This window comes from Musa acuminata, chromosome BXJ3-7 (assembly GCF_036884655.1).
Source record: "Musa acuminata AAA Group cultivar baxijiao chromosome BXJ3-7, Cavendish_Baxijiao_AAA, whole genome shotgun sequence".
Lineage (NCBI taxonomy): Eukaryota > Viridiplantae > Streptophyta > Magnoliopsida > Zingiberales > Musaceae > Musa > Musa acuminata.
The window spans coordinates 40,502,276-40,720,000 of NC_088355.1; the positions used below are offsets into that span (position 1 = coordinate 40,502,276).

General features: G+C 40.3%; 25 protein-coding genes and 1 long non-coding RNA gene across 49 annotated transcripts in view; 8 read left to right on the forward strand and 18 right to left on the reverse strand.

Moving 5' to 3' along the window:
• The first annotated feature begins 4,759 nt into the window (after positions 1–4,759).
• Positions 4,760–21,223, forward strand: LOC135585386 (glutamate synthase 1 [NADH], chloroplastic-like). Of its 2 annotated transcripts, XM_065159896.1 has the most exons (23): positions 4,760–4,958; positions 5,306–5,885; positions 6,003–6,122; positions 6,355–6,468; positions 7,260–7,412; positions 7,521–7,621; positions 7,805–7,901; positions 8,387–8,496; positions 8,594–8,697; positions 8,879–9,058; positions 9,139–9,482; positions 9,573–9,643; positions 9,725–10,194; positions 10,506–11,375; positions 11,996–12,150; positions 12,433–12,594; positions 12,846–14,414; positions 14,868–15,086; positions 16,607–16,875; positions 18,502–18,807; positions 19,574–19,841; positions 20,107–20,364; positions 20,645–21,223. In XM_065159896.1, exons 2-23 carry the CDS (start codon positions 5,520–5,522, stop codon positions 20,900–20,902), a joined length of 6,564 nt encoding a protein of 2,187 aa, XP_065015968.1. In that variant the 5' UTR covers positions 4,760–4,958; positions 5,306–5,519; the 3' UTR covers positions 20,903–21,223. The 2 variants fall into 2 exon arrangements, with proteins under 2 accessions (XP_065015968.1, XP_065015969.1); XM_065159897.1 differs by lacking the exons at positions 4,760–4,958; positions 5,306–5,885; positions 6,003–6,122; ... (2 more) ...; positions 7,521–7,621; positions 7,805–7,901 and adding an exon at positions 7,923–8,215.
• Positions 21,224–31,118: 9,895 nt separating this feature from the next.
• LOC103992736 (uncharacterized) lies at positions 31,119–34,131 on the reverse strand. The gene is made up of 3 exons (XM_009412559.3): positions 33,407–34,131; positions 32,768–33,311; positions 31,119–31,498 (listed from the first exon to the last, which is right to left on the reverse strand). The coding sequence occupies exons 1-3, from the start codon at positions 34,027–34,029 to the stop codon at positions 31,355–31,357; spliced, it is 1,311 nt and encodes a 436-aa protein (XP_009410834.2). The 5' UTR covers positions 34,030–34,131; the 3' UTR covers positions 31,119–31,354.
• A 143-nt stretch (positions 34,132–34,274) lies between these two features.
• LOC103992737 (beclin-1-like protein) lies at positions 34,275–43,360 on the forward strand. The gene is made up of 10 exons (XM_009412560.3): positions 34,275–34,556; positions 34,830–35,182; positions 35,286–35,456; positions 36,889–37,013; positions 37,609–37,657; positions 39,004–39,162; positions 39,448–39,533; positions 40,436–40,507; positions 41,603–41,752; positions 42,891–43,360. Exons 1-10 carry the CDS (start codon positions 34,403–34,405, stop codon positions 43,114–43,116), a joined length of 1,545 nt encoding a protein of 514 aa, XP_009410835.2. The 5' UTR covers positions 34,275–34,402; the 3' UTR covers positions 43,117–43,360.
• Positions 43,361–44,360: 1,000 nt separating this feature from the next.
• Positions 44,361–61,647, forward strand: LOC103992738 (beclin-1-like protein). 2 transcript variants are annotated; one of them, XM_009412563.3, is made up of 11 exons: positions 44,361–44,556; positions 52,553–52,683; positions 53,325–53,638; positions 53,742–53,912; positions 55,324–55,448; positions 56,056–56,104; positions 57,388–57,546; positions 57,860–57,945; positions 58,861–58,932; positions 59,986–60,135; positions 61,228–61,647. In XM_009412563.3, exons 2-11 carry the CDS (start codon positions 52,575–52,577, stop codon positions 61,439–61,441), a joined length of 1,449 nt encoding a protein of 482 aa, XP_009410838.2. In that variant the 5' UTR covers positions 44,361–44,556; positions 52,553–52,574; the 3' UTR covers positions 61,442–61,647. The 2 variants fall into 2 exon arrangements, with proteins under 2 accessions (XP_009410838.2, XP_018684706.2); XM_018829161.2 differs by lacking the exon at positions 52,553–52,683 and having other exon boundaries at positions 44,373–44,556.
• Positions 61,648–63,687: 2,040 nt separating this feature from the next.
• LOC103992739 (probable protein phosphatase 2C 52) lies at positions 63,688–79,439 on the forward strand. 4 transcript variants are annotated; one of them, XR_010498184.1, is made up of 20 exons: positions 63,688–64,544; positions 66,827–66,954; positions 67,036–67,134; positions 67,243–67,401; positions 68,182–68,268; positions 68,736–68,827; positions 69,170–69,244; positions 71,272–71,555; positions 71,692–71,909; positions 71,983–72,072; positions 72,220–72,298; positions 72,410–73,999; positions 74,519–74,589; positions 74,801–74,939; positions 75,027–75,878; positions 76,008–76,043; positions 76,135–76,409; positions 76,484–77,742; positions 77,831–78,551; positions 78,690–79,439. XR_010498184.1 is itself a non-coding variant. In XM_009412565.3 (9 exons), the coding sequence occupies exons 1-8, from the start codon at positions 64,438–64,440 to the stop codon at positions 70,712–70,714; spliced, it is 825 nt and encodes a 274-aa protein (XP_009410840.2). In that variant the 5' UTR covers positions 63,688–64,437; the 3' UTR covers positions 70,715–70,759; positions 71,272–71,729. The 4 variants fall into 4 exon arrangements, 2 of the variants coding, with proteins under 2 accessions (XP_009410840.2, XP_009410839.2); XR_010498185.1 differs by having other exon boundaries at positions 71,707–71,909; XM_009412565.3 differs by lacking the exons at positions 71,983–72,072; positions 72,220–72,298; positions 72,410–73,999; ... (6 more) ...; positions 77,831–78,551; positions 78,690–79,439 and adding an exon at positions 70,637–70,759 and having other exon boundaries at positions 71,272–71,729.
• On the reverse strand, positions 75,845–79,133 carry LOC135643250 (pentatricopeptide repeat-containing protein At4g01030, mitochondrial-like). The gene has a single exon (XM_065159982.1). The coding sequence runs from the start codon at positions 79,131–79,133 to the stop codon at positions 76,314–76,316; it is 2,820 nt and encodes a 939-aa protein (XP_065016054.1). The 3' UTR covers positions 75,845–76,313.
• A 3,756-nt stretch (positions 79,440–83,195) lies between the features above and the next one.
• On the reverse strand, positions 83,196–90,472 carry LOC103992741 (polypyrimidine tract-binding protein homolog 2). 7 transcript variants are annotated; one of them, XM_009412567.3, is made up of 12 exons: positions 90,279–90,472; positions 89,641–89,888; positions 89,344–89,553; positions 87,801–87,863; positions 87,643–87,716; positions 87,463–87,558; positions 87,071–87,128; positions 86,822–86,911; positions 86,661–86,742; positions 85,392–85,504; positions 83,620–84,059; positions 83,196–83,519 (listed from the first exon to the last, which is right to left on the reverse strand). In XM_009412567.3, the coding sequence occupies exons 2-11, from the start codon at positions 89,824–89,826 to the stop codon at positions 83,634–83,636; spliced, it is 1,398 nt and encodes a 465-aa protein (XP_009410842.2). In that variant the 5' UTR covers positions 89,827–89,888; positions 90,279–90,472; the 3' UTR covers positions 83,196–83,519; positions 83,620–83,633. The 7 variants fall into 7 exon arrangements, with proteins under 7 accessions (XP_009410842.2, XP_018684576.2, XP_065016055.1 ...); XM_018829031.2 differs by lacking the exons at positions 89,641–89,888; positions 90,279–90,472 and adding exons at positions 88,472–88,563; positions 89,143–89,197 and having other exon boundaries at positions 89,344–89,426; XM_065159983.1 differs by lacking the exons at positions 89,641–89,888; positions 90,279–90,472 and adding exons at positions 88,472–88,563; positions 89,143–89,200 and having other exon boundaries at positions 89,344–89,416.
• Positions 90,473–91,222: 750 nt separating this feature from the next.
• Positions 91,223–95,185, reverse strand: LOC135642015 (RNA polymerase sigma factor sigE, chloroplastic/mitochondrial-like). The gene is made up of 5 exons (XM_065157772.1): positions 94,235–95,185; positions 93,606–93,752; positions 92,569–92,805; positions 91,856–92,116; positions 91,223–91,575 (listed from the first exon to the last, which is right to left on the reverse strand). Exons 1-5 carry the CDS (start codon positions 94,910–94,912, stop codon positions 91,381–91,383), a joined length of 1,518 nt encoding a protein of 505 aa, XP_065013844.1. The 5' UTR covers positions 94,913–95,185; the 3' UTR covers positions 91,223–91,380.
• Positions 95,186–101,628: 6,443 nt separating this feature from the next.
• LOC135643654 (jasmonoyl--L-amino acid synthetase GH3.5-like) lies at positions 101,629–105,778 on the reverse strand. 4 transcript variants are annotated; one of them, XM_065160894.1, is made up of 5 exons: positions 105,620–105,778; positions 104,445–104,786; positions 104,250–104,351; positions 103,265–104,085; positions 101,629–102,256 (listed from the first exon to the last, which is right to left on the reverse strand). In XM_065160894.1, exons 2-5 carry the CDS (start codon positions 104,723–104,725, stop codon positions 101,712–101,714), a joined length of 1,749 nt encoding a protein of 582 aa, XP_065016966.1. In that variant the 5' UTR covers positions 104,726–104,786; positions 105,620–105,778; the 3' UTR covers positions 101,629–101,711. The 4 variants fall into 4 exon arrangements, with proteins under 4 accessions (XP_065016966.1, XP_065016967.1, XP_065016968.1 ...); XM_065160895.1 differs by having other exon boundaries at positions 104,445–104,783; positions 105,620–105,776; XM_065160896.1 differs by lacking the exon at positions 105,620–105,778 and adding an exon at positions 105,394–105,497.
• Positions 105,779–110,730: 4,952 nt separating this feature from the next.
• Positions 110,731–119,931, forward strand: LOC135642431 (mitochondrial adenine nucleotide transporter ADNT1-like). 2 transcript variants are annotated; one of them, XM_065158575.1, is made up of 9 exons: positions 110,731–111,076; positions 112,864–112,912; positions 115,075–115,238; positions 116,077–116,114; positions 118,073–118,166; positions 118,281–118,393; positions 118,491–118,604; positions 119,167–119,511; positions 119,623–119,931. In XM_065158575.1, the coding sequence occupies exons 3-9, from the start codon at positions 115,103–115,105 to the stop codon at positions 119,704–119,706; spliced, it is 924 nt and encodes a 307-aa protein (XP_065014647.1). In that variant the 5' UTR covers positions 110,731–111,076; positions 112,864–112,912; positions 115,075–115,102; the 3' UTR covers positions 119,707–119,931. The 2 variants fall into 2 exon arrangements, with proteins under 2 accessions (XP_065014647.1, XP_065014646.1); XM_065158574.1 differs by lacking the exon at positions 118,073–118,166 and having other exon boundaries at positions 110,733–111,076.
• Positions 119,932–120,069: 138 nt separating this feature from the next.
• On the reverse strand, positions 120,070–128,610 carry LOC135642430 (COP1-interactive protein 1-like). 6 transcript variants are annotated; one of them, XM_065158572.1, is made up of 5 exons: positions 128,478–128,610; positions 128,299–128,391; positions 127,082–127,476; positions 123,752–123,881; positions 120,070–123,369 (listed from the first exon to the last, which is right to left on the reverse strand). In XM_065158572.1, exons 4-5 carry the CDS (start codon positions 123,840–123,842, stop codon positions 120,320–120,322), a joined length of 3,141 nt encoding a protein of 1,046 aa, XP_065014644.1. In that variant the 5' UTR covers positions 123,843–123,881; positions 127,082–127,476; positions 128,299–128,391; positions 128,478–128,610; the 3' UTR covers positions 120,070–120,319. The 6 variants fall into 6 exon arrangements, with proteins under 6 accessions (XP_065014644.1, XP_065014642.1, XP_065014643.1 ...); XM_065158570.1 differs by having other exon boundaries at positions 128,299–128,381; positions 128,478–128,607; XM_065158571.1 differs by having other exon boundaries at positions 127,072–127,476; positions 128,299–128,381; positions 128,478–128,607.
• Positions 128,611–130,161: 1,551 nt separating this feature from the next.
• LOC103992747 (uncharacterized) lies at positions 130,162–133,287 on the reverse strand. Its single transcript, XM_009412582.3, has 3 exons — positions 133,067–133,287; positions 130,716–132,665; positions 130,162–130,603 (listed from the first exon to the last, which is right to left on the reverse strand). The coding sequence occupies exons 2-3, from the start codon at positions 132,613–132,615 to the stop codon at positions 130,452–130,454; spliced, it is 2,052 nt and encodes a 683-aa protein (XP_009410857.2). The 5' UTR covers positions 132,616–132,665; positions 133,067–133,287; the 3' UTR covers positions 130,162–130,451.
• Positions 133,288–138,164: 4,877 nt separating this feature from the next.
• LOC103993015 (cucumber peeling cupredoxin-like) lies at positions 138,165–139,019 on the forward strand. The gene is made up of 2 exons (XM_009412941.3): positions 138,165–138,408; positions 138,606–139,019. Exons 1-2 carry the CDS (start codon positions 138,225–138,227, stop codon positions 138,824–138,826), a joined length of 405 nt encoding a protein of 134 aa, XP_009411216.2. The 5' UTR covers positions 138,165–138,224; the 3' UTR covers positions 138,827–139,019.
• Positions 139,020–141,974: 2,955 nt separating this feature from the next.
• On the reverse strand, positions 141,975–145,170 carry LOC103992749 (ubiquitin-conjugating enzyme E2 28). Its single transcript, XM_065158889.1, has 5 exons — positions 145,053–145,170; positions 144,822–144,926; positions 143,201–143,328; positions 142,777–142,881; positions 141,975–142,299 (listed from the first exon to the last, which is right to left on the reverse strand). Exons 2-5 carry the CDS (start codon positions 144,889–144,891, stop codon positions 142,156–142,158), a joined length of 447 nt encoding a protein of 148 aa, XP_065014961.1. The 5' UTR covers positions 144,892–144,926; positions 145,053–145,170; the 3' UTR covers positions 141,975–142,155.
• Positions 145,171–147,942: 2,772 nt separating this feature from the next.
• Positions 147,943–150,363, forward strand: LOC103992750 (sphinganine C4-monooxygenase 2). The gene is made up of 2 exons (XM_009412587.3): positions 147,943–148,253; positions 149,682–150,363. The coding sequence occupies exons 1-2, from the start codon at positions 148,032–148,034 to the stop codon at positions 150,255–150,257; spliced, it is 798 nt and encodes a 265-aa protein (XP_009410862.2). The 5' UTR covers positions 147,943–148,031; the 3' UTR covers positions 150,258–150,363.
• Positions 150,364–154,775: 4,412 nt separating this feature from the next.
• LOC135642052 (BTB/POZ domain-containing protein POB1-like) lies at positions 154,776–159,512 on the reverse strand. Of its 2 annotated transcripts, XM_065157834.1 has the most exons (7): positions 159,351–159,510; positions 159,146–159,276; positions 157,624–157,740; positions 157,211–157,332; positions 157,075–157,138; positions 155,795–156,074; positions 154,776–155,703 (listed from the first exon to the last, which is right to left on the reverse strand). In XM_065157834.1, exons 3-7 carry the CDS (start codon positions 157,643–157,645, stop codon positions 154,872–154,874), a joined length of 1,320 nt encoding a protein of 439 aa, XP_065013906.1. In that variant the 5' UTR covers positions 157,646–157,740; positions 159,146–159,276; positions 159,351–159,510; the 3' UTR covers positions 154,776–154,871. The 2 variants fall into 2 exon arrangements, with proteins under 2 accessions (XP_065013906.1, XP_065013905.1); XM_065157833.1 differs by having other exon boundaries at positions 159,146–159,512.
• A 2,025-nt stretch (positions 159,513–161,537) lies between these two features.
• Positions 161,538–168,676, reverse strand: LOC135643350 (plastidial pyruvate kinase 2-like). The gene is made up of 12 exons (XM_065160184.1): positions 168,198–168,676; positions 167,541–167,828; positions 167,010–167,175; positions 166,092–166,226; positions 165,869–165,979; positions 165,686–165,774; positions 164,207–164,269; positions 163,176–163,351; positions 162,667–162,769; positions 162,289–162,437; positions 162,038–162,146; positions 161,538–161,905 (listed from the first exon to the last, which is right to left on the reverse strand). The coding sequence occupies exons 1-12, from the start codon at positions 168,447–168,449 to the stop codon at positions 161,798–161,800; spliced, it is 1,749 nt and encodes a 582-aa protein (XP_065016256.1). The 5' UTR covers positions 168,450–168,676; the 3' UTR covers positions 161,538–161,797.
• Positions 168,677–170,505: 1,829 nt separating this feature from the next.
• Positions 170,506–173,685, reverse strand: LOC135643825 (probable protein ABIL1). The gene is made up of 9 exons (XM_065161190.1): positions 173,383–173,685; positions 172,826–172,908; positions 171,997–172,147; positions 171,824–171,923; positions 171,638–171,730; positions 171,462–171,540; positions 171,319–171,371; positions 171,142–171,236; positions 170,506–170,838 (listed from the first exon to the last, which is right to left on the reverse strand). The coding sequence occupies exons 1-9, from the start codon at positions 173,467–173,469 to the stop codon at positions 170,683–170,685; spliced, it is 897 nt and encodes a 298-aa protein (XP_065017262.1). The 5' UTR covers positions 173,470–173,685; the 3' UTR covers positions 170,506–170,682.
• Positions 173,686–173,936: 251 nt separating this feature from the next.
• Positions 173,937–176,292, reverse strand: LOC103993016 (protein TOO MANY MOUTHS). Its single transcript, XM_018828912.2, has one exon. It carries the CDS (start codon positions 175,869–175,871, stop codon positions 174,396–174,398), a length of 1,476 nt encoding a protein of 491 aa, XP_018684457.2. The 5' UTR covers positions 175,872–176,292; the 3' UTR covers positions 173,937–174,395.
• Positions 176,293–182,462: 6,170 nt separating this feature from the next.
• On the reverse strand, positions 182,463–184,002 carry LOC135643216 (anthocyanidin 5,3-O-glucosyltransferase-like). Its single transcript, XM_065159917.1, has one exon. It carries the CDS (start codon positions 184,000–184,002, stop codon positions 182,569–182,571), a length of 1,434 nt encoding a protein of 477 aa, XP_065015989.1. The 3' UTR covers positions 182,463–182,568.
• Positions 184,003–184,388: 386 nt separating this feature from the next.
• LOC135643214 (neutral ceramidase-like) lies at positions 184,389–192,796 on the reverse strand. Its single transcript, XM_065159916.1, has 10 exons — positions 192,413–192,796; positions 191,036–191,433; positions 188,133–188,341; positions 187,556–187,924; positions 187,187–187,445; positions 186,835–187,099; positions 186,625–186,750; positions 185,920–185,983; positions 185,469–185,638; positions 184,389–184,934 (listed from the first exon to the last, which is right to left on the reverse strand). Exons 2-10 carry the CDS (start codon positions 191,335–191,337, stop codon positions 184,389–184,391), a joined length of 2,310 nt encoding a protein of 769 aa, XP_065015988.1. The 5' UTR covers positions 191,338–191,433; positions 192,413–192,796.
• Positions 192,797–197,638: 4,842 nt separating this feature from the next.
• Positions 197,639–198,386, reverse strand: LOC135643219 (uncharacterized). The gene is made up of 2 exons (XR_010498175.1): positions 198,130–198,386; positions 197,639–198,041 (listed from the first exon to the last, which is right to left on the reverse strand). It is a non-coding gene; the product is annotated as an uncharacterized LOC135643219 (long non-coding RNA).
• On the forward strand, positions 198,385–199,697 carry LOC135643218 (heat stress transcription factor C-1b-like). The gene is made up of 2 exons (XM_065159919.1): positions 198,385–198,696; positions 198,786–199,697. The coding sequence occupies exons 1-2, from the start codon at positions 198,469–198,471 to the stop codon at positions 199,539–199,541; spliced, it is 984 nt and encodes a 327-aa protein (XP_065015991.1). The 5' UTR covers positions 198,385–198,468; the 3' UTR covers positions 199,542–199,697.
• Positions 199,698–200,935: 1,238 nt separating this feature from the next.
• Positions 200,936–205,450, reverse strand: LOC135643217 (GTP-binding protein At2g22870-like). The gene is made up of 4 exons (XM_065159918.1): positions 204,688–205,450; positions 204,401–204,470; positions 203,418–203,580; positions 200,936–201,339 (listed from the first exon to the last, which is right to left on the reverse strand). Exons 1-4 carry the CDS (start codon positions 205,436–205,438, stop codon positions 201,121–201,123), a joined length of 1,203 nt encoding a protein of 400 aa, XP_065015990.1. The 5' UTR covers positions 205,439–205,450; the 3' UTR covers positions 200,936–201,120.
• Positions 205,451–206,390: 940 nt separating this feature from the next.
• LOC135642562 (uncharacterized) lies at positions 206,391–210,628 on the reverse strand. The gene is made up of 5 exons (XM_065158817.1): positions 210,041–210,628; positions 209,921–209,958; positions 208,625–208,895; positions 208,011–208,297; positions 206,391–206,920 (listed from the first exon to the last, which is right to left on the reverse strand). The coding sequence occupies exons 1-5, from the start codon at positions 210,440–210,442 to the stop codon at positions 206,488–206,490; spliced, it is 1,431 nt and encodes a 476-aa protein (XP_065014889.1). The 5' UTR covers positions 210,443–210,628; the 3' UTR covers positions 206,391–206,487.
• Positions 210,629–210,976: 348 nt separating this feature from the next.
• LOC135642560 (uncharacterized) overlaps positions 210,977–217,725 on the reverse strand; it is a 12,397-nt gene continuing 5,648 nt past the window's right edge. For 2 of the 3 annotated variants that reach the window (XM_065158812.1, XM_065158814.1), the window contains 11 exons: positions 217,630–217,725; positions 217,441–217,541; positions 217,167–217,311; positions 215,596–215,664; positions 215,459–215,504; positions 214,959–215,347; positions 213,658–213,743; positions 213,396–213,531; positions 212,947–213,112; positions 211,948–212,030; positions 210,977–211,630 (listed from right to left, as the gene is read on the reverse strand). The exon at positions 217,630–217,725 is cut by the window's right edge and continues 1,132 nt beyond it. In XM_065158812.1, coding sequence (XP_065014884.1) covers positions 211,496–211,630; positions 211,948–212,030; positions 212,947–213,112; positions 213,396–213,531; positions 213,658–213,743; positions 214,959–215,347; positions 215,459–215,504; positions 215,596–215,664; positions 217,167–217,311; positions 217,441–217,541; positions 217,630–217,725 — 1,452 coding nt within the window. In that variant the 3' untranslated portion in view covers positions 210,977–211,495. Of the gene's footprint in view, positions 211,653–211,947; positions 212,031–212,946; positions 213,113–213,395; positions 213,532–213,657; positions 213,744–214,958; positions 215,348–215,458; positions 215,505–215,595; positions 215,665–217,166; positions 217,312–217,440; positions 217,542–217,629 lie in introns of all 3 variants that reach the window. The other variant, XM_065158813.1, reaches the window with a different exon arrangement.

The window sequence follows — 217,725 nt, forward strand, 5'->3', positions numbered from 1 at the left end:
AGTTCCATCGAACTACCATCCTCCATCAAACACTTCTTGATTTCATAAGACCAGCATGATGGGCTGTGATCTGACACCATCTTAAAGCAAAAACACCTTTTGTACTGAATTCTCTCCGGTGGTAGAAAGGCTTGTGAGTCGGTGATCACATGAAACAAGGCGGCGAGCCAACCACCCGCAAACGTGACTGGCAATGATACCACCGATCTCCTCGCAGAATCTACTCGTGGCATGTCTGCCCATAGATTGCAATTGCAATGAATCTGTGTGACGTCCTCAGCCGACGCCTAAATCCCTCGTGCCTCCTCGAGAAGGTGGGCTGCATCCGCCCCCAGGAAGTGGTAGGTCGAAGGGAGTAGGTGTGTGTGGTTCTTCCAACCCCAAACTCATTTGTCCTTCGACGAAGAAGACCTGTTCGTTTACTCTATGGACCTGCCAATGATCAGAGACAACAGTAAATACGTATGCGCAGTAGGTGTGTTCTTCTCGTCGAGTCATGGCTATCAAATCACAAGTCGGAAGCAATCTTCCACCGTCCACCGCTCCCAGATTCAAGGAATCGCCGGTTCTAAGTCGGTATGGCCCGGCGGACGAGGCTGCCTTTGTCTTGTCCGGCAAGGCAGCGTCGTCACGGATGAGGCAGGCACGGCTTCTCGCTTGCAGGCGCGGTAGCGTGCGATTTCATGACGATGACTCGAAGGTTGGTGTGATCCAATTCAAGTCTTCTCCTCGGAGTAGAAGTCTTGGCATTCACATGTGGGTGTGATATCATTAGGAAGAAAGAAACTTGTAACGTATAAATGGCTTTTACCAGCAAAAATCTAACAGATGTCAAATCTGTATTTCAATTTCGAAGTAGTTTAAGTTGAAAACTGACAGACATAATGTCATCAATCATTTATTATTTTACTAGTGGACAAAGATTGAATACAAACGATATTCTTTTAGTTGAAAAATAACCAATAAAAGATTATTACCAGAAGAAATTGATGATTATCTCCTCATAAAATATTTATATAAATTATTTTATTCTTTTACGATCGTATACAAAAACTTATTTTTGGTATAATAAAAAGTAAAATCATTTTTTATCACTGGCGATCACATGCATTCATTTCGCGTTATTAATTTGTGTTGCTTTTTCAACTTTAGTGTTTATACATATGATAATCTCGGAGGCTCAATATTTTTATCTTAGAGACATCTTAAATAATCCGCTCAAAATCACATCGAATTAATCAAAACATAAATGACATCTATTCGTATGCTATGGTATCATATGTGACTCAAAAAAATATTGATCTTTTGTTAATGGATATAATTTTAGATTTTTAATACTTAATCAAAATCAATAATTTCACAATAGTAATAAGAGAGCATTAAAAGATTGAAAAGAAGAGCACAGATGTTCCAAATTTATAAGATTTAATAGAATCTATACATATATTAGGTATTGATAAATTTGAGATATATATATATATATATTATTTTGATTTGAACTCATAAATAATATTATATTATTTTCAAAGAAAAAGGGGGCAGGCATCAAGTTTGATGTCCATCTCTACTATTTCAAGGGAAAAATAGAATCTTTAGAAATAAAGCAAGTTGTAATGATGTCTAAGTGAAGAGACCAAACCGGGCTCATGTGTTTCTTATTGAACACGTGCTTGCCTTCTCAGTTCAACACCCTTTGCCACTGCACCTTTCTGCCACTTGCTGTATCTTTCAACCTTCGAGATTAATACTTTATTTTCTTTTGATTTTTTTGGAAAATTGTGTCAAAGACTTGGAAGTGACTCTGCCATCATCTTATTGGAAAACTAATGCTATCATATGAGCAATTAAATTTACTCTCTTATCAGTATCAGAAAATAGATTTTTTTTCTCTGTTTATCAATTTTGAAATCCTGATCCTTATTTGACCTGATTAGCAATCCAGATAATATCTCAAAATTTAGAGCAAACATGAAATGCTTTTTCTTCAAATTGCACCATAAAAATTTTAGAATTCTTTTTATAATATTTTATTTGGTGTGAAAAACTTGTCAAAACATCCTTCAAATCAAGTATTCAACAAATTTCACTATTATCTGATTCTCACTTCAATTCTTGAAACTTAGTTGGGATCAGAGGGGATTCTTTAACTATCTATTTAATATGCCAAATCTGATTTAGGTTTAAGAATATAAATGATTATATATATATATATATATATATATATATATATATATTTGATTACATGAATCTACCATCATTGGTTTAAGATTATTATTATTATTACTATTAAATAGTCTATTAATTTAATGGATTTTTTGAGTGTGAAAAAAAGCATAAATGATGGTAATATTTAAATTAATCCGATTTGATTCAAAATCTAAATCGATACGTTGTGATTTAAGTGAGATTCTTGGTATAATTTCTCTGATGATCGAATTAGTTTCGAAATAAAATATAAAAATTTTAAGTAAAATATTTTTTTGATATTAATTAATTTATTTTTCACTTATCAATTGTGTTGATATGTGTCGAATCATAATTTAAATAAATATTTAAAAAGGAGGTGGAGATGATCATCCAAACAAAGACTTTAAAATACTAAGCAAATTTCCACTTCTCACCTTTTGTTGATGTCTTCAAAGAAGAATGGATGGATGGATGGCCCCACCATTTTGTTTGAACCTTTTATTTATTTATTTGTGTACTTTTTTAAATCCCAGTTTATTTATTGATCCAATATTTGCTTGCATACATACCGAGACATATTTTACTGTCATCATCATTAAAAACACAGCACTCCGTCCTATTTACTGTCAATATCGAGGGAAGCAATATATTAAACATTCTTTGGTATCTGAGCATACAACACACATACATACTAAATAAGTAGAATCTTCAGTTCTCATCATACATCACAATAATTCATACGAAAAAAAGAGTCAAAATATTTGGTCAAACATCTTTCTATTGGCTTGTTACAGTTGTCTTCCAGCAACATTCAATAATTACATCGAATGCAGATCGATATTATCGTTATTATTATTTATTTATTTGTGCTTAACTGTTAGGTGTTTAGTTAAACCTCACACCATCATATCTAATTTCTGGTCAACCTACCACCACCCCACCTACCCCCATTTCTTCCTCCAAATCTCGCTCTGCATCAAAAGAAATGAACTTTTTGGTACATCATATATATATATATATATATATATATATATATATATATATATATATATATATATATATATATATTAGTTATATGATGTAAGAATGAAAGTAGAATTTGATGTGGCGGGGCATCTGTTTAAGCCGTGGCCTCGGGCCGTCGCGGTTCGGTTCGGGGGTCCGGATGTTGGGGGTCTCGGGCGACGTCCCTCGGGGTCTTCCGGCGGCCGAGCACGGTGGTTCGAGCCGGGACGTCGGGTCGGGAGGTCGAGTCGGCAGGTCGGGTCGGGTTGGCAGGTCGGGTCGGGTCGGGTCGGTAGAAAGCTCCGTCGTAGTGCCTGGAAGAGTCGACCCCCTCTGGCACCCGCACAAAGGTCAGGCCGAGGCGCTCGGCCCGACCCCTCCGACGACCAAGTTAGCGATGTGGAGAGGGTTTTGGAGGAAGAGATGCCTCCATACAAGTGTGGGGTGTGAGTCTGTCCCCTCCTCTCCTTTAGTATGTGAGAGTATTTATAGGGAAGCTTACTGTGCCTGATGTGCCCCCTTGCAGGGGCAGGTTGGGTCTGACACTGGCGTTGGCGTGGCGTGCGAGACCGAGCCTGGACAGAATGTTTAATGTGCCTCGATCGACGTTCCGATCCGTTTGACCAGGTACTGAGGTGTGATGCGTCATCTGGGACAAGTGTGATGCCAGCCCCAGTCTTGTCGCCATTATTTCCCTCGTCAGAATTAAGTGGCCGTCAAAACAGTTAATCCACGAGAGGAACAGTCGATGGATTCGTCACCGTGAAAGATGAATCCGAAGAGCGAGCAAGTTTGTAAGTAACCGATTCGTCATGTACTCGATTGATTCTTAGAGGACAATGTAGTATGGGATGATCATATATTACGTGCATGAAATGGCAAGCAAAGCAGGCAGGTGTGACTCGTTCTCCTTCTCCTTCTACCTAAAGAACAGAGGTAACTTTGCAATGGTTGTAAATAAACCAGTGATATCGTATGTAGATACCGTACATACGTCGACATGGAGTTTGCGCTGCTACAGTGTACCTGACGGAGATTGTTGACGGTGGGTGATGCATGTGATGACAATAAGCTTTAATAGCGCCGAGAAATAAAATATTGTTGATTAGATAATGAGTCGTGGTCAATGGGAGGGGACGGGAAGGCGAGCGCGGGGGCCGGTACTGCCGGGCGTTCGGTTTGCGCTTTGCGGTTGAGTAGAAGTGACGGCGACCGGGGCCGTTGGCAGAACCGCGGAAGCACGGGACCGAGCCGGGGAGTGGCCGGGGGAGCTGTCGGTTGGGTGGGACCCGCCCACGAGCGGCCATCGAGTGCCGCGTAGGGGCACGTCCGATGACGTGTCCCGACAAGAGACAAGTAGTCCCTGTCGCGCGTGGGACCCCACCGTGGTTAAAAATAAGAACGGCGATTACAATTTTAACACACCCGCTCCCAAAAATAATTGATGGAGAATAAAAGGAGAGAGGAAAAGGAAAACCTCCGCGGGGGTAGATGGGGTGGGGCCCGGCGGGAACTGGAACCGGGGCTATAAATAACCGCCTGCTCCCGGAGAGCGAGCTCTGAGAGAGAGAGAGAGAGGGGGAGAGGGGGATCAGTTAGGGATTGGCTGACCGTCCGTGCTTTCTGTTTCTGTTTGTTCGTCCATTCGACGATCTCTCATCCCGGCCTTCGATTGGGAGAGGCAGCCTCGCGGGTGGAGTCTCCAGAAGGGGTAGATCGTTCGTGATTGCGTCGGCTGGTTGGTGGGAGAGGAGGAGCGTTCTGAGGTGGGTTGGTGGAGGGAAGATCTGTCGAATACCCTATTGTTTTACAAGTAAAGAAAGAACATGATTAAAAAAAGATGAACTATCTTAGATCTCTATGGTTCGTCGTCGAGATCCGTGTGATGTCGGTTTCTCTTTGGTTTTTCCCCCTCAAAGTATTTTGGCTTTTGTTTTTTTGGGGTTTTTTTTTATGCTAAGGAGTTAAAGATTCCTCCAAATCTCTGCTTTCGTTTATTATTTCCGTGGTAGATTCTGGCCTTATGTTCCTGTTCGTAGTTCCAGCCGGTGTTCTTGTTTGATTTCTGGGTTTCATCGAGGTTCATTTTTTTGGTCTTTCTCATGTATTGCAGGATAAATTTGCTTGATCCCCCGGCACGGCAGAGTCCTCGAATCGGCTCGTTCTTCTGTTATAGCTTGCTATATAATAGATCTGTTTCCTCTCGGCTGAATCCATCCAGTTGAAGCTTTCTAAGGCCTGGCAAACCCTCAGTCTTTTCTTTCTTGAAATCTCGAGGGAGAAGTCGTACATCCCCCCTTTCCTTTGTTAGCTAGAGTTCGTCATCTATGGCGGCGGTCCCAGGTTCGGCCATCAAACTCCAGAATCAGTCGGTGGCTCTCCCTTCCGTTGTCAACCATAAGCGGAACGTCTGCCGCGGAGGTAGGGCTGCGCGATTCGCTGCCTACAGGCGAGCTCAGGCGGTGTCTTTGGAGAGCCAGTTTCTTGGTGCAAAGCTTCGAGCTTCTGAACGTGTTCAGCGTTGGCGGATCGATGGCCCGGGACGTTCCCCCGAGCTGAGGGTTGTCTCTCCATCTATGGCCCTGTCTCAGGTGCCGGAGAAGCCCCTTGGTCTCTATGATCCATCCTTCGATAAAGATTCTTGCGGTGTTGGCTTTATCGCTGAACTCTCGGGCGAGTATAGCCGGAAAACGGTTTGTCTCTGTTCATATCTTTATGCTATTTTATGTCTATTAAAAGAAATCGTATCTGTGGATAGCATTCTTGATCAGATTTGACTTTGGGTCCGTTTATGGCCGGTAACTCTGCAGGTTGCTGATTCCTTGGAGATGCTGGTGAGAATGGCTCATCGTGGTGCGTGTGGCTGTGAGACCAACACAGGCGATGGCGCCGGCATCCTCGTAGCACTCCCTCACGGTTTCTTCAAGGAGGCACGGATCTTGTCCTTTTCAATCGTTCTTCCTTGTCAAAGGCCTGCATGATGTTGTTGAGTTCGTGTGTATTTGTTTAAGTTTTGTTTGTTTCTTTAAGGTTTATGTATACCTATACGCCTTTGATGAAAATATTGAGCATCATGCAAATCCGTAACTTGAGTTATTTTCTTTAGTTTTGGAAATTATCCTTATCGATAGATGCCTTTGTTTTCTACTATATGTGTTGCAGGTTACCGAGGATATTGGGATTCAACTGCCACCACCCGGTCAATATGCAGTTGGCATGTTTTTCTTGCCAACGGATGACAGTCGAAGGAAGGAAAGCAAAATTGTTTTCACTAAGGTAACTGTTTACTATTGCTGACGTTGAATGGTCAGAACCACCCATCTGATCCTTTATTTCCAAGACAGATTTATTTTCAAATTCTTTTTGCTCTTTATTTTCAACCCGAGCGCACTAGTTTATTGCTATTGTCGGTGTTTCTGTTGGAGCGATTGATAGCTCACGACCGAATTCCTGCAGGGATTTAGGTTGCTGTTATGATTGATTATTCTGCACGTGCATTTTCCTAAGCTTTTCTCTGTATACTCAGTCTGCCAGCTCCAACTTTATTTCATATTCAATTTGTTTCGTACGTATCTTTTTCAGACTTGCAAGGCATGCCCCACTACATGACATATAATTTTAACATCAAATAAGTGTCATTCCAGTATATTTCTATCAGAATTTCTCTTTCCACAGGGAAAATATTTTTCATGTTCCTTCTTCGATTTAGTTGATTAAGTTTAAATAGTTATTAGATCGAACTAATTTTCGTGTTCCTAAGATTCTTCTTAGATTAGACATTCTGAGACGTTGATAACCTGGCATTTTGGGTAAACTTGAGAATTTGGTACGCTTAATTAGACACATTACTTTTGTCACATCTCTCAAGTTTAAGAGAATTTGTACAACCAAAAGCTCTTGTTGGATGCTTACTTTGGTATGTAAATGTCTCACTTGTAGGTTTCAGTTTCTTTTCTTTTTCATAATTTCTAAATGAGTTTTGTTTTATTATTTGTGTCTCCTTTGGACCTTTTAAAATGATTGATCTTCATAAGAACAGTCTGTTAATACTTTTATTGGGCATGCAGGTTGCAGAATCTTTGGGACATGTGGTTCTTGGTTGGCGCCCGGTACCAACAGATAACCGAGATCTGGGTGAGTCAGCTCGACAAACAGAGCCACTCATCGAACAAGTTTTCCTTACACCAAGTCCACGGTCAAGTGCTGATTTCGAGCAACAGGTTCTTTACTATGTCTTTATGTATTTCTTATTATAGACTCATGCAGTAATGGCTGTTTCTCACAACTTATTATCATGAGGTTTGACTCTTAATTCCAAATATATCTAGATGTATATACTACGGAGGGTTTCAATGGTAGCTATCCGAGCTGCCCTGAATCTGCAGCATGGTGGAGCTAGGGACTTCTATATATGCTCACTATCTTCCAGGTTAGTCCTTTTACTTATGATTTTCGATAGCAAAGACTTTGGATAGCTCATCTAATCGAGGGGATTACTAGCATAAGCTTTATACAGGGATTGAATAATCTTATTTATCTTCCTCGTATTCTCTGTTGGATAGAGTTCTCAATCTTCTGCAATGAGCATCACTGACTAATATGATTTTGGCAGGACTGTGGTTTATAAAGGCCAGTTGAAACCTGTTCAGTTGAAGGACTACTACTATGCAGATCTCGGTGATGAAAGGTTTACAAGTTACATGGCCCTGGTAAATATAACCCTATCTGATCTTCTTCTTTATGTACAAACTCTGGTCAAAGCGGGCTGCAAGGGAAGACTCTGGTAATGGAACTCTTCTAAGGTTAAATGAGGTCTCTGAGGCATTAGACTTTGAATTATATCTCATACTCTGCTGTGTTCGGTACTACTTCAATTTGAGTGCTGAATAACTTGGGTGGGTTGGTGAGATCTTCATAGTCGATAACTTAGTAAACCATGTTGCAGAATCATGATGCAGTGCTCCCCATGGTCAGTGGGAGGAGAGTTCCAATTTGAAGGTGAAAAGAATGGTATTTGGTGAAGGTAGCCTAGGTTCCTGTGCTATTTTGTATTGGCAGTGAAGATAAAACAGAATATATGGTGCTTTTAAGTGCATTGATTCGAGTTTTATCTGATACCTAGATGAGACTCCAGAGTACAAGTTTGGAATGGTTCAATTTAGATCCCTGAGAAAAAAAATGCTCGTGTGTGCAGGTCCACTCACGATTCTCCACAAACACCTTTCCTAGCTGGGATCGTGCACAACCTATGCGTGTTTTGGGTCATAATGGAGAAATCAACACATTGCGAGGAAATGTGAATTGGTATGTTGAAGACGGAGTGGGTTTATGGTGTTGGATGTCATTTTCATGTAAACTCAACTTGTTTGCATTGCATTTTTTGTTTGTTTTGGCTTTGCAGGATGAAGGCACGAGAAGGCCTTTTAAAGTGCAAGGAACTAGGCTTATCAAAGAATGAAATGAAGAAACTTCTTCCGATTGTGGATGCTAGCTCATCGGATTCAGGTAGAATCTACCTTGATACTTGCAGTATTCTATGCCTTACTTTAAAGTGTGCTTGCGACTTGCGTATTGAATATTTGCCATGTTTCATTTCTATGTCTGAATACGTAGGTATTAAATGCGACGTATTGCTGATTTCATACATGCATGAAGGCTTGATCTGAAATAACTTGCATATTTCTAGGGGCATTTGATGGCGTTCTTGAACTTTTGGTCCGTGCTGGTAGAAGTCTCCCTGAAGCTGTTATGATGATGATTCCTGAGGCATGGCAGAATGACAAGAACATGGACCCTGATAGAAAGGCTTTGTATGAATATTTCTCAGCCCTCATGGAGCCCTGGGATGGACCTGCTCTAATATCTTGTGAGATTTTGCACAAACGCATGCTCTGAGTAATACTCCTAACATTGACTCTGCTGATGTGTGCTGATTTTCTCTTACAGTTACAGATGGTCGCTATCTTGGAGCAACTTTAGATCGTAATGGGCTGAGACCTGGACGGTTTTACATCACACATAGTGGACGTGTTATCATGGCTAGTGAAGTAGGTGTCGTAGACATTCCTCCTGCAGATGTGTTGAGGAAAGGAAGGCTTAACCCTGGGATGATGTTGTTAGTGGATTTTGAAAATCGTACTGTTGTTGATGATGAAGCATTGAAGAAGCAGTACTCACAAGCTAGGCCATACAGGGAATGGCTTAAGAGGCAGAAGATTTGTCTTGATGACATTGTCAATTCTATTCCTAAAAGTGACATGATTCCTCCAAACATATTTGGAACTGTACCAGTAAGTCTGTCTAATGCTATTTGAATGAATTATCATTCTTGATTCTCTTTGCATATTGGAAACTGAGTACTTGGTTTTTGTGGTCCTTAGTCCCAGAATCATGATGAGGACATGGAAAATATGGGGATTCGTGGTCTTCTGGCACCACTCAAGGCTTTTGGGTAACTCATCACTTAGTAATGGTACTTCTTGTTCTTGTCTACTTGCATAAAACTGCATGTTCTAAATTTGGTTACTTGCAGCTACACTGTTGAAGCTTTGGATATGCTGTTGTTGCCTATGGCAAAAGATGCCACTGAAGCTCTAGGTTCAATGGGAAATGATGCTCCCTTGGCTGTAATGTCAAACAGAGAGAAACTTTCATTTGAGTACTTCAAGCAGATGTTTGCTCAAGTTACAAATCCACCAATTGATCCAATTCGGGAGAAAATAGTTACATCTATGGAGTGCATGGTTGGTCCAGAAGGCGATCTTACTGAAACCACTGAAGAGCAGTGCCATCGTCTCTCATTGAAGGGGCCTCTTTTATCCATTGATGAAATGGAATCTATAAAAATGATGAACTACAGAGGTTGGCGCAGCAAAGTGCTTGACATCACGTATCCAAAAAAACATGGTCGAAAGGGTTTAGAGGAAACCTTGAATAGGATTTGCTTGGAAGCTCGTGCCGCAATCCGTGAGGGGTATACGACCCTTGTACTGTCTGACAGAGGTGAGGGCTTGAGAAATTTAGGGTACTCATGTCTGTTTGAAGGCATGATAGCATTGAGATCCCTAGATTCATCCCTTCGAAGTTTTTGTCCATCTCTGTTATTTAAGCAGATCATTTCACTTGCAGTTAGTCTATTATCCGGCTTTCTGGTTCATTTCAGCTTCTACACATTTTATGATTTTTATACTCTCTTTCTTGAGACCTTGTGATATTTATTGCTTTTCATGTAAATTGCATGCTGCTAAATGTTTATGATATCCATGTTATAAATTTTGGCGTTAAAAGAGATTGAATCCTTGACTTTGATGTAGGCTTTTCGTCTGAGCGTGTTGCTGTAAGTTCCCTCTTGGCAGTTGGTGCTGTTCATCAACATCTAGTGTCAACGCTTGAAAGGACACGCATAGGGTTGCTGGTGGAATCTGCTGAGCCTCGTGAAGTACATCATTTTTGTACCCTTGTTGGATTTGGTGCAGATGCCATCTGCCCGTATTTGGCCATGGAAGCAATTTGGCGGTTGCAGATTGATGGAAAGATCCCTCCTAGAGTCGATGGTGAGTTTCATTCTCGAGAAGATCTTGTCAAGAGGTACTTCAAAGCGAGCAACTATGGAATGATGAAAGTTCTCGCTAAAATGGGGATATCCACTCTTGCATCTTACAAGGGTGCACAGATTTTTGAAGCTCTAGGTCTTTCTTCCGAGGTGATCGAGAAATGCTTCAAAGGAACCCCAAGTAGAGTTGAAGGTGCAACATTTGAAATGCTTGCCGGGGATGCCCTTTGTCTTCATGAATTGGCATTTCCAACCAGAGCTTTACCACTGGGAAGTGCAGAAGCATTGGCATTGCCTAATCCTGGGGATTACCACTGGAGAAAGGGAGGTGAAGTGCACCTTAATGATCCCCTTGCAATTGCCAAGTTACAAGAGGCAGCCAGAGCTAATAGTGTTGCAGCATACAAAGAATACTCTAGGCGTATACAGGAGCTGAACAAGACATGCAACTTGCGTGGTATACTGAAGTTTAAGGATGTCGCTGAGAAGGTTCCCTTGGATGAAGTAGAGTCTGCCAGTGAGATTGTCAAGCGTTTCTGCACGGGGGCAATGAGTTATGGTTCAATCTCGTTAGAAGCACATTCTACCCTAGCAATTGCAATGAATAAAATTGGAGGCAAATCTAATACGGGTATGATCTTATTTGAAACAGCCCATAAAATCTTTTTAGTGTCTGATCTTTTCGTATGTTAATCACATCACCTGTTCATACCTACCACTGGCTAAATTGTTTTTATTTGATTAAGAAGCTTAAATGTTCTCGTGAAATTTGCTCTTTATTTTTTTTCTTCCTACCAATGAATAATTTACCCTGACTGTTAGGTGTACTTCTTTTTCTTCAAGGTATTAAAACTACTGACCTACCATTTATTCGGTATTGTTTTAAAGGTGTTTCTTTGTTGAGTGTTTTTATAGTTCTATCTACAAAATTTCAACTCAAAGCCCCTTTCTATTTTAAGCTTTGGGTCTTTCTATCTGTTCTCGTGTTTGTCAGTAAATTTTAGCTATGCTAACCTTTTCCAGGGTTTTTTAGAAGGAAAACTTGCGCCTATATTTGAGATTTGATCTAGTGGTTCATTGTTTTTGTGTTTTATGAAAAACACATCAGGTTTTTACAAGTGCATGTTTATGTTGCTAACTTTGTGTATACTGATTGTTTGTGGGTTTTCTTATGATAGCTGATAGAGATAAAGATGGGGATTATCTTTTATTTTGTCATGCTAGCTTATTTCTTCTTCAATCTTTTTGAAGGTGAGGGAGGTGAGCAACCTGCTCGTATGGAACCCCTGTCAGATGGTTCAAGGAATCCAAAGCGGAGTGCGATTAAACAAGTGGCAAGTGGTAGGTTTGGAGTGACAAGCTATTACCTCACAAACGCAGATGAGCTCCAGATAAAGATGGCTCAGGTAATCACGACAAGCATAACAATCCTGATCCAAAACTTTTCTCTTTGAAATTTGAACAATGGGGAATCTTCTACCTTTGTACCTCCTCTTTCCTCCTATTGGAACATAAGTTCCTCTTGTTTATGAATCTGTGTTCATGGGCAGATGATGCTGAGTCTACAAAGCACTAGTGTGTCTTTGTATCTATAACTGATGAATACCTTTGAAATTTGGTGAGATCGTATTTCTGGAATTCATTTTGCTTGTTGTATGCTTCTGTTTGATGATCTTGTTACTTTGCAGGGCGCTAAGCCAGGTGAAGGAGGCGAACTTCCAGGTCATAAAGTTATTGGTGATATTGCAGTCACTAGAAATTCCACTGCCGGTGTGGGTCTTATTAGTCCTCCTCCTCACCATGATATATATTCAATTGAGGACCTTGCACAACTTATTCATGACCTTAAGGTATTTGATTATGATAAAATGATTGTTCTCCTATATTGTTTTGCCCATGCAAGTGATCATTAAAAATGTTGTTTCATGAAGATTGAAAAATTAGTATTTTCCTCATTTTGCTTTCATTTTGATTGTCCCTCATCCTTGTAATTCCTTATATGAAAACCATTGGTAGTAGGACAATTTGCATTTTGGTTTGCTTGTGTGAGAGGCTTTACATCTATGTTTATATGATGCAAGTCCATAATTTTGTTTTGTAGAACTCGAACCCAGGTGCTCGAATCAGTGTTAAACTAGTCTCTGAGGCTGGCGTTGGGGTAATTGCTAGTGGAGTTGTAAAAGGACATGCAGACCATGTTTTGATATCTGGCCATGATGGAGGTACTGGTGCCTCTCGTTGGACTGGCATTAAAAATGCAGGGCTTCCCTGGGAGCTAGGTTTGGCAGAGACACATCAAACTCTAGTTGCAAATGACCTCCGTGGCCGAACAGTCCTGCAAACTGATGGCCAGTTAAAAACAGGACGAGATGTTGCAATTGCTGCTCTACTTGGTGCAGAAGAGTTCGGTTTCAGCACTGCACCTTTAATTACTCTTGGTTGCATTATGATGAGGAAGTGTCACAAAAATACTTGCCCAGTTGGCATTGCCACTCAAGATCCTGTACTTCGTGAAAAATTTGCTGGAGAGCCTGAACACGTTATAAACTTTTTCTTTATGCTGGCTGAGGAAGTTCGTGAGATTATGTCACAGCTGGGCTTTCGAACAATTAATGAGATGGTTGGTCGTGCAGACATGCTTGAAATTGACAAGGAAGTGGCCAAGAGTAATGAAAAATTGGGAAATATTGATCTGTCATTGCTGCTTAGACCTGCAGCTGATATTCGTCCAGGAGTTGCCCAATATTGCATTCAGAAACAGGATCATGGTCTGGAGATGGCATTGGATCAGGATCTCATCACTTCATCAAAAGCTGCTCTTGAAAAAGGCTTACCTGTTTATGTTGAGACACCAATCCGCAATGTAAATCGTGCAGTCGGTACCATGCTTAGTCACGAGGTCACTAAACAATATCAATTGAAAGGCTTGCCTTCAGATACCATCCATATTAAGCTAGTTGGAAGTGCTGGTCAGAGCCTAGGGGCTTTTCTCTGCCCAGGAATCACCCTTGAGCTTGAGGGTGACAGCAATGACTACGTTGGGAAAGGATTATCTGGTGGCAAAATTGTCGTTTATCCTCCAAGAGAGAGCCAATTTGACCCAAGTGAAAACATTGTTGTTGGCAATGTTGCACTATATGGAGCTACAAGTGGGGAGGCATATTTTAACGGAATGGCAGCAGAGAGATTCTGTGTCCGAAACTCAGGTGCAAGAGCAGTTGTTGAAGGTGTTGGTGATCATGGATGTGAGTACATGACTGGTGGTACAGTTGTTATTCTTGGCAAAACTGGAAGAAATTTTGCTGCTGGTATGAGTGGTGGAATTGCATATGTTTTTGATGTGGATGGGATGTTTCACACAAGATGCAATCCTGAATTGGTTGATCTTGAAAAGATTGAGGATGGAGAAGATATCACAACCTTGAGAATGATGATACAACAACATCAGCGCCATACCAGCAGTGTGTTGGCAAGAGAAGTCCTCTCCAACTTTGACTCTCTGCTGCCTAAGTTTGTTAAAGTATTTCCAAGAGATTATAAAAGAATTGTTCAGAACTTGAAGATAGAACAAGCAGCCAAAGAATCTGAGGAGCAAGAAGAAAAGGAGCTGATGGAGAAGGATGCATTTGAAGAACTCAAGAAAATGGCAGCAGCATCTTTGAACGGGAAGGTAAGATACTTCATGATTGTGATGGATGGTTTGTGTACTGTTTATATCTTGATTTTTTGCCCTTATTATCTCAGGTTATTCAATGATATTTCTGTAGTAATCTTAATTTTAACCCACTTTTTTGTTGATTGTATCTTTCATCCAGCTGTCTTGATATATCATTTTGAGAAGTTGACCTTACCAGAAGAATCTTCCTTTATGAATTTATATATTTGTAATTCTCTATCCAAGTTTCAATTTTGTTAGTATCGTGACAAAATTTCCCCTCTTGCTCTGTTAGGGAACCTGTTTCTTAGTTCTGCAAAATTACCCATTCCACAGAATTTCATTTTAATCCATGAAAATTTCTTATGCCTGTACAGAAGCTGTAGATTTTTGATGTGCAGAGCCAGAGTGTTAACTTTCTTTTACTGTCATAGACACAAGGGCTAAATGGAGTTATTTTATATACAGAAAGCGGAAGGTTTGGCTGCAGCAAAAAGGCCAACACAGGTTGATAATGCTGTCAAGCATCGAGGTTTTATTGCTTATGAGCGGCAGGGTATCTCATACAGGGACCCTAATGATAGAATCAAAGATTGGAAAGAAGTTGCCACAGAATCAAAACCTGGGCCACTAATGAAAACCCAATCTGCTCGCTGCATGGACTGTGGAACTCCCTTTTGTCATCAGGTAAAATGTTATTATCTAGACCAAGAAAGGTTCATGCTAAATCATCACCGAGATCTTTTAATGTTCATTTGTATTGATGGTAAAATTTGGTGCATTTAAATTTGCTCTCTTCTGTTACATCTTAAGCTGTGTCAAAATGTTTGGTTTCTCTTTTTTTTTTTGTACGTAAAGGGTCCAAGGTTTATATGATATTAGTAAGAATGGGCAGTGGCAGTATTTACCGGTCACACAGGGTACCGGTATGTTACCAGGTAAGTCGGTGGGGTACCCAGTAGCAGACATGTATCAGGAAGTTCCTTTTTTCTGTTTTTGCAGCCTTTCCTAGGCTTTTTTTTTTCTTTCTAAACTCAGGTATATATTAGCGTACTGACACTCGGCATGTCGATATAGACTCTATGAAACCAGTCTGAGCCCTGGTTGGTATTGTACAATACCAGTATACGAAATCATCAACCTTGAATAAGAGTTTAGTGGGTTTGTGCCAACATAAGAAAACGTCATTAAACCTAAAACAATAAACTTAAAGAAACAATAAATTGCTAGAGGTTTGCATCGTGATGTACTTAGGTACTTCATTCTATCTGTACTCCCATTTAATCACCTAGCATTTGAAAGTTATGTAATTATGCAGGATCTTAGTTCATTATTCACAGTTTTGTTCCAGATTTAGCAAATTTGAATTTGAGGTACTTGCAGGATGTGATAGAGATCTGGTTTAATAAGCTCCATGTCTTTGTAATACGAGGCCTTTATTATATGAAAATGATTTACATTTCCGGTGCTATATGGAACATATGTGATCGGTTATGTGGAACTAAACTAGTTTATATCATGACAAATGCTACCAAAATTGTGGCTTGGAAATTCTTTTTTGCATGTCTATTGAGTTTACAATGGCGTAGTAGGATATAAAATAATAATTAGATTTAGGTCATATCGCCACCATCAAAGGTTAGTTGTCAGATACCGGCTCTTAGAATTTAGAATTAGTTGTCTAATTGAACTTGGTTCGTTCTTATTTTGATTATAAAACAATCTTTTATGGAATTTTGAAGTCCTAATTGCTTAAGGTGCATGAACTGTAAATTAAATTTTCCACCAGCCATTATACCCTGGTAACCCGATATTGAGCCTGGTCAAACCATGCATAACTTTTTCTTTTCTAGAGTAGAGTCTGTATTGTTACATTTTTAGGGTCATTAAAGCAAAGCTTACGAAAAGCTGCTGTGCTGTCCTTTTCTGGGGCAGGAAATTTGATCTTGATTCTTATAGTGAATATAGTAACCCCTCGAGGATGACTATCGACACCTAAAAAAATTTGGTCTTTGATGGATGTTTTGCCTTGTAATAATCTATTCCTCTTTCTGTTGCTTTTGTAAAGCATAATTTTCTTTTGTGGCTTCTCAATGTTGAGTATGATCAGGTGCTCATAAATGCCTTTCTTTGGTCCTGAATAAATGTGTGATAATGTATTTATATCAATATCTTAAATCTTCTTTTTCGACTCTTCCATCTTGCAGGAGAACTCTGGTTGCCCTCTTGGAAATAAGATACCAGAATTTAATGAACTGGTCCATCAAAATAGGTGGCGAGAAGCCTTAGATAGGCTTTTGGAGACAAATAACTTCCCAGAATTTACTGGTCGAGTTTGCCCTGCTCCTTGTGAAGGATCATGTGTTCTTGGCATCATTGAGAATCCTGTATCTATTAAAAGCATAGAGTGTGCCATCATAGACAAGGCATTTGAAGAAGGATGGATGGTACCTCGTCCTCCACAAAAGAGAACAGGGTAAAATTTCTTCTCATTTCTGTTACCTCAAGCAATCATCAAAAGTTTTGTATTTCTATTTCTGTGGCTTAGTTCATAGGACCCAACCAAGTACCAATTAGTTAATGTTTCTTGGTTCTGTTTTGTGTATCTGTAGCTTCTGTCATGCTCTGCAAAAATTATTGGGTCATTCTGGAAATTCTTGTGGAAGAATGGAGTTACATTTATGTGCTATAGTGTTAACAAGTTATTGAAAATAATCATTGACCTGCAGAACTGATCATTTATGTAATTTTATATAAAAGGAAGCAAATCAAAGTCATAGGACCACTGAATATCCTTGTAAATAATTATTTCAATGCAAGGAAAATTCAAAATCTCAGTATCTACGACACCCTGCTTAGTCATCAGTTTTGGAAGGTTATAATGGTACATAGGGGTAGATGAGCCTACAATTAACATCTTGGGTTTGGTTTTGCACCCCGTATGTCAAAAGCTATTAAGTTAACGAGTCTATTGAGCTGGGTCTAGTGCTATGGATCTAGAATTAGTTAGGTAACGACACATCACGAGATGAAGTCATGAGTGCACCATGGGCCTTACATGTCGTCTACTAGGGAATGATTTTGGCTGTATAATACCTTAGCATCAAGGTTGCGGCACCCTAATATTGGAAGTGTGATGAGGATGACATTGGCTTAGATTAGTTTGCTACTAACAACTTGGTTTAGTTATTTTGGACATGTAGTTTTGGGGCCACTGCATCCAAGATATTGAATTGGTAGGCAGATGGGATTTGGTTGTGACAATATCAATGGAAATTCACAGTAATCTCTCTTGATTTGATGGTGAAGTTATCCATCACTGAGAGTCCGAGTCTGTTCTCATTTTATTTTCATTGACAACTTGTTCGGTCCTTCCAAGGGAGTCGCAGATGTCCTCCATTGATTGGATGAGCTCCCTTCTGCTGTTTCATTTATATGCCTCAGAGTTATATGGACTTGTTCAGAATGATTCTCTGTTTGTAAGAAAGAAAAATAATCTCATCAACTTGCTTGCAATAATATTTGTTTTGGATATAGCTTTACTGATTTCCTCTAAGAAATTAAATAATGATTAAATAAATAATCCCAATAGGCCAAGAAGTCTGTTCCTATGTATGCCCTTTAGTGGACATTTCTCCATATCATGTTAGGACACAACCTGCTGCTGATGTGAACAGCCTGAATTTCAATTAGATTTTGAGAATGGATATGCAAATTTTAATTTAATCTTTCTGTTTTCCTTACCCAAACAAGAGAGGGAGCAACATTTTGTTCTTACTTCCATCAGCAGAGCATTAAACGTACTTTTATGTGCTAATACCTGTGCCAGATTTAAGTTATAAATAGTGGCTGTTCTGAAGGTAAACTAAAGTTGATGTTTTCTTGGTAACTTATAAGAACTATTTTAAATGCTTCATTCTTGTAGTCGTATATCTTTGATTAATTTCAAACAATATTTTTTCTTTTATTTAAATGGTAGTGTTCTTACCTGTCTAGTTATCTTTTATCGGATATACAAGAAAGGAATGGACTAGCTTTTTGACTCCTGAAAGGTGTAATATAGATAGTTTATTTGTTGGTAAATCTTGTGTAATTGATGCAGGAAGAGAGTTGCCATTGTTGGTAGTGGTCCAGCCGGTCTTGCTGCAGCTGATCAGCTAAATAAAATGGGTCACCTGGTCACTGTTTACGAACGTGCTGATCGCATCGGTGGTCTAATGATGTATGGAGTTCCAAACATGAAGGCTGACAAGGTTGATGTTGTTCAACGCCGTGTAGACCTGATGACTAGGGAAGGCGTTAACTTTATGGTGAATGCTAATGTTGGAGTTGACCCCATGTACTCCCTCAACCATCTCCGTGCTGAGAATGATGCCATCGTGTTGGCTTGCGGAGCTACAAAGCCAAGGTAACAACGAGAGATGTATTAATATGAACATCTGTTTGAATTCATCTGAATTTCATTTTGCATTTGTCATGCCTGGCTACACAATCCTTCTGGACAAAAATTTTGCAAGACTTGTTTATGGATACATGCAAATCATAATAAATTTACAAAGTACATTTCTTTCCATCTTAGAATGCAATTTTGTTAGAATTGCTCAAGTAGATATTATCATGTTATGAATATAGATTTTCAGCACATAAGCAAAATAATGCTGTACGTTGATTTAAATTTGTGCATATACCTGAGATAACTTATTCATGGAAGTATTCAGTTGATTCTCTTATAAAGTCTGAGTTGACAATGTGTACTAACATAAATTGTCATCCTGCAATTATTGAACCTGGAAGTTTGACTGACTCACTGTGTAAATATGATATGCATTTTTTTTCCTTCCATTTTTGTGTCTAGATATTCCCTTGTTAAACAATGAACCCCAATTTCAATTCAGGTGTTACAATTGCTGCTGAACCTACTGTTATTATGTTTATTGGTGGGAATTATTCTTACTTAATGTTATATATATATATATATTACTTCATTTCTAGCATATGTACATCCTCTCTCTCTCTCTCTCTCTCTCTCTCTCTCACAGACAGTGAATCTTGACTATAATTATCTTCCATGGTGTTGATACTTGTATGTTGTCCTCTTGATTGTAAAAGCCATATTGACCCAGGTGTCATGTTACTTGTAGTGGGCTCGTGCACTGAAAATGCTTCTTGTGCAGGGATCTTCCTGTTCCTGGAAGAGAACTATCTGGAGTTCACTTTGCTATGGAGTTTCTCCATGCAAACACCAAAAGCTTGCTTGATAGCAATCTGCAGGATGGTAAATACTTGTCTGCTAAGGGGAAGAAGGTGGTTGTGATAGGTGGTGGAGACACAGGAACAGATTGTATTGCAACATCTATCCGACATGGCTGCACCAACATGATCAATCTAGAACTCCTTCCAGAGCCACCTCAAAAACGAGCACCAGGCAATCCATGGCCACAGGTTCAGTACCCTCCCTTGGTTACCATTGATTTGTCTGTTATGATCATCTGTTTAGATTAGTTCAAGATGCATTCAATTGTGGACCTTCTTGAATTTAGTTTTTCTAATATCTCTAGGTTCTATTTTTTTTTTTCCTTTATAATTTCTTTCTTGTAAAGGGTAAGCAAGTATTCTTCTTCTAGCTCTTAAAATTTTGAAAGCAAACTACAACCGTTGTACAGTGGCAACTACGGTTCTGATTCTAGCTCTTAAAATTTTTCTACAGTGGCCTCGCATTTTTCGAGTAGATTATGGTCATCAAGAAGCATCAGCCAAGTTCGGAAAAGACCCACGATCCTATGAGGTCCTGACTAAACGATTCGTGGGAGACAAAAGTGGAGTTGTCAAAGGCCTTGAGGTGGTCCGTGTACATTGGGCAAAGGATAGTAGTGGCAAATTCCAGTTTGAGGAAATCAAGGGTTCGGAGGAGATTATAGAGGCTGACCTGGTTCTTTTAGCCATGGGTTTCCTTGGTCCAGAGTCGGTGAGTTCTTTCTCTATTGTTCCTAAACTATTTGGGTTTTCAGTAGATAATTCATGAACTATCCTTTCTTGTTCTTTGGCAAGTTTTATTTGTTTTCCTCTGTATCTTTATAAACCCTGATCAAGTCATCTCCATTGCTTTCTCATGAAGATGAATATGGCATCAAGTTTTGCTACATGCATCTAGCAAAGTTTTTAATTCTGCATGATAAGACTTAAGGCTCTACATGGTTATCTCTGTCAATGGGGGTACCGACTCATGCTCTCAACAATCTTCACAGACGATTGCTGATCAGCTGGGCTTGGAGCGGGACAACAGGTCGAACTTCAAGGCAGAGTACGGGCGTTTCTCGACCAGCGTAGATGGGGTGTTTGCTGCAGGAGACTGTCGACGAGGCCAGTCGCTTGTCGTTTGGGCCATTAACGAGGGCCGTCAAGCTGCCTCCCAGGTGGACAAGTATCTGATGAAAGATGTGAATACTTGTAGCAAGGAGAACCCTGTCTCCAGTGAAGATTTAGTCCACAGAGTGACTGCCTAGATTTGTGGTCGGTCTGTCCGTCCGTCCAATCAACACCATGCTTGGGAGAAAAGCATCTCTGGCTACCAATGTAGTCACTCTGTCAAAACAAAGTAAAGTAGGTGGTCTTATATATGTTCAGGGTGCTAATTTTGAAGGGTTTTTTTTTTTTTCATGTGTTGCAGTCAGCATTCTAGGGTTGTGGCCTTCGCTTTTTTCTTTTTCTCTTGGTTGTTTTTGTCCAGAAGCTGTATTTGCTGCGATGATGAATAATATTGTACAGTTCCTTTTTCTTTTGGAAACAATAGACAGAGGAATTGGAATCTACGAATTTGCTTTCTACGACTTAATATAGATCAAGGAATGTAATTTTATTCGATTTGGTATGGGACAAGCAGGATATACCATGTGAGTGAGGGTGCCAAATCTCGTATGATATGATTATCGTTTATCAACATGTTTCAATCGGTATCGATTGGATATCAATCCTAACCATACATTTAAGGAATAAGAAAATGAGAAGACAATTGATAACATGGGAGTATTCGTTGAAGTGGTTGATTTGTTCTAACATGGATAGTACGCTTGAAATAGTTTGGTATTTCAGTTTGACTCCATTGTTAATATAATAGATCAATTTTTAAATGTCTCTAGCCTCGAGAACAAGAACTAAGATGACAATAAAGAAGGTTATAGCCAAGTACATATAGAGCTTGTCCCTCAAACTAGAAGATGCAAGTTCTAAAAGGCTGGCTCTACGACTTTTTAGATGGTCAAGGTTAACTTGGCACTCTTCCGTTTATTTAAAGCCGGAAGATCTTAAGGGCTAAGAAAAAAAGTGGGAGATCTATTTTTTGATTGAGACCGGTAATGGCTCCTTGTCATGATACATCATGTCAAAATCTACACCTTCACTTTTGTGGGTGATCTCATTCTTGAATGGCCTTCATAATTTTAGAATTCCCAGATGATTTTATGATGAATAATAAAGTCAAGAAACCCAATTAAATGTGAATCAACCATCTTGCGTTTCACTAGCACATTATCGAGTAATTCTTTGTATTTTCATCTAATTTGCTTATTATTCTCAAACTATATGTCATTATTGCAATACACATCGAATTGATTTAATTGTATTTTAAGAATGTGTTTATGAAAGTTAATAGCTCAAGACCGATATGACATCAACCAGTTGATCTATAAGAAACAACGGATAGTTATCCTTTGAACAAGTTTTATTCATATCTATTTAATGAAAATATGTTCATTCACTATTAGATATTTTAACCACAGACAAGAGTTGATAATGAATAGGTTACCAAATAGGGGTCCGGATTGGGAGATGTAAGTTAGGATGGACTGACCTTATAGCTTTTTGGATGGTTGATGTCAGCTCGGCACTGCTTTTGTCCATTTGAATTCCATGGGGTTCTCAAAGGACTCAAAAGAAACAAAGAGATTTATCTTTTAACCGAGATCGATATCAGCTTGATGCCATATTACATCACGTCAGCCTCTACTCCTTCGCTAATGTGAGTGATCTCATTCCTAAATGACCTTCATCTAGTTGGGGTTCATATGGATTCCTCTATGATGAATAGTGAATTCAAGAAACTTCTCTAAAATAACTTCAAATACACTTAGTCGTTTAGCCAAATCAACTAAATGCAAGTCAATCGTCTTGCTTTTCACTAGCATATATTTATGTAAACCTTTATATTTCCCCAACCTATTATCGATCCATCATAAATGATCTTAGCCTTTGATGCACCGATCAAGAGTATGGATAATGTTGAGATGTCCTATGTTACGTTAGCACGATTGTCTCTATCATTTTTATTAATTAACAAAATAACAAGGGAGCATATCTAATACCATAATTGACTCTTAGAAATTGACAAACAATTTAAAAATAAGATAGAAAAGCAAACAAAGTAGAAAAACGAACCCATAGCTCGTGTCTACAGGTGATCCCATAACATAAATTGTATAGTAAAAAAGAGCAAACTTATCATCTCCAAATGAAATAAAAAATAGTTCATAAAAAAAAATTCTAAAAATGCCTGTCAAATCCAATATCATAAAATCGAATATTCAAACAATTTAAGTGAACAGATCGGATTAGGCTTTCAAACTAAAATTATTCTAACCCGATCAAAAATAAATAAGCTCGCTCTTTAACATCCAAAAGTCATTTTTATACTATGTTTCTTAATTTATTTTTATAAAAAAAAATATTTTTTCCTTTTAATTTCGTAACTTACAAAGTAATGCCACAAGGTCAGTGTTTTTTGGTAATTAGTGATTAAAATATTATAGTCGTGCTTGACGGTGTAACTTACGAGTCGTTCGTCTCCTCACGACCATTCTTACTCTTGTCTAAATCCTTTGCCTTTTATCTCCTTTGAATCGGTCTCTTCGACTCCTGCTGCTCCTATATTCCAATCAACTAGTCAGCAAGTTCACTTCTCTATAAAGCTCTACTACCATGCAACTTCTTCCCATGTCTCACACAATCTCTCGCCACTTCCCTCACCTTCTCTCTCGTCATCACACATGGGGAACTGCTTGCCCAGCTTGTCTCAGGAGTCCAAGAGACACAAGAGCAGGAGCAGATCTCATGGTGATGTGCTGGAAGAAGAAGTTGCTCCTGCACCGAGCAGAAAGGATGAAAGGAAGCGATCCGTTCGCTTTGTGGATCAAGGCGACGGCAAGAAGGACGGCGTGAGGGTGAAGGTGGTGATGACGAAGAAGGAGGCGGCTCTGCTGCTCTCCATGCTCGCCAGCCGCAGGGAGAGCAGGGTGGAGGACATGTTGTGCGAGCTGAAACGAGGCAGAGGTTGCAGCCTCAGCTCGACCGTGCCCGTCCCCGGCAAGGACTGTTGGAGACCAACGCTAGAGACCATACCGGAGATCTAATCAGAGTACCGCCATCTTTTCTGATGACGGCAAAAGATGGTTAAAATTCGAAACTCTTCCATGGAAGCAGTGGATCGAGCTTATGAGTGCCAGTGGACATCCACAGGCCATCCTAATTGTATCCACTTGAATCCTTTGTGAACCATCATGTAATCAATAATAGATTTGTCTTGTGTTCCACAAACTACGATCTACTCGAATTTAGTGTGATTGTTTTGAGGGATCGATCATTTCATATGCATCAGCAGAGCACATTTCTTTCCCCTTCTAACTTATCGCTCCTGATTCCTACCTTATTATTACTATTCCCATTCACTACACTCTAAAGCGACTCCACTTGTATGTATCCCTTTCACTACACCTCTACCTCTCTCTATCTCTTTATCTATCTATATCTAACACATATTTACATGGGGAGCTGCTTGGCACGAGTGCGGGACAGGCAAGAATCGTGCGTCCATGCTCGCCACAGCACCATCAGAGCACAGGAGAACATGCTCCAAAGAGCTGGAAGGAGACAGGCTGCAGGCGCAGCAGGAACAGAGACGGAAACTGTTGGAGACCACGCCAGAGAACTGCATGCTAAGATGACTTAACATGGGTCAAGCTACAGCATGTAGCTGATGCCAAATAGTATTGTTGTATGCTTTGAATGTAAATAAAAATCTTCTGTCATGATCCTAGTTCTTCTTCGTCTAGTAGCTGTGTGTTCTACGCAAGAATTCAATAATAGGAAAAAAAAAACCAATACCAAATAGTATTGTTGTATGCTTTGTATTAAATAAAAATCTTCGGAGGATAATTTAATAGGTCAATTAAATACCGGATTTCCATTTACTGACAAGACTTCTTTATATCTTCTTATCGTGTGTGCGTGTAAGCGCGTGGAAACAGCTAACTCTCTGTATCTACTAATGCTGAAAACAGGAATAGTAAAGGAAGGTGGGGATGACGATCACAGTTTAAAGAACATGAAGAGGAAATTCCAGTGACCAATGACTAATTATTGGCAAAGACTTCAACAAGATGAGGGATCCCCCAACGGGTGTTAACGTGGGGTCTCTTTTGCTCATCAGTCCAGTCCACTGTCGGACTCCGCAGACCGACGACTGTTTCAATCAGTAAACGCGTTTACAGCCCCTACAACACTGCAAAGCCAAACACTTGTTTGAGATCAGCGCCACCGGACGCTAAAAGCCAAGGGTTCGACAACATTAGAAGCCACTACTAGCATGGACCTCGTCAAAAGCTCAAATCAAAAATCCACCTACGGATAACAAGATAAACAAATGATGCAGATGCTTAGGGTTTTTCCTCGTTTTGACAACAAGATGTCCTTACCGCAGGACAGAGACGCGAATTCGTTGTACCAGCATCCTGTCATCGTCAAGGAAAGAGTCCATGGATGACAAGAAAAAATGGCACTTTGTTACCCTCCCTCCCTCACGATAAACCTACGACGTTTTACCCAACAAAAAGATTATCTCAGTTCATGGTTGCTGTGGGCTCGAGGACGTGTTGGGTTTTTGTGGCGTCTAAATAAATTGGTTGGTGGGTGGCGGTCGTTTCCGAAAGAGATGCATGACTTCTCCATATTTATAACTTGGCAAGAGACTTGCAGGTGAGGGTACATGGTTTCAAATCAATTTAATGATATTAACAATAAAATTAGCTATTGAATTGATGATAACTGTAATTAAAAAAAATGTGACAAATAATATTGATGATGCGAGAACCAAAGGAAGATCCAAAAATATTTTATAAAATTTATAAAAAATAAAAACTTTTAATTTAATAAAGACTCTCTTAAAAATCTTAATAATGATAAAAGATGCATGTAATGAACCTCATATGATTTTTATTCTTTTGAATCCCAAAATACATCTCATATGATTTTATTCTTTTGAGACTCGTGAATTTCAAAAAATATCTCTGAAGGTAAGAGTAATCCGACAGAGTTATAAATCTTTCAAAAATCACCTTCGAGAATAAAAGTATATCAATAGACTTATAAATCTTTGGTTCTCTTACTCTTCAATCAATATGAGGTTAAATATCATTATCAATGCTTCTCCTGCAGGGGAGCCAATGACTCACGATTCCCGTTCTAGTATTATTCTATAGGTTCGTCAAGAATTATTCGTTTTAGATACGCTAATACAGTTTTATTCTTTCAGGACTTAGCGAACCTTAAAAAATATCTCTAAAAATGAGAATGAACCGTGCAACTTATAAACCCTTAGTTTTAATAAAGAATCAATGTAAAACTAAATATTCTGATCAATTTCTAAAAGTTACCCCCGCGTTTCGCAAGAAGAGTGAGAAGAAAAACACTTTTAGTCGTGTCTCGTGTAGATTGAATACGATTGAGGGCCCCATCTATGGAGATTCAACTTGACCTTTAGCTTTCATGTTTTGACCCGGTCATACCCATTGTGCAACCCGACACAATACATACTAAGATTGACAAAGTCTAATATGTTGGTAATTGCCATGCATGGCATGCAGATGAAATGCATGCTTGACCAAGAACGTCATCGACCATAAAGAATACAATCCTATTAGGCAAGATTTCAAAAGCTAATTGAATCAATACATACTGACTGGTATTTATTGACACAAATGATATCAGACGTTTATATGTAGGATGAAATGTATATTTATATGTAGACAATCAATACATTTATATGTAGTCACAGTTGAAATGTATGCTCGACCAAAAACGTCATCTACCGTAAAAGACTATATCTATGGAGCTTTTACCGATAAGCAGCCGACAAGCATACAATCGATTAGCTTCCATATTGCTATCATTAAGTGTGGTAATTGCACTAAACGGTTACTCATTGGCTTAAAGCATATATAGTTGATGGTTTTCTTTATTTATCTACGCTACTCTCACGGGCAACATTGCTGCTTCTTTGAAAGGGAATGATGAGTCGTTTTTGTTCCTTTTTCCCTTTCATCCCTTAAGATCAAAATCTCAGCCCACTTTCCTTAAAATGTCATGTATGAAACAATACCTTGGACTTCTAAAAGGTTCTAAGCATTCGATGAACATGTGTCATGCTATAGAAACTTGTTTAGGTAACGTCAGATAAAACCATTTCATTATTACAACAGGCCTTTAAAACAGATGGAACCTAAACGGCTGACACAAATTTCAAGCAAGTATAATGAGGTTAATTAGAAACTTGCCACGACATGGAGTTTGGTTTCACTAGCTTTCACATCATTTAGATCTCAGACGGAAAACCCCAAATTTACCATAAATGCTGATAGGTCAGTACACTAAAAAAAGAAAATGGTCAGACTGATCCATGCATATCTAGTTTTCTATGAATTGTTTGCTCAGAAGTCTTTCGACAAGAACAACTTTTTTGGTTTCTTTCATGGTAAACAACATTAATATTGAGTTGAATTATATTAGTAAGAACGAACGGTTTGATCAAGCTAATAAGTATGGAACATTGACTAAAGGTCAACAATAGTTTAACAAAGCAATCTAGAATAACCATCTCCATCCTATGGAACATTGACTAAAGGTCAACAATAGTTTAACAAAGCAGATATATTATTAAAGCTAAAATGCTGAAAAAAGATCCCAAGGCATCAAGATTGACTATTCGAAACAGGAGTTTGAATGTTGGAGGATACTCACAAGGATTTGTTTCTTCTCCTAAACATTGCTTTAAATTCCTCTTGCCCATCTACAGGTGTTCCTTTTCTTGATCTATCTTTTCTACACCTGCAAGAAAATATGAGACTGTAATCGGTAATACCCCAGTCGACTCTTCAATGCTTCTTTATGTATTTAATTGTTCAGAGCAAGTAAAGACCAGAAATCTGACAAATTCCTCGTAGTGTTCTCATCTAACATATGAGTTTGCAGGAGTAATATTACTATCCATTTTTTTTCTAATATCATAATGCTGATGTTAAACTACACCAAAATTTATTCCTCGAATGCATACAAATAAGCTAACAGTAGTATCAATAGGTCGTAGAGAGTATGACTTATTGTAATATGTCAATTAATTCTATATAATGGGTAATGGTAAGATTAAGATTGATTTATAAGAACATGATAGGTGTATTACTATTAACTTCAGCTTAAGTATTTTGATCAATGATTTAGATCTAACGAAATCGATAGACTAGTTAGCCCATCAAAATTGAATTGTGAGAAATAGTATCAAAGCTGATCTAGTATTAGGACATGATGAGAGACTCGAGTGGAAAAGGACTATCTATGGATGGAGTCAGAAGACTTATTATGGCGTGGAACCACTACCGGGCTATGACTCATATACACCATGCTAGGGTTTGATCTAATTTATGTTGGTCCTTGACTAGAATGTCAAGCCCTTCAGTGTTAGATATTATAACATTTCCGATTAGTCCCGGTAAGATTAAAATTACTTATAAGGGTCTGATAGATATATTACTATCAATTTTAACTTAAGTATTTTGACTAATAGTTTGAACTCAATTAAATTGATAGACCAGTTAACCTATCGGGACGTGACACTTATATTCCAATTTGACTCTGTCATATGCAAGTTAACATAAACATTGATACTTATTATCATAACTATTTTGTAATATATTTTCCAAGTAAAAAGCTCTACAATAAGAAAAGCACAGAGCCACAGAAAAGCCCAATAAGGCCTCTAGGAACTAAGAAAAAATATTATACTCCATATGATCTTCATATTGTTCATCCATAAATTAGGCCATGCATCTTGAACCAACATCCATGGAACAGATGTATTAATAAATTATTGAAGCAGAACAGAATATGTCCATTTGATGACAGTTAACAGCAAATGCTAGTACTCACACTCGGAAACATGTTTACCTTAGTCTATGTAACAGCAATGCACGTAACTACATGTCCGCTAGCATATTGTCAGATATCGCAAACAAACATATGATAAATGCATACAGTTTCAGACAAATAACAAACAGTTGCCAAGGACGCAATGAGAAAGAGATCAAATAGACTGGAGCCATCAGAAAACAGTACTAATTGATAAATAAATTAGGAGGCCTAAAATTGGTTCTGTATAACACTAATATCCAGACCAGTAATTGGGCCACTAATAAAGTATGTGGGCACATAGTGTAAGGCCAACTAGCAAAATCTGTAGTTGAGTTTGAGTTCCATCCCTTCTCTTCAATTGATAATGCAAGATGCTGATAAAGCTTGATATGTTCATGGAAGAGTTCACAGAACTTAGAAAGATTACTGAAAAGAATAGATGCAGAAGTGTATCTAGTATCAGTAGTATCTTGTTCAGACCATCTAAGTCGAACTATATCAAAGTAGCAAAGAGAAAACATGGAGACTGCATGTTTACAGTGCTCATTTGCAACTTAGGCGACCAACTTGTGAGTCATGCAAATAATCTCCCTATTTTAACAGACATGACTGTATGCTGTCCCTCCCCAGATCCAGAATCGGCGAGAGCCTCATACAATAGGCCGCTGTTTTAAAGGAAACACATACAACATCATGCTGAATTAAGGCAATATGTCATAATTTGTTGAAAATACATAAGCCGAGTGTTGACTCTCAGATTTCCTAATTACATCCTTTGTCTGTATTTTGCGAGGAAAAATGACTACAGACCATAGAAAATTTGGAGAATATAAGTCCCTCACGAACTGCTTGGTTTCAAAAGGATGAAGATGATGCAAGATCAATTAATTAACAACTATAATGACATCTGTCAACGAAGTATAAAGTACTTTCAAGGTCCACATGTGTCGATCAACCGGCTTTAAGTGCTGGTTCTGTATGTACAAGTACCTAACATTATCAACTCATATACCTCTAAAATCAACAATCAAAATCAGCACAGAGCATTTACTTGCAGTTTCGCTTGAGAATAAGAATTGCTCAAACATCTGCCCTTCTGGCTAAAATGATCTCCAGGAATGTATTGCATTTTTCGAAGAAGAGAGTGAAACGGATTATCTATCAAGGAGAAGACCCGATGCTATACTTTTTCCAAGGTTCCGATGATCCAACTCAACAGCGATAAATTACATACGGAAGCGAATCTAAAGCAATCGCGTAATCGATTGAAACGAGGACAAGCGCGAATCGAATCTGCGAACCATGCTTACCGGATCCTCGGAACGTTGATCGGCTGCCCTCTCTTCTTCCTCATCATCGAATGCATCCGCCGTTGTGTGCCATCGATTCCTTTCGAGTGAGATGGGAGAGAAGCGGGGCCGGGGATGAGGACGATCGCGTGGTGCGGATCGAATGTTTCCCGCCGACGCGGCGTTTGAATACCAGACGTCTATTTAGTGGTGAATTTATATTTCTGGGAAAAAACCCCAAATTTTGTATTTTTGTAAATCCAAATAATGTTCCTGCCGTTTTGAAAAGATCAAAAATACCCTTTAAAGGTGAATTTTCATCAAAATCTAGTTTGAATTAAATCGGTACTATAATGTCTTTGAATAAAGCTAAATCAATATTATAATACTTTTAATTTACAGCTTTTTCAACGGAGTTTTAATTATTTTTATTGTTGAACCAAAAACATTGTAGCTCCATTAAAAATATTATAACTAAATAATATCTTTTTCTATTTATTTCATAATAAAATATTATATGATTTTTTAAAAATATTTAGACTTAAATTTAAGATGAAGTAGAAAAGAAAAAAATTAAAACGTTTATTATATTTTATTTTGAAGTATATTAAAACCTTTATAATTCTCATCCAAAATCAATACGGTCTCTCTGGACATTTTGGAAATGAGAGCCGCGAGAACATGCAAAACTCGACTTAAACATATATCTCAAAAACTAAAAGCATTTTCGCTTGTTTCCAAATTGCTTTTGCTCGACCGACATCGGATGTATTCTACAATTCATATAAGAATAGTTATTTTATATTATTTATATAATTGATATCGCTGATATGATCACTGCATCGACGAGGCTGCAAGTGGAATCATCACAAAGTCACATAATGACCATGAAGACATTACAGACCATAAAGCAGAAACACGAAACATGGTTTCTTCACAGCCTGACGACTACAGTAAGCCGTCACAATACAGATAACAATATGGAGTAATATATTTAGAATGGCCAGCTGAACTAAACTGCTCATTGATAACTTGGAAAAATCACGATAACGAAGCAAGATCAAATCAGTTTTAAGAACATAACAAGGCACTTATGTGGCCCAGTCGTTTGGGGTAGAAGAAGTATTCAACCATAACAATGTTGGAACTGCATAAACAGAATTTCCTACGTATGTACAAAATCCAGAAGGCACAAACAAAATGATACAGCAAAAGATTACAGTCAACTTTGTTCATTCGATCACATAAATTCACGATGCTTAGAAACCATTCACAGATTACAGCATTAGTTGCAAGATGACGTCAAAACATGTCAACACTAGATGGTAATTCTCAACCATAATGCCCTATACTATGAAGAATATATGATATGCATGATAAAAGAGCATCAAAGATATGTAGTAGAGTGGTGGTCACACAGATGTCCCTCTTGACTCTTGTCTATTTAGCTAGAACCTTCTTGGGCAACTTTTCCAGTGGAGTTGTTTTCAGCAGAAAAAGCCTTGAAGCACGCTCCTGCAAGGTACCACCACATTTAAGTCCATGCTTCTGCAGCAGTGATTTCAGCCGTTCCATACCAAGCACCTGAAACCACCATTTATAAGCAAATTACATGTTTCAAAAATGGCGACTTAAAAAAAAAAGCAACCAACTATCCAAGTAAACGACCCATGGGGAAATAATTTTGGATCAAGGAACAAACTTGCATATCGTTCATATGGAGAAATGCATTTTTGTATCGAATAGCAATTATATCTAGACAGAGTAGAAGTGGTAACACTAGTTTGTATGGTAAAGGGAAAATAATTGTCACTACATGGTTGGTAAGTCTGCTGCTACCCTATAACAATCATCTATATTGGCATTTAGTTTCATCCAGAGTATTGACTCATTCCAACAGGTGCAAGAAAAATTATTCTGATTGCCATTTCTTCTCATCCATGATCAGACCAGTAGGTGCTTTCCAACTGTTGGGTACTAGTTCCTGTAAAACGAAGTACTGACCTATATATCATATCCAACTAGATAATGTGATTGGGTTAGTGTTTTTAGGACTATTCCACACAGAATCTAAGATCTTGACTATGCCAACACTCCTATTTTTTTTATTTTTCAATGAAGTGACAATCATGAATTTGTTAAACTATAACAAAAACAATATGTAATTAATTGGCTACCACATTATGTGGCCATATAATGCAGCTAACTTCTCACATATCTCTTGTAATTCATAATGAAACCAACATTAGGTCTTATGTATTTGAACCTAGATCCAAAAACAACTGTACCAGAATCACTGACACCTAGCAAAACTAATATAATCATGCCCAAGAAGCATAAAGAATAACTTCTCTTATATTTTATTCAAATTACTCAAATGAGCTTATCAGGATTTTTTATATGTTGGCTAGCTTCTTAAACAGCATTATGCTTCATGCTAATACACTTAAGTGATAAGTTCATCCCAAACGAAAGTTGCCACTAGCATTTCTTTGTTATATAAGCTTATAAAGATTCTTGTATGTCGATGGAGCTTTGTCAACACAATTATGTCTCGAGATACTCGAGAAACCAAAGTTCCAGAGATACCAATTAATACAAGTCTATTTCCACAACATTGCATTATATTACTTTGTGAAATATTAATAAGGATAGCATAGGCCTGTTTATCTCAATAAGCCATAACAGTCAGCTAGAGCTAAGGTACTTGATCTCATATACTTAAGCCTTGTTTTAAGCAGATTCTCCAACGCAAGCATTGATGTTAGTTCTACACATTTAAAAGTTAAACATTAGCAGACATATAAAAAACATGGGAAAAGGATGTATAATATTAGAACATCACAGCTATACCTCCAATTCTGCTGCTGAGTCATAATTGTCAAAGTTCAGTAGTTCCTCTGGACTGGACACATTGGTGCTCTCAATAACTGTTTCCTTATTGACCAGCTCAGGTACTTTCTGTGCTGATTCAGGTTGACTCTCCACTTCTAATTTGTACTCGCTTGCCTTTGGCGCCTCTTCCACAGCAGAAACCACAACATCCTTAACTTCTTCAGGTGCTCCAGCTTTGCCTGCATCAATTTCATCTGATCCTGAGTTACTGTCTCCACTTCCAGACACCTGTTCAACCGCTGGTGAACTCAAGATACCATCTCCATTTAGCTCATCGATGTTGCTTTTTGCAGAACCACCACCAGATGATTCGTCATCAGAATCAGCACCAGAAAAGGAACCTGATGCTGTGCCATCCTCATCTACCTTGCTTTGGTTCAAACAATTTCCATCATCAAGTACTACAGATTTCTCATCTACATTATCACTATCATCATCTTCGTCTTCGTGTTCGCTGTCATCTGTATCACTATCACTGTCTTCCATCTTTTTCTTTCCCAGCCTAGGTAATCAAGTAGATCGAACAATGAGTGACAAGAACAAATTTAAAAAATACTTCTTTTTTAATCAAAAGAATCCAAAAAACGCAAAACTCACCATATCTTCAAGCGCTTGGAAGAAGGCTCGGACAAAGGCAAGATTTTACGCTTAGACTCCTTGTACAACGAGAAGGATTGCCGCACCGACTCCTCTACCTCCTCCATACACTTCTCTGCGTCCTCTCTATACTTCTCCAGGTATTTCTCCACGGCCGCTGTCGAGTTCTTCTTCACCTCCTTGGCCTTCTTTTTCAGGAAATCCTCCGCTAGCTTCTCCAGCCTCCGCTCCTCGGCCTCGGCCTTCCACTCCTCAAGCTTCTTCTCGGCGTTCACGTGGCGAAGCCGGCGGCCGCTCATGTCCCTGCAGGCGTCGAAGTTGTTGGTCTTCTTCTGACCGGCCTTTGTAGCAGCGCCACGGAGGAGGGAGCCGAACCCTCCCTTGCCACCGGGAAGGCGGAGGAGAAGGCTAACAGAGGGGAAGAGGCCGTCAGTCGAGGCCGAGATGACGGTTTCGTCGGAGATTACTCGGGATCCAGAGACGAGACGAAGGAATCGGAGGGGAATTCGGGTTCTCGCGACGAGATCGCGCCTTAGGGTTTCGCCGGAGAGGGTGGGGGAGGGGATCTGGAGGCATTGGGTTCGACCGTCGAGAAGCTTGACGAAGATCTGGTAGATCGCCATGGATGCGCAGAAGGAATCCTACGTTTTCAATTCGGAGGATCCCCGACAGAAGCCCTAATTGCGTCAAGAGGGAGAGGGATTGGAATCGAGAGACGGAGAGAGCAATAGGCGTACCGCCTTAAGGACGCGGCTTATGTGGGCCCCACAGCCATTACCCAACCCAAGCCCTTGAGGGGCGCGGTGGGGCCCCCACATAAGCCGTGTCCATAAGGCGGTTCTCTCACTTACGGTGATTTGTTCCAACAGCGACGGCATAAAAAAATTCAGGTTTGCACGGATTTCGTGAAGGGTGATTTGCTGGGGGTTTCGGCCTTCGTGGTGCGAGGGTGAGTTCGCTCGAGGGGCAAGGAAGAGGAAAAGGAAGACGAATCCGATGGAGGACGAAATCGGAGGAGGAGACAAGGGGAAGAGCTTCCCGATGGATCCCAACCTCCCCATAGGGGTCTGCCAGAACTGCCACCACGCCCTCTGCGTCGTCGGCGTCGATTCCTACGCCGACAAGTTCTTCAACGACCCATCCCGCTCCGGTTAGGGTTTCTCTTCCTCCTCGACATTTTCGGCCTCATTTTCTCTTCTCTTCGATCTCTGGTTGAAATTGTTATCAGCCTCGTTTTCTTCGCTCCCTTCTTGTGAGCGAAGAGTGTTTGGGCGTCTAAAATGCAGCAATAAGGTTAATTTGGACCGAGGCTTGAAAGAACCGTCTTTTGGCTAAAAATTTGTGATCTTTTGCGTATTGGTATTCAGTAAATAGATTGAAATGCGTGGCATAAAATTAAGATTTGCACTATCGATGCATGTAGGCATGCAAGCCTCCACAGTTCAGGGAAGCGTGATGGGCGCTAGCCGAATGGATCATTCATTTGTGGTGCTACCAAAACAAAAATATCAGGGTCATGGAGTTCCTCCACGCCCACGAAGCACTACTCCACAGCCAGACAATAGCCACTCTGCAAAGGCAATCGAGGAGTCATATGTTGTGTTACCACCTGCTGCTGCTTCAATGTACAAGAGTGAGTTGACACCTGAAGAGGGGGGAGCCCAACAACGGTTCCAAGGTGGAAGTCCTAGCAGTGGTTTGCAGGTCAATGGCCCAGGATTCCACTCTAGCATAATCTTGAAAAGGGCATTTGATATTGCAACTACACAGACACAGGTACTGGCAGTTGACTACCAGTTCTCAAACACCTCTTTCTTCAAATACTTTGTCTACTGTTTTTAAAGCAACATTTCTTTATTTCTCATACACTTCTTTGTAGGTTGAGCAACCTCTTTGTTTGGAATGCATGAGACTGTTGTCAGATAAACTTGATAAAGAGGTAGAAGATGTGAACCGAGACATCAAATCCTATGAAGCATGCCTTAAACAATTTGAAATGGAATCCTATGATGTTCTTAGTGAGGCCGACTTTCTACAAGAGAAAGCGAAGGTAACTCTCAAATGTCTACATTTTGGCTTGGCTTTTAATGCATATCCATATTGTGACTTGAGCATGATGTTGAAAAAGAAACCTAAACAGACTCAAGAGAAACTTTCTTCTTCATGTCTTCTCCTCTTCTTAGATTATCTAAAACCTGATGGATGGTCTGTCCTGGTCTCAGGATGCTAGAAAGGGTCTTGCATCTGAAGAAATTATGGTCATAGTCAGAGCTAAAGTTGGCCAATTTCAAGAATCTGAGAAATAAAAAGAACTGAAATATGGTAACAATTACATTACATTAGTTCACTTGTCATCCTCCTCTTAGGGCCCTAAGGTCTAGCTGAATGCCTACTGAACCTTTTGCTATAGAATTATATAGTTTTTCTGATGTACTCTTTTTATTAAAAGAAGGGTGGTTTAATTGAGATTCATATTCCTAGGGAAACAGAAAAAGAATACTTGGCAGTTGTTCCCCTTATAGATAATGTATCCAAGTGAAGAAAGAAGTTGCATATTTCCTAGATCCAGCAGGAAATTTTAGGCCTCTTAAATTCTGAAGTTGCCTTGTCAGGAAGGTTTGTTAATCCTTTTTTGAGAATATTTGTGCTGAATATATAGAGACTGTGAAAAAAATGAGAAGTTTACTATATTTTCGTGTCATTCCTTTTGCTTTAGGTTTAATTCTACAACCAGTACAACTTCATCAGCAGAGACTTGCATTATGATCTTAATGCTTAAGTTTCAGGATCAAATCTTATTATGGATAAATTCATTTATATGATTGATATTTAATGTTTGAAGTTGCATTTGCTTTCTCATTATTTTCCTCCAGCATATTGATTTTCTGTACATGTATTTTAAAAAATTTCAAAAAGATTCAACAATTATATGAAGAAGATAAAAGAGGCTTAAATTAAGAAGTGACTCATTGTGACATCGAATGATATATTTAGACTAGTTTAACAATACTCTTAGGAGTGTTGAATCCTGAGACTTCGTTCACTGAATCTTAATCATCAAGATTGTTAACAATAGAATTACTTGATGGTACAATAGGGTTCTGAAAATTTCTATAGTTTGTGTCATGTTATGATAGATTATAACAGGTCATAATGTCACAATTTGATTCAGCCACATAGATGTGTTCCAGCCATCATGCTTTCTTAAGCCATAATTTTGACAGTGCATGCTTATTATTAAATCTTTTTCAATTTCAGTCTCGCCCAAAAAAGGAGGGTCTATGTAAAGCAACTGATAGGCAACATAAAATCTCACTATATCTTATTTGCGCATAATATAGTTGATTACTGTTCAATAAAGTTGTTTAGATTAATGAGAATAGAAGCCTATGAATGATAATGTGATAACAATTATATTACTTTATGCTGTGTTATTTCATTAATTCATCTTTTCTAAGCATCTTTGATACGAACACTTTTAGATTGGGGAAGAAGAGAGAAGACTTCAGGCTGAAATTGAAGAAATTGAGAAGCAGCGTTTGGAAGTTAATGCTGAACTGAAGGAGGTACAAGTGAAATCCAAGGAGTTTAAAGAGTTAGAGGAGCGGTATGTATTTTAATTTCCACACTTTGTCATTTGGTATAAGGAGAGGAGGGAGGAAGAGCTGGAGTTGAACACAAAGGAGAGTGCGGCATTTCTTTTACTGTGAATAAATATGAAGTCAGACATATTAACATTATCAAGTTATCCACACAAGCATTCATAGCCTAGTAGCTTTAAAACCATAAAATAAAACATTGTGCTCATATAAACAATTTCCCTTGGCTAAATTATGACCTGTAACCACAGTAAATGGAATTCAAAATTGTCAATCTATGAATAACTTTGGAGTCAGACATGTTAACAACATTAACTTATCCATACAGGACCCTTGTCTTTAAACTTTGAATCTATATGTGATCACAGTGGATGGGTCCAGAATTGTGAATCTATGCATAAAATTTTTGCTTTCATGTTGCATTTGCGATCTCAAGACTGGAACTGTTACATGGACAAAATTTAAACCCTCAATCCTTCTTCAACTAGTCTTATAGCCCTCTCTATCAATTCAGATTTTGGGTTCATATGTTCATTTAATTTGAATTCATACCTTCCTTTCCTACTAAATAACTTGGAGATGTTTTTGTTGTTTCTTATACAGCTATTGGCATGAGTTCAACTCCTTCCAATTCCAACTGATTTCTCATCAGGTTGTTTTCTGTAAAATCCTTAAATTTTCAGTTATGAGTTTATATTGCTTTTGGAATAAAAATAACTTCCATCATTATGATTATGTCTCCATTTAGCTCAATAATCATTTGTTATATACTGTCCAAGAGCAGTGGCTTTATTCAGGCTTGTGTCCAGGACCCAAATAGTTTCACCTTTCAATAGTTATTCTCATAGCAAAGCAAAATAGATCCAGTGTTGGCTATGCATGCTTCTGTTTTTTTCATTTTGTTAAAATGCTTCTAAATGTGGTGTCTTATTTTTGGTAAGGCTTGTGGAGTTGTTATTGGCTTCAGAAACCTTTTTGCAAGAAATTCTTGGTGAATATAATAGTAGCATGACTTTGTGTATTTCTCCATCCTTAAGTACTTAATTATATTGCCAAGGCTTTAAACGTATATCAACAAAGTGTTCATAGACCATGATCAAAGGTGAGCCTTTGGTACCATGGTCATGATGCTTTTGATCATAGTACCAGGATTGGTCATAAAAATATTCTCTCTAAATGCAAGATTAAGACATGTATCAACTCTTTTAGTCCCCACATTGGCAGGGGTCTCATGCACTGTCAAAATTTTTTTTTCCATATAACCATAAATAATGACTATTGGGGATGCTCTCTTAACAGAGGTTAAAATGATAACATAAAACAAACACCACAAGGTTCATGCTTGTAATCTGGCATCTAGACTTCAAGACCTTCATAAGCATCTAAATAAGGTGAGACTAGTTATGATTGCTTGGTCCAAATTGTCTGTGGTTGAGCTTATTTTATAGTAAATTTTCTTATGAGAATTGGTGGTAGTGAACTTAGTTAGAGCTGATTTTGATAATGGTGGCTTTAGTCGGATAGATCATTGGGTTTTGTTGGTTGTTGACAGTGTTGCATGGCCTTTGTGCAGATCACTATTTTATCTTTCAGTATGTAAATTAACTATGTAAATTACAATTGCAGAACCATCTTCTTTGATACTATGGACTCCTATAGAAAAGATAATATAGACGTTACTGATTTTTTTACTCCAGTAGTCACCTGGCTTAAGATTATTGGGAGCTTAATGCAGATTTTGAGGATACTTTATATAATTGTCTGATATGCAACTTGACTAATCTTGTTTCTTGTATTGTCTGATTCAAAAATTATAATATTTTCCTCTGATGCTGAATTTTCTTGAAAAAAATTGTGGCAGGCTGTTGCCTTTGGCCTCAGTATATGGCTGTCATAGTCTAGAAAACATATATTACATATTTCATGTATTAAGACTATATAGTTGTTGAATTTTTTTGTTTATCTTGGTTGTCACCAAGTTTTTCTCCAACATGTCAGGAAGAGAGAGATGCTCTATTAGCCAAGATAGAAGTTTCACAAGCACACTTAGATTTACTGAAGCGAACCAATGTGCTAAATGATGCTTTCTCTATTTCACATGATGGAGAATTTGGAACTATTAACAACTTTCGACTTGGCCGTCTTCCTAAGATACCGGTATGCTACACCAGGACTGGGTAAAAAGTTTCTGCATATTCTTTATTAAGCTCCTTAAGTACTTCTATTCTGTTTTACTATATTTAAGAAATTGGTAGCACATATTAATTTGTTTTACTTTCCTTAGTTAGATTTATTCTATTATTTTCTTGATCCTTTCTTATTTTGGTGCAATTTTGCGTTGCTTGTCAATCACTGACCATTTAATTTTGGCCGGAGTTATGCATTATGCACTCTGTCCGGCTTGTGTTTTCATTTTTCATTGACCATTCTGTTGATCTCCAGGTTGAATGGGATGAAATAAATGCTGCTTGGGGCCAGGCATGTCTTCTTCTTCATACTATGGCTCAACATTTTCGACCAAAGTTTCTGTATCTTTCAACTGAGTTATATCTGTTGGCTCACTACATGTTGTTTTTATGTTGTTGCAAAGCATATATGTCAATATGTGATTATTCTGAAAAATGTGTTTTAATTGAGAGTTTTGAGATAGCTTCATTTTCAACCTATTTTCAAGCTAACATCTGATGGTGGATGCCCAATTCAGCCAGTTTACTCTTCATATTTGTGGCTTTTTTGAGTTTATGTTTGTTGAGTTGGTATGAATTTTTTGTTTTTTTAGTGACTTTATGAAGAATGTACAAGCTGTTCTACTTTGCATGACTGGAACATATCCTTCCAGGAAGTGTTGGATTTTGGGACAATTATCCAAATATGATTTTCTACCAACACTAATTCATGCTATATGGCAGACTTATGGCTGCCATATTGATTGACAACAAAATATCTGGTGCATTATCCTTAAGGTTACAGATATAGACAGTCTTCATTGTTGTTTTTTTTCCATCAAATGGTTATTGACAGTTTTTGACAATCTTATGAAGTGACATTTTCCTTGGTTGCTGGTTATGGTTGGTTTTTTAGTCACAAGGAAAACCTTAATTGTTTTTTAATAGTCACTATTGTTATAAGTTTTGTTTAGACTTTTTTCTTTGCATTTTTGTGATTTATGCTATGCATTAATATGTTGAGCATGCATATGCCAATTTTCTGCTCTTGAAATGTTTGGGGACCGTTTCTCTGCTTTTATCCTTCCCTTTTTTCATATGTTTTGGATATAGTGTCAGGTCTATACTTCTGATTCTGCATGTTTTGCAATCCTGCATATTAGTATTTTCTTCGTTCCAGCTTTTGCCTCATGCAACTTGATCCAAGCTATAGACAATTTTCTTCATGGTTACATGCATCATGTTCCTTAACTTGTATCTGGTAGGTATCGAATAAAGATTCTTCCGATGGGAAGCTATCCCCGTATTATGGACAATAACAATAATACATATGACCTGTAAGTGACGTTACTCTCACCTCTTCTGCATAATTTTTGAAGGTCTACTGATTTTGCTGGTACATGCAAAGGCACTTGTTTTCTGTTAAATTATTCTATAAACAGATTTTTACACTTTCGCATGTCAATTTTATCTGTTAATTCATTCACTAGATTTCCGGTCGATGGAAAAATGGCTATATTTTGTGAAGTCTTCCAAAGAGATATCATCATTGTATATCATAAGACTTACACGACCACAATGTTCTATGCTGTCCTGTAGTACTAGTTCTTGGTTCTTTTATTGAACTCCCCACTGCTTAAGAAAGTTATTGAGTTTACTACTTTGTCTATCATCGTTGGGAGTTTGTTGTGTTTTCTATTACACTATAGTGATATGAGGAGATGAAATAATAGCTACAGATCTTAAGGTTTCTTTAGTATTTGCATAACTGGATCATGTGAAATAAGAGCAGACTACAATAAATGTTTAGTCATAAATGATAACTAATTACTTCTGTTAACTTGGTACTGCTAGTAGATTAAGACTTCTTTGGATATTGAACTTGATAGATGAATCAGAAAACTGAAAGAAATTTTAGCGGACATGATCGGACAAATATGTTGTGTTCATGATGAAGCTATGGACTGTTTGCATCTAAGATTAGCATTTCTGGATAGTGTGCTGTAATATTCAATTGATTCATTAAAAGATTAAGTAGCTGACCTAAACCATAATTTTTTTTCCTTTATTCAGTAGGTAGGTTATATGAGATCCATAAATTACTTTGATCAGAAATAATGGAATCAGATTGTGCAACCAAAGAGGCCTAGATTTTGCTGAGGGGAAGATTATAGCAACTGAAGGGTCTAGCTTATTTTCTGGCAGGCTCATAACACAGAAATATATCACTTTTCATATGCTAAGTGTGCTACTTATTTTACAAACTCTTCATAATAATCCAGATGCATGGAAGCAATCTGTGGGCATTGGTCTTTGTCTAAGTGGTGCAAAGCCTTCACTGAAATCCACCATTACCTCTTTCTCCTGAATTTGTAGTCTTGGTGTTGTTTACCTACATGGAAATGTTGAGATTTAATCTTTTTTGATGCCAGGTTTGGTCCTGTGAATTTGTTCTGGAGCACTCGCTATGACAAAGCAATGACATTGTTTTTGACATGCCTCAAAGAGTTTGCAGAATTTGCAAATCTGAAGGACCAAGAAAATAATATACCTCCTGAGAAATGCTTTAGACTGCCCTACAAGTAGGTTATCTCTTTAATTAGATTCTCTATAGCTGATTATGGAAAATGATAAATTCTCTGTTTTAAGTTATTCTCCTATAGGATGTTTTTTTTTTCAAATGAGCTGCATAAACTGCTTATTTCATCTGCCAAGTTTCACTTGTTTAGTTCATTCCTCAGGTGCATAGTCTTGTCTATTTTTTTATCAATTAACATGTTCTATTTGTAGTCATGCATGTATACTCTTGCATCATTATCTTATGCACTAAATTACAAATGATTTACATGTATTTAGCCCTGCCCCTTGTGTATCTTTGGCAATATATATTACATTTTTTCTTGGCATGTTCTTTTTATTTCTTCGAGGAGCATTTTTAGTGTAAATATTTTATTGTTCTGTAGAATATACTAATCCTGGAAGAATTTATAATTTTTACTGGAGATTTTATAAGATCTGTGTAGTGCAAAACAGAATTTGTTGCTTATAGCATGTGCTGCCAAAATTTCTTATCCTAGACTGTGTGTATACCTTCCTGGGGTTCTTCTCACAAGATCAAAATTATCAATCTGATATTCTGTCTGGCGGTGCTACAAGACAATTTATAAGTGGCAAATTCTCTGTGGCTATGGACATTTTAGTGTTGGCAATAAGAATGCTCTGATAGTATTTTTCAATGTTTGGAAATTTATAGTTTTGAAGTGGCCTTAATTTGTTTTATGAAGCTGGAACATGAGATACTATCCGTGTATGAGGTCCCCAAATCTGGTATGTCCCCAAATCTGATAATGTATGTCCACATTAACCATGCCCAAACAAAAGAGTCCACCCAAAAATTTTCTTCTTTTGTGACTCTATTTTAAATGAGTTAATGTACTTCAAAATCAGATCCTAAAATTCTGGCTACATGGGCAGTCTCGTGGTTTACAAAATTTTCTTGACAAGTGAGATTTTGGTTCACCATGATTATATGCTATTTTGTGGAATGAAACTTTTTCCTTTTGTCCATTAACATTTTGGTTGGTTTTTGGCATTGTTGTAGTGGAACTAGTTTAGTCCCACAATTGGAGACTATTTAAATTGCATGATGTGGGCTTTATTCATTGATTGACCATTGCTACTATTTTAATGAGTTGGTCATTTTGTTTTTTTGCCCAATAGAATTGAGAATGACAAGTTGGATAGCTACACAATCACCCAAAGTTTCAACAAGCAGGAGAATTGGACAAAAGCTCTGAAGTACACATTATGCAATCTTAAATGGGTCCAGTATTGGTTTGTCGGCAATTCCAACTTTCAGCCTCTTTCAGCAATGGCTTCTTCACGTGCTGATGTGCCAGTCATGGGATCTTCGCATGCGAAACAATCTGCTGACCGAAGGAGCTGAGAGTTTCATCGAGCCATCCGCTGACCTGGCTTAAAGCAACAGTCCAGAGAATCATGCATATGTACAGAAACAAACTATTAGTTTTGCAGTTTAGTTAAAGCATGCAGATTGTTTAACTGGGAATAATAAGAACCCTTTTGCCACTACTGGGAATTTACATGTAAATTCTGATGTTGCGTGCAGAGTGGACGTGTTATGGATATAGATACAGATTCAGAAAGCTAGCTGAATAGTCTTTATAGAATGCTGGTATTTGTTGTTCTTGTGCTGAAAACTAGAATGTGTCGGAACCCCATTGTTGGAGTTAGACATGGAAGAACATAATGCTGTGATACATAGGTTGTCCTGCTTTGACCAAGAGAAAGTCTGATCAATATATTTTCAGTAATCAACTTGAATCATAAGTCTTTTTTATTGAAATAATTTTGCTTGTTTTCAGCTTTTTAAGACATAATTAAGTTAATTTGTGTGTGTGTGTGTGGTTTTTTGTCTCTTTCGGTGAGTTGTACTAACATAAATTACTCAACAAGTGAAGAGAGTTCGTCAAAGCGTCCACCCATCATATAATTTATTGATCTTGTTCACTTGCTTGTTTTGGTCGAAGATTGAGATCATTCGTCATGGTTGTTTTTTAGACTGTTCCACACATCTTATGTAATAAGAGGTGTAATTAATCATAAGATCAAGCAAAGTATTATCATCGATCATTGCTGGGAATGCACTACAAATTTAATGATGAATCCGAATCGAGCATATTTTGTGTCAAGTAGTATGCTTTCATATTTGATGACGTACAATTATAGATCAAATAATTTTTTTGAATAATATTAAAAGAGATATATATATATATATATCATAAATTTATTTTATCATTATGTGATTTTAATAATCATAGTTTTTTATATTTACAAAGATTAGGAGGAAGATGTAATATAAAAGAACATTAATTCATTCTGCATGTGTGCAAAGAATGATTTTTCACTTGTGATCATCTCTCCCACCATAAACACATGCCATTAATTACATAGTGCGTCCGGTATCTCCACTTCGCTTGGTAGATTATTGTTATCAAGAAGCTGACGGAGGCGGAAAACCGGGGAGATGGCCTCGTCTGCTCGTGCCGGTGCCGGTGCCTCCGTGAGGGCTCGTTCTCCTGCATCGACTGCTCACCGGTCTGCTCGCGGCGCGGGTGTGCGGGCGACTCCTCCCCCTCCCCCTTTCCTGCGGTGGTGTCTCCTGCGGGCGAGTCATAGCCGGTCCGTCCTGCTCCAGTGAGGCCTTCGGGGAAGCATGATGGGGAGGCTTCCACGTCAAGGCCACCTCCGTCCTCAACTCCTTCCTCGCCTGCGAAACCTTCTGCCCCTCTTCCTCCGGCGAAACCCCCGGATCCATACCGTCTGGGGGTTTCCAAAAATCTGTCTTGGGCACCGGTCATTGCAGGTAAGGCCCCTCCTCTTAGCTCTGGTTTGCTCCTCTACTACCTTTGAGCGTATCCGGTCTTCTTCGGAAGACAGTGCTACCTTCGCGGAGGATGAACTCAGGGAGTGGCGCAAACCCTGGGACCTCTGTCGATAAGAAGATTCAATCCACCTTATTCCTTGGCGTGCAAACTACCAACCTCTCCTCCAGTCCTTCATCTCCGCCCCTGTGTGGATTCAATTTCCTGGGCTGCCGAACAAGGAGGGCATCACCCGTATTGCTTCCATCATAGGGCATCCCCTTAAGATTGATAGGGCTTTTACATTTTAAAGGGGCCGATTCGTTAGCGTCTGTATTGAAATTGACCTCACTTGCCCCCTTAAACAAGCTGGCAAGCCTCCGGAATAATTTTTCCAGGTTGTGGTCCATGAGAGGATTTTGTCTATGTGCTTCTCCTGTGGTTGTCTATGTCATGAAACCCCCCGAATGTCCTACAGCAAAACATGCCTCGAATCCGTTCCCCATGGGATTGCAAGTTCCTAATGGCGTGGCTGAGCAACTCTCTCTGGAGTTGGAAGGCTCAGGCAGTGCGTTTCAGGGTGGATCTAAGGGCGGAAATTTGTGGTCCATGGATCTATGTCCCCTCTTGGCGCCCGTCCGGGTGGTCGGAATCGGAGAAGATGGTGGTGGCCCTTCTCCTCAACGGGTTCTTTTAACTCATGAGGAGCACGTGCCACCCATGACTCATATGGTCTCCGATGGTGAACAGTCATGTGAGGCTCAAGGCACATCCTCTGGCATTATTTGCGATGGGCAGGGCTTGAGGTCTACGCTCGAAGTCGTTGTTCCACATGGGCCTTGCTTCACTGACCAAGGCAAACAAGTTGTGGTGGAATCAGACCTTATGGGTGAGATGGTGGACTCGGATGAGGATGTTTTTGAGATGTTTCCCGAGGATGGTGGTCCTCCTTCAGCGAACCCACAAGCATCATTGAACCCAATTCGGATGGTGTTGGTTTTACCGTGGATATTACTTAAGACCTGGTTACTTGGGACTCGTTTCTATCCCTAGTTCGTAAAGTGGAATCGGCTCTTGTTACCCTAACTTCCATGGTGGCACAACATCCTCCTTTAGAGTAGATGAACTCCTATGCGGAGGCCCCCTCAAGACCTTTCTCTCCTCTTGACTATCATGGGTAAATCTATAAACAAGGTGTTTGATGTAATGCTTATATATGTCCATGTCTTTCGGTTTTGTTCATGTCGTACACAACATATAGAGGGTTTGTAGTAGGTTTGGTGGTCCCATTATGATTGGTTTTTGTGGCTGTTTCAGTCTTGTAGACACAAATTTTGTGCAGTCGTTGTGTAAAGGCAAAATTGTCCAAAAACAGGTCATCCAAGTAGTCAATTTGGGGGTTTTCCAACTCTACAAAGAGGTGCAGAGTGTCAGCCAGCACAACACTCGGGAGCTACCCGAGTGGCACATGGCTGGATGGGTCTGTGGGGTAATGTCTAGAGCTAGTTCATTGCCTTGTTCCACAATAGTGTTTTGTGGGAACTTGTTGGAACTTTTGGTCGCAGCGGACCATATTAGACTCTTTGTCGCACAACCGTTCAGAGCTTGCGAAGTCTATGTTTGTAATTTGTATTGTCTATTAAGTATTTGCTGAAATGATTGCTCGTGGATCCTGAGTTAAACTTTTCTTCTAACCCGTCTTCTCTTTTGCAAGTCCTTAAGGGATCGTAAAAAGTTTCGGGGAGGCTAACCGTAAGGGTGCCGCACGACTTAGGCTAAACCAGCTAAGTCAGTGACAGATGGTATCAGAGCAGGACAATCACACTTGGAAACATTTGACACGCAAACGTGGTGGACCTAGTAGGGTTACGTTGAGGGCAACTAGCATGCATGACCGTTTGAGGGAAACATGCATAGAGACTTAGGGAAATGAGTCACTTGGAGGAGCGGGTATCCAAGATTGGTATTCAAAGGAATGAACAACCCTTCGTGCGAGAGACACCACCAGGACAAGCTAGTTGGGAAGAACACATAGTGCATAAAGGTTAGGATGGTTGAGTTCGAGCTATGGCTCGACGTTGACAACCAAACTTGACGGTGCTCAAGGCAAGCGGGGCGCTTGGCAACGGATGAGATCGTGCGAGGGATTGGTTGCTCGACGATCGAAAGAGTTATGCAAAGCTTATAGATGTGGGGGGAATTGCTAACTTGAAGAATTTGATAATAATGCAAGGGCTTGTATGTGGACGATGGACTATCTGTGGCCATCCCAAGCTGATCGAAACTCGGTGCTATGGAGCATTGAATCTTTGTCTTTGGCATGGGAAAGATACTTTTGTATGAGACCGAAGTATGTGGCAAGTTCAGTATGCTACTAGGCCTTGAGTGGTGCAGTAGGGCTGTATTGGTAAAGAGTCGCAATCTAGCAAGTGCGTTTGTGTGAGTGGAACAGTGTATAGTTCGTTTAGCAAGGCAGAGTAGTCCAAGGGAACGATGGTTTTCGAAACTTTCAGAGGAAAAGATGTGAAGAGAAAAGTTGCTCCAACGGGACAGATATCCAGGAGGGATAAGTCCTCATTCTCTAGAGGGAGAATCATGTATAATGGACTCCACATGTTGAGGAGGGGTACCTCAAGACAATAACTCTATAAAGCTCAACGGATTGAGCAAGCGACAAGGAGTCATCATATGATCTCGCCCGAGGTAATGCGATGGTGGACGCATTACGAGATCATATGATGACTCCTTGTCGCTTGATCATATGATCTCGCCCGAGCAAGCGACAAGGATTTCTTTGATGGTATGACCTTTTTGAATTTTGATAACATCCCTTGGGCTTTAATTGTATTCAAGAGTCTTTTAAGAAGTATGGTGGTTTTTCTTTTAGACTTAATGTCGTTATTAGAGCATTTCAGAATTTAGCTTCCACTACTGGTTTATATGACCTTGGATGTGGGGCTGTTAATTTTACCTAGTCTACTAAGAGGAAGGGCTTAGCCAGGGCTATTAATTTTTCCTCGTCTTTAAGAGAAAATTTTGGTGCTTGAAAACAAAGAGTCCAGCTTAGAACTAAGGTTGAAAGCACCAAGCTGATCTGTCTTCAAACCCATTTCCAAGCTATCACTAGATAAATTTGTTATAACCCGAACCTGATGGGCTAATTGGCTTATCAACTTTGTTGAACCTAAATCACTGGCCAAAATGCTTAAGCTAAAGTTGATAGTAGTATACCCATCAAACCCTTATAAATCAATCTTAGTTTTGTCCACTTCCAATGTGGGATTAATCGGGGTTTCACAATCCCCCCACTCAAGGGCTTGATGTCCTCGTCAATGCCCAACATAATCCAAATCAAACTAAGCTACCATTTAATTGGGCATGACAAAACTCTTTATAGAGACTGATGCTAAACGGATTATAAATGTTTTGAAGGAGGAAGATCCTTCTCCTTGGTTTTTGACTAATCCTATTAGGGATCTTTTTGTTGTCCTCCTTTTTTTAGAGTGGAGGGTAGATCATATCCTTAGAGAGGGCGATAGGTGTGACTATCAGCTAGCTAGTTATAACAAGAAATTTATGACTGATCATGTTTGAATTTCACATTGGCATCCAAAGCTTAGTCTCATTTTGTGCTTAGATGAGTAAGATATAGCTTGTAATAAGCTTTTGAAGTAATATATAACTATCTTTTGAAAAAAAATACATAGGGGCATGATAGTATTATCTTTTGGTCGAACGAGAGAGGCACAATCGCCCTGCTGAGGCAAAGCATCACATCGCCCTCGAGTCACCATAGTTGGCCACCTCGATCCATTTTGTCCTCACAGTGACGTCGATCCTTGTTCTCTTTGTCTCACCCTGTGATGTTGTCTCCACTTCTTTGTCCGCCCTCGAGAAGCTCACCGCTAATCACCTCCCTCCATCACCCCTTCGCTTGCAATCACCAGCACCACATGCATCCACTCCCAACACACTTGTGCTGCCCTTGCCCCTTGTTGTGCTCATTATAAACCTCGATAAACTCATACACCATTGTGCCTCCTCCATTAGCAAAACCCAGCACCATCGCCACGTTGTCACGGACTTAACTGGTTTTGCCTAAGACGTGCGGCACCCTTGCGTGTCCGTCCGCAAAGGGTCAGCATCCCCGAAACCTCTTAGGGTCTTTTTAAGGACCTACAAAAGAGAAGACAGTTTAGAGAAAACGTTTTACTCGGGATTCATAAGCAGCCATTTCAACAAATACTTTATAGGTAATGCAAATTATAAACATAGACTTCGTAAGCTTTGAATAATAGTACAACAAAGGGTCTAAGATGGTCCATCACAGACCGAAATCCCCACAATTGCCCATATATAACACAACCTTCTTTTACAAGCTTAAAACGGTCATTAAAGCCAACCAAAATGGGGTTGCCAAACTTATTGTTAACCCTCTATATGCTATACAAAACATGAACAAAATCGAAAGACACAGACATACATGAGCATTACATTGAACACCTTATTTATAGCTTTATCTGTGACAATGTGCTCCATCTCACTTTGTCACTCGACTAGTGACGCAACCCTATAGGATAGGTAGGGGAGAGTCCCTCATATCCTCGGATCTCTACGTCGACGACCAATATTTCGACAATCACATCATCGGTGACACAATCGGATGGTACGAGATATTCGATCAACTTTAGCTTAAGCATTTTGACTAGTGATTTAGGTCAAACGAAGTTGATGGGCTAGTTAGCTTATTAGGCTAGGGTCGTGACATTTGATATCAGATCCGACATAGTATTTGGGTATGGTGAGGGGTCCTGAGTAGGAAAGGGCTATCGTAAATGGAGTCGGAAGACTCGTCACGACATAGAGCGACCAATGAGCTATGCTTCACATGCACCATGATAGAGTTTGATCTGAGGGAGAAAAAAAAACACTCAAAAGAGACGTCTTTGTTTATCTTTAGTCAATCAAGAAATATTTTAGTTTATCCTTAAATGAACTGGATCATGTGAAGATAATTAAATGAACTGGATCGCATAAACAAATTAGTTGAGCATATAATGATGCATGCATGAAATACTCGGTCAAATAAATAGTGATCGTTTCTTGTCCCTTGTCCCTCTAGTCCTCGTATCTCCATGTTGGGGGCCAAGATTCTGATGATCACATGGTTGGTATCGCGATTGGATGGGTACGAGGAATTTGATCCCTTATCATTGGCGCGCTTGACGACGAGGCCCCCAGTCTTGACCCGATGGAGCTCGATCCGCTACCAGCGAGCGGGAGCAAGCTTCTTTAACTACAAGTCCATGCGTTCCATTTTTCTTCACAGAAACCCTTCTCTTCCTGACCTATTAAAGAATTTTAGAGGAAGACGAATCCCTAACTCAATGAAGGATGAAATCGGAAGAGGAGACAAGGAGAGGATGTTATGACGTAAGATTTTTTTCTTACCTTAAAGCAAATAACCATAATTAATGTGTTTCCTTATTTTAATGATTAATAACCTTATTTGTATTGTATGATTGAAGAAATGATTAAAATTGATTTCCTTCGAGTAAAAAATAATTAGTGATTTAGTTAATTAATTAATTAATTAATCTAAAAATTATTAGTTATATCTATTTCTTAATGAGTGATTTGACTTTTAGGAAATAATTATTTCAAATTCTAGTTTTGTATGTGAACCATAAGAAATAAATGTTACAATTATGTCTTTTTGTGTAAAAATAAAATAAATAAAAAATAAAAATTAAATCATTACTTATCTTTTCATAGGACTCATCTTCTCCTATATAAAGAGGGTTCCCTCTCTTTCATTCCTCGTCGAGCTTGACAACGAGAGGATTAAGGAAAGGATCCCTAAGGAGAGGTAGGATCCTCTATTATTTTCTTATAAGTTTTAATTTATATTTTGAAATCTTTGATATTAAAATTATTATAATTTTTATGATGCATATTTTCGATGTTAAAATAATTATGATGGAATTTCATTTTAATAATGCTTGACTTATAATTGTCTTTTAGTTTAAATGAATTTTAAGATTGATTCTATTGTTGAAATTCTTATTTTTAGATTAAAATAATAGTTCTAATTCATTTCATTTGACATATCTTTGTTTCATGGATTTATGTGTGAATTTTCATTATTTAATTAGTTTTGAATTTGGGATCATAAATTTATTAGATTATTTAATTCATAAAAATAGATTTAGAAATCTATTTTAATGAAATAATTTTGAAAGTTTAATGAACTATTTATTTTGATAATTTGTTTACCTTTAATTGTCATTATGTAACATTTTATAGTATTTCTGAAAAGAAAAAAAGAATTAAAATCTAATAAAAGGGGTCAAACTTGAGTATGATCTATGTCAAGTTAATAGGCCAGACTGGATCATCCTTGCCCATGTGACGAAGTACGACCTAGACCATGTGACTAACCAAGCCTTGTCGTGAGGCTATAGGTAGGCCCAACTCGTGAGGTCAGATAGGCCTAGCCCACGAGCTAGGCATGGTCCAACTCATGTTGTATCCCCTTGTGCTAAGCTCGTCGCACCTCAGCCCAACCTTTTACCTGGGACAAGTATGTGTGACGCATAAGACTAGTCCAAGGCTCAAGTGGGCTTGCCTAGTTTAGGCTATCACTGTGCAACCTAGCCCAATTCCCTCTTCCCTTGTTGACTTGAGCTCTTTAGTTATTTGAATCAGACTAGTTTGATTGATTCAAGTCGATTTAGAGTGATTCCAGATCAATTTGACCGATACAAGCTCATTTGACCCAACTGAAACCAATCAAATCTATATTAGACCCGTCTAAGGTGATTCTAAATCGGTTTAATAAGGATTAGAGGTTGATTCAATTAGGTCCTAGTTGAATGGAGTTTGATTCAAGTTAATTGGGCTATTCCAATTAGGGTTTAAGTCGATTGAGGGTTATTGAGTGATTGATACCTCTTGTCTTTATGATATGATGAACTTAAAGTTTTATTTAAATATGTGATTTGGAAATAATTAGTGGTTCTCCATTATTTTTGAGATTAAGTTGATGATCATGATATTACTATGATTATTATCATATGGTATATGTGGGCTATGTTGAACGGTTCTGAAAGTGCACTATGTAAAAGGAATTACAAGTCCATCATAGTGTGAAGCCACCAATGGACATAGTTTAGCAGGTCATACACTAAGCATAGTCTCTCTTGTTACTTTATCATATTAATTCTTTGAATGCATGCGTGAGAATGGATGAACGTAAATGAATGATTATAGATGATTATGTATTATTGCCGAGGATAGGTAGGGCGATTTCCTTCGGAGATGAGCGGGTCATCATATGTGATGGCTAGACGGTTCCTCCATCCTCTGGTGGAAGAAACATGTCCCCACATGTGCGGGTCAGGGATATATCTCCACCTACTGTTGGGAGTGCGATATGGGTTCTTTCTATCTACTGTTGGGAGAATATAAAACCTATCTCATGGAGTATAACTCTCAATTCGCTATTAGGAGAGTGCACCATCGAGTGTTTGATGTACGACTTTTTTGTTTAATTGTTATGTATGTTATCGTGATGTGGTGCATGTGATTGATTCATGATTTTGTTTGTTGCATAAGAATTATCTTTGTTGATTTGATACAAAAATTTCATAATAAATTAATATGTTATCATGTCATATTAAATTGTAAATATTTAAATATATTTGATGAGTATTAAAGATTATTTTGATGATTTTCTTTAGAGGTTCCTACCAGCATATATGGATGTTGATATGTTTTTATCTTGTATTTGTTGTCAGAGTAACCTATTAATTTGTAATAGAAACAAGGCTTGGGTGGAAGAGACTTTAATCATTTGTGACCCTACCAAGAAGTTGTAGTTCTTTTTCAGTTTAAAATATTTAGTGTTATGAAGATAAGGATTTTGAATTCAAAATAAAAAAATCTTCTGTAAATTATAAAATTTGAAATTGATAATTTATTATTTTATAAATCTAGGGTGTGATAGAGGAACTTCTCGATGGATCCCAATATCCCCAGATGGGTGTGCCAGAGCTGTCGCCACGCCTTGCACGTCATCAATGTCGATTCCAAGAATGACAAGTTCTTCAGCAACCCTTCCTGCTCCGGTTAGAGTTTCTTCTCCTTCTTGACATCTTCGGTCTCGTCTTCTCTTCTCTTTAATCTCTGGTTGAAATTGTTAGTAGCAACCTAGGATTAGCATAAATTGATCACGGAGGATCGGTTGTGGTCGTTTGACTATAATGGGCATGGTCGTTTGAAATTGTTAGCAATTTGAGTACAATTCTTCTACTTTTTTGGTGTTTATATCAAACTGTCACTGACCTGGACTCTGTTTATCCAAAATAAGCTTGTTTCCTTCGCTTCCTTCTTGTGAGATTTCTCTCCTTGATCGGATGAGTGTCTGGGTGTCTAAAATGCAGCAATATGATTTGTTTGGAACGAGGCTTAAAAGCAAGGTTTGTCGTACCGTGACGTATTGCCCAATACAAGCGGTATGTACCGGTCTAATAGGGGACCGGTACAAGTGGTACATATTAATTTGTCAATACACCCTACCATACTATGTGTCGATACATCAATATGGTTCGGTATGTACCATACTGACGACTAGTCAATACATTGGTGCAAACTGGTAAGGTGATCGATGCTTAAAAGGACCATCTTTTTGGCTCAAAATTTGTGATGTTTTGCATATTGATCGAAATGTGTGGCATAAAATTAAGATTTGCACTATGAATGCATGTAGGCATGGAAGCTTCTACAGTTCAGGGAAGCGTGATGGGCTCTAGCCAAGTAGATCATTCGTTTGTGGTGCTACCACGAAGCACTACTCCACAACCAGACAGTAGCCACTCTGCAAAGGTAGTCACGGAGTCATTTGTTGTGTTACCACCTGCTGCTGCTTCAATGTACAGGAGTGAGTCTACACCTGAAGGGAGGGGATCCCAAGAACAGGTCCAAGGTGAAAGTCCTAGCAGTGGTTTGCAGGTCAACGACCCAAGATTCAACTCTAGCAAAATCTTGAAAAGGGTATTTAATATTGCAACTTCCCAGACGCAGGTATTGGCAGTTGACTACCAGTTCTCAAACACCTCTTTCTTCGAATACTATGTTTACTGTTTTTGAAGAAACAGTTCTTTAGTTCTCATACACTTCCTTGTAGGTTGAGCAACCTATTTGTTTGGAATGCATAAGACTGTTGTCAGATAAACTTCTTGAAGAGGTTGAAGATGTGAACCAAGACATTGAAGCCTATGAATCATGTCTTCAACGATTTGAAATGGAATCCGATGATGTTCTTAGTGAGGCTGACTTTCTACAAGAGAAAACAAAGGTAATGCTCGAGTATATGCATTTTGGCTTGGTTTTAATGCATATCCATATTGTGACTGAAGCATGTTGCTGAAAGAGACCTAAACAGGCCTAAGAGAAACTTTCTTCTTTACGTCTTCTCCTCTTCTTAGATCATCTAAAACCTGATGGATGGGCTATCCTAGTCTCAGGATGCTAGAAAGGGTCTTGCATCTGAAGAGATTATGGCCATAGTTATAAGCCAAAGTTGGCCAATTTCAAGAATCTGAGAAATAAAAAGACCTGAAAGATGGTAAGAAATACATAATTTCAGTTCACTTGTCATCCCCCTCTTAGGGCCCTAAGGTCTAGCTGAAATGCTGAATGCTTACCAAACCTGTTGCAATAGAATTTTATAGTTTCTCTGATGTACTCTTTTTATTAAGAGAAGGGAAGGTTAATTGAGATCCATATTCCTAGGAGAACAGAAAAAGAATACTTGGTAGTTGTTCCCTTTATAGATAGTGTATCCAAACGAAGAAAGAAAGTTTCACATTTTTCTAGATCCAGTTGGAAATTTTAGGCCCCTTAAATTCTGAAGTTGCATTCTCAGGAAGGTTTGTTAACCCTTTTTCGAGAAGATAGGTGTAGAATATATATTGTGAAAAATATGAGAAATTTACTGAATTTTCGTGTTATTTCTTTTGCTTTTGGTTTAATTCTACAACCTAGAACAAGTTCATCATCAGAGACTTGCATTGCATTATGATTTTATTATGATTTTAATGCTTAAGTTTCAGAATCAAATCTTATTATGGATAAATTCATTTATATGATTGATATTCAATGTCTGAAGTTGCATTTGCCTTCTTCATTATTTTTCTCCAACATATTGATTTTCTGTACATGTATTTAGAAAAACCAAAAATATTCAACAATTATATGAAGAAGATAAAAGAGACTTAAATTAGGAAGTGACTCCTTGTGACATCAAATGATAAATTTAGACTATTTTAACAATACTCTTAGGTGTGTTAAATCCTTAGACTTCAGTCACTAAGTCTTAATCATCAGGATTGCTAACAAAAGAAATATTTGATGGTGCAAAAGGGTTCTGAAAATTTCTATCTTTCATGTCATGTTATGATAGACTATAACAAGTCATAATGTCACAATTTAATTCAGCCACAATTTTGCCAGTGCATGCTTTTTATTAAATCCTTTTCAATTTCAGTCTCATGACCAGAAAAGGAGGGTTTATGTAAAGCAACCAACAGCCAACTTAAAATCACATTATATCTTATATGGGTGTAATATAGTTGATTCAGTAAATTTGTTTAAATTAATGAGAATAGAAATCTATGAATGATAATGTGATAGCAAGTATATTGTTTTATGCAGTGTTATTTCATTAATTCACCTTTTCTAAGCACCTTTGATATAAAAACTACTAGATTGAGGAAGAAGAGAGAAGGCTTCAGGTTGAAATTGAAGAAATTGAGAAGCAGCGTTTGGAAGCTAATGCTGAACTGAATGAGATACAAATGAAATGCAAGGAGTTTGAAGAGTTAGAGGAGCGGTATGTATTTTAATTTCCACTTTGTCATTTGGTTTTAGGAGAGGAGGGAAGAGGGTCTGGAGGAGAACACAAAGGAAAATGTGCCATTTCTTTTTCTGTGAATAAATATGAAGTCAGACATAATAACATTATCAACTTTTCCATACAAGCATTCATAAGCTGGTGGATTTAAAACCATAAAATAAAACATTGTGCTTGTATAAGCAATTTCCCTTGCCCAAATTATAACCTGTAACCACAGTAAATGGAATTCAAAATTGTGAACCTATGGATAACTATGGAGTCAGACATGTTAACAATATTAACTTGTTCATACAGGACCCTTGTCTTTAAAACCTTGAATAAATGTATCCTATTTGTGATCACAGTGGATAGGTCCAAAATTGTGAATCTAAGCATAAAATTTTCACTTCCATGTTGCATTTGCGATCCTGTGACCAAAACTGTGTCATGAACAAGTTTAACACCCTCGATCCTTCTTCAACTAGAGTCTTATAGCCCTTCCTATCAACTCAGATTTTTGGGTTCATATGTTGATTTAATTCTGAGATCATGCCTTACATTACTATCAAATAATTTGGAGATATTTTTGTTGTTTCTTATACAGCTATTGGCATGAGTTCAACTCCTTCCAATTCCAACTGATTTCTCATCAGGTAGTCTTCTGTAAAATCCTAAAATTTTCAATTATGAGTTTATATTGCTTTGGAATAAAAATAACTTCCCTCATTTTGATTATGTCTCCATTTAGCTTAATAATCATTTGTCATGTGCTGTCCAAGACCAGTGGCTTTATTCAGGCTTGTGTCTAGGACCTAAATAGTTTTAAACTTTTCTCACATCAAAGCAAAGTAGATGTGGTGTTGACTATGCATGCTTCTGTTTTTTTCGTTTTGTTAAAATGCTTCTGAATGTGGTGTGTAATTTTTGGTAAGGCTTGTGGAGTTGTTATGGCTTAGAATATTTTTTGCAATATCTCCTGGTGCATATAATAGTAGCATGACTTTGTGTATTTCTCCATCCTTCAGTACTTAATTATATCACCAAGGCTCTAAAAGTATTTCAACAAAGTGTTCATAGACCATGTTTAAAGGTGAGCCTTTGGTACCATGGTCAAGATTCTTTTGATCTTAGTACCAGGATTGGTCATAAAAATGTTCTCTAATTGCGCAATTTTTTTTTCATATAACCATAAATGATCATTATTGGGATGCTCTCTTAATAGAGGTTAAAAAGATACTTAACATAAAACAAACATGGCAAGGTTCATGCTTGTAATATGGCATTTGGACTTCAAGGCCTTCATGTCAGCTAGCTTAGTTGGTAAAGTTCTTGACAATCGCAGGCTCTTGGGCTCGAATCTTGCTTTCATCACTTACCCTTTGGAAAAAAAAATTCTATCGAGAATTGATAGTAGTGAACTTATTTAGATCTGATCTTGATAATGGTGGATTTAGACGGATACATAATTGATTTTTGTTGGTTGTTGACAGTGCTGCATGGTCTTTGTGCAGATCACTATATTATCTTTCAGTATGTAAATTAACTATGTAAAATTACAATTGCAGAACCATTTTCTTTGATGCTACATACTCCTATAGAAAAGATAATATAGATGGACTGATTTATTTACTGCAGTAGTTGCCTGGCCTAAGATTATTGGGAGCTTAATGCAGATTTTTAGGGTACATTATTTAATTGTCTGATATGCAACTTGACTAATCTTGTTTCTTGTATTGTCTGATTCAAATATTATAATATTTGCCTCTGATGCTGAATTTTCTTGAAAAAATAGTGGCAGGCTGTTGCCTTTGGCCTCATTATATGGCAGTCATAGTTTAGGAAACATATATTACATATTTCATGTATTAGGACTTTATAGTTGTTAATTTTTTTTTGTTTATCTTGGTTGTTACTGAGTTTTTCTCCAACATGTCAGGAAGAGAGAGATGCTCTATTAGCCAAGATAGAAGTTTCACAAGCACACTTAGAATTACTGAAGCGAATTAATGTGCTAACTGATGCTTTCTCTATTTCACATGAGGGAGAATTTGGAACTATTAACAACTTTCGACTTGGCCGTCTTCCTAAGATACGGGTATGCTACACCAGGACTGGGCAAAAAGTTCCTCAATATTCTTTATTAAAGCTCCTTAAATACTTGTCTTCTGCTTTACTATATTTAACAAAATCGATAGGACATATTAAACTGTTTTACTTTCTTCAGTTAGATTTACTCTATTTGTTTCTTGATCCTTTCTTATTTTGGTGCAATTTTGCATTGCTGGTCAATCACCAACCATGTAATTTTGTGCCGGAGTTATGCATGATGCACTCTGTCATTTATAATGATTTTCCATCTTTTCAGCTGGTCTTTTCTTTTTTTCATTGACCATTCTGTTGATCTCCAGGTTGAATGGGATGAAATAAATGCTGCTTGGGGCCAGGCATGTCTTCTTCTACATACCATGGCTCAACATTTTCGGCCAAAGTTTCTGTATCTTTCAACTGATTTATATCTGTTTGCACAGTCCATGTTGTTTTTATGTTGTTGTAAAGCATGTCCATGAATATGTGATTATTCTGAAAATGTATTTTAATTGAGAGTTTTGAGATAGCTTCATTTTCAACCTATTTTCAAGTGAACACTTGATGGGGGTTGCCCAATTCAACCATTTTACTCTTCAGATTTGTGGCTTTTTTGAGTTTATGTTTGTTGAGTTGGTATGAAACTTTGTTTTTTGGTGACCTTTATGAAGAAATGTACAAGATTTTCTACTTTGGGACATATCCTTGCAGAGAAAGTGTTGGATTATGGGACGGTTATCCCAATATGATTTTCTGCTAACACCAATTCATGCTATAAGGCAGACTTATGGCTGCCATATTGATTGACAACAAAATATCTGGTGCATTATCCTTAAGGTTACAGATGTAGACAGTCTTTATTGTTGTTTTTCCATCAAACGGTTTTTGACAGTGTTTTACAATCTTATGAAGTTGATTGACTGCATAAGTGAGATTTTTTGAGGTTGCTGGTTATGGTTGGTTTCTTAGTCACAAGGAAACCTTAATTGTATCTTTTAGTACTCACCATTGTTGTAAGTTTGTTTTTTTAGACCTTTTTCTTTGCATCTTTGTGATTTGTGTTATGCATCAATATGACGGGCATGCACATTCCAATTCTCTGCTCTTGAAATGTTTGGGGACCCTTTCTCTGCTTTTATCCCTCTTTTTGTCATATGTTTTTGGACATAGTGTTAGGTCTATACTTCTGATTTTGCATGGTTGCAATCCTGCATATTAGTATTTCTTCATTCCAGCTTTTGTCTCATCAAGCTCGATCCAAGCAGAAGACAATCAATTTTCTTCATGGTTACTTGCATCACATTCCTTAACTTATATCTGGTAGATATCGAATAAAGATTCTTCCGATGGGAAGCTATCCCCTTATTTTGGACAATAACAATAATGCATATCAACTGTAAGTGAAGTTAGTCTCACCTCTTCTGCATAATATTTTAAAGTCTACTGATTTTACTGATTTCTGTTAAGTTATTCTATATACAGATGTTTACACTTAAGCATGCCGATTTGATCTGTTAATTCATCATTCACTAGATTTCTGGTAGATAGAAAGATTACTATATTTTGTGAAGTCCTGCAAAGAGATATCATAATTGTATTTCATAAGCTTTATGACCACAACGTCCCATGCTGTCACGTAGTACACTACTAGTTCTTGGTTCTTTTGTTGAACTCCCCACTGCTTAAGAAATCTATTGAGTTTACTTCTTTGTCTATCATCATTGGGAGTTTGTTGTGTTTTTCTATTACATCATAGTGATATGAGGAGGTGAAATAATAGCTACATATCTTAAGGTTTCTTTAGTATTTGCATAACTGGAGCATGTGAAATAAGAGCAGACTACAATAAATGTTGTCATAAATGATAACTAATTGCTGCTGTTCTTGGTACTGCTAGTTGATCAAGACTTCTTTGGATATTGAACTTGATAGACGAATCAGAAAACCGAAGGAAATTTTAGAAGATATGATCGAATAAATATGTTGTGTTCATGATGAAGCTACAAGATGGTTTGCATCTAAGATTAGCATTTCTGGATAGTCTGTTGTAATATCCAATTGATATATTAAAAGATGGAAAGTAGCTGACCCTGAACCCTTTTTTTTTTTTTTCCTTTATTTAGTGCGTAGGTTATATGAGATCCATAAATTACTTTGATCAGAAAAAATGGAATCAGATTGTGCAACCAAAGAGGCCTCGAACTGAAGGGTCTAGCTTGTTTCCTGGAAGGCTCATAACATCAAAATATATCACTTTTCATGTGTTAAGTGTTTAGGAACTCTTCATAATAATTCAGATGCATGGAAGCAATCTGTGGGCATTGTTCTTTGTCTAAGTGGTGCAAAAAGCCTTCACCGAAATCCACTGTTACCTCTTTCTCCCGAATTTGTAGTCTTGTGGTTGTTTACTAGCATGTAAATGTTGAGATTTAATCTCTTTTGTTCCCAGGTTTGGTCCTGTGAATTTGTTCTGGAGCAGTCGCTATGACAAAGCAACGACATTGTTTTTGACATGCCTCAAAGAGTTTGCAGAATTTGCAAATCTGAAGGACCAAGAAAATAATACACCTCCTGAGAAATGCTTTAGACTGCCATACAAGTAGGTCTTCTCTTTAATTAGACTACTTTGCTCATCGTGCAATCTTAATGAAATTATATTCTCTATAGCTAATTAATGAAAATGAAAGATTCTCTGTTTTTAAGTTATTCTCTTATATGATGATTATTTTTTAAATGAGCTGCACAAACTGCTTATTTCATCTGCCAAGTTTCACTTGTTTAGTTCATGACTTAGGTTCTTAGTCTTGTCTATTTTTTGTCAATTAACATGTTCTATTTGCAAGTAAGGTCATGTATGTTTACTCTTGCATCATTAACTTATGCACTAAATTGCAAATGGTTTACATGTATTTAGCCCTGCCCCATGTGCATCTTTGGCATTAGTACACTTTTTATTGTCATGATCTTGTTATTTTTTCGAGGAGCATTTTGAGTGTAAATGTTTTATTGTTCTGTGGAATATCCTGATCCTAGAAGAATTCGTAATACTGGAGATTTTATAAGATCCGTGTAGTGCAAAACGGACTTTATTGCATATGGCATGTGCAGCCAAAATTTCTTATCCTAGACTGAGTATACCTTCATGGGGTTCTCACAAGACCAAAGTTATCAATCTGATCTTCTGTCCTCAACAAAAAAAGAAAAAGGATAAATAATAATAATAATAAAGTAGGCTTAATTTGGATTATGAAGATGCAAAAACATGAGCTACTATCACAGTGTATGAGGTCCTCAAATCTGGTCCTACACAATGTATGTCCTCATTAACCAGGCCCAAACAAAATAGTTTACCCAAAAATTTCCATCTTTTGTGACTTCACTTCAAATTAGCTTATGTGCTTCAAAATTGGAACCTAAAATTCTGGCTACATGGGCATTCTTTGGTTTGAATACTTTGTTCTGACAACAAGTGAGATTTTGGTACACCATGATTATACATTATTTGTGGAATGAAACTTTTCCTATTGTCCATTAACATTTTGCTTGGTTTTAAGCATTGTTGCATTGGAACTAGTTTAGTCCCGCTATGGGAGACAATTTAAATTGCTTGATGTGGTTGATGTGGGTTTTATACATCGCCGGCAGCCCATTGCTACTGGTTTAATGATTCGGCCATTTTCTTCTCTGATAGAATTGAGAATGACAATGTGGGGAACTACACAATCACCCATAGCTTCAACAATCAGGAGAATTGGACAAAAGCTCTCAAGTACACATTATGCAATCTTAAATGGGTCCAGCTGTGGTTTGTCGCCAATTCCAGCTTTCAGCCTCTTTCGGCGCATGCTGATGTGCCAGTCAGGAGATCTTCGCATGCCAAACAATCTGCTGACCCAAGGAGCTGAGAGTTTCATCGAAGGCCCATCCCACTGACCTGGTTTAAAGAAACAGTCCAGAGAATCATGCATATGTATATAAACAAGCAAGTAGGTTTGCAATTTGGTTTATAGCAGCAGATTGTTTTACTGGGAATAATAGAAACACTTTTGCCACAACCGCACTCGTGTCCGCTGTAAGAACCGATATACGTTTAATGCTGAAAATTTACGTGTGGATGTGTGTTATGGACACAGATGCAGAAAGCTAGCTAAATAATCTTTATCAATTGCTGGTATTTGTTTTTCTTGTGCTGAAAACTAGAAAGTGTTGGAACCCCTTTGTTGGCATTAGACATGGAAGAACATAATGTTTTGATAATTAGGTTGACCAGCTTTGACCAAGGGAAGGTCGGATCAATATATTAACTTGGATCATAATTTTTTTGTTGAGATAATTTTAGTTGTTTTCAGCTTTTTAAGATATATTTAATTTAATTGGCAATTTCTTTTTTGGTCTCGTCTGTTGGCTGTGCTAACATAAATTACGAGCCACATTGGTATTGAGGAACTCCACAAGAGGAGAGTTCATCAAAGCGTCTGTCCATTGCTTGTTTGGGTCGAGAATTGAGATCAGTAGTTACGATAGGATAAACCCCCACCACCTGCATGACGATTACTGGCGTATCACCATCTTCCAATGTCACGAGGTCCAGCCGTTTAGTTGGTTTAGCTCGTTGTCGTTATCTATCGGTGCCGGTGTAACTAATTATCATCCCATAGATAATCATATGATGTTTAAGTTAAAGAAAAAGATAAAAATCATCCTTCAAGTAAAAGAAAAAGGCGAAAATCATCCTCGTTTGTTTACGTCCCTCCTTTGTCACCCACGTGGACAAAAGGTCAATGGGAGATTGGTGGAGGTAGTTAAAGGTTGCCTCGAATATTTCATGACTATCTATTATCGATCATATTTTAAGCGGATCCAAGGAATGATACCCCCTCAACGAGAGACTCGTATTTGTATTAGTATTGGTGGTCGAAAAGGTCCACCCTTGTTTTTAAGCGTATATTATGCAAGTGATCACCGGCCAACCACTTAGATAGGTCCTCTCTTGGTTTGTAGAGCTGAGTGATCCTTTGTCGACACTTAATAACCCTCGTAAAGTTAACTCCCACTCTCAAAACCCGACCTCGTTCGATCAATGTACGTCTCTCGACGATACGAGGGATAGGTCAGTAAACGGATCACCATCAATAGTGTTGGAGGGAGGTGATCTCGGACGAACATGTTGGATAAACTCGTGTCTAAAAAACTAAACATGCCATCAGGTCGACAAATGGATCAAAGAGGTATAAGCTTGACAAGTTGGATAAACCAGATGTCACATTTCAGACCCCTCTTACAAGAGTCTCCAAGCATACCTAAGGGGGTGGGATAAATGATAGGGAGCATATCGTTGGGTAATTGTCATATGATACTAACCATCATGTGGTGTCCAAGATAAAAGGAGAAGATGAAGGTCACCTTCCCCTCGTTTACTCACGTAGGCAAAGGTCCAAAGCAAGTCATTATGAGTTGTCCCTTTTTATTGCCCACGTGGACAAGAGGTTAAAGGGAAGACTCTTAAAGATGGTTAGAGGCTACATCCCCATAAAATATTCTACATTCTATCCCTTTATGATTATGTATAAAAGCTCATCTTCAACATAACGAAGAGGAGGGTTACTTTTTTTTATAACTAGTATATACACTCATATAACTCGATTTACTAGCTTGGGTGTTAGAAGAATCAGGTCTGGAAACCTCTTCTAACCTCGGTCATGAAGCAAGTGACATAACGAGAGCTCGACATTACCACCTCGGATACACCTTGACTAACCCTATGCATATGGGTTCTGACTACATCGTGTTGACTTAGGACGCCAATAACTATTTCCCTCAATAAATAAGTTATTATTTTTTAATTTTACCTTGAATTATTTAAAACAAAATACCTAAGACAATATGAAACTTTCATAAAACATTTATCTTTTGTTTAATTATAACTCTAATTCATCTAATCGAGTCACAGATGCAAGTATTAACTAAAGTGTTATCGACATCCATATTCGTCACATCAGATACTACCAGCGAGCATAAATCTACGTTACGATCTGTACACAACGGTGCATCGGTGGTTTCGGGCATGCACCGGTACGAAGGCCGATATAACGCTACTGCCACCACCGCGCCACGTTCTCCTCATCTCTCTCTCTCTCTCTCTCTCTCTCTCTCTCTCTCCCGCTCCAATTATTTCGAGCTAAAAAAACCAAAAGAGCACCCCCAGCAACCACCACTTCCCATCGCCCGATCCCCCTTTCTCTCTAGGGTTTTCTCCGATCGCCGCCGCCCTCTCCGGAACCCAAGTCGAATTCTAGATCTTGAATCTGATCGCTCTCTCTTGCGCCAGCCTGGGACGATTTGCAGGGCTCACGGCCTCCTTTCTGCGTCCGCTGATCTCAGATCGACGTGGTTTTGGATCAGAAGGTTCCGTTTGTGGATTTGAGGATCGTTTTCTTGAAATTTCTCGTATCCATGCGTTTTTTCCCTGGAGCCATTAGCCAAACCGAGCCTAAAATTGGGATGATCGGAGCCCTGGTGCGATTTTTGGAGGAAAGAAATTGCATCAGAAACCACGTAGGGAGTCTTACTATTTTCGTCTTCTGTTTCAAATAGACTACGTCTTGAGTGGAAAAAGAATTGTTGTGTGTGCCGGACTGCGACACTGCAATCTTCATTTTGTAGCCCGCTTTCAATTCTTTCCCTCTTCGTTTTGTTGCATGAGATGTTATGGTATGGTGGACACTCATCAGGCAAGTTAGATGGTATGTAATGCTGGCGTAGACATTTTTTGTCGATCGGACAAAAAAAACAAGGGTTCCACTACCAAGGAAGACGGGGTAGAAGGGTCGGGTTGTGCTCAAGGTACGAAGCTTGGTTTGAGCTGCCTAAGAAGCAGGGTTGATCTAGAGCAGTTGTAAAGATGATGGTGGATTCTGGTCTAGCTGTGGAGCCTGGAGCTGCCACTGATTTAACACCCAAAAAGGAACGTATCGGCAATGGTGATTATGCTAGTGGAAGATGGAAAAGGTAAATATTATAATGATAGTAAAGTACTGCTTGTAATCCAACTCAAGAACTGGGTGAATATTCTCTATTTATTGTGTCATTTAATTAATAGTAAACGCTGTGTTGGTTACTGTTTCATGCTATATGCTTATTTGCTAGTTATCCTCTGTCTATATCTTTTGGGAATATCACATGCCAACTTCCTGTTAAGCGGGTGAGACTAAACTGCAAAATGAGTGTTGCCTAAAACATATGCTTTACTAGTCCTTTATCTGTAGTAACGTGTGGTATGAGGAGTTAGAACATGCTGGCACATGCTTTTATTGTAGGGCTTATCTACTTGTGCAAGATGCGAGTTGGTTTTTGGTAAGATGAGGATAATTGAAGTAGGTTGGAATATTGTCAATTTTTTTCCTTATAGAAAGTGTGGAAGAGATGCGGCAAGAATATCTGGTTTCTTGTATATAAGTTTGTATGTAGCTCTTGCCGTGTTCATTTTATCATCTAAATCTATGAAATGTGGAAATGGTTTTTATGTTTAAATTATATGGTGGCAATTACAAGGAAGGTATTAGTTTGGGCATAGTTAAAACAACTGGACCAGACCAAATTGATCAAGTCCAATGTCAGAAATCATGTTCAATCAAGTCCAATCGGATGGTTTTTTATGTATGGGAAGATTCTGCTGGTCAAATCCATACTCTGCCACTTTTAAAATGCCCCAAAAATGATCAAAAACCTCCCTTTTTCTGTTGGTAATTGTCATTAGCTGGTGCCATTTTTATCTTTTAGAGTGTTAACAACAAAAAAGGAGAAGAATTAAAGAAAATGGGCTATAGACTTTGGAATCTAGCAAACCTCTTAAATTTTCAAGTTCTTTAGTATTTTTTATTTCGATATTCTATTTTATAAAATATTTTATTAAATATGTGGTCTGACTTAATTGACCCAGTGGTCCAACTAGTGATCCGAGACTTTTCAGGTCGTTGCCTAATTGTGTTCTGATAATTATGATTCTTGGGCAATTGTCTTGGATGGATGGATGCATATCTTGGGTGTTTTTCTGGTATCATGCTCTTTTAAGAAGTTCCTTACGGAATATGCTGAGACTTTTTTAGTTAAAGGAAAAATAGTTGAAAGAAGTTCTTTTTCATTTGTGTTATGTTTAGCTGACTGATTACTTAATTGATCAAGTGCTCAATGACATGATGTCGGGATTTAAGTTTGCTGCTGTGGGTTCGAAGAAGCCAAAATACATAGCTTGTGAGTTTATCGATGTTATTAAATCAATAACCTTCTCGTTTCTGTAGCATCATTGTGATTATGAAGTATTATCAGTTTTCAATAAGTGTTTCTTAGACCTTCCAGAGAACATTGTTTTTTTTTTCTTTGCTTCAGCAGCATTTTATAATTAGCATTAGCATGTCCATACCATCTTGGTTTATTTTTGGCAATTTTATCTACTTTTAGCAGTTTTATTGAAACACTTTGTGTTTGAAGACTCTGCAGATTTTAGCCACTACTCCATCTTTTATTTTTTCAGAAGCATAGGCTTTTGGTTTATAGTATAAAGATATGGGTTGTCATTCGGAAGGCTTTTTAATGTGGTATTTTGACCAATGAATGTGATTTAACTCAATTTGGTGTCAAAATGATGCCTCCTGATCAACAGATGGACAAATGGATTGAAATATTTCCTGAGGAACCATCTTTTCTAATTCTGGATCTCCAGAAGTCCAAGTGTTTTTACCGAGTTTTTTTATGTTTGTTTAAATGGATTTACCTAAGATCATTAAAGATACTAAAAAGCCTTTTTTAATTAAAATAAGTTACAATCTCATGCTAATCTTTTATGATTCCATTCTTTGGTGATGATATTACATAACTTCATTTGGTAGTGACCTTGATTTGGTAGTGATGATACTCTCAGTAGAGCTCAATGTGGGGAACAGACAGTGTGTCCAATATTAAATAGATGAGAACTTTGACTTGTGGTGGTTACTCTTTTATTCACTGGTCATGATTGGTTGCAATTTAATGTTCTACCCAACTATCATCAGTCTTTTGGACTTAGAATTGGGCTTTCAGTGAAACTAAGGAAAAAAGGATGGCCCAGTGCATAAGTCTTCTGCCAAAATGGGTCTATGAAGCATCAGTATATGCAATCTAACCCCTGTAACCATAAGTCTGTATCCAATCTAGGTGACCTGGTAATTTGTCAGAAAAACAGTCTTCATTATATGTTGTTTGTTAATTGGTTCATCTGAAGTCTTGATCTTATAGGCTGTTCAACTTGTTTGCAGTGAGGATGGTAGTTTAACTTGTGGATACTCCAGCTTCAGGGGAAAAAGAGTGAGCATGGAGGACTGCTATGATCTAAAATCAGCTAAGATTGATGGACAGACAATTTATCTTTTTGGAATATTTGATGGTTTGGTATTCTTTCTAGTATTATCCTTTTCTGGTTGTTTGAGTATCACGTCTCTACCTTAAAGACAATTTGTTGTTGCAGGGCATGGTGGTTCACGTGCTGCTGAGTATTTGAAGGAGCACTTGTTTGACAACCTTACAAGGCATCCAAAGTTCATGACACACACAAAACTTGCAATAAGTACAGACTAACTTGTGAAATTATTTGTTGATTTTATAGCCTTTTTAGGGCAGATTTTTTTTCTCTTGTAAACCTGTTTCCAATTTGACCTGTCATGTTGACTTTCAGGTGAAACATATCGTAGAACTGATTCAGACTTTCTAGCTGCTGAAAGCAATACTTCCAGAGATGATGGTTCTACAGCATCTACAGCTGTTCTGATAGGCAAGCGCTTATATGTAGCTAATGTTGGAGATTCACGTGTTGTGATATCAAAGACAGGAAAAGGTGATTTTTTCTCTTGATCTCTCGACTAAGTTTTTGACTAATGTTCATACCGATGTTTTCTGTTTTCTAATTTACTCGTCTCTTTTAAAGATATTCATGTCTTTGAAACATTTTTGTTAAGAACTGCTATGCCTCTTTGTTTGAGGAATTGACTGTCATGCTTCTTACAAGTTACTTGTGTGAGAGCAATACATCATCTAAATTGGACACAAATATATCTCATATGTAAAAGACAAGAGAGAAAAGGTATTAACTGCTGTATCAGTGCCTTGGCATACCCTACTTTTTTTATATTAGTTGCATTGGTGCCTACCTATGGTGTTCCATGTCCATATCAGGGCATTGTATATTAGAGGCATGATCTTCTGATTTTGAGCTAAAAATATATGATGTTTGTGAATTATTTTTAAAGAAAAAAAAATCCTACTTGCATAAATTAAACTAAAAAAGGATGTGGCTATTCAAATCTAAGTGAGATATATGAATTTGAAAATCCTGTGTTAGTAAATGTGAAAAATGTTTTATAGATGGTATATTTAGTTAACAAATTTTGTATACAACTGGCGGCTTTGAGGTTTTGCAGCATATTAAAATTTATGTGCTTGTAGAATGAGACCAATGAAATTGCCAGCTGTACTATTTCTGGCTCCTCTATTCTTTTGTAGTTCAATTTCCTCTTTCCTATGTGCCTCCTGACTTTTACCATGTCATATGTCTAGACCTTTTAAGCAGTTAATAAGTTATACCTGAAGTATCAAACTCCAATACTCTTGGTTGTAGCAATCCCTCTCTCTGATGATCAGAAGCCAAACAGAAGTGATGAACGCAAGAGAATTGAGGATGCTGGAGGAGTTGTCATGTGGGCTGGTAAGTCTCATGATATTTCAAAGACGTATTTCCTCTCATGTTGCTATGGAAGATCAATTATATAACAATCTTTCCATTGCAAGCTTATGTATGGATCATAATTGCTCAACATACGGTTTAGATATTAGCACAGAGGGTGCCCACCTTCTTTCTCTTTTGATGCAACATTTCTCGTGTTTCCACTTTGTTCTGAATACTAGCTGATGGATGAGAAATTTGCTCCATTTTCTGGAAGTGAGGATGGCCAACAGAAAAGTCCACTGACATTAAGTTGGAGAAGTGTAGTGCATTTGGATAGTCAGTTAACAGAGTATCAGTTTCTATGATGAAACCGTTAGGCACTTGATTCATGATTGGTGATCATATAGTTAGGTCTTTGCACTGAGTTAATTGCATTTTATGTGTTACAGGGAAAACATGTGGCTTTATTGGACTGTTTTCCATTTGTGCTCATATTTGTTCTGTAGGTACTTGGAGAGTTGGAGGCATATTGGCAATGTCACGGGCGTTTGGTAACCGCCTTCTGAAACAATTTGTTGTAGCAGAGCCTGAGATTCAGGTATTGAACTGCATTACAGAAACTCAACTCAAACTTTTTTTGTCTCATGGCCCCCTGATCTCATTTTAAACTTCAAATGACCTTTGGATGATTCTTTTATTGCCTCGTCTATTTTCTAACAAAATTGGTGCAAAATTTTTAATAGAATAGAAGCAATACACCTATGAAATCTTCTGCGTGACAGCTTCCTATATTCATATATTTATGACCAAATTTTCTCTGGTGCTTGCACTATATGATTGTAGTTGCATATCATAGTGAACTATCAAGAACTATACATTTGTAGTGACATTATATCAAACTATGTAAGAATTTTTTTTTCTGCGTTAATTATTTTGTCAGGAACAAGTGGTAGATGAAGAATTGGAATTTCTGGTTTTGGCCAGTGATGGGCTGTGGGATGTGGTAACAAACGAGGTTAGATTTTTTTTTTCTTGAACTGTCATCCTTAATTAATCCATTTTATCTCATTTTAGTACACATTATTTGATCCACTCAGATATTATTTAAAAAAAAATTGCTCAAGCATATGTTGCTAGTTCATGCATTCACTCCCTCTTAATTTTAAAGGAATTTTGTTCGAGTCCTGAAGTCAAGCTAGTTTACCTACATGGAATTTCATATTTGCAAAAAAATAAGGAACCCAAATTGTTGTTATTATATATGTTCTTTCTTAACATATACGAACAATGATACACCAAAATCTTCATATGATGCTTTTCCAATTATTGCAAAGATGTTGGCAATTGGAGATGATCAACAGTCGATTCTTATTATGTTTGATGAAGGGTGGAAATTATGTTTGATGAACCATTTTAATCACATCAGTTGGAGGACCTTTTGGAAATTTGATGAACAGGACAGCAATGTTACAGTGAAGCAGACGGTAGTTTAATTGGTTAGTCTTGAGTGTCTCTGATGCTTTAGTTGACATCAATTTAAATATGCAGGCTTAAATGGAAATAGATACAATCTGTAGGCATTTTAAAATTTGCTATATGTGAACAGAATGGAAGTTTGTATATGAATCAAAGTCAATACATAAATCATTTCGGGAAGTTGGTGCCTTAGATGATATAAGCATGAAGTTGCTATTGAATGTAGAAACCTAGAATATGAATTTAGTGATTTATTGTGGTCTTGTTGATCTGATGGTTTCACTCAACTAGATTTTAAGAAAATCTGAATATGCTCTCATAAAACTGGGGTGTTGGTTTGAACTTCAAATTATCACAGGCAGCAACACTTGAGTAAGGCAGGGAACAGGAAAATAACAAGTACAATCGAGAGAATAGAGAACGGGTAAAGAAGTGTAGACACAGGGGAATAACAGATTCAGACATTCTATTATTTATCTAAAATTAGATGACATCCAAGCAGTTCCCATAGGACATATGTTTCTAAGTATACCGCCATCCAGAGGTTCCTTAGTTTAACTCTTATCTGGAATGATTGAATGTCATCCCTTAGTGCAATGAATATCAACTGAGAAAAGGCCTGCTTAAATAGTAATTGCATGGCTCAGAATAATGTGGACATTTGTCCTGCCACCTGCATGCCGATGTGGATGAACATCTGTCTAGGACTACTCAGCTAGTGAGGTTAGCCTAGGCTGACCATGACTGGGTAAGGTTTGGTACCCTGGCCTTGGCTGCTCCTGGGCTAGGCTGGACAAATGCCTGCATTGGCCCCTGTCAAAGTCCATCCCGCTTGGGGTTTGTGGCTGTCCTTTTTAGTGACCTCACATTTGACATCCACCACCTCTTTCACTTAAGTTGCTCTCATCATCATCTTATCTACCTGCTGTAGGAGATTTATACTATTCTTGGAAGGGCCTCAGTTGCTGATAGGTGCTGTAAAGTTTCGGTTCTTGACATCATGAAGTAGTTGCACTCCAGTTGGCAGTTCTCTGACATCAGACTCCTCCGGAAGGTCAATGAAAACTACTTCTCAATCCCTGGTTCATTATGTTGGTTCCTTCTCCATTCCCTGAAACACCCTTAGCTGACTTGAGTAGTGATGCTTTTACTGAGGTGAATCTGAAGTCTTTTGGACTTTACCTCTCTCTGTTTCTTGGCTTTTGGTCAGTCTCTTTAGCAGCTTCACATGCCTTTTGTGTTGACTTCAACACGGTAAAGCCTAGGTCTAGGTAGTGACAAAGCGTTGGATAGATATTCTTAACCCACCAAGTAGTATTACTAACAACACCTAGCTCCAGAGAGAAATGGTTTGGCTCATCCTACCTTGTCTTTCTGCATTTATATGAAATCAAACCATGGGTTTAAGTGCTTGAAGTACTTGTTGCCATGACCTGGCCTTTCTTATTTGACTGGTACAACTCTGGTTGCTTGGTCCATTTGCATTTATGCAGATAATTGTGTATTATTTCCATTGCTATTGACAGTAACTGTGTATTGTTTATCATTGTTATCCATGTCAATCAGGATGCTGTTTCGCTTGTGAGAGTGGAAGACGAACCTGAGGCTGCAGCTCGCAAGTTAACAGAGACTGCCTTCTCTTGTGGCAGTGCAGACAACATCACATGCATCGTAGTCAGATTCCATCAGGAAAATCTTGACGGGGAATCTCCACCTCCAGCAGGAACGCTAGATTGAAGTATCACGGAGACGGCGGCACGGATGCAGTTTTCCATCTTTGCTTTTTGATGTCCACTACGTACCCGCCAGTCAAGATGTTTGCCGAAGTCTCCCCGGTCAGCAACCAACAGGTGGGCATGTTATCGAGCCTATCAGATGATCATTCCAGGCCTAGTTTCATTTGTTAATTTATTCTTCAAAGCCATAGGAACATTCTGATCATGACATCTGCAATTGTTTTTGGTGTTGCCAAACGGGTCTAAACAGCAACTTTATCAGCAGAATTCTGTGGCGTGGGATGATAATAGGCTGTTGTTGGTGCAAGCATCACATACACAAAGCAAAACGTTCTAACTTTCCAAAAGGAAAAAGATAAAAAAAAAAAAGATGTGATAATTGCAGTGTAAATGGTGAAATGGTTGTCAGGAGCCAATGATAATACTGTGACATCAATTGCCAGACTTTCCATCACGCTGCTGCTCCAGGTGATCTAAATTCGTGTCCTATTCTGTTTCATGTTCTTGAGTCTCTTTTCCCCAACTTTCCCAACCTGTACAGATAGATAATGGAAGAAAGACGTCGTTGGTTGAAGACCAAGAATAATGTGTCCCACACGATCAAATTTAATCCCCAGGCCATATGTCACTGGTAATCATGCTCTTCTTGTTTTCCTTTTAATCGAAGACTACACGTTTCGGAGCCGGATTCTGGGTTCCAGAACGAGTCTATCTCGTATAACAATATTAGAGAGAACAAGAACAAAGCGAAGTTTTGATCTTATGATCGCTGAAACAGGTATCCGCATCTTCCACTTCCACCGAAGTCTTCTTGGGATCCGCCGACCGATCGATCTTGCTCATTTCTTCTTTTTCTAGTGAGATCTATTCCCGAAAGAAGACTCGTTGTTTGTCTTTTCTAGTGAGATCCCATTTCTCAAAACCACCGGCGGTGCCTTTTTGTACTCTTCTTTTTGTTTGAGTTTCAGATATGGTGTGGCGGCCGCCGGTTGCGCCGCTGCTGTTGGTTATCCTCCTCGCGGTACAAAAAGGTGCCGATGAAGAGGCGGGGGGAGGTGGTGTCGATCACCGACTTCGGAGGAGTTGGCGACCGGCGGACGCTTAACACGGCGGCTTTCGAGAGCGCCGTCTCCCGATTCGAACAACGGAACGCTTCTCTGCATCCCTGCAGGGGTCTGTCTCGCTGGAGCCTTCAACCTCGCCAGTCACATGACGCTCTTCCTTGCTGCGGGCGCCGTCATCAAGGCCACCCGGGTTACGGTCCTATTCCCTTTTGCTTCGGAGTTTTTTTGTTCTTAGTTTGGAGGAGAAAGAACCCAAGAGCCTCTCGACCTACTTCTCGTTGCAATGTCTTGTATCAGTAGGAGAGCGTAAAGCTGGTGGGTGATGGAAATACCAGGATAAACTGTTTCCCTTGATTAGTGAAAACTGCGGCAGTATGCGTTGGATCGACTGTTTATGGCAATGCTCGGGTGGAAACTTCATCCCCTCCTCTGATCTTAGTTATCGGTTGGTGTAGGATGCATCGAGTTGGCCCTTGATCGATCCTTCACCATCATATGGGAGAGGACGTGAGCTTCCGGGTGGGAGATACATGAGTTGATTCATGGAAATGGGCTTCAAGATGTGATTATTGCAGGTTTTGCTCTTAGATTATGGTTTTGGTCTTTGCTACCTGTTGTTGCTATTTTATTTGCAGAAAAAGGTGGGCATCCCTCTGTGCATTCCATAGAAACAGAAGTAGATGGGAGCTAAGAGTACAACTAAATTTTAGATTAATTATTCATCTAGAAGCATAAGACAAAGATGACTGGATAGCTTCTGCATCATTGATCTTAAGCTGGAGACTTATATATGTTTTCTTAAGCTTCAACTTCTTTTTGCATTTAGTTTTTTCAAAATGACTTACCAAAATGGTAGTAAGTCTTTTGTTAATGTGATCCCTTCATAAAGAACTATGTTATTATACAATACCACATTTGAGCTCAAATAGATCTTCTTCATGATCAACAAAGAAAGAAAGGATTATCATTGCAGCCCATATGGCTGACTGATGTTAGAAAAAGGAGATTCGACTATTATATGGTGCAAAAGATGTTCTGAGTTGGATGGAAGTTATTGTGTGGATCAACAATCCCAGCTGTTGTACAGGTAAACATCTCCAAGTTAGAAAGGATCATTGACTTAAAGACAAGCAGGAACTGATGTTTCCCTTTTCTTTTTTTTTTCTCTTTAGTTTTTCTTTAATGATTTTTCTATGTTTTAGTATACACAGTTTTATTTAAAGAAAGTCCTAGATCGTACTCTTTTCTCAAAATTCACTTGCTAACTAGACTTACTATGCATTTGCATGATTGATTTCTCAATGACTGTTATTTCTTCTGGTGAGAATTGAACAATCGATGGCCAAGGTGATGTGTGGTGGAATATGTGGAGACAGACAACCCTACGTTCTACAAGACCAAAGCTTTTGGAGATCATGCATTCTACAGATATCATCATCTCTAATATTGTCTTCGAGATTTCACCCTTCTGGAATATTCACCTGTTTTTTGCAGGTAAAAAGAAAGAAAAAGGAAATTGTTGCCACTTTCTTTAAGAATACAAATGTCAACACTGCATATGGGTATTCTTTTTGTAATCTTGAGCATCTTCCTCCTGGGTGAAATTGTCGTAAAGAAGACTTCGCATACATCACTGCCGATACATAAAACCTTTGAAACTTCTGCTTTATGTGAAAACTCTAAGTGACCATTTGTTTGGTTAATATCATTATCCTTCCATCACAGGAGGTTCATGACATTATTAGAAATGTTATATTAACTTCTATTCTCCTTGGTTGCAATTTTAAATTTGTAGTTTGGAAATTCCAAGGTAGCTTTCTGCGAAGACCTGGAAAATAGTAGACAGTTGAAAGTTAAAATTTAGGTTACCCGTGAGATGGTTGATGGCCAATTGATTGCCATAGAGCTAGGATGTTGCATATATTCTCCTTGCTTATAGAATATATTTTCCCTATAATTTCTATTTAAAACTTCGAAGAGATCGTGTAACATTATGTATTCTTCTCATTGCAGCAATGTGGTAGTGAGAAATGTGACTATCTTGGCTCCACATGATTCTCGTAATACTGATGGAGCCGATCCAGGTATGTTATTCAAGCTCATCCTCTTTATGTTACTGAGCGAAAACTACTGTTATATTATTAAGATGGTTGTATCTGTAGCACTCAGTGACATTATGTTGATATCCATCACCGGGGCACATGTTCTCATAATAAGCATGACAGCAATTCTTTTGGCTACACTAACATGTCCAGTTCTTAAACTACTGAATTATCGACTTTGTGCATCTTGCAGATTCAAGCTCTAATGTGTGTATCGAGGACTGCTACATTTCAACAGAGGATGATTTAGTGGCTATGAAGAGTGGTTGGGATGAGTATGCCATTGTTTATGCTCATCCTAGCTCTGGGATAACCATTCAGTGATTAACAAGGTCCAGTCCCTTTGCTGGTCTTGCTGTAGGTAGTTAAACTTCTGGTGGAGTAGAGATTGTCTTAGCTGAAAACTTAAATGTATTCAGGACCGCCATTGGGATCCATATAAAGACCAATGCTGGCAGGGGAGGGTTCATCAGAAACATAACGGTGTCAGACGTGAATCTAAGCAACATTCACAAGGGGTTGAGGATCGCAGGAAATGTGGGAGGTCACCCGGATGACAAATATGGCCTTAATGCTCTTCTTTTTGTTGATGGATTAACGATCAAGAATGTGCAAGGTGTGGGTATCCAGCAGCCTGAAACGATACTGGGGATCAAGAAATCTCCCTTCACTCGAATTTGCCTCATGAATGTGAAGCTCTATGTCAATGGGTTCATCAGAAATATAATGGTGTCAGACGTGAATCTAAGCAACGTTCACAAGGGGTTGAGGATCGCAGGAAATGTGGGAGGTCACCCAGATGACAAATATGGCCTTAATGCTCTTCTTGTTGTTGATGGATTAACAATCAAGAATGTTAGAGGTGTGGGTATGCAGCAGCCTGAAACAATACAGGGGATCAAGAAATCTCCCTTCACTCGAATTTGCCTCATGAATGTGAAGTTCTATGTCAATGGGCCATGCAAAGTGCCATGGATGTGCCCTGATGTGAGTGGCGGTGCCCTTAAGGTGCAGCCATCACCTTGCACAGAGTTGACCGGCGCAAATGACACGAGCTTTTCTACTAATGCTTTCTGGTGTCCATTTCTGTGGTAAATACCCTTAATCTGCAACAAGGGGGTGTTTTTACAATTTGGTGAATGTGAATAAGAGATTTGAGATCTGATGATACTTGTATATCCAGTTGTTTTGAAGCATAAAAGGATCGGAACACTAAAAGCCAAAGAAACTTCTAATGTGTCAAGTGAATGATTTGAGTGATTTATCAAAAAGTAAGACAGCAGGTTGTCTCCCTGATACATACATTTCATATCTCCAGCTGTGAAATGTTGTTCACATTTAGTGTTTCTTACTCCAATTTCTTACAAAGTGTGCTTTTTTTTTTGGCCAAGCTCTTCCAGTTTCAAGCACAGCGACTATCTTCACCAATATGACAGGTCAGTGTATTCTCAGCTCGTTGCAATTACTTATCGATTGATGGAGATGAAATCTTGGACATATTCATGATGCAGTTTCTGATGGTTGCAGGCATTGCAAACTCTTTCTTCTCTGCAGCTGTCGTTGATGAACAATGTGTTTGAACACGATCATCCGTATTGGTAAGCGATTGCCATCATCAGGAACATGATCATCTTCTATCTTCTATCTGCAGGTTTCAGTGTTCTCCCATTTCCCATGAGTTGTCTCAAGATCATCTTGTTTCCACTTCACCAGAAGTCGTTGCAAGAGCACTTTCCATCCCTGAAATGGTGAAACCGAGCCCCAGCCCTGAGAAGAATCTCGCGACCAGTCATCTGCGACATGTACTTTGCCACCGTATGACAGTCACTGCACACTCTTGTATTCTTTATCACCCTAATTGCTGTGCCCTCACCAGTGCAGATCAGCCCATATGCCATTGCCAGCTTCTCCGTGTGGCTCAGCAGCAACTTCTCCTTCTCTTCCTCTCCAATGTGGTGGGCGATGCAGCTGGTATCAGGCACATATCCTCGTCTCCTCATCGCCGACACCAGTCGATACAGCTCGAAGTATATCTCCCCGGTATCAGGGTGAGGTGGTCCTCCTTCCACGCCGAAGACATGCACGGTCTGGTTGATCTGTATCCAGCTCCATCCACCCCTGCTCTCCACTCCTGCTGCATTCTTCGCATCCCTCACGTCCTCAGCATCTTCCCAGCGGTTCTCGCAGGCGTATATGCTCATCATCAACACATAGTTTGCCGGATTTGATGGCTCCAACTGGAAGAGTTGCTTGGCAGCCATTTCTGCGAGCTCCACGTTTCTGTGAGTTCTGCATGCTGCGAGCAGGGAGCCCCAGATGCCAGCATCTGCCTCCAATGGCATGCTCTGGATGAAGTCCCATGCCTCGTCGAGGTATCCGCATCGAGCAAGGAGATCGACCATGCAAGTGTAGTGCTCCAGAGTTGGGGTGACACCGAACCCTTTCATGCCATCAAAAAGCTTCCATCCTTGGGTCACCAAACCTGAATGCCTGCACCCTGAGAGAACTGCAGTGAAGGTGATACCATCTGGCTTGATTCCTTCTCCACACATCCGATCGAAGAGTGAAATCGCTTCTTCGCCTCGACCGTGAGCTGCGAATCCCATGATCATGGCGTTCCATGAGGCCAGGTTTCTGTGCCTGAGCTTCTCAAACACCCTGTTGGCCTCGGCTAAACTGCCGGACTTGGCATACATGTCGATGAGCGCGGTGGCCACGAAGATATCGTCGTCGAGGTCTCTCCTCGCCGCGAAGCAGTGCAGTTCTCTGCCCTTCCCTAGCAGGGCCATCGCCGCACAAGCTCGGAGCAGGCAAGCGACAGAGACCGAGTTGGGCTGAACTCCCTCGCTCAGCATCTCCCTGAAGAAGTAGATGGCGTCTTCGTATCGTTCATTGCGGCAGCAACCGGAGATGACTGCAGTCCATGAGACCACATTTGGAACCACACCGTTTGCTTTCAGCTGACGAATTAGTACTACCGCCTGCTTGCTTCGCCCATGAATGGAGTATCCCGAGATCAAGCCATTCCATGTTGTCAAATCGGGCTGCTCTCCTTCCTCCTCCATCTGCTCCATCAGTTGCAGAGCTTCCTCGAACAACCCTTCATGTGCGTACCCTGAAATCATCGAGTTCCATGTAAGTACGTTTCTGTGCTTCATGCTATGGAAGACACTTCGAGCATTAGATAGATTTCGACATCTGACGTACATGTCTGTCAGCGCAGTTCCTACGAACACCTTCCGATCGAGCCCGTGCCTGATAGCGTATCCATGGATTGTCTTGCCCAACTCAACCAAACCAGAATGGGTAACGGGACGAAGAACACTTGTGATGGAGCTGGAATTCGGCTGGAATCCATCTTCCTGCATCTTTCGGAGAAGCTCGAAAGTCCGGTGAGGCGATCCGTGGTGAGAGTGACCGGAGATCAAGCAATTCCAAGTAACCAAGTCGGGCTCCGCTCCGAAAGCCACCATGTCGCGGAACAGATCCAAGGCGTCCTCGAGAAACCCATTGAGAGAACAGCAGGAGATGATGGAATTCCACGACACCAGCGTCCTTCCTCCCATGTACTCGAACACTCTCCTCGCTAGCTTCACCAGCGAGTTCTTGGAGTACATGGAGATCAAGGAGTTGCTCACCAGTGCGCACTGGAAACTCCCTGATCTGATGACATGTCCATGTATCACCTTGCCTTGCTTGACAGCCTCGAGTCTCCCGCAGGCATGCAGAGCTTTGGCCACTGTGACTTCATCAGCTTCCAGGCCAACGAGCTGCATCATTCGGAACAAGTCGAGTGCTTCGATCCATTTCCCTCTCTCCACATTGAGCACAATGAAGTTGTTCCACAAAATCGAATCCTCGGTAAACGACGACTCTTCAAACAATCTATCGGCGGATTCTGAGCTGCAACAACGGGCGTAGAAATCCAGCAGAGAGCACCTGATGTAAGTTTCATTCGCCAGGCCTGCTTTGGTAACATGCGCATGAATCTGAGAACCCAACCAGAAATCTACTAACTCCGCACAGTTCCTTAAAGCTCTGCGGAAAATGCCTACGCTGAGCGTGATTCCTATCCTATGCAGCTCCCGGAAAATCTCGAGCAACTCGCGGGTACTTCTTTCTCCGGCGCCGTCGAAAGAATCGATCAGATAGCTCCACGAAAGAGTGTCAGATTGCAAGGCAATAAAGAAAACTGCGGCAGCCGATCGGAAATCTCCAAACTTCGAGTAGACTTGAATGAGGAAGTCCATCGCGGACTTCGAGCTCCGCGGCTCTGCGGCCTTTACAATCCGGGCATGGACTTGCTTGACTGAGCCCAGAGATGTGGAGTAGATGGGATCGTCTAAAGCGAGTGAGGGGGAAGGGAACGTGAGGACAGCAGGGGAAGTCTCGACGGCGGCGGGTGAGGGTTGAAGTAGGGCTTGCGGGACGGGAGAGCTCGTTCTTCTCCATCTCTTTCTCAGGTCGGCGGAACGCTTGCAAGGGGAAGAGGGTCTAAAGCTGCGAGAGGAGAGGGTTTGCTCCATGAGAGGACACAGAAGTGAACAGTAACGGGTTCAGGAAGAGCAGGGAAGAGGAGGGAAGAGGAGACTGAGCGCAGTGGCAGAGGAAGACCCGAGCTTTTCACCATGGCCAGCCATGACTGTGCAGAACAAATGGATAAGGTCGGGGAGTTTGGAGCAGCCAGTTACTGGTAGATGATCCCTTGAGACTTTTCAATAGATTTGGTGCCGTGGTCAACAACGAGGATGTGGAAAAGGGTCTGCTTCCCAATTTGTTTCAGCTACATGAATCGCTTACATCATCATTAATCAAGGTAATATTAGTCAACTTATTTATTGCTTCAAGTACAATTATTTTAGGTCTTTATCTGATTTTTTAAAAAAAATATATTAACATAAAATGTGAGGAGCGCATGACGCCTGAGGAGCGCGAGCGCATGACGTGAGATAACATAAAAAAAAATACAACCGTGCTAAAAGAATCTAAAACTCAGAAAAAAATAATTAAATGTGAGGAGCGCATGACGCGAGATAACATCAACCAACAGATCAATATGAGAAAGAGGATAGTTTTGGACATGCCTTATTGAGATCAGTATAGTCACTATACATCCTCCTAATTTCTATTAGAGTTTTTAACGAGTGCAACGTTGGCGAGCCATTCTCTCGAAAGAGTTATTGAATTACATCTCTCTCTTCAAGAAGTGCTACCTCAACCTTGACAACTTGATCGGGTCGAGCCTTATCTAAGGATGCTTCGATCAATGGCTCCACTGACTCAAGATGTGGGACGAACTTAGTGAAGTCTCAGGGGTCTATAGATGGCACCTCGAACCAAGCTTTTTTTCAATATGATTATTATCGTCAACTAGCATTAGTGCAACTCCCTTAAGTTGCTTCTTAGCTTTCCAATACCAGTTCTCTCGTCAGAAACTTTATCACCATATAGTAGGTCAACGCTATCACCCTTTATCTATTAAGTGTAGGTTGACTTATAATTACATTATATGTCGAGGGGTTATCTACCACCATAAATCTACTTAGTATTGTTTTGGAGCATGACTCATCTCTGAATGTGATGTGCAAATTCATAATCCCGAGAGGGGAGATAGAGTCGCTAGTGAACCTTGTTAGTGAAGAAGTCATAGGGGTAAGGTTGTTAGTCAAAAACTCGAGTTTTTGGAAAGCATCAAAGTAGAGGATATCGGCAAAGCTACCCGTGTCAATTATGACCCTCTTCACCCAAGCATTGATCAACTTTATAGAAACTATCAAAGCATCATTATGGTTTGAGTCAAAGTACTTCGTCTCTTCCTCCTTGAAAGTTATCTCCAAGTCACCCTCTATCCTTAGGAGCTTTTCAATAATAGCTTGGGCATAAGTTTTACAACTCGTGGAGTTATCCCCCCCAAGGCAGATCTACTGGTGATGACGTTAATATATCTTTCTACTGGCCCCTGAGGTCGAGGTGAGGGTTCTCGATGTTTTTGGATGAACTGCTCAAGGTGTCCTCGACGTATGAGTTTTTCAATCTACTCTTTCAAGTCACGACAATCCTCTATGTCATAGTTGTAATCCTGGCATAACTAATAATATTTGGACCCATCTTTTTTCATTGAGTCTTCATCGGGTGAGGATCTTTTAAAAGTCCCTTCTCTTTAATACATAGAAAAACTTCAGTTCTAAATATATTCAAGGGGGTCAGCTTGGACATTGGGTGAAGTAATTTTGATTATTCATTCCTCTTTCACTACAATGACCTCGAGGTCAGGATGGATTGTGGTCACTCTTGCTTCAGCCTCTTGCATTATTCCTCGTGCTTATCGGAGGCCATTGTCTCGGTGGCAATATATTAATTGGCCTTTCGAAGTACCTCTGGCACTATCATCGATGGTCTATCTACCAACAACCAAAAGAGATAAGAGAGCTTGAGCCTCATCGTGAATGTATGTATTATGAGCAATAGATGGGCATCTTCCATGCCTCGGATTTTATTAGTGAACCGAGTGACGAAGTCTGCAAGAGTTTCTTCCTCCTCTTGCTTGAGTCCAAGAAGCATTACCCCTGATGGCCTCGAGTGCACATTCTCAAGGAAGTGAAGTTTGAACTCCCTCATGAGTTAGGAAAAAAAACTGATGGAAAATGACTTCAGGCGGGCATATTATTCTTGTGTTAGGCCTCTTAACATGATCGAGAAGGTACAACACATGAAAGTGTCCGAAGTATCATACAATGACATTGGGCATGGAAAACTACAATATGCTCCATCAGGTCACCATTGCAATCGAATGTCTCCAATGATAGGAGGTGGAAGTTCATTGGAATCGATTCCTCCTAGATTTTCTAGGTGAACTGACTAACCCAAGGTGGGGTCAACTAGCACTTCCCCTTTGGATTGTTAGAACTCTCATCGTATCTCTTCCAAACATCAGTCCATAGGTCGTAGTTGGACCCATAAGAATTCCTTCATTGAATTATCAACTAGTTCTCGTATTTAGGTAAGGTAGAGTGGTAGCATGGCCTACTAAATTCCACAATTAGAGAGTGAAGTGCCCCTTGGGATGTTGGCACTATGTCAAGTGGGAAAGCCTTGATGGGTGCCGATGCTAATAATGGTTGAGCCATGACTACAATTGAGTTGGTGGCATTACCTATTAAGCTAACTGGGCTAGAAGTGAAACAATAACAAGTATCATACCCATTATTGTTTGCACTTGCTAGGTGAGATTTAAGAACACCTCGACGGGACGAGCAAGTGGCTTGGGGTCGCCCCTAGAAGTGAAAAGCCTAGGTCATTAAATAGATGCCAATACCGCATCGATATTTGTATTGAAGTGGATGCATCCATATGTGGAATGGGTAGCTATTGCTCCCTTGAGTAAAAATACTGTGGGTTAAGAGCAAAGCATCCTCTCTCGAGCATTCATTGAGAGAGTCAATGATCGAGAGTTCCTACAACATCAGATCCACTTTCTAGCGTCAAAAATATTAAGGGAAGAAATCATTGACGTCCTGGTCAACTTGACGTGGTCCGGACCCGAATGTGTAAGGTTATATAAGGAGCCTCCAAAGTGGAAACGCCAAGCTCCCGAGGTGCCACCTACATGAAGTTCAATGTCAGAAGAGGTTTCCCGACCTGGTCCCTCTAACACCCAAGTTAGTAGCCCGAGGTATATAAGTGCGGACGTAAGTGATCAAAAAAGATAATCTCATTCTATTGAAGATGAGCTTTTATATCTAGTTATAAAGAAATAAAATATTTTATGAAATATTCTATGGGGAGACACTCTCTAATCGCCTACAACATCCTTTCCTTGACCTTTTTGTTCACGTAAGCGATGAGGAATAATCCATAATTATCTGCTTTGAACCTTTGCTCACGTTGGCAGATGAATGAAGGATGACTTTCGTCTTCTCCTTTCCTGTTGAACATCACGTGATGAAGGATGACTTTCGTCTTCTCCTTTCCTGTTGAACATCACGTGATGATTACATACTGAATGATGATTAATCGACAACATACTCTCTATTAGTTATCTTTCCTAGGCACCTCTAACAATATGGAACGACTCCAAAAATATATCGTACATTAATCAAATTCCACGAAGGTTCCAAATCCTTGTTAAGGATTTTGACAACGATAGTTTCCATAACAATTGATTGCATACCTTCATCAGCAGCAAGCCGAAGGTCGTCGGGCACCGCAAACATGTTTGTGCAAAAGCTCCTAAGGCGGGAATCCTTACAAAAAGCTCCATCAATATTCAATATAAGCCAACCCACCTCTGCAGCCTCTACACCACCACAATGTGGGAAGGAGGGTAGGGGGCGTAGATTCAATAGCAATGCATGCTTGCCAAATCTATTTTTGAAACCAACTCAGCTAGCAAAGGACCAAAATTTTCATTCAATTTACCCGAGGGTCATTTCTGATCAGAAATAAAACTCATGCAAGCAATCCACATTGTTGAAGGTAGGTTTAAAAGCCATAGGCATGTCAAAAATCTAGTTGTGATCTAAAATGTATACAGATAAACCATCACCGAACACCGATAATGAAAGAAAAAGCAGCACGAAGCTCACGCATAGCACGCAAAAACAAGCGCCAAGGCTTTAACATTCCACAAGATAATCAGTACACGAAAAGCCCCAACACATAAAGGTAGAATAGAGGCTAGACATGGGCAAGTATCAAAGCTGTTACTGCAACAACAGACTTACAACTTATGTTTCCATGATACCTTGAATCCACTTTAAAGTATCCATAATGCAAAACTAGCTGACATACAAGAAAAATAAGGACAAGTAATCGGTTGATGACGGATATCATTCAAGCATAATAAGTCTCATGTTTTCGCTCATTACATGTACAATGCGTCCGTTGCAACTGAATCCAAACCAAACGGTAACCTGAGATAATGTGAAGCACAACTATTACAACAGTTAAACAAAGAAAAAGGAAAAGAGCGTAAAGTAATAATACAAGATTGGTTTTCTTGTGATATTAAACCTTGCGAAGGTCACTCAATGACCATATGGCTGCGGAGGCCGAAATAGAAGTTGCTGTCTCCGCTGACCAGGCAACGGCATCATGTGTGGAGCTACACCTGGAGGAGCTACATGTTGAATATGAATCTGATTGTGCAGATGTGGATGTAAAGGTTGATTGTGCAGATGTGGAGGTAAAGGTTGATTATGCAGCTGTGGAGGCAATGATTGGTTGTGCAGCTGTAATGGTGCCATTGCACCAGATCGTATGTCCCAACTAGCAGCAGCTTGAGGTACCTGAGGAAGTGAGACTCCATTGGAGATTGCCGGATATGGAATGCTGTTATATGAATGGACTGTGGCACCAGGCATGGGGACTGGCTGAGGACCAAGAAGTGATGGTTGATTGCTCACGGTAGCAATGTTTCCTCCAGTGTAGTCTCTGCCTCGGTCATTGTTGATCTGAAATAAAAGGAGGCAATATTTACACAGAAAGAACCACCACATGGCAACACAAGGTTTCCTATAAAAACTAAGCTACCAACAATATGGTGATACAAGTAACCACAGCAATCTACAAAGCAATACGAATTAAATACTCTAAATATGTAGGATGCTTCAAAACATATTCAGGTTCTGAGTAACACCTGAACTTTGTTATAGATGTAAGATGATTGTTTTGTCCATATATTGTTTATATATAAGATAATTATATTTCAAGATGTTAAATACAAGCAATTCGATATCCAATCATAACTAAAACACGCCACACCTACCTTGATTATTCTTGTTTTACCAACTCCTCGTTCTAAATCCAGATTTCAATGACAGGTAGTCAACCCAGTATCAAGAACAACACAAAACAGGCTTCAAATGGCATTCTTATCAGGAACTCAATTTTCTGGAAATAAGGATAAGTACCACAGATTTATGGCATCCCTTATACTTGGACTATAAGAAGTCATGTATATTAAGCAAATCTGGGCAGCAAATTCAGCTTGATCTGATTAGGTTCTAAATCCAAAGGCAATAGAGAAGGTCGTTTGAAGGCCACAAAATGATCAAGACATAAAAAAAAGTTGATTTTCTTGGTCAGGCCCTGGACTACTTTTGGCACTTCCACAAGAGACTAATGCTATTCCTCTTTCTGCATTCTGCAAGATCACAGCTATTCAGCAAAATGTTAACAACAAGGTTCACACTAAAATGACAATATAATATGGGGTTTTCTGATAAATTTAGCTAAGATCCGCTCCTTTGAAAAAAATAATTACCAAAATACTATTCTTGTTCCTCACCCTATATCAAGCATCCTCTGGCATTGTTTACAATTAATCTTTATTACATGTGTAGCAGAGAAGTGCAAGTTGCATTAATCATTTATCACAACATTTATCCTCCTCCCTCCTCTTCCTCCACCACCTCCTCAACTTCCTTTTTGGCTCCGGTACGAGATTGCATTCATTAATCGATACACTGCTCTTCATGTTAGATGAAGCTCGCAAAATCCTCAATAGATACACCACTCTTCAAGAGCTTGCTTGAAAACAATACCCATTTTTATATCCTCAGAATAAAGAAATGAATACTATTCTGTTTCTTATTTTTAGAACACAAATCGCCGAGTTGTCAGCGGAAAGAAAACCCAAGTATTACTACTCATCCTATCATAATAGAACAATACTTAATTAGCAAGAAGGTAAATAAAACTACTGATGTCCTCAAGCAAGTGGGTAGCAGGTTATGGAAACAGTCAGCCCAACAAGACTTAATTTCCTGGTGATCTAATATTACCTTCACATTAAGATCAGTGTGGCGTGAATAAGTCAGATGAAGCTTGCAAAATCCTCCTTCATAAATACAGTGTCCTTCAAGGGCCTGTTTGGCGATATTTGCAGTCTGAATATCTATAATGCAAGCATAAAACCAATCAAAGAACCACACAAGTCCATGTATTTATAAGAGAATTGATAGAAAACTCAGTTTTCACAACCCAGAGAAATGTAAATGGAGGAATAGTATATACAGGTAAAAACATGAAGAGTGCATAAAAATCACAGGAGCAGACAAGATTAAGCAGCTACTCAGTACTTCCCACCTCAGGATCAAGCAAAGCAGCACTACAATCTAGTTCAAATTAACTAACATACTTTAGAAAAGAGGCTACGGTAAGTTTGATCTCCTTTAAAGCCAATAATCAAATACCATCTCTCTGGAGGCAGAAAGTTACGAGAGAATACTAACACATAGCATAAGAATGTACATGACTATGATATATTTAGACAAATAACAATATGTCTACGTATGCATAATCTAATACAGGAAATTTCATTGAAAAAAAACATCAATCCATTGTGAATGAGTATTCCATTTATTTAGTCAAGATTTCAAAGCCATCCTGCTAAAAACCAAATTTAACCAAACAACAAAGTCTAGAAATCTAAATTGCTCCTTCCCATTTTGATTCAAGAGATACAAACCTGGACTAAAGGCCACCTAGAAGAACATGAACCATTCCTCCACTTACCAATAAGCTGCTTCAAGCCAAGTTCAGGCTCGCGTCTTCACCCATGGTATAGGATCAGGACTAAACTTTGAATGTTAAAAATCTCTTGAAGTTCATAGATATGATGTTACAACTTGTGAAGTTTTTATGCCTAGAATTTTAGTGCCACACATTCTTTTGATGCACAAGTTAATTAGTTGAGATAAATGTTAAGTGCATCTTAATCTTGTATCATTTCATCTTCAAAGCCTTCATGTTCATGTAAACCCTGCTAGGTATGGTTCATTCTGCTAAATCATGTGCCCTGCCTCACAGATATGCCGAGAGTCTTTGGGACCTAGTGCACCTTAAGGCTAAAACAACTATGCCCAATGAACAAAGGAACAATAACTTAGCAACCAAACAGCTCCAGCAACAATGTCACAGGCTCACAGCATATTCAGGTAGTGCTTCAAGATGATTACTAGGATATTAAATTAAAGAGTGAAATCCAATCAAACAAATACAGAATAACAACAATGTCACAGAATTTTCAAGAAGTGCATCAGAATAATTACCAGGATATTGAATTAAAGCCTGGAATCCAGCATTCTTCTCAAAAAGAGCAATCTTCTGAACAAAACCAAAAGCAGAAAATACCTAAGAATGAAAAATAGAAGAGTCAGCCATAGTTGCAGTTTAGCATTCCTCATTATGTTAAGAAACTACAATAAATTACCTCATGAAGAACATCAATGGTAACAGTATATTGCATATTCTCAATTGATGCCAGAAGAACGTTACTCTCTGGTTCTTGCTTCATGCCATCCTGATCAATACCAAATTTTACAGATAAATCAAAAGAATAATAATGATACAACACTATACCACATTAGACTTGATTTTGCTTCTCTTGTGACGTCACCCACAACATAATCAGCTTGACAATCAAATCACAAATACACTAAAATTCATCTATTTCTATTACCTGCCCAGCAATGTCTATAGCTGATGGGGCAACTGGAAGGTAAGGATTAGTGTAGTCCCTGGATGAATGCAAATAAACATGCATATGAATCAGAAAAAAGGGCAACGGACCTAATTTCAATTTTTCAAAAGGCAGATTTACAGTTGCAAAATAAATGTTTGTCTTTGTGCAATTGTGCAAGTACATATAGTATATTATAATAGAGGATACATTTGGGTACTCAACAAGAAAAAAACTCTTAAACTTCATGCACAAAGAGCAAACATGTGCATATGCTCCAGAACGAATTTTCATTTTTGGTGACAACCGTTCAGGCTGATTGTCAAAAATGGACTGTTCCAGACTTTGCTCACACATAACACTTAATCTAACAACATTACTAGGGTGTTTACCTGCTTCTGTGGCTTTGGAACTTCACATTTAGATCTGTATGTGCAGAAAAATTTATCTTGAGCGTACAAGGACCAACATGTTCTTGAAGCAAGTATCTGCAGCCAGGAAAATAAAAGATATTAATTTCCAAATTGCAACACCAGTGTATCTAAAAAATGAATCACAAATGACCACCACACCTTGGAATACTTCTTCCATCAAGAGCATTTTTTGCAGAAGATGCAATATCAGAATCAGAAAATTGAACCAGTGCCTATGGACAAGAGAGTGGATAATGATAAAGACAGAATTGTTTTATAAAAAAAACCTCAAAAGTTAAAAAGGAGGATAGTATCACCTGGAAACCGGCTGTTTTCTCAAAGGTAGCAATCTTATGAACAAATCCAAAAGCAGAGAATACCTAAAATACCATGACTCTTAGTTTGTTGAAAATGATTGACTGAACGAGCATGAGAATGTCAAATGGTAACAAAGTTACACCTCCTAAAACAAGACCAGTGCAAAATACTCCCTTAGAAACAAGAAACCAATACCATACAAGATAAGGGATTATATGAAGTTCCACAACCTCAGAATGGAACGAATATACCATGATTTGTAATGCTACAACTATAAAAGTATGAAAGAGTATCCTCTAGGGTCAAAGGCTAGCCTAAAGGAAGCAAGAGAGGAAAAAAGCGTAGGCTCGATTGTTATTGAAACATGACAAGTCTAAGACAAGTATCAATAAACTTGTCATTAGATATTTCAGTAAATATTCAACGTAGGTTGACAATGTTTACTGAGAGCCATCAAAGTCAAGCAACATGTGGAAGTAATTAGAAGTTCCAATAGATATGATCAAAAATTTATTATTTGAATAGGACTCAGTGAACTAATGGCTGGAAAGCATCTCTCTTATCAGACGCATGTAGAAAAGTTCTAACTCAAGAACAATTACAATCACTACCCACAAGGATTTAGGTACCAGCACATACTGGAAACTCCATGTCGGACTAAGTTTCATACCACTTTACTGCCGGGAGAAACATTTGGATGACTTCCTCCACCTTTTTCCATCCATCCTTGGGCCTCTCAAATTCAGAATTTGTTTCTGGCAACTTTACAACATAAAAAAGTGGAGAAAGATACCAGATCTAAGTCAGAAGTGAAATTTCTAATGACAATACCCAGAAAGAACTTCTGGAGATCACAAGAATTATGCAATCAATTGCCAAGTCAGAGGAATCAAGAGGTGGCAATAAATAGTGTCATTATCTTAGTTATCTGCTTTTGCAAGTAGATAAAGTTTCCAAAAGCTAATTTTGCACATTATAAGATCAGTGTCCATACTTAAATTATGCCACAAAATTTATGACCCAAGGAAGAATCAACATACATTCATAACACCGATAGCACAAATTAAATACTAACTAATTACTAATGTAGATTAAAGAAATTGTACCATGTAAAAGAAATTCGCAAACAGATGTCTCACAGAAAAGGTATGCCTTAAAAAGAGAACCTAAAGAAAAGACAGGGTCCAGGGGAGAGAGACAAGAAAGTGCTCAGCCCTAAAGGCATCGAAGTTAAAGGGAGGGAGGGAAGGGATAAGTAACAGTTGAAAGCAAGGAGGAAATGGAGAAAGAGGGGAGATGGAGAAAGAGGGGGAAAGGGAGAGGGAGAGAGGACAAACACACATGCGCTTTCTCCCGATGCCAAAGGCTGCCATCGAAGAAGATTCCGAAACAGGGCCTGCTGATCCATTTAGATCATGTCAAATAACAATCATAAGTACAAACAGAGAATTCTATCACATCAAATTCTTCCATAATAAAAAAAGTGCCCATGTAGACAATCAACTGAATGCTTGCACACAGTGATAGCTCGATATCTCTTACCAGGTGTAAAACATCTATGCTGACATCACCAGCTTCAACACCCTCAACAGTTACTAACAAAACATTGCTTGCAGCATCTGCCGTCACCTTATTATTAACTATTTCCTGCCTGTTGGAGTACTGAAGATATACAGTCTTTCCTCGTATTTGTGCAGGCTCTGCTGACGAGGCATAGTATGAGATCATCGCTATGGCTTGATTTAGATCTGCCTGCATTAAGTAATTCCAACAGAGCACAGAAGAAAGTCACTCAGACATCATTAAAGTGCTAAATGCTAAACAATTGTGAGTACTCACAAACTCGATGAATGCCTGATTCCGATTTGCTCCAACATTGCACTTCGTTTTGACAATCGTACCAAACGGCTTTCCTAATTCAATAAGTTCCTCGTCCGTGCACTCCCATGGCAGATTTCTTAGATGAATTACTTTCGACGGTGGCTGGGTGTATCGGAACTGCGGTTGACCAGAGATAGATGACATTGTGCTGCGGCGACAAGAGATCTAATGGAAGCTTACGTATCACGGTTCGGCAAACAAGATCACTGCTACACAAAAAACTATTTTAATGACAGGATCGACCGTGCGAAAGATTGCACGAGCATTACGAAGTGTGCTGCGACGTAATATTAGGGTAAAAAGATCAACTTGCAGTTTTGTTCCCAATAATCACAAAGTGCTGTGACATCGATTCGGATTCAAGGTGCCTAAAGAAGCATCACATTGAAATCCAAACTCTATGGAAATTAGATCAACTGGCACATGAAAATATCCCAAATGAGGCCATGATGTTGTGATCAGGAGGGAAGACAGAGGACAGAAAGAAAAGAACAGAACTTGTCAAGAAGACATAATTCTCATAGCAATTCCCCAAATCCGAACGACAAAAAAGGGATCCAGCGAAAACCACGCAAAGAAGAGCATTTTAGAGCTACCTGGAGCGGAGCCTGAGGAGATTCCACAAGAGACGAAAGTAATCGACAGAGATGAAATGCCTTGGAAGAAATGACCCACCGCGATCACCCTCTTCGCTTCTCCTTCCGACGATCGTTATTGGAATACAGAGTTAGGGTTTCTTAATTGGGTTGGCGATGCCGTAAAGGCGACGTTTCGCAGTGTATCTCGTCGGTGACGTCGGACCGGGATTCGCCAACGGTCCAATATAACTCGGTCCGGCCCAGCTGAACCAGCAATTTATGGCAAACTACTCGCATGCACGACTGTGTCTCTTTAAGAACCAAGTTTGAGTCATTACATAGTTGGAAAGAACAACTCTGAATTCTGCAATCCAAAAGTCTGATAGAACTTACAATGCTTTTGAAGCTTTAAATAATTCAAACGAACATTAGTTCGGGCTTAAATGTTTTGGACGAATGTTTTAGATACAGTAGGTTAATAGATTGGATCGAAGCATGGGTATTTTGCAATCTCATAACATGACAATGCATAAAAATTTGATCAACCTATTTTGATTGTCTTGTTCCTTTTATGTATGTTTCAATCTAGTGGTGGAGAAATATTAGGGTCATAAAAGCTAAATTTCTAAAATTCCTATAAATCTTGGCTAAGAGAAAAACAAATTATCTGATAGTTTGGTTGAATGTATTTCTGAAATGTGATACAACTCAAAGACCTGCAAAATTATAAATAATTATCGCTATCCGAAAACTGAAATCTGATAAACTAAGTCGTAACGAGCAGAAGCATAATATTTGGTTGAATGACAACTTGAAGCGGGATGTTTTCTCAAGTCAATTCTCCTAAAAACACAGCAAGATATAGGAGATTGATCTGTGTTTTTATGACTATGCATGGTTTGGAACCAAAAGTCAATAATGTATTACAGAATAGCTTTAGTTTCATGTGTACTCAACCAGAATGACTGTATATAAACAATTCCACTGTATTTCTGATAGTGTGGCTATGATACAAAGATTTCTCTTTGACCATAACAAGTATATGACGTGGAAGTTCGATATCGGTACAATGACTACCATATATACACGTATACATGGTACAAATGCATCAACTCATGAGTCAAACATATCTTCGGAGATAGTCAACCCGAGTTGGATGTTTCAGCTTCAGGAGAGCCTTCAGTTCATGCTTCCGCACCATCTCTCTGGAGATATTGAGGTTTCCCGCAATCTCTCCCAAAGTCCTATCACCTTTGCCGTCAAGCCCATACCTCTGTCGGATTACCAAGCTCTCCTTCGGCCTTAGTGAATCCAGCTACAGAAACAAATCATTGAAATCATTTTGCAACGAGTAATGAATACCAAATGCAAGATTCACTCAGTACTTGATCTGTTTCTGATTTTCTTTTCCCTTTTTGATTGTTAATAAGTTATTAAATTTAAATGAGATCAGAGATTCAACCTTTTGATCTACAAATAATGGCCCTATAATGCAAAATTTTATGGAAATAGTAGATGAATTTTAACTGGTGTTGAGTGCGAGGACTCTCATCCATGAGCTGGAAGAGTTTCAAAAGATGTTGAAGTACACTTACCACATCATCAAGAGCAAGTCGTAGGACTGCAGGCTGCCTACGTTTATCACCTCCTACATCAATATCAGTGATGCCGTTGATAAACTCTTCTTGTGTTACCACATGCCGTGCATTGAGTGAGAGTACTGGTTTTGATGCCTTCATAACTTCATTATATCTTTCCAAGGATATTCCAACCCTGTCCACGATCTCTTCTTCGGTAGGCAATCTTCCCAGCTCAAATGATAGCTCTAGTTTGGCTTTTTTAATTTCTTGCCTGACCTGCATCACCGGTAGATTAGTCAATGAGTATAGGCTCACAAAATTATAGAGCTGGATGAGTTACCATTCCAGCATGATTCTTGCAAATCTGATGCAACAATTTGCAAAGGAGAAGGTGAAAGATTATTTATTGTTTCACTTCCCAATAATAGGTTCTCAGCTAGCATATGTAAACACTCAGACACACGAAACTAACACTGGACATAAGGTTTACCAATAATTAGTTCCATGGACAATCATGATTCAAACCTTAGAAGAAGCTGCCTTAAAACTATTTATGAGATTAAATTCATCTGAGAGGACAAAACCATACACGGTACTCATATTTATAACCAGTCAAATTATTTCAAATGAAAGAGGTTTTTCTTTAAGGAGATCATGAACATTTTGTTTTCAAAGGAAGCAAAATTGATGGCAACTTTTCAAGTAATTTAATAGAATATAGAACATACCGATTCAATCCCGAAAGGAACTTTTGTGAAGCTTGAGAGTGTCATTGATCGAATAATAGAATGCCGAATCCAAAAGAGGCTGTATGTGGATAGACGGAAACCACGCTTTGGTTCAAACCGATCGATGGCAGTAATGAGACCCTTTGCTCCCGCTTGACAAAATTCTTGGAACTTCTGGCCGCTTGCAATCTCTGGATAATACTTATTTATTACAAACAAAACTAGCCGAAGGTTGTGCTGTGGCAAATTGAGGTACACATTAATTCTCTGCTGGGTAAATAACATTTTGCTAAATATCAACTAAGATAAAAAGTTCCTGATGGGTCAACCAAAGTTAGAATGCTATCCATGAAACAGAAGAATACATCTATAGCAAGGAAACAGGGTTCTGAGATTCCTTCCTTTTAAGTTTTTACTTTCTTGGTAACTGTACAGTGGCTTAATGATGATTGCAAGTTGTGAGACAAGATTACAAAATGGCATATTATGGAAGCAAATTGGCAATATGCAGTAATCATGATTAATTAGACATCCAACTAAGACGATATAACTGTCACTCATTTTATCTGGGAACTTCCGACTGGTTCTAGAAAAGAAGTCCACCACAACTAAGAAGCAACATTAATGTATCAAAACATGGTGAATACATGACACGAGACCAGGGAAACCTATTAAGCATCCATATATACATGTAAACAGATGATCTTAAGGTGTCATTTGCATTCTGTACAGCATTATTAGGTTAGAAGATGAGAAGACATCTCTAAATGTAATTGTGCAAGAAGTTAGTAGCATCAACTGCCAGGTATTGCCTTCGAAATTCATGATTGCTACAAATTCCATTACGCTACGATCTCAGATGTGACATATCAATCAACATTACAATTGTAGGATGGCATCAAAATACTTTACAGTAAAGTGTGTGCCTACAAGAAAAGGAAAAAATATAAAAGGAACTGTATAATAAGAACACTGTCTGGATTAATCATTAGAAAAATTTATGTATGGGCTGAAGGTTCTCTGATCTAATCGGATACCTTGATTAGCTTGTCTCTTGCTGCCCGGGCAACTTCTATATGTCTTCTCAATTGTGGAACACTCATGTTAACTGCATCTGCCAGCTCACCGTCGGTCGGCTCCCTGTTCAGATCCTTGTACATGCCCTCCTTCACTTGAAGTATTGCCTATAGTTCAAGAAGAACAGGTACTTGTCAATATTGGAAAAGTGGAAGTATAACATGAATCAAACCAACCTTTTTATCCTGCTGTGAGACACAAACTATTGTACCAACATTTTGGTTAAAAAAAATCTTATGAACTATTTCAGTAAAAGAGTAAAGAATTCCAAATGTAGTGTTGGACATCAACAGCTTGATTTCCATTTTATCTACATCTCTGCCTGTGATCCAATGATGACTTGAGTAGATCAATCAGAGGTATAATTGCAAAAATGATGATGCTTAGATCCAATTACAACTAGATCTGAATAGTATCCTTTCTATACGTCTCAGTCTTCAGTCAGGAACAGGAAGGTCTGGGAAGAACCAACCACACAATCACAGACAGCAACATCAAAGGAATTCTAGTAGAATCTTGCTGAAATAATTCGAAGAACTAAGATATATTGATAATTACACAACAATTTAAAGAAGAAGAAAAATCTTACCTTCATGGGTTGCATCAGCTTGAAAAGCCAAGTATGCTCGGCCGAGCTAAGAACTGGCGGTATCTTCATCCTCTTCCAGTCCAAACTGTCCAAATTGGTGGAGCCGGAGTACTCCCTGACTAATATCTCCACATCCTCATCAAACTCCCTTCCTTCGCCTCTCCTTGCTTCCGTCCCCGCCTCCTCCTTCGGCCTGCGCCTCATGGATATCCTTTCCTCGAGACCCAACCTTTTCACCCTCTTCTTCCGGTTCCTGACCACATTGTCCACCCCCAAACTCCCATCTTTCACCACGGTCTGGCGGCCGCTCTCCTCCCCGTCCGAGACATCGGCCGGGCTGAGCTTGTAGATGTTCTCGAGGGCGGCGGCAACCTCGCTGTAGTCCGGATCGCGAGGGCAAGCATCGGAGGGAGCGGCGGTCGTGGGGGCCGCGACGACGGCGACGGCCTTCCCTCTCTTGGACCGCCTGGCAGCTCTCGCTGGGCTTTTCTTCGGCTCCTTCACGGCCTCCTGCGTGACGGCCTCCGGCGGCGTGACCAAGGCCGAGCACTTGGGGCCGGGGCCGCCCTTGAAGGCCAAGAAGAAGAAGGGTCGGCGGAGCGGCGACGACCGGCGGACGGCGAGGCCGCTGCCGAAGGGCGATCGGGAGGCGGAGCTGGGCACAGCGACGACTCCCATGCCGAGACGCGAATCTCGATGCGCGACGACCGGTGATGACGGCGGTAAGCGTGCGGAGTTCGGAGAGAACAACTTCCGGTGGGATTTCGAGACGGTGAATGGAGCAGGGAAAAAGTAGCAGTTATATAGCGAGGGACAATGGCTACCACACGCTGGTAGACCGGGGAAGCAATCCAACGGCCATGATCGGCCGAAGAAGGGGATCGGACGGAGAGAAGGTGGTGATCGAGGGGGGCGAGACGTGGAGGGTGGGGAAGCAGCACTAGGGAGTGGGCGGGGCGGGGCGGGGCGGGGCGGGCGGCCAGATATGTTTGGGGATGCAGGGAGGACCCGTGGATGGCGTCGGATACACGTGGCCGACGCTCATAAGCGAACGGATATTTCCGGCGTATCTAGTGCCAGCGGGGCCCATCGGACCGCGTAGAGGGCTCGGCGACCACTCGGATTTGAGGAATTTTCGTGGCACGTTAAAGTTTCCATGTGGATCAATTGGATCCAATTATCGCAAAGGGGAGTCGTCTCCTCTCCATCTCTAGTGGCCTCCGGAAAAGAAAGGGTACGACATATGTTGTACAGTATCAAGCAATTCCAACTCGCGCATTGCATACTTTGACGTGCATGAAGAAATGTTACGGGCACTTTAAGATTCATCCGTAGTCTTCTTATGGTAATCTTGGCCGTCCGTGTGTCGATCAATCTTGACCTTTTGTTGGATCGGATTCAAATCATTCTCCATCTGGTCACTATAGCGTCTCAGCCCGACCCATACTTGACCGTTCATCATCGGGCCCAATTTAAGCCCACTCGTCTCTTTTGAAGGAATGTCAATTTTTTTTTGTTTTTTGAAGGAAAAAAGCTTATTAATCTCGCATTAGGGGATTATCCTACAGACGGGAATACAAGTGATGGATTACCTATGTTGCTACAGTGTTCGACAACAGATATCGGGTGTGGCGGGGGGCTATGTGATGGCACGATGAATGATGGCGATGAGGAAGCCGCGCGACGGCTTAGGATTTTCGTAGAAGCATTTTGACCTAATTTAGTTAAATTAGATGTTGATCAAATTAGGGTACATGTAGTTTGATTAAATCTGATTTTTTAATCGATTTAGACTCGATCAACTCAAATTTTGACACTTTGACTAATTTTGACTTAGTCATAATTTTTATTAATCATATTTAAATTTTGACCATCTTGATTTGGTCAAATTTTAAATTTGAGAGAACCTTAATTTTGATGAATTCTGAATTTTCCAAATCATTGAATCGTATCTTATCTCGTGTCTCTTACCCTCTCGGAATTGGACAATATTTTATCATAATCAGAAATAATAGAAAAGGTTTAATCCATATAGAGAATGGTGTAATGGTGTCATTATCTATTACTCCATATACATCATAATGAATCCACTGAGCCCCTCATTCTAGTAGCCTCCAGCATGGTCAATTGCTCCCCCTCCTCTGAACATTAGGAGTTGACGCGGATTGGTGAATCTTTTCTCCTCAGTTCCTATATCAGATAGTTAGAATTGTTTGAAATTAGACATTTAATAGATGCTATTCTGCGTCCTCTTTGTAGTAGCTTAGGTTTTGTCATCCGAGAGAAGGAATTATACACGATGCTTAGGCAGTAGCAGCAAGATAGGAAATCAGAACCTATTATAATTCACCGAGAGATCAAAGAATGATCCACGATAATAGAGATAACGATGAAATTCAATGACGATCTTTTAAGTTAAGTAACTATGAGAATTGTTTTGGATGATCATAAATGACTGATGGATGACTGTGAAAGGACAATGAGACACTAAAAACATTGCTCTATGATCGAGAATTAATCGAGAAGTATGTGCTGGTGCTGCCTAATTCTCCTACTGAAACCGGTCAAACGTGATCTAATCGGGTAAACCGCACCGATGTGTCTAGTTTCCACCATATGAGGAAAAGATTTTGCAGGGACAGCAAATGTGATAGAGCAATCAATGCTCTCTCTCCTCTCTCTCTCTCTCTCTCTCCTCTCTCTCTCTCTTCTGTTTCATGTCGTTTTAATTGGGTACAGTCATGAAAGCTTCTGCGTTAATGACACCAAGTCAACGGCTCCGGTTCTTATGAGGCGGAGCCCACAATCGCCTTCAGAGCTACGTGCAATGAATTCAATATTTATTGCTCACCGAGAGTAGTACTCGTTTCATCTTTCCAGTCAAATGCTAGATTTACTCGGTTTTAGACTGATCGTTTGAATCGTAAAGGAGTTATCGATAATTATAACGAGTTAAACCGAATAATTCTCAGGAATTTATCTCGATAGTCTTAAATGCCGATGATGAAGGCGGAAAATTGGGTAGAGAAAACAGTGGCCAACGTCAAATCATGGACATCGTCGCCATCACGGCACTGTTGAGGAGTACGGTGCAGACAATTCCATGCGATCGTTGCCACACAAGTTTGCACGACAGGGACGGCCGGCCATGCAGCCGAACACGTCGATGGCATCTTTCCGGCTTCTGCCGGTGTCGGCGTCGGCTCATGTCGCGTGGAGTTGTCTCCTTGTAGGGTCGGCAACCGTGGATCAATGGTGCGTCACTTCGATCCCCTGGTCTCCTGCACCAAACGTGAGCATTCGGTAAGGTGGATTTGGAACTAATAATACTCGCTGTGAGATTCATCCTGTGTCGTTGCTGAGAGTAAAACCGGGGCAGACAAAGGAACAAAGAGAATCTATTTACACTGTTTCGTCCATGCAGAAGAACCAAAAAGAGCCAGACGTACTGCAAACAATAGTGTAACTGATGAGACACGGGTAGAACACCAACGCAAGACGTACGTACTAAGCAATGTTTTCAGCAAGGATAAGGCCCGAAGATTCTGCATCTTTGTTCAGTCGTGAAGAAGATTCACGGAGACACTAAATAGATTCGGGAAGCCGACAGGATTATGGGAATTAGAGTCCTACGGGACATAACTTATCATGTCAGTTTCTTTCAAGATTATTTCGAGGGTTGACTCATAGGGTTGGCTCGTAGGTCAACTCGGTCTCGAGCGATAGTCTCCCTGTATGTATGTGTGCGTCGTTTCTGTCCCAAACTCCAATGGGCATGACATTTCTGTAGTTCATCGAATCTAGCTGGATTTGATTTTTGGAAGTCCCATTATGATGGTCGGACATCACGATCATGTCACCTTTCATAAGAAGGCATCCATGTGGTGATTCATTGAACCGTTGAGATTTCGAAACATGTATTGCCCTTTGAGTAATGGTGTGTTTCCATAACACTTATTAGTTGAACCAACCGTCAGGCGATGGGTAGTTCGGTGGCCGAGTACCAAAGGGTTATTCGACCACTATAAATAGTGGGGCCTTTTCATTCGTTCTATTCATGCTTTCGAGGCACTTTATATAGGTTTCGGATGATTCAGATCATTCGACCATTAGATAACTTCAAACTTTTCAGCACTTAGCTCAGCTTATGAATTATAGTACAATGTAGTTATCTAACAATAGAGTTATATGTGGATGGAACATTTATACCATTAGTTATCTAGTTTTTATCATCTTCAAATAGTTGTTTGACGTAAATGTAACAAATAGATCGATCTGGCATAATAGAGTCTCCAATAAAGTTAGTAAGTATTGAGGAGATATACTATAAGTCATTTGTGCTTGTCATAGGTGTCCTGCAAGTCAATCATATGAGTGATGATATAAGTGATATGACACACAATTTTTTTTATTTATTATTATTATATTTTCTTACTATATATATATATATATATATATATACATAGATTTGTGCAATGAGAATTGGATTGTGATGAGATCACGATAATGAGATCGATTCGCCTTTAAACACATACCCTAAATAATCTCGGTCATAAGTTACTCAAGAGGGACATTGAGATAACCGAACAGACTGATGTACTGTATACTCATTCATGCGATGGAGATGACTAATCTTATAGCTACTTGTGTGGAGACACTAGGGATACAATGTAGGTGCTCATTGAAGAATGAGTTCACTAATTGATCCGTTTACGAAATGATGGACGATTGATGATACCTCATTGTCAAACAATGATTCCATCGTCCTAATGGTGTATTTAATCCTTAGACTTGAGATATCGAAAATGTCCTATAAGAGTGCTCTACTCTTTGCTATCGAACTTATATACCTAAAAGTTCCAGATCTACCACAGCTTGTCATTGGGAGTGGCAGTCAACCTTACAAGAGCTATCGAGTATCGATATAGGATCCTCCATTCTTTTGTCATAAGAGGAATATCTTATATGTTCTTGCTCAAGCAAATCCCTGATTAGGATCATTTAGATTAAGAAAGAAAGAGTTCTATAGAAGAATCTGATTAGAATGAGACTCGAGTAGAAATCGTATAGGCCTAACAGTATCATACCCGGTATATGGTCTCTCGGATATTAGATAGATAAGGGGCTATAAGTACTTAGTAATTAAGGACAAATAAGTCCAATTGATTGAATTCCCTATATCGTTTGTGGACTACGACATAATGACCTAATACATTCGTAGTTGATGACTCAACATTGAGCCAGAATGAGTTCTAACATGTATGACTCATAATCAGCTCAATATTGGGCCTAGAGGATCACACACATATAGAAGGTGTTATGATGAATAAAGTTTCGGATATGAGATATCTGTTGGAGCCCCTATCTTATTGGATATCCAATAAGCTCATGAATTATTAGATCTTATGGATGAGATCCAATAAGAACAAATAAAAAATTATTTGATAGAGACCCAATAATCTTGATTGTGTGGTGTTCGAAAAGGGGAGATTTGAGCAGCGATTTGAGGAGCGTTTTCAGCCCTTGTTGTGTAAATCACCGCTAGAGAAGATACAATTGACCTCATTCATTCTCTCTAATAGATTTATAAGAATTCAAGGATATATGATCTCCTTAGGTAATACAATCTTTTTTGTATGCATAGTTTTTTGGTTTCACATATTTTTGCACACTAATCATTACACGACAACGAGACATTCTTTTATGCGAAAAATTCTATGATTTTATTTTCTATTCTTTTGTTGCGCATGTGATGTTGCCCCAGATTTTCTAACACTTTGTAGTTAAGTTGAACTTTTAGATGATAACAAAGTAGAGAATATCAATTAGGATCCTCTTTACCAACACGTTAGTCATCCTTAAGGAGATGACTAGGATGTTATTATGTTTGGGATCGAGATGCTTAGCTTCCTATTCCTTAAACATAATGGGTGGATCACCATTGACCTTAAAATATCTTAGTTTGAGATTCTATTGGCTCCAAGCATGGGGTTATTGACAATTATAATGACTTATCGCTTAATAAGCTCTCACAACCTTAGGGATGTCTTATATATTTTAGGTATTTATCAATTTTTCATGTCATGTGCATGATCCTAGTGGAACCGATAGAACTTGGATCAGTTTCTATTCATTGGCGAGGCTCTCAGAAGTCATAGGGTGTGAGAGCCTTTTTTTCCTTCATTTGTATTAACACTTACGTATGGGAGGTATTCAGAAGAGTAAACTCTGATTGTTGAGAGATTCAATCTCCCCTTAGCCTTTCATTCAAGGGTCGGTCAACATGATACAACCATAGAGTCCTTTATTCCTTTACTAGCTTCTTTGACTCCAACTTTTTTCTTCCAAACAATAAGGAATTCGGCCACAATGTGCCATTTAACTTCTTATAGCAACTCCGAATAAGTGGCCAAAAGTTGAGTGATAACTGACCAAAAGAACCTAAATGATTGAAGACTGTTGATGTAAGCATTGATGAGGATGGACAAACTTAGGTCCGACACCATCCTCACTTTGTCATAAACTCTCTTTGTATAGCTTGCCAATATCTCCTTATCTTCTTGTTGGATGGCTAGAGAAGACATAGACTTATTTGGGAGTTTCTAGTCAATAAAACTAAATTCAAACTCCTTAGCTAACTATCCGAATGAGAAGATTTGTTTTGGAGGTACCTTAGCAAATCACTCTCTTGTTGACCCTGATAGAGAGATTGGGAAAATACAATGCAAGAGATTTAAAGAATTCTAAAAGAGCCTTAAAATTGTATTCAAGTGTGCGAGGAATGCACCTTGGTGGTAGGATCATTACTCAAGTAATCAATGTCAGTTATGAGGAGCAATAATTTGTTTGTCTGATTATGATCATGTCACTTCAAGTGTGATGATACAATAATGATTCAATCGATTTGGCCATGTGATATTGAGATGTCATCATCCTACGTGATATCGAAGTGTTGGACATGTAAGTATCGAGTGCACATCAACCATGTGACACATAGGTATCAGGTACATGTCGCATGGTGCTACGTTGCTAGATGCAAATCGATCATGTGATTGCGAAGAATCGACCAAGTGTTGGTCAAGTGCTGTCGAACGACCGATTGTGGGCGACCAGTGGGGGGGCTGCTCCGCCTAGGATCTGGAGAGGGGGGACTGCCGCATACAAGGAGAAATTTGGCAACGGTGTGATGTCGGACAGTAAGAATTTTTCTCGACGTCGACTCGATAAGGAGTGCTGCAATAGCAGTGATGGCTCCTCACAATTTTCGCTCTGATACCATGAAAAAATGAGAGAAAGAAGAAAAGCACGAGCAGAGAGATTGCCTCGTATAGTTGAGGAAATCTCATCTGATATGCAGTTGAGGAAATCTCTCTGTTATCAGGAAGACAGTCGGATAAGAAATACCAGTAGATCTATGTTAAGGAAGCCAACAGGATTACAGAAACATAGTTCGCATTACAGGATGGGAATTAGAGTTCTACGTGCCATAAGCAGTACTAAAGTAACACCCTGTGACATTCCTGCACAGGATCTGCAAGACCATGCTGTTCGACACGCCGACACAGCGCGGCGTCTTGAACTGGCTCACGGCAGCCCCAAGGCCGAGGTAATGGTCTAAGATCTTTTGGAACGTTCCCTTGCGCACCACACGAAGCTCAAGAGGTCCGATGGCACCCACCTTTCGGGATCCGACGTAGCCGGCGTCGAGGAAGGACAGGTCCAAGCAGCTGCAGCAGCTGCGGAGAACCTCGTCGGTGGCGTCCGAGCACAACTCCCAGAAGATCACGTAGTGTCCGGGCTCCGTCGAGGTGTCCACATGGCTGGTGAAGTCCACCACCTCCAGCTTTTCTTCGGCCAACAGCTTGGCTGCTGCTTCCACCGCCAACTGCAGATCTTTCTCGGTGTTCTTGTCGATGTTGATGCTCAGCACTAGGCTTCTTCTGCACACGAATTGAAGCTCTGGTGTGGAGTTGTGAAACCCGGCGATCCTTACTATGTCTCCCAATCTGTACCGATATAAACCTGCCATGGATTGATTGCATCAACAAAGCAAGTTTCTTTTTGAGGCCTTGGTAGAACATTCATTGCGACATGAACATCAAGACCATAAGAAGCTATTTACATATAAGACAGAGAACGAGGAGAGTAAACCAAGATTGCTTGCTTTATATCAACCCATCATCTATCTTTGTCCTCATCCATTCTGAGCATTAGAACAACTAAACTCATCACTCATACAAGTCACCATCATGATTGAAAGCTGTACAATAAGTGGAAGAGTTATATAATCTAAATTATAGTTTTTAGCTCCTAATTGTTTAGCATGTCTTAGGAGACAGACTCTGTCCGTTTGGTGAGCTGAAACAGCTCAGAGATGGACAATTAGTAGCCAATAGAAGAGTTTAATAAGGCAGTGGTAGAATGAGCAAACAATGAATCTACTACTTCAATCAACCTTCAAACACTATCAAGTTTTGACTAATAGGAAGAACACCATTACATCCATTAGGTCTCAGACAAAGCTAACAGACTAGCCAGAACAGGCAGAACATAGTTTATGAGACTACATCATCAATCAATCAATCAATTTGGCCTGCCATACCAAACTATCAATCAATGAGTACTATGCATATTCTCCAATCACTAGAATAGAGAATGGTCTACAAGGGACAAGAGAATAGAAATGCCAGGGGATTGACTCTGCAGTGCATGCTCATTGCCTTGAGGAAGAGCATTTAACCAATTGGCTCCAAGAAACAGTTCATCTTTCATTTGTTATATTCTGTCATAGTCTAAAATAAAAAAATTCAGCAGCTTTTTTCAAACTCCCACTGATCTTCTTGCAGGTAGAATGACCAGTGTAAGTTGAGCTACTTCAAAATCTAAATTGCTGATGTCAAGCAATCACAGTAGTCTTTTCTGCTGGTTAAAAAAGTGATTTTATTGTCCTTGGATTTTCCATCACTAGAATTTAGAACTGCTAAAGAACTGTAAGAAAATAGATAAATGAGGATGATGGAGCGCAGATACCTGCAAAATTGGTAACAACAATCTCATACTCTTTGCCAACTTCAACTTCAGTCAGGCCAACTGGTTCAGCTTCAATATAGTGAATGGTCGAGACACAGTGCTCCAGCTCTTGCCCCTCAGGTTTCTGCAAAGGGATGAACTCGAAGTAGCCGATGTTGGGAAGTACTGCGAAGGTAGCAGACTCAGGAGGTAGACTAGGATTGACATTAGCACCAATCCATCCTTCTGAGGACCCATAGTCAGCGCTCATGAGGGGTAGGCTTCCTGCATAATGCCTAAGCTTCTTCAAGTATGGCTCCATAGATCCAGTCATAATTCCATAGACATACTTGGCATTTGGCCAAAGCTCTGGGATCACACCATACCAGTTGCTTAATCTCAAACACTTGCTGTGTATGGAGTCTGCCAGGGCAGGATTGGGGCTTAAAAGCTTAGAAACAGCTGCACGTATGGATGGAACAGTGATTCTGCCCGACAGAACTCCTCCTCTAATGTCCGTGCATAGTTCCTCCCACACCTGCTCAAATGTTCGAAAAGCATGAACTATGCTGTGTGCAAAGGTGGAGGATATGATCTGCACGTCGTCCGAGTAGATCAGCCCACACAGGAGGTGGCAATACAAGGACTGCTGGAAGTCTGGACCAAATATGACTTCGTCGGGACTGCAACATTGAGATTGGATGTCCTTCATCGTGCGCTTGAACTGTTCGCTTCGGTAGACATTGGTCGTAGCTGTTGTGGCAGTGAGTCCGCCTTTGGTTTTTACCTGCTTGCTGCTGTAAATGAACTGCAGAGCTTTTCCATTGCCGACTGGATACTCTCTGCAAACAAACGTTCGGTCATGAGGAGACATGGAGTACCAAAACGATCATTAGACAGAGCTCAGCTTTCCCACTAAGTGAGCCAAAGAAGAAGATGGACACCAAATAGACCACTCCGGAACCAACAAACTTGCATTAGCAGCAGTGAGGTTCAAGATCCATACTTGTTTCTGAACGCGAATGAAGTCCGATATATCTGCATCGTGGAATGAACGAGCTCGTCGTTGAACGCCAAATACTTGGGTTTCCCTTGCGTCGTCCCAGAACTGCGGCAAGTCGAACGAGATTCTCGGAAGTTAGCAAGACCAGACACCATAAAAGCGACATAGAAAAGAGAGGCACATGTGGGAGGCCGTCACCTGAGCGAAATCGAAGTTATAGGCTTCCCCGTGAGAATGGGAGAAGTGTCCCCATCGACAATCCTCCGGATGTAAGGCTCCAAGTCGCTGTGAGTGACCAAAGGGATACAGGCCTTGAAGCTCTCGGGGTCGGTTCTTCCTCCGAGGCCTAAGTTCTGCAAGTACTCTGCTTCAGCATTTTGTTCGAGAATCTTTCGGAGGGTTGCTCTCTGGAGCCGACCAGCGTCCTTCGTGAGCGCTTCGAATTCGTCTATCACGTTCTCGAGGCTAAAAACTCTCATCTTTTCGGGTAGTACCGCCAAAGCCTCGCAGAAGTTGCAGAGGAAACCTACAAAGTCACTGCTGGAAACGAGGAAAGCTCATGTGGAGAGCAGAAAACAAGGCCATTTTAGTAGCGAGCGAAGCATCTGAATCTTTAAGCGAACTAAGAACCCAATTCGAAATAAAAGATTTAGACGGCAGAAAAGCAACTAGATGTTCTAAGTAACAAATTCCAAGTAGGAGAGCGAAAGGTTTCTTTCCCAGGTGAATTATATTAACTGCAAAACGTGGCGGCAGAGGAAGAGCAGCTGAAAGAAGCAAAGATAATAAATTTCTATCAAGGAAGAGAGGAAGAAATGCAAGAAGAAACCAAAAAAAAAAAAGGAGAAGAAACTAAAGATCTAAAAGTGGAAAGACCGCTTCTTTAATCCATCCTGACAAGAAGATAGGATGGGAAAGGAGAACTTGACAGCCAGCAGATCAGAAAAAGGCAACCCGAAGATTCCCACAATCTTTTGGTACCGAAAGGTAGGTTGGAACAAGAACAGATGGAAGAAAGAGACACCAAGAAAAGCCACACGAATCCAACCTAATCTCAAGCAGCAAGTATGGAGAGAAGCCAAAAAAACCCGCAGACTTGAGACCGCAGGCATCATAACCATCAAAGAAATCGCCTTTGGAACCTTACCATCAGCCCCACCAAAACCAGTCGTTCCAAGAAGAATCCCCCCCCCCCGCCAAGAGCCGCCCCTCTACCCTGTTCCCCACCCTATCCGTCGCCTCTACACTAAACAATAACATACAAAGGAATCTTGCGCCACCTCGACAGCCAAGCTCGATTCCTCACGAAAGAAAGGCCAACGGAAAGAAACAAAGCCAAAAGGAATATTTTACGAGCACCACCAAGCTCTCACCTTTATCTCCAACAAGGATGGCTTTCTTATGCTGCTTTGCGCCTCACCGCCTGCTTCCATCGACGCAAGGGAGCTTACGTATTTATAGCGCGAGGATGGGGAAGCAGATCCCACAGCCCACACGAAGACCACGCCGCGTCGCTCACTTACTGAGCTGAATGGAGATCGAATCATTCGGGGCTGTAAAGGACACTGTTGGGGAAAGACGTCATCGTGTCAGCCCAACCGGACATCAGCGCTACGATCTCTTCCATTATTATTATTATTATTATTATTTCCATTTTGGCAGCTGACACACGCAAAAATCACTTCCATTTTGAGAAAAGTATTATTATTAATACTACCAATTCCTCCTAATGTTAGTATTTTTGTAATAATTATTGCTTAGAAGATCCGATATAGATTTACTGGTTAATGAAAAGAAAAAAAAAAGAAAAATCGGTTAGTGAATTTTTTATATGATGTCTCTTTTTTCAAGTGAGACAATTACTGTAAGATTCGTGCAAAATTTATATGATGAAGTTTTCAATATAGGGCAAAATAAGTCAAACTAATATTTTAGGCATAAAGCTTACTAAATAAGGTTTTCTAAAAAAAAATACTTTATTACTGAGGAAACAATCCCATCCACCTTATAGCAAATCAAAAAATATAAATCATAAAAAATTCTCCCCTATAGAGTTTATTTACTTATATATCCATCAAGCATCGTAATTATTACTGTCTCGTTTCTTCGTTTCTAAAGATACTTATAACTAAAAAAATAAAAATATCATCACATCGAGCAACAATGCTAATACTATTATCATTGTCATGGTTTCAAGAACCATCATAATTTAATTTGACCAACCAAGAGTTGATTTTTCTCGCTTAATGTGATAAAGACAGTGACTAACATTTGTGGTAGGTTCAATGGACTTCGTTATAACATAAATATATAAAATTATTTTAAAAATAAACTAAAAAAATAAGATATTAAATTATTAATAGTATTATTACAAGCCTCATAAGACCCATAAAACTATAGCAATGAAAGATGTTTGCCTCCATATCAAACCAAAGTATATCCTCAATAACCCAAAAGTCATCCAACAAGAATAAAAAAGATAAAAGAGATCCAAAGGTTTTGAATTATAAAGTAAGTGAGTCAAGTAAATCAACTTAGGTGTGAGAAAAATATATGATTAACTAATTAAATAAATATTTTTTATGTAAAATTATTAGTGTTATATTTTATGTTTGAGATCTATAGGATAATGTTTCAAAGCCTGGATAAATAAATTAGGTACATCATTATCACTATGAGATCAATATTTTAGGATTAAAAATTTATAAAAATATTTTTAAATTCTAAAATAAGTGATTAGGTATAATTTTATGTATAATAAAATCATAAAATAAAATCTTGAACTCTAAATGTGTAAGTAAATGGCACATATTATCACCAAAATAATAGCTAAAAATTGCAACAAAAAAAAAAAAGATGATGCAAAGTCAACTCCGATCATTTCGGTCAATAGTAGATCGAGTATGGACACCTATATTTATCATTTACAGAGCTTCTATGCAGTTCCCCAAAAACACAAAAACCAAGACACTGTTCTGCCGCAAGCAGCATTGACTCTGTGCAAATATGGTTCCAGAAGTCTTGGACGGAATCGGTCAAGGCTCCGTTCCACTGTGAGATTCTTGACGTGCTATTATCTTATTGGCTCAGTCCACAGCACGAGCTTTATGAACACTTTTGTTTGATGGTGAACAGTGGGTATTGCCATACGGAAAGGATACAGCCTTTGCAGAAGACACGGCGTGTACGTTTTTCTTATTGGGGTGGAGAGGACAAGTAATCTACCATCAGCAGTGACACTGCCATTAAACTTAAGTGTTTAGTCTTCACGTTTAATGTCCTGTAGCATTGATATCTGTCTTGTTATGGGAACAGTGTCTGATGCGGAAGTTTGGAGACCTCAAGGGAAGATATCTTTCCTTGTAAGTATTACTAATCTTTGTCTCAAGAATAAGAGAGAGAAAATGAACTAGGAATCTGCAAAGACCTTTGTGACCAGGCTATCATCATTAGTCGAGTTGATTATTAGATAAGAGTTGAAGACTTCTCACTGGTAATTGAAAGTTTCCCCTACCAAAGTGCACATGTTTTCCCTACTTGCTCCTTTTGTTAATGCTCTCTGTTGCCAATTACCCTACTCCAACCACAAACAAAATGATGCAAAATATCTTTAAATATGAGATTTTGCCAAAGAGTGTGGTTGAAGTAGGTTTAAGAGAGAGAGAGAGAGAGAGAGAGAGAGAGAGAGAGAGAGAGAGAGAGAGAGAGAGAGAGCCATGGAATCCAAATGGGACCAAATACAATTTGTGAATGCTGAAATGACTAATATGTTTTGCTTTTCTCATGTCTTTTTTGTCGGAATTGACTTGTGATGAAGAGACCCTCTAAGTATGTTGGGCATTAGGAAGATTCCTTCTCTCTCTCTCTCTCTCTCTCTCTCTCTTATTATCTTGATTTTTTTTTGTTCTGGTATTTGATTCTGAGTTCAACTAATCAAAAGATACACCTATATATATATATATATATATATATATATATATATATATATATATAGAGAGAGAGAGAGAGAGAGAGAGAGAGAGGATTACAACTGGTGGAGAATGATGCCTTGTCAAAGACAAAAAAAACCTCATCAATTCTTATTGTTGACTCTTGACTGCTACATTGCACAAATCTTCACTGTGGTGTGAGCTTGGAGTCAAGAATGTTTTTGATTGATTATTGATGCTATCTACCAAATCAAGTAGGGGTCCTCCATTTTTCTTTTGGTCTCTGATGGTGGTTTTGATATCAAAGAGAATGCCAAACAAATAGCATGACTCATAAAGTATATAGGCAAAGTACAAATAGATTGAACTGTTTTAGCTTGCTAAACCTTTGTTAGATTGGTGGCCTACAAGCTTTTGGTGAGGTGGTCCAAGGAAATTGCCATGCTCCAGAAGCATGGAAGCACTTAGTCCTAGTGGAAGCATAGTCTGAAGACCATTGAAACGACACTGAAAGAATCATCACCCAAGTGTGGGGGATATGTCATCGAGGTTCCAACGCCTGTGTGGAGGGCATTATCACTTGCAAAAGCAAAGACAAAGATTTGGCCTCTAAAGTGGGCTACTACTGATCAGCATCTCCAACATTAAAGTTGCAAGGAAGAAATCAAAGGTGTGGGCAGTGGCAGGCCACACTTAAGCTGCAGAGTTTTGCTCCACAGTGATCATTTAGTAGATCCTGGAAATTGCGAAAGAAACATGCTTCAGTGGTTAATATCAATGAAACATTTTTCTTATTTGCTGGTGAAAGAAACTTGTGAAATCAGACAGTCTGTCTGCAAAATTTCTTCTGAGATATCAGTGGTGAAGAAAGAACAGAAAAAGCTGCACTTTTTGGTGATCAACATGCATCACTTGATCCCACTTGATACCCAAATCCACTTCTAGCCAGGCAGTGATAGGATAGTTTCCCGCATGACATGTTACTCCTTGTATCGTGTGTTCATATCTTCGTGTTGCTCGGAGACCAGTTCACATTTCCCAATCATTTGCTTGTCCTTTTCTCCTGCTACCGTATGATCAGTTATATGATCCACCGGTTGGAACTATACGCTTCTGATCACAACAAGGCGGACAGCCAAGAAAGAACCTGCTACTGTGTTCTGTGAACGGAAAGGGCAACTCGCACTAAAGAAAACAAGCATTGTCGTCATCCAACTGCATGCACGAGCTTGTCTTCTTCCGAGTGACTAATCTATTGCAAAAGAGGCGAAGTAGTTCATCCATCGAGGCTGCACGTTGTCCATGTGCGGCCGCAAGCGTACTCGATAATGGCTTGCAGCACGGCAGAAGGAGAAGACGACGCCTTTATGGCACGTATAGGCATTCTAAACGACTACGACTCTTCTTCTACATCTTTCTTTCTATATTTCCCACTTGACTCAGTTGCAACTGTGGCGGCCAAGCTTTCTCTAAACTTATCCACTCCTGCTTCCACGATGGAGTTCACGTCTTCATCATCTCTCTCTCTCTCTCTCTCTCTGTATCAACATTTCCTTCTTGAGACATTATCTCTGGCTTCCAAGTCACAGAAAAGAAAAAGGACTCAACGGTGCAAGCAATGTGGACTGGCCATTTGATCGGCGTTGGCGTTTCTCGACCATCCACTGGCAATACGTGGTGAGACGTGTCTGCATGCCTGACAACAAGAACACCACGTAAAATGATTGGACTTGGTCCTGTACATGCATTGGCTAATAATATCTCAAGCATTTACGTGGTGTAAGCATACTCAATCGAGGCCCACTTCCTCAATCGAGGCCCAATTTGGCCCATCAAATAAATAAATAAATAAAATAAAATAAAATAAAATACTTGTCACAATCTGAAAACTCAACCTCCAATAATTATGAGTAACGTAAGGCCAAGGAGAGTTGGAGAACAGATGCTTCCGGAGCAACCAAGGAATTGGTGGGCACTGTTGACATGAGAACCAGATACGTGCTTCCACTTGTCCTGTAATGTCACCAGCCGTTCTGCCACCTTCGACTGCAAGCGATAACGTGAAAATGATTGTTGTTTTTTTCTTCCGGTTTTGTTTTGAGAAGAAACATATGGCATGTGTTTTCGGATGACTGACTGTATATCCTCGGGATATTACTGGCCCAGAACGCAAGAAACAGAAGAAAACAAAAACATTTTTATTTTGTTTTTTGTTTTTTGCCTTCGGAAGGAACACGATGCGATTTCGTCACCACGTACTACTCATCCAGATTCTTGGGGGCTAATTCCGTAATTTGATCTTCATCACGCGATCCGCCGGTCGGCTTTTGGCCATCCGCAAGTACGGGTCTGCATGAGTCCCGGCAATTACCTCTTGCACTCATTTGCCCTTCTGGCAACATCTACCCGCATTTTTATTGAATAAATAGTGGCCCCCGCGAAACCACATGTCGATCTATCGTTTTTCTTTGAGGGTATCTCGTCGGGTAGGTGGAAGACGAGAAGAGGTGTTCTTTCCCCATAGCCAATTAAAGCATCGCCTTCATCTTACGATTCCTCTCTCACTCTCTCTGCTTGTGAAGTGTCGCCATACAAAACCGAACGCCCGGAGCCCTAAAGCCGCGGGTGCCGCCGCCTGATCCGTCTCCTCCCGTCTCTCGCCTGGGAAGACGCGTGCTCTCGCTCCTTGGTCCTAGTTAGGGTTTCGGCCGATCCGATCTCGCTGTAGGGTTTGATGGCGTCGGAGGATGTGGTGGGGAAGAGCACGGGGGATTCGGCGGTGACGACGATCGTGAACCTTGCCGAGGAGGCGAAGCTCGCGAGGGAGGGCGTCAAGGCTCCCGGGCACGCGATCCTCAGCATCTGCAAGTCCCTCGTCGCCGGAGGCGTCGCGGGAGGAGTGTGAGTCCTCCGGATCTCCGTTTCTTGAGACTCTTCCTTCATCAAATTCACGCGTCCTGTTCTCTTTCTTGAGAATTGCCGTCTTCTCTCTTTTTTTTTTTTCCCCCATTTTGGGTAAAACTTGAAATCTTGGTTGTCTGCTTGGGTTGTTTTTGATCCTCGCTTAGGTCTTGATGCCTGCTCGACTAGTTGTTAGTTATTTATGGATTGCTTGATTCTTGAGATCCTAGTTGTTGTAGTGAGCATGAAAACCAACCTTTCCGACTTTTGGCTTCAGATGTAGAATTATCAGGGAAATGGGGGTATGTTCGTAATGTTTGACATTTGATGCCATTACCTATATTTGGTCAAACTTCATATTAGTTTCCTAATCTTTCTGTAAATGCGGATAAAACCATAACAATGTTAGAATGTAGGGCTTGATTAGATGAATGACATATACTGATCATCATTAGCATGCAGGTTGCATACACCAACACGTAACAAACACAGTACTAGTCAGTGTCATTTGACAATCTTGATAGATGAATTTGGATGGCTAGATCTGACTACTCGGGACAATTAGGTGGTGTTATGCTAAATTAGTTTTTAATTTTTGTTGATTTTGTTACCAGCCATGATTATCCAGAATGTGGAACATTGTGGTCATGGTATGGTAACGGCAGTATCATTGCAATTACTATTGCAAGACATAATTACCTAGATTACAGATCCAATTTTAATGATCTGGATCATATACTACGGTGATTTGAAAGGCAAATATTATCACTTAAATATCATGCAGATCATGGTTTGAGAGAGAGAGAGAGAGAGAGAGAGAGAGAGAGAGAGAGAGAGGGGGGGGGGTTGGTGGGGTCTAGTGATCATGAGTTCGTGGTTAGTATTTTGCAAGCAACTAGGTTATTAATTCAAACATTATAGTAAGATCGTGAAGGATTGCTAATCAGGTCAGGAAAAATAGTGAAGGTTAGGTCATCTTCCATTCTTTTACTCAATAATACATTACTTTAGTTTGCTTAAGTTGTCTAATAGACTTCTGTTTCAGTGCTTAATGATTTCCATTATTATTATTGAGATTGGGGATACAGTATTAATAGCCACTATTCAATACTCTAAACAAGATTTGCATAAGTGGATGTTGGACTATAAGGATTAAATTTTAGTTGGATTGGGACTTCAATGACAACTGCTTTTTTTGAAGCATCGTGACTAAATATTTTTGTGAAGTAGTTGAATGAAATTTTTTTTGATTTGAAATATTGTAAGGTACTTTTGGACACTGTTTCTTGTTTGGTTACCAATTTGATCATAAAAGTTCATAAATAGCTATGCAACATAGGATTCTTACTGATGACACATTAGTGCTCAATACTGAAATATGTAAAACAAACTGTGTGTTTTTAAGCATAGATATGTGTTATTCTCACTCGTGGAGGAATTTTTGGACTAAAAGGCCTACTTTGGATTGTTTATCCATTCGTCTTATTTTCCACTTTCCCTGTTGGTTTTTTATATTATGCATCTTCAGTTAAACATATTTTTACGGAAGACTGCTACTTTGACAAAACAATGGAGAATTGTGTTCCTTTAATCATATGCCACCACCTCAAGCAATGGATTCCTATGTCTATAATAAATAGTGTCCTTCTTGCATTACTTTATTAGTTGTAATGTTACTGAGGTGTTAATTTTTTCTTTATTTATTCATATTAAAATTTGGTATCTTATAATTGTGTAAGATTACAACTTTCGCATGTGATATGTGTTATTTATGAATGCTTTTGCAGATCAAGGACAGCTGTTGCTCCACTTGAGAGGTTAAAAATCTTGCTTCAGGTATAGATCCTTACTGATGACTGTTCTTTTTTGTTACTTTGATTTGACTTATGAATCTGTTGTTTTGTTGCCTTGTAGTTGTTGAGATTATTAGGTTATTCTATACCTGGTGAGATGACTCATTATACTTCACCTTTAGGGTTTTAGGGTGTTGTTTCTCTCAATATGGCATCTGATGGTACAGTTCATGTACATCGTACAATGACAAGGAAAAATATATCTGTGCATAGTGCTTGCTTTGATTAACTCATTAATATCAGTGTCCTTTTCAAAGAAATGAACTGGTCAAGCTCTCATGAACCTTTTTTGCATTTGCTTTTCTGTTGATGAAAGACATGCTTTCTTAATTGGTCCTCTTTATCTTGTTTGATATTGACAATGAAATTTGAGTGGTCTTTCTTTTTTATGAAAATTATCTTCAATGGAATAAACATGCAATATGGGACTTCATGCTTAATTTTTGAATGTAGCATTCCAAGTGTTAGAATGCAATGCATATAAACTTATATTGGATTCCAATGTCTTTTTGCCTTCAGATCTTTTGGATATAAGTGATGGCTAGTGCTCACAAAAACACATGATGTTAACCTCATAGACCTCAGACAATCAAACTATGTAAGATAATGTTCTTTTCACTTGACACAAAACACTTCTCAAGTATATGCATATCATAAGCATGCGGTCATTAGATTGAAGAGCATTGAGATGGACCTGATGTTTAACATCTTATTAAACTGATCATCAATGAACTAATTTGTATTCCACGGTTTCCTGGTTTATTTGGGACAGGACTGATATACTGATTTGTTTTTTTTTTTCTTTGCTATGAATGGTTGTCACAGCCAGTCCATATGAGACTGATCGGTGTTGGTTGGAATGGAATGAAATCTACTAGAGACAACCAATTATATTAGAATTAGATTATATGAATTGAAAACACCAGCTAATTTCTTTTATCCATGACCAGATTGGTTGATTCAGGCTATCTTTTTTATTTCTATCAATATGAAGCAGAGTTTAGCCTATTCGATTTTTATCAAATAGGTCTTTATCAATCTACGTCAATTATGTAGCGTTGTTAATTATGGATCAAGAACTTTAATGCCAGAACTAATATGTTCTTTCCCCTTACTAGTTAGTTGGCTGGTAGAGTTTAAGGAGAATAAGATCAATAGTACCTCTTTGCAAGGTGCCTACTCTACCTTCTTCTGTACCAATTCTGGTCGTGACTTGTGGTACTCTAAGAGGAATCATTGTGCTGTTTCAGATGGGTGTCTCAAAGTATTAAAAATGAGGCTATCTTGTATATAATGTTGAAAGTGTAGTTAAATAGCATGGAATGGGTGTGCTGACCTATCAATTTGGCCTTTTTTGTATTAGCTTGACTTTGATGGCTTAAAAAGGCCAAAATTTGTATACTCATTGGCATGAACATCAAGCGCCACCTAGATTTTACAACCTGCATATCATTATTCTACTTCATTGCAGTGGCTAGTCTATCCTATCTCGTATGCCGATTGTCATCATGCTAATGATGGGATATTCTTGGATGAGTCATCATGCTAATTCTAGATGAGTGCATTAAGTGGAGGATCTGATGCATATAGTAAAAGCATGGTTCAATTTAAAACGTGATGAATGGACCTGACCAGGTGGTTTGGCAGGCATGGCATATCTTCTGATTTGATATTAATGACATGCTATGGCATATGGATAGTTGACGTTGTGGCTTATGTTTGAATTTGGTATATCTACTTTGTTATATCATTCTTTAACAAACGTCAATGAAGTCACGGACTGAACATCATTTTTGGTAAACAAGATGAATCATCTGAAAATTAATATTGAATTTTTATGGTTTCCGTGTCCTTTAGGGATAATTGATTACAAATTAATACATCACTATTTGATCAGATTTCAAAGATTTCTTTGAATGTATTTCTCCATTTTAAATTTTGTATGATGGTTGTTATCATATCTGCACACAGCTAAATTAACTCTAAATAGAGGTACTTGTGTCATTGCTATGCAACTAATGTCTTTCTTTGTTTACGCAACTTATACCTTGTAGAACCTTTGAATAATGAAGTCTTTTAAGTTTTAACAACATGACTTTCTTGATTTTATAGCTTTTAATAATTTGGATTTGATTGTAAATATAGGTTCAAAATCCTCATAGCATTCAGTATAATGGAACTATCCAAGGCCTTAAGTATATATGGAAGTCTGAGGGTTTTCGAGGACTATTTAGAGGAAATGGTACCAACTGTGCACGGATTGTCCCCAACTCAGCAGTCAAGTTCTATAGCTATGAACAAGCATCAAGGTAAACTCTTGGATTGTCATGTTGATTCTTTATCACTTAGATGAATATTGATGAAAGAGAAGGAAAAAAAGAAATTTATGTTCTGCTATGTCATTTTTCTTTTCTTTTGGTATCATTATGTTAGTTGTCTAATGCAGTTTTATCATTTAGAATATGCGGATGTAAAGACCCTTTTTTAACTGTTCCTGCAGCTGTTGGTTGCAGGCCTGCAGGCTGGTGCCTGCATCCCAGCTAGGCTAATAATTGCAGGCTTCAGTCCTGCTGCATCTGCTGGCTGGTGTGCCTGCAGCCTGTGGACCAGTACACTGCATCAGCCTATGGTTCTGCTGCAGCCTGCTGGTCCACTCATTTTATTGTCTCACTACCTATTTGTGTTCCTACTTTAAATTTTCAACTAACTGATTAGTGAAAAAGATTTCTGTTTCAATAGGAGCTCAGAAAGCATGCTAGATAGAAATTAAGTGATGGAATTCCATATTTTATCATCTTTGTGGGTCTCTCCAAGATTGTGTACCTTTCCTTGACGTATGTAATTATCCATCCTTTTTTAACAAACCATTCAACCGTGCCTTTATTTTAGCGGTCTCAATTGAAAAACATTTTTCACCAAATGGTGTTATATACCATAGACAAGTCTGCATCAAACAATTACAAAATTAAGATATAGCTAACCATGGGATTTCTCAAATGCGGGTTTGGTATTGTGCTAAATCACTGCTAACTATCCATCTACTTAGATCCTATTATCTGAGGTTAGCTTCCATTGTTCTTACTGTTGCAATTTAATGTTGGACATTTCCCTATTCTTTCTGATGATTGGATATGAACCTTGTCGCAGTGGAATTTTGTGGCTTTACCGTCGGCAGTCTGGCAATGGTATGACCTATCCTTATATTCTGTTTTTTTCTTTGATTTAGGTATTTTATTTGATGCTACGAACTGATGCAGTCATAGGTCTTCCCTTAAGTTTCAGTTATATCATTTGAAAGAAATTTGCTACAGACGAATGCCTCTATGTAATAATCTTGAGTTCCTGTACCATAAATATTCTTGCATATGACACATGTATGTATGAGGTGGTTGAAGCTTCAAGAAATAGAAATACTAACACCCAAGAATTATCTAGAGTCACTTCTTTTAAACTCCTTTTTTTGCACTTCTGTATATTTGTGGCACAAAAAAAAGTGAATTTGATGCAATACTTTTGTTTATTGGTTTCTGTATTGCTATTTTATTGGAACACTCTGCCAATCAGACATTCCAGGTGACATGCGATTACTATGTTCTGAATTCACTACCTTATCCATCACATATTGGCACGGTAACAATTCTCAATAGCATCTTGCATACATTTTGGTTTTTCTGGCAATTAGACATTAAAGCAGCTGAAAACAACTATTTCTTCCTATTTAGTTCTTTGACCTCTGTTTATGGGTGAGTCTACAGTTTCTTTTTTGCAATTGCTGTCCTCATTTCCTGCTTGAAGAGAAACCTTACTGTTCTGGTCTTCTTCTGCACCAAATTGGAGCTGTTCATTAAGAAGTACAACCAAATTTGTCTTGCAAATAACTTCTCTTAGGTATTCTTACCCTTTTTTTTAATATAGATGTTTGTTTATAGGGACACATCTTTCAGAGAATCTGTTTCGATATTCTTTATGGATAGCATAAATTTTAGCATGCTTCATGGTTCAGGGCTTTGAGTTTTGGAAAAATGAGTGGTTCTCATGGCAACAGAAACAATTTGTTTGATGCCATGTCAGGCAGCTTGGTCTCTGTGCTTTTGGAGTGAGAAAAAAAAGGGAAAATCATTCTCATTCCGGAAAAGAAGGAAAAAAACAGCTGTACTGGTTTTGACATGGAAGGCCTATCCACTGGCTGTGTTGTCTTTCCTCTGGCCCCTGGTTATTGTGTTGACACTATCCTTGCCAAGCCTGACCAACAAACCAAACAAGAGCATTACATAGAATGGGTCTCCACCACTTTTTGGCTAGCATTATGTTTGCTCGCCAGCATGAGATGTATTGGGGGAAATGTACATGCTGCCTAAAACTTTAATTGTTGGTACAAATAACTGTGAAATTCATGCTGTAAATAATTCATGCAGCATCTTTCTGCTCGATTATTTCTGAAACTATTAAACTAGTAAAAGTTAATTTTTGTTTGTATAGTTATATTTACATTTGAAAACTTTTTATGGTAATGAATTAATACTACTAGTGGGGGCATATTCTTCAGATAGAGGTGCAAACACAAAATGTTTTTTTTCTTTTCTTGGATACTTGCTATGATCATTCATCAATAATCAAACCAAATGGTTCACTAGAACCTAGGACAAACAGTTTTGAACACCTGGTCTTTGAACAACCTGAATTTTGTTGTATATTTCTTAGTTACTTGGAATATGTTGAACAGTTTCATCATCAAATTGCATAGTGTATCATGTGGTGAATGTTTAGAGACTTGTTTGATATCATCTTTGTTCTCTTCTTTTTCAGTAAGCAAGAAACAAAGTTGTTTATGTTCTGAAACCAAGCTAGTTTGGTCCTTGGGTCCGCCTTTGTTTTTATCTATCGTGTTGTTTTAAAGTGAAAAACTGGAGTGCTGTTTCTGTTTAAATAAATTAAGTTTTATAGTTGTGTGGAGGAAGAGGATTTATTTGTTGGGAACAGCATCTGATGTGTTTGATTTAGAACCATTTAGGTAATAATGAGAAGTTGGACATCTTCCAAAGATTATAAGCTAATTCATTGGCTTTAATTTGTGAACTTGAAATGGCAAAATTGATGACAAAACATCTCTTAGTTTTTCTTTTTTGTATCTCAATTTATGCAGTGTGCTTTTTGTGTAATTGGACAACTGCTTTCCATGTGGACAAAATCATTTGACTTGGTATTTTCAGATGGACAACAGATGGTCATTGGAACTAGTTATGTATCGGCCATGCATTTGAAATATCTTAAGTCTCTCGTAATATGTCAAATGTCTTTCATTTTTTATTTCTAAATTGGTAACATATAACTTTGTGTGTTAACTTAAGCAGAAGATGCTCAAATCACTCCTGTACTACGTCTTGGTGCTGGAGCATGTGCTGGAATTATTGCTATGTCTGCTACTTATCCAATGGACATGGTCCGTGGAAGAATTACAGTTCAGGTACCCTTTCTAATTTTTGCTGACACCAGATGTGTCCCTTTATGGTTCAGTTATCTAACTCCTCCCCATGCTCCTTTAACATCTTTTCTCTATGCAGACTGAAAAGTCACCTTACCAGTACAGAGGGATGTTTAATGCATTGGGCACTGTTTACCGTGAAGAAGGTTTTCGTGCTTTGTACAAAGGGTGGCTTCCATCTGTCATAGGAGTAGTAAGTATTTCGAAGCATCTATCATTATAACTGTGTATAATCAGGTGTTGTGTAGTTTGATCTTTGATTTTGGGGCATTGGAGAAACTGAATTTCCAGTGAAAAAGTATCTATTCATATCTAACAATGTTTAAGAAAGAGGCCAACCTTCTTCTTTTTTTTTTAACCTTTTGCTTATTTTCATGGTTTTTTTCCTTCCATTTATTATTGTTATTTTTGCTGGTGCTATGACATCCTTCTGCAAATTTTGGGAAAAACCTCGTGTACAACTTTAGCATAAAAAGAGCCAAACTACCATAAACATCTAAGTTTACTAGGAATTTTGGTGGGACAGGCATGCTATTTTAATTCCAAAACATAAAAGCTCATGATGAGTATTAATGTTCTGAGACATAGTTCCTTGTTGGCTTCATCACCAAGCAGGGCAGAAAAATAGATAATGTTAACACCTATCTATCCTTTTTCAGCCTGTTAAATTTCAGAATAACTAACTGAGACCTTGATGAATCATATGTCAACATGAAATCGATGGCTGTCTCACGAATATTCTGTTTTGTTTTCAGATTCCTTATGTAGGCCTCAATTTTGCTGTTTATGAATCACTGAAGGATTGGTTAGTTAAATCTAAACCATATGGTCTTGTTGAAGACTCAGAGTTGAGTGTTGTCACAAGGCTTGCATGTGGCGCTGTAGCTGGAACCATTGGCCAGACTGTTGCCTACCCTCTTGATGTCATACGCAGAAGAATGCAGATGGTGGGTTGGAAGGATGCTGCCTCAGTCGTGACAGGTGAAGGCAGGAGCAAAGCTCCTTTGGAATATGCCGGAATGATTGATGCATTCAGGAAAACAGTGCATCATGAGGGCTTCGGGGCCTTGTACAAGGGTCTTGTCCCCAATTCAGTAAAGGTTAGTAGATTTTGTTTGTTTCGTCGATTACGAATTAGTAATCAAAACTTAAATTCTCTCATTATCTCTCTGTTCCCATTGTTACATTGTTCTCTCTTTTTGGGGTTACAGGTGGTACCATCCATTGCGATTGCCTTTGTGACATATGAGGTCGTGAAGGATATTCTCGGAGTAGAAATGAGAATATCTGACTGAAGCCAGAAATAAGGTTGAAATGCAGCTTTTCTTTTGTAGGTTTTGTAGGGTTCCTTCAAAGGTAGGATATATACATATATTCCACATTCAACCCTCACCCCGTGTTGACGATATCCAGCTATTACTTTTGATAACACTGCTGGACATGTAGCATTCCTCCTAATATCCAAATAAATGGAGAGAACATGTAACTCTCGAGCAATGTATGAAGCATTTTCTTTTGAATGCTTGACCGTGAATCCCTCGGCAAATAAATGGAGAGGCATTCATTCGTGGAGACGAGGGGGGTGCACATGGCCTGCCTGTTCTTCCAAAGTTAACAATAAACGTGTAATGAATGCCTCGTTTAAGTTCGGGCGGACGAGTGACAAAGAATGCCTACTACTACTAGTTTCTTTGTTGAAGCAGTCGGTACTCTTGTCACAGTTAACAATAAACCGTGTACTGGCGGATTGAATGAATGCCCTACTACTAGTTTCCTTTTTTCTTTTTTTTTTTAGAGGGTTAATCACCCCAGTAGCAGTAGTACTCCTCTTTCACTCTGTACATGGTGATAAGAGTAAGAAATCAAACAATCCATCTACCCAAAACATAATAGCCGAGCCGGGGGACTCTACAAGCGACGCCTATTGTTGCTGGGTTTAAGCCTCACCAAGTACTCACCAAGTTGATTGTACTTCTCGTGCTGGTAATCAATCATCTGGCTCAGCTGCTTTATTGCCTCCAGTTTCTCCTTGTTTCTGGCCACTATCTCCTCTTCCTTTTCCCTCACTGCCGTCTCCAGTTCTTCCAGCCTCCTGTCGGTTTCGATGCTCCTCCATGACACTTTCTCCATCTCCTTTTCCTTCTCACCTAACCGATCCCTCAGACCCTCTGCCTTGTGCTTCAGAGCTGCCATTCCCTCCTTGCTTTCCTTCAATCTCACTGCCATGTCTCGTAACTTCTCATTCATTTCTTGCTTTTCATACAGTTTCTGGCGTAACCTTGTCTTCATAATCTCCGCATCCACTGTGATCCAGGCTAGCTGCCTTTCTATCCCACAATGTTTCTGTTTAAATTCCGATTCTAGCTCATCAAGTCCCTGGCAGAAATCTGAAACCCCGGACCCAACAGCTTCGATTGTTCCCGTGAGCTCTGCAGACATTATCCTGGTCTCGTTTTCCAACTTTTTAACATTGCATTGCAGCTCTGCAATCATCTTCATGTGCTTCGCTTCTTTCTCTCTGTATTCTGTTTCTGTAATTTTAAGATTCTGTTTAAATAAGCAAGACTGGGTTTCCAATTGGCCCTTAAGGCCGGCAACCTCTTTGATAATTACTGCTCTTTCTGCTTCCGAAACGTTATGGTTTACCTGAAGTTCTTTAACACTCTCCACCAACTTATTTATTTCTTTCATCCGCTCTTCGCCGACAGCCTCGGCAACCTCTAGCTTCTGACACGACTCATGAAACCGATACTTAAGTTGCTTACACTCCTCATGCAAATCATTCAAGCTACTTTTCAGAAATAGCAGCAACCTTTCCTGTACGGTAACTTTTTGTGTCACCTCATCATCAAAGTTGTTCGCCAAATTCAAAATTTCCAAGCATCCGTCTCTTACTGCTTTCATCTGATCTTCCAGTTTTGAATCCAGATCAGAGTTCCTCTCATGCATGTCCATATTTTTTTGCAGTAGAGTAGAGTTCTCTTCGGTGAACGCTTCCAGCTTATCTGCTTGCTTCCTGATGGATGCCTCTGCCTGCTCCAATTTTGAGATCAATGTACATATTTCTTCCTCAAGAACTCCAATTTGTTTGGTAAGTTCACTCAGTTTGTGGTTGGCCAGTTCTACTTCATGACTTGAATCATTAACCTGATTTTGTAATTGACCATTATCAGTTTTTAACTGCTCTATTTGAACCGTCAAATCCTCAATAATCTTCTCAGACTCCTGTAGCAGCCTTTTGTTTTCATTCAAGGTTGAGTTCTCCTCTTTCAAATGCTCCAGCAAATGTTGTAGATCTTTTATCTGAATCCCTTCTATCTCTGACTTACTAAATAGCTCCGAATTCTCCATTGTCAACTTTTCTATTTGTTGACCAGCAGCTTCAAGTTTGTTTTCTGCATTAATCAGTTGGACTTTGGTTGCTTCCAATTCAGCATCCAGATTTTCTACTCGCACTCGTAACTCTGATTTCTCAATCTCTAGCTGATCTCTCTGAGATTTGAGATCAGTGATCTCTCCCTCAAATAACTTAGCTTTAGCAGATAGTTCTTCATTTTCTGAGATGAGCACAAGCTTCTCATCGCTTGTTGCTTCCAAAATCTGTTTCAACTTGGTCTCTTCCTGCTCTTTTGCTTGAAGTTCCATCTCGAGGACTTCGTATGCCTGGGAGCTCTTCCTCTTCACCTCCTCTATTTCCAGAGAAAGCAACTCCACTTTTTGCTGTCCTTCTTCGGCCAATTGCATGGCCTCTTTAAGTCGTGATGCCAAATCACTATTTTCGGCTTCTTTATCTTTTAGTTGCTTGTTCGAAACATGGATTGCATTCAGCAATCTGGTATTTTCATTGTTCAACAGTTCTGATTTCGTTTTTAGATCATCAATCTCAGAATTCAAAGCTCCATTCTCTTCTTGTGCATCTCTCAATCTGCTGGTCAGTTCATGTCCATTTCTATTAGCAGCTTCCAGCTCAAGCTTCAACATTTCGTTTCCAGACAACAATTGTGTTATCTTGGATGATAAATCATCAGTTGCTGATTTCAGATTTAGGTTAGCTTCATCTCTCTGGTCAGCCAAAGCTTTCTCTGTCCCCTTTATCTTGCTCACAAGTTCAAAATTCTCTGATAAGATTGCTTCCTTTTCTTTATCTATATCATCAATCTTCTGGTTTAGATAAGCCAATTCTTGAGCTTGTTTTTCTGACTCTTGCTTTAAACTCATGTTATCGGATTCCATCGTCATTATCTTGTCCTTCAAATGACTGATTTCAGATATGTGTTCTTCGATGTATTTTTCCGACTCTTGTAACTTGCTCAATGCTTCCATTTTTTCTGATATTAGAATTTCAATTTGTTCATGCATGGTACATATGCTTTGATTCAACTCATGGTGTTGCTTAACAGAAGCCTCTAACTTTTGCTCGAGATCTCTGTTCTCAGATTGTAATGTCTTAATATTCTCTTGCATAATGTGGATTTGATTTTCCAATATTCTGTTCATGTCTTCGGTTTCTCCCAACACATCAACACCTTCAAGATTTGTGATCTTTGCAACCATTGAGGCAGCTTCAGCCTCAAGCTCATGGTTTCTCCTAATTGCACCTTCAAGTTGCTCCTGCAAGTTAGTGTAATGTTCCAAAGAGATGTCTGCTTTGGCTTCCCCTTCGTGATTCTTGCCTGAGTTCTTCGTGGAAAGTTCTGACTCCGAATCTGGTGAGTCTGAGGAGTCCGAACTGTCTGATGTAGAATTAACTGAAAAGTTGCCATTGTCTTCCTTTTGGCGAAATTTCTTCTTTAGTTTCTCTGTCAACTCATCGTAGCGGCCATATAAAGCTTGATAACCTTTATGAATATCCTTAATAAGAGAAGTTAGTTCAGACTTGTTTACTGAATTAAAAGATACTGTATCACTTTCTTCTGCAGTTATGAGCTGGAGGATCCTCTCCACATTCTTCTCAGTGTCTACAAGAAGAAATGTGTAACTTATTTACCAGATTACATAAATGAGAAGAACCAATATATCACTGATAACGATGTGAAAAGTATTTGAAAAAAAAAATTGAGAGACCAATACTAGTAGCAGCAACTAGAGTTGGATAATTTGGTTTCCTACTACACAAAGATCAGAAGTCCTTTATTTACTTCCAGCACTAGTTAGTGCAAAGGAAGAAAGGATAAAGAATGCATCAATTTGGTTTACATGAACAAAATTATGAGGCCAATGACACTTTGAATTGAACTTTGAATTTTTTTTTTTTGCTAGAGCTCATGTGTCAATGATTCTTCATAAGAAAAACTAAATTTCATAGGATCACAAATGAGAGATCCCTTGCAATAGCCATACCGTTCTTGTTCTCCAGTTTCTCAGTGTTCCCTCGATGGACATGGGTCCTAATGGAAGAAATAAATTTGCTTAGTTTGTTGTGCCGCCTCATCTCCAAATCCTTGCAGTTACTTCAGAACTTGGATATCTCCTGAGCAAAATTTATTCCCATTAATTAGGAATCATCCATGAAAATGCCAAAGTAAATTATTATTTAGATTATCAATGAAGAATTTATTAGTATGATAAAAGAGGATCTTTTGTTTTTACATTAGAGGTGTAATCTCACCAAAATATTATACATATACATATGAAGACATGAAACTTGCAAAGAGAAGTAATCAATCTTGTCACAGATAGTCAAAAAAGTAAATATCTGAGTCACATCTTGTAATATATATTTTTTTTCCTACACAGAATTGCAACTTCTTTCCACAAACCATATCAAGAGCAATAGTCAACATCATATTATTCAAAATATAAATCAAACAAATAGCCATCTATTAGTATTATTATACATGAGTGACGTTATAGTCCAGTTGTTCTACCTAATAGTATAATAAGGTCTGTTCTCCATAGAAATCTAGTCTAGAGCTGCTTTGAAAATGAAAGACAAAACAAAACAATTGAACAACAGGTTGAATAGGTCACCCTATAAAACAACTCCGAAATATATAAGAAAAAGAAAATATCCACAAATGAAGTCAACAATCAAGTCAATAGCCATCTCACCTGTGTATGTCAATCACCCAATAATGCACTCACCCAATAGTGGATAAAAAGATTTTATCCTATGGGATGTGTTTAACGTTCTTCTAATGGTGGATGAAGAAAACCATATCGTACTTCAAACAAAAGATAGAGTGGTGCCCTCACTTGTCAAAGTAGAAATACGTTCCTCCTAACAATGGATGAAGCAACTATATAGCTATCACATCTAACGACTCACTAATCCCCGAAGGAAAATCGATCTGACTACCCGCTAATCCCCGATTCCGAAGGGGATCACCTTACCTACCCTTGGTAGGAAAACAAAATCATCTCATAACATGATAGGTCATATTTATTTTAGGATGAAATAATCTCATCAAAACATCTCAAGTTAGTTCCCCTCCAAACATCAATAATGTCAAAAAAACATACATTATTAGCCCTTAATTGGCATGAAACCTACTTAAATTTGTCCAATTGAAGTGAACAAGACCTAATTTAGCTAGAACCTAACTAAACCGACCACTAATCCTCATTTAATCGGTTTGAAACCACCCTAGACAAATTTAATTTAGGCTTAATTGGGTTCAATTTGGATCAAACGAACTCGAACCGATCAAATCGATTCAACATCACCCTAAACTGGCATGAAACAATCAACCGATCTGGTTCATTCAATTATATGGCTCGAATCAAGCAAAGGAGAGAGAATTAGGCTAGGCCACAAGTGCTCGTCCCAACAGCTAGAGAGAGAGGCGATGGGTTGGTCTGAGGGGCAGGCTACGTGGGCTAGGCCGAAAACCATCCTACGGGTTGGGCTGTGCTTGGCCTACAGGTTGGACCACATATAGCCTCGATTGGACAAGACCCACGCACATGCGACTCGGTTAATCGAGTCCAATCAGAAGCTTGACTTAGGTCAGACCCAACCAAGCCTCCTTTGCAATTCGATTTCAAATTTTTTTACGACGTCATTATAAACTTTCATCAAATGGTTAAATCATAACAAAATTGCAAGATGATTAAATGTTAATATATGAATTCAATTGTAACATGATAAAATTACATTAAAAATTAGCATTTCAATTATATATATATATATATATATATATATTAGAGCTTTTGAATTAATAAAGATCATAGCATTGAAAACCGAAAATAATTTTGAATTAAACACATCATAAGTTTATTTAGATCCAATCTAAATACATAAAAATTTAGAAAATTAAAAAGAATCAAAAATTTATATTTTCAAAATAGATAGGGTAACCAACCTCTCAGCAAGATTCCACGTCTCGTTCCTCCCACTGTTAGGTTCGGTGCAAAGTGAGGGAGAGGAATCCCGCTTTAAATTGGAGGAGGTGAGTCCTCCCCAATAGGTAAGAAATATAATTTTTCATAATTGATTTATTTTTATTATTTTTAATATCCTTACTAAAATGTCTTAAACAAACATGGAATCTGAAATATTCATTTCCTAAACTCTGACAACAAAATTTGGAAACCAACTAATTAGGTCATGATTAGGGGAAAAATGTCATTAATTACAATGTGTTTTTATTAAAATTAACAAAGGCATCTAGTCAACCAATAATTTCTCATATATAACTATTGCTATCCTAGAATCAAATATATGTCGGTAAAATGAAGCTCACAATAAGATGTGGCATGAAATGCGTTCATATTTCTAGTTAGAAAGAAAACAAACATGCAAGAAATTTGCTTGAGGAATATTAGCAAAAGAAGTTCATGTGACACAGCCGAATGGTCCCAGATAGGTAGTGAAAAAAAAAAAGTGGGTTTATAGGATTAGATGGCTTAACTAGGGCTTAGTCATCTCTACTCACATGGTTTCAAATCTATCAATTTAATAGGTCGATTATCTCATGAAGCCAGGCATTTTGGTAATTGCATTTATTTTGATAATCTGGGGATCTTCGCCTTCTCCCTTCTCTCCTCCAAGGCAAGAGCAACATCACAGGAGGATGTAGATGCCCAGAATGGAAGAGAAGGGGAGGAGACACAAATGGAAGACTTTGTAGGAAACAGATCAAGGTAGCAATCTCCTAAAATGAAAACCTCTCTTCCTTTCTCATTGCTCCTTTGGATTTTAGCATGATGATCTGCATCATTAAATCAGGCACCTATAATGGCTACTAGATCTTTATGATTATGAAATTAATAAAGCCAGGGAGTCTTCTGAAGCAGCAGATCGAAACAGAGTTCTATGTCTGACTCTAACATGAATGATGATGCAAGCATTGGTATCTTCACTAGGCTTGGAAGCAATGTTTCTATTTATTTCATCCCAAGGGTCACATTCATAATCTTGAAAAATAAAAAATTAATATCCTGTATAAATTTGAACTGCATGAGTCAAGAGGTTGTCAAGAATATTTATCTGAATAGTCAGATGCATCCATCCTTGAGAGAAAGAACAGAGGTAATGATCTTAGCAAAACAAACTGTCTTTCAATAATTGCAAAAACTATGAAGTTTGCAGCTTTGTAGACCTTTCAAAAGTAAACTCCCCGTTTAGAAGTTTGTTTATGCATAAATTGTTTGAAGGAGATGATTCGAAGCACATAATCATGAGAAGATAAAGAGGTTTGTCTGATATGGGAGAACACCTATATATACCAGTAGCAGAGTTGGCCGAAGCTCTTAGGAAGGAGCACCATAACATATCACTGATGAGTAGATTTACAGCTACTTCAGACCCACGCATATCACAGCCATAGACATGTATCTGCTGCCATGGGTCACATCCATTGTAGCAGATACCAGCGATGGCTGGGGAAACTATGCCACCAGCAGGTGGCTGTTCCAGATGTGAAACATGAAGCATTGTGGCATCCCATTCCCATCGGCGGCAACAGCGTTGATAGTGTCACTGGCAGCAGAGGGATTGTGTGACTGCGATAAGCTCATGGACCTGCAGCCAACTATACCCAACAACAGATCGTGACTGAATAACACCTCCTGTGGACGATGGAACGGATCGAGCCACTTGTACCGAGTCAGGCGCATGGTCCCTTGAATGGGAGGAGCAGGAAATGAGCAAAAAGGAGGGTGAGAAGCTCTATTTATGCAATAGATACAGCCAAAAAGAAGTGTTTACATGGGGAAGAAAGCATAAGTTAGTGGCGCATGAGAAGAATGAGAGAGGTTGGAGATGAATTATGATCAAATTTGGTTGAGACTGAATGTTCGTGCCATGTACACTCGAGCCTTGGCAATCAATTTTGCATCAATGAAGAGTGTCCGAGTAGCTTGTTTATGTTGAAACGTTTCCCAGAATCTTGATTGACCACTGGCTTTATATGGAGCTTTCCTGAATGTATCGGCATCACATATGCATTGCAAGTATTGTTCTTCTCATTGACGGCTCACCGAAACATGCTTATGTCTACCACCGACATATAATCAAGTAAAACCGCGCGATAAAAGCAAAATTCGTGTCCACAAGAAGAGATCAAGCACTAAACCAAATCATGGATCCGCGAACACTGCCGTTTCTAAATCAGTTGCCAATCTAATTTCTTCCTCTAAAGATCATACATAGACTTCCGGATACGACACCATCATCGGTTGAACCAAAACCCCATCCGATCTCATGACAAGCATTCTAACAATCTTACTCCGTTTCTTAAATCTCCAACACCAATCAAGAAACCAAAATCAAGGAACGGGAACACACCTGGAATCTGTTGTCCGGTTCCCAAATACTTCAAGAATCAGCGGAGCAAGGTCGTTACGAGATCAACCGAGGAAGAAAATTCCAAGGGAACAAATACATGCCACAGAAAACTCCCCGGAAACCGAATAGGAAGCGGAAACAAGAAAAGGTAACGCACCTGGAACCGGAAGCTACCCTCAACAGAATTCTCCAAAGAAGTGGTAAAGGGAACGAAGCGAATCCGACATAGCCCCTCTCAACCTACATCAAACTAAACGAGTTCATTTCAAGATTTAAGTGAAGGAGAAATCGAAGAACAAGAAATATAAAAGAAGAAGAAGATGGTTTGGAGACAACCTGAAGCGTTAATAACTGCAAGAATCGGAGACAGAGGGAGGGAGAGAGTTGGGGATGCAAGACGACTACTGCGGTGATGGTGGTGTGTGCGGAGTGAAAAGGGAGAAGAGGGGCGGAGAAGGGATAGTATTTTTGGAACCTACCCATTTCATTATACCCTGGCTATTTATTTCTATTTACGGCGGGTACCACAAGTGGGTCCAGTTTGCAGGGGGCCGGCAGATTTGTCCGTGACCGTCGAAACGTGGCAGATCCTTCCACTGCCGTCTGATTCGTTGATTCTGTTTTTTCTCCGGGGAATGGAGGTAATGCGAACGGCGTGTGAGGTTACCTTCGCATATGGGGTGCGTTTGACCCACGTGGACCAATAGAGAGGGGGCGGCGCCCCATTGTCTTACGCTGACGAGAGTTTTCGCACCGCTTGCCCCCTCCAGGCTGTCCTCCCTCGCTCTGTGTTTCCCGCCAATGCCGGGGCCCACGAGGGCCACGTGCGACGCCAGCGTTGGCTCCCGCCATAGATATGGGACGCGCGTAGAGCTGTCGCGGGATTGCTGTCGTTCCAACCATCCACAGATGACGACGAGAAGACTAAACCATGAGACCGGCAAGCAAGGATATGTAGAAAGAGGGCAGGGAATCCGATATAGAAAGTGTTAAGACTCAGATCTAATCGAGTGGGCTACACGTTGACTGCCATCGGAGCATGTGGTTGGTGGGCCCTTTATTCGGTGTAGGAATCTCGTTCGGTGATTGATGAGGAGGGTGGTGAGTTAAGACAAAACCAGTACAGCGTCCAACATAAGAAGGTTGCTTTGTTTAGAGCAGTGTCCAAGTCGAGCAGGATCGCAGTGCATGCAGGTTGCATGTGAGGGGATGGGATGCTCACGTTTGGCGTCGAGATTGGCCTTATTGGGAATCAATATTGCACCTAACCTTCCGAGGTCGGGCCATCCTCTCATGGCAGAATACTAGGTTGAGGGAAGTGCTGGTCTCCCTGCTTCACGCTTCCCTTTCTCTCGCAGGTGCTTGCATCAGTGACTCATGATGATCAGTTAAGTCACCACTTGAGCCACACGTCTAAAGCGAGGTCGGACGTGCGCGGCCTCGTGACTTAAGTCGATTGGGTGACTCGTGCATCGTGCAGCATCTTTGAAAACGAGATGCAAAAAGGAACAAGGCCAAAGCATCAAAAGGAAAAAGGAGTACTTATCAACACTGCCAAGTGTTCTGTATCTTTGGGATGCCATGACACTTGGTGACTTCCTCTGTGTGTTGCCAACAACCATCAGTCAATTCAGCTTAACCTGCATGGGGTAGCAAGTTTGCTTGATCACTCGAAAGAGAAAAGACACGGAGACAAGTGGAGAAATCTGCTGCTCAGAGAAATGTTATTACTCTCTTCTCTAAATTACATATAATTTGGTGAGAGTTGGAAGCATCAGAGAATTCAACGGCTGGGAAATAGAGAACGGATGAAAAAGGTAACTTGAACCTGCTCCGTGGTACAAGGCAATCATCTCCTTTATGTTGCCGCATTCTTCCTTTTCAGCATTCGTCTTTTGACTTGACCATGAAGATACCGGGTGAAGCAGGGTGGTGGTGGTGGTGGTGGTTTATGGAATCAGCAAGACCACCCCGGCAGAAGCCATCATCAGATACATGCAGGAAACAACTAGCACAGCTCTAAAAAAGAAATAGATTCACATTTAATCGAACTAACAAGAAAGACACAGTACATAGTGGTGTTCTTTACAAGGAGCTGCAAAGTGCATTGACCGTGTCACAAGAGCATGCAGGTGATTTTGACTCCATTGCTTCCAGAAGGACCATCACAAGGTCAAGATTAAGCAGGACACTAATGTTACTGTCTGACATTTTGTGCATGAGCTCTGTGGATCTGTTCTTGCGAACTACCACCTCGAGTTGGTCTTCCTTGGAAATGTAGTTGTTGATCGTAATACGAGGGTTTCAGATCTATGTCAGCTCGGAATCCGAGGCATGCCCTGTTGCCCTCCTCCTTGGACTCATCATGATTGGTTGAATTCGGCTCCCAGGGTTCGTCCTGAGGTTGCGCCCAAACATTGAAAGGTGCGGTGGTCTCGTGCTTCCTAGTTTTTGATGTTGCCCTGGAGAGAATCGAAGACGAGGGATTGTGTCATGGCATTAACGACGAGAAGAAGTCTGTGCGCTCAAATATGGGAAGCCAAAGCGAGGTAGGTAGGAAGTAGCGACATGTACCTGTTTGCTTGTTGGACTTGCCATTTGCTTTCTTGGCGGAGGACTTGTTCTTGGCATCAGCAGAATTCTGAGACGACGACTTTGCGGTGTTCACAGAGGTAGACACCGCGTCATCTGGGGGAGTTATGCTAAACACGTTCTCATCGCCGCAAAGTGACGCTACTTCGCTCCCCGAATCCGAGCACTTGTCCTTGACGTTGGCACTCGTCTTCTCCCTTTCCACGACCCTGTAGGCATACATTTGAAAGGGGATTTCTGAGACGCGGGGAGTGTCCTTCCTTGCCCAGCTTGCGAATTTCTTGGACAGACTGGTTTCGAGGTCGAAGTAATCCACCGGTGGCATCGGTGCATCAGGCTGGCTGTGATCTGGGTTCATGACTAAGAACCTTTTGATGTACCGAAGCACTCTGCAGATGGAAGAGAAGCTGGGTCGCTGAGAGGGATCGGCGTGCCAACATCTCTTTGTGAGGTTGGTGAGGAACTTGGGAGAGTGAAACGGGAACAGCGGCCTTGCACCTGCTCTTATGTTCTTGCTCATCTTATCCCCTTGGAGATGATCGTCCTCGAAGGGGATTTTCCCCGTCAACAGCTCGAAGCATAACATCGAAAAGCTGTAGACGTCTGCCTTCTCCGTGCACTTCGATGCGCTACCGCTCTCCCCCGACGTCTCCTGCTCCAGGAGCACTTCCGGGGCATACCAGATGCATGGGTTGGTGGCAGGTGCTTGGTTTGCCGAAGGTTTGGAGTTCTTCACCGGCGACAGACCAAAGCCGGTCACTTTTACGTGCAGATACCCATCCGGCGAAGAGTTTCTTGTCTTGACCAATATGTTCGAAGGATTCAAGTCGCCGTGGTATATGTTCTTACCGTGAAGATACTCCATTCCCCTCGCGATTTGGTGCATCGTGTCCACCGCCACCAGCAGAGGGAAGGGGACCTTTCTCCTCGTGGAAGAGATCTCGTTGATGTAGCTGCAGAGATCCTTGCTCATCAACTCCATCACCATGTAGCTCTCTTTCTTCTCTTCGTCGACAAACGAGTACATGTAGCGCACGACGTTCGGGTGCGTGATGGACGAGAGGAGAGATATCTCACTCATCAGTGGCTCAATCTCACCGATGACATGCTTCACGGAGAAGCTCTCGCCCAACCACTGCACTTCCTTGTAGTTGTTTCCAGACCCAAATCTTCTTCTGACCTGGTAGTCGCTGGATCCGGTGAGAAGCGAGCAGGGGAAGAGTTTCCCGTTGGGAGACACCAGGAGCTCAGCGAGCCGGTTCTCTTGCTTCGTCAGGGGCTTCGATCCAGGGCTTCGCTTCTCGGCTATCCTCTCCGATAGGATCCATCGATCTTCCTTCCATGCCGTGTCCATCCTGCTGCACAGTTCTTGCGAGACCAAGTACGGCTTTCCCAGCTTGAGCTGAAACAGCTTGGGCTCCAACCAGTCCTTCTCATACTTCTTGGAGAAGACAAACTTCTTCCTGTATATCTCTTCTTGGTCGGTTCCCGTGATCTCCCCGACGTTCTCGATCGCCTCTACCACGACGGGGATGCACCATAGCAGGTCGTGGATGTGGAACTCGACGCAGTCGGCGTTCTGGCCGAGGGCTACGGCTTTCCCCCACCAGTCCCTGGCCTCCAAGCACTGTTTGATGTATTGCTCCCCCTCTCGGAATATCCGGTGGAGCTCCTTGAGAGGCGGCTCGAGGGCTTTCCACTTGATGAGCTTCTCGTCGAACCTTAGATGGCTTCTCATCTCCTCCGCTATGCCGTGATAGGCGAGGTCGAAGGCATCCACGAGCAAGCAACACTGGCGCTGGTTGACGCGCAGCTCGTCGCGGAACACCATCAGAGCCTTGATGCTTCCTAGAGCTTCACCGATCTGCCGGAATTGCTCCATCACCCTTGCAATCGCTTCCCGACCGCAACTCCGCCGGGGACTCTCCTCGGCTGATCAAAAGAAAACGATTGAAGGTTTTTCTTGTTTATCGAAAATTCTATTCGATGAAATGCCTCCAAACACTACCGAAAACAAGCATCAAAGTCCTGAAGGGAAGCTAAACGAAAGATTCTCTCACAAACCAGGGAATAATCAAGAAAGACATCAAAGCAGAGCAACTCCAATTTGATCGGTAGGCCTTCTACCATTTGATGTTACCGATCGTCCTAAATGAATGAAACAGGAACCACAACAAATGATCGTAGATGGTTAAGTATGCATGATCAGCTTCGAACACCTGCATCTAAATCGAACATGCAAAAGAATATTCCAGCAAATCCTCTCCCATCGGCGAAAACATATCGATCGACGTAAGGAGCGACGGACACGGATTATGTTACTATTGCCTTACCGGAATGGATGATGCCGTGCAAATTCCGACAGACGATGGCGAATCCTCCGACGAACCCGAGAAGAATGTGCTACGGGTGGCGGAGTAGGCGAAACCTGGAGACACAACCAAAAGAGGGGATGGTGTTTCCGAGGGAGGAGGAAGAAAGGCAGGCATCAAAAGGGCAAAGAAAGAAGGCTAAGGGGATCGATGGGGGAGACGAATAATCGTGTTATTAAGATACGGTCGTGTCTAAACACCTGGCTGCTATGTTTAGGAGACGTCGCAACCCCTCACTACATCATAAATTCTATTTTTATATGTAAATATTGAGAACATGACTGTTTATAACTGACGGTGTTTCATCAACAAAAAAAATCTAAGCAATGAGAGTTCCATGTAGTGGACTGACACCTCCAATTCAAGCAATCCTTCTATGGTTAATTACGCATATAATAAGCAGAATGCTATCAAGGAAATAAATCGAGCATTAATTCGTTAATTAATTTCTACTCTAGCGATTCATCGAAGGCCGTCAATCAAACGGGATCTATGAATTCTCGGCTGGCCGTTATGGCGCGGAGGCAGGCTGTTATGATTCGCCCTTCAGTTACAGCGCGGAGGCCAGAGTAACCGCCAAGAGTGGAAAAAGCGCGTGCGAGGGACACGTGGCCGGCGTTGAATCGGTCGCACCTCCGTGCGCGTGACGGCCTGTCGCACGTCCACCGAACCGGTTTCTTTTTCCCTACAAATATATAATATGATATGGTATTTCGTAATAAACGAAAAAAATGTAGTGTAGTAGAATCACAGTGAAAGGAGAGATAAAAAAGGTCAAAGGATATTAAGTTCATCGATGCCATAGTGGTGGTTTAATTAATCGGTCCAACTGTCGACGGCCTGCTTCTATGGACATTTTAATGTGTGACACCCGAGAAGGTTCTCTGGTATGATTCTTAAAGGGATACGAGTGCTCACGATTAAGCATTCGGCTCCGCAGTCCATTCTGCAATCAAACACATCATTTACTCCTCATCATTACATATCATAAATCACGCGCGAATCTCAATGTGTTGCAGGTTCCGCCGAGCAGGAAGACGACCAAAACCGCGGCCCGACCGTGACGTGGCACAATGCGGGCTCGACCCAAGCCAGGCTGGGATTGACCCTGTTCTCACATGCGTGGGGCCCTGCACAAGGAGCGCCCATCACGGGGACCACAAACAACGGCACGCTGGATTCGTCGCTTCCGTTACCGTTTTCTCGTGTGTGTGTATATATATATATATATATATATAATTGTTAAAATAAATAAATATGAGGTAAATTTAAAGAGATAAATAACTAAAGAAGGAATATATTGATGCGACTTTTGTTTTTATATTTTGAGCCATTCGAAACCGCCATAAAACTCAAGAAGTCTCAGTGAAGCCAGAAAGCAATCAAAAGCGAATCAAGTCTCCTCACATTGCCCTCTGCTGCTCCTCCTCCGTACTACGCCTGCGGAAGGGAGAGAGAGAGAGAGAGAGAGAGAGAGAGAGAGAGAGAGAGAGATCGGAGGAGATGGCGGGGATTCCTAGGGCTTCGCTTGGCTTGGTGACCATCTTGGTGCTCGCCTTGGCGATCCTCATGCCGGCCGTGCAGGCCCAGGCCCCCGCTCCCGCGCCTACAAGCGACGGTGCATTTGATCTTACCCTTCCGTCTATTTTGTGTCTGCTTGTTTTAGATGCTAAGGATCTGATATTTCTCCTGCTCCTTTTTTTTTTTCCTTCTTCTTTTGGATTTTCGGCTCTTCCTCGGTTCTCTTTTTTTTTTTTTTTGGTTTTTAATGGCTACGGCCTGGTTTAGGCACAATGTGATGGTCTTCCGCACAGGTTTCTGCTAATTCTTCGTGCAGTCAACCGGCTTTAGATCTAAAAATTTGCCATCGTTAGAGTAGAAGAGTTGGTATTGTTCTTTTGTTGGATCATAGCTCAGTTTTTGATGGGTCAATTTTTTTGAAACCTCTGAATCTTTTACCGGTCATAATCGTCTCAGAAGTTATCTTTTGTCCCAATTTTTGGTTGAATGCTGCGTATCGGATCGGTGTTGTTTGTATGAATCATAACGCGGTTTTAGTTTGGGGATGATGTTCAAAATCTTTCAGGGAGCATTAATAGGTTTTACTTTTTGTAATGGTCATAACATTGCCAAAAAACTTTCCTTCTCCTTAAAAGATGTTTAAATGCTGCTGATTGGTTGCCTGGTGCATGACTAATAATACTCTCTGGTTTCTTCCTTCTTCTAGTTCATTATTATTTGTAGGAACTGAATTATCTGATCTACTACAAACTGCGATCTCAACAGTAGCTTAGCTGAGCCAGCATGATCTCGATGAGAGTATTAAGTAATGTTAGATCTTTATGTTCAAGTGTTAAGGATTGGAGGATTGATATATGTTATCTTGGTTATTCTTTTGGGCAGGGACGTCAATCGACCAGGGCATTGCCTATCTCCTGATGCTGGTGGCCCTGGTCCTGACCTACCTTATCCACCCCTTGGATGCCTCCTCCCTTTACAAGCTGTTCTAAGCCTGTCGGGAGTCAATTTATGTTTGTGAGGGAATTATTGTTATTTGGGTGCATGTTGATGTGTAGTCTTGTGAGATTTGCACTCCTTAAATAGAATCATTATGTTTGTTTATCCCAAATGTTCTGTTAATGCTTTTGTTTATGTGTTGCATTCTGCATGGTTCAAAAATTATGACATTAGGAGGCGTAATTTTTAGATAGCACAGTTTCCGGCAACCGAGATTGTGTGCTGGACCATTTTGAGGGGGCAAGGCAGATTTGATCTTGAGGTCTCAAGTCTTGGCTACCATTTGAAGTCTGGAGTGCCACATCATTTTTGGATTATATTTGAGTAATCAAGATCTTGTTAAATTAGAGGTGCCGAGGGGGGATCTACAAGCATGCATTACTGCATGAAGATGATGATGATGATGGTTTAGTATAATGTCTATTTTGTCTGATTCTTTTTGTATGTCGATGAACATGAATCATCTATCATTGCCATTCACTGAAAGAAAAGTTGGAGGAGGGAAACATTTAGACAAAAACTAAGGAAGGAAGACTTCAAGATGAGTGGCTGACAGTACATGGTATATGGAACCTCAGAAGATGAGCTTCACATGGACATGAATGCATTGATAATATCTGAGTAGGTACAGTGCACACAGGATGCACCACTGAGTGTATGTTTTCATGCTAATAAATGGCAAGCCCACCTCTATGTCTCTACAGGTATCATCTTCATCTGTTGGCCTGGTTCTTTCTCTGCAAATGTTGGTGTCCTTGTGCTTCAGAAATCTGTAGTTTCATGTCGCCTTTGAATTATGAGGCGCAATTAGGGTCTGTTAACTTTGATGGGTCCTGAGGGGACCTGCAAACACAAATGAATGATGGTGATTGTTTCCTGTAATGTCAACAAAAATTAACCATTCTGCACTTAGTACTGCAGTTCACAACAGCTGCTACAGAAATTAATGGTCTTTCCTTTGTCCTTTCTTGCTTCTGGTTTGCTCAGTGGATGACATGAAATGCAATTGTAAGACAAATTTCTGATTATTGAGCTTTGATTTGATCATTATTTATGATTATTTGGCATTCACATTGTCTGAGTTTCCTAAACATCAGTGCAATACATTTTGATCGCATTCAATAACAACAAAGGATAAGTTTAAGACATTTTATGAGTATACATATTATGTTGTCGCCAGTCGAATTTGTAATGGCATATCTAAATTTTTGAGTTACATGGTAAATGGTTGACTAATTTATAGTGAAAAGGATGAGAAAAGTAAATGCTTAGAACTTAGTAGGCATAAGTCTGGTGAATGAACTTTCTTCTCATTACTTGTACTGCATTTTCTACTCAATTCTTTTGATAGATATATGAAGAGACCTGACTACATTTGTTTCGTATCTTCAAGCCATCATAACCTCATTGCAAGCCTTATAATCACTATATCTGAACCAAATGGTGCCAAATCAGAGTGTATGTGTGTGTGATTGGAAGAAAAAGTTTGAAGATTAGAACTTTATGGCATGAATAAATACAGCTGTTGGGATGCTGTACAAAGATGAGCACAAGGCATATGGAATCCCACAAAGATGAGTGTCTCACATGGCCATTGTACAATCACCACCATCGTCTCATCAGGGATGCATTATTAACCTGTGTGTGCATGTCTTCTTCATGCTAGTAAATGGCAAGCCTGTGGCTGTAAGATGTCCTATCACCTTCAACTTTGTCTACATCTTTTTCTCTGCAATTGTTTAGCCTCCTCATGCTGCACACGGGTTCGTAGGGTGGGGGGCTGCCAAGAGAGGCATCTGTACAGGGAAAAACCTTGTGCTCTACACCATGTGTTGTGCAGATGAAGAGAAAGGAAAGTTCTGATGAATCCTTATCTTCCTCTTTCATCTGTGTCAAGTTGTTTCATCTTCTTCACTGGAGTTTTCCTTGACCAAATGGTATGATATCATGATGGACATTGTCTTCTCTTATTTATTAAATGATCCTGGCTGTGATAACGAAGCGTCTGAACTCAAGACATGACACTTAAGATGAACTATGAATGATGCACCCCAAGAAACTCCTCATCAGACATTCTGATTCCAGGATTCACAATATAGCCTGATCCCTGTTCAAAGTAAGCTACCATATTATCTTCATTTACGTGATGCCCTCAATAATCATATATCAAACATAGACGTTGATCCGAGATGGGATAAGAATATATATATATATATATATATATATATATATATATAATGCTATGATAATTCTGTGTATCATCGATATGATGATTCATTGAAACCTCTATCTTTTTGACCAAGTAAATAATGCATTGAGACTAGGATGACTACACAAATGCCAATTAGGGCGGTGACAGAAGAATGTGTGTGGATTGATTGTTAGGATGAGCATGAGAGAGAGCTAAATTTCTGCGTCATCCTAAAAAAGTTGTGGATGTGTTTGCTCCATCTGTGGGGTGTGAGCTAAATTTAGATAGAGATTAAGGAATGGATCTATATAAGTCTTCCTTTGCTTCATACTTGTTCCTTGCTCCCAATCCGCCACAGAGGTGAGAAACGATCGAGAGCCAGAATAAGGGGGAAGGGAAAGAACAAGGGGGATGGCAGAAGCGCACCGCACCCTCTTGCTCTTGGTGGTCGCCATGAGTTGCCTTGTGACCGTGTCACAAGCCCACCAAAAGATCCACATCGTCGGAGGAAGCTACGGGTGGAAGATCCCACCCAACAAGACGTTCTACGAGGAATGGGCTAATAAACAGAGCTTCTTCGTGGGGGATAAGCTCGGTTCGTATCAATATACTCTTTTAATTAGAAGATACTCTCATTACATCGAACGCCATACGAAGACATCCATTTCTTATTTAGTTTAATATCAAAGAAAACAAAACAAAAAAGAAAAGAAATGAATGATCAATCATTATTTTCTTTTGTTTTCTCTCTCCGTTATACGGGACTACATGGATTGGCGTTGGGGGCGGCAGTGTTCTTGTACACGACGGGGTTGCAGAACGTGATAGAGGCGTCCGAGGAGGAGGAGTTCGTCTACTGCAAGCAGACCAACGTGGAGGACGTGCAGTTCGTGGGACCCACCATCCTGGAGGTGACGAAGGCCGGTGTCCACTACTTCTACTGCAGCGTTGGTCTGCACTGCGAGGGCGGCCAGAAGCTCCGCATCAACGTCACCGATGAAGCCACCACGTGATCTGCGATCGTAACTCGTGCTGAGTGCAGCACGAAGATTTGTGTTGCTGCTTCCTGCATCCACGTTGTTTCTTTTCGTTCCCTCTTCTTCTTCTTCCCAGGAGATGAGAAGCGGGAGTCGTCTTCTTATGTGTGTGCGTGTTGTGGTCTTCATAGTTGAATCTCTCGTCAGATTTGTTTGTTCATGTTCTTCATAGATGAACCTCACTTCTTCTTCTTCTTCTTCTTCTTCTTCTTCTTCTTCTTCTTGTATTTACAAGGAAAATAAACAAATAACTTTGAACATCAGGAGGAATGAGAGTGGTATAGTAACGGAAGCAACATTGAATTGTAATATCAACGAGAGGGAAATTAAGTTCGTTTTAAGGCCATAATATATATATATATATATATATATATATATATATATATATAATTTTGATTTATTACATTCGGCAAGATCCTGAGATGATTTGGTATCCATTCATTATGGGGCGTAAAGAATACAAAAGGAGTTCGATCGTTTAGTAAATTATGAATGAAGACATACGAAGGGATGGAGTTATCGGTGACATGGATGATTTGGGAGGATCATCGTTGAGGGGATGGGTAAGAGAAGAGGCCTTGTCCCTCTATTTTAGATTTGGAAGGATCTCGTTGAGTGTATGAGGACTTGATCACCATTCCAAACCGACTCCATGCCTCTTATCCGGAGGCCCTCCGATTCCAAAACGCCACCGATGGGCTCTACCTTCTCTTTCTCTGCTACCTTCACCATCGTCATTGAGTGCTCCAAGCTCGGCAACCACGACCTTGCCTTCACCATCATGCCTCGTAAACTAGTCCGACATCGCTAACACCACCGACCATGTCTTCGCTTTGGAGTTCCAACATTATCCAAAACTTTGAGTTCACTAACAATAAGGACAACCATATTCGACAACTTACTTTGATAATGACGATACCAACAATGACACCCTATGATCGATAGCACACCTCCTTTATTACTGATCGTCGTGTATACTGCTTTGAGGCCATCCCCTTCGGGTTAAAGCATACAGGAGTGTCTTCGGAGTTATGTGGACGATATGATGGTCAAGAGTATAACGTCCGACACACACTTGGTGGACCTAACCAAGGCATTCCAGATCTGAAAAGGTTTAACATGCATCGTAACCCATCCAAGTGTGCCTTCGGAGTTACTTGAGAAAATTTCTCAATTTCATCGTCCACCAAAGGGGAATAGACACAAATCCTAAGAAGGCCTGTTACAACGGAAACCCGAGATCCGCTACAGTGGAGAAGGCACGAAGGCCCATAATGACGAAAGCCCAAGATTCGCTACAGTAGAGAAGGGACGAAGGCCTGCTATAGTGGAAGCTCGAGATCCACTATAAAAGAGAAGGGACAAAGGTCCACTATGATCGAAGCTCCAAACCCACTACGATAGAGAAGGGACAATGGCTTGACACGGCAAAAGCCCGAGATCCACTAGGGCAGAAAGGGAAGAAATCTACTAAACTCTGATATAAGAATAAATGTGCTCGAGATGTATGAGTCGAAAAATCCAACCTATGCCAAGACATTCGCCATGGCGAAGACATCAGACAAAATATGCCTGGGAATTGCGAGTAAAAAAATCTGACTCGCACCAATATATCCACTATGACGGAGACATTAGGCAAATGTGTTTAAGGCATGTGAGCCGAGAAATCTGACCCACACCAAGACATTCGTCACGACAAAGATATCGGGCCAAATGTGCTTGAGGTGTGTGAGTTAGAAAATCCAACCCATGCCAAGATATCTGCTACGATGGAGACATAAGGAAAATGTGCCCGAGGCATGTGAGTCGATAAATCTGACCTATGCCAAGACATCCGCCATAGTAGAGATATCAGACAAATGTGCCTGAGGCATGTGATTCGAGAACTCAAACTTGCACTAAGACATCTGCCACGATAGAGACATCAGGCCAAATGTGCCTGAGGTGTACGAGTTAGGAAATCTGACCCACAGTAAGGTATCCGCTACGATGAAGACATCAAGTAAATGTGCCTGAGGCGTGAGTCGAGAAATCTGACTCGCGCCAAGACATTCGCCATGGCGGAGACATCATGCCAAAATGTGCCTGAGGTGTGTGAATTGAAAAATCTGACTCATGCCAAGGTATTTGTTACGATAGAGACATTGGGCAAATGTTCTCGAGGCATAAGTCAAGAAATCCGACCTATGCCAAGATATTCACTATGACGGAGATCGGGCAAATGTGCCCAAGGCATGTGAGTCAAGAAATCCGATCTGCGCCAAGACATCTGCCACAACGGAGACATCGGGCCAAATATGCTCAAAGCATATGAGTCGGGAAATCCGACCCATGCTAAGATATCCATTACGATGGAGACATCGGACAAATGTGCCCAAGGTGTGTGAGTTAGAAAATCCGACCCATGCCAAGACATCCGTTATGGCGAGGTCATGGGGAAAACATGCCCGATGCGTGTAAGTCAAAAAATCCAATACACGCCGAGACAAATCCGTCATAATAGAAGGCACTAACCTAATATATCTGAGATATCCGAATTGGGAAAACCTGACTCACGAGGAAGGTGAGGGCCAAAGTCACCTTCCCACTGGTAGCGACCTCCGTGTAAATTCTCAATAAAAGAGCACCATTCGGTAAACATAAATAAATGAGAATTTTCTTTACTAAGAAACTTGATAATTTTCTCTTAAAATACCTTAATACGGCATTTACTACAATGAACGCAAATTAGTTAAGAAAAATTCTCTAGGAACTTATGTCAATAACAACAACATCGACAAGAAGATGAATCTTAGAAAATAAGCACCATCCTACCAAAGAAATCGTTTAAAGCAGAAAAAGAAAGTATCGTAGGAGGGGACATATCTAGCAACCAAAAGATTGAGATGCCAAACCTAGAAGAATTCTCCAAATGAGGAACAGACGCATGTAATCTTCTAGGCCTACAAACCTGAGATAACTTGAATGCTGCAAGGTTGATGTAGCAGTAGTACCTGCAAGTTGCACCAGATTCATGTTCGTGGCTGCAACAATCTTTTATCTCAAAACCCATAAAAAAAAATCATTCAGAACCAAGAAAAGGGTGAGTATTGTGGTTCAAATATAAATGCCCATGCAAACAATCTAATATAACAAACTTGGATCATTCTTCTGAAAAGTTTCATGAAGCATTAGGTCAATGACACAACAGTAGGGCTACTTCATTCTTACAAACACGAGATGAGACGACGACACGACGTCCATACACAGTTAAGGATTGATAGGTCCACTAGAACCACCCTCTCTCTCTCTCTCTCTCTTGAGCGTTAGCCCATTGCGTACTTCTGGGTCCAGCTCCTTGCAGTGGCCTCATACTTGGTTCTGTCTGTCTTGTACATATGGGCAATCTCCGGTACCAATGGATCATCTGGGTTTGGATCCGTCAACAGGGAGCAGATTGATAGCAGCACCTGCCAAATGTCATCACCGAAATGCCCTTAGACTTGCTTAAACAAAAGAAAGGCTAGGAAAGGAAGAAAGATGGTTCTTTGCTGGCTCAAATGTACTGATGAGACACAACTTGACAACTTGGCAATTGCAACAAGAAGATCACTCATCATGTTGGACATTCAAGCAGGCAATTGGCTACAGATCAACTAAATGGGTTTGCAGCAACATTCGCACTTTGCTTAGACGCAGCCAGGTATCAACAATTGGGTTACACCTGAAGGTTCCTTGTTTCAGGTCAAGCCCGCCCTTCGTTCACCAATCCGGGCTCTCCTATGATAATAGCAAAGTTGCAAAATAGGAATATAGGCTTCCCTAAATTGTCCATATGCTATCTTTTCCTTAATCCGACTACTTGCAGTAAATCTTCAATGAATAACACATTCTGGGAATCCAACTTATTAAATGACAATCAATGCAAAGAAAGAGACCAAAATAACCTTGGAAATGGTTAAAGCCGGACTCCATTGCTCTTTCAAGATGTCAAGGCAAATGCTTCCATTGCTATTGATGTTTGGATGGAAAACCTTAGTCCTGAAAGCAACCTGCAGAACACAAACATGATAAGCTGGAAAAATGGTATAATGAATCACCCATGTTTGTCAAATAACCAATACAATCAATTTTTTGAAAGTCAGGTTGTTCAAAACCGATGCTTCTGGACTAAAATATTGGTGGTGATGATCAATATATAAAGTAGATAGGTGGCCAGTTTCTATGAATATGCTCACATTTATTAGGTTAGTAATAGGGAAGTGCTTGACACAGTGAAATGACAGAACATATGCCAAAAGAAAAACTGATGGCAGACTTGACAAATGAAAAAAAGCTGCTCGAATCCTAGAAATTTAGTATTAGCGATACCTTAGGTGGTTTGAATGGATAATCTGGAGGAAAGTGTATGGTAACCAGAAAGACTCCTCCTGTATATGGACTGTCAGGTGGACCCATTATGGTTGCTTGCCAATGAAACATATCTTCAGCCACTGGACCTGTCAAATGCCAATACATGCAAAAAATTTTGCTATGACATAAGAGATCATCATCTAAAATTCAAAATACAAGTTAGGCTTACCACAATGGCACAACTTGAAACATAAATAAGCTCAACAACCAACCAGATTTACAGAGTACAGTAGTGTGCCATAATGTGTTCCATGTATCACATGCTTTATGGACTTAAAATCTAGAAATTACTGGTATTTATAAATTAAAGGATGAAGATGATGGAAGTTGAAGATAGTACACACACATTAAAAGAGACAAACGAAAATATAATTATAAATTCATCAAGCAATGTTCTAACTTGTACATATGTGACAGATTTGACGAGAAAATGGCATTCTTGCAGAATAGTTCTGCCAGCTTGTTTATGTTTCATTCGTATTAATATTAGTATTGTGTTCATTACTACTATTATCTTAGTATGTTGTTTCAACTATTATTGTCTTAATACTATAATTATGTTCTGTTCTATGATAATATAATATTCCTGACATGTTCACCCAATTATTTTTACTTACCTATTAATTACATTCTCAAATGAGTACAAACAGCATCCTGTAATTTTCATCTAGTTGGCCTTTGACTATGTCCACCTATCAAAATCTTGGATTTGATTGTTTGTTTCTCCATTTATACTTAATTATATTATTTATATATTTTAATTGAACCACATATGCTTCTGCATACATATATGCCACAAGTGGAACCTTAACCATTAGCTTAACATGGCTACTTTCTAAATCCTATTTCTCTTTTCTTCTTATTTCCCTCTTCACATCAGTCCATCACTTATTATCGATTTGAAGCCTTGGGGAACCGGTGTGCACCCTCTGACCTTGAAAAGCAAACTCACTCAGCGTTCTTCTCTCAAGAAAGGACGCCGCAGATAATCCATCTTCCCACATCATAAGAAAATTCAGGGGGAAAAAAAACTCAAGAGAGAGAAACACACATCGAATATCTTATATCTGAGAAAATCATGACGCCAGGTTCACCCTCGCTCATAAAAGTTCTGATGTAACAATTTTCCAGCTAGTCTACATTTAATAGCTTCTATACTTCCCGTATGGTATTTGCTAAACAACTCGAATACCTAAACAACTCTTCGAGATGCAATTGTCCATTAAAAGAACAATCTTTTCAAATCATCTCATCCTATACCATGATCGCAATGCGTCTATAAACGTCAAAAATTTAAAGGTACAACCAGACGTCCAATCTCCTAAACCAAGACAGAATGTAGAAGAAAGGAGGATCCAAGGAATTCGAGTCACAAGATTAATATCAGCTAAAATCCGAACACCAAAAACCAGTAAGACGATAACTATTCTCATCAATAAGAGAAGCATCAACAACAGCAGGGCCTAAAAACAATGCTTAGCAAGCAGATCGAGATCTACAGCCAAAATCAACCTCGTAATATAGGGAAAAGAAAAACTCTCAAGGGATAAGAGACGGGAGACATGGGAATCCGAGATACCTGCGCTGCAAGACGTGGGGGGATCCTTCTGGAGATCCTTGAGCTCCTTGAGGATCCGCTTGGAAGCCATGGCCGACGGTTACCCGATCCTAATCCGTCCAAAATCTAGAAAGGAACAGAGATCCATCGGAAGAACAAAGCTATCAGGTTGGCAGAAGACTTTGATCCAAAAGAAACGAGGGAAAAATCGGAGCCCGCAAAATGCTAGAGCGAGAAAGGGAGGATCGCTACCTTTGACGAGGGTCGCTCGGATTCCTCTTCCTTTCTCTCTTTCCGTCGTCGCGCCGTTGGACCAAAGGAAATCGAAAGGAGGGAGGCGATCGACCGGCCGACTTCTATTTACCGATTGATTTATTCGCGAGACGGTACGCGATAAGGACGGTTGTGATTGTGACGTGTTGGTCACGTGCTACGCGCGTGACCCTAATGATTGCTTTCGGGCCGGTGTCGGTAGTCGACTCGTGAATGGAATTTGGGCCGGCCCGCTTAGTTTTCCCGGTTCAAGCGCCGTCAAGCGGTTGACCACAAATTGGCCATGTTGACTTTGTTCCACTTGAATTGTTATGGCAAGTATGAATCCTATTTCCATTGTGGAACACGGTGACTCGGATGAGTGAATGACCTCACGATCGAATGAGGTGGTTGGTGTTTGGTTTCTTTCGAGCCCTTCTCTCGTTTATATTTAACGTATATGGATGAGATTTACGAAGGACAAGCTTGAAAGATTGCTTGACTATGGTCCTAAACTTTTGTGTGTTGTCGGTGTCTTCTTTCCAGCTTCCTCGATCTCAATCTGCGTACGTAAACATGTATAACTTATTGCCGTTCATGGATTCAATTATTGTTTGTGCTTAAAATCTTGTTGAAGAAGGTGTTAGCATGAAACCACAGTTGGGTTGGAAGGTAATGTGGTTGGAATTCTTGAAGCAGATGTTTCCACGTCTGCGTGTGGGAAGATCCACCACCAGTTTCTACATCATTAGTTTGTCTTTGTGTTCTTTCTAGTTTCGTCAGTGTGGTTTACCGTATATTCTTCCTTTTCGACTTGGATCTACTGTTTGCCAAGAACATCGTCTCCATTAATTGAGCGCTCGATATGTCATTACGCTGATCTAAATTTTTCTGCACCGACAGTGCAGCATTTACTTCGCCTTGATGAGCACTTGCCAGACCAACTGTCCCTGGAACTCAGTATTTGCAGTGGCCATTGATCTATATTTCTCGTGTCAGCTGCCTTCCTTTGGGTTTCTTTATACTGTGTCGTGCGATGACATTTATGCTGGGAGGTATCAGTTCTAGCTACTGTAACGAGGAGGAATGCTTTGATGAATTCCTATGTGGTGCCATGAGAAGAGAAGGCCAAGTCAGCGGTCGTTTTGTCAGAAACCGTGTACGCGTTGCTCGTTGATCTCCATGAGATAACTCTCCATGTGGATTCCGAAGCTTTTCGACTCAAGCGAGGCAGTCAAATGAAGTAGATTTATCTACTATAAGATTGAGGGTTGTCAAGTACGTTGGTTGGTTTAGTCAAGTACTGCTCCCAGCCAACTATCACATTTAATGCCTTGAAGCCTTCAGATTGACTGTAGATCCCTCACCTGTTCATCCACTGGGAGGATCAGCAGCAGCAGCAGCAGCAGAAGCATTGACATTGCTGTGTAGAGCTTTTAGTTACCATCTTTCCTGCTTGAGATAATGTCTTTGTTTTGGTCCATCTTGTCAACTCCAAAGGTTTACCACGTCACAGGCATCTATTCAAAGTCTGGCTCGACATACTTTGAAGTCCATTTGTGTTCATCTTGCAAGTTGAGTAGCTCATGTTCATGACAGGTTCTTCTTCTCATTCTTGAAACAAAGAACCATGAATGGCTTCTCCCTTTCGATCGACATAAACCCAAAGGACTGCAACCTGTCGTTGAAACATTCTAGTTGATGGACGACCGTTGACCGGGAAGAAAAACGATATCTGTTTTATTTTGTTTATGGGTGTGTCTACGAAAATCCTTTGATATTTCCGATTTGATTGCGTCGTTGACTTTGGCATGGATTTCGTGAAAGTTAACGAACAACCACCCGCATGCAACAATCAACTGTAAAGAACATACGATGACCGAGTCCAATGTTCTTTGGGCGTTCCGGATTGATCCATTCAACGACCCTCAACATGATCAAGTCTCGATGCAGCAGAACGCTGTTGCATTCGAGTCGAATTGTTATGAAGTATTAACTCGGGAGTACATACAAACAAAACCAGGAAGAGAGAAGAGATCGGTTGACCACTTCCTCCGAGTCAACCTTCCAGAACAAAAAGTCCAAGTCAACCGGTGAGCGGTGGCCGACCCCGGCAATCCTTCGTGCCATGTTCATTAATCCACTCACGGTCGGAGTTACTCCATCGGTCGATACTTCCCTCCCGAAGCCAACCACCGAGCCAGTAGCCGTCCAATCTTCGATGCCATCTCCTCGTCATTTGCTTGACCAATTAATACTTCCCTCTCCTCCGATCGTCTCATGTGAAAGCCACGGCTTTCACATTAACAGCCACACCATGTCTATGACGAACCGGTCCAACTATGCTTGCGAGTTGCCAGGTCCAAAGAAGACGATCATCAACATCTTGGGTGGGTAGGTGGCAAGTAACTAGTGAATTCGATCCATTTAATTCACGTTACGTCATCAATATTTGAAACAACACCTAACTTGCAGCTTTAACTAGGTTGGCCTCCTCACATTACGTGTATGGGCAACTAGGTATTGACCTTGTGATGAGCAACGTGAAGAAATATCTTGTGGCAAGAATAAAATAAGACGAAAATGGTGGAAAAACGATCGCATGCATTGATTAACATGCAGGTTTTATCTACAACAGTAGCTATATTTCAAGTCAACAATTCGGTGTATTTTTTACGTGTAGTTTGTAGCTAAGGAAGGCATATTAGCATTGCCGTCCACGAGTTGACGACATATCCGCATTTTTTATATTTCTTTTCTCATTTATTTTCCTTCAATGGTCGTCGATTCATCTGCGTAGGTTTCTTAGACCAAAACAAAGATGTGGTTAGCTTCATCAAAGCTTCCCTGTCGAAGCCTGCTCTATATAACATGCAACAGCATCCAAGTCCCAAACATATCAAACTCCCCAAATCCTGCCACAGCTCTCTCTCTCTCTCTCTCTCTCTCTCTCTCTCTCATTTTCCACAGAACTTATAGATGGAGTTCATAGCATATGATGATTTCTTGCTGATGATCATACCCATAGTGGTGTATTGGGTTTACTCAGGGATCTATGAGGTGCTGGGTTCCTCGGAGAAGTACAGGTTGCACTCCAGGAGAGATGAGGAAACCAAGAACATGGCTTCCAAGAGAGATGTGTTGAAAGGGGTCCTCTTCCAGCAGGCGCTTCAGGCTACCATCACTGTGGTTGTCACAAAGGTCCCTTCTCTTCTCTTCTCATTCCTCTTCTTTCTGGCCAAGTGATCATCTTCTCCTAGTTTGCATCATGATTCTAACATTTACTTCAGTCCGAAGCTTTCTTCCTGGCGATGTTTATCTCCTTCAAAAACAAAGCATTACAGCTTCCGCACGTTACATAGCATGATCGAGTGCAAGCATTTTGATTCTATAATAAGAATTCTAGTTTAATAAACTACATCAGTTGATTATTTTTGACGAGTAGACGCTCGTTAGCATCATAAGAGCCAATTTAGTCGTCCATCTCTTCTGGACCACACGTCAAATTTTGCACTGATGGCTATAAATATATGAATTCTTGTCTTGACATGTCTTCTTCGAAGCAGTTGAGTCCGTGTAGACGTAAATGCCCAACTCAGCAGTTGCCATCACCACCTCTCTCTCTCTCTCTCTCTCTCTCTTAGAGTATTCATTGATTAGACGACCTCCTCTTCACTTAAAACGTTAAACACATTGGAGTCGAGGCACCCCCCCCGGATTCTCATCGCCCATGTAATCCTTCTTCACTCATCATTGTTCTTCTGTACAGGCAAACATACCAACCATCCCTAGTTTGACACTTCCTTCTCTACTCAGGTTGTGCCGACTTCCATGTTCTTCCACACCTAAAAGCATATAGTCCAATATACAATGGGATCATGAGAATCTCGTTCGATTGATTGGGGTCAAATACTAGTCAATTTATTGATTGGGTCTATGTTAATTATTTGTTTTACAAAGCGAAGACATGATTTAAACTTTAAATCTTACGATAAACTATCAAGATCTTTATCAACTAAGATAGTTAATATTTATTATGATCGAAATAAAAGTTGATATTTATTATAATCAGAACAAAACACACCAGAGATATTAGTTGATATTTATTGTGATTAGAAGACCAAAACGCATACGCTACTCAACACCTTCAATTAGTTGATATTTATTATGATTGAAACAAAATATGCAAGAGATAACGCCAGTCAACCCCTTCAATAGTTGATGTTTATGACGATAGAACAAAACACACGAGAAAAATTCCTAGTAATTATTTTGACTTTTGACCAGTGGAATCAGATCCGTTCGCAGATGTCTTCTCAAGGTGACTTATGGCACTATTCTTGTCTGCATTGACGGCAACGGATGTGACACTTTCCGAGAGCATTTACGAGAGATATAGTTGACATTTATGATCGCTTTGCGTACCGTTGAAAAAGGCGACATGCAATGTTGGACTCCTTAAAAGTCCTCTCGTTGTGGGCCACAGAATTCCCAGCTATTGAGAATGACCTGTTGCTCCCTCGAGCTAATAAAGGCACACACGTCATTGGATCGAGAGCTCTAACATGTCGTCAATGTTGGATCGTATAACAGTGAATCTGAATGCTGACGACTGCCATACCTCTGCAGCTGACACACGAGGACGCCAAGCCGGAGACCAGCACAAACACGTCGTGGTTTGCGGCGGCAAGCCAGTTCATGGTGGCCATGATCGTCTTCGACACATGGCAATACTTCGTGCACAGATACATGCACCACAACAAGTTCCTCTACCGCAAGTTCCACTCGTGGCATCACCGGATCGTCGCCCCCTACGCCTTTGCTGCGCAGTACAACCACCCGGTGGACGGCATCATCACCGAGACCGTCGCCGGCGCGCTGGCTTACTTCGTGTCAGGGATGTCGAAGACGACGGCCGCTCTCTTCTTCTCCTTCGCCACCGTCAAGGGGATCGACGACCACTGCGGGCTGATGCTTCCGTGGAACCCTTTCCACATCCTGTTCGGGAACAACACGGCGTACCATGACATCCATCACCAGCTCGCCGGCAACAAGCGCAACTTCGCGCAACCCTTCTTCGTGACATGGGATAAGATAATGGGGACTTACGTGCCTTACGCTGTGGTGAAGAGGGAGAATGGTGGATTCGAAGCCCGCGTAGCAAAACAAAACACTGATGCTGTCCTTTGCTTCTCTGTGTTTTAGAATTAATTTAGTCAGACCGAATAAATTGAGTATGTAAGAAAGAAAAACTCATAATTATGTTATTATTATACGAAAATTTTTATTATTAAAGACTTCAATCAAATAACGATAGATCAATATGTACCTTTTGATATTATTCAAGAAGTCTTTATCTAATATCTAGGTGCACTGTCGTCGTTGAATTTGATAGCTATAGTCAATATCAATCTGAAATGAGAACTAGACTCGTCAGATGCAAAGATAAAATTATCGAAAGGAAATAAACAAGAATTAAAGGATTTAGAGGGGTAAAACTATATATTTAGTAGTAAAACCTTAAGATTCCCTTGTAATCGCTCTCGTAGTTGTCGTTGTGTTACACTGCACTCATGTGCGTGGATCCTCATCGATCGTCTACCGCTTGTGTGCCATTTGCAATGGCAAAGTTGTTTTGATGCGGTCGACTGGTGACCTCATCATCATTGTGTTGTGCTACCACACCGACGCACGGTTGTGCATCGATTGGCGACCACCAGGATCGCCATGGCATGTAGCTGTGCTCACAAGTTTGTCGTGCAGTCATTGGGAACCATGACCTTAAGTGTTCAATAGACACTGGTTGCGACCAACAAATGTCATAGTGACGTTATTGCAGCAGCTAGTCAAAGACAGTGTTATAGTCGCCGTAGGTGTGCATGCAACCACCGGTAGCTATCATACCCTATCGCGCTTTGGCAGTAAATAGTAGCACCTATACGCAATCGTTGCCTACGATTGGGGTAGTGACCACTGGAGGGCATCGACCTCAACAATGCTATCATCGATAATAAGATGTCGATCAAATACAAGGAATCTCGCATCACCTACAAGCAAGCGATAAGATAGACTACATAGAAAAGTACATTGATAAGTTTAGACATCATAAATCAAAATAAAAAAAAAATACCTCTTTATGAGCGAAGGGTATTAATAAATAATTTCATACAATATGACGCACACAGGAGGAGTCACGCGAGGGACATAATCAAATAGAGGTATGATAAGGAGTTACTAAGAGCTTCACTTTAGTGAACAATATGATGAAAAGAAGGGTTATACATTCAAGGAGTGAATGTCATGGTACCACAAAGACGGGTCTTCCGTGCATGCATCAGATGAAAGCCTTATTTATCAGCATATGAGGGTTGTGTAACACTGAGGAAAAAATTCAACCACAAATATCAGTGAGTCTTATGAAGAGGACTTGATAATACTGAGGTATACTCAGAGTAATTATAGAGTTAGACTATTCCAGAGCTTATATTCGCTTAAGAGGGTCAGGTAAGTCAGAGAACAATATTAAGTAAATAAATGTTACTACTAAGAAAACAAAGGAGAATAGAACGACATGAAGCATTAGCTAGAAATGGACTTGGAGGAGTGCCACAGTGCTATAGATGTAGATCTACCGATCACGAAAAAAGAAACACAGATGCAAAGCAACAGATAGTAGGGCCATGGGCATAACAGCACCATGGTACTGTAGAGGCAGAACTTTTGTGGAGTTATTGATCCCTTGTTCTCATTGGAAGGAGAGCGCTTGGTTATAAAAGGGGCCAAGGAGATAAAGCATGCAAAGGTAAACTCTAAGTATCGAGTTATGGTTGAAGGGCAAAGGCTAGAGAACTTTGTAAGACTGATGTTATTGGGCTTCTCATCAAAATAATTAAAAGTAGGAGGCTTCAGATCGATATAGGAGTGCTCGACTAAGGAACGAAATAAGTCATATGCGATGTTATATCTTTTCTACTCAGAGGAGTATGCAACATAAATGATGAAGAAAACGGTACAATCCCAGAGGTGAACAAAACTATTAAAGACTTGCTCTAAGTCGGGGTAAAATTTTTCTCTTTTTGGGTAAAACTTCTTACATTCTAAAAGTTTAACAGCCATGAGAAGGTGAATTAAAGTATTTAACTCAATACGAGTGTAAACACTTTGGGTGTTTCAGAAGTGTGAGCAAAGAGAAAGTGAAGGCTAATAACTAGTTCAATACATGGAGTACAAATCTTGAGGAGGCGAGCGAAGTCGAATAACTTTTAAGAGAATGGGCAAAGTAGAATAGCTCAGTATATTTTCAAAGACCTTTTGAAGAAACTGAATGAAAAATAACAATGTCAAATCCTCATCAATAGTGATTAATTCTACCGAGAGTAGACTATTCACTTTATTTTTCAATAGAATACCAATTGAAATTGAAAGTGATGTGAACCTATTTGGAGGTGACAACTAAATAAAAGATGAATCAATGGATAAATTTTACAAAGGAAAAGCTTCAAAAACTTTAAAATGTATGAGGCGATACTCGTTAAAACTCCAATATGTATCCATCCAGTTCAAGTGACATGAGACGTTTAAAAGACTTGTATATAATAATAGTCTTTTCTTTTATTTGAAGGATCTATAGGAACCAATAAAAATCAGTATAACTTAACCAACCCCACGCAAAGTCATTCGCTAGTTAAAGTAGTATGGTGGATCAAAGTTCGACTGCTTAACAATAGCAGTGGAGAGTCGTTTGGAGCCAAAAAGGTGTCTTGTAACTGGAGCAAAAGATTGAAGATTTAATAAAGGTAAGAAGATGCAGCATCCACAAAGGTTTTAACGAGAATATCAAAGGAATAAGTGAGGGAGAATGTCATATACAAAACTATAAATAGGGTGTTTGATGTAATGCTTGTGTATATTCATATCTTTCGAAGATGTAATGCTTTGCATAGTTTGTAGATAGCATATAATAGGCTTTGTAGTCCCATTTTAGTTAACTCTTATAGTCATTTTAAGCTTCTAAACGTAGGTTGTGTGTAGCTATCGCGCAAAGATAAAATTGTCCAGAAATAAGCCATCTAAGTAGTTATTCTAGGGGGTTTTCTAGTTTCTTAAAGTAGTGCAAAGTGTTAGCCAGTACAACACCCAAGAGCTACCCGGGTGGCATGTGGCTGGATGGACCTTTGGGGTAGTATATCTAGGGCTGGTTCACTGTCTTGTTTTGTAGTAATGTCATGTTGGTTCTTATGGGGATTTTTGACCGTAGCAGGTCATCTTGGACCCTTTATCATGTGACCGCTCATAGCTTGTAGAGTCTATGTTTATAATTTATAATTTAAATATTTCCTCTAACTCGTCTTTTCTTTTAGGTTCTTACGGGATCATAAGAGGTTTCGGGGAGGCTGACTCTTACGAATAGATACACAAAAGTGCCATACGATTTTAGTAAAATCGACTAAATCTTTGATAGCAAGTCCATAAACAACTGCTCAATTGGGTATCATAGTATTAGACAAGTCCACACATATTTTGCATAGGAACTTGTGAATCCAAATGAGATCTAATACTAGCCCCAAAGCATTATCTGATTCCACGCCACCCGACGTTTCAGGGCCTAAGATGATTGACATTTTGCATTACGTTACAAGCTTGAGAAATCAGACTGTGACACATAAAAATGAGATGATTTTGACCTAGTTTTGCCCGATTGAGTAAACCATTATTGTGCAATCTTATGAACTGTCTGGAGTTAAAAAGTCAAGAAAAAAATATATAATAACAAGGTAAAAAATAGTATTAAATAAATTATATAAGTAAGTATAAGCGATCAACGATCTGTTAAAGAAAGTATTATAGGCATGTGATAGTCGTCCGTGACATTTCTGGACTTAGCTTCTTGATCTAGAAAATCTTGATACTCTCATTCTGTTCACGCTCCATTCATCCGTGCACTATTTCTAGAATTCGTCGAATCCATTTATCTCCATCTTGCCCGATATCTTCCTGTATTCTATAGTCACTTAAAAAGTAAAACAACCTCAGACGTACAGTACGGATGAGTGTGTGCAGTGATAGTTGGATTCGAACATCACGAAACTTCTAATTAGTTTCTGTTTCAAAATCTAGTATTCTTTTCATCATCTTCATAGAATATGTCTTCGTAGTATATTATAAATCGCATTGCTTCTTTATCAGCTACTGGCGCAGTACGTCAAATTTATGCGCACAACCTGCAGTTAGAAACTACTGCATGTTTGGATCGATGAACGAATGGCAATGCTACAACGACATTGGTCGAGTTCTAAAGATTGATAGCGAATGGAAGGCCGCCACACGCGAGTGGGGTCTTTGATATTGGCGATGAGTATCGGATTGGGGATTTGATGAAGCCATGAATTGAAGGCGCACTGCATGTGGGTGGAATCAGAAGGGTTTTCAGATGAGGTGAATCCAGCAAACAGTAGACTGTCGTGATGCATTGGAAGGCAAATGTTGTACGTACATTCTCGTTCTAATGATTACTTCGGCACATTATTGTCTAATTTCTAGCGAAATTGGCTTCAAATAGATTGTTGTAGTTGGAAATTTCTGAAACAACACATCACGCTATCTGGATTTTGCTTCTATGATTGCTAGAAGAGGTTGAAACACACACAAAAAGAACTATGCTGATTTCCACGTTGTAAGCAATTTATCATTTCACTCGAAATAAGTTCCTCATACTCAAACTAGTAATATGAAAATACAGAGAATCCATAGAAAGAGCGAGGCAAGTTTTATTCGAGCTACAATAGAACTTGGTTACATCCGAGAAAAAAAAAAAAATATTTACAGCAGCTGCTGCTGCTGCTGCTGTTGTTTGATGGTCAATTCGGCTCTCAAATGAAGAACACCATTTATGAAGTAGAGACTGTCATCAGCCATGAATGAAGTCCATGGGATGGCAAATAGGTTCCTGTATCCAACTGCCTTGCCACCGGTAAAGGTGTAGTATCCCTTGTATTTGCTGATGAACTCCCCTGATGGCTTTGCCCTCGCAGCGAATTCGTAGTCCACCGTGAAACTTACCGAACCCTTTTCTTGCATTCCCAAGAAGAGGCCGAAGCAGTGGAAGGAGCTCTGCTGGTCCATGTTGCAGTGAGCTGAGAGGAAGAAACCCTGCCCACCAAGGTGGAATGCTTGGGAGTAGACTCGGCCAGATGGGAACAGATGTGCACACTCCTCCTGCTTTAGGTCCAAATACACGATGCACTGTGGGTGTGGCAGTTCAAACTCGATCGCCTTCACTGGCCGGTACTTGTAAGCTCGCTCTGCATAGCGCCGGTTTGATGACTGTTCTAATGCGAGGGCACGCTGTCGATGTGGGGTCTCAGCCTTGAAGAAGAGTGCCTCGAGGACTGCTTTCGAGAAGATTTCCTGGTCCAGATCATTCTGTGTGACGACCTTTCTAAGCTTCCTGCAGGACATGTAGGGGAACCTTATGAGATGGCTCAAGTGGGAGCTTAGTATCTCCCTCCGTTCTTCTAAGTCCGGGTAATGATGACGCGCCCACTTGAGCACAAAGTCATAAACCGCATCCTCTGATGCAACTTGAAGTTCATCACTGGAGAGGACTGCCTCGACGCCAACAAGAGGCAGCTCGATTAGGCCATCTTGGTGCCTGAAGGAAGAACAATAATTTAGATCCCTTCTTCTCACTTTTTTGTCCCAAATGCAATTGCAGATTGGATGAATCAAACATAATTACTTACTTGGTTAAGTCCTTGAAACTCTTAGCAAGGAACTCCTTAGCTGCATTAGTTAGCGGCTGGATTGCTGAACTCATTGCAATGCTGGAAGTGAGCTCCAAGTAGAGAAGGGCAGTGTCAGTAGACATGGGCAAGCTCCTTAGCAATTGACTACAATGCTTCACGCAAGAAGCCACCTCAAACTTGTCAGCAGCCATAAGAATATCCAGCAGGAGCATCGGTGAATTGGTTGACAACTTCCCACTGTACATAAAGCTGAGGAGTTCCATTAGGGCAGCTTCTTCTGTTCCAAAAAAGAGGCATAATTTCAGATCATCCATATATCCAGCAAATTAGTAAGAAGCATTACCATGAACGACTTTCTTGATTTAATTTGATTTAAGAAAATTGCAGATGTGTATTAAAGCAAAGTCCAATTTACTAATCCCACACAGAGAGGAACCTTTAACTGGACCAAGATATGAAGACTAAACCAAGTTTGTAGGCCTACTGAACTAGATCAAAATAATAAGGCATAACAAGTTTTGTAGAAGCTCTTTTTCAAAATGATTACGGGCTTGACGCACGGGGCATTAAAATCTCTTGGAGGATGGGCAGGTCAAGAAATGTAAAACAACATCCTAAGAATTAAACAAATCGAGAGTCATAGGGTGTATCCTCTGTACCTCCTCCATAATTTTCCTTCTCATTTTTATTCTATTCCACACAGGAGGCAACCAAACTTGTTCAGTTCCTTGCATAACTACATATCTGGCCCAAGGACACCCACACCACAAGGTTGCAACAGGAACATTTGTCTCCATGCAAGTTGAACATGTCTTCTCGGACATGTCCTCCTTAAGATACTACGTACCAGGTATTTCAGCTGAATTGCATGTGGCAGCACTACTGTTCCAAATCTTGTAGGTCCCAGAACCTAGAAAAAATAGTCTCAGCCTGAGCAGGCCAGTCTATTTGGTGCAATTCCTTTTGCAACCCTTTTCTTTTTTACTTCCCTATCTTTTTGAATGATAGGAAAAGACAATAGAAAAAGAAGATGACACTTGACTCTGACAAATCCTGATCATCCCCTCAATCCGGACTCTATTTCTCATCCCATGTCTTTTTCAATATTTAAGAACATATAGTCCAACATAAGCATATACCCAATCAAATATTCCATTCTGCTGCTATGTTGGCAACTAAGCAAACATATTTTTGCTTAAAAAAACGAATAAGCTCAATTATCACATTTTCAACCTCAATATATATTACAAGATATAATAAAACAGTTTCTAGATTACCTGAGGCACTTATTCGCAGCGTAGCATGCCCCTGGTCAGATTCACGCATTCCATTTGAGAAAAGCTAAAAAGAGAATGATTTATTAGTCAGGAAAACACGGTAAGCCGAGCCATATATGTGCATTTTTATGCTAACCTTGTAGAAAAAGCGGCTTTTTGCAGCCAGTATCGCAGAACTAATGAATAAAGATTTTATTCTAATGGATGGAGAACACTCCATACTCCAAGAAGCATCACTGCATTGTGAAAGCTCATCACCTACAAAAACACAGATAGCATTCTGTTCATATACATAAAAGAGAAAATGCTAATCACTTGGAATTAAGAATTAGTAAGAGACACCATAATAATTGGCACAAATTTATCAAATATTCCACTATAATCCATATATGAGTTCAGATCTATAACTTCACAGGGTAATCAACCAAAAGGCTGGAAACAGTGCCATGTTTTGCTTTCTGATGTGTGAAAAGATTTCATCCACAGCTTAAGACTGCAGAAAAGAATTAAAGATAAAAAATCAGTTAATCATGCAGACTAGACCAAGACCTGATGAAAACTCTTCGATCATTGCTACAGCTTCACCCTCGTTGTTTGCACCTGTCAAACCATCGTCATCATCAATCTGGTTGCTGTGGGGAAAACTCACCAAATTGAACTCCACAGCTGGGAAAGCAAAAGATTGTTACTTATTTTGGGTAAACAAAGAATCATCAGTTGGCATGAAAATTTATGCCTTTCTATAGGTTCCATGACAAGATTTCAGGATTAAACAAGGACAACCAAGAAAAATAAAAGAGACAAAAAGCATATTCAGCATAAGTTTTAAATACATAAGCAGCTAGTGCTGAACCAAAATAAGAGAGAGGATAGATAAAAATCCACCTCATAGTTGATAGTACCGAATCAAAATAATAGCAACAACGCTTAAAATAGATAGCATATCTGAGTTGCAACGTTATAGTGCAGGAACTAATGAAATGCTTCAGGTAACACCAACACTGGCAGGCAATGGCAACATTTTTACATAGTAACTCCTGCTTCGGTGAGTTTAATTGATAGCTTTTGCTATTTCTATGGGATGGAATCATCTCATGAGTTCAGCATGTTAGCCACTGGAACAAAGAGAGGAATGGTGGCAAAGTAAGACAAATTAGTTTATGCCATGATACTTTACAATAACATCATGGCAATATTTTTATGCTAGCTAGAAATATAAACTAGAAGACCAAATGGTACCCAGAAAAGGGAAGACATTTGAAACCTAAGCAGCAGACATCGTAACATAAAGTCTCCAACTGTTTCACAGTGCCAAGAACTACTATCAGTAACATCTAGGTGCATGAGATCAGAGTTGGATCTGAATCAGTGGCATGAGATGCCTCTCTTTGGACAAAAAAATTCCTTCCTAAACCAAACTCTCATTGGACAAAAAAATATGATCTTCAAAATAACTAGTATTGGAATTCCCCAGTTAAATACTGGCGTCCTCCTCCACAGCCAATATGTGACTATTCTGAGGTATTATTACCTACAACCCATCATCTCAGACAGAAACTTCTGATTACCCCCTTTTTGCGGCTTGGCCCCTGTGGTTTTGGGGCTCGGTTCATTTCATGTCTTTACTCAGAACAACAAACTTATCAAGCTTTGCTTCTCAGTGGTAAAAATCACAGAACGTCCGCCGACGCTTTTTCAAGATATAACAAAATATGAATTTGAATTCTACTTTATATACTTTTTTGTTGTTTATATACAAATTGCACAAGTGTGGTCCTTTTGTTTATGGTCATTTCAAGTTCCTCCTAAAATTTTAGCTGCTGAGGCCCAACCAAATCAAAAACAATAGCCATAACTGCAAATGCAAGAGCCTCAACTTGCAAGAATATCAAGAACATCAAGACCTCCACAAAAAAGCAGAGTTCATCGACCAAGGAGAAAAGCACCACCTAACAAACAACCAACAGGCCATAAGAAGGACAATTAAAGAGTCACAGATTATACATTAAAAAAAAAAAAAAGTAGGTAAAGGGGGTGTAAAAAGAGTAGGTAGGGCTTTAGCTGCGCTAACCTCTCTCCTTCTTGACATCGGCCCTCCGGCGCTTCCGGTGCCTGGCCAACCCGGAGGTGCCAACGCCACCCGTCGTGTCCTCCGGCGAGTCAGGGACGATCTCGATCCGGAGCACCCGGTCGGAGAAATTGCTGGAATTGAAGGCAAACTCAAAGTTCTGGTCGGCGCTCCCGGAGAAGGAGAAGACGGGTTCCATTGCGATCACCTGCCAGATAGCACACCGCGGCCGCAGGCGTCCCTTGAGGCCGGGCCGGGACGCAGATTCCCGGCGAAGCCCTAACACTCCCTCCCCTTCTTCTCGGATGGTGAGAGGAGAAGGCGAGACCGAAGCAGAATAAATGAATGGTAAATAGCAAACTATCTCGGCGGAGACAGCAAAGAGTGCAACGCTATAATTACCAGCAAAGGTTGTCAAATCGATACACGGTGGCGACACTATTCTCCGTTAATTAACCTTATGATATATAATTAATAAGGTTGCTTATCTATAAATAGCGGTTAATTTTATCATGTTATGTTAATTATTTGGATTGATATATGATTTTAGTATTGATAGCGATGATACATGTGATATTTGGATCAATCCGACTCGATTCATGATATGATCGTAAAAGGAGGACTTAGACACTCACTTAGTAATCGAAGAGGGTTTAGTCGCTTGCTTTACGATCGATACGAAGATCAAGGTTGGATACGAAGATCAATTAATATATAATAATTGACCTCGATTATTATTTTCTAAGTAGCTTATGGTATGGATGAAATGTTTTCTCATCTTATCGTTTCCATGGTATAAGTAAAATATTCTACGAATTATTATTTTGGATTGATGTTTGTGTGGCTTAGATATTGATGGAGTCTTGTCTTTCTCATTATTGACTATGTTGCCACTTGTTGAGCCATGAATAGTTTCGTACTTATCCCCTCTTAAGTTTATCATATAAATTAATTATAAGATTATATATATATATATATATATATGATCTTACCATTAATTTATATTAGTTGATAGTATTTGATGATCCAATTCATGTTAATACTCACTAATAATTATCAAGTGAAATATCATAAATAACTACGCTTGTAGGATATTAAAGATAGGTTTTATAGTTATAATTCTAAAAATTAAAATTTTAATTGATAATTATGATTAATTTGGAATATATGTTATTGTAGGAGTTGGCCTATCCCCTATTTATTTAAGGGGCTTTGCGCCCTTCCAAATTTTAATATTTAGTATATGTCTTTTGAGAATATCAATGTCGTAAACATAATTATTCAATATATTTTTTATTTTTATAAAATCTCGATCATTTGTCTCTAACAAATGTTGTTCTCGTCATGATATCACCCATGTGTCTTTCATTGTTCTTGTGCCTTCGTCACCATCTATGCATATAGTGATAAAGAAAAAGAAGAGAAGAGACGAGAATGGTAACCAAAAAAAGTAATGGAAGAAATAGAGGATGTGAAGTGAGCAATAGAGGAAGAGAGGAGGCGAGAATGATAACAAAAAGAAATGTTCAAAGAAAAAGGGGATGTGAAGCGAGAGCAATAAAGAAAGAGGAGAGAAGATACGAGTGACGAGAGATGAAAGCGACAATCGATAGAACAAAAGCGAAGGGCAATGTCATATATGAGAATAAATGAAAATTGAATGCTAACTGAGAATTCATGAAAATAAGGGTTTGTTTTTAAAAAAATAAAAATCTTTACCCTATATTGTTTCCTCTGAACTCAGCTGTTTAAAGAAACAGTTAGAATTCTTTACCCAAATGAAAAGAAGATTCAAGTTTAAGGGCAGTTTGCACGATCATATTAGTCACCAGCAGATTTTTGGAACGCATATACATTCTCAAAGACAAATAAATTTATGGATTAGAAAACAGAATCATTAGTTTACATTTAGGCCACACCAGTCAAGCAGTCAAAGAGAAACTATTTCTTGTCCCCCTTGAAAGCTAGCTGCACAAAGCCGTGTTCTTCATGTAGCCATTCTCGATTGCTTCCATCACCTCAAAGACTTTAGCCAACATCCAATAATATATAATCTTTATTTTTATACATTATCAATTCAATTCAAACTACCTAAACTTCATGATAAAATGGTATATATTAAGAGAGGATTAATCCCAAAAATACATGATTTTGGGAGAGTACTGATGTCAATGTTTGTGTTACAAGATAAAAACATCACAGTGATCTATAGCCAGATTACATGAAAAATGATGTTCTGATGACCATATGGTGTCTTAGAACATCCATTGCTCTTCGAATACACCATAAGAACCAATGACAACTTCTTAGAATAAACATATAATGCTCTGTATTTTCTTGCTGTCACACTTGCAGAGTCGAAGCATGCCACACTATTTAATTATTAATAGAGTAATAAGAGCACAAGCATCAATCTCCTTTTTCTAAGCGTCAAAACTATAAATTATTCTGCTTGAACATGAAAGAATATATCGAACTGAAGCAAGCTTAAGAGAACAATTCAACACCGCAATCAAAAGAAACCAAGAAACGGGAATTACAACCGAAAGCTTGATACTAGTTCTACCACAAAGTAACATCCAGCTAGAGCTTGGTGTTGTTTCGTCAGACAATGCAGCATAGAATTGGTGACTTCAACAACAGATGTCCCGATGCTTAAACCTTTCTAACCTGGATGTTGTGTGTGGACTGCGACCGCCAAATGGGTTGCCGCCCACTCTGAACCAGAGCTATCTGCTCTCCTTCCTTGACCATGCCTAGTTCCTGAATCATGAAAGGCCATATGTTAATCCAAGAATGAAGTTAATTTTGCACAAATAAATCAAGGATTTTTTCGATACAACAGTTCGTGGACAAATAGAAGAAAACAGATGAGAAAAAGCCAGGTGGAGTTACCTGCAGGTAAGACAAGGCATCGGCAAATGTCCTTTCAGCATCATCTGAAAATTTCATATATATTGGACACACACCCTGGTATAAAGCCAACCTTTGCCTCACTCTTTCCCTGCACAACCACCCATCATCATCTTTAGATTTGAAACCTTATCAACAGATTCAAGACAACATGATGCATCATGCTGCATTATACAATTACAGTAGAATCAACAAAAAACGACTCGAAAGATAAAGAGGAACAGGCAACGTACTCATCGGTGAATGCAAATATCGTGCCAGCAGGCCTATAATGGCTAAGTAGGATAGCCATAAATCCACTTCTGGTGAAGACTACAATCGACGTGCCAAGGGTATTCGACATCATTGTTGCATGATACGCAAACATTTCACTCATATGAGTCTACAAAATTGAAAACACAAAGTTGTTTAATGAGAAAAGGGGATTCTATAAGCATAAGAGAATATGTAGAAATCTAGTATATATGCCAGCAAAATTTCTAAATGGCAGGAAAGAATCCATGAAGTCCCAACACCAACAATATGAGCCAATGGCTTCTTGTAGTTACCTTATTTGAGCAAAATTGGAATGACATTATTACGATATGTAATGACTATATTACACTTTTTACCTTGAATGCCTGACCAAGATTAGCTGGCCTTTCTCCTCCATTCATAGTTGCTTCAGTCCTCAGAGCTACAGAGTGCATGACTTTAACAGCTTTAAGTGGGTATCTGCATGAAAACCAACGAGGTTGCTATTAATTAGCCAATTTAGGCACAAACTAATTTGTGTATAATCTAATATCTAAACCCTTGAAAGGTTCATCAGTTAGATGTGGCATTATTACATGTGAACACAAATAATCCAGTTTTGTATCTTGGCAGACATTGTACATTTAACCAATATAAAGGAAAAGTACCCTGACAGATTTTTTCCAGGGTAATTTAATTCAGATAGGTAACTAACTCAAAGAAAACAAAAGGCAACAAACAGTAGAACAAAAAAAAAGAAACTGACACTGCAAGCTTCCAATAATGCATCAGAACCCTCATGAACTGAATCACATGCCTAAAGTTGAAGAATATAGTGCAAAGAAAAACAGAGAAGGGGAGAGAGAAAGGAAAAGGGAGTTCATACTTCCCATGAGCAGTTTCCCCAGAGAGCATTATTGCATCAGAACCCTCACGAACTGCAATGGCAATGTCTGAGACCTCTGCACGGGTTGGTGTCGGATGAACAATCATGCTTTCCAGCATGTTCGTTGCTACAATAACAGCTTTTCCCATGCTCCTGCATATTCTAATAATTTCCTCCTGCACAATTAAGAAATCAATAACACACAACAATTATCAAACACGAGATATATAATATCAAGTATTAAAGCACAAAATAATTATCTATTGCATATGAGATGGCTTTATATTATAAGAAATATCCATTCAACGGAAAACAAGAGTAAGATATAAATTAAACAACAGCTATTATAGCAAGTAGAAAGGACATATATAAAGAATGACAAAGGAACTAGCAGTTCAACACAATGAATGTCAAAGCTCCAACCAGGAACACTAACATTGATGAATAACAACATACAAAGGGTAGCCCAGTAAACAAAGCTCCTCCGTACTGGGGTATGGAAAGCCCTTCCAAAATAATGTCGGTGGAACATGAAATGTATAACATCAAGTAGTTAAACACATAATTATCAATTGTCTATGAGATGGCTCAAAAGTATATGTAAAAAACTGTTCATTCAAAAGGAAAAAGGGTATGATCTAAATTTGACTTAACTTATTAAGGCAAATGACCAAAATATATAAAAAAATGACAAAGGAACAGAACTCTTTGACCCAGAATGACTGAGAAAGCTGCAATCAGGAACACAATAATGTCAATGAATAGCAACATACATGCCAGTAAACAAAGTTCCTGCACTGGGGTATGTAAAGGCAAGATCAATGCAGCCTTACCCCCATATCCACAGGGCTCACACTGGATCAACCCATGGCACTCAATAGTAATTAAGTGCCACAGCCTGTCCCCGTGTGATTGACAAGTTACTGTGCTTGATGAGAAAAAATACCCTTAGGCATCAGAGCTTCAGACAATATAAAACTTAAACAAGCAATTTTCATTGTGGATGTTGATTGTCAATGAATGGCAGATACCTGCAGCAGTGGAACCTCCTCAATAGGGAGTTCAGCTCCAAGGTCACCTCTAGCTACCATAGCCTACAATGAACACAGAAGAAATTAGAGAATAAGATCAAGGTCACTAGCAAATAGGAAAAGCCAACCGAAAATACCGTGTCAAAAGAAAAGCAATATCTAAAGGGGATTGAGTCAAATCAGCATCGAGCAAATGTTAAGAGGTCAGCTAAACGAAACTCGTAAGCATCTTTGAAATAAAACAAGTTTGGCCCATCAAACACACAAACATTTTTCTATGCAGACATGCTGATATAAAGCATTGTATTTATGAAGTCTGATCAAGGTAAACATCAACTACTTTCTAAGAAGCACAGACACAGACAAAGGACATGGCATTTTTAAAAAACATAGTATATATATATATATATATAATTTTATTTACATGAGTTTTACATATTACTCAAATTATTATATTGTACAATTATTCAAATTATTATAGCAATTTAATCAGGGATTCAGAAGCAGTAAAAAAACTCAAATTAAAAAACTAAAAAATGAAATAGGTTAATAATATGTTAACAGTTTAATCAGATGCAATAAAAAAACCCAGATTAATAAAACAAAAATAATAAATAATAATAATATGTTAATAATGTTTTTAGCAGTAAAAAAAAGCTAAACATGCCTATAATATGTTAATAATACCTTTGGCTTGGGAGGCCACATGAATGAGGAAGAATCTTTGTAGAGGCATGACGGCAATGCACGGCTCCACCTCTCTACAGATGGGCGCTTGAGGCGAATGGTCTGTCGGTAGCACATGACTCCACTCTACAGAGGGGTGCTCGAGGTGGATGGTCTAATAGCAACGCGCAACTCCACCTCTGCGTAGGGGCGCTTGGGGCGAATGGTCCCGCACGACTCTACAGAGGGGTGCTCAGGGCGGACGGTCCGACAGTGCACGACGACAACGAAGGGAAGCCAAGCCATTGAGGAAGAAGGGAAGCCCGTGATGTGCTAGGGTTCAATTGGGACAATTGGTATTTAATGCCAAAATCCTCCCTGAATCCGTGAGGAAGAAGGATTTCGAAGGTTCCCAATGCTTCCGCACGCAACCACTAAGTCGGATTCCAAAGGCTCACCAATACCTCCATACACGACCATCCATCGAGTCCAACACGGGAGCGATGCATCCAACAAATTAAAAAAATAAAAAAAGACATGTCAGAGACGAATCCGTATCTGACATGTGTCAGAGAAGAATCCATGTCCAACACATGTCGAACACGAGTGTCACCCAAATCACCGTGTTCATGCTTCCCAAACTAGCTTTCACTATGTGACATACCCATAGCACTGAATATATAAGTTAAGCTTGATGAATGATGATGCACTATATTACATGTCATACGGTACAAGAGTTCTTATCATTAGAATTTACTAAACACTTCTGAGCTTACCAGTATTATGTTGAATGTATGACATTAAGATGCTTACCCCATCAGATGCAGCGATTATGGAATGCAGATTCGGAATTGAATCTGCACTTTCAATTTTGACAGTTACATGTATATCTGCATTGCAACCTGACAAAATTAATTTGAATATTAGTGTCAACATTTTTTATTTTATGAGGCACTTCAAAAAAATATTTAACCAAAACCAGGATTGAACATCTACTTTTCAGGTAATCCTTCAATTCATGGACAACTTTTGCATCTTTAACGAAGGAAACTGCATAAAAGTCCACTTTGTTCTCAACTCCAAATTTTATATCATCCCAATCTTTCTCTGTAAAGGGATACAAGAATGTTTATTACACCAAAAATGCAAAAATCAAATATTTATGAGACAAAAAGGCCAACTTACAAGCATAAGACCAAACATAAAATTCCTAACTCACCTGTGATGGATGGCAAGGTTGCACTCTTTCCTCTGACATTCAGATGCCTCCTGGACTTGAGTTCACCTCCATCAACGACTTCACATTTGACAGAATCCTCAGTTTTCGACTTAACCACTAGGGACATCATTCCACCTGAAAATTAAACATAGATCATCTCATTGGTTGTCCAATGTAAGACAGACTATTAAGGTTTTTCCTGTGTTTTCACCAGTCATTATTCGAAACATTATCTTTTTGTTTTCTTTGTTTCTCCATGGAATTAGACACAGGTTTGGAGAAAGGAAATCAGCCAAAAGATGGAAAAGATGGAGAGGAATTTGCTTCCAAATAATTATAGCTGCAGAATATGATGGCATAAAAAATATGATGGCACAAAACAAATCAGCTATTACCAAATGCAGCAGTCATAGTCACAAATCTTTTATCACAACTCGTGTTGATTATGCAATGCTACAAAATAGGAGGAACATCAGAGTACCTGAAATAGTGACAGATCTTTCATTCACAGCTCATGTTAAAGCTCTACATATTTTTCTATAAAAAATCTTTACTCCGTTACTTATTCTACATTCATGCCAGCTTTTCTAAATATCTTCTAAATCTTTCATCTCTTCAAAGTCTTAAACGTTGATCTCAAGCTCTGTTGCTTATGCTTAATTCATGTCAGCTTTTCTTATATGCTTGCCAACAGTACAGAACTGGCTAAAAGTTAACTCCTATTTATATTTTGAAATACTTCATTAGTGATGTAAAGGAGATATGATATAAGTTGCAAAAAGTAGAGAGATGTGGAATAAAATTTATCAAAAAAATCATCTATTGGACAGTGTCAACTATCAGAGGCTGTGAAAATAAATGTCATGTATCTACATCTCCAAAGAGAATTTGCATAAGGATTGGGCACTTTTTACATACCATCCACAAGAAGCATGTCGCCAACTTCTACATCATTGACAAAGTCATCATAGTTTACGCTAACACATGTCTCTGAGCCAACTCCTCTTTTTATTGTAAAAGTGAACTCTTGACCACTTGATAAGGTAATTGGCTGTGGTAAGTCACCACTCCTAACCTCAGGGCCCTGAGACAGAATATGCAGAGGTAAGAAAATGATACTAATTTACCAGGGTGAGTAAGATATATGTATGATGAAGGAATTAATGAATATTTCCATTAATACGTACAGGAGAAAGATTGGTAACCATGGTGTAATACATCCGAGTTAAGATCAAGCAATTGTCCAGTATATTGATCACGGATTATATAGACTTAAAAGACACAAAGTTGTCTGTGCTTGTATTATACAACAGAAAGGTAAAAAAAAAAAACACGTATGCACTGCAGCACTTTAGTGACTTTGAAATTGCTCGCTTCTGTAAGCTTTAAAATGCCATCCTCAAAATCCAAAAAGCTAGATGAATGAAATAGCAGTCAGAAGAAACCTGCCTTGGTGTCAAGCATAATTGCAAGTACGTTGTCCTTGTTTTGCTCATTGTACTCTTTCACGAGATCGATAACTTTCTGATGAGATGCATGGTCTCCATGAGACATGTTCATCCGAGCGACATTCATGCCAGCCTCAGCTAACTTCCATATCATCTCCCTAGTGTTAGTTGATGGGCCGATGGTGCAGACTATCTTCGTCTTCCTCATCACGTTTGGCTTAGGCCACAATCCATTTGGAACTTCTCCCACTTGCTGAATGCTCTTCAGATGCTGAAATTGCTCTTCTTCCTACAGCCAAAAATCTCCAATTCCTGAAAATCTTTTGAAAAATTATGAAAACGTGTAAAGCAGGAAGAGCTTACAAAACAAGTCGATTACTTTCAACCATTGTGCACGCAGATCTACCGAATATGTTCATTACCTAATTAAAACTAAGCTATGTAACACGAGTTTCTAAAAATTTCGCAGGTAAATGATGACCAAATTAAAGAAAACTTCAGCTACTACGCCCGCCATTCGATCCATTATAACGACAGAAAATGCAAGCATATTTTGCACTTTTCGAGTTAATTCGACAAGAAAAATACGAGACAAGCCCCAAATTTTGGACTTTTTAACTGAGACACTTCAAATCCAGAGAGAGACACTTCTGAAGACCTTTGATGAGTCATCCGGAGACGCAGCACGAACACCGGAGTCGGGGCGAGAAAGCGGGCTCGCCACAGCAACCACCGGGGAGCGGCAACAGCTGCCCATCCCCCTCCTCCTCTCCTTCTCCTGGTGGTGGAACCTTGCGGGGAGCAGCGAGGGCTTCAGCTCCTGCAGGTGGCTTCCCCGGGCCCCGGATCTGGAGCCCGGGTGAGAAAGGCATGAGCTTTGGATGGTTCGCGTCGCCACCACCTGCGCCATGTCTTCCACCTCCTAGACTATCACCGCGCTAGCACCGAGAGAGAGAGAGAGAGAGAGAGAGAGAGATCGAACTTCTACGGCAAGTGCCGAGCTCTTCTTGGTTGGCGAGATCGCCGCCAAAGCCCAGGAGGGGTTTTAAAAGCAAGATGTGGAGAGAGCACACTTAGGTTGTATCGGAGCGTTGAGCTGCCCTTCTCCCTCTTTCACCTCATCAAACAAGATGCTGTGTCTTGGTCGCATCGATGCGAGGCTGGACGGACGGCGTTTATTAGATCGCGGCCTACCTGCCACTTCCCTTGTCACGCGCGATCGCATGCGTTCGCATTAACAAGACGTAGCGTTGTGATTGTTTTTACGGAAATGCCCCCCGGCGGAGTGTTCGATGCGCCGGAGGAGAAAAAGATGGCTCTACGTGGATATCGTGGCATCCGTAGGTGATTAAAAAGAGCACAAAACACTTCCACCTGTTAAATTCGTACGCGATTGCCAACTGCTTTGTTATCGTAGATGGGACCCACGTCACAAGGCCGGGTAAATCTATCAACGGAAGAGCATGGTTAATAAATAAAAGTACTAATACCACAGAAATACGACTTACTCGTTTGCGTTACTCCCCTGTGAGTGGACTGAAATATGGTTCCCACATGAGATGCCGCATCGTGGGACCCAACAGGCAGAGCAAAATCCAGGTAGATGGAACGGGTACGGTGATCTCGGGTGGGATAAACATCGGAGGATTCCCAGCTAGCGGGGGGGCCTTCCGCACGAGCCGTTGGACGCGCCGTTCGGTCGATCAAATGCCGCTACATGGACGGCTGGATCGTGTGCCGTGTGAGACGGATGAACGGCCTACGTACCGAGTGTCGTTTCATCAGGATCATGGAATATTCCTTGATACTCTCCGGATTTAAATAGCTTGCAAAACTATATTGACTCGTTAACTTCCAAAACTATCTCTTCCGTTCCGTTTCGGAATCCAAATAACTACTTCAGTATTCAAATCCACCACTACCACCTGTGACCTGTCAAATCCGATTAATAAATATTTTGATTCAAGGATAAATTCTCAAAAAAAAAAATTATTTTTCTTCTAGGTAGCACTCCTTTTAATTTTATTTTCATATAATATCTCTTATTTATTTAAAAAATAATATTATCTTCGGCTTATACCTTGTTGTTCATCGCCTATACTCTACTGTCTCTATCCTATCGTGAGGGCTCATCATTTTGTCATCATCCTTATCGCCTTATCTTCGCTCATCACTTTTGTCGCACAAAGTTTTTCTTCCCTCATACTTCTTCGCATAAGCTACTGTTATTAAAAACGAGTAAGGGACACGAGGAATAATCAAGTAAGTAAAAACGAGTAAAGACGCAATCCATTAACACGAAAGTCACAAAAGTGATCGATAAGGGTAAAAGCATAAGAGACGAAGAAGTGATAATAGTGACAACGATTGACTGAGTGAAAGTCAAGAGTAATGTTATTTTTAAAAAAATAGAAGACGTTTTATGAGAATAAAAAAAAATATATACTTTACAACGAAAAGTGAAAAGTTATTTTTAAAAAAATTACCCATAACAGTTTATAAATGGCATTAGATCGGGGACTAATAATAAATTACTCAAACTTATCTTAGCCAATTCATAAACATAGCGAACGAAAATAGAACCAAAAAAATAGACCAGCTGTCTACCTCACTCATAAGACCATTAAAACACACCATTATAGTCCAAGTGGAGCCTACTTTGAAGCCGACCCGCGCGACATTGCCATCGAAGACGAACCCCACTTGACTCGACCCGGTAAAAGCGAGATGTTTATATAGGGTGAGTCAACGTTGGTTTTACGGACACATTTCAAACATGGAAAACATCAATGTCGACACGTCCTGCATCGACATTTTACTCAACATGACCAGTTTAACTCCTCGTGTTTTCATCACAATCCACGATTGAGATGGATTTGGCTGATTTGGTTAACAACGATCTGAGCAAGAGCTCATCTTTTTGATGAACCAAACACAGGCAACAGCCGAAGAAGTAACACGAATCCTCTCAAACACTGCTGAGGAAGCAGTCACGAAAAGATACCAATAGCAGATAGATACCATACGTCAAAGACAAACACGGAGCAATGGGTCGAGAGACATGGGGACTGATGATGCCCAGCTCCATAACATTCCACCGAGAGAGCCCAATGGGACGAGACAAGCGGGTGTCAGCGAAAGCATCAGGATACCACAAGTCTCTTGGGTTTCAAGGTCTTGTTCCTGGGAAAGAGTGCCGAAAGAATGCTCTTGTTGCGAGGAGGCTGGCAGATTTCACGCTGTCCAGAATCATTAGAGGACTCGAATCCTGCTACAGTTTTTGTGCCCTCCAATGGATCCTGCCAATGAACAACTCAAATGACAATGTAATCACATAAGATCAAGTAAAAGTTTCGCCAGAGGAATGGTACAAACATGTATGTGCACATAGCATGTAGTGATGATTATATTATCTTTTAGATGCATAATGCACTTTCTAAAATAGATTTTTTTTTTTTGTTAATGAAGAAATACCTATAGATATGTACAGCTTCTGCATGTTAGTCGTATTTTTTGAGTAAATGCAGTAGCAACAAGTTTCTTTGTGCATGCAGACTTGTATGGCTCCATGAAACTAGCGAATAGATGTTACTCTTATTTACCTTAACAGCAAATGTACGAGAAGCAACATTGATAGTTGGACGTCTCTTGGCAGCCTGAAGGTAACTTGATAGAGGCAGTGGGACGGTAGTCTCCTCTGCACCCGAGACTTACATGAATCAACAACTGAGCGCTAATATTCAAAGAAAGAACACTAAGGGCATTGGGATGCAAAATACCAAGAACACGGCAAGAATCAGCAGTCATTTCGAAAGCTTTAGAATCATCAACCCTGAAAGAAGAGAAAAACATAAACTTTTGAGTCACAGTGAAAGACCAAATCATTATGAATAGTAGTTGAGGGAATGATGTAGAAGCTTGCCGGAATGCTGTACGAGGTGGATCTCTGTTTGGTGAAGAGTTGCTCCCGGAGGCTAGGTGCCAAGATAAAGTTTTTGGAGCTGCAGATCATCGGAAAAAGAAGCATGGAATTCAGAATCGACATAGTTTAAGACCAAGCTGCATTGGAAATATGAACATAATGCAAAAAGAACACACCCCAAGTATGAGGAAGAGGTTTTGCTTCAACATGACTCGGATTGATATGGTTTTGTAGCTTCGAACTGCTCTCCACACTTGTGCCGACAAATTCTAGATAGAATGGTATCAAACCAAAACAATTAACACGCCACCTCATTCCTTGTCCTGCAAATGAAGAGAGAATCACTTTCTAATTGTTCTTACTTGGTAGAGTGTAATGTTTGAGATGCCTTGGGGTTGCTGCAAACAGTTGGTGCTGCCTAAGACACTCCTCACCAGTGAAAGCTTGACAAGCGAGAATTTGCTGAAAATGAGAAAGAAACATGAGGTCAATTCTAAGAATTCCAAAATGGTGCTCTATTTCACAAAACATTAACCTGACAGAGACATGAAATCTTTTGCTCTACGGTTGCCATGTCTGATGATTGCTGCTCAAAATGGTCTGTTAATTTGTAAGCAACAGTACCAAGATGATCAACAACATTGACAAGGGCTCGGACACCATACTCTTTCAGATTATCCACCACCCTGAAAGGAAGATGTGGTTACATTTTCCAACTGAAGCAAATAGCCATTCTGGATTTGATTGCTTAAAAATTTTGAGTTTGGGATTTCACAAAACAAGATGATCCATACATATGAACTTGCGGCTTCACAAATCTCAACGAGTGAATGATTGTAGCTATCATTAGACTAGAAATAAAGCAGCTCAACCAACAACAATAATAAACTAGCTATCATTGCACTGAGAAGCACACTCAACCAACAACAACAAATAATAAAATCGTAAGTCTCAACTATTTGGGACCATGGATCATATTTGGTTCTTTATTTTCACCCAAGCTTACGAAAAAGAGGACCTTATTGTCAACAAGATCTCGTAAATGTTTTGTTGTTGTCAACAAGATCTCGTGAATGTCAACAAAATCGTACTATGAGGCTAAATAAAATCACGGTTTCTCAAATTAATGTGACCATCAGTGATCAAATTGTAGGATGCATTCCAGTCCATGATCTGATTATTCACATATATTCTGCAGCTTTTTCATAACCAAAAGAACCATATGCACAAGAAAATTTCAGCATGCCTTTCGGGGTCTGCACACACATGTTATTCGGATATTGAAAAATGGACTTTTCAAGAAGAAAGCAGAGGAAGGACCAGAACCAGCGATTCCTAAGAACACATAGGAGGATAGATCTTACATCTGTTTCTGCTCACTGCGAAGGTAAGATTTTTCGCAGTACTCGGCAGCAGAGTAAAGCTGAGGTCTCAGATTCTTGAGCTCCTAAACATCATTAGCACACATAACTATCAGTTCAAAATTTGGCGACAAGCATTACAGACGACAGATTGGTACAAATATTTCCATGAACAAAAGCGATGCTTCTGAAATAATACGGAATCCAGAATAGAAAAGCTTATCGTTCGATTCAAAGAACACAAATCGTTTAAGAAGTGGAAGTAGAAGGAAACAGAGACCATTAACTCGGAGATCGATGCGGATCAGACTCAGAAAAGTACCAGAAAAATCGGGTCCGCCAACAAACGTAAGTATCTGAAATCAAGAACCCGCAGTAAGTACGAATCAAAGGACCCAATCTCGATATTTGAAGCTACCAGAATAAGAAACCCTAAGTACGAATAAAAAACAAACAACAAGAAAGAAGCGATCGCACAGAAAGGCAGTCCATCAGATCCGGAGGCGCGGAAGCAACAAAGGAAAGGAAGGATCCGGATTAAGAGGAGGAGCCGGGCTCACCTGCAAGGCCTGGACGAAGCCCTTGCTCCTCTCGAGGGAGACCTCGTCGAAGGTCATGGCACCGAACTCCGGCCTCCCTTGCTGCATTCTTCTTCCTATATCTTACACGCACTCTGCCACCGAATCACACGCCTCCACCACCGCCGCCGCGTTGCGAGGACAAAGAGAAAGAAGTGGAGGAGGAAGAGGAGTTAAGATTAGATTTAGTTTCCTTCGCTTTTCCGCGTCGTCTCTTTCTTCTTCCTCTTCTTCCACTAATAGCGATGAAGAAGAGAGAGGGTGTGAGGACGAAGCAATACCGGGAAACGGCGTGCTGTATTTTTGCTTTATTTCGAAAAATAAAATGATGATGGCAATAATAGACGGTGCTGATGTCGTTAATAATAGGATGATGGATTGATGATGAGGCGGACCAAATGTCTCACTTCCGCGTCTCGATAAGTCGGGTTAGATTTATTATTGGTTGGAGTATTTGGCACTCCATTTACTTTGTTTGACTTGAGTGCTCTCCGTGGTGGCAAAGTACCAAATCAATCGCTGGGCGTGTGGTGGCGGCAAGACGACGGCAAGCACATTGATAGTGGTGCTAAGCCACCAGATTTGGCTCCTGACTCGACAGCATTGTGAGTGACGGAAGCCACGGAACCATATAGTTCTTCCTTCGCAATCGAAGAATCATATGCTCCTATGGAGAAAGTACAGTTTTCTTCTTCCTCTGAAGGAAACAGAGACCAGCCGTGTGTTCCTGCAGAGGAGGGTTAATCGATGGGTGAGCAGAAGAGAGAGCTCTGGCCAGCTTGTCGACGCAGGGGTAGAACAAGCCGCTGTGCTGTCGCAGTCCCCCCACGGAGCTAACCCTTCTCGTTGGCTTCAGAATCTTGGCTTGAAAGAGAATCCAACTGCGTGCAGCCCCCACCGCGTTCCTTTGACTGGGAAATTTACAGCGGTTGGTTGATTCCTCGCCGCAAGCGAAGACGCAGTCTTTGCGTGCAGGACTTTTGCCACAGCGACGGCTACAAGAACACAAGAAGAGAGACGAGCAGCGGTGCGATCAGATCGACAAGCTCTTCTTGGGAGAGGTGGAGTTTACGGGCCGCGCCGGAAGAGCTTAAACTGGAGGGCCGGCCATGACCGCCGTCCCTCGACGTGGACGACAAGTAATGCTTCGTCGTATGACTCCTCGCACTCGCAGCATCTTTGCTCTCCGTCTCGCAGTAACTGATGCCCGACATCGACTCGATCCCCTCGTATCTTCCATATCTCATGTCGTAACACAGTCCCGAGTTGTTGTAGAGCCTCAGCTTCTTCCCCATCTTCCACAGCATCTCCCTGCCGATGGGGATGGGCCCCATGAGCTGGTTGTCGTTCACCCTCAACTCGGTCAGCTTCTGTAGCTTCTGAAAGCTTTTAGGTATGGAACCGTTCAGCTTGTTCCCGTCGAGATGAAGTACCCGAAGGCTTCCCAGTTCTCCGATGGACTCGGGTATGGATCCTTGTAGCCCCATGTTGGATAGAATGAGTGTGTTCAACGCTGCGAGCCCTGCAAATGCGTCCTTGGGAATCATCGCTGAGCTCATCGGATTGCCTGTGAGGATCAACGCTGTTAGCGACCTCAACCCACCGAGAGAGCGTGGGAGAGGGCCGGCGAGGCGATTGTGACTCAGATCGAGTAAAACCAGGTTCTGTAGGTCGCAGAGAGAGTCTGGAATCGAACCAGAGAAGCGATTTCGACTCAGGTCCATCTTGACGAGGGAATCCCACCGCCCGAAAGAAGTTGGAATCCGGCCATGGAGGAGGTTACGGCTGAGATCCATGACGGTCAAGGAGGGAAGGTTGAGCTCAGGAACTGGGCCGTAGAGCTGGTTGTGACTCAAATCCAGTAACTGGAGATTCCTCAGGAGTTGAAGCGACGGGGGAACAGAAGAGCTGAGATGGTTCCCGTGGAGATCGAGCACCCGAAGGGAAGTGAGGTTGCCGAGCTCGGCCGGGATGGGGCCCGTGTGGGCGTTCTCGCGGAGGACGAGGGAGCGGAGGGTGGGGCCGAGGCGGCCGAGGAAGGCGGGGACGGGCTGAGGGCTGCCGGTGAAGCAGCGGTAGAAGAAGAGGGAGCGGAGGTGCGGGAGGGCGAGGAGGGCGGGGGAGAGGGAGGACCGGGCGGGGTCGCAGGTGGGGAAGGCGGTGTCGTCGGAGAGGGCGCCGAAGGAGAGGGAGACGACGTGGTAGACGTCGTTGGTGTCGGGCATGCACTCGATGCCGTGCCAGCGGCCGCGGCACACGTCGGGGATGGACGTGGCCCAGCCGTTGCCCGTCGCCTCCATGATCTCGTACACCGCCCGCTGCTCGGCCGGGTCGGTCCTGGCGCTGTCGGAGAATCCCGTCTGCGGCGCGTCGACGAGGGCCGACGAGTCCGGCATCACGACGGTGAATTCGGACGAGGAGGGCGGGAGAGGCGCCATCAGAAGAAGAAGAAGAAGCACGATGGGAGCCATGGTTGAACGGTGTATGGAAGGGAAGGGACATGCGAACGTCGTGGATATATACGATTTGGGCTGGCAGGGGAGTTGGGCCACGTAAGCCTGGGAATTTAGTGCGGTCACGAGGAGGGGAAGGGTGACGAGTTAATGAAGTGCGGATTCGGGAGCATTGAATAGGTTTCACGGGAATGTCGACAAAGCATTACTACGACTCGTCAGCAGCAATTGATGATATATGATGTGGCGTTGTGGGGCCTACTCATCACTGTTCCTCTCTGGACAATTCATCGCATTGTGAACAGTGCAACTTGCAGCTGTAAGTGAGCGCCCACTACAAGTGTTGATGCAGCAGAGCATCTGAAAGTTGTGGTGACTGCAAAGAAGAAGAAATTGCCAAAACACACAGCCTTTAGACCTGAAACATTGGTGTCGATGCTTTTGCTGCTTGAACAGCGCGATCACAGTCACCTCTCTGCTTTATGTTGCTTGGTGAGTGCTATCAATTATCAGGGAGGGTCTTGCATCTGTTGTTGACGTGGTTTCTGTTCGGGTCCGAATGACTTGGTGAGACCTGAAACTTTATGCCGTGATCTCGGGACCAACACGGTTTGGTTCGGGTCCGAATGAACGGGGACCTCGTACGGCGTTTCTTGAGACCGCTGAGGTGGTCGATTACGGTGGTCCGGTCGGGACGTTGCGTCGGGAGGGAAGCTTTTCCGCAGCGCCGGGAAGAAGTAACCCCGCCCTTGTACCTGCACACAGGTCGGGTCGGAAGCTCAGCCCAACCCCTCCGACGATCAAGTTAGTGATGGGAAGTGGTATGTTCTTCTGTCTGTTTTTTTTCTCCCCCCTCATCGTTTAGAACTCGAGGGTATTTATAGGGAAATTTAGTGTTACCTGATGTGCTTGCCCGCAGGAGCAGGATCGTACCTCTGATGGCGTCTGATATTGTCGTTGGCGTTACGTGAAGAACCGAACTGCCGCAGGGCATGGGCGTGCCTCGGTCGTCGTTCTCCTCTGCCTCGGCCAAGCATGTTGGGTCAGACAACATTGAAGTCGTTGTCTGAGAGCGGGTGACGTCAGCGCACATCGCGTCGGCATTATTGCCCTCTTTGGGCAGAGTGTCGTCCAAGCGTGGCTGACGTCGTGACGCGTCATATCGTCATTATTACCCTCATCAGTTTCAGCTTTCCCGTTTTCTTTATAATCACCATCATTACAATGATGAAGAATCACCTACGGATATGGATTTCATACAGTCACTGTCAAAAGCATCGGATGATGCTAGCAAGAATTAATATATGATATATATATAGCAGAGAGAAATCTAGTAATATCTGTGATTGTCGCATAACATGTATATAAAAAACTACAAGATCTATGTGACACTTGAAATTGTTGTCAATGATACATTATGTTGACTGTACGAAAAAAACAAAATATATCGGCATCTCAATATACAAGAGAAAAATTGCATTAACTGCCAAAACAATTTGTAATGTAATCGATGTAGGATCACGGTGATCATCGTCCCATCTTGCTTCGGTACTCTTACGTCAGAGATAAACTAGATAATTATAGTATCTTTAAAAAATTCATATGAAACATGTCATCGAAATGAGTTGTTGATATCCTTATTAGTTGAACGTGGTCCAGACCCGTATACGTAGGGTTATCTAAGGTGTCTTTGAGGTGAAAATGTCAAGCTCTAAAGATACAACTTACGTAAACACTAAGGTCGATAGAGGCTTTCCGATCTGGTTCCTTCGTCACTTAGGTTAATAACCGAAGGTATATGAGTATGAACGTGAATGATAAAAATGTGATTATCTTTTCATTGTGTTAAAGATAAATTTTTATATTTGGTTATAAAAATGATAAAATATTTTATGAAATATTCTACGAGAAGATATCCTCTAACAACCTGCCCTTGGCCTTTTATCCATGCGGGCAATAAGAGAATGACAACCTATAAACATTTGTCTTGAACCGTTGGTAATGTGGGCAGATGACCATATAGTAGTCTGCGTCTTCTCCTTCTACTCTGGACACCACATGATGAACTTGTATTGAATGACGATTTACCGACGATGTACTCCTTATTATTTGCGCCCCCACCCCCCAAGGCATGCTCTAGGGCTCTCGTAAGAGGGATCTAAAGTATAGCGTCTAGTTCATTTGACATGTCAAGCTTATGGCTTTTCAATCCATTGCCAACATGGTGGCATGTCTAATTCATTCGACACTTCTACTTCATTATGCATGAGCACTATTAGTGGTGAACTATCATTAACTTGTCTCTCATATCATCGAGGGATGTACCTTGGTCAGACGAGGTTGAGTATCATACTAAGGTGAGGGTCAGGTTTCCCAACCTCTCTGCTTCACATGCTATAGGCACATTTTGTCTTGTGTCTCCTGCCATAGCAGGTTTCTTCTGATGCAGATTAGGTTTTCTTGATTCATGTGCCTTAGGCATATTTTGTTTTGTGCTTCCCGCCATGGTGGATTTCGAGTGATATGGGTCAAGTTTTCCTACCTTACACGCCTCAAACACATTTTGTCTTATGCCTCATGCTATGGCAAATTTCTTCTAACGTGAGTCGGTTTTCCCAACTCATATGTCTTATGCATATTTTATCTTGTGTCTCCCACCATGATAGATTTCTTCTGATGTAGGTTGAGTTTTCTTAACTCATTTGTCTCGAGCATATTTTATCTTGTGTATCCTACTATTGTGGGATTCTTTTAACGTAGGTTGGGTTTTTCACATATCAATCATTTTTGCATTCTTTGAGGTAATCTTCATATATTGATTGGTTACTTTTGCATTCTCCGATGTGATCTTCGCACATCGATCATTTTTGCACTATTCGAGGTGGTCTTCCCATATCAGTCACTTTTACACTCTTATGAGATGCCCCTTCATCAATTAATATCCTTTTTAGATTTGACCCAAAAAAAGACATTTGTCTTCGATACGAGAGAAGAGAGATCAACCCCCTTCGTAAAAATCCCCTTTAACCATGAGGGTAAGACTCATTCCCCCATTTGAACCTCCATAGCCCTCCTTAGGAACCCTCTCTATATAGCCTTGATTCTTTTCTACTAGGTAGGTTAGTTCTTGGGTGCTTCATTCTCTTGGCACTTCAGCTCTATGACACCCGATATCCCATGCTTCTACCTCCATAGGTTAAGATGTCTTTCCTTTTTCACACAGGCTCCTCCCAATCTCATAGTCAGTGAATGATCAAGGAGGTTGATGCTCCATCCTTGGATAGCCTAAGAGTGGAGAAAGTTCTAAGTTCTTCCTCATTAGGGGAGTCAGCTCCTATGAACCCTAAGAATTTTTTAGACTTAAGAGTTCATGAAAAATATATACAATAAAGGCTTAGTAGTAAATACACAACTCCTGAACAACTTGCGGACCACGTACACTATCCCGGTCGAGTTTGATCTACAAACCCCTTAGCCCAATCATTGCCCATTTGACGCCATGTTCAGGTTTTTTTCCTTGTCTTTTGATTCTTTAAAGGCGGGACTTCATTTTTCCCTCCATATGATGATTGTGTCTTACCTCTAATGTTGGAGAATATCACTCTCATAGATAGTGCCCAACTTGTGGTGCTACTTAGTAGTGTTTATTAAGGAATGCTAGCGCATTGGTATTATCCTGATCTGCAAATCCTTTGTTGCATGCTTTTGGCTATACAAGGGAAAAGCAGCTACTACTTGCTTAGTCTTGCTTGGTCAACACACTTTAGAGATAACATACTTCCCTTATTATCGGATTGAGAGGTGGATCAAGTACTTCAATTGAAAGATATACTCCCTTCTTAACTTGAGGATAGATGAGGACTGACTGATTAACGTGGGTCTCAACTTGGCTCCTTAAGATATAACTTAAACACCATGTCTTCTCACTTCTTTTTTAACTTAAAAAAATTAACCCATGTAGTCTTGTGACTTTGATCTCTTGGAGGTATGGATCTTTGAGCATTGAAGAAAAAGAGAAATAGTTCCTCTACGGGCACGATGGTGGCCTCTTTGGCTCCTCTGGCTACTATTTGCAAGCCATTAATCAAGACATTAGGCCCAACTTGATTCAGTTATCCTTTTAGTACCATAAGTTAAAGAAGAAGATCATGAGGAAGGTACCCCACCCTTGGCGGGATAAGGAACTGGAGCAAAGGAGATTCTCAAGAATGAATCAAACGAAGTGCCTCTTGCCTCCAAGGTGTCGATGTTTTCAAAAGGCCCCCAAAGCTCAAAGGTCCTCCTTGGGAAAAAGAGGAGAGAGGCATATGTCAATGCTTGACCTATATAAGGGCAAGTCATTGCTCGTCGCAACATTGGAGATATCCAACCTGTCAAACCCAATTCCAGATGTAACGTTGCAGCCAAGATGGGAAGGTCTACAAGAGGGGCAAAATTATGGGGTGATGGCGGAGTTATGAAACAATACTACTGGAGGTCCTTATGCTCGGGGATGGCAAAGTAGATTTATCATTCCTCGATCAACATAGGCTGTCATAATAAAATACTAATAAGTTAAGTCATGGATGAGCCCTTCAATTCCTTGTTGCTCACCTCTTTATCTTTGATTTGTAGAATCACGTCATGACTCTTATTGACTGCATATGAAATGTCAGCTTTGTCATTCACCAGTAGTCCCTTAAGATTAACAATCTTCATGAGGAGATTGAAGGGCTAAAGAAGGAGAGGAGAGACCCAATGCTTATTATCAAGGCAAAGGCTTAGGGGGTTGAGGTAGTGAGACAGATATGGAAGGCATAGTGACATCTTATTGACCACATTGAATAGTTGAAAGTGGTTCAGAGCAACAATTAGAACATGGAGGATAAGCTATTGTGACTTAACCCAAGAGCTGGAATCAATAAGGATGTACAATTCGAAGCTTATTGAGCAAATTACCGTGGCCAATGAGCAGGCCATAAGTATGATTGAGTAGGTTCTAGGTTTGAAGGAGATGTTGGAGGTTGAGCAAAGCATGATATTGAGGTATCGAGAAGTGGCGATCATTGACTACAAGGCCTTTGTTAGGTTTAGGAGGCCAATCGATCTGGCGAGCGACTGACCCATACACTCCCTATACCATAAGTCGGTCTATCCAGGCTCCTGTAGTGCAATGCCAATCCGCATAGTCCTGTGTGCCAATCACCCGCCATCTCAACCTTTTTATATATCAAACGGGAGTCGAACTATCTTTCAAACTGACTCCATGACGACTGCCAACTAGCAACCTGTGACTGGTGTTAAAATATTCCTTATCATTTGCAATGGAACATGCGATGGGGACCTACAAAAGAAAGCACCACATAAATCACAGAGAAGATCACATGTTGATCGAGGTGGTTGCGTTGGATCAAAGGAATATGATGAGGTAGCGACATAACAAGGTGAGTAGATAGTAGTTAATGAGCTCGGCCATCGCCCCCACCAAGCCAAGCGTCATGGCCGAGACCACCTTATTCCTCCATGGGAAGAATTAGTCATTTTACCATCGAACTATTAGCTAATCGTACCCCCAACAGGTCTCATTCCAGGAGGAGGAGAACAATGTGATCTATCAAATTGTTCATATGCATTCTCAACTAGTTTGATCATATAGAAAAGGTTAACCGATCACGAATTAGGTTGTTTCTCGAATAATGTCAATAAGGTGTCGAATGTCCAATTAGGGGTTTCTGTGAGTAGGAATTACTTAAAATAGGAAAGAAGATTGACATCTTACAAAACCTAAACCTACCGATCTCAACTCAATGAACGAAGCAAATGGGATCTTTATCAAACCAATATTTTTGAGATAGATTATTAACAAAATCTTTTTTATCAGTAACAAAAAGAGGATTAGTACATTTACCGATAGTCGAGACATGGAGGATGACTTCTCTCATTCAAAGAGGTGATAGATCTCAGCCAAAATGACGTTGACATTGGCAGCAAACGGCTTAGAGGATTTCTTGTCATTCAAATCCGAAGACAAGGAGTCATCGTGGAGCGATGACGACGAATCCCTCCTCACGCTTTGCCATTGTCGAACTCCATGCTTTCAACCGCATTAGCATAGACGAACAACCTTTATTTAATCGTCGAGGAGTTGCATTAGACCCATAACTTTCTAAAGACAAAAATGGTATAAAAATTCAAACAGAAATGTTCTCCGATAAAAAGTGAAAATAATTTTTTTAAAGAATTATATCGAATGAAAATTTTTTTTCCCATACCTAAAGAATATAATTTTTTGTCATTAAAATAACTTTGAAGAATATTATTATCATTCTACTATGCATGATAAAAATAAAAGATTATTATTTACGATTTTATTTTTCAATTTTCACTATTTATAATTTATTTTAAAATTTTTAAATATTTTTAAGACAAATGTATTTTTTTTTTTTAGGATAATAACTGAGCGAGTACAAACAATGATGATAATAAGTGAAGTGAAGTTAACAATACGAAAGAAATAAGAGATTATAAAAAGGTCAAGCGACGTCGACAAACAACGGTGGCAATAAGTGAAATGACGTTGGTAGCGAGGATTAAATGGTATTACGAGAAAAATAAAAAAAATAATACTAAGATCCTAAATAATAAAAATAATATTTTATTATTTGTTATAAAGGATTATCTTTATGAGGGACTAAATAATAAGTCTCTCCTTCTATCGACCACAAATCGTTATCCGTTAATTCCATGAAGAAGCCTTCAACGGTTTCACAACTTCTAGCCACGCCCGCTGAGACGAACCCCCTTCTCTCCTTGCCTCCGCCGCCGTCTCCTTCATCGCCACCGCCCGCGCCCTCAGCTCCTGCCCTCCCTCCGACTCTATCAGCCACCTGATCTTGGCCTCCACTTCCTCCGCCGCCACCAGTTCCTTGTCGTAGCCCTCCATCGCCACCGCCATTCGCATCTGGTCCACCAGGAACACCTTGTTCAGCTTCTGCTCCGCGTACAGCGGCCACGCCACCATCGCCACCCCGGCCATGATGGCCTCCATCACCGAGTTCCACCCACAGTGGGTTACGAATCCGCCCACGGCCCGGTGGTTCAGCACCTCCACCTGCGGTGCCCACGACTTCACCACCAACCCCCTCTGCCTCGTCCGCTCCAAGAAACCTTCGGGCAACAGAGTCTCCAGGTCCGATTCGGTTAGTGGCTCCGACACCTGGTGCTCTACGCTCTCGGCCTCCGGGGCTCGCACCACCCACAGGAACCGCTGCCCGCTCCTCTCCAAGCCGGCGGCGATCTCCATCAACTGCTCTGCACGGAAGGTGCCCATGCTTCCGAAGCAGAGGAACACCACGCTCCCTCGCGGCTGCGCGTCCAACCACGCCACGCACTCCGCCTTTTCTTCCTTTACACCTCGGTCGTCGTCTCCGCTCCAGTCCGCGACCAACGGCCCAATGCAGTAGACCGGCGGCATCCGACGGCCCGGAATGAAAGCAACATCCTGGAGGGCCCTAACCGCCTGAACCTCCATGGATTCGAACGTATTGATCAGCAATCCGTCGGCGTTCGGCCCGCGTTCGGCGATGAGCAGCAATCTCTTATAGGATTCTCTGTTGCGGTCCAACGCGTCGGGAGGCATGTGGGAGGCGGGGACCGGCGGCAGCCCCGGGATGTGGAGCGGGGCGTCGTCGAGGTCCTTGAAGCTGAGGTGGGTGGCGAAGTGGAGGGTCGGGAAGTAGAGGAAAGTTGCAAGATCGGCGGCGCCCGAGGTCCAGAAGAGGTAGGAGGGGAGGGGGAGCTCGGCGGTGACGTCTGCGTCGGTGCAGAAGAAGTCGAGGACGACGGCGCGGATTTCGTAGGTCTGGGAATGGGCGGCGACGAAGTGGAGAAACTGCGTGTTGTTGAGGCGAACGACGTCCAACAAGCGGACGGTGAACACGGCTTCCGGGTCGGGAACAGAGGAGACAGGCGGGAGGCGGTGGAAGGAGATGGAGGGGTGGGCGGAGGAGACGCGGGCGATGACGGAGTCGATGGAAGGGTGGTTGATAGGGGTGTCCATGAGGACAACGGTGACGGAGAAGTCGTGGAGGAGGAAGAGCTTGGCCAGCTCCAACATGGGCACCAGGTGGCCGATGCCGGGCACTGGGTACAACACCACCGCCTCCTTCATCGCCTTAATTACCTCCCTTTTGCTAGCCCTAAACGAAGCGAGTAGCGCAGGAAGACGAGAAAGATGGTGGCGGCACTCATGTCACCACTGCAAGGAGAGGATAAGATGAGGCTGCCGCTGCTCTTCGACATGTACGGACCGTTGCACCGACAGTCCATGTCTTGTCGCGTTCTGCGTGTTCGGACACACACCACCATGTCAAAAGCCCCACCAAAGGAACTGTACAATACCAAGGCAGCAAAATGTACTCAGCAACGCTTCGACCTTTATGCAATCAAGCGGAACATCAAGTGAACTTTGTACCTCAAGTGGCTGCAAAAGATTTCAGCTACTGCATTATTGATGAGGTGACAAGACAGCCAGCTAATGGGGATGCAGTAAGCTTGCTAAAGCACAACAAAGGCGCGAGAAGTGCCAGTGAAATGGCTAATTTTCCCAAGCAGACTCTTCGACGCACCAAAATGCCTCAATCGATAGACGCCCGCAGTAGCCGATTCAGGGATTCGCCATTCCAGCGTTGCATGGCTATAAGAACTGAGCTGCGAAGGCCGAGACCACTTAAAGCGCAAGCTGAAATCATCATCGTCATACGCAGGAACCCAAGTGCTGCTGTCTAAGAACTCCACCAGAGAGAATGTACCCTTAGTCAGGAGGTCGTTCCTCGGGCAAGCAGACCAGAATGTGGCCGTCGCCATGTCGCCGGGCCGGAACGTAGAGTTTTCAGGAACATCTGCGCTGGTGTCACCAAACTTAACGCCAGCTGGTGTTGCGTCCATGACAACAGGAGGAAGAAGACTGATTTGTTTGTCCAAGAGATCCGGAGGTTGCAAGTCTGATCCAAAGCTTTTGCCATTTAGAAGGGCTGAAGCAAGTTTTTTGAACTCCTGAATGTAACCACTGAGTGTGTGTGGACCATATAGTGTTGATGCTCCCTACAGAACAAAATAAGAGATTTAATGTAAGAATGTTCAAACTATAATAACATTAAAGTAGATCGCATGAAAAATGGAAATAATAGCACAAAGCTTAGAAGAGCTTTGTGGTTTATAAAGTCTGTGACTAAGCAATGTATATTTATTGGGAATACAACAGTGCAAAAGGATAAGATTGATATTACTGGTTTCCGATTGGCTTCTTCGACACACTAGTACAAACAGAGGCATACATATCAAAAATTTAAAGATGGTTTTCGCAGCCGACCTCAAATGGTTGGGACTTTCGGTCTTGTTGTTGTTGTTGTTGTTGGTTTTCTAACAACTCATTCTAGATTGAAAAGTAACATGTCAAAGATAACAAAATGAATGGTATACGATTAGTGCTGGCAGGTTAAAACTGATAAAATTTTGGATCTTAGAAAGGCTAAGGATGACTGGATGGATAAATGTAGACGATAAAAGAATGCTTTAAAAGAAATAGTTGCTATGTGAAAATGAACTAATATTGGCATAGCTTCTCATTTAGTGCACCTCATATCTTTGGATCTGGTACTCCTCAAATGTGGTCACATATTGTGAGTATGTGTTTGACAGCCCAGCAATGACAATCTGAACATTACTACCAAATTCACCACTGCCGTCACTGATAAGTACTGTTCGCACCGCATCTCGGAGACGCCTTCCAGCCATTGTAGTAAACTCTGCAGAGAGAGAGAGAGAGAGAGAGAGAAAGAGAGAGAAAACACAGATAATTCATAACTCTTCCAAAACTCCACCTGACCTAGGAGTATTTTAAGGATAAAAAAACTAACATATCTGCAAAAGTAAATACTGAATATGTAAAAATAATAAACAAGAGAAATTTTCTATCTCAAAAGCTTTATGGTATGGCAAAGAAATTATAGATAAAGCATATATTTTTCTAAATACATGCCAAGATTGCAATTCTTTCTATGTGCCAAAAAACATAATAAGTATATACCTCCAGGGACACAGAGGATGACCACCTGTCCTATTCGGATTATTTGTACTGGAAGTATTGAAGGCTGGAAGGGAAAAGAAAATATCAGCAATAATAAAAAATGGAAGGTTATATTCATTAATGTAGAAACAGCAAGAAGCCAGGCCATTGAATGATTACAATCACAGCAAATGCAAGTATCCACATAGCCATTGTAAAACAGCCATCAGTTATATGGATAGTTATCCGACTGAAATTGATGCAGAAACACATTCAATAGTGTCTTCTCAGAAGAAAGAATGCCTATTTAGTTGATGGTTACGATACATTCTGAATGTAGATCACTTGTCCTGTTGTCATATATCAATTTCATCAAAATCTTCATTCAATATTAATATTAGTCATTGGATATAGCTTCTTTAACAAATATCAGGAAAGAGAAAAGAAAATCCATGTTTCAACATCTCAGAGATAAAGATCATCCGACAGATAACTATTGAAAAACCTTTTCTTACAGTCAAATATTTTATTCTGTTTTTTTTTAAACCTATATTGCAGATGCCATACTTATGAAGGGGAATCGAATCAAGTAAAGGCAATACAACTAACATTTTTGCTTGATATGGATAACCAATGGGCAAGACTTTCTACTTATGGTCAAATATTTATTAACAGACTCCTGTATGCAGTAGATCAAAGAACTTTGAAGCATAAGATGAAGCTCACCGCCCAATCATATGGTACATTCATGTCACCAGTGTCAAGTAAAATTGGCTTTGGCTGTTGACAAGCAATTTGCTCCTGGCTAGGTGTTTTCAGTATGTTCCTCACTAATTTCCAGAAAGCATTACCCTGAAGCAGCATTAATGATTACTGTTTAAATAGTTATCCAACATGCTTAACGAAAATGATAAAGACTAATTCCTCATGACGAACCTTGTCATCCCCTTGCTTAAAATCAAACATTCCAGGACCATCTGTGGTTCCTGCAGCAAAAGCAAACCCCATGGCCGCAGGGCATGTTTTAACAACCTTTTGATCTCCATCTGTAAGGGTGACCTGTAGCTTTGAGAAATCTAAGTAGGTCTGTCGATAGTCGACTTTTCCTTTTACCAGCTCAGAAGCTGTATCAAAGAGTTCAACAGCCTTAACAAATTGCCTGTCACCAATGATCCTTGTGCTTTCAAATTCATCTGGGTATCTGACAGATGAACCAGATCCAAGGGATTAACAGTTTATGAATTTTAGTACATAAAAGTTAAAGGACTGGAAAATTAAGTATGGATACCCTGGGCCTCGTCCATAGCAAAGTTCATTCTTCCCATTACAGGTACTGTGATTGAAATCACAAGGGAGTCCAGTATCGATGCAGAATGCCCCAAGCACATTCGGACTTACATCTCCACAATTTGATTGGCAAAACGCTGATACAAATTTAGGTTTGCCATCTTGCCTATCTCGAACACGTTGTGAGACACTTTTAGAACTTGCTAAATGCCTTCCACCTGATGCCGGGAAAGAGGATGCCAGCTGCTCTAACTCATAAACTGCAAAGGATTTGTACAAAGTCAAAGGATTGGGAGAAAGAATCTAGACATTGTAGGTAAATTTTAGTACATAGATTGACTAGAAGAATGTAGAGCATATCAAAACATACCATTCTCATGTGGCTGAGGAATGATGATTGAAACTCTTCGATAAAATCTGCTATGTCTGGGTCCAGTCACAACTGCACCATGATATCTACTGTCACTTCCTTTTGGAAGACCTTCCTGTTCTGCCCAATCCTCCATAAATCGTGCAGCAGCTCCTTTGTTATCTCCACTAATCAAAGAGTTTGTACGACTCATTGAGGTACCATGAGTAGCAAACCAGTTAAAACTCCCAACAGCACCCCATTTTTCATCTACGAACTTCAACAAAGTCATTTCTTTGTCAACATCATACTTATAGTGGCTTCGCTCTATAGCCGGATTATTTAGGTAGGCACTAGGACTACGATTTATGCTAGCATCCAAGAGCTCTCCTGAAAAAGAAAATAAGTAACTGCATTATGCACGAACATGCAGATAAGTACAGTTACAAGTTGCTCATGGCTAATATGAAAATGCCTGCATGCTCTAATTTGTTTCTCTAAACAAATTTTAATAGTAGATTTAATACAGAAATTAGGCATACTTTCTATGGTTATCTAAACAAAAACAACCAACATGAAACATGAGAGACTTCATTACCATTGTTAACAAAGATATTCCCAGGTCGGAGATTTTCATGGGCTTCTATGATGCTCTGCTCGATGCCATCAACAATGGCATCAAATGATTGCCTAACGAATCCAAGAGATGTTACAATATACACAACATATTGGAGGTAACCCCCAGGACCACTATGTGTATGAATTCCACTGATGGCTACATTTTTTTCATTATACATGTTCCCATACCTGCCAGAAAGTAAACACAGCTCACTATTTGCCAATATGGGGATAAGCTGAAAATTTGAAACATTTAAGTCAATGGAAAGATTCAAGTATAGGAATAGTTACATATGATATTCAAGTAAATGTCACTAGACCAACATTGCAGTATATGTACATGACTGATATATGGATGAATTCCCAAAGCTACACTATCAACTCCAGAAAAAAAGGCTTCAATTTAAATGCCAGAGTGATAGTTACATGAAAGTTGTGTAGAGCTTTCTTCATGTATCAGTAAACAAAATTGGTCAAATAAAAAAGACCAACAATATAAGTGAACCCAACATGAGTGTAATATTTTATTCCATGTGTTTGTAAGTTATATAAAAACGGTGCCGCTATCACGACCTAAAAGCCAGAATCACTGAGACGATGTAATTCGATCTGTAATTCTGGTATTACAAAGAAGCAGCAATGAAGCAATATTTAATCTTAGACTCTTACACTCATAGAACTCCGAGAGTTCATATCAATGTGCACCGATCCACAGGCAGCCTAAAAGCCGTCAGTACAATCAGTACATCCTAAAATGGTAAATTAACTAAAAACCAACAACCAAAAGTTTCACAGAGAATAAAGGGGTGTAGTATAGAGATCAATCAGAAAACCCACTTTGCAACAGCACTCATTCAATAGTGAAACAACTAAAGGGAAGATATCTTTCTAAAGGAAAAAACAATGTAAATGTCTCCATCTCTTTCATGGAGAATGCCCCAATGATTCTTCAATTTCTAGTATAAAGATTTCGTGTGATATCTGAGCAGGTATGTAATACAAACCGCATAACCAGAAAGTTCAGTGTTTGATAGCAAACACACCCTAAATATTGCTAAAATCCTCATGGTATTAGGCAAATTGCCAATATGAGAACAGACTGCCAATTGTGGTTTCAGATGCATTCAACTGTGTATGCACCCACAGATTGACTCCATAAATGCAGGTTCCTTGCAAATGTCAGTTCTTATGACAAGCATTAAAACAGTTCTGATAGGAAGAATATCATTCGATCAATCATCATCCAATACGTGATCTCCGTGTGACATTCAGGTTAGAAGGAGGCAGAACCTGTCCCCTATCAGTCTGCCCACGTGGACAAAGGTCCAAGGGATGCAGTTGCAAGCTGTCTCAACCCTTGTCACCCACGTGAAGAAAAGACCAAATGGAGGTTGTTAGAGATGGTTGAGGGCTAATTCCCCATAGAATATTCTACAGAATATTCCATCCATTTATGACCATGTATAAAAGCTCACTTTTAGCGCAAATGCAGGGAGTCACTTTACAGGATTCATCACCACATTCCCTTTCCTGGGGTTACTAACTTGAGCGTCGAAGAAACCGAATTGGAAACCCTTTCCCGACCTTGATCTTCATGCAGGTGGTGCGTTGGGAGCTCGATGTTTTCACCTCGGAGATACCTCGAACAACCTTGCACACACGGGTCTGAACCATATCGGGCTGAGCAAGATATCAACGATATCTTCCCATAACAAGTTTTATCTTGCTTTCCTTTCTACTGCAAAATTCTGTATTACTACATCATGTCATTTTCACCACCATCAAAGATATCATAAATCAGCATTATTTGATCGCACAATTCCTTACTACTAAGGTATTCAATAATGGACCATTAGTTATTGTAATGTTAGATAAATGTAAATGTCTCCATCTCTTTCATGCAAAATGCCCCCAATGGTTCTTCACTTTTGAGTATAAAGACTTCATGTGAGATCTGAGCAGGTATGTAATGCAAACCAAGAAAGTTCAGGTGACTGATAGCATCCACCATGGTATGCAATTTTGAACAGTACCACCCGGTACGGACGGTACGTACCAGTCCGACGGTATACCGATACGCGAACTGGCTACTACTGGACGGAACGTGCTATAGTGCTACAGTGTAGCACTACTACAGTACTACAGTGCTATACGTAGCACTGCTACGGTACTACAGTAGAGGAAGAAATATTTAAAACCACTCGGTATGTCCTAGTGTACCGAGCAGTATATGGTACCGTACCATACCGAGCCAACCTCGAAACACCGGTACGGTATTACATACCTTGGCATCCACACCCTAAATATTACTAAAATCATCATGGTATTAAGTAAATTGCCATGATGAGCACAGACTGCCAATTGTGGATTTAGATATATTCAAACCATGGATCTACTCACAGATTGACTCCATAAATGTGAGTTCCTGCAAATGTCAATTCTTATGACAATAACTAAGAATTATAACAGTTCTATTTCTGCCTTCGTTTTTACTGCAAAATTCTCGATCGCTACATATAATTTTCACCACCATGAAAGACAATCAGAAATCAGCATTATTTGATTGAACAATGCCTTACCACTAGGGTTTTGGGTAATGGACCGTTAGTTGTTGCAATGCTATGCTTTACAAGAACAGGCTACATGATCATGTCCTATTCACTACAGAAAGTTATATGTGTAACATGCTTTTAGTGAAAAGTCTATGAAGCAGAAGCAGCAACAACAAAAAGCCATAAAGTTCAGTGGTGAAAAATATTGCGAAGAAATATATGATCCATTTCATGCTATATAAATGCCCAAATTCAGTGGTGGCACTTAACAAAGCACTTTAGAGTTTAGAACTTAGTGTAGCTGTCCTATAAAAAATTTAGCTTGAAATACCTTGACTTTAGTCTCTCATGCACTTTAATCGTCACAAGTTGAGATGCCATGCACGCATCAAGGTTCACGAAAACAACACGATTCCCTCCTGGCTCTGCAACAATAAATGTCCGTGCCTTGAGCCTGAAATGGACGCCAGAGGCAATCTGTTCCGCATTAGCATATCCCATCATATTGACATCAGCTGCTGGTCCTGTTATGTCATAGCTCCCAAGCCCAATTAAATATGTTGAATCTGATAGAGCTCCTCCAATGTTAAGAACAGAAACTAATAGCAAGATGCAAAACCACATGTACATCATCGAATCAATGGTACAACAGAGAAGGGGAACTCTACTAGCACTGACAAAAAGACCTCCCAATCAAATTCATGTACACCAAGTCATCTTGAACCGAACCTATGAAGAGAAAAATAGCAACATATTGGAACAAGGAAAAACAGAAAGGAAAAAAAAACGATTGTATCAAGACATGATTATGCATGGCCGAAAATAAAATCTTGTATAATTCTATGATCGAATATGACACCTCAATTTAGTCCCTTATCGGAGGTGGGAGGAGGTTTGAGTTGATTATAGGACTAGAGCAGATATACTATTATCAAACTCATCCTATATGCTGTCAAGCTGGAATCATGCTATGGGCAGAAGATGTGGCAAGACTTATAGAGATGGTCCTAAATAATCACCAAAAGTTCACCTTCCAACCTGAGGTTAATCTCGAAAAAAGCCAGTTTCCTATGTAGGTAATGGTGAAGCATAGTGTGCACAGATGGAAGTAACATTACCACGGGCATTAAATGAGAATCACACAGCTAGCCATATTTGCCTAAACAACTATTTGATCTGATCATAATTGAGTTCAGATCTGCTCTGGATACATATCCATATTGGGAGAAGCTGCGAATTAATTGTTTGTCATCAAAGGATCAGTATGGGAGAACATCTCTACAGTGAGAATATGTCTGAACAAGAAATATGATAGTGACATTGGGCACAAACATCAGACAAAGAATTGTGCAGGGTTTGCTTGTGACGGTGAGGATCGCAGAGGGTTGACGGAGGTGGGACTGTACGGCCTTTCGATAACCATTGCCACTGAAAAATGAAGTGTTTTTACGGCGGCCATCGGCAGGGTCGGTGGTACCTTAAAGGCTTCCGATCGCACACCCAAGGCACAAGAGAGCGATTGAAAGAGAGGGGACGACATTGAAGCAGTGAGCAACTACTAGGTCAACCAAAGCAGCAAGATTTTGTCGGGATCCTACCCGCCGAAATGTACAACGAACCACGCCTCGCCATGGATTCAGGTGACACTTGGCGTTAAGAGATAGATTCGAGTCGAGGGCACGAGAATGGAGGCGGACGATCGACTCACCTGGAACGGAGGGAGAGACGTGCGTCGAGCACCAGCGGGTGAGACGATCCACAGCTCCTTCTCTCCCCTTTATACTCGGAAGCGAAGGGGGAGGGATGAGGGCGTGGTTTGGACACTACGGCGCTGCTTCTTGCCTTTCGTTGTCGAGGGGAACGACGACAAAGCGGCCTCGGGCTCCTCGCTCTCTTCGGTGAAGCGAGTGAGGTCGAAGCGACAAGAGACCGTGGCGTGAAGCGGGACGCCTTAAATTACATGTCCACCAGACCCACATGCGACAACCACGTGGCATCCTGGTCGAACCGGACTGTCCCCGGATCAGCCTTAAGCCGAACCGGTCTGAGATGGCAATTTCAAACCCTATTCACGCTGCATGGGATCGATCCTGGCTCCCTTACGGGAGAGGGAGAACTTATAAGGTTATTTAGTCTTATAAGAGTATTTAATCTCATGGGCAAGCGGTGCGTCCCAACGTTCAAAGCGGATAATTTCAATTACCGATCGACCAAATAGTTCATCTCTTTTATATATATATATATATATATATATATATATATATATATATATATAAGGGACCGTTGAACGACTCCATTCAACGAACTATTCGTCGCTCTCGTCTACATGTACAATTGCTTAGTAACATATTTTAGCTTGGTTTTAAGTTCTTTTGCTTGTAAAAATATAAGTTCGAACCAGTTACAGCGCTACAGTGTGACCGCTCACCGAACCAAACAAAACAGCTCCAAAATAGCTCCGTTTTCGCATGCCACGGGCTGATTTTTGTAGCCCATTACTACACACAAAACGTAGTCATTTCAGCACCTTGGAACCCCGCAGGTGGCACAGGGCTGGATAGGGCTGGATAGGGCTTCGATATAGTGTCGGGCATTGAACAATCTTTCACAAGTTTGCACGTTACCTTGACGAGAACTTGTTATCGCACCCGGCACTCGGTGACCAGCTGTTTGTGGACTTGTAGTTGTTCGTTCAACCTTTTAAAGTCTTTGTTTTCCACCTCTCTTTCTTTTCTCTTGTGCACGCAAGGTGCTCGCTGAATTACTTGTAAAGCTTCCCCTTTTCACGAGACGTCGGGACTTATCCGTCGCTCGTTCTTCTAACTAATCAACTTTATCTTTTTACATGTCCTTCGGGACCTGTGAAATGTTGCAAGTGGGCTGATCTTTACGGACGTAAATCGCAAGGGCGAAGCGCGACTTAAGCAACGCAAGCTAAGTTTGCGTCTTTGCCGCAAGGGTGCCTCACGCCTTAAGCAATTCCAACTAAAACCGTGACATTATATTATATTATATTATATATATATATATATTCATAATAATATCTCTAATAAAACTTAAAGTTCATATATCTCTTTTTTTTAAAATTTAATATCTTAATCCTTCCTTTATCTCTATTTGCTATATAAATCTTTATGATTCATGTCATTTGTTGTGGACATGATGACGAAGCATACCATTGTTTTCCTTAGGAGTTCACTAACTCAATCGTTCACAAATTAAATATTAATATTTCTTGTCAAGCAATTTCTAATAATTTTATGCATCCGTCAAATAAAATAATACAGGAAAAGTAGCTGTATTAAATAACGAACACATTTTACATTTCCCATTGATAGATATATCATGATCGTAAACACAAACAAATTACAAGTGTGGGTGAGTATGTATGCACAATATGTAGATGACGAGTCTATCTTCGTCCTCACGAACTAGCTAAAGCATTCCCATAACTGGAGCCAGGAGGTGCACTTGCTTGAGTAGAGGAGACAGTGCCTCCATTAACTTCTCGCATGGATGGTTGTGAACTCCTTCGTACGTGGTGAGGACGATGCTCGTGTCCTCGGACATGCGTTGGACTTGCTTCTTCACGTTGCATGTGTGATGTGTACATCGGTAATAGCTTCTTCATTCACAACACAACACCAAATTCCATCAATCAGAATGACATGAAACGGAGAAGTGCATAGCAATATGTAGTCGATGTTTGTAGTGCTCCTCTTCCTTTCTATTCGAAGCTATCGCATATGGCATGGCTCGCTAATGGGTCTCATAGATTTGTGATGAACTATGGGATTTCTTGAGATTATTTCATGTATGTTGGATCAGTACACCGGGGAAGCTGCTCACCATCTCCGAGAACATTAAGGATGGGTGGAAGAAAGCCAAACCTGGGGAACATGCTGTTCTTGACCGCCTTCTGGCCGTACTTCCTCCACCGATAGCCATCGTCGAGGACGTCGTTGGCGCTCCTCGTCCGGAAAGCGAACCTCGGTCTGCTCACGACCTTCCTCGTCCTCCCGGAACTCCTTCCCTTCTCCCTCCTCGTTTCGCCTTCTCCCTCCTGCGTCGGCCTCGGCAACAGCAGCGAGGCCCAGTCGACGCCCGATGGATCACCAGAAGCGAACGACAAGTGTTGCGCTTGCTGCTCTGGTGGGCTGTAGGGGTCGGAAGGACAGTACCGAGCTGCGCTTGCTGATGCAGTCTGATGTGAGAGACAAGGGAAGTGTGGTGATGGTTCCATTGGTTCCGCATCAGAATAAGCAAGAAGGAGAAGGGCGCTGATGCTTTAAGGAGAGGAGGAAAGCATATAATGTTTGCGTTTCTTGTAGATAGAGTGGAAGGTGGGAAGAGGGTGGGAAGTGTAGCTACAGCACACATGCGTGCACATCGTCTGAGAGATCCGTGCATGGGAACAGAGTGCAGCTTGGGGTAGAGAGGCAACCACATGTCACCTACCTTCTTTCAGTTCAACTGCCATGAGTGCTCATTCTATCAATTGTATGTGAGCTAAGATAGGTTTACCGGTGGAAAGCTCTTCCAATCTTTTAGAGTCTCAAGGGACATTGAGTGCACCATTCTTTCTGCTACGTACATGTAATGTAACGTAGTATGTGAAGTTTAGCTATTATTAGCATCAACAAGTGCCTCAATCTATTGCTTCTTCCCTTCCGGATTATGATGGTGATTAGGAAACATTACACCAAGTGCTAAGTATGTACAGCTATGAAATCTTCTAGTCCGGTCGAACTCATGAGCAATCTTTTCGCAGCAGCTTTGCAGGAGTGGGCACTAAGGCAGCCATAAATGATTCTTTAAGAGCAAAAGCTTGGAGTTTGATGGACGTTGGACATGGAATTCTACAAACTTGAGGATGCAGTCTTGTGCTCATGAGCACGCCGTATGGGAGAATTCTTTGCTCCGGGGTTGCTGAGACTTTGGGAGCCCTGGTTTTGTCCGTTCGAGTCATGGATCATGAAATATCCATTTTGTGACGGATAAGATCCGATGAAAGGATACATCAACAGATAGACCTAATGGTGTAAGTCCCGTTAAACTTTGTGTGATATTTGGGTTATGTTAAATAGTTTTGAGGACAATAGTCTAATAGATATATAGGGAAAACAATCGGGTGACCAATCGGTTCACCGACCACGTCATGACTCATGCCACGTCACATCGCTACCAAGTCAGCATGAGGACCGACTCCCCACACCGAACCGAATCTCGCACGGGAAGGCGCCCCCTCGGTAAGTCCCATCCCAGAAAGCTCGGGATGGCCCCCATATAACGCCATTCTACGCTCACCGAGTGGTGCCCGTACAAAGGTACTATCTAGTCACTCGGGGGTCGGTCGTCGTGCCAAATCCACATACGATCAATCTTCGGGCAGCAGTATAAAAACCCCTGGTCGGCACCTGGCTAGGGGTAAGAATAAAAAAAAAGAGGAGAAAAAGGAGAAGACTACTGACTTAATCTACAAGGGACCCAACTCGAGAACACCCTAACCAGGGTCTGTATGCAAGAGTTCGCCCACCCTAGAGGCACGACTGACCTGACCGACGACTCAGCTCATCCCCGGCACGTCCACCGTCTGATCGAGAAAAGCATCGCCAACCCCTCGAGAGTTCCGGATATTGGCTCGTGGACCAAACCGTGTTGACTCCTCGACCACGACATGAAAGTTCATAAACACTTTCATTTAAATCCTATTTTAGCAAAGGAATAAAAACAAAAGGATTCATCTTCATAAGTTGTTATTATATTTATGAGAATTCCAGTGTGACTCATCTTCTTGTCATAGTTATGTCCCTGCAAGCTGATATATCCTCATTGATCCTTACAGAATTGGTCTGTTCTTATATCTTGTCTAAGGGAAATCTCCCAAGTAGAAGAAGGTCACTGTCTACGGAACCTCTTTGGTACATGAAGTACCATATCGACATGGATTTAGCAGGGTGTGTAGAGCAGAAGGAAGCACTTGGGATTGGAGGCAGTTAATGTGTAGGTGAAGTCTTGTAGCAATCAGTCGCGATCATAGAGCAATTAATGGAGGCAACAGCAGTTAGAAGGCTTGTGGACTGTCACGAGATGGGAGTTCACGATAAACAAGTCCGAAGGAAAATTAGATCATCGCTCGAATAATGCCATGGCACCGATCAGCTAAAGTCAGTGGAGGAGAGAGAGTGTCTCTTGTCGTCGTGATACTTTGATCCCAATAAGATTTCACCCTCTCACACTTGAAAGCTAATAATCGCATCATTTCACTGATAAATTTAGAGCGCAAGAGTTGTTAAGTCATTTTTTAATTATTCGAATCCGAAACTGATTCGAAGTCGATTGTGATTTGTTCTTTCATGTCTATCTTAATTTGATCTTGATTGATAGCTGGTTTATTCGAGTACAAAGATGTCGAAATTTGAAAGGTTCGAAAGGAGCTCTAAAGTAGTATTCAAATGTCTTTAGAGATTACAAGTATCAAAGGAAACCTTTCCTAGTGGGATCTTAGGATCATTATTCGCATGTCCAACACTGACTATAGAAAATAATCTCGTGTTTCTCTCGGGCATGATCACGATCGTATCGTGTAGAATCAAGGATATAGTAATAGTTCAATCGATTCAAACATATGACATTATATTGTCATACATATATCGAACGTATGATACTAAGATATCGAGTGTAAGTCAATTGTGTAACACTAAGGTATCAATCATGTGATGTTGATGTATCGTCATCTTTCAAAAGCTAATACTATTGATGGTAAAAAATTCAATCAATAAAAACGTAATCTTGACGTAGAAAATATAAGTCGCCGATATGGCTAAATTATAATCGTGACTGTCATTATTATCGCAGGAGGATGCCTACCTACCTAATCGAAGATATTTGTAGGAACAGGAAAATAGTTGCATGTTCAAACCCTCCAAAGTCGAAACAAAGATCAAATGATTAAGTTGGTGATTTCAGTAGCTTCAGTACAAAACATCTGCCTCAGTTTGGTGGAAGTGGGCGAGTGCAGAGTGTCGACGCTCTCTCCTTCGACCGACGGTGGCTCCGTACATTTCCATATCATAGGGTTGAATGTTGCATAGCCTCGACATGACCTTCCCGTAAAAGAGGACCATTCTTAAATCTTACACACAGAGGACACCAGCATTTATTGGTGCTTTGGTGTACGACAAGCATCCTTACGGTTGTGTTGCAGACGATTCTCTCCTCAGCAGCATATCGAGTCTTCACACCCTGCAGTCACGGATGACTTGCGACTCTTGCGTCTCCTCGTCCTTGCCCATTGTTTGGTAAACAGAGATGGACGTCACAGCAACTGCTCCTTCCTGTATCCATCACATGAGGGTAGCTAAAGTCTTGGAGGAGAGAGAGAGAGAGAGAGAGAGAGGCCACGAGATCTACTGTGCTACTTACCAAATCCAAATTACTAAGACGCAAAATCATGGTTTCATCAATATAATAAGATCGGCAACGATAAAGATAGGATTTTGAGTGCTCTGTGAGCTCCACTGGATCGTAGAGTTAGTATCAGGAGGAGCAAGAAGATGACACGCGTCCACTGTCTCCGTCCTGCTGACCCCTCTCTGTGCCCCGCAAAACCTACAGATCGGTCTCTGAGTATTATATATTCCAACTTTTCAGGTGTTACCACTGTCCATAAGGTCTTGGGGAAGATCACAAAGACAACAGGGACTCGTTCGATTACTCATATCGCCTATATCTTAGAGAGAGAGAGAGAGAGTTGGGTGAGCAATGGAAGAGATTCGTAATACTAGCGTTGGCTACCAAGTACAGGCGGCTCCTTTCGTGGCGAAGACGTATGAGATGGCGAACGATCCGAGGACGGACTGCTTGATCCGGTGGGGGAAGGGGAACAACAGCTTCGTGGTGGTGAATCCCAGCGATTTCTCTCAGTTCCTGCTGCCCTCCTATTTCAAGCACAGCAACTTCTCCAGCTTCGTCCGCCAGCTAAATACCTACGTCGGTGTCTCTTCTTCCGTTTCTCTTCCCGCCGGGGATCCGTCGTGTCACATCTGCTCACCATGTCCGTCTTCTATTGTTGCGTTCAGGGATTCAGGAAGGTCGATCCGGATAGATGGGAGTTCGCTCACCACTTGTTCCTCCGAGGGCAGATTCACCTCCTCCCTCACGTCATACGACGGTCGAAGAAGAGCCATGTCGGACTGTGTGCAGGCAGCAGCAGCAGCAGCATAAGTGGTGAGGAGAAGGGAGACGTGGAAGGGGAGGCTGAGAAGACGCTACTGCAAGAGCTGTATAGGCTGCGGCAGGAGCAGAGGGCCCTCGACGAGGAGCTACAGGTTATGAGCAGGCGACTGCAGGCTACTGAAAGGAGGCCACACCAGATGATGTCCTTCCTCATCAAAATGGCCGAGGACCCTGAGTCATTCTCCGGGCTCGTGATCTCCAAGAAGCAGCAGTCTGCAGCAGCGAAGAAGAGGCGTCTTGTTGCCGCTGCTGCTGCTCCTCCTGCTCATGCAATTAACGATGGAGTCATCCTCCTACCTTCTCTTCTGGTTCCAGGGACAGAACAAACTGTGATCGAGACATTAGGCACCGGAAGCGATCGGATGAGTATCGAGGAAGTGAAGCCATTTGCATTTGTTCCCGATGTTTCTGCCATCCATAGCTACGATGCTGAGCTCGGTGGTCTCGCTACGGCTCCGGAGGCGAGCATCATCGGCCCCAATCATGCAAGCGGAATCAGCTTCCTACCCGACTTCGCTCTGAGCACGAGGAGTTCGAGTTCAGAAACAGCAGCGGCAGCCTCCTTCCCCTTCTCTTTACTCGGCCATGGATTCTGCTAGCCTCTACGAGCTTAAAGTATACTGTCAAACATCATCTTGCTTCTGCATCTTAGGAAGATATTGTTCGTTTCTGATCGCAAACTTGCTTAGCTCACCTCTATCCTCGAAAATAGTGTACTTCATGGATATTAATTTCAAGAATCTTCAAACAGCAAAGTCGCTCGCCATGAGTATAGCGCGTGGAGTTGAGTTAATGGACTGACCATCAGTATCCCTGAGGCCTCGACACTGGTGTACTAGTTGTCCTCGTGCAAAAAGCGAACGAAGAAGCTTTAAGCTTTAGCTCCGTCCAAAGAGAGTCATACGCCGTGAGCAGGGAGAAAGAAGTGAGGGCAGTGATTGGGTCGATCGTGAGACATGAGCGGATAAGGGAAGGAGGGGCCACCGTTGGTTTTTGTACGTAGGGGCGGCGTTGGACTTCAAGATAACGAGGCAGGGAATCCCGTGGGGCTTCTCTTTCGTCGACGAGGACAGGGAGAGGGTACGTGGCGTGGAGGTGAACGAGGGATGGAGCAGAGCTCCAAATGGGTCCCGTCAGGCTCTAAGCAGCCAAACCCGGCCAATATAGTGGTAATTGCGTGGGTCATACACATGTTGTGAGACTGATTGAGTGGTTGCCGGCCAAACGAAACATATAGTGACGTGATGAGAGGGGCAGGAGAGGGGGTGCGTAGCTGTAAAGATCGAACCCATTACGGTGACGCACGCACAGCGGTCCACCGTGCTTTTGGAGTGGGAAGGGGGAAAGGGACGGCTGCATGGGACTCCATCGATGCAGATAGATGCTGTATTATTTGGCAAGCATATGACGACCACTCAAATCTCCTCGATCAACTTATCCTTGCATGAGCGCAGCTCGGTCTGTCAAGTCACAGTAGAATGATCGATGATATCAGGAAGAACAATTCCATTTCTTGATCTCTTAAGTAAGCATCGTATTTATTACCGGTAAATTCCGCTGATTGCTGGAGTTGGTTTCCTTGAGGGTTGAGTTGCAGAGTTGATGTCATTCCTGATGGTGCCTTTCGTTCTCTTCTTGACATCGATTCCGAAGATGTTACACCACATTCCCAATTGTCAGAAAGCACCTGTGGGCAGTTTCAAGCAATCGTCAACAACACTTCAAGTATGCAGAATCTGTAGCAGCCTAAGATGAAACACCTACAAACATTCACAGACAGAGTAGGTCGATGACATTTCCACTTGAATCCGGAGAGGGTAATCTTCAAGAAAAAGGATGTGGTTGAATGGATCATCCAATATATTCCAAGTTCAAACATAATAAAAAGACAACTGAAGCCAAGCAAAAAGCACAAGCAAAATGGTCACTTAAAACACTGTATTCCTGTTACCTCAGACATGAAGCAGACTCAATGGAAGTGCTTCTTGAGCGATGAAGGTGAAATTATACCAATACGATTGATGTGAAATATGTGTAGGTCAAACCATAGCAGATTCGACAACCTCCAGAGAACAAGGTCTGCAATGCAGGTCCTTATCCTGATTGGAGAATTTCTAACAGCAGCATTTGTGCGTAATTTACATTGCAAAGCAGTGATCCCGGACTACATTCTATATCCTAATGTTTTAGCCAGTAGTTCCGCAACTGGGCCATATGTAACAATATCTCCTCCCGGCCTTGGTTGGTGACACTACTGGTCATTATCCAAGGCGGTGCTTCCTTGAAATATTCGCGTATCAATTTCTGAAAATCTTCAACATTTTCTTCAGGTCTTTTACCACCGTTCTTCTTCTTCTTACGTTTGTCACACTTCGTGAATAGTAGTGTCATTGGAATCTGACAGGTCAATGATAAAAAAAAGACGATGTCAAAATCTTCACATAAGGATATATTTTCAAAGTACCTGCCCACCTACTTGAGGCAAAAATGTTGTGTTTATATAACCAAAGTGTGCCTCTTGGAGAGGGACAAGTAATACAGATATTGCAGTTTTAAAGACACCAATGACATAGTAACATAATACGAATGAAGGAGACGAATTATCTAAAGCAGCAATGTTGCAATCATGCTGGATGCTTTGGAAAAAGTTCACTCCCTACCAATAGTCACTGCCAGCTAGAGTTGACTTATTTTTCAAGGATGATGCATTTAGGAAGGCCCTAGGGGAAGAAGAACAAATACAGATGGCTCTGGGTCTCAGTAGAGAATAAACAGCAGTGACCAAGTAGGATAGTAAAGCGGAACACAAGGCCACAACAGTTCTTTGATGGATCTGATGCTAGAATGAAGCATTTTGGTAAGCCACAGGGGGGACAAATAAAGATTCTGCTGCCTCTCAGCAGAAAATAGACAGCAGTAAGCAAGGAAATGGAACACTAAAATAGAAAACAATAGCAACAAGAACTATTTTTCCATTGAATTGTTTTCTATGACAACATAACTCAAAGAACAAAGTAAAAGAGAGTTTTGAGACACCATATAACAGAGAAGAGCAGGAGATGGTACAGATTGACAGTCAGCCAACTCAAAGAAAGCAAATTCCAGTCACAATGGTATCATATAGATAACTCCTAAATATAAACAAGCAACATCTGTACTGATGCAAGGAAGACCTAGGGTGCCGTCATATGGTGCATTCTACGCCATCCTCAACCATGACAGGCATCCTAGAATTGCTCCAGATCTAAGCCTTTCGTTAGTAGTCATGCATCACACATACTTAGAATGTGTTCAGCACTAGTGGAATAAAAAGACATCAATCAGCTCAAGACTAAGAGCCTCAATAAGAAATGGATTCTACCAAGAAATAGCTTGCGGATTCAGTCTATCTGCAATCAAACTATCCGAAGATAAGTCTAATAAAGAGCTTGAGTTCATCTAAGAAGGGAAGTCTATTAACCAAGGTCCAAGCTAGCCGCCATCTTTGGTACATCAACTGGACTCCAACAACAGTAACAACAGATGCTAATGAATTCCCAAACGAGAACACAAATAGAGCTCAAACATTTATTGAAGAGAACTCAAAAGAAATGTTGAACTTTATTGACTAACCCTCACAAAAGACACAGCAAAAATTACTCCATCTACAGAGAGAGAAAACAAAAGCAATAAGAGATGTTCTTTTAATGTATTGTACTTCAAGGAAATCAAAATAAAACAAGAGAGAGAGAGAGATAGATAAGACCAGTTGACCCAAGGAAACAAAAGTTCCCTCTCCACTAGAACATGTATCCTGCTACAAACAGATACCAATCAAACCGTTCTCTTTGTAAATTTCGGATTTTAGATAGAGAATAACAACCTGATAATGACTCTATCTGAAACCTCTTTTGCTAAGAAGATTTGGTTCCTTTTAGGATTGGTTAAATCACTTTATGAGCATCAGGTTGAACTCCGTTTGATGTATTTCAAGATGATAATCAGAAGTAAATATAAAAATCCTACAGAATTCCCCATGGTACAACTAAAACTCGAGTTAAATAAACCCATGACACTTTGAAACTGACTCAACTCTAACACATAAAAGAAACCAATAATTCAATGTAAACCTAAGTGGAAGGGTTCAATGTTGCCGTCTAGTTTCTAAGTTAACAAAGTGGCATTCCTTCAATAGTATGCACATTGTTGTGTGCAATCTACTCTAGTTGCCAACAGCTGACAAACACTGATAAGTGAAATTAAACATTATGATGTTTGATGTCAGCTACTTCACAAAGACTATTACATTTTTAAACCCAATGTAGGTAAGACTGTCTGACACCATCATTATTGCTGCTATAAATGTCTGGAGCTGCTCTTAAACCACACTTCAGTAACTGATAAGAGTCAGAATTAAATGTTTCTACAAGGGGAACATCTTGAAGCTATTAAAGGGAGAGCAGAAAAACTACAATACAGAAAGGGAAAATTCATACCTGATTTTGTCCAAGCCAACTAGCATATTCAAGATCAATCTTTTTAGCAGGGATGCTGGCATCTATAAGTAGGAAAACAGACACTAACGACTCTCGGTTGAGGAAGTAGTTTTTGGTGAATTCATACCAATTAGCTCGCGCTTCTTGCGGTGCAGATGCATATCTGCTCCAAAATGTTTCAAGAGTAAGAAGATGCAAAATTTGAGGTACCTCTTCGCAGAACTATGAGTTTAAAAGTGTAAACTGCTGAAGTTACTTCTACCAAATTCTCGTAGTCTTCTTCTTAGTGAGCTTCAATAATTTGGTTGCAATTCTTACTATTTTGTTGCAAGTTATAAATATAATAGTTTCTAAATGGGTAAATAGATATCGGTTATGACAATGAATCATCATCTCATAATTTTTAACTCTATCAATTAGCTACATATATATGCACCTATATACCACCATGGATCACAAGTCCCTCTTCTGATCATCTGCTGCACCTGCTTTGGAGGACAAGCAAATAATTTACAAGATTACAGTGTGTGCTTTGCCACAGGTTGAAGATGGGAATGAAAATGAAGCTATTGGGAGCTTGTTATGACTCCTCCGCAAGGCTTAAAGTTGCCATCTTCACATAATCATAACAATAATGAGGTTAATTGTCAAGATGAAGTACTTAATTTGAAGGACCTGCTTTGGAAGCAATGAAATGCCACATCCTTATCACTAATCTTGTCCATTAACTGATACGCATGTGAGGGATAAAAAAACCACCAGTCAAATGATAAACTAATTTCTTTTTTGTAGTTAATTGAGAAAAGCAAGTATCTTCCAGGTTCATTTAACACAAACTGAGGTTAGGATACCTACAATACAATACATTCCGTGAATAACCAGCACACGAATTGCTGGTACATGGAAGTGTGTTTCCGAGCAATATAACTTAACAATCTAAACAGCTAGAGAAAATAAAATACAAGTTGGTTTTAGGGGCATACCCATAACCAGGCAGATCCACCAGGTACCAACTATCATTTATACGAAAATGATTAATGCATTGTGTTTTTCCTGCAACAGAAGAAGATATTCTCAATATAATTGAAACACTTCAAAGCCACAAATTGAGGTATCTCGACAAAAATATTCCGAATCATTAGGAAACGCATTTATCTATATTAACAGTACCCATCGAATGCCTGTTGTCCACTAAACCCTATAAACCCTAGCTGAGAAATCATGCACCGAATCATCCAGAAGAAGCATCAGTGGATAAAAGTAAACTGACCAGGCTTCTTGGAGGTGAGGGCGAGCCGCTTCCTCCTGACGAGGGAATTTAGGAGGGAGGATTTGCCGACGTTGGACCGGCCGACGAGAGCGAACTCGGGGAGGCCATCCGTGGGGCACTCCTCCGTCTTGGTGCTGCTCTTGATGAACTCGGCGGTGGCGACCTGGGCGTCGCGGGCGTAAGGTCCGAGCACGATGTTGGAGCCTCGGAGCACTCTCCCGCTGGCCATCGACGCCGCTTCCGCTAAGTCTACCCCCGGCGGCACGAAGAGCTTGTCGAAGGGAATCTGGACCTGGGGCCCGCCATCTTCCTCGTCAGCTATCTGCCGAAGGATTGGGGCGTCGACCTCCAAAGGGGTGGAGACGGCGAGCTGGGCTACGGTGGACAAGGAATGGGAACGGGCGAGGAGGGAGACGGGATTCCTTCTTCCGGAGGCGAGGAGTAGGAGGGGATGGTCGGACCGGAGAGACCCAGGCGGTGGGGCGGAGAAGGAGACGAAGGGGACGAGGAGGCGAGGGTAGAGGATTCGGTGATGGAGGAGCATCGCACTACGATCGCGTCGCGTCTGCGCCTGCACCCGAAATGTGCCCTTCGGCTGAGCCCTTTGTGCGATCAGCAACAGATAAGACTTGAAGATATCCTGTATCGAGAAAGCCACGAAACACGCTCCCATGCACGACTTCATGACGTCATCAAATCGTAAACTGGCTGTTTCCTGCCTCAGCGGAGACACAGTAGTCAGTGCCATCATCTTACGTAGGAAAATATCCGAACTGCGGACACGTGGGGTCGCGAACGGGTCGGATGTCGTTCGCGAAGAGAAGACGGGTCATGAATGATGGACCTGAGATCCGTCGACCAGTACCTTATCGGACGCCCAAAGAAGCGGATCCAAATTCTACAGACCCCTTCATAGGGGGTTACGAAGGATGACTCTCTCCTCTAATCTTAAATGCCAACCTGATTCGATTGCATTAATTATTTAATACTAATTCTAATAAAAAAGATGAGAAAAATGGGATGATTGTGGACTACAGATTTTGATGATCGACATGAACAATATGATAATTTTCAGTATTTTAATTTTAATTTTGAACACTTGAATTTATTTGGTGCACCACATTCTTGGAGAAATTAGTGTTGAACTCTCTGGGTGTGGGTTGAATTAGAGTTAGAATAACTAAATTAATCTATAATAAGCAACTGTAGTTAAGCAAACAAATAAAAGAGATGAGCAAACTACTTTCGTCAACCTCTCTGGAGATTCCAAGATGAATTATTTATGTAGTTCAGATTAATGAGATCAAATTGCAAACAGCACAAGGAAGAAGCATCTCAATTCAAGGATGGGGCTCTTCCTCATCAACAAACAACAACCAAACTCCTACAAAGGCATGATTCTCCAAGGCCAGCATCACCTAACCAAGATAGATACTGCTACACTGGTTGATGAATTGAAGTCATTATCCTGAGATATAATGAGGAGGCAACACTGGTAGAAAACCACCAGTTTAAGTGTAATTTGATAGTCCAAATATATTCACCAACATACATAAAAAATGTAATATCAATTCCCCCACAATCCTTTTATAATCTGGTCAGAAGGTTTAGATCATTTTAACTTCTCTCGAGCAAATGAATAGGTTGCTGAATCAGGCAATTAAATGGGACATACAGGTGGCTATTGAGAGAAGGAATAGTGGTAGAACAAAAAGATTAGCTTTAACCTTCCTTTTTTTTGTATGTGAAGATACATAAAAAGGTCATAGCAGTTATCCTAGCATATAATGATCGCATAAATCACATGATGTTAGTTGGTAGACCAACTTCAAATGCAGCTGAAGAAGCCAAGTTGATTGCAGTCTGAACGAACAGCTCCCAGAACCAAAGATCAAGCGCAAGAAGAGATGAGAATATCAACAAAGCCAGTGTCTGATACCTGTTGAGAGGCCAGCCCAAAAGTTTTGCCAATGCCTTGAGGAATGGCAAAGACTGGCTGTCCAGCTTCTTGTTCTTTATGGACCATGCTGTTATCCATTGCACATGAGACGGGACCATGTCAAACTCTTCTCGCAGTCGTCTACCAAGATCTGGCATGTGACCTCCTCCATAGAGAACTGCTATTCTCTGGTGCCCATTGTCTATCGCTCTCCTCAGTTCGTCAGCTGCAACTCTGTTCCTTTCACCAATGATCACTGATTTTTCCTCTATAGCCGCAGTTATTTCAGTAAACCTTCACAAGAATTTCCCCAGGTAATACCCATTAGATATCATTTTCATAAAACGAGCATTTTAGGCTTAGATATCAAACGAACAATCCATATAGAAAATTTCGTATGTGAAACAGAAAGTAAAGATGAATTAACCAAACACTTACATTGCATTCATTTAAAAGACTCACGGGGATGCCTATCATTTATTTTTAAATTTGCACATAGTTTGCATATTTAAGGGCCTACACATTTGCACATAATTTGCACATTTTTAATGAAGTATATCAGACAAATTTCAATGACTTGTTTTTGTTACAGTTAAAAGAACTTTTCTTTTACTGTGTGGGCTCAAGAAAATGAAACTTGCCAAAGAATTTCAACCGGAGAGAAGTTATAAGAACCTTGTTAGATTATTAAACTAATCCCTTTTTTTTCCTGGAAAATGACTTGGGATCTTTGTTGTTGATCTTGGAAATCCCACTAAGTGATGTGGTATCTTGGCTAGGCACTTGATACTCTCTTGTACAAGATATTTATCCCACTAAGAAAATTTTGGAGATATTTGTGTGCAACTTCAGAATCTAACATGTAGAGCTAAAAACTCTCTGGCACAGTAATATATACATTGGGGACATCTAAAATTGCACTGTCAATAAAAATTGTTTGTTGAATGCAACATCAAAAGGACTTTATTACACATAAAAAAATTAGTCCGATGATATGCCTAATTCAACCGAAGTGTCCGAGTCCTCATCCTAATTAACAGAGCCCATAGGCTATGCGAAGAAAGTAAAATACTCCCACAGGGTAAATTATGGTAACATTATCTAATGTAACATGATAAGGCATTAATGCCCATTCTGGTATTATTAACAGAACTATTCATGTCATATTACATGCACCCAATAAAAAATATGATATGCCACTAACATAAAACTGAAGAACTCAATTTCTAATAAATTGCCTGCCACTTCAACATGGAAACAAAATCAATTACAAGAACACTGAAAGGACACTCACAATCCCTAAATACTGTTCATGATTCTGGAACTGCACATTAATATATGGGATGTATACGAGAGGACCATATACAGGAGGTGATACACTCACTCAGATGTTAGCCGCTTGGCCAAGAAAATCTTCAATGCTGCTCCAATATCAAGTCTGGAAAGTGCTTCCAGTTCAGAGTACTCTGTGCTGTAACTTTCAAATGGTGAACATACGCTACTAATAATGAGAAGTCCAACAAGTGGCATGGGCAATACACGTGAAGCCCAAAGTAGCTTAGATTTCCAAGGACCAAGATCACCTGTTGTGGAAACAGGTTGAACCAAGGTTTTTGTAGATCTGAGAGTCATTTCTTTTGCTAGCGTGAAAAAGCTTTCGCCTCTTTCATCCTGGAAAAAAGGGCAAGTAACATGTAGAGTGTTCAAAATATCAAGCACATTGAGCACATCCTCAGCCATTAAAAAGAAAGTAAAGCAAACCAGATCCATATGTATAAGTTTCTTATATATAAACTTAGCATTGAAGTTCAGAGACAAGACGATATAAGACAATCAACTCCTACACACTAAAAAGATTCATGGGTGCAGTGGGTATTTACTAGATTAATGGCTCTAGGAACCTCCATAATTAGGTTACAATTGGAGGTTTTATTTACCATTTCAAGTGGTATGCATCACATACATAATAAACAAAGAGAAAATTAAGATATTAAGTACCTGAAGTAATTTAAAAGTCTCATAATCAAGGTCAGCATGTTGCCACTTTTGACTTTCATAATCAAGACAATCTAATTGGAAATCAAGTGACAGAATTCTAGCCATCTGCCTTTGAATGAATCCAATAATATTAAAGCCTTTGGATCGTTTAGGTTTCAGTTTTCCCTTGGATTTTGAGTTTATTCTATTTTCTAGACTTTCCCTGCTTGCTACCATCTCATAGAGGACACAATCATAATATTCAAGTCCTCTTTGAAGAGTCTCAAAGTACCTGCATACCAAAACAAATTATTGGTAAGTCTCATTAAGAGGATGAAAAAGAACTTTGAACACAAAACAAGCTAGCAAAAAGCACTATTGTACCAATGTCATTATTTATCACAAGGAATATCAATTGAATCTTTAGTTAAGCAACTTAAAGCAAACTACTAAAGAGAGAAGAATTCCATAACTCAGAGAAACTTCAGAAGCTCATGAGAAAGTCGAATCAGCGACATGGAAACTTCCAAGAGCCCCAGTAAAATCTTATAAATCCCTAAAGAAGAATAATGAGCAAACAGGTGATACAAGTCCAACAACAACAAGAACAAGCCATAAGGAGGGTTTACAGCAAAGGGTCACTACATTAAATTTCCTGTTGTTGAGCTCTTTTGAAGGAAATGTTGCTAGTTAAACTAAAAGCCAGCAGATCTCTTTTCAGTGTTTCTAATAGAACTTTGCTAGACCTCCCTCTATCCGTCCTAATGCCAATGTTGGTCAAATTTCCTCATCTAATGATGTAGCTATACCTCTCTCTCGATCATGCCGCGCCACACCTTAAATAGCTTCCCCGCCACACAATTTTTGATCGAAAATAATCGGTAGTTATGAAATATATGTGGGAGAATGCAGCAAAGTGAGCATAAATTTTGCATATTAGGTTGGAACAGTAGTGTAAAATATTCTAGACATGATTGAGACTAGTAATGTAGCAGTAGTGAAGATTAAAAATCAACAGTAAGAAGAACAGCCCGTAAGTCTGTCTCAAAGTCCATGCATTTTAAACTAAAAAAACATGCAGAATAGCATTCAACTGGACCGCATCATAACATAAAGATAAAAGTAGCATATCAAACGAGAGAGGGATGCATAGCCTAATGGCAATTTGCTTTGTCTAACCACATCCAGTTCATGAAATTATCGACTTCAAGCATCCAAGACAAATCAGAGTACCAAATGATGGACTAAATTAAACAAAGTAAAGAAGAAGCTTAATAGAACAATGAACAGATTTATCTTTGGGAGAAACCAACATACTGTCTGTCTGCAATATGGATCGTCGACACCAAATCAACCTGCAAAGACAAACTCGCACTAATCAATAATCAAATCCTTTACAACCAAAAGAAGCGGTAAGAAGAAGACAGCCAGCACTACCTCAAGAAAAGGATGGAGCAACGACCATGGGAACCGCTTCCGGTAGCTGACGACGGCGGTCTGCAATTCACCAGAGTGGCCACCGACTTGACCTTTCTTGAAGCGCATGAAGTCGGAGATGGAATTGTTGCGCAAGAACTTCTCGGTCGTGGGATCCTCATCGATCCCAGAGGATATCTTGGGGAACGACGCTCTGGCCAAGGCGACGAGGCGGCCGGATGAGCAGGCGGAGGAAGAAGACGAAGATAAAGCGCGGATCGGCTGCGGCCTCAGAGTTGCAGCGGTCCGCGACGGCCTGGAGGCGATAACAGAAGGCGGGGCGGCCTCGTTTGCGGCATGGGATGGGGACAAAGGAAGAGAGGAGAAGGGTGCATACCGCAAGGAAAGAGAGGCGGAAGCCATTGGCTTCTGTTTCCCAGGTCGGGGGAGGGAAGAGGCGGGGAGGGGGAGGGGGCCGGCCAAGGGCAAGCGAGGAGGTGAGGTGCGAGCGTGTGTGGCTGTGATCTTGCGCACGCCACGGTGCGGTAAAGTGGCCTTCCGCTGCCAGGGCGCGGGGGAAACCGTCTGGTTTTTCCCCTAAACGATAACCAGTTTCGCATCCGGTTAGTGCGCCCGGTTCACTACCGGTCTTGTGATTGGAGACGAGCGACGATACCCGTGTGGGTCCCACGTCGATTTTTTTTTGGGAAGAAACTTGGACGCTAACGTCTACGAACGGAGTCGAGCCGACGGAACTCGACGAACACAAATTGCGTGGCGTCTCAAATCACAGGTAGAGTGTTCGAACATTATTCGATTTGGCACCCAGAAAAAATCAAGAGGCACACAAATGCACACCAGCACAGAATCCGTGTCCAAATAAAACTGGGATTTGGATGAAATGAAAATTAGTAAAGAGAATAAAAGTTAAGGCAGCAATATTTTAAACAAACAAAATTAGAGAGGGCAAGTTAAATAAGTTGGAGATTACGTGTTCCAATCACATCCGTCATCTTTACACCACTGATTTGGTTACTGAATCACGTGCTGAAATCTTTAAAAACATTAAAAAAAAAAAGAAACAAAAGACTATACAATTAGGCCTCCATGACCCCCCGAAAAAAAACAGAAAAAAAGGGCTTCTTGCAGATGAAGAGCCAAGGAATACTATATAACTGCACCATTCAACAGAAAAATACAAAACTTTTGCTATAATTACCAGACCAAGCGCTCAAAAATCTCAGACTTGCAGCCAGGAGAAACCAGCTTCTAGGTATGCAAGCCAATACCTTAATGCTTATGCACAATATTTCCCAAGTAAATGCATCGACGAATCATCAGTCATGGTCTTGCCAGATTTCAGATGATGGTATTTCCTGATGAGAGTGGGCAACTCACCCACGACTTTGGTCCAAACAAGCATACCACCCGGTCCACCCCCCATGAATCATCAGTCATGGTCCTGTATAAGAGTGTTCATTGATTGATTTCTGTTTCCAGCTGCTGATTATCTTCATGGCATTGCCTTACAGCATCATTGAGTTCAGGAAATGCTGACAAAAACAGAAGCTCCAGAAGTTCTAGTGCAAACTGCTTCAAACAAACAGGGGACTGTACACAAGAACAAGACCACCTGATTAAGAATTATTAGATGGCAATCTAATTCACAAGAACAAGACCACAGGGTATCATATTCACAATAACAATCTAATTCAGTGTTTTACTACGTTAAACACTTCTGAATATAAAAATTATTAGATTTTCATGTCCATGACTTGCCAAGTTTCCCAAGTCTGCGACTCGACAGGCCAGAATTTATATTTATTTTTCAAGACATGAAACATAGTAAGTTCGAGCATATAAAGATTCTATCTGCATCTCGTTATCTCACATGCTTAATATTTACACAGTCCATTTTTAAAATGTACCTGAAGAAAGAAATATATATCCTGAGCACACTGCTCGTATTCCTTTCTGCCAACAAGACTTACCAAAGCAGCTGGTGCTTTATCTGCAGAAAAAGAATGAAAGTACTGTAGAATGTTAGAAGCACTGGGAAATCACAATGTCAGGAATACACATGAAACTTGTGTAGAGAACAATATTAGCAGTATTTCACATAGCATCATATGTAATACATTGACAAAGTTAAAAAAGCTACCTGTTCTTTTTTTATTTATTGCTTATAAGTAAATTGATTCTTTAAGCGACAAAACTCATTAGGTCTTAGGCATTAGCAAAGCATTATGAACCAATTAATTCTTATGATTTTTTACTTCTCACACTAAAGTTAGTCATGGGCACATTGCTGTATCATTCATTTAATTGAAACAAGATGAAACATGCTGAGCTCACAGAGGATAGCAGAGATACAAACTTCAAACAAGTGTGCATTAGAAAATTGAAATGCACAGCACTAAACAACTTAAATGTAGAGCTTTCTCGTGTGTCGAAGTAAAGCAAAAGAATCACAAGTTATTGTATGCAAAGATAGAGTGTGAAAGTTAATTACCACATTTGTATATTGAATTATTTAATTTTATATTTCATAGAACACACATAGGAACAGAAAAAGAACACACAAAAAAGGGAAAAAAGGAACCAATATGATTGAGAAGATAAAGAGCAAAGGTATTTCTACAGATTCAAGTTCCGTTATAGGGTTTAACCAGCTGCCATCTGGAACCTTTTCGACAGAATAACCAACGGAACCAAAGGTATAAAGTCACAGATAGAAAAAGTACAACCCTTTGTACAATATTCCATTGTTTGCAAACATCACTTCCAGGTATTGGTATAACTATATCACCACTCTAGCCTCAGTATATAATAGATATCATACTGACTGCTTAATCTTTTCCTGCTTGCAATATAGATTAAATATACATTGACTAACTAAAAGGTAACAATGAAAGAATCAGCTTTACCTATTATTAGTTCATAAACGAATTTTGCCCGGCGATCAGCTTCTAGCTGTTGTTCAGTAGTCAATGGATTAGCGTTTTGGTTGTCCTGAGTGCCCGGTGAAGAAACTGGTGTTGGAGCTTTTCGTTTAGGATGTTTAGTTAAAAAAATTCCATCAGGCCAGAGAATCTGTTCAATTGACAAAAATTAGGTCAGAATATTTAGTGGAACTAAAAGTATATTAGTAAGCCACATAAAATGAAGGTATTAGTGTAAAAATGAGATGTAATTGAAATGTTTGAGTACACTACAATTCACCATAATAATAGTGCATGTGAACACAAGGAGAGAAAATTGTAGGATATTTGGAGCATTGCCACAGTAGGTCACTTGTAATTGATAGCAAGCCACAATGTTTCTTTTTAAAATGCACAGCTATGCTTATATTCAGTATGATAAATGCTTCCCTTACTTGCTCAATACGCTTTATAGCAGAAGCAATTACCACTCCCCTTCTAAGAAGCTGGATTTTCTCAATAAGCCAATCATCAAAAGCATCCCCCATTCCCAACTGTAATAACTGCTTAGCGATCCAAAAAGCTTGGCGCCTATACAAAAGAAAACACACATACATTTAGTATGCAACTAAAATAGTGTAAACAAAAATTGTAACATAAAGCAGAAATGATGACCTTTTTGCTCAACTAACCATATAATCTAAACAGTAAACACACCTGATCCAACCGCCATCCTTCAGCTGGAAAATTACATCTACTAAATTCAATATGGGAATAGTCAAATTTGGAGGCACTGGCACCCACTGCATTAGGAGGAAAGATAATAAAATACCATAAGCAACTGGATAGAGAAACTTTTTACACGTTCAGAAACAGTTTGAATGGATAAAGACAGAAAGGAAAAACAGCAAAGCCTTTGTGGTGCTGTCATGCACATGAAACGTAATAGCATCAAGAAAGGGAACTGTTAAATGGATAGTAATAAAAAGAAGCACCCGACATGAAATTAGCAATAAGCAAACTTTGAAGTTGTAGATGTAGAGTTGGTACATAAACTGGTTAAACCTTAAGTGAGAACTTAGTAGTCAATGTTGGACAACCTATCAAAATTAATAGCAATAATTATAATCATAGACATTTAACCAAGGAATGCAATTTCAGATACCAAACATGTACCAATCCGGTATGGAAACCATCCATGCTAGCGATATTGACACATGGTGCACTGTGTACCATGGTACCAATGTGTGGGAGGGGGGAATGAAGAAGAAATGAAATAAAGGAAGAATGAAAAAAAGAAGGAAAGGGAGGAGGAGGAGGAGGAGGAGTAGGAGGAGCAGGCAACAGAGGAAGAGAAGGAGAAGAAACAGAAGGACAAGAAGTGCCAGAAATGAGGTGACAGCAGACAGGAAACAGCGATCAGGTTGTGGAGAGCAAAGAGGGAGACACTCGTGCAGACCCTAAAGGCACATAAGGACTCAGGGCGTTGAGAAGTAAAAAACAAAAAAACAAAATATGAAGCCATTTAAAATAAAGGACTGAACCAGACCATCTGAAATGGGGCGGTCCATGTCTCAGTTCATGCCTGGACCAGTAATAACAGTCAGCACAAACCGGCCCAAACAAAATTGAATCATTGCAATTAACTATAGAACAAATACATATTATCGCTCGTAAGGGCAGCATTAACCCGCTGCATCAAGTAAAGCAAGTAGTTGATTTCTTAAGGCATGATATGATTGCTTTTCTGTCATAATGGCTCAGAGACATTCAAATAAATAAAATTCAACTGGCATATACTAAGATAATAATTGATGGTTTATATTTTTTCATGAGCACATATTTGAGTACAATCCCTTTGAGGATTACTTAGGCAATAAATCAGAACCATTCATTTTACCTGTTTTTAACTTGCTTAGCAATGAAAATTGTAAGCAAAGCTATTAATTTCAAACAAGATGCCACCTTATGGAGAGAACTCCCTATTTTTATTATATATACAGGAGTTACGAACTTACTTCAGTCGGAATGCTGAAGGCCCCACCAGAATGAATACTTTTAGAGCTCTCTTGCAAAGTCTCAACTCCCACTACTGAGTGTTTCTTTAGCTGGTCGGATTTGCCAGTAGATGGAACATTCTTCCCAAGCCTACTTTCTGGATCACTTCCTGTCTTGTCCTGACATGAATTCTTCTGCTCCTTTCTAGTATCTGGACCTGAAATTTTCTCCGTATATGGTTTTCTCAGTCTGAAACCATCAGATTCAGGGTAACTCTTACTCATTGGTGTAGCACTGTCTTTGATCTCATAATTTTGATTTTTCTCTGCAGAAAATAACTGGCTATTGACATCTTCAATGGAATCAAAACTTTTCGCACTCTTTTCATGTGGCTTAACATCAAGATTCACTGGAATGAAAAAAATCAGATATGAGGAAGATTTATATCAGTATATCCAACGAAAGATATGAAGAAAACAATTCAAGTCCACACCAAGAAAAAATAACATGAAATGAAAACCTGATAATGTTTGGATGATGGAGAGAGAATCTGAGAAAACATATGTCTGCAACATGGATAGCACTTTAAAAAATTTGTTCAGCCAAAAAGATATTGGACACAACAAAAATGACAATCATATTAGGTTTAATACCAACCTGTGAATCAACACTGAGAAAATCCCAGACCTCTATAGACTCTGATATGGTTGGAATCTGAAGAAGCTTCTGTGCAAAAAGAAAGACAATTGTGTCACTAAAAGACAGAATAGCAAGACTAAAGGTTATCAGAAACCAAAAATAAAAGAGAGAATAAATTGGGAGTAGCATCATGCAAGAATTCAGGTTTCTTGCCATAATTCCCTACCATATTGGTACACATCTTTTATTGAGGGAATGGCACCAGCAATATCATGGTATTGGGAAGCAGCATGAAACATACGAAATCCTACTTGTTTTTATTCATTTGTCTCTGTCTCGGATAACTGTTGTATTATTTTGAACCACCAGTACAGACCATAATAAGGTTTCCAAGAGTATCTATAGCTAATGACATCCAGTTGATGATCCTATGCTGTGATGCCTCTAAAATAGTCAAATACCGAATATGGACCACGACATCTGACATTACATATTTCAGTCCCAACTTCAGAGAATCTTGGAGACATCTCAGGTATTGTATCTGAAGAGGACCCAAATATGATTGTATGGATCAATCAACTAAGCAGGAAAGGACTCCATATGATATGGTTAAGACAAGTTGAAGCTTCCAGTGTTGCATGTTATATCTTAGATGATTTCAAAAGAAAATAACTTCACAATACACAGGGCTTTAACAAAAACATCAAAAATATATAAAGTGGCCTAATATTCTCAATCAATGAGCTATGACAGGTAGTATTGTACTTTTCTCACTAGGACTCCATACAATATGGTTAAGACAAGTTGAAGCTTCCAGTGTTGCACGTTATATCTTAGATGATTTCAAAAGAAAATAACTTCACGATACACAGGGCTTTAACAAAAACATCAAAAATATATAAAGTGGCCTAATATTCTCAATCAATGAGCTATGACAGGTAGTATTGGACTTTTCTCACTAAAAGCAAGCTAATGAGAAAGGTAATGATGTGAGACAAGGTACTTGGTTACCCTTCCAGAGATATCTGCACAGAAGGGGACATGCATGCTTGCATATGAACTTCTAAAGATTGTGTTACAAACTCTTTCAACCCTATCTTTCATTATAGGTATCAACACAGGAGCATCACTTAAACACCATGTTCCAGATTCTTATCCAGGACTCTTATCCTATTTGTCACCTGCATGCGAATGTTACTATGCTACAAACTGAACAAGCCAGTAGTTGTACTGCATCAAGGCCAATTGTCATATGTGCATGCTACAAAAGACATCTTGGAACCACGTGCTTTACTTGAGAATAAATTAAAAGGGTTGTGCCAAGAAAGAAGTATAATTTTCAGCATTATTTAGGAAAGGATAACTGTGTATATGTTACTAGCACGAATCTTGAATGCCTTCAAAGCTAAATCTAATAGATTGAGATACTCAGCATAGCTATGACCAAGCAACTTTTTGTTAATTGAAGGCCAAAGTCTGGAAAAAATTGAGAAGCAAACCAAAAAGGTGCTGGGTGCATGCTTGAACATAATCGTAAGCAATCTTGTGGAACAAGCATTGTCACCAAGAGTACTTCAAGACAAGCATACCTTCAAATATACATCAAGAAGCTTGCATCTTTCTTGAACAACAGGAACATCTAGTCCAGATGACAAAAAATGCTTGGGTGGCAAACTTAAATTATATTCAGGAAACTCTTTCAGACGTCGATGTAGCTCCTCAAAATGACGAAACCTAACAAGAAAGCCCATAACCTTAAGGAAAATACCGAAAAAGGAACTTCCATTATGCAATGTGCATACCAAATGTCAAAATGTTTAAGAAAAATTCAACTGATACATCATACTGCCTTATCAAGCGAACCTTCTTTTTATAAACCAGCTATTGTTATTTGCATCAGTCACAGAAACTGAATACACAGCAAAGGTTCCTGAACCACTTTTTACAACATTGGCCCCAAGTACCTGCAGATCCATCATGTATCAGCATAGTGCTTACAACTATCACATGAAATGGAAGTATAAAGAAATGAAAGATCCTGAGAATTTCCACCTCACATCTCAACTTCAGAAATGTATCCGCTAATACAAGGATATCAGGAGACTTCATAGATGAATAAGATGACTCAGATGCTGAAACAGAGGAAAA

Coding starts and splice junctions, on each gene's coding strand:
- LOC135585386 (XM_065159896.1), top strand. CDS start 5,520: ATGGCGGCGGTCCCAGGTTCGGCCATCAAACTCCAGAATCAGTCGGTG. Junction 11,376..11,995: donor TGGAGGCAAATCTAATACGG/GTATGATCTTAT, acceptor ATCTTTTTGAAG/GTGAGGGAGGTGAGCAACCT. Junction 12,151..12,432: donor TCCAGATAAAGATGGCTCAG/GTAATCACGACA, acceptor GTTACTTTGCAG/GGCGCTAAGCCAGGTGAAGG.
- LOC103992736 (XM_009412559.3), bottom strand. CDS start 34,029: ATGGCGATCTACCAGATCTTCGTCAAGCTTCTCGACGGTCGAACCCAA. Junction 33,312..33,406: donor TCCAAGCGCTTGAAGATATG/GTGAGTTTTGCG, acceptor TTGATTACCTAG/GCTGGGAAAGAAAAAGATGG. Junction 31,499..32,767: donor ACTCAGCAGCAGAATTGGAG/GTATAGCTGTGA, acceptor TGGTGGTTTCAG/GTGCTTGGTATGGAACGGCT.
- LOC103992737 (XM_009412560.3), top strand. CDS start 34,403: ATGGAGGACGAAATCGGAGGAGGAGACAAGGGGAAGAGCTTCCCGATG. Junction 34,557..34,829: donor CAACGACCCATCCCGCTCCG/GTTAGGGTTTCT, acceptor CGATGCATGTAG/GCATGCAAGCCTCCACAGTT. Junction 37,658..39,003: donor TCCAACTGATTTCTCATCAG/GTTGTTTTCTGT, acceptor CCAACATGTCAG/GAAGAGAGAGATGCTCTATT.
- LOC103992738 (XM_009412563.3), top strand. CDS start 52,575: ATGGATCCCAATATCCCCAGATGGGTGTGCCAGAGCTGTCGCCACGCC. Junction 53,913..55,323: donor TTCTACAAGAGAAAACAAAG/GTAATGCTCGAG, acceptor AAAAACTACTAG/ATTGAGGAAGAAGAGAGAAG. Junction 57,946..58,860: donor CATTTTCGGCCAAAGTTTCT/GTATCTTTCAAC, acceptor TATATCTGGTAG/ATATCGAATAAAGATTCTTC.
- LOC103992739 (XM_009412564.3), top strand. CDS start 64,438: ATGATGGTGGATTCTGGTCTAGCTGTGGAGCCTGGAGCTGCCACTGAT. Junction 67,135..67,242: donor ACACACAAAACTTGCAATAA/GTACAGACTAAC, acceptor GTTGACTTTCAG/GTGAAACATATCGTAGAACT. Junction 69,245..71,271: donor GGGATGTGGTAACAAACGAG/GTTAGATTTTTT, acceptor CATGTCAATCAG/GATGCTGTTTCGCTTGTGAG.
- LOC135643250 (XM_065159982.1), bottom strand. CDS start 79,133: ATGGAGCAAACCCTCTCCTCTCGCAGCTTTAGACCCTCTTCCCCTTGC.
- LOC103992741 (XM_009412567.3), bottom strand. CDS start 89,826: ATGTCATCTATCTCTGGTCAACCGCAGTTCCGATACACCCAGCCACCG. Junction 89,554..89,640: donor ATCAGGCATTCATCGAGTTT/GTGAGTACTCAC, acceptor TACTTAATGCAG/GCAGATCTAAATCAAGCCAT. Junction 86,743..86,821: donor CCATTGATGTTCTTCATGAG/GTAATTTATTGT, acceptor TTTCATTCTTAG/GTATTTTCTGCTTTTGGTTT.
- LOC135642015 (XM_065157772.1), bottom strand. CDS start 94,912: ATGGGAGTCGTCGCTGTGCCCAGCTCCGCCTCCCGATCGCCCTTCGGC. Junction 92,806..93,605: donor CAAGAGACAAGCTAATCAAG/GTATCCGATTAG, acceptor AATTTGCCACAG/CACAACCTTCGGCTAGTTTT. Junction 91,576..91,855: donor GACTTGCTCTTGATGATGTG/GTAAGTGTACTT, acceptor TTGTTTCTGTAG/CTGGATTCACTAAGGCCGAA.
- LOC135643654 (XM_065160894.1), bottom strand. CDS start 104,725: ATGAGAGTTTTTAGCCTCGAGAACGTGATAGACGAATTCGAAGCGCTC. Junction 104,086..104,249: donor TCATTCGCGTTCAGAAACAA/GTATGGATCTTG, acceptor GTTTGTTTGCAG/AGAGTATCCAGTCGGCAATG. Junction 102,257..103,264: donor TGTTGTTACCAATTTTGCAG/GTATCTGCGCTC, acceptor AATCCATGGCAG/GTTTATATCGGTACAGATTG.
- LOC135642431 (XM_065158574.1), top strand. CDS start 110,910: ATGGCGTCGGAGGATGTGGTGGGGAAGAGCACGGGGGATTCGGCGGTG. Junction 118,605..119,166: donor TTCCATCTGTCATAGGAGTA/GTAAGTATTTCG, acceptor TTTTGTTTTCAG/ATTCCTTATGTAGGCCTCAA. Junction 119,512..119,622: donor TTGTCCCCAATTCAGTAAAG/GTTAGTAGATTT, acceptor TTGGGGTTACAG/GTGGTACCATCCATTGCGAT.
- LOC135642430 (XM_065158569.1), bottom strand. CDS start 123,842: ATGAGGCGGCACAACAAACTAAGCAAATTTATTTCTTCCATTAGGACC. Junction 123,370..123,751: donor GAAACTGGAGAACAAGAACG/GTATGGCTATTG, acceptor TTCTTCTTGTAG/ACACTGAGAAGAATGTGGAG.
- LOC103992747 (XM_009412582.3), bottom strand. CDS start 132,615: ATGGAGCAATTCCGGCAGATCGGTGAAGCTCTAGGAAGCATCAAGGCT. Junction 130,604..130,715: donor CAAGTCCAACAAGCAAACAG/GTACATGTCGCT, acceptor GATTCTCTCCAG/GGCAACATCAAAAACTAGGA.
- LOC103993015 (XM_009412941.3), top strand. CDS start 138,225: ATGGCAGAAGCGCACCGCACCCTCTTGCTCTTGGTGGTCGCCATGAGT. Junction 138,409..138,605: donor CTTCGTGGGGGATAAGCTCG/GTTCGTATCAAT, acceptor TGGGGGCGGCAG/TGTTCTTGTACACGACGGGG.
- LOC103992749 (XM_065158889.1), bottom strand. CDS start 144,891: ATGGCTTCCAAGCGGATCCTCAAGGAGCTCAAGGATCTCCAGAAGGAT. Junction 143,329..144,821: donor CCCCACGTCTTGCAGCGCAG/GTATCTCGGATT, acceptor GGCATTTGACAG/GTCCAGTGGCTGAAGATATG. Junction 142,300..142,776: donor CGGCTTTAACCATTTCCAAG/GTTATTTTGGTC, acceptor GACATTTGGCAG/GTGCTGCTATCAATCTGCTC.
- LOC103992750 (XM_009412587.3), top strand. CDS start 148,032: ATGGAGTTCATAGCATATGATGATTTCTTGCTGATGATCATACCCATA. Junction 148,254..149,681: donor TCACTGTGGTTGTCACAAAG/GTCCCTTCTCTT, acceptor ATACCTCTGCAG/CTGACACACGAGGACGCCAA.
- LOC135642052 (XM_065157833.1), bottom strand. CDS start 159,341: ATGGAACCCGTCTTCTCCTTCTCCGGGAGCGCCGACCAGAACTTTGAG. Junction 157,741..159,145: donor CGATGTCAAGAAGGAGAGAG/GTTAGCGCAGCT, acceptor TTGCTTTCCCAG/CTGTGGAGTTCAATTTGGTG. Junction 155,704..155,794: donor AGTTTCAAGGACTTAACCAA/GTAAGTAATTAT, acceptor TTCTTCCTTCAG/GCACCAAGATGGCCTAATCG.
- LOC135643350 (XM_065160184.1), bottom strand. CDS start 168,449: ATGGCGCAGGTGGTGGCGACGCGAACCATCCAAAGCTCATGCCTTTCT. Junction 167,829..168,197: donor CTCCGGATGACTCATCAAAG/GTCTTCAGAAGT, acceptor TTTTGGCTGTAG/GAAGAAGAGCAATTTCAGCA. Junction 162,770..163,175: donor GGGGAAACTGCTCATGGGAA/GTATGAACTCCC, acceptor GTTTTCATGCAG/ATACCCACTTAAAGCTGTTA.
- LOC135643825 (XM_065161190.1), bottom strand. CDS start 173,469: ATGCAGCAAGGGAGGCCGGAGTTCGGTGCCATGACCTTCGACGAGGTC. Junction 172,148..172,825: donor CGCAGTGAGCAGAAACAGAT/GTAAGATCTATC, acceptor TCTTCCTTTCAG/GGTGGTGGATAATCTGAAAG. Junction 171,541..171,637: donor ACCTCTTCCTCATACTTGGG/GTGTGTTCTTTT, acceptor GATGATCTGCAG/CTCCAAAAACTTTATCTTGG.
- LOC103993016 (XM_018828912.2), bottom strand. CDS start 175,871: ATGGCTCCCATCGTGCTTCTTCTTCTTCTTCTGATGGCGCCTCTCCCG.
- LOC135643216 (XM_065159917.1), bottom strand. CDS start 184,002: ATGAAGGAGGCGGTGGTGTTGTACCCAGTGCCCGGCATCGGCCACCTG.
- LOC135643214 (XM_065159916.1), bottom strand. CDS start 191,337: ATGATGTACATGTGGTTTTGCATCTTGCTATTAGTTTCTGTTCTTAAC. Junction 187,100..187,186: donor TGCTATGGACGAGGCCCAGG/GTATCCATACTT, acceptor TTCATCTGTCAG/ATACCCAGATGAATTTGAAA. Junction 186,751..186,834: donor TTAAGCAAGGGGATGACAAG/GTTCGTCATGAG, acceptor ATGCTGCTTCAG/GGTAATGCTTTCTGGAAATT.
- LOC135643218 (XM_065159919.1), top strand. CDS start 198,469: ATGGAAGAGATTCGTAATACTAGCGTTGGCTACCAAGTACAGGCGGCT. Junction 198,697..198,785: donor TCCGCCAGCTAAATACCTAC/GTCGGTGTCTCT, acceptor TGTTGCGTTCAG/GGATTCAGGAAGGTCGATCC.
- LOC135643217 (XM_065159918.1), bottom strand. CDS start 205,438: ATGATGGCACTGACTACTGTGTCTCCGCTGAGGCAGGAAACAGCCAGT. Junction 204,471..204,687: donor CCTCACCTCCAAGAAGCCTG/GTCAGTTTACTT, acceptor CTTCTGTTGCAG/GAAAAACACAATGCATTAAT. Junction 203,581..204,400: donor GTGGATCTGCCTGGTTATGG/GTATGCCCCTAA, acceptor ATTTTGGAGCAG/ATATGCATCTGCACCGCAAG.
- LOC135642562 (XM_065158817.1), bottom strand. CDS start 210,442: ATGGCTTCCGCCTCTCTTTCCTTGCGGTATGCACCCTTCTCCTCTCTT. Junction 208,896..209,920: donor ATCCATATTGCAGACAGACA/GTATGTTGGTTT, acceptor TTTGGTATGCAG/GTACTTTGAGACTCTTCAAA. Junction 206,921..208,010: donor GCCAAGCGGCTAACATCTGA/GTGAGTGTATCA, acceptor ATTCTTGTGAAG/GTTTACTGAAATAACTGCGG.